Source organism: Miniopterus natalensis, chromosome 8 (assembly GCF_054644295.1).
Source record: "Miniopterus natalensis isolate mMinNat1 chromosome 8, mMinNat1.hap1, whole genome shotgun sequence".
In the NCBI taxonomy this organism is placed as follows: domain Eukaryota; kingdom Metazoa; phylum Chordata; class Mammalia; order Chiroptera; family Miniopteridae; genus Miniopterus; species Miniopterus natalensis.
In genome coordinates, this window is record NC_142088.1 from 44,519,818 (window position 1) to 44,808,175 (window position 288,358).

Genomic DNA, 288,358 nt, shown 5'->3' on the forward strand with positions numbered 1-288,358 from the left:
ACATGTTCTATGGTAGTTTAATATAGGCAATTATTTAAAGAACCATAATCATCCTTTTGTTTTTCAGATGAGAACAAAAATGAGAAAGAACATTTTAAATTTTCTAATGATACTGTGGCTTTGGCTTAGTACTTTATTCTTTTCCAGGATTGTGTGTGTGTGTGTGTGCATGTGTGTGTGCACGTGTGTGTTCATGTATACATGTGTATTAAACACTTGCCCCAAGACAAATACTTCTTAAATCATGGAAAACATACATACTTAGAATGACAACATATATGGAAAAAAGTAACAGAACTGGTTTTGTTTGCACCTCAGGTAATTTAATTTTATTTCAGCAGAAATTATAGAGAAAGTATAAGAATCGTGATAAACATCAGCAGTATAGAAGCACACCAGTGATGTTATCTGGCATGTCCAAAACCAGAGCCATATGCTTACATGTCACTTGACAGGAAAACATAGCCGTATTGTTTCCCCTCTTCATTCTATTCAGAATAAAGGTAGATTCAAACCAATTTTGGAAAACATTCTGTAGTGTCACACAGTGAATATCCCATTGTGGTAGAAACGAGATTTCTGAGCATTACATTTACAAGTTCAACAAAAGGCTATTAAAAATCCCGAAAGTCTTATTTCAGAACGACGCTGTGTCTCAGTGCCTGAATGTGGACTGGAAGCGGCCAGGGTGGTGTCACTCGGTGTCACTGTAGCACCTATTCCTTTTAATCTGCTCTTCCATGGTGAGCTGTTCGCACGGGGCCTCCGCCTGGGGAGACGTAGGCGCAGCTGCACATCCACTCCTCGCAGCATGAAAACTTGTGCTTCCACTAACGTGGGTTGCGCCTATTGCTCCGTCCCGCTTCCAATGTTTGATGTCCTCCAGTTCTCTTAAGTACAGGCATGGCATATTTTTAATTTGATCTACAGAATCTATTAAATCAGGCTCAAAAATGTTCTCATTCTTCTTGGAAAAAGCAGCAATTTTCACAGTGTTAGAAAAGAAGAAGTGTAGGCTTTTGTTATTTGAATGGTTTCCTTTGATGTTTAAAATGCTTGTATCCGAAGAGGCTATTGAACTCTTGGCCTTTACTATTAACCCACCACTGAGGCCTGATTTGGGGGCAGACTGTACAGGGGCTCTGGCCATCTGTTCATTGAGAGCCATAGCTAGTACATTCCTCGAGTAAGTCTTTTCAGATTCAAATATACCAAGTAGCTCTGAGATTCTAGATGCATTTTCCAAATTGCCAATTTGATACTCACTTGCAGTATAGTTTGCTTCGCTTGACAGTGGTAATAGATTAGAAAATTCTAAAGTAGCTGGCTTCTGCCTGCAATTATTCAGAGATGAGGCTGCTACATAATTGTTGTTATTATTATTCTTATTCAAGTTCTCTTTGTGATTTTGTGGCACTACCTCATCTTCAGTGCTAGCGACCTGTAAAAACTCTGCACATTCAGGCTCATTGGTGTTTTCGTTTTTCTCCCTCTCAGCGCCCTGCACAACCACACTATTGTTGGCATTAAGATCCGTTTCACTCTTCCTCCAGCTCTTTGTGTCTTCAGTGTCATTCAGCTTCTCGTGCACAGTCTTATTTCCTTCCCTCTCATCTTTTCTTGCTTCACACATTTCCTTTTCTTTGATTCCTGTAACACCCTCTCTCTGATACATAGGGATGGACTGCAGATAGGGCTGTGGGAAAGAAATGCTATCTTGCTGTTGTCCTTTATTTTCCAGAGTTTTAATGTGCTCCATCAGCGACCCACTTCTACATTCGGCAGATGTAGGGGCTGTCGTTTCAGGAGGCCATCTAGGTTTACTCATGTTGAGTTCCTCCTCAAGGAGGAAGGTTTTCTTGGGCATCTCCCTAGAAGGGGGCCAAATGATTTTTAATTTTCCCCTTTCCCCGAATTTTCTCAAAACATCCCTTTGCCTTTCACTGTCATCAGCATCTAGATGTTTATTAAGATCCCCAGGTATGGGGGTGTTTTCTACACTGTTTTTCCTAATATTTGATTCTTCATTAGGAAGAAAGTCCATTGAGCTGCTTTGATTTTTGCAATTCCATCGATCTTTATGCTGTTTGTGTCCAAAACCTTCATCGTAATTTCCCTTAGATTTGAAAAGTTGTTTAAAGTGAGGTTTACAATATATTTGTCCATGAAGTGATGCATAATTTCCCAAACTGCCAGAAAGAACAAAGGAGAAAAAATTAGTATTCCATATATACCCTGCAAAGTCATAGGGAGTTTAGAAATTAATTATTTCAAGAGTGAGCGAGACATTCAGTACAGTTAGCTTACCGGCAATAAAAATGTGCTTACTAATCCAGCATTCCTGTTAGATAACAGTTACAACTAATACCCCACGTGACGCATGTCTTGTAGTATTGAGAATGGCACACTGTATGTCAGATGTTGGCATAATAGGTATTATAGTGTAATGCATATGACTTGCAGATGGTGGAAAATGATAGGGCTAATCTTTGCTCACTCAGTGGTTTAGGTGAGGGGTTGGAATTTTCAATAAATCCTAAGTAGCACACACAAAAATCAACTATTTGAATTTCCTTGGTAACTGGGTTTTGAATGAATTGGAAAGCTTGCCTATGCACTAATTTATCTGACCTTTGGGGGGAGATCAACAAATAGGGTGCCTGTTAAAATTAAAATCAAATTTAGTCCAAGGCAGCAGCAGCATTTTTGAATATGTCTGAATCTCCATGTAAAATCAGATATATCAACGAGATAGTAAAACTTAAAACCCATGATGGATAAAACTTGTAACAAAACTAAGTGACAAGATATCCTCAGCAACCTCAAATACAAGGAGTTAAGGACAAACCACCTACAACGACAAGACTAGCATGATTGTCACATCTGTATGGGTGATAGCAGAGGGAGCAAGGAGGGTCTCTGATGGACCTGAAGATATGAGACCCCAAAATAGCCAGACAGTATTTCCTGGAAAGTACCACATGCCAGTCAGAGCACAGCAGCAGAAACTGGGAAGGGTTTTGCACTCTCCAATAGCCGGCGAGAGCAAGGGCCTGTGCTAGGAAAGACTGGAGCGGCTGCAGAAGCCAGACTCTAAGAACTGAAACACTGAGAACACGGTTCCACACTGAGAGAAAAAGATATGGGAGTGGAATCAAAATTGAGTTGGTTAATGATGACAGAACTTAAAAAGAAGGTCCTGACTAACATGGGGAGAGGAACCAAGGCAGGACATCCCAGAAGTAAAGCCATCACAGAATATAAATACCAGAAGACGAAGCTTTGTGAAGTTGGGAAAACCATCCTGAATTTACCTCCTTCTAAGATCTAGGAAAATTAATTTCACGTAAAAGTGAGCAACAAAAAAGAATCAAAGCCAAATATTACACAAAGTTATTATAAGAAATACAAGAGTAGGAGCATTATAATATCCCGGCAGACAATAAAGACATGCTAGATAAAACAGGTTCTCAAAGCATCAAAACTTCAACCTACTATTTCAAAATGAGCTAGAAGACATTGAGGAAATGACCAAAGACCTGAAAGAACACAGTGAACTGTAATTAGTAAAAGTCATAAACAAGGTGTCAGGAACCAGAAAAAATAGAAGCAAAGGAGAAAAACCGTCAGCAATAAAAACTAAACTAAAAACTATAAGAGCAAATAAACACACTAGAAACACACTAGAAAGTGTTTTAAGAAAAGAAATAGGATATAAAGATAAAAACTTAGAATCAGAAGTGAAAAAAAGAGATAAAGATTTGAGAGAAAGGCAAATATAAAGATAGGCACAAAATATCCTTGTATAGCTAAGAGGAGTTCTGGGAGAAGAAAGAAAAGCTATAAAATGGGTTAAATATTAAAAAGCTATAATTTAAGGAAAGTTTCCTGATATAAAAATGTATGAAACTACAAATGAAAATGCACACTGGATAGCTGACCCTATTGGCCCAGAGTGACGAATGCCAAGAACTATTTTAGAAAACATTCTGGACTTTTAAATCTTTTTGTGTATCTAAACAGAAAAAAGAGTATATGACTTATAAAGAAAAGAAGTTAGAGTATTATCAGATATTTCCAACATGTTATGCAAGAAGAAAATAGAATAATACATTTAAGATATTCAATGAAACAAAGTGTAAACAGAGTATTTTACTTTCAGCAAAACTGGCTTTCCCTTGTAAAGATCACAGACAAATTGTTATGAGGCTATAAAAACTTATAAATAAGTCACAGGGATGTAATGTACAGCATAGGGAATACAGTCAATAATATTGCAATAACTTTACATGGTGACAGGTGGTTACTAGACTTCTTATGGTGATCACTTTGTAAGGTATATAAATGTCAAATCACTATGCTGTACACCTGAAACTAATATAATATTGTATGTCCACTATATTTTAATTAAAAATAGCTTTACATTCCAAAGATAAAACATAACTCAAGGAATATTGTTTCCATGAGCTTTTTCTGAGGAATCTACTAAAAAATAACCTTGAACAACCAGCATGTCTACAGAAACATCAGCATAAAGACTGATAGTAAGATATAATACATTGTTACCTATAATCTAAGAATGAGGGCAAAGAGGGAAATAATACGATATGAAATGGCTGTGTAATATGACACTGAGATATGGAAAACACTTTTTTAAAATGGGGGTGTGAGTGACTGGAGAGCAAATTCAATTTTTAATGTTTTGATAATCAAATGAGTGATGCTGATAGTTTTGTTATTCCAAAACTATTGTCCAAATGAGTATGGGATATTCTAATTCTGTTATCTCCTTTGTCTTTGAGAACCAGAAGTCATGAAGTAGAAGAAAAGAGACATAGATATCATAGAGAAGAAGCTAAGCAAAAGCAGTGAGTATTGAATTTAATTTAGAAATGTCACTACAAAATGGTGATATATATTTTCTTTATAGTATTTACTCGCTCAACAATTTTCAAACTTTTTCATCTCATGGCACACATAAACTAATTACTAAAATTCTGTGGCACACCAAAAAATATATATTTTTGCTGATCTCACAAAAAATATGTATAATTTGGTTGATTTAAAAAATAATAATAATAGTAATTATCTACGTTTTTTGCTCCAAATTGACTTTTAAAAATCAGGTACCTATACTTGTATGTAAGGATTTCTGGTTCCAAGAATTCACCAATCAGATGCAATATTATGTGATGTGACCAATAAGATGCAACTCTATTGTATGACCTATATATTTATGGTTCAAGACAGGGCATTCATACCGGGCCATTATTGTGTTGGCTGTTGTCATTTTTTAAAATTTGGCAATCTAAGAAAAAAGAGGTCAGTGTCCCTGACTAAATAGTCAGGTAATGCATGTTTTAAAAATTCTTGCAGCACACCGGTTGAAGATCACTGTATTAACTTTTAACACTAAAAAAGTTTAGAAATAGTGACCAACCCAGTAGAAAGAGCATCAAGATTATTGTTGTGAAATGCCACTTCTCACTAAAAGAAACCAGGACTTAGAGAAATGAATGATTACAGGCCTGCAGAAGTAAGTGTCCAAGATGAGCATGGAACTAGTCCTATCAGATAATAGGGAAACTATCAAAGACTACTAAGGTCTTGTCAAAAAGACTGAGAAGACAGCTTGAAGGGGCTTCCACTCTCCAGGGATAGAATAATGTATCAGTAACGATAATAATTACATCTGATTGAAACCAATTACATACATGCAAATATGAGTTTAAAAAGATATTAAAAACATTTTTAAATTGGCTACCTCTAGGGGTGATAAGGGGCCCTTTCATTATACTGTTAAATAATTGATACATCGGCAAAACTCATAAATAAAAGAAAAAGATTATACATTTATTCTGCCTTTCCTTCACCTACTCAACATTTAACCAAATAATATATGACAGGAAGCATATCCTGTTAAAATATTCTAATTAATAATGAAAAGGAAAGAACAAAAATAGAATAGCAACATTTTGCAAACATCAATTAATGGATATAGGTATTAAGCTTCAATATCTGCTATGATCACAAAACCAGAGCCAAGCAGACATATGTGCTTATGGTACTCTTGCCAACACTCCCTACGTTATCTTGAAAGGCATCAAATCTTAGTTTACAAAAACCAAAATCTAGATTCAGGTGACAATTTGACAGAAATACTGAGGGAAAAGGAGCATATGAACTGCACTATGAGTGTGCAATTAGCAGATCCAGACTGTGGAAAACTACAGGTCAAAAGTCCTGGGTTCTTCACAGATAAATTTTAAGGATTGAAAGGAATGGATGGAAAACCTATAACTTAAAACTTAAAAGCCACATCAAAGTTTTTAAATATAGATAAAATTAAAGTATAGTATCTAGGAAAGCACATCTGGATAAAAAACTATAAAAATGCAATGAAGTAGTTATTGAAAAAGGATACTATTTACTCACAGGAGAGAGATAGTGGGTTGCGTTTGGGTGGGGAACATGGGAGGACCTTCTGCAGTAACTAGTAATGTATTTCTCGGCCTTAGTAGAGGCTACAAAATGTTCATTTTGTAATAATTTTTTTAAAGTTTTTATTTTTATTTTGGGGGGGGAGAGAAAGATAAACATTGATTTGTTGTTCCACTTATTTATGCATTCATTGGTTGATTCTTGTATGTGCCCTGATGGGATTGAACCCGCAACCTTAGCATATCAGATGACACTCTAACCAACTCAGCTACCTAGCCAGGGCCACTTTATAATAACTTATTGAGCCATATACTTGCTTTGATTGTTTTTCTTTATTTGTGGTTCTTTGTACAATGATTTTTTAAAATATCAGTCATTGAATAAGTATTTTTGAGTTCTTGTTATATGTCAACTTTACTAGGTATTGGCAAGACAAACATTAGCACATTTCCTACAGTGGGGACAATTACATCAGATTGTGTTAACAATGGAGCAAGCACAGGGGATATTTTAGGAGCCCAGAAGCAGCACACTTGCTTCATAGGTGGGGGTCAAAGCAGGCTTTTTCAAAGATGTGAAGTCTCAGTTGAAGTCTAAAGAATGAGTGGATATTAGCCTGATGGAGAGCTGAAGGAGAGGCATTTGAAAACCCCTACAAGGAATGGAAATAACACTTGGGACCAGAAAGATATGAGAGAGAAAAATAATGATTTTGAAGAACTGAGAGAAATACAGTCTTCATGAAAAGTAACATGCAGTGTGAGGAAGGGGTGTTGGGAGAGGAGCAGGGGATGATCCTTAATTGCCTTTTAATTAATATTAAGATGTTAATTTTTTTGATAAAGGAAGGCATTATCTGTTTTAAACAGGGAAGTTTTTGCATTTACAAAGATCATTCTCATTACATCACGGAGCATGGCATTGTGCACTGTGGTGGTGGCGATGATGGTAGTGAGAGACACTGGAGGCAGGGAGGCCAACTAGCTAGAAAGGCTGTTACATTACTACAGGTGAGAGATCACACTTAAAAGATACCTGGTCCATGGGGATGGAGCAAAGTGTACAGCTCAAGAGGAATTTGTGGGACATAAATTACAGGACTTGGTCATTGCTTAGGTGCAGGGAATGGAGAGAAAGAAGTCAAATGTAACTTCCTGTTTCAGCCATTGAGTTAATGTTAATGCTATTTACTGAGAGTAGCATACAGGCCATGAAGTCAAGGAAGCAATTTTGGTAGAGAGGAGATAATGGGGCATATTGGATTTGCTGTACTTATGAGAAATCTAATTGGAGCAATATACTAGTCATTTAGATATAAGTGTCTGATACACAGAAGAGAGTGCTGGGCTCGTGGTACAGATTTCAGAGTTACTGCTACATGGGTGATGATTAAAGTTATGAGCATGGTTCTTATAAACAAGAAAGAATAAATGCCCATAACAGAATTCTAAGAAACTCTAACATCTGGGTGATGGACAGAGAAAGGATCGCCCACACAGGAGTCTGAGAAGGAACACCCAGAAGGCAGGAGGAAAACCATTACACTCTGGTATCACGGAAACCAAGAGAAAAGAATGTTGCAATGACGAGTGTTTGACATTGTCAATTAAAGTCCAGAAAGATATAGTCTGAAAGATGCACATTGGATTTAGCAAAATAATTACATTTCAGCATTTCAGACTATACCTGCAACAAAGGCCACATTCATTTAATTGCACTTACTTCAAGAGTTTTGAAAAATGAGTGCTTCTATTTTTTCCCTTAGATGGAATAGCCCAAGCACAGGTAAACTCCAGCTCCCACCACCTGTTTCTGTTTATAAAGTTTTACTGGATACAGCTAGGCCCCTTCGTTTACAGCCTCACCTGTTTGATTATCGATGGCTGCTTTTCCACTCTACTGGAAAGCTGAGTAACAACATTGACAGCATTGCCTGCAAGGTTGAAAAGGCCTACTATATAGCCCTTTACAGAAAAAGTTTGCTGACCCCTGATCTAGAGTCTAGACTTCAGGCTAAAGTAGTAACTTAAAAATCCTGATTTGCACAGTAACTTCTTAATTTTTCTTATCTATATATGATCTCCATGTTCACATAAAAGGAATCCTTCTTGATTTGATTGGGAAAGCAAAATTTCAAAAGGAAAATGGTCACAGCCATCCTGAGCAAAGCACAACAAAACATGTCCACATCCCTTTTGTAGTTGGGTTAACTGATGGCAGCAAGATCTGGAAAAATCTGCATTTTCCTGGAGATGTTATAAGTACACTGCAGGCTGCTGAATATTTGTACCACGCACCATAAAACGTTTACCTCAGTTTACTGTTGCAGTGGTGGCATCGGAAGCAGGACTTATGAAAACTCTGCTTGTCTGCTGTTAGGCACTCCATTGGATAAACCGTCTTTTGACAAAGTATACATATTTCCTTGTCTTGGAGTAGCAGCTTCTAAAAATAAAAAATTTACAAAAGCTTATTTAGAGTTATCTTCAATCACATTGTAAAATCAAAACAAACAAGAGCAGCGTATTAACTGGCCATGCAGTTAACATAGAAAGCTCTGACTATTGTCCTGATATTGCCTCTTCGGATATAAGCCATTCTTACATTGGGTCTGAGATCTGGTGCAATCAACCTTACTCTAGTGTCTCTACTATTATTTAAGGACGCATACATGAGCAAAACATGTTCATTACCTTTAAATCATTAAAAAGAATATATTGTAAACTCAGCCAGGAGGAACCCTGAGAGCACTTGTCATTCTAGACAACTAAACTTTCCATCTATATAAAGGTTTACCCCTAACTTGGTCCAAAGCTTTTATTTTTTAAAACATTCTAGAGAGATTTTTCTAAAATATGTACATATCTTTTCTAGCTGAGGACATTGCATTTGTTTAAGTATTTTCTTAATGATAATGTTGACTCTATGACAGCAATTATTAACTTTAATCCAGTGAGACTCCTGATTACATTGAAAGGTTCAAGGCCATTTGTACTCAAACTAAATGGCTTTAGATTTTAGGGCCTTTTGGATTTGCAAGGCTGCCTTTTATAGTCTCCCTACCTCTTCCCTAGCTCTAAGGTGTCTACAGTCACATGCTACTGCTTGAATGCTCACTCCTACGAATAATAGTAGTTATATTTCTAACCAGTGTTTGCATAGTGGTTCAAAATTGACACAGAACTTTCACCTCAATATTGTTTTAATCCTCACAATGATCCAGTGAGAATAACTAAGCTTTCATATTAGTTATATATAAAGGCACATATGCTCAAGGTTCTTTATACAAATAAATATATGTACTTTAATGTTTTGAGGCTCAATTTGGGCTACTGAGAGTTCTCTTTTATTTGGTTCTAGTGGGGGACACATTTCTATATTTAACATCAAGTGTTTTTGTGTGTATCTCTTAGATAGGTAAAACTGAGAACTTGAAATTAATTAGACAGCTTTGCTTAATTATGCCAGAAGCAAGCACATTAAGAAATCATATTAACCTGAGAAACTAGACACATATGTTGCAAATATGATAGAGGCATAATTATCAGTTTCAGCAATTTTTATTTCTAAGCTTGCTATTTCTTTCAATCTGTCTAAAAGAATGGACTACACTAATGATGCACGTTAATTATGTAAATCCTTTTATTGTGAAGCCTCATTAATTGTAAAATGTAGAGAAATATAAATAAATGAGCTATTCTCTGATGTTAAAAAATGTACTAAGTTCTGCTCTGGCCAGGTGGCTCAGTTGGTTGGAGCTTTGTCCCGTACACCAAAAGGTTGGAAGTTCGATTCCGGGTCAGGGCATATACCTCGGTTGGGGGTTTGATCCCCAGTCATGGTGAGTGTGGGAGGCAGCTGATCTATGTTTCTCTCTCACATTGATATTTCTCTCTCTCTCCCTTCCTCCCTCTCTAAAATCAATTTTTTTAAATGTAGTAAGTTCTTATGTTTTAAGTCTCCTTCCTTCCAAATATAATCAAATTTTAAAAATGTCTTGTTCATGTCTAACTGTGAATGAGGCCAATTGAGCTATCATTTGGGGTTTACAAAAGGTGAAAAAATATGTTATAGATAAGAAAAAAACAACAGTGGAATTAGAGAAAGTTAACTCCTTTCAACCCAATAACAATAACTAAATATACAAAAGGTATAACTTTAAACCTACACTTTTGTCAGAGATACCAATCAATAAAAATCCTTAAAGCACATATGATGAATATAAATTGCTTTTTGGATTATTACCAGGCTATATTGGATTTAAACACAAACACCATTTAAGTTTGGCAGTTAAAAATACATCAATAGTAGGTCAAGGGACATTATCTAATATTGTCTTAAATAAGTGGATGAAATAATAACTTTTAATAAGGAATATTAACTGTGTCATATGTGTGTACAATTATTTATAAGCATATAGTTATATATAATCATTAAATTCTATTATAATAACAATTATTATATCTACTGCTTTTTCCAAACCCTTATTTACCTTGACAAATACAGGTCTCAATAATCTATATTTTTAATAGTATTTGTTATTCTCACACAGTGCATACAAATCATATTAGATGGTTTTGTAAAGAGAAAGTAGTAAAGGCAAGCATTGTAAAGAGAAGGACCTTGGCAACCAGGGAGAGCTGTTAGTCTTAGGTTATATTGTTTGGTTACTGCCATGCACTCTTTTAACTGCAAAGCATCTTAACTATGGAACATATGCCTTTCAGTGGGTTAATCTTACTTCATGTTTTGCAAGCTCATTTACCACGTATGAAGGCAGATTCCTCTTGGAAGGCGGTTCTCATCTCAGCTGCAGAAGCATCTGAAGCTGCATATCCCACACTTTCAAAAACTCTTTCACTCTCCTGCCACGTCTTTTGAAAATTCCTCCTGAGCTCTTCAGGTGAATCAGAAATATCTAAAATATGGCCAGCGATGACATCTTCATAGGTCGGTGGGGCATGCTTGAAGTTGAAGCCAGATTTGCCAATTTCTGAGTTATGCAATGGAGACACTGTCCTCCTTGACTCAACAACTCGACTCTCAAATGCATCCACACCTGAGAAATGTTCAGTTGGAGGCCTCATTTCAGGGTGTACACTGGGCTGCTTAACAGGAATGTTTTCCTGCCACTCTTTAGGACGATTGCAAGAAAAATCTGTAAAACTAGTGTTCTCTAAAGATGTTAATCCAAATTCCTCCTTAGAAAACGCATGACTTTCTTGTTTTACATTACGGTTTGCTTCTCCATTTACATAAACTCTTGAATTTGACTTTGCTTCAAAAACTGGGCCATCCTCAAATTCCCTGAACCACCTGTTTATTTCATTTTCATGGTCATTCACAAAGTTTTCGGCCATTTGAACAGTTCGGTTGGCTGCTCCGTATCTCTGTGTGTGCTCCGACAGGCGAGGCCCTTCCACTCTACGGATGATTTCAACTGAGTCAAAACTTTCGGCCTCCGGCACCATGCTCTGGGTGGAATTTGCTCCATCTTTGTGAACGTAAGTTGCCCTTTTCTCCACTTTTCTCACTTCCTCTTGAGCTTCCATGGATTCTCTGAAGGAACCGCTATCAACAGGATTTACACTGATAGGTATGGTTATTGTAGGAGAGTCCCTACCACGAGTCTCTATCTTGATTTGGCGACGGAGGGTTGCAGGAGACGTGATGATCTCAGACCTCTTCTCTACGATTGGAACTGGGGTTCCCGAGGAACACGGGAGGGTCCCTCTAGATAACTTTGCGGTGGTGTCTTTGAGTTTGACAAGCTGTTCAGAGCGACTCCTGGGTGGGGAAGGGGAGGTGTTTGCTCTGTGAATTCTAGATGTTTGTGACACAGGCGTCCTTGGTGATGGTTCAGCAAAACTGTCCTTCTTAGGGGACGGAGAAGGCTCATCCTTAGGAGAGGTTTCTGTTCGCCGGGCAGTAGACTCTATTGTTATGAACGTTGGTGATGGTGGGCGTGTTTTTAAAGAGGGAGGAGGAATCCTGCTGTCCTCCAATTTAATTTCCTGATGGGTTTTCACATGATTGTGAGTAGCCGCTGCCTGATGCGTTTCTACTTGGTGGTGCTGCGTTTTTGCTACAATGGTATTTTCTTCCTGTTGAGTGTTTTTATTATAGTTGACATTAACATTAGACACTTTAGATAAAGTTTCATTAAGACTGGTAGGTTTATTTCTCTGCTTTCCTGCTTTCGAGGATGTCATGGCTGTTTGAATTATATTTTCACAAGACACGAGCATAGCCTCTGCTTGGGTCTTAATATGTGTTATTTCTTCTTTGACTTTTCCTATGTTACTCTCCGCAGCAATGCGAACTCCGTACTCCCTTTTTTCTTCACTTAATAGCCATCCTGGGATAATATTTAACAGTGTCTGAAATGTTCTAAGGCCCTTTGTATCTGACTCTGCTTCAAACTGTTTCACCCTAGACAGAATCTCTTGTAATTCTTCACGTTTTCTCAAAAATTCCAATATATTTATAGCACATTTCCCATTCTCCTCCTGGGATTCTTTCACAGAGGAAAATAAAGATTTGTTTTGTGTAATCTCTTGCTTTGAATCTTTAGTATTGGAAAAGGCTTGTTTCTGTTGTATGCCCTCAACGCCAAGCCATTTTTCATCCTGAACATTATTGTATGGCTGCGGCAATTTTTTATGTTCAACTTGACTTTCTGAAGTTTGTATTTGTGTTTGCTGAAAATTCTCCGTCTGTGAATCAATATGCACATCGGTGACCTTTTGCTTGACTGCCTTCTGTGCTGATGTATTCAAATGTTCTTGTTTTCTTTCAACTATTAGTCTCTCTTCTTTTGGACTAATCATCAGTGGGCCCTGAATTGTTCCTTCACTTTCTAAAAGTTTTCCACTCTCAGATTCTCTGCATTCTCTTTGCTGTTCATGAACTATACTGAACTTACTTTCACAGCTCTTCCCTGAGAGTTGCGTAGGCAATTTTATTGTAACTCTTTTCTCCTTCTTAGGTAATTGATGACATTTTTCAGCCATCGATTGCTGATTACTACGTTCAGCGCTTGCTTCAGTTTTCTCGGTTTCCTGATGCTGTTGTTTGGTAATGATTTGAACATCAATTTTGGATTGCTTTTTATGGCTTTCGTAGCTGTGGTCTGTCTCATTTAATTTATGGTCTAGAGTTGGAAGCTTGATGGTTCTAACTTTGAAACTTGGGGAAGCTGGTTTGCTTTGGGACAAGTGCAACTGCTCCAGATACTCCTGTTGTGTTTGCTGTGCATTACATTCTTGGTGACTCTGTTTAACGTCACAAGCTGATTTAGATTCTATCATGTCCCTTGAGCTCTGCAAAACTTCCTGCTTCATGGCATCTTTGTCCTCTGCAGCTGCTAGAACATGTTGGAGCCTCTTGGTGGCAACTGTTACTGCTGGTGTTGTGGAAAGCTTGTTATCAGTACACACTCCTTGTACTTGAGAAGGACTTTGAGAGTCTGGGTTGGGTTGGGCCACAGTGACCCTCGAGTCCATTCCAGGGAAAGGAACCTCCTCATTTGTTTTTTGTAACAGCACTTGCTTTCCCAACTCTGATATGTTTCGACTTTGGCATTCTGTTTTGGCTACGTTATAGCAAAAACTCTCGTGTTTCTGTTTTTCAAGCTCTTCTCTTTGTTGTCTGTATTTTTCTTCAGCAATCATTAAAGGTGTCTTAAATTTTCTCATGTAAGGTTTTGGATTTTGTTGTCCTGAACCCGCAGGAAATGAATGAGATTTTAAGAGAGGTGTTTTTCCTTGTTTATCCCTGGGTGGTAAAGTTTCTGGAGCTGTCTGTGAGAGAGACCTTGGAGAGTCCACAGATAATTGTTTTCTTTCAGGAAGACTTTTTCTAGATATGTTCTGCTTTGTCTCTGTGTGTTCACTGCTAGTCGCCGTTATTACTCTTTCCTGATCATTCGAGGGAGTGATTTTACATTCCATATCTGTCAGGGAATTTTTCAGTTCAACTCTTGGGGAACCATGAAACATTTTGTCTTCTAAGTGCTTGGGAAGTTTGGGTTTTGGTAATGTGGGAGGTGGCAGCCGGGCTCCTGATTTTCCTGTTTTGATTTTAGCCTGAGAATGAGTTTGCTGAGAGCTTGAGGTTGCTTCTTGGGAATATTGTACGGATGCTCCACTGTGCTTTTCTTGAACATAGGAGGGAAGGAAATGTGCTGGGTTTAGAGATGAAGTTGGGGGAGGGGGAGGGAGGAGAAACACTGGTAGATATTCTCTTGCAGACTTCTCATCTTCGGGTGGTGGAGGAAGAGGGAGGCCTGGGAAATTTTCAAATTCAGCCTTTATCTTCTCTGTGGACAGTGAAGGAAGAAACCCATTTTTTTCAGGCAACATCATTAAAGCAGGTGGGGGAGGGAGAGGAAATTCTATTTCAGATGATGCATTGGAAGGCGGAGGAGGTGGAGATGGAGGTGGAGGAGGGCATTCACTTTCCTTTGCGTTATTTTCCGGGTTCAAGTTGACTGGATTAAAGGACATTTCCATTGCCTTTTTTAAGTCTGTGGAAGTATTTGTCTTCATTAGAAAGTCCTGGCTGTTCAGATAAACATCACTCTTCTGCTTTTTGTCAGTGGTTTGAAATTTATCGCAGCTTTTTTGGGAGACTTTTACTTCTGTTCCATTTGATATGTCTTGATCTACAGGCAAAGTCTGCCACACTGGCTGAGGGGTCACATTTTTTTTCTTTATATCTTTATTACAATATTGTAGTTCTTGCTTTAACAAGGTTTGCTTCTGAAAGTTCCCTGAAACTTCACAGGATTCTCTGACTGCCTCGTTGACTGGGCCCTTGGTTGGACTGGGGTTAGAGCTTTGTGTATCTGTTGATATTTTAGTGTTTTGGGTATTTTTAAAGCTCTTTACAGGGAAAGACTCAGTCTTCTGGTGGTCTTCCCTCAGTCTGCAAGTTTGAGGCTGCTGCTTTCCCACTGCTTTATCAATAGATGGGATAGAGTTAAAGATGGCATCCTTCTTCTGTTCTATCACTGTCTCTGATTCCTTAGTTTTTAGATTTTCCTTAACTGACACAGTTGAAGTCAATCGTTTGTTCATATGTTCCTCTCTAAGATGCTGCTCTGTTGTGGTATCAGTCCAGATACCCATTTTGCCCCTTGAGTCCAACACATTTTTAATAACTTTGTGGTCTGAATTAGATAGTCTGCTAAGGCTCTTCTCAAGAGCATCATTGTTTTGTTCACGATCTATCACAATCTTTACAGTGCCTTTGGGGCCTTTTGGAAGATTTACCTCAGTTCTTTCTTCTAATAAATTCCCATGACAAGATGCGCCTATAGTTTGTTTCAGAGTGTCTGTTCCTCCTTGCCACCTGGCCACTGGCTCAAATGGTCCTGGTCTTGGCTGAAGAACATGTTTTCTGTCTGTCTGGACACCCATCTGATGAATCTCTGTTTTCTGCTCTTGTGAGGATCCTACCATTGAAGCTTGCACACCTTCTTTGATTACACCTTTTTTATTTACCTCTTTGAAAGCTCTTTCTGCTTCTTTCAGATTCTTTAATGACATTTCAAGATCATCTAGGATAATCTCCTTTTTCAGGATTTCTGTCCTTGTGTTTGCTGTCTTTTCAAGGCATTCAATAGCTTTCTCAAAATCATCAGGGATGGCATTGGGCTGTTTAGATTCTTTCCATGGCTGGGTTGATTCCTTAAGTGACTTGAGTGTGGCCAGCATGTCACCTTTTATGATTTCTTCTGTTTTAGCCACTGTTTTCTGATTTATGGCCTGGTGAAGGGAATTGAGGGTTGATTTCAAATCACCTTTTATAATTTCTTCTTTGGGTGTCTTACTAGCTGTACTCTGAGGCTCTGTCATGAAAACCTTAACTGTATTATGCACATCTCCTGGAATGATATCAGTTTCATTAACAGTACGTTCAACCTGAGACTGCCTTTTATTTAGTAATAGTTTTGTGCCCTTTACGTCACCACCAATTATCTCTTCCTCTGTTTCTTGTGTCCCAGCTGTTAGTGTTTCATCTGACCCCATCTGGAGTTGTTTGAGATAATCCAAAGCTCCAGTTTCTATGCATGTTGTGAAAAACTGAACATTTCCCCTCTCAGACGCATCAATTTTTGCCCTTTCAGGTATTTTATTATTTGATATGGAAGATAGCAAATTATGAATGGTACGTTTTACATCACCCTTTATGATTTCTTTATTCTCAATGGTATCACCGGCGTTTTCATGAAGAAGACAGTAGATCGTCATGTTAATATCTCCCCTTTCATCTTCCTGAATTAAAATGCCTTTCCTTACAGACCTTTCCTCTGAGAACAGGCTTTTTATTGCTTGCTGTACATTACCACTCACTATCTCTTCTTTTTCAGCATGAAATTCTGTTGATCTGTTTAATAATTGAGTTTTGGTCAAATTAACATTTCCCTTCTCCTCTTCACTAACCATAATCTCTCTTTTCATACAGTCTCTTTTGGAAAGTAGGTTCACCATTATATTTCTGAGATCAGCCCTGATCACTTCTTCTTTCTGTATCTCAGGAGATGTTTGGTTCATTAGCTTGTATTTTGCCATTCGGACATCCCCAACTTCATCAGCTTCAATGATGATTCCAGGAGCCTCTATAACTTTTTGAGAGTAGAGTTCTTCTAAGGTTTTTTTAATGCTCTTGCCAATAATTTCCACCTTTTCTACCCCACTTTCATTAAATTCATGAAGGGGTGTAGTTTCAAACAGCCATGTAGTTGTCTTGACATCGGAAGGAGGGATTTCTTCCCTGGTGATTTTTGTGATGCTTTCATCTGCTTCCTTAATAGAATCCAAAGTCTGGTTTTCAAAAAGCCACACTGCCTGCTTCACATCACCTTTCTGTATATCTTGCTGGGTGACTGTTTGGACATTTTCATATTCCAACCCTTCTCCTCTCAGCTCATCCATAGTGTGGGTTTCGAATAGCCAAGTAGATGTTTTAACATTACCCTTTTGTATTTCATTGACACTCACTGTTCTTATGTAAGCATTCTTATTAAAATTTTCAGACTCAAAAAACTGTTTACTTGTCTTTACATCCCCACCTTGAATATGGTCTACAGTGGGCACAATATCATGTGATTCTTCTGAAATCTGATCCAGTGGCTGCGTTTCAAATCTATATCTGACAGAACTAACATCTCCCTTCTGAATATCTTCTTGTGTGACAGATTTAATAACATACACAGTCTCCGATTCATTAATTGAATCTAATGGTTTTGTTTCAAAAAGCCACCTAGTCCCTCGTACGTCTCCATGGATTACCTCTTCCTTTTGAACTGTTGTCACTTCATGATAACACCCTTCTCGGTCTTGAATTGCATAGAGCGGCTGGGTTTCAAAGAGCATTCTGTAGCTTTTTACCTCACCCTTTATTACTTCCTCAGTAATTGATTCTTTGGTGCAGATAGAGTCACATTCTTCTTTAATCTCATCTAAAGAAAAAGTCTCAAAGATAAAGCACCCCTTTCTTACGTCCCCACCTTGTATGTCTGTCACTGTCTTAACTAATTCATCACCTTCTTGGCTTTCTTTTATCCTATCGATGGGTTGGTTTTCAAAAAGCCACCTACAATTTAAAACATTGCCTTTCTGAATATCTTCAGTCTTTAGGGTTTTGATCTTTTTCAAAACTTCCTCGGAACTGGAACTGATAGAATCTAAGGACTGATTTTCAAATTTATGCAGCATGCTGGAGACATCGCCAGCTTGGATATCCATCCGGACTGCCTTGGTCTCCTTTCCTTCTGCTCCTTGTATGCTGTCCAAATTTTCTGTCTCAAAAAGAAAACGTGCTGTATGAACATCCCCACCTTGGATCTCCTCCTGTTTTACAGTTTGCAATTTGACTGTTGTGTCAGAGTCATCTTTTATGGTATCAAGTGGCTGAGTTTCAAAGAGCCAAGTACAGGCTTTGACATCTCCCTTAAGAATTTCTTCACTGCCAGTCATTAATGAAACTTTTTCATAAAGCGACTCCATTGGCTGGGTTTCAAAAAGCCATTTGCAGGTTTTGACATCCCCTTTAACAATATCTGTAGCGTGCTCAGTTTTACTTTCTAATTCTTCCATATTACTAACGTACTTAATTGAATCAAGAGGTTGGGTTTCAAACAGCCATTTGGCAGATTTCACATTTCCAGTTTGTATTTCTTGAGCAGATATTCCTCTAATTATCTGAAATTTATGAATGCTTTCATCAAACTGGTCAATTGGCCTTGTTTCAAAAAGCCACCTGCAGCTTCTTACATCACCTCTTAGGATTTCTTCTTGCTGGACTGTCTTTACCTGATGATATTTTCCAAGGTGATCTTGAATGGCATAAAGTGGTGTCGTTTCAAAGAGCGATTTATTTAATTCTACAGCACCTCTTGTAACTCCCTCCACCTCTATTTTATGTGATGCATCAAATTTAATTAAATTGTTTGATTCAAAGATATGTGTGTAATTCCTTACATCCCCTTTGTCAACTTCTTCAAGTTTCACTGTTCGTACGTATTCCTTTTTATCTTCTCTAATGTCTTCCAGAGGTTGGGTTTCAAAAATCCATTTTTGGTGCCTAACATCCCCCTTTTCTTCTTGGGAGGCAGTGATTCTTTTAAGTTTTCCTACATCAGGGCTATCTTTTAAAGCCTCTATTGGAAGTGTTTCAAAGAGATGCTTGGTAGTTTGTACATCACCCCCTATTTTCTCTTCAGATCTTCGAGAATCTGCATCGGGAACTTCATTTAAAATGTCTAATGGCTGTGTTTCAAACATCCAACACTTTTTGGAGACATCTGTACCTATTATTGTTTCTTTTTCAGTGATGACCTCTTCGGAATCTTCTTTGATTTTCTCCAAAGGTTGAGTTTCAAATAACCACTTTGCCCTACTCACCCCACCTTTGACATTTTCCTCCATGGATATTCCTCTGATGACTTTAATTTCAGTAATATCCTTGTTAATTGTGTCCAAGGGCTGTGTTTCAAACATCCAACGTGCTGTTCTCACATCACCCTTTTCAACATCTTCTCTGTGAACAGTTTTAATTTCTAGCATTTGACCTAAACCATCTCTAATAACATATAACGGTTGAGTTTCAAAACATTTTATACTTCTCTTAACATTTCCCTTAATTTCTTTGAGCTCAGACTTGAGTTGCAGTAGGTGAACCTCATCTACTGAATGAAGCTGCCCAAGTTGATCCAGATGTTGAGTTTCAAACATGTATCTCACGGTCTTGACATCTCCCCCAGTTATGTCCGTTATGGCCGTTACCCCTGATTCTTCTTCTTGACCTTGATGCATTTTATTCATTGAGTCTAACGGCTTTGTTTCGAACATCCACCGGGCTGTGCGGACATCTCCTCTGGCTAGCTCAGGAATTTTCTCAGCATTTTCTTCGATGCCAGAAGAATGATCTCCCAGTGTATCTATGGGTTGGGTTTCAAACATCCACGTGGTATATTTCACATCACCACCAGCAATGACTTCTTGATCAGCAATGCCTTTGGAGATGTTATCTTCATCTGGAGATCCATTGTTGATGGAGTCTAATGGCTGATTCTCGAAGATCCATCTTATGGACTGCACCTCCCCTTTCAGAATTTCATCCCATTCCAGGAGTTCTCTTTCTGAGTTAAGAGCTTTTTGAGAACTGTCATTTGTATTTTCAAAAACGCACCGGGTTTGTTGCACATCTGCTGAAACTGAGCTCCCTGTGTTTGCTTGACTAGAAACAATCTCAGAAACCTCACTGATATAATCTTTTTCTAAGTTTTTTCTTAACTCGGGATGGATGTGTTTATATAAACGGTTTAGTTCATATAAATTTCTTTGCTTGGAATATAATTCTTTAGGGACTGGTGGTATTCTAGGAGGGCTGGGCAATTCAGGGGACTGGGAAAATGCTGTCACATCTAAAGGAGTTTGAAATATATCAGGTGGGGGAGGAGGAAATTCTTCTGTCTTTCCCAAAGGAGTGGCATGAACTTGTGCCAGAGTTGAGGAAGTGACACTCTGGTCACTATATCTTGTGGTTGATGTTTCCTTCCTCTGGCTGGTTGAAGTGCAAGAAGTGGTAGAGGTACCCACCATTGATGATGGCTTTAAAATCTCTTCATATTCATTTTCAATCTTTAAGGGAGAGAAAATCAAATCTTATAAAGAGGAGTAGAGTGGTGGAGACTTCCTAGGTATTGTGCTTCACCTGTTCATCTGCTATGCCATCTCCACTGGGATCATCAGGTGACATACTCCATTTAGAAATCTACTTAGGAGCAATATTCAGTGTTTGTTACTATCTTTCCTGTAATCTATCTGCACATTTAGAGTTATATTCCCCATTCAATACATCAACGACTCAGTATTTTAACCTATACATATCATCTTGATTAATTTTCCTCCTTTAGTTGATGTACTATGCAGAGTAATCTAGAGGGAAACAATAAAAGTCTTACAGTACTTCTGAGGGTTGTTTTGTTTTGTTTAAGTATCTGACATTTAAACCTGACTTTATTCTTTTATCTGATGTTAGTTATTAAAGTTTAGAGCATGATTTTTTCTTCCCCTATTTTCTCTAGAGAGAAAAGTTCTAACTCTACTGCTTTTCACATGTAGAAAAATATTCTTCTATGGGACAGAATAAGTACTGGTTTAGAATATTTTTGGTTGTTGAAAAACCATCTCAAATATTCAATAATTTGAAAATGCTATGCATTTATATCTGGTTTTACACTTAATATGTTTCTGTGTAGAAAAATTATCATACCTTAATCTGCTTGGCTGGGGTTGCTTCTTTGTCAGAACAAAGAACCTTTTCCTGGGCAGACTTTTCAAATTGCTCTTTTAAAAACTTGGTTGAAACCTTTGGAATTTCTTCATCCTCAGGTGTATCTATGACTACAAACAGAAAAGAAGACCAAGGATATTATGTAACTAATAAACATTATGTTTGAGAGGAAATTATATTGCCATAGGAAACATCTCACAATATAAGTTAAGTAAAAAGATTCAAGGCACAAATGAATACATATAACATCATTTCATTATGTAAGTTAGTATATGTCAAGAAATATACAAAGAAAAATAGTGGTGGTTGTCTCTGAATGGGAAGTCATAAAGTGATGAAACTGTTGTTTATTTTAATTATATATATTTTCCAAATTTACTACAAGCATGCTTTACTTTAATGCTCAGGAAAAAAATAATAAAAGTTATAAAGCAGAAAAAGATCAGCAGAAGAACACAAAAGGAAGACTGACTTCCTTAAGCAAAACCAAAATAAAACCAAAATACACATATAGTCAAGTAACATTTCAGTCACAGTTGGCTTCAGTCTTCCCTTTTAGCTCTTCAGGACAGCAAAACTTCTCATTCCCCTTGTATTGGCAAGACAAACTGAGCTCATTTTATGCAAACTTGCACAGATTTACTTACAGTCTGATCTCATACCTGTAGGTTGGAGAAGTGTACTTATAGGAGCTTAAATCTGTTATTAAAAGTAATATAATCTAAACATTTCTGTTCTCAGGAGCTCAATAAACATCAACTTTTATTGTAGTTCTGAGGCAAAAGACAATTCAGAGTTGGTTGGCTGGCTTATCACCTAGCTTTTAGGATGAATAAATCATAGGGTTGATGGGCAATGAACTATTTTAGAAGCTTATTGCATCTATCACCACAGGTAGAACCTAATTATATACAGAAATACTATGCTGTTCCCTTTGGGATCATGAGTCATAGTTACCAACATTACATAGTGAGAAGACTGTATTTTGGAAGTCCCCCATTCAAACTCAGACATATAAATAGGAGAAAGCTACATTGGGTCAAATAATACCAGATTCTTACCTGTTTCCTGAACATAGTGATGTAACTTGGAAGCTTGGTTTATTTCCTCAGTGTGCTTTTCAAGATGAGAGACCTGTGTTTAAAGGTAATTTTAAATAAATAAATGTTTTTAAGAAGTCAGTGATTTCAGTACTGCACATGTATTCATTAATTCACAGTGATTTTCATCCAAGACTTCAGAGCACATTGAGAGATGCTAATTAAACACTTTTAGCCTACATTTTAATGCATAGGCTCATGCTACATCAGAACATATAAGGACTGACACTTAAAGTACACTCATATTTTTAAGGTGCTTGTTTTATTTTTTCAAAGAATGTCAACTCCAAAATTGGGAAGGAGACACTGATATGTATTGATATTAAATAAATCAAGGACAATAAAAACAATTGCTTATAACAAGGTCAGAATTTCTACATAGTTCTGAAAACTGTTTGGAAAGTGATGTCTTTTTAAGTAGTTACCATTTCTGTTCCAAGAACATCTATTTTGTGTGCTTTGATAGCTTCCTGTTCCTTTCTTTCCATTCCCTGGCTGCTTCTTGAAATGTCAAGGTGGCTGCTGCGGATTACCTCCTGAAAATGAATGAATGAATGAATGAATGAATGAATGAATGAATGAATGAATGAACTATACCTTAAGAAAAGTCTGAAATTTTTGACTTTTTTTGTTAATGCAATTTCAGTGACAAAGGCATCTGGAAAAAAAAATATCACAAACTTAGTGGCTTAAAATTGCACAAACTTAATATCTTAGAGTTCTGTAAGTCAGAAGCCCTGAATGGATCTCATTGGGTGCTGGCAGATGTCAGAAGGTATGCATTTCTTTCTGCAGCTAGGGGAGAATCCATTCCCTTGCCTTTTGCAGTTCTAAAGGGTACCCATTTTCCTTGACCTATGGCCCCATTCTCTACCAGGCTGAGAGTTCCTTACGCTGCCATCTCTCTGATTCTCTCATCTGACCCTCTTCCCTTCCACTTTTAAGGACCTTGTAAATTACATTGGACCAATCTGAATAATCCAGGATTATCTTCCTGTCAAAAGGTCAGCTGATTAGCAGTCCTAATTTCATCTGAAGTCTTAATTCTCCTTTGCCATATAATTTAACATTTTCACAAATTCCGGAGATTAGGACATAGATATCCTCGGGAGCCATTATTCTGCCTCCTACCCACAGTAAGCAACAAATGTTAATGAAGCCTCTTGTACCCAATATCAGAAATATGAACTTCAAAAAAAATGCAAATCCTTGATGGATGAAAAATAAATATATTTTGTTGTTTATAAGCCAAATTTTCATGTTGCAGAAAGACATCCAGTCTTCAAGTTGGCCATCTAGTATGATGACACATCCAGAGTTCAATTGAAGAATGTAACCATTAAATATAAACAATATAAACAGATCACACTGTGCTAGTGTGTATCTCTCTCTTCACACATAGGCATATTTTTGATTTTGGTTAGCACAGGTGACCCTGGCTGAATTGTAAGCTTAAAGCTCCTGTTAACTTTGTTGATCCAGCCCTGCTGTTACTACAGAACGTGGTCTGACACAAGTATACAACTGATTGATTGACTGATTGACTGATTGATTGATTGATGAGGCATTTGACATACTGCTAAAAATCTTAGGACAGATGACTCTCCAAGAACATATGTATTTGAATTCATTTGAAGTTGGGAGTTCACTTTTACCTTGATACCTACATGACTAACAAACACTGATTTTGATTTTGAAAAATTTGACTTAATAGAGCATAGCCAAGTGAGCAAAGGTGATTATTATTATTCAAATAGGAACACTAAAGTTACATTTTGTTTATGCTTTACATGGAATTACATAGTTATGAGCTATCAAATTCTAATCCTTTAAATCAAGAATAAGTTTAAAATTCATGAGATCTTGACTTGTGGGAGTTTTTTTGTTTGTTTGTTTTGCTAGTGGACTTGCAGTATGTGGCTTCCCTGCCTCCCCCACCCCCCAGAGTAAGGGTTGAAGTTATGACTAACCAAGCAGCAGTCGGACATTTACAGAAAGTGAAAGAACAAAGGAGAGTGGGAATCTGACCAGTACCAAGATTTTTCTTGAAGGGCACCATGATCATTGCTATAGAATCACATCTATACCTAGAGGTCCGTGGGACAAGCTCCGGCCCAGGGGCATACTTATTTGGCCCATTCAATGTTTTAAAAGTTTTGAATTAGCTAACACCCACAAAAATCAAGATTTCTGCCTGCTTTCGAAAACTTTGAAGATCTGGCAACACTGGGTTTCACATTCCAAAAGGGAAGCCACCCTTCTTAGTTGGGGCATGTACTTCTCAGTTAATCACCGTTCCCATAACTCACTCATATTTAGTACCAAGTTGACATTTTATAGAAACCTGCCTGGAACCCACAGAAATGTTGGATTCTGATACTTGTTGCTAATCATCAGGCTGAAAGAATAAAATCAGCATTATGAATCTGTGTGTTGAGAATGACAACTACAAAATATTGAGAGTAAATAAATGTATTTCTGACATTTTAAAAATTATCATTTTCTGCAGCAAACATTTTATATTTAATATGTATCTAATTGAGTAAAAACACTCCATGACTATCATCTTCAAGTATATTTTCTTGTAAGAGATGACACAACATAAACAGTTTAAAGTTATAAGTTCCTACTGCAGCACTTAAGTGCTATTACTAAACAGAACTGTAATTGCCACATTAGTTTGATAGATTTGTTTCAATGCATCAATTTTACTGCCCTCTGGTTAGTGTAATTTACATAAAGTCTGTCTTAAAATACTGCAAGATTTTGTTTCCATCATTTTGCAGCTATTTTGTTTGGATTTTCAGTCCAACTTTCATTCTTCCCAATTGCTGGTATCTATAGAGTGAGTATAGGATTAGGTAAAATGATGAAACATCTTAATGCTCCAGAAGAAATAAAATTAATCAAATAAAATATAATAAAACATTCTGGCCAGAACACCATATATAAATTCACACAAAACAATTCAGGGAATTGGTTCCCCATAATTAAATTCAAATGTAGATAAGTCTGCAAGAGACAAAGTGCAGTTTGTCACAGGTGGATTAACCAGGAGTCAGAAATGAGGCATTAGAACTAATGCCCTCCTCCACTAGGTATGTCTTAATCTTGGGTAAGTCACTAAATCACATTTAAACCTGGTTTATTCATCTCATTCATCCATTAAGAGAAAGAAAAACAGATGAGATATGTACTCTTAATTTTGGAACCCAGAGGAGAAAGTGTGGCATGATCACATAACAATGTCATGTTTGCATAGCTCATACCAATCTGATAGCAGCTCATGGGTTAGCCAGGTACACTGCAAACATCTGCCCTTGATATACACTTCTTTCTAAGGAGATTTTACAGCACAGGAAAGAGTTCGCATTACGCCTACTCAACCTGCCATCGTCGTTATCATTATAGAAAAAGACGTCGTACATTTCTACCAAAAAAAAAAAAAAAAAAATACAAACTCATTCTAATATAATGAGCAAGGAAAGAAAAAGACAGATTTTTATTTTTTTATTTTTATGGTGACTCACTATTATTTTGACTCCTAGAAGTATAGCCAATAGAAAACAGTGTGATGAAAGACTGGCAGAATAGTTAATGATAACTGCCTCACTACAGTGGAAAAATTCATACTCAGTGCTAGTAATTAAGAAATTTTACCCATCACTAATCTCATTTTTAATAAAACTAGAGTGTTACGATACGTTAATGCTATTCTCACCTTTGTCACACAGACATAAACAATACCAAAAACGTGCTATTTATATTAGGAAAAATGTCCATGGAGTCAAGGTTTGAAAGGATAATCGGTGCCCTAGTCCTGAAGCCTGACAGTTCAGTTCCTCCCTATATGTCCCTGGAGCCTTTCGACTGATCTGCTGCCCCAGTGCTGGGGCTCAGAGTGAGGGAGTCCGAGTAAGTCCACGTGTGGGCCCTTTCAGAGGAAAGCCTGGGAAACCAGCAGCCCTTCATTTCGCTCAGCCACATCCCCACTGATTTTCACCAGAAGTTATGAGAACTTCCCTTCCTGGCACTGGAACCTGGGGCTGGGTGGCCTGGTGTGGGACTGGGACCCCTTGATCCTCAGTGGGGATCTCTGCAGCCCAGATCTCCTCCTGATATTTAACTGCCACACATAGGTATGGGACCAGCCTGATCTATATCTCAGCCCATTTACCAATCTCAGTGTTGTTTCTTCTTTATATCTTAATTATAGGAGTTCTGTTCAGCTAGATTTCAGGCCGTTTTGAATGATGATTGTTTTGTAGCTTAGTTGTAATTTTCATGTGTGGGAGGTTCCAAGTACCACATTTGCCTACCTGCCATCCTGACCAGAAGCCCCACCAGTCTTGATTCTTTGTATGACTCATTATACTCAGAAGTGAAGCCTCCAGTTTTACATGGTTTAGTTGTAGTCCTGCCTAAAGAGTGTATACTAGTTGGATTGTTGGATCCTAAGAGACTGGTGATGAAAAACTTTTTAAAAAGATTAAGGTAGTAACTTTTTCCTTTAAAATCACTGCGTCCCTAAACATGAGTGATTTTATATAGTTTCACCTATGCATTTATTTATTCAACCAACAGCGATTGAGCATCAACCATTTCCATAACATTGTGCTAGGCATTGTCAGTATTTTAATAAAAGTTTCTATGGTTATATTTCTATCTACCAGTTGTCTATCTACCTACCTTTCTATCAGTCATTTGTCCATCCACCTATCTCTATAGCTGTACAAAATACAAAAATACATACATATATATTTAATAGAATGAAAAGGCCCAGTTAGCTTGAAATTCTCTTAAGACAGTATTTATTATATCTGCAGATTCATGAATTATGCAGCTTTATTGTGTAACCTATGAAAGAAGTGTCATCATTCAATTAATTTCAACTTTTCCTTGACTCAAAACAATTATGCTTTGGTCATATTTAGCCATAAAGAGCAAAACGTATCACTGAAAAAATAACTAATTTAAAAGTAGAAATATTTGACTTTTAAAAAAGAGGTTTCTGAATAAGCAATGCCAGCTTTCACTCCTAGAATTTTGAATGTTCTCTTCTCCTTGAAAAGTATTATTTATAGAGTCATATTCGAGTGTCCAAAAATGCTGAAGATTCATAAAAAATATATAGAAGATGAATTCTCAACAGGGCCATCAAACACATTAGTTATATAAATAATATTTATTTTATAAACTAAAAAACAAGATATATAAAAATTCATTTTGCAGTAAAGGATGCCTTCCAGAAGTTTTATGTAGATGTATGTTAAATATATATGTATATTATATATATATATACACACATACACATATACATATATATATATATTTGTACATAATATTTCAACCTAACATAGTCATATAGCATCTTAAAACCAAAGAGGCACTAGGATATAAATCAACATAAAAGTACAATAAGAGAAGCTAAAACAGAGTTCTGAAGGAGCAGTGATATTGCAAAGAAAAAGTTTGCAAAGTGACTGAAAATACTCTAAAGAAAAAGGAAACAGAGGTAGCATATATCTTATGCTAACTAATGCAAACCCCTCCCTCACCAATATTCAATTGAGTTATAAGCCCTGCCAATCCTACCTTTAATTATCTCTGAGTCTATGGCCTCTTTACTCTAGAACTTCTGACCCATTTAAGTCCTCATGGATTTAATCTGCTATTTCAGTAGTCTCTTAACATGTATTCTTCTATCGAACCTTGACCCCCTTTATATAAATCCTATATAGCCATAACAGTCTTCCTTAAGTGCATATCTATTCATATTACTCCCCTGTGTAAGTTTCTTCAATGGTTCTTTATTGCCGGAGCGTAAAGTAAAAATTCTTTAACATATCATATAATGTTCTCTATTATCTGGCCTTTGTCTGCATCTCAAGCTTTATGCCTCAATATGCCTCATCATATTCACAAATACATCATGCTATTTTACCTTTTGCATAAGTTGTTCCTTTAGCCTATTATGCAGTTCCATATTCATGAAAAATTATTTTATTTTAATTATTATTTTCTTAATATATCTTTATTGATTTCAGAGAGAGGAAGGGAGAGGGAAAGAGAGAGATAGAAACATTAATGATGAGAGAGTTGTCATTGATTGGCTGCTGAGCCACACCTGGCGGGCATGAAAAATTATTTTAAGTCTCAGCTGAAGCATCCCCTGCCCTCAGATGTCCTTCTTGACAATCCTGTATCCAAAGTAAAGTTTATCACAACCTCTTGTGTCCAAAAATATAAACTTCATTTATACTTTTCTCATAGAATCTGGTTCATAGGTGCTATATTAGTGTTTGCTATCTTTACTTAACAAATATTCATTGCACACTTTCTTTGTGTGAGCTATTTTCCCCAGTAATTCAGTATACATAGTAAGCAAGGCCAAAAAAGAAAAAGAAAAAAGATTGAATGCAAGATTATCTGTGACTATGTCAATGAATTTTACCATGAATGTTTCATTATAGAATTAAACCCAGAAACTAAAAAAGAAGCAGGTTCCAATACATACATTTTCCCCCCACTGCAGAAGTAGTGGATTTGGGGTGTGTGTGGAGGGGTTTATTCAGAGAGAGAGAGGCAAAAAAGTGCCTGTTCATATGATAACTCTTCCAAATCATTCTGGTCCCTAGAACATGGAAATATTTTATATTCACATGGCTGGAGAGTGGCTTTGTGATCTCCTAATCCAGCTTTTCTATGGTTCATCTTTTAGGAACTGATACCACACTTCACAATGACTTAATCTACTATTAGCTTCCAATTTCAAGCATCAGAGCCTGGCTGATTTAAACAGGGAAGGTAATCTGGTAAAGAGATGTTGGTTTGCTGGGGTGGGGTGTATAACTCATGGACACAGACGGCAGTGTGGTGGTTACCGATGGGGGAAGCGGGTTCCAGGTCAAATGTATGGTGATGGAAGGAGAACAGACTTTGGGGGGTAAGCACATGACGAAAGACACAGATGATATATTATAAAATTGTACACCTGAAACCTATATAACCAATTTTCCCAATACATTTAATTAAAAAATAAAATAAAGTAGGAACAAGAAAGGAGATCCATTATCATTAAGAAACTAAATATGCAAAAGAACTGCATAGTGATGAAATGCCTTTAAAGACTCCAAAAATTAATAATCATGTGCAGTGATTTTTTATTGTATATTAATTCTTAAAATATCACTGGATCTTTCATCATAATATTCTTTTCACTACTATACCAGGTAACTATACATTTTGCTTTCTTTCTTTTAGGGTTGGTGATTCAGTGAAACATTGTTTTTAGCAATATAATATTAGTCATCAAATGCAAAGACTTAACAAATGGAAAAATCAATATCAGAAGTTAAAATGGTCTTAAAATTGAAAAGAGGTTCTTACAAAAAGGACAAACAATTATTTGCTTTAAGTAGCTGCTTAAATAGTTTCATTTTACACAAAAATATACATCAGCAAGTAATAAAATTGAGCCATTTAACTCCTATAGATTTATAGAAATAAATCAGATGAAATGAAATTTAAAGTCATACTCATTGAGCTATACTGGATTTTGTCCCAGTTAAGGTTACCAATGCCAGTGCATGGTAAAGGACAGGACACTCACGCATTTGCCAGAAACCCATGACTGAAGCCCAAGGTTGTTCTATAAGGATGGGTCAGAGCAGATGAGATTCCAAAAGGCTTTAATAAGAAGGAGTAATAGGTCTTTAACACTTATTTCAAGTATTGTGGTCTGTGAAACACTAAAAGATAAGTTTGATCACATATCTCAAAATTATAAAAATAGATATTACAATGAGCATAGGTGCCAAACACAGAGCCCATGATCATTTTATTTAAGTAATTTAACCTGCATTTTGTGCAAAATGATATTGTCTGTCTCACCACTCTTTTTATAGGAAGAAATCAACATATTTGTATTTGATTCTGATATAGAAAATTAGTTTTATACGTGTCTATAATTCTCTCATCTATACATTTTCACACTCCCTACTTCCCACAAGTTGTTTTTCTTTCTCTATTTTCTGCACCCAGACTTGATGGTATACTTTCTCACTATCGTAACGCCTTACGTATTATGACAATGATAATTCATAAGGCATTAGGCCTAGAAAAAAAAAAGAAGGAAAGAAAGGGAGTTGAGAGACAAAAGGAAAACCTTTTTGATTCTCCAAAAGAAAAAAGCAACAACAAAAGAAAGTATGACTTGGGGAGACTTTGCGGATACTTTGGAATAGTGGTACAAACGTTTACGTTAGGCTCACAAACTGAACCCAGCCTGCAGTGGACTTCAGCGAAGTCTCCAAAATCTCCCCCAAATGTTCCTGAACCCTGTGCAGCATGGGGAATTATAATATTCGATTGCTATCATTTGTCCTCTGAAGAAAAGAAATGGCTTTCAGACGCCACAGTGGGATGATGTCTCCAGAAGGCTCTGGTATTTACCCAAAGATAAGGAAAGTCGATTCCGTGCCTGCTTCTCCCTGCTGGTAACAATCTAGTGGCGGATGAACAACGTGCCCTGTCCCACCGAAGGGGCTGGAAATGAAGCAGCCTCCACGATTCCTGAAGAGATGGACAGTAACTCGCTCCTTCCCCACCCACATGGGTCGCTCGGGAGGGCGAGGGACACGGAGCGAGCACAGGAAAAGCCTGTGGAAGAAGCACCCTCACTCCACGTGCTGTGATGCTGACATGTGCAGGAAACAACGAAGGATTTCTCAAAAGTATCTGTGCAATGGCCTAACACTGAAGACAGAATCTCTTACTGTCTTTCTTTTGCTCGGGTCGTGTTTTTCCTATGTGTGTGTGTGTGTAGTGGGTTTTTTTGTTTTGTTTTTTTAGCATGATAATGCATTTGTAATTAATAAATAAGTGATCAACCCAAAGAATAGACAAGCTTGACTCAATCTCATCATTTTCAAAGACCATGAGGATCAGTTTATTTTGAAAAATACCAGACCCAAAAGAAGAAAGAGCTAATAACATCTTCTATGTCAAGTGCTTACAGAAAACACCCATTTTCATAAAGGTAACTATGTGGAAAAACATTTTGCAGATTTTACTATGTTCTACAAATATAACGATTCTGTGATGTTAAAGATCTCTTTCATCATAATTGTCCTGGGTCCTCAAAAACTAGCAAAATCTAAGAGCTTAAAATTCTGTAGCTTGCCATTCTTTTTAACAATTTAAAAATAAATTTATTATAACATATTGTCTATATACTTGAGAATTCTTTTAAGTGTAATTATACAAAGAGCACATGTATATTTTTAAGCTTGTATGAGACTTCCTATTGAAGAAGGCACTATACAAATGTATTCCTTCTATTTCAACTTTCCCTCAATGTTCATTCCCTCCCATTAAAAAACCCACAAAAAAACACAAAATCCCATTATAGCAAAACATGTGTGTTTTGCATCTTTATCAACATTGAATACTTTCGGAGATCATCTGTTCCAACACTGAGACAAGAAATTCTGTGCTGTGATTATGTGTTGATGGGAAAAAGGGCCAGGTGACGTGCCCTCAACGATTCTGGGCCTTGAGATAAGCACAAAACCCCTTCATTGTTCCTAAAGCAATCCCAATTCATTTTACTTTAAAGGCATAAAAGGTACCTGTAAGCACGCTTGTCTTCCTCAAATGATATTAAAAACAGGCCCCATAAGAACAAATGGGTTTACAGAAACAGGAAACCCACAATGCCATCGAGAAGAAGAGAAGCTGTGCGCGTGGTACTCCCATAACTGGGGTAAACACTGCAAATGAGTTAGATGTATCATAGAAAGAAGAGCAACTGTTCTGGCCAGTGTGGCTCAACAATCAGAGAGCCGGCCAGAGTCTCAGGTTCCATTTCCAGTCAAGGGTATGCACTTGGGTTGCAAGTTCAATCACTAGCCCCCGTAGGGACATGTGTGGGAGGCAATTAATCGATATCACTCTCTCACATCAATGTCTCTCTCTCACTGCCCCCCACCCCTCCCTTCCACTCTCTCTAAAAATCAATGGAAAAAATATCCTCAAGTGAAGATTAACAGACAAAAAAGAAAGGAAGGAAGAAAAGGCGCCAACTCAGGATTTGTTGAAAGCCCTTGAAGCTGTACTTGCATCTCAGTCTTACATATGAGTATTTGCACTACTCACTGAGGCTCTGACTGCCTGAGAGACAGTGCCAGAGCACTCTCCGTACAGTAATGTCTCTAAACCAGCCCCAGTTACCAGGCAGATTAGTTTGTTTAGTTATTAAGGGCACAGAAAAGGAATGCGGACTGAATGCATACACTGGACAGACTGTACTATTTCACCAAGAAGACAGTTTTCACAAAAGACCCTCACACACATTTTGTGGATGTCTTCCCAGTGTGGGGTTGGAATGAGTTTCCCTCTGTAACGATGCACTGGGATGGCCTGCAGTGCTGCCGCAGGGAGGCGAGAGCGAGTCCCCCTCTGCATTGGCAGGAAGCTCATACATCAACAGGGTCTGCACAGAGAAGCTGAGATTAGAACTTGCAAAGGGACCATGACTGAGACTTTATGGTCACACCTCAGCAGATAGTTAGCAATTACTATCAGCTTCATTCGGGGACAGCAAAGGTTGAGAATGACAGTGTGTGGCTCTAAAGTAATGTAATTGATGTCAGTAGATCACAGAAAACAGTCTTATTTAACTTTATGGACACACCTTGTAACCCTGGGGGAAGACCACACACATTGGTTTAGTTGCTTACAGAGCCAAATGACTATGAGCATGTTTACACTATTTAATAAGGTTTGTTACCTTATAAGTAACTCCTGTGTCTTTCAGAAAATAATATTATTTGTATAGAAATATCAAAGGTACAAACTTAGATTGTCTAATCCCATGCAATTAAAGGTTTTTTAAGGAATGATTACAGTAACCCATAAGAAGTTAAATCTGTTTTAATTAATCATTGGTATATCAGTATGGCCTAAGGTAATAATTTCATTATTTTTAAATTAATTTTATTCTAACTGGCTCATTTTTAATGTTTTGATATTTTTCTTTAGTTCATTTATATCATTTTATTATTTAGTTTATTTTTAACATTCAGATATATATCTGTATATATGCAAATATACTGTTTTAATACTTTCTGCCATTAACAAGGGAGTTAACTAGTCTGGGATAGTAGTAAATTAACTGTTTGGCTGTTTGACATTGGTTATATTCACCATGATTTGTTTACACTCCAGCTTTCTCTATTCAGCACAGTCCTCTGTTCTATTATTTGACTGCAATAGGCATCTCAAGAGAAATGTCAATGGAAGCAGAAGGCCCCTGCTTTCAGAGTGAAGAAATGAAGTGGGCAGATGACAAGCCTCAGAGAAGAAACTAGGAGGGGAGAGGTCATCTCTGGGATAACCAGTCAGTCCTGTCCACTGCTGCACATTAGAATGACCCGGAGAGCTATAAACTCCCTTGATCTGTGACCGTGTGCCAGGACAACTGAATCAGAATCCCTGGGCTCCTGGGAGTTTCTGTGCAGCACCAGAGCCGAGGACCACCTCACTGAGGGCTTAGATGACTTAGGCGGCCAGAGCTCCAACTGAGACTCCGTGTCCCAGCCCAACAGGGAGAGCGATTTGGTTTTGATTCCGTATCCAGGCAGGGAAAGGGTTGGAGGTGATGTCAGGGACTCTGAAAGGTGTCCTGGTCCACGTCCAGGGTGACATGGAAATCAGCAGACCGAGGCTTCATTGAAACCCACTACCATTACATTCTTGTGCCCCAACCCAGGGAAGCCTGGGTTGGGGCACATAGTGGGGTCTTTGTAAGGACTATGGGTACATTTCTAGACAGATCAGACTCATGCAAACCTTAATGGAAACAGGGAAACAATTAGTGGTTTGTTGGGGCTTGTAGAGAAATCTCTCTTCCTTTCTTCCTGAGAAATACAAGTTGTCATGAAGTTTAGTTTGGGCTTTGCCTTTGTTTTCCTCATATTGGTGCAAGCAGTACTACATGCAGCTAATTTATTTGACAACTTGAGCAAGGAATTGTTACTCAAATATAATTTTTTACTATTCAATTTCTGTACAAAAAAGTACAGGATTCCACACTAACCTACCTACAGAACTTCAGGAAGGTAGACATGGGTAGGAAGAGAGGAGACACAGACAGAGACAGAGTAGTCAGAGGTCACCAGCTGCAGAGTGTCAAGGCAGCAGCCAGGACACAGGTGTGGAAAGCGGCAATGAAACGGACAATCGCGAGCATGACAAAGATAGGTTTGAAGGCAAGAACAGAGGCAAAAAAAAAAAAGTCAATTCATTAAATATGCATCTAGAAACCCACAGCTAGATTAGAGTTAGCGTTTCCAATTCTTGCTGAATTGAAAGAAAAACTGAATTGCTAGTATAGAGAGTAGCCGGTCTGCTGTATGGCACAGTGAGGAACTGGGATGTTTTGACTAATAGATATTACCAATCAACTTAATTCTGCATAAACCAGCTGTGCAGCTCTGGTCTCAAGTGGATTATAGACCTTAATTGTTTGAGGCCATTGTTTTATTGTTTGATTTATTTAGAAAAGAGTTGGTCTTCTGATTGAGCCAGCATTCAAAAATTAATTTTATGTTCTTTTCATCACCAAAGCCCACTCAGAAACAGGCACTGAGAAAGAGTTACAGAAGATAAACAGCTTAAAGGCTCTGGATTTGGAAGGGAAAAAAGGTGAAAGATTTGTTGTTATAGTTTTAATTTTTAACAGAGTAAAACTGTTAAGTCTAATCTACTATTAACCTTACTTTGAGCCTCTTGAGGACAAAACTTGTGTCCTTTCTGGTCTGTGTTTCCCTGAGACCAAGCTTACACCCAGCATGCACGGGAACCCTGCTGTGATCACTCAGCCTGCGTAAGGCTCATGTGTCCAGCAGCCTATCTGGAGAAAGGTCAGGATGACTCCCTGGCCTGTGTCAAAGGAAAAGAACAGTGCTCTAGCAAACAGGGGTCCTTATTTCTTAGTATTTGTACAGATTAGTATTGCATGTTGAAAAACACTTGCTATATTTTATTAAGACAATTGTAGGAATACACTTATCTTCATTGTTTCAACTGCACAAACCAGAAAATGTCACAAGGTAGTTTTTATCCCTCACAAATACTTTTCTCTCCCTTCCATTCATCAGCTAAAACATGCTGAGAAACCACAACACTCATAGAAACTGAAAAGAATCAATACTCCCTCAACTCTTCCTCTATTCCTCATTTATTCAAGCAGTGTAGTGGCCTTTTCTCTCCTGCCTGACTCAATCCATATATTAATTATATTATTTTCCTCTCGGTGCATCTTGTCACAAGACTGTGAATAAAGCAGTCTTCAAGCAAATGCTGTGTTATTCATTTGCTCCCGCTTAAGAAACAAGCTTGGACTCATAATGGCATCCCAAGGCTGCGGCGAACCTGAGCACGTTTTATGGCCATTCCTCTCTTCCGCCTTCTGAGAGGTCCCCCTCATCTGGTCATTTCCTAGAGTCAAGGTTAAGCATTTTTTTCCTCAAAAGAAGACCTGCTATCACAACTTTCAAAACATGCACTCAAGTTACTTATTACTCCAGAGTAACATATGCCCAAAGCATGCGCAAGCATGTTAATTTTCAACTAATCTTTAAGTACTTAATGAGCTCCTGGGAAATGATTGGTCCCCAAGGCCAAAGAACTGAAAAGAAAGCTAAGGTGTGAGGCACAGAATGATGTCACCCTTCTTTGTCTTTTTACATACACATAAAATGTTCATGAATCATGTTCTACTTTGGGAATAGGTACCACGTGATTCTGCTCTCTTGGCCACCATGGTAATAGTACTGATAAACATAGATGGTGTTTATTGAACAATTCATATATGCCAGGTGTTACAGTAGGAGTTTTACAGTGACCATTTTGTTTTATTCTTAAAACCTGCCTGTTACTGCATACTCATTTTACAGAAGAGATTAGGTAGCTAACTCAGGGATAATTTAACTCGAGATGTCTGACTCTGGAGCCAGCAGGCCTACCCATTGTTCTAAACTGCCTCGTTTTGAATGAGACTACTTTAAATTGTAATAGTTACTTAAAATCGGCGCACACAATTAAAAGACAACACAAGACATACTTTTGGTCACAACCTTACATGTTGATAGAGATCTAGGTTAGGTTGGGGCTGTGAATAGCAATCTATGACCTTGAAAAATTATGCCTTTGGGAGAAAGTCAAAGGTAGGTTTAAAGCACTTTTATGAGAAATGATTTGCAATGTGGACATTTAGCTGATAAAAATATGTTTAGTTTGCTAGAAAATAATCATGGGTCACCTTTAAAGAGTCTAAAACACACAGATGTCAGATTATATCTGTCACAAGCTGTCAAGAATGATTTCTATCAACCTAAAATCATCCAGGGATTGTTCCAAATCCAAAAAATCTTACAGAGTGCTAATGTTGACATTAGGATTTTTGCAGCAGCAGATGTATGTGGAAAGAGACACTCTGTCTTGCAGCTTCCTCCTGGTCCACATCAGATTTGGCAGCAGGGAGTGAAGGTCAGGAATACTTCAGGCTCTTGACATGGATTCAGTGCAACCATTTTTACATGAAAGCAATTACCTAAGCTCTGTATTGCAGTAATTACCTCCAAAAACTTGGGGACTCCATCTGTCCTTCTCTACTTAAGCCACTTAAAAATAATAAAAAAGCAATTCCAAAAAAGAAGAGCCTTCCAGGACTTCACAATTAATAAGCAAAGAGCTACTCAGTATTGCATACATATGTGGGAAAGGACACAAGGAAGAAACTCACAGGAGATGAAAAATCAAAGGCTAGGTGTGAGACTGGCACAAAAAACGAACATCTCAGACTGCTCATGGGTCCATGATTTATTCTGGGGGAAATGGTAGCGTTCAAGTATTAGGTTGTGGCGACACTGCACAACTTTGTAAATATTCTAGTCATTTCATTGTAGGGTGAATTTTATGGTATGTGAATCATATCTCAATAAAGCTGTTTAAAAAAAGAAAAAGAGGCCCGGCAGGGCATGGCTCAGAGGTTGGGCATTGATGTAGGATCCAGGAGATCGTGGTTTGATTCCCGGTCAGGGCACATGCCCGGGTTGCAGGCTCGATCAATGACTCTCTCATCATTGATGTTTCTATCTCTCTCTCTCCCTCTCCTTTCCTCTCTCTGAAATCAATAAAGATATATTTAAAAAAAAAGAAAAAAAAAAAAGAGGAAGAATGTCTTTAAAGAAAAAAAAGAAACCATAGAATGGGCAAGTGAAAATGATCTCAGAGAAAAGACAGTGGCATTTTATGCCCATAACATATTTATTCTAATTGGCTTCAGCATATTTTAAGACACCCTTTTAAGGCAGAGGGATGGAATATTCAGAATGCTCTTCCCAAATGGAGCCTGTGGTGGTGAGTGGATTAAAAACATCCCTCTTAAGTTGTCCTTTCCATTCTAGCATTAAGGATAACAAATATTTTCACTTGTGTGGAGCGCTAAGAACTAAATCCTAAAGCAAAGCCAGAAACAATGCTGATGTGATATATCTAACCTAAATACCAACAGCAGACAAACTGAATGGCTTAAAATCCCTTTGGAGGGTTGAGTTTCATTCATAGATATTGGAATCATAACGACTATTTTGAAAAGCAGAATCTAAATGGGTGATATTAAAAATAGTACTAACTATCAGATTGACCAAATAAAGTTTCTCCAACATGTTGTTTTAAGAAGCTGACCCCTCTCCCTGCACCTCCCAGAAGGAGGGGTCGAGATTGTCCAAAGTGGTTCCTTTTTCTAATTTAAGTAAAGATGCTGCCCAGGTGAGCAGTGACATTGCTTAATGTGACACAGGCAGAGCCATGAAGCCTGACATGTCTAGAATATATAAATAAGATATTTTCCCAAGTTTTAAATGTCTGGCATAAATGAATGTTTCTATACCTTGTGCCACATTTTTTCTACTCCAGAACCCCCTTTTTTCAATAGGTATAAAACAGTCTGATTAATCAGCAAACAGAAGGGATCTTTAACCTTGAGAGTTTAATTTTCAAAACTTGTTTAGCCCCATTGCTGATCTCCCAAACTGCCAGCTAATTATCCTGAACCATCTGACTTCAATACATTAGGAAGAAAAACAGCAGATTTGAATTAGTTATTAAACCTTTTGAAATTATTACTAATGGTGACATTAAATATTGTCAGAAATCCAAAAGAAATCTTCTCTCTTTTAATTCTAATTAAAGTTGATTTCCAAATTAATATTAACTTTATATTAACAAAATAAAAAATATACACATTTTTGGACAAGGGCGGACTTAGCTGAGGGATAAAACTCAAGTACTTTTAACAAGCAAAAAGACTGAAAATACTCTTAGAACCAACAACAGTTTAGGGTAGACAGAATTAACTGTCTGTCTTGCCCAGTAAACATCTTGCCCTCAATCTCTGCTGATAAGAGAAGTGATATTTAGAATGTATTTGAGAGCTTTAAAAGTTTAAGTTAATACCTAAGACATGATTTTTCTACATTTTCTACTCTATTACCAAATTGGATATGTATTTCAAATTTCCAATAAGCGTTATAAATTAAAGTTATTAATTTTCTAATGTGCAGGTAACTTTTTTCTTTCTTTTTCCACAGATTTCAGCGTACTGTTCAAGAAATGGTCTTGGTTAGTTTGTTCTTATATGTTTCCTTTAAGTTTTATTTATATTGCTTTGCATTATGAGTTAGGTTTAGTCATTCCTCGTGGAATTATTGGGTATTATTAGCATGTCTAAATGTACATAATGAAACTGAGAGGTCACGACAGGCCTAGAGTCATGCTGATTTGACTTCTGTGCATGGTTAGTTTTTTTGCTACTCCTACACACATAAGTATTTCATATTCATAGAACAGCAACTATATCTTATAATAATAAACTACACTTGCAAGGAGCTTATCTTGAATACATATAGTGTGTGCAATTGCCTTTGTTTTTACCTAGTATTCATTTATTCCTTGTTGATAACCATATATGTTAAAAATTTAGCTGAACAGGTACAGAGGCCTCAGCCAACCAGCATCCTCTGGCTATAGCAGTGCTAGCAAGGCGTGTGTGTCCCACTTAGGGACAATTAGATGTGGTACGGTCTTTTCCTGGAACTTCTAGAAAAAGGATTCTTGCTTTCTCTGCAATTTTTTTACAACTATCTGGGGACAACCTGGGTGAGAATGGGGGCTGTTCAGAGGAAGCAAGGCTGAGAGGCAAAAAAGAAGAAATACAATCAAGGGGATACTTAATTTTTTTTAACACACACTTGTGTAGTGCTTACAATGGGCCAGGCACAGTTTTTTAAAAATATAACGAATCATCTTCTTAACAAACTTATTAAGGGGGTGACTTTATAATTGAGGAAACTGAGGCACAGAGAAATTAAGGGACTTGCCTAATGTCACACAGCTAATAAATGATGGAGCAGGAATTTGGGTCCAAGTGATCTGACTTCAGTTTCTGTGCTTAGCCACTATGCTAGGAGCGCACTTTGAGCCTTTACGTTAATGAAGGTAATACCTACTTAAAAATGGGTTCTAAAAAGAAAAAGGAAGGAAGGAAGGAAGGAAGGAAGGAAGGAAGGAAGGAAGGAAGGAAGGAAGGAAGGAAGGAAGGAAGGAAGGAAGGATTTGTTGCATTTGCCAATTTCCCTGATATAAATATTCTCACTATGGCTAATTCCAGCTATCAACATGACATCATCTGGTTAACAAAATTCCTAAAAATTCAATCATCGAAGCATTGGTATAAAGCAGCTGCTCTGGTATACCAACAGAGCTCACATTGAACCTCCCTCACATGAGACTGCCTTTTGGTGAATCTGTAACGTTGCTTTTGGTTTCAGCCACTCTGGGTTGGGTATTCTCTCCTTTGTAATATTAAAGAGTCTTAACTGATTCCAAGTTTCATGGATAATGAAATACTTTCACAGAGCTAGACCTTTGTTATTCTATTAGACCTCTATAACAAGCTCATGAGACAGGCAAGTCGCTCAGCATGTTTCTCATCTCACTCATCAGAAACTGAGGCTTGAGTGGATTATAAAGTTGGTTTATGTAGTACTGGCCACACAATTATCAGATCCAGCGCAAAATGAAAATGTGTGGCCCCTTGTTAAGAAATTATTAAGAATTTCAAGATGATGACAGTGGGGCATTAAGCTAAATGCAGGCCCCTTCTAAGAAAGGGGCCTTGTGCAAAGGCCCAGCCACACACCTGTGAAGGTGGCCCTGTGTCTCTGTCACTCAGCTGCTGAAGGAGGTGGCCTGTGAACTCGGATCCATAGGTCCCATAGTTCTTACACTCTGTTTTAGTGCTTCTCTGCAAAATAGAGGCTCTGTAAATACATTACCTACATTTCTATGTAGAATTTGTTATTTAAATTATTAGTGATAACTGTATTTCTTATTGACCAATTTTAAGTAAACATGCACAATTGACTCACTTATATGTTGCAACTGCTATATATTAACTAGATCACAAGTATATTCAATCTTAGTTTCTTACTTACATTATGTTTCCTTTAGGTAAAATTAAAATAAATCTTACATAAATGTATTAAGCTACCTATGTTGCACACTTATTAGTTTTCAGACAAAGCCAGATAAAGAAAAAAAAAATCTCTCAAGTATCATATTTTTAATCATTCTATCTGATATACTCCACGCACCAAACACACCCAAATGCCTTATTTTTTAAAAACTTAGGCTACTCTAAATATCCTAGGTATTAAAAAAATACCCACTTTTATCTCCCACTACATTTCAGAAATACTCTGGTTACTTTCTTCCTCATGGAAAACATGGGCCTAAGTGTAGCTGTTTATGAGGCAATTACTTTTTTTCTAAGTGCCAAGCTCAGTCTAAAGAGTTTTATTACTTAGATTCTCACATTCAAAAATCATTACATCTCATGATAATATTTGTTGATATATGATAACGGAAGAATAACATGGAAAAAAATATTTTATATAAGGTAACATTATCCAGCTTTATATAACATCTGGGTTCCACTAGTCAATTTTTGATGATTTAAAAAAAACAACAGAAAACCCACTGCCATAAACAGCTGAATACTGCTTCAGATTTAATCTGTGCCAATAACAGCAGATAGTTTTGCAGGAATTATAACCTAGAAGCAGAGGCTCAATATAAACACTGTACTCAACATTTCTATTTACCTGTTGACTAATCTAGCTATTTAATTTTCATTTATGTTTGAAACATTAGGCACTGAGAGGAAGAATATTCCAGTGTGGTTCCCAAGAAATGTGGCAAAATTCTCCAAGTAAGTAAATCGATACACTGATATCCTTTAAAAACGGTTTTCTAAAACATTTAAAATTTACCATGTTTGGTAATGAGAACAAAAGTCAATGTGCCACTAAAGAGGTGGGCGGCGGAGGGGCAGGTCCTCCACTGGCACTGGATGGGGGCATTTCGAGCTTCCTGGATTTACCAGTTATTATAGTAGAATTACCTGCTCGGCTCTGTGCCGGCGCTGGTGCTGGTGCTGGTGCTGGTGCTGAGAAAGGGTGTTATAGGAAGCAGCAATTTTGTCCTTTCCAAATTGTTTCTTCACTCTGGCCAGACCACCAGGCACTGTGCACATGTCTGATTCCTCCATCATCTAGAACAATTTAAGAAAAAGAAAAAATCAGCTTTACATTTTCTCCAGATAGGATTCTCAAGCTTTTTGTTTTTTAAAGTTAACAATTATTGATGGGTGATATATTAAAAAAAGATATGAATATACACAATTATTTCAGGAGACCTTATAGAATCCCTTAATAGAAAATAATCTCCCCATGTTATTTTCTCATTTATCTGCCTTTTGATATAACTTAGAAGAATATACAAAATATTGAGTTAATTCTCCTTTCGGATTTCATTGTCTGGAGATTAGAACTATCAGAATGTATTTCTCTAATAATACACAGACTGGTAGAAATTAAAATAATGGATTCAATTTTAACCCAATAAGATTATCATTAAAATCCAAAATGTTATAGGCAACACATTAAGAATATTAAAAACATTCGATTCATTCCAAAATTCATTTAAATCATCAAGGATAAACAAAATAGCCTCGGAGAATCTCTTAGGCAAAAATATTAATGTCAGCAATAATAACAACTACTTAATACATAGTACACAGTGAGTTGCTATGTACTTATGTATGTTTTGTCATTTGAAGCGTCTCCATTTTCTGTGAGATATGGACACTTATTATCTTGAGCTTTAAATGAGGAAATTGAGATTTGGAAAAGTAAGGCAGATGGTAAGTGCTCACAGGCCAGATGTGAGTTTTGAAGCTGGAATTTGAACTCATATCAGTCTGTCTAAATCACAGCTGTCTGTCTTCATCATTATTAGTCTGAAGGACAGGCAGGAAAACAGCAGCTATACTACTCCAGGACTCAGCTCCTCTCATCGGTGTGTGAGAATAGGTGGCAGTGGGTTGGGGGTTAAGATGATAAGGATTCCAGTCTATCATTGGCATTTTACAGATGAGAGGCTGTTTCAATAGGCAATATTTGGAACGACTTGAAAAACACTGATGAGTCGTGTCAGATTTTATGCCCCAGTGGGGAGTTCTGTAGCTCAAGGGCTTTGCTTCTGATAATTTAGCACACTCCCCAGGCCAGCAGGCACTCAAGCCCAGATGGGAAAGACAACTCTCAAGCAAACAGACCTCATGCCAACACCCGCCCCCCCCAGGTCTCCTTAAATCTGGGAGCAGACTCAGCAGCACTTCAAACCACAGCAGGTCTCCTGAGGTCTGGCCCAGTCCTGACATAACCGTGGAAGCCCTGAGACGTGGAAGTAACTGGATGCCCTGGATGCCAGTGAGCTGAGGTTTCCACACTATGGACTGTGGACTCCTGTGGACCCAGAATTATTACCCCAATACGTATTCTCTCTCTCAAACAGATACTAAAACTACAACTACTGTCTGAGGGTTCCAAAATATTGGAGACTAAATTAATACTCAAGATGATCAGAATTCTAGCAAATACTCAAGTGGTTGCATTATTAAGTTTATTACCTTTCCCCAATTACATGGACTGTTAAATAGTTAAGAATATGCACAATGGCTCTATGGAAAGAAGGTATAGGATTGTACACTTATATGTACTAGATATATATATTCTATCAGAACCTGCAACACACTTCAAATATAAGTCCTGGTCAATTACTGCCATCTGACACATGATAAAGTCATGAGAAAGGATGACATCCCCTTTGAAATTTGAGATAAAGAAGGAGAAGGGTGAATTAAGGCTACATTTTTTACCCTCTACCATTTAATTTACATAAGTGACCTTTCTCAATTGATTATATATAGGAAATACAGGGTGGCGCAAAAGTAGGTTTGCAGTTGTGAATCCAGAAACACAGTTTATTCTTGTGTTATTATTTATTAATTATTGTATTATTTATTTTTATTACAACTGTAAACCTACTTTTGCCCTGCCCTGTATAGAAATATTAAATTATAGAAATTAAGGTAATTATTGTTAAGAAGAACCCTGCTGACAAGTATAAACAATGTCCAAATCATGTGCCAGTTAATCTGGTAAACCCCAGTAATTATGCTAATAAATGGATGCTTTCCTAATATGTGCATTTTCTCAAAAATATCAGTTCCTATACTTAACAGGTTGCCTCTCATCTACCAAATGGCTTAAAAAACAGATATACCTATTTCTTCCCTTTAGCATTGTGCTTTGGAATCAGAGCAAATTACACATGCAGAAATGCATACAGTTGACTATTTTTGCTAGTAGGAATACCATTACCCTTAACACCCCCAGTACAGCCTTCCCGCTATAGCTGCTGCTCACCCACCCAAGTGAGGCAAGTCCTTTACGCTGTAGTTTAGTGGTGGTGATAGGGTTTTGTTGTTAAGCTCAGACCGTAAATAAAGGTTTACATATGTATATTGCAGGACTTACTCAAGGAGCAGTCTGTAGCCATAAGCTGGCTCAGATAGAGATCACTCCCCATGATTTTGTCTTGTTTAGCACCGTGTACTAAACATCCCAACTAAGCCATGTTCTTGTAAATGACCACATAACTTAGATCGCTTTGTTTTGAACCTTGTCATGTTTACCCTTGTTCCAGGTTTCTTATTCTTGGAGTCAGAAATAAGATGTAGAATCTAATGCGTATGCCAATAATAATGTTACTAAGTTAATGTAAGTACCTAACATAGAACCTACCTGATAGTAAGTTAGCTTAGTAATAAGTTAATTTAAATACCCTATACTTAAACCTAGGTAAATATTTTATATAATCACCAATTTTCTTTACAAAGAACTGTCCTTGGGTTCTAGGGCATAATAGAAGTACAGTGGTACCTCGGTTTTTGAACATATCTGTTGACAAATATTTCGGTTTACGAATGCTGTAAACCTGGAAGTAAATGTTTCGGTTTTCGAACTCTCCTCGGAAGTTGAACCTGCCCCACGGCTTCCGCAGAGGGCAAGATCCTGAGGCCCAGCTGTCGGCTGTGGATCCCTCGGTTTCTGAACGTTTCAGAGCTCGAACCGTCTTCCGGAATGGAGTACATTAGAAAACCGAGGGGCCACTGTAATGTAATTTGGGCAGCTGGACAGACAGTGATTCTAATCCCAGTTCTGACACTAAAACCTTGGACTAGTGTTCCTGAGCCTCAATTTTATTTCTCATAAACTGGGAACAACAATCTATTTCTCAAAGATTTCTTGTGAGTGTTAAAAAGATAAAGAAAATAAAATTGTACAGCACAGAATCTGGCATTTTAATTTGTTTCTTGACAAATGTTACTTCCCCTTCCTCTTCTAGAGGCTTCTGCAGCCTGCTGCCTTTTCATGAGCATGACTTTCATTTATGTTCAACCAAATGCCATCTGGCTGAGTCTAGGACAATGAGAAGCTGATCGTTGTCAGCTATCTCAATGTGATTGAAATATAATGGATACAGTTTGGGGCTGAATCAGTGACTTCCACATTTTTCACATAAAATATTTGGTTTATTTGTGTGGGCAGAAATTTAGTCACAAGCTGTTTCCATGATTTAAAAAAAAATTGAACAAGCATTTGATGCAGCTGACCAAATAAGGCAGGTTGTTTTTTGTTTTTTTAAATTTTTCTTTAGATGTTTACCAAGACTTATCTGAGATAATATGTGTTGTTTATTTTCTCTCACAATATTTACTTAGGGCCAAATAAAATAATAAGGCATTTGTTGGGTCATAAATGCTTTCATGTACAAAAGGAGGCAGTTGAATATAGTTAACAGAGTACTGAAGTTAGGAGACTAGAAATTTAGCATGGCTTTGCCACAAATTAAATTACATGATCTCCATAAATCATTTTCCTTCAGTTTTTTTTCTTTTTATAAATTGTCAGAAAAGAGAAGTATTATTTAATTTCTTTTATGTAAACTATCTCCAGAATAGAATTACATTAAAAAAATTTTGTATTAAATAGTGATAATTTGGTTTCCTATGTGCCCAATTTAAATACTCCCCTTTTTGCACATTATAAATACAAATTATGCCCTATACAACTTTTATGGTTTTATGGTATATTCTCCTAGTGCATGGAAAGATAAACATCTTACTAAATAAAAGATGTTTTGCTAAATAACCAGTCTTTGCTCTCAGCTTGTTTCCCCAAGAATCATTTCTCTAATTTAGCACACTAAAGTATAGTAAAGTTCCGTAATGATCCAGCAGGGGGTGCTATCTAAGAAGACTGGCAGGAGGTGCTAGAGTGATACTATTTGTTTTGGAAGTGATCTAGGGACTTATGTCATTTCTTTACATTCATTCAAAATCTATTCTGCATCTAAAATGGATTTTAACGACTATGTAAAAACTTAAATGTCATCTAGAATTGCAACATTGTTAATGAGTTTGGCACAGTCAGCCTTGTCTCTAAATAATTTGCAAAAATGAATGTTAAGAGTAGCTATTTTAGAATACCACCCTTTTGGCTATTCTTTCTCATTCTCTTGTGGTTAAATGAACAATTTTGCTAATTTGGTGATTATAATTATAAAATAATATTTTTATATTCCATTAAGCTGTAAAGCTGCTACTAATAAAATGACTCATCAAATCCTGTGGATTGAAGGCCACAGAATATGGAACACAAACTCTTTTGAATATGACTTTATTATGCGTTGCCTCTAAAAATTGGTGGTCTTACTGAATCCTGCTGTTTCCTATAATCATAATTGGTTTAGCAGAGTGCCTACATTGCTAATCTCCCTCATTTCTATGTTGATTAACCTACACCTAATGGATTTTGTGCATACAGAGAAATGAGAAAAGCAAAAGAAATTATACTGCCAGTGAATTTAAATGAACTATACATGAGACCAAGGAGGGAGGCTTGCAGGCCCACATGATTAAAATTTGAAATTAATTCCCAACCTTCCTGAGGAGAATAGCTATAGGTTAAATGATAATGATGGCAATAATAACACATTTATACAGTGCCTTATGGCTTACACATAAATCATCTCTTTGACTCCTCACTAAGGCCCTCTGTGGGAGATGGTTAGTCCCATTTTCTGTCAAGGAAACTGAAGTTCTGAGAGGGGTTAAGATAGTAGCCCACATTCACACAGTTAACAAGTAGCAGAGCTGACGCTTAAATTTAGATAACTCTGAATTTGATCCACACTATTTCTGTGCTTTTTCTACTTCATCCCCTTGTCCAAGAGCATTGCAACATAAGGAGGGTATGTGAAGAGTCGACAAAAGCACATTGCCGAACACAAAACCAGCAGGAGCAGCTTACGCTGGCAGAGAAGCTGTGGCGGTCACCCTTGGAAACAGCTGCTTGGTACCTCGCCATCCGCTCCTTCAAAGACACCACCTCCTGGAGGTCTGACACACCCTCAGTCGGGGCAGCACTGTCTTCCGCAAATGCAGGTGCAGGCCTAGTAGGGCCAATAGTCACTGAAAAGAAATGTAGCATGTTCAGATATGTGTTAGGGTTTGCAAAGAAAATAGCATCGCCTTGAGAACAGTGAAGGCATTTAAAATAACTGGTCATAAAGCTGACTGCAACATTCACAATATTTTTGATGTTTCACTGTCACCCTGTTTTCTTCAAGTGTCAAGAAAAGCTACAAAATGCCTATATAGGAGCATATGCTTTTGCAAACATTAAGAGAAAATGTCCCCACTCCTATTCCTGCAGTTATTCTGATGAGAAATAGTTATTCATTAAAAGATACATAATGTTAATTATAAACATTCCTGAATCACTATGTGTTGGATTTATACTAAATGCTTTAAGAGCATTATGTCATTTACTTCTCTAACAACCTCATAAGGTGGGTGCTATTATTTTCTAAAATTCATAGATAAGAAAACAGAGTCAAAGTTTAAAAACTTTCCTGTGACCACACAATTAACGAGTGGCAGATTAGATGGTTGAACTTCATCTTTAGCAAGTCTAAAAATTGTTCTTTCCTTCTCTCCCCACCCCTCAACTGTCAAGAGGATAGAGCTAGCTAAAATGTGTTAATGTTATGAGCAATATAGACTATTTTTTTCTTTTATTCATAGAGACATTACATAAGAAAGAAATGAAAGTATTGTTGGAAAAAGCTTTGTTAGTCGCCATTTCAGATAGCCTATTTGCCCAGTGAAGCTATCTGCCCGCCAAACTAGAGGGTAGTGGAAATTACATACTTGGAAAGAGAGCAAAGGGCTGGAGTGCATGACCACAAACTCACAGTTATTGGAAACAGAAAGGCCTTAGAGATCATACAGTCTCCCCTAGTCTGACCAGCACCTTCTAGGCGTAAGGGACTATGTCTCAGGGTCCAAAAGGAGCATAAAGACCCTGCGTGTGATTCCCCAAGGTTATTCCGTTGTGTGTGCCAGAGCTGGTCTCAAAACTTGTTTTCTGTATTTAATCTGGTGTTTTTTGGTATCACTCTGCTTGATCTTTGTTTACTATTTACTCTTAAAGAATACTGTAATTCCCAAATCATTTCAATCACACCTGTGCGGGGCCACTCAGTGCATGGAAGGTGCGTGTATATTTATGTCTATTCATCACTCATCCGCCCGCCTGCTTCCACCTTAGGCCTGGCCCTTTCTGGGGCTCCTAGAGTGGAGCTCTCTCGTGCACTTCCCCGCTTCGACCGCTGTGATTAAAGAACCCGAGGTAACAACAGTTAGAGCCATGTTGTTTTCTCCCTTCCTTATGCCTCTCCCTCCTCCTCCAGCCCCATTAAACCATCTTATTTAATTGTTTGCTTTTTCTATTAGTTTCTTTAAGGTTTATGTGCACAACAGCAGTTGATAACAATGGTGACCCAGAAAAAAAATTAAAAATCATTTCTGTTTTGACTCTTTGTTTTTTCATGGGGACTTCTTATCCAAATAAATGTTTTCATATATTTTAATTAAAATTGTGAATATATTTGAACACACTTTCAAAAAAGTACAAAATATAAAGGAAGGAGCTGTATTTTATAGACGCTGTGATTGTACAACACTGATATGTTCTCAACTGTCAGTGATTTTGAAGTTCATCTGGCATCCAAATCCTCATTTCCATTCAGAAGCACACTCTCCAGTTGATTCTGATATAAGGGACTCTCACAAACCACTGAAAGTTTTTAACACGCTGAAGAAAATATATTTTCACTTCCCCCTGTATATTATCTATCTGCACAGATGAGTTTAGTTTGGACTCACCTGTACTCTTCTTACTTTGTTGTGAGTAATCTCTATGTAGAATTTATTGAACATCATTTCATAAGATTTTTCCACCTTATAATATAAATTTTATTTTGTATATTATTCATAAAAGCATGTAATTCTTCTATTAATCTTAACAGAAAGTCAAAAGTTTGTATTTGATAAAATTTACATATCGTATTTACTTTTCAAATATTGTTATCTTTTTTTTATCCTACTGGGAAATGTCTAAGATTAATGGTTAGAAATTTAGTTGCCTGAGTACTAGGAGATTTGGATTCCGTTGCCTTGTGGCCTTTTATTCTGACCAAAGTAAAGACACCACATTTTCATCTCTCTCTCTCACTCTCTCTTTTTCTATCTCTGCCTTTCTTTCTTTTTCCCATTAGTAACATCACCTACTCAGGTAGGCGCCTACTTGGAGTAGAAAACTTTTCTTGAGCCAACAAGCTGTGTCCATATTGTTTCCTGACCTCCTTCAGATTTCTTCATCTGAAACCAAATGCTTCCTGCCCAGTCTACTATGATGCAGTGCATCTCCCTGCGCCTACACTGATGCTGATGACACCTGATGTAATTTTAAGATTGTTAAGACAGCCCCATTCTGAGGGATGTGTAGGGGAGAGATAGGAACACTGTCATCTGATCTCATAATGCATTATTTCAGAGGACTTGAATGCAACTGAGATTGGAGAACAGTGTGAAATGGGTTCAGGGTATCTTCAAAGAGAAAAGAGTTGCAGAAGAACAAATAAGGATGCAACTGTGATAAAACGCCTGGAAAAATAGGAAATGATAGGACCTGTTAGTAGGCAAATCAGATAGTGGAGGAACATGCTATAAGGCTAACGTGAAAAAGAGGAAGGGAAAATAAAATTTCAGATGGCCATTTCTGTTAGGAAGCATTATAAATAGTAATATTACAAAATGACCGAACTAGAAGTCCTTTATCTCTAAAATTTAGAGGTAATTTATTGTGCAGATAAATAAATGAAAATCCAAGGAAGTTCAATGAATACTCTCAAGTCTCCACAGCTAAATGGCATAGCTGTACCTAGAATCCATTGCAGCCTAAATAGTAAAAATTTCCTTTTACTTGACAATAAGAAAATTTCTAACCCATAGAAAATATTAATTCTTTTATAATAGAATAAATCCTATTGTGGACAAAAAAAAAAAAAAAAAAAGGGGAGGATTCTATAGAAAGTAACCTCACAGGGTAATCCGATCATAAGCTCTTAACTGGGTAGGTTATGGTAGGTAGTCATGCCTCAGGCATATACCTTTTTAGTAAAAGGCTCATCTTCGTCTTAAGTAAGACTTGTTTATTGTTACAGTGCAGCTAAATTAACAGATCTTTGAAATAAGTTGTAACCACCCTCAAGAAAGAGCATCATCTTGTTTACTATCCTATAATCCAATACCTGCCTTGCTTCTCTGACCTCCTTACATGTGATCTTCCTTACATTCCCTCTTAATTTCAGGTGCATAAAAGAAGCTGTCAAACTGTTCATCTCTGGAACATTTGAGGTATTGCTTTTTGGTATATGTTGTCAGTTTGGCTCAAATAAAACTTCTCTATAGGTTTGTATGTTTCTTATGTCAACACTATCAAGCAGAAAGAACATGTAGAGAAGTGCTCTGAAAGATAATAAAACACTAAAAAGTCAAACTGTTATGAAAACTATTAGATAGCAAGGTCAAGAATGTCTTTTATGAGAATTCTGAAGTTCTTTGGAAAAAGATTTATATTACAATTTTTTGAAATATAAAAACATATATATGACAGTAAATTCAACTTATGTTCACTTTGTATTTTCTAAATCATGAGAGATTGTTTAACTAGAGATCTGTTTTCTCCATCTCCATACATGTGCTTTTTCTTGCGCAGTTTTAAAAAACAATATAACTGCTGACTAAATCAATCAATCAATCAATCAAATTTACCCAGGTTAAAAAATTCATTATGCCTTCTAGAATTTTACTTTCTATGTAGAGTCCATGTTTAAAGCATTATTATTATTTTTTTAAAATCCTCACCCAAGGATGTTTTTTTCATTGATTTTAGAGAGAAAGGAAGGGTGAGGGGGGGAGGCAGAGAGAGAAACATTCATTGGTTGCCTCCTGTATGCGCCCGACGGGATCAAACCCACAACCTGGGTATGTGCCCTGACCAGGAATTGAACCCATGACCTTTCAGTGCTCCAAACAACTGAGCCCCATTGGGCAGGGCTCAAGCAGTTTTTAATAAGCAAAATAATACAATGTAAGGCAGAATACTCTTTTTTTCTTGAACAATTATTCACATGCCCACTGTCACTCACAGAAGGGATTGCATAGTCACTCTTCCATGTATGCTTAGAGGTATTAAAATAATAGCTTTAAGAAGTCAGATATAGAAAACAACCAGAAATAGTCAGTGTAATTAATACACTCTGGAATTTTCTCCTAATTTTACAATTTCTATTATCAGTGATAGAATTCTCAGACATATGCAGAGACTTCAAAAAAGTTAATGCTACATTTATTATGAACCCTTCCTCTAACTAGCTATTCAGGAAATTACAAATATGGAATTCAGTGGTTTATAAAAATGTTCTTACCATATTAAGAAATGACAAATTATCCTCATTTCCCACTAAACAAATAATTGTCTAAAAAATCTGAAATAACAAGTTATAAATATCCTAAGATCTTTACAGAGTAACAATTTGGAAATGAAGGTCAAGGGCTTGATACATAGTGCTAGGATCAGTGTGTTGTTCAAATGTGCTGTCAAGATAATATATGGTGATGAGAGATGATAAGACTTTGGATGGTGGGCACACAGCAGTATACAGATCTTGTAACATAGAAATCTACATCTGAAACCTATATGTTCATATTGACCATCTTCACCCCAATAAATTTAATGTTAAAAAAATCAGAAAAGTGTTTATTCAGAGGATGTCTAATGTGGCAAGGTTCACAAAGCCAAGTGGTTTGTCTTGATCTTATTTCTAAAGCAAGATTCCACCTCAGCACATTTTCTAAATGTAAATATTTCTTTTTACTTTCAAAATATGGAAGGCACTACACTGTAGTTGTGGATAAAGCTTTATGGAAAGAATGACTGTGTGACAATACAGTGGTTGTTATTGGATGAAAGATATTAAACACCAGGTGCTTCAAAACTGGCTTACACAAATTATTTAAGATTTTGTGGATCACCTTATTTCTTTTCCCTTTTGCCCACCCAATACGGATATTGTGAAAGTTTATAGAATAAAGTATAAAATATTATGATCTCTTTATTTCATAAAGAGACCACTTGCTAGTGAGTTATGAAGCAGATGTTAGCTGTGTCTGATTTAAAGCAGAGATCTGGCTGAGGTGAAATCAGAAGAAGAAAAAGTTGTCAGCCCGGCCGGGCGTGGCTCAGCAGTTGAGCATCGACCTGGGATCCGGGCGATCGGGGTTCGATTCCCAGTCAGGGCACATGCCCGGGTTGCGGGCTCAATCAATGACTCTCTCATCATTGATGTTCCTATCTCTCTCTCCCTCTCCTTTCCTCTCTCTGAAATCAATAAAGATATATTAAAAAAAAAAAAAAAAGTTGTCAGATTAGAAAAGAAGGAAGATTATTAGTTTTTCAGAAGAATTAAAATACACATTGAAGGCAGTAAATAGAGTAACATATGCTCCAGAAAAGAAAATCACTAACATATTAACCATAATGTGAAAAAGATGGTAGAGAGAAAGAACAAAGGGAAAATTGAAACTATAAGATAATATCACTTTAGTGGGAGGGTAGGGAGTGGGCAGAACAAATAAGATATAATAGGAGAAAAAAATGCTGAAAATAAAATTTGGGCATAGATTAAAAATATTTACAATAATCCAGGAATAAAATTTTAAACATCAATATATCAGCAAATCCTGGTAAACCATTTCATGTTCAAGGGAAAAAGAAAAACTCTAAATTATCCAGACACATGAAGAGCTTCTGTAATAATAATAAAAAAAATTCAGACATCCATATATCTTCTTTTTTAAAATATGTTTTTATTGAGTTTTTAGAGACAGAAGAAGGGAGGGTGGAGAAACATTGATCTGTTGCCTCCCAATGGGGGATCAAACCCACAACCTGGTTTGTGCCCTGACTAGGAATCGAACTGGCAACCTTTCAGTGCATAGTATGGTGCTCAACCAATGGGCCACCCAGCCAGGGCTATATATCTTCTTTATAACACTAAAAACTTACAGGAAGTAGAAAATTGGTTTTGGTTACTGAAATTTTAGTTTTGTAAACTAGAGTCTATATGAACCCAGTTGATACTCATGTGAGAAGGCAATAAAAGTCAGACATAGGCTATGGAGCAAAATTTAGCCAAAAAGAGAACAAAGGGCCTCAAAATAAAATACCTAAAAAAAGAAGGTAGAAATAAAATAAAATGTAAGAGTCATGAAAATAAACACAGGTCAAACTTCACACTAAAAGACAAAGACAAATAAATCCAACTATATGCCACCTGCAAGAAACAAGCCTAAATAATTTAAAGAGAAAATATTGGGCAAAAAATTACCAGGCAAATATAAGGGAATAAAAGTCATTATAACTATATTCCTTTCAGGCAAAGTAGTATTAAAGTCAAAGAGGGCTATTCTATGGAGAGACACCATCCCACCATGAAGCTGTAACTTTATAGGCCTCTGCACACTCACTAGCCCAGTACAGAAACACAAAAAGACCATTTGTAACAAGAAAAAGGAGAACTTTGTAGGAATATAGCTGGTGTGGGTGTCATTAACAATCTCCTCCCATCTCTGTCCTAGAAAATTTCAAATGTAAATGACTTGAATTATGTAATCAATAGGTTTAATTTATTTGTCATTAAATAAGTACCGATTCTCTATGATAAACCTAAAACATGTCCCCTGTGCTTTAGAGCTTTCAGTCTAGTTGGAAAGAGAGATAGGCAGTTATAACCCAAGAATTAATGGGATTACACCAGGCGAGCTGGGAGCCTACAGAGAGGACATGATCCACTGGGTGTGTCGGTGAGCAGGTGGCGGGGAAGGCACCCTGGGAAGTGGAACATCTGCACTGCAACATGAAGGAGTTGGACGCGCAAGTATGTGAAAGAGAGAAAGATGCAGAAAGGAAGTGAAACAGCAGCATTACGACCAAATCATGTTGGGAAAGGTGGGTAATGTTTTTGAGGAAAACATGAAGAGTTCCCACCACACTGCATGTTACAATGGAGTATTAGATGAACTAAAGACCTAAATGTATTTTATTTATTTTATTTTATTTTTAAATTTTTTTTTTAATATATCTTTATTGATTTCAGAGAGAGGAAAGGAGAGGGAGAGAGAGAGATAGAAACATCAACGATGAGAAAGTCTTTCATGGAGCCCGCAACCCGGGCATGTGCCCTGACCGGGAATCGAACCCCGATCGCCTGGACCCTAGGTTGACGCTCAACCGCTGAGCCACGCCCAGCCGGGCTAAAGGCCTAAATGTATTTTTTTAAATGATAAAATGTCTTTAGAGAAATGTAAGTAATTTATAAAATAATTTCAGTTGGATTTTCTAAACATAAAAAAATTAAAGTAAAAAATCTTTTAAACAATTTTGTTTAACTGAAGGAACACTGAAGAAGGTCAATTATGATAAACAGGCTAAAGTGTTAATTTTCAGTAAAGAACTGAAAACTAGTCAGAAAAAACTGCTAGTATTATTGAAAATGGATAAATGACTCAAAAGAATGATTCACAGTAAAAAAAAAACAGCAAATATGTATAAAGTGTTTTCTGTTTGTTACACATTATCCATTTAATGCTCTCAACCACCCTATAAAATAGAGACAATTTTAACTTTTTACTTCATCTTATAGATAAGGAAACAGAGACACAGAAAGGTTATAAAACTTGCTCAAGGCCAGGTGGCTGGTGAGCTTCACAGCTGGATGGGGAAGCCAGGCTGTCTGGCTTCAGGTTCTGTGACTTTACAAGTGTCCAAAAACCTAACAACCCCAAACAATCACTTTCCCTGTAAACAGATGAAGGAAAATTCAAACAACAAAGGGACACCTTTTTCTGTTATAAACTGATTTATTTGCATATGTAATAAAAAATATAAAATACTCCCAGATAGCTAATACAGTATATAATTATGACTCAAGAGAAGTCTAAAGTTTAATAGTACTGTGAACTCTTGAGCAGAAAAACAAAATTTAATGACTTTTTTCTTTGAATTTTCTAAAATTAATTCAAGAAGCCTTTGTTTAATCGGAACTAAGAGCAAGGCAGAGTGAGCTGGCGCATCAAATGGAAGCCCAAGCTGACATCAGTACAAACACTGGCTTCAAGAGTAAGCAGGCTTCCAGTGACACGTCGATAGCCTCACTGTTATACTCTGGATGCATTATAAAGAAGTCAACTGCTTTGTGCTCACAAAATTGATTTAGAACTAAATTGGGAGAATGATGAACTGAATTCTATCAAATCTAAATCTATGATCTATAACCCAGCTCAGATTTCTGCACAGGGTATCATTCCAATGAACATATTCTAGGCTCAGAGCCACAAGCATGAATAAGTCTTCTATAATTCTTAATATTTGCATATCCCTCAGCTAATAATAAAACCCACCTTTTAAACATTAGAAATGCCGCACAAAAACTATACTATGGCATCCGCCCAGCATATGAACACAGCAAATCATACCCCACTTTTTAAACTAACCTCCCTATGGTCCTATTCTCCCCAAATGCATTGCATTATTGAGTGTACACTTGTCACGTTCCCCAAAATCCATCTGTTCACCTGATCACCATACTTTATACATTAACTAAAAGAGATCTCTGAAGGTAATAGAAAGGATTAGTTCTTGCTTCCTTAGTGACCTTTCCCTAACCAGCACTGTCCCAGTTAACCGGATACTGGAGGAGATCCTGCACACCCAGACGTCTTTAAGAGGAAGAAGACAAGATTCAGTGTGTGGGGGAAAAACAGTGGTTGTCCAAAGATGTTCACATTCTTATTCCCAGAATCCCGTGAATATGTCAGTGTACATGGCAAATGGGACTTTGCAGATATGATTAAGTGAAGGATATTGAGATGTGGAGAGTGTCTTGCATTACCCAGGTGGGTTCAATGTAACCCCAATGGCCCTCATAAGTAAACAAGAGAGGCAGGAGAGTCAGAGGCAGAAAGGAGAAGTTATGATAGAAGCAGGAGAGAGAGGGAGAGAGGGAAAGAGGGGGTGAAGAGAGAGACAGAGGGAGAGAGACAGAGAGATGTAGATCTATACTGCTGGCTTTCAAGGAAAGGTCCATGAGTCAACGAATGTGACATCTTCTAGAAGCTGAAAATGACAAGACAAGAAGCTGAAAATGATAAACTTCTGGAAGGACCTTAGCCCAGCCAACACCTTGATTTTGGCACATTGAAACTAATTTTGGACTTTGGGCCTCCAGAACTATAATATAATAGATTTGTGCTGTTGTTGCTACTACGGATTGTGGTAATTTATTACAGCAGCAATAGGAAATTAACACAAGCATCCACTGTACACATACCTACACCTGTCCAAGTCAGAAATCACTACACAGTAAATTCTTTTTAAAGCATGTTTTAGTTCCAGCTCCCTCAAATCTCACAGATTTATATATATAAACTACTCTGTGATGGAAACATCTTTGAGGTTATTCTTCATGTCCCAAAGAAGAAATGTCCACTTACTTATAGATAAGATTCATTTTAAATGTCCAGTTAGGCTCTAATCTCTCTGAGTATTAGAACTTCCATTTCTAGTTGTAGTAAGTTCTTGCTATACAGACTTGTTTTTTGTCTTCTGCAGCTTCTATCGTCTCATAAGAAGTGCTCCTGGTACTAGAGCAGTTATGAATGAAAAGAATTTAGTCAGAAATTAGATAATCATTAGTACATTAATATTGCCAGTTTGGGCATTTGAAAATTTAATCATATTACTATTAAATATTTTTAAATTAATTGCTCAGTTTAAAGAATTGGCCAGTTAAAAAAATCAATAATTGAAAAAAATGACTTCAATTTCTTTGAAATGGCCAAATAAATTATAACCATTAAATGCCTGTAGATGATGCATATTTTTATAGTGTAAGTCCCTTGTTAGACATTTCCTTAGTACAATCAGACTTTGAGTGCTTTATAAAATGATAGCTATCTGTTAATGAGTGTCAATTATGTGATAATCATTTTACATGTATTATCCCACTAATTCTTATAATAATCTCCTGATAGGTAGCGGTATTTCCACTTTACTAAAGAGGAAAGTAACATTCCAAAGAAAAAAATCACCTTGTAAATGGCCGAGCCTGGAATAGAATTCGGGAATTTCTGAATACTTACATAGTCACTTATGTAAGTATATTTTCATTAAAATATATTATTATAAAGTAAAATTTTAAAGGTATGACTCATCTTTTCTGCTTCATAAACATCTACACACAAAATTCTTTCTGGATATTATTTATTTCAGTTAGCTAGGGATAAGTCAAAGGGAAACTAATAAGCTGAATTTCTATAGCTCTGAGTGGCTCCTTTTTTGCCCTTAGAAACTTGAATTTAGAATTAGAAATCAAAGCCAATTTTTCAGTTATAGTTTTTTTGGTCATTACGGAGATCAAACTTGAAATAGGGTTAGGCATTAATGCAAATGAGAGGTATAGGGATGAACTTTATTATAAAGAATAGGAAAATGCAAACAAGGACCATTGCTCTCATTTTCTATTGATCTGCCCCAGGGCATGGGAGGTGGTGTCTTGCTTCCATCAAAGTGTCCTCTTGTTTAATTTGCACCCCAGGTATACATGAGAGTATATGATAACCTTCCCTCTGAAGGCTTTAGTCATACACTCAACAAACTTCTGCCCATCGACTGTTGGCCAAGCATAGTGCTCAGGAGTGAGCATTAGTTAATCACCATTATATTCAGTCCTGCTCTACTCAAAAAGAGAAGAAAAGAAAAACACCAGAGATCCTCAATAGATGTAGTATTCTAAGAAGCATGGATCTGGCCTTCTCTCTAAAAACAAAAATACAACATGTTGCATCATTTCAACATGCTGACTGGACAGAAGAGGTTCCCACATGGCTGCCCTGCTGAGGAAGTGGGCTGGTCTGAGGAAACGCCAAATGGAGCCCTGTCAGGTGAGAGATCTTGAGGGACTTGATGGCTCACACTCCGCTCCCTGCCCCCCAAACCACATTTATTTATATAGAAGTGAAATAAGATCAAAATGGATAAAGTCCAATCAGATTCAGTGGGGTTGAAAAGTCACTTAGATATAGCTTCACAGTGACTCGGTTTCTTTTCGGGTTATCCCCACTTAGTCCAGGCAGTGAGTAGCTCTCTCAGTTATTCTCTTCCAACACTTAAAAATTATATTTCCATTTGTAATACTTTTTATTTTTTAGTGTACTTTTGAGCAAGCCTCTCTGTCTTCCCTACTTCTCTCACCTTCCACCAACATGCGCGTTCCTCCAGCACAGGCCAGGAATAAACTAATTTTGTAAACCTGTCTTACACTAGGTTCTGTGTTGGGCACTTTATCCTGCAGGAGGGAGACCCACAGGGAGATTAACCATCATATCTGGACACAGAAGCTTCTATCTCTGACACTTTTGGCTTTAAGCAAATTGTTTAACCTCTTTAGGCCTCCTTATTTTTATCTTATGTAATGGGAATGATAATAGAACCTATGATTGCCTGTGAGGACTGAAGGAGATCTCACAAAAATATAGTTGTACGTTGTACCTTGCACATAGGAAATAATAAATGACCACGTAGGTGTTATTATATACTGTAGGTATTATCATCCAGGCAATCTGAGATGATAAAAGTCTGAGAATTAGAAAAGTTGTGAAAATTTCCCAAAACTCAAAGTTAGTAAGTAGCAAGCATAGGACTTGACTCAGGTCCATCTGAATCTAAAGCCTTTTGTAAGGATGCTCCATTCCTCTTTTTAAGTCAAGTATCTACCATGTTCCCTGAAACAAGAGAACACAATAAATCATAAAAGAATGGATAATTACACAATGAGAATGGGGCAAAGAAGGTGGCATAGTCCTCATATGGCCACAGGGATGGAGAAAATATATAAAAGAAATTACTAACTCAAGGTATATGGCATTCAAAGAGTTGTTTTTTCTGTGTTTTTGTTTTTCACTTTTACTTATTTTTTATTTAATAATTAAGTTTAATTAATAATTTAAATTTTATTTTATTGTTTTAATTTATCTTCATTGTTGAAAGTATTACAGCTGTCCTCTTTCCCCCCATTAATCCCCTCCACTCCGCATCCACCCCCACTCAGGCCTTCCCCACACTGTTGTCTGAGTCCCTGGGTTATGCACATAAGCATATAAATTCTTTGTTTAATCTCTCCCCACCTACCCCCCACCCCCACCTTCCCTCTGAGATCCCTCAGTCTGTTCCATGTTTCTGTGTCTCTGGATCTATTTTGTTCATCAGTTTATTTTGGTCATTAGATTCCGCATAGGAGTGAGATCCTGTGATACTTGTCTTTCTCTGACTGGCTTATTTCACTTCGCATAAGGTTTGTTTGTGTTTCTGACACAGCAACCTGGCAGTCCCCTGAAGCAGCATGGCAGTTCTCTGAAAATGTAAAATTCATGAAAATCACCCTAACATATCATACATTAGGAGGAGATCTGCCCTTTTGTCCCCCCAAGTAGCTCCTCACATTTCTCCCTACACTATATATTTAAGGTAAAATCATGAAACCATCCAAGTTATTCACATTTTTCATTTCCCTATGGGGCCCTGAGCAGTGGGCTCGGCCAGCGAGTCCTGGCCTGGGCCAGCCAGGTGGCGGTGGCCTGGCCACTCCCGTCTCTGCTGCCCTCCCGTCTCTGTGGCCGCCTACCAGAGGCAGAGAAGGGCTCGGATTCCTCATGTTTGACCCATCCCACTGTCGCTCTAGAAGACGACACTGTGAGGGTGTGTACATGTAGACAGTGGAACACTCCTCAGCCATAAGGAAAGAGGAAATACCACCGTTTGCGACAACATGGATGGATGTTGAGAGTATCAGGCTGAGTGAAATACGCAAGTCAGAGAGAAAATGACAAAAATTATATGATTACACTCATGTACGGGATATGAAACAGAAAGCAACAAATGATCAAACAAGACGAAACACACATGGACACAGATAGCAGGACGGTGGTTACCGGAGGGGAAGAGGGTGGGGGGAGGTAGAAGAGAGTGAAGGGAGTCAGTCCTATGATGGCCGAAGGAGAGGACACTGCGAGATGAACACACAAGGCGATGTACAGATGGTGGGTTATAATACTGTACACCTCAATCTCATATAATCCGATTAGCCAATGTCATCCAATAAATTTAATAAAATATTTTTTAAAAACTACATTTTAAGGAACAACCCAAAATTAAGAGGTGTTATTATACTTGGTTGGTTTGAATATAGGTATTCTTTCACTTTGAGTATTGTATTTGAATTCATTGCCATCTCTTTCTTCCTAAAGTCTCTGTACTAGAAAATACCCACATTTCGTAACATTTTTACATGATTCCACCTCTCCCTGAGTTGCTACCTCCTCGATATAACTTCTTTTTCTCACCCGTTATCTCCTACCACATTCCTTTTTTGTTCCCACTGCTTTTCCAGACGTCCCTGCGATCCCCACCTCTCCAAACCCTCCCTCACATGGGGCTCGGTTACTGGCGGGCAGTGCCTTTGTGAGCCGAATATCATCTTCTGTTTTTTCTAGGCTGGAACTGGAGAAACGGCAAGTAAATGTGCTCGTTCCTTCAGCCAGAGAGAAAGTCATCAAGCTCAGTCTGTGACTGGCAGCAAATGGTCATGCCTCTGAAAAGCCTCACGGAAACAGACTGGTTAAAACATCCACCAGCACCTCTAAAGCCACTGGGGCCTCGGAAACACAGAAAGTGATTTTATTCTGGGGTCAAAGCAATTTGCAGATAGATGGAGATGACTCATGCATACTAGCTTAGAATCTGTCTTTCCCTAAAACGATGCACTTCTGACTTTCAGAGGCTTTTTTGTAACACTCCATAAGAAGCTGGTTCGTGTTTACTGAACTGTTTTCTTTAGTTCCAGGTATGCTCTTGGCAATTAACAGATCAAAAACAATCAGCAGTAATGTAATGGAGGTGAACCTTTCATAATTTGCAGCTTTGAAAAACATCTTCCTGGCATGCCCACGTTTACTTTGGTGGTCTGAGCGTAGGCAAGGGTAAGAGAGCTAATTGCTTACTGACTATCATTACCTTAAATCATTTCTGTACTAGTTGCATTCTGTAATAGTCAGAGGTTTTCAGGTCTGTTTATAGGAAATCCCCTTTTCTTCACTGTCTTTCCAACTTTCACCTCTCTGTTAAGGTTAGCATCTGAAATTTATTCTGACAAAGGATATTAAAAGAAAAGCCAAGTCATCAAATTCTGACTCTCACTGACTTAGACAATTGTTACTGTGACAACTTTTCTTCTAGTAATCATTCTTTGCCTTTGAATAATAAAATGTATTTAATTGAATCTGTCTTTTGTCTTAGAGAAGTTCAGTCTCTGAATTTACAGTTTTCAATGACCTTAAGTAAGTCTTTGTTTAAAATGCCTTTCTGCCTAAGTCCACACGCAGCAGCATACAGAGAGATGTTTTTCTTTTCAACTTAGTGGCTGATAAATTTGATCAAAGGAGGAAAACCATGTTAATTCTACATATTTTCTTTTCTGAACATTATTTGGAAAAGCTAAGCAATCAAGGAGTACAGTGAAAATGCTTAAATAGTGCAACACATTGCTTGGTGAAGACCACTCCTCTGGGAGTCGAGTCCCCTTTTCAGAACGGGATGCGCTTAGAAACATTGCACCTAAAGAATTGAATGCTTTCCAAAAGTTGTGGTCTTTAATCATTTAATCTTGGGTAGAAATAAAAAACTGCCATGTTGAGCAAAAATTTGAAGAATACATGTAGGATATATGGCTTTTCTTACCACAGCTACAGGTCCTTCTAACATGAAGAAGTGCAAATGTTTGTGCTCTCACAGCTGCTTTCTGATTCCTGCCCCATAATTGTAGCACTGGGACACACTGGCTAACACTGTGCCCATTGTGAAGTCTTTTACATTTAGAACAGGAATGTTTATAAATTAAAGCTATCATAATTTTAATGCCTCAAACTTTTTGAATCAGGTCAGGTGCTGGCTTATTCCCCCTGTCACCATTAACATGCCCTAAATACCCTTTGCATACAAAAGCAGCCTGTAATTTCAAAAGAAAGAGATGATGTCAGATTCCTAATGATACCAGGAATGGTCCAAAGAGTGGAAGTAATTTAATAGTCTCCTCTGCTTCAGAAACACAGGGAGCACATAGTTAGTCAGTCTCATCATCCCTTAATCTATTTATAGTAATTTATCTTTAAAAAATTTGGCAGCAGCATTTGTTTCTTTGACTTCAGATCCAAAACCTAATCCTATAAATGCGCCTTAACGGGAAGAACTCAGTTTATGCTGCTTGTCTCACCCCTGTTTTTAAAGGGGGAATCGTCCTTGACATGTCATTCAGATTGAAACTTGCTGTTTCCCATGCGCATTAAGACAGTCACATCTATGAACAACAAATAATTCAATTAAAACTTGCAAATTAAAGTTGTCCTAGACCAATGGTATTTAAACACAAGTATAGTAGAAGGTGAGAGGAGGGATGTGGGGGAGTGAAATGTAAAGAGCAATTAAAAAGCATACAGTGTGTATATATATATATATATATACTGGGTGGGGCAAAAGTAGTTTTATAGTTGCAAGTACACAAAAACCAGAGTTTATTCTTGTATTATTAATTATGAATTATTGTATTATTTTCCATATGAACAACTATATACACAAGCATTGGGCTACTTTGTAAAATTCCATATGAAGCTAGGCTTTCACAGCTTTAAAATAGAATCACTTTCCTAGACTATCCCTTTTAGGCACCAAAAACCTTGGACAGATGGAGAAATCACTTCAACTTAGTGTGATCTCCCACTGTATTGGGGAACTTGGACTGCACAGTTAAGCATCTCCTCGTTTGTCTTTAAAGATTATTTTAGATACTTAACTGCAACTACAAGTTATCGACCACTAGCCAGGACTCAACATCCGTTTCCATCTCTCAAGCCTTTTAGTGGCCTGCATAACCATAATCTATGATGATTTCAGTCAAAGAATCTCTTAGCTTCATCAGTTTGCAAAATAGCAACACATAGATGGTGAATATGGAAGGACAGGCATCACATAGTGTCCAGAAATGCTACTTACAGGCCCTTGTGTGGGGGGTAGGAAAAATATGAAGCATTTCTAAGAATGATATGCTTGTGCTTTCCTTAACAATGAGAGGCAAAACCTTCCTTAACATTTTTACAGAACTGGTTATTAAACTTTCATTATTACCCGGAACTAAAATTCTTAGATTGCCAGCCAAGAAGCAAACTGACAGTTGAGATTAAAATGGCCAACTTCACAAGAATTTAAGATTTAACATCATGACTTATACTCAGTACATGCCCATTAAGCATTTATTGAATGAATGTGACTTGAAATAAAATTGCAGAACCCAATGCCCATCTTTTTATGGTTCCTGCTGACAGATTTTGTTACCTTCTCTCTCCTACTTCTTTTTAAAAAGTAGAAAATAAGTTCCAAATTCTGCAACAGAAGTTATTTAAACAGTACAGAGAAGTTACGTGGAACCTGCGATTAGATCTTCCAGGAGGGAGCAAAAATAAATTTCTTGCCTGTGAACCTGTGAGTCTCCCACAAAGAAATCTAGCTCATCACCAAAAATGCTCAGCAGGACACCACAGGGGCAGGTGAAAATTAGAACTGCACACAAATGTTTGCTTGGAAAGTGAAACCAGTCAACTTTGGGCTTTCTGCCAGACTTAATTTCTGCCAGAAATTCTCCTGTTTCTACATATCTGCAATAAGCAATTAGAAAAGTGTTGTAGCTAAAAAAAAGTTCCAAATACATTCATGTCTCCATCACAGTTCAGCCCAAAAGAAAATAACTAGTCTCTTCAGCCCAGTGGGCCAGCTCAGGGCAGAACATTCAAACACCAACACACACACACACACACACTTTTCCATGGAGGACCATTTAATTGCAAGTAGTATCCTACTTGATTTGCAAGATCTAGCAAAAAGACCTCAGAGGGTTTTCTGGATGTCCCAGTGCACTCTTGAATTGGAAGCCTACCACAAAAAGCAGATGTGGCAAAAAGCTCTCAGTCCTATTCTCCAGCAGTGCAGAGCCTGAAGAAAGTTCATAAACTTCACTAGGCCTGACATTTGCCATTGCAGAAAATATCTTTAAAGGAGAAATTTAAAATGCTGATGCTTTAAAGCACTTTCTGCATTGTTCTTTATAAAACCTCAAACTTGAGTGTGGAGTTGGTATGTAGCTTAGAACAGAAACAAATACCACTCGTCTATCATGACCAGTCTCCTGAAACACACGCATGTGCACACACACACACACACACACACACACACACACACACACACACACTTCCTAACACTCTGCCATGTATAGTCTTAAGGGCTCCATCCCCAGTCTTCTGTTTTTGTCTTATCACATGCAGTCCATCAGCTCTCAGGTTCATCCATATTACAACCCAAAATATATCTCTAGTAACTATTTAATCCCTAATCTTACACTGCCAAACTTGTTACAATTCAACATGGCTTTTTTTTTCTTTAACATTACCCACATACTTGTTTCCATTCTCAAATTTTTAAGTTGTATATTAGAATAGAAACATCTGAGCTTGTCAGGAATAATGGTAAATGTGATAAAGAGTCAATTAAAGTGAATAAAATGATTTTTGATCATTAGGATATATGCAAAACCATAAACCTTTAGCCATATATAGGGCGCCCACAAAAGTGTATACACACTTTGAATACTTATTAATTCCAATGGGTTAAATGTGAGCTATTAGAAAAAAGTGTGTATACATTTTTTGAGACACTGTGTGTGGGGGGGGGTGTGGGGGGGTGTGGGTGTGGCTAGATGGACAGAGCAAGTCTGGGAATGGGGAAAAACCAGCAGTTTATAGGAAAATGTTGAATTTGTTTTTTAAAAAAATGACTTGAGAGAGAGAAACATCACTTATTTATTAATTCATTGGTTGCATCTTGTATGTGCCCTGACTGGGGATCAAACCCACAACCTTGGCACATAGGGTCGATGCCCCAACCAACTGAGCTAGCTAGCCATGGCCTGAATTGACTTTTGTTGAGGTGAGTTTAAGCTCAAGCATGTGGGAACAAACAAAACAGGGGGTCAAGGGAAACTCTACTGCAGCTGTTACAGCTGACAAGGGAGCCCAGGCTGAGTGGCATTAGGTGTAGCATGGTTCCTTTAAGATCTTCGACCAATCTCTGAATCCTGGAGTCAGGAGCCCTTACTACCAGATCTCCAACACTCCTAAATTACTCTTGGCCTTAGTTTTGAAATACATATCCTAGTCCATCACAGGCCCCATCCTATCTTGTCCCAAGTTCTCCTTAATTCTGACCTTTGTTTTATTTTCATGCTTAATAGCTGAGCTTCTTCCCTCAAACCTGAGGCACTGCACCGTTTCACTGGCTCACGATCTTTTGCTTTCTCTTCAGCCACTGGATTCTTCTTTGCCTTTGCTCCTGTAGATTCCCTTGATAAACAGTCTAGTCCCCACAGCCCCACCTTTCACTGAGTAAGAGCGCCTTCCCTCTTTACTCACTGTGAGGTTAGAAATTCAGTTTTGAGCAGACATTTAGGTATTTTAAAACATGGTGCCATTTAACCATGGTACTAACAATTGAGAATATTCTGTTTTTTAGAGAAACATAATAACTTTCTTGGATCCAAGATACAGAGAGAGAAGGCAGATAAAGGCAGAGGGCTGATGTGTTGAGGATGAGGGGCTTATGCTGAGGGTCAAGATCAGTTTTAGTTGAAAAGAAAGAAAACTGTGCTCTGAGAGAATATTTTGAGATTTCAAGATCTAAGTCAAAGTAATGACAAGGTCCAGTATGTGGCTGTGAATAGCTCCATCAGTAAGGAGACAGTCATTAGGGTTGAGATGGTTGAAGAATTCAGTTTCTTAAAGTAATGTGATGTTGACATCACTGAGGATAACAGGAAGGTTGCTAGTGTTGAAATGATTATAATAGAAAGAGGATTCTTAATAGCTTTCTACAACTCCAGAGAGGACAGAAATTTAATTTGAACTTGAGGCATCCTTTAACAACAGAACAACCTATTAAATCAGGTAGACAATTTTCTCTCCTGAACAATTTTTTTAGTGCGCTGTTATTTTGAATGTTCAGCATCTAGAATAACTTGGAACTTTATATTACCTAGGATAACTTTGTACTTTATATTTTCTTTTTTTTCTCTCTGGAAAAGCGATAACGATTGTTATATTATACTAGCCTCTTAGGTTAAATAATAGCAATAGTAATGATAATGATAGCAAAAGCTTATAAAAGCACTCACTATGTACCAGGCACTATTGTTTTAATCACTTTACAAATATGAATTTATTTATACTCAAAACCACCAATGAGATGGATACTGTAAGTATCTTCATTTTCAGGTGAGAAAATAGGCACAATGATGTTAAGTGATTTGCCCAAGGTCAAACAGTAGGTAAGTGTAAGAGCCAGAATTCAAACCCAGACTGGTTCTGAAGTCTGTGTTCATCTAATTAGGGTTCACCTGGCAGCATTTTCTGGTTTCCCACCAAAGTGTTACATGTGGTTCATTTGGAATTGCTTTGGCCCAAGCAATGTTTTGTGATTCTGATAAACTGAGGTCATTCACACATCTTAAAGATAGTTATAGTTCTAGAGTTAGGGAATATATTCCAGAGATCTTTAATAGAAATGAGATTTTAAAATAAAGAAGGAGAGCCCTAGCTGGTTTGGCTCAGTGTTTAGAGCATCAGCCCTCGAACTGAGGGGTCTTGGGTTCTATTCCGGTCAAGGGCTCAATCCCCAGCCCCTATCGGGGCACATGTGGCAGACAACCAATCCATGTGTCTCCCTCAAATAGATGTTTCTCTCTCTCTCTCTCTCTCTCCCTTCCACTCTCTGAAAAGCAATGGAAAAAATATCCTCGGGTGGATATTTTAAAAAGTAAATTTAAATAAAGGAGAAAAAAAGAACATAGCACATCATTTGTGAAATCTAATTTCAAGAACTATTCAGATTAATCAAAATATAAAGATGTTATTAATAATGAAATTTTATAATGAAATTTTATATATCAACTCCTGGAACTCCTTTTATATATCTATCCATGGGAGAATAATCCTGTAGAAAATGCTCATTACTATTAGTAGTAGTAGTATAAAGATGTAGCTTGACACTTTCTCAATACAAATGTTACAAAATTCTGTGTCAGTCTCTCTAAACAATGTTACAGAAAGGATAAAAAGAGGTGTATTTATAGATGATACTGTGGTTACTGGTTGTTGTTTGAGGACTACTAATCTTTCTTTGAATATCCAAATGACTGAAAATATGAAAGAAAGAGAGAATGATATGCAGGCACAGGTAAACCATATATATGTGTATATATGTGTGTGTGCGCGCGCACGCGTGCATATATACATAATAGGGCATAATTGAAAGAAATGGTGAGATAACATAATGACATAGTCAAGAAGCTGGGGCCAGTTGGTTCAAAATGGTGTAGTAAATGAAAAGCGGTGGAAATTGAAGTCTGAGATAGTTTATTGCTTCTATTAAAGGGTGGAGTATTAAAAACGATAAATAGTAGTTTTGAGTTGACAATTACAGTAGCTGAACTAGATCTTTCCAGAAAGAGAAAGATTGTAACTTAAACACAAACACATGCCTTCCTTTCAACTTTCATTTCTCTGATATTTTGCAGCATAAAAGTTGGGGCCGTTGTCCAGCTCCAGATGCCCGATGGATGACGAATCCTGAAATTATTTCCATTCCAGAATGAGTCAGTGGCCGAAGCAGACATGCACTAATACAGTTACATTCCTAACACTAAATGCTTTTGAGTCTTTTGGGACTCAGAGGGCAAGCATAGTTCCTACCGACAAAGCTAAGGCTGTAGTGAGGTTCCGTTTCAGCTCTGACGACCTGGGACGGCACGAGGACGGACGGGCTCACCCAGCCGCGATTGCATCAGCCGCTGGCCTCTGGCACCCCCGCCCCACCAGCGTCCCCGCAGCAGGCGGCTGCAGGCCTCCCCCGCCTGCGGGCAGAGCAGCCAGCTCCCACCTTCCCCGGGGCCCAGGAGCACGGCTCAGGCTCCAGCAGAAGCGGAGACAGTGAATTTTAAACAAAGCTTGTAGTCGGAATGGATAACCCTTTAATAACATTGAACAAATTCACTTTTATTCTTGTCCCTGTCCCAGAATATCCCAACTCAACAATATGAGTTGTGTCCACAGTCAAAAATTCTAACTTACAAAACAGATCAATTGAAAAGGAAATCTTTAGCTTTACAAAGATATTTTTCACTGCTTCCCTGGAGCACTTATTTAATACAGTTACTCAAAAACTTTAATTATTTGACAACAATTGTTACTGGTTAGACAAAATAAAGCTGAATACCTATAATGATTGTGATCACTAAAAAACCAAAATGATCAACAACAGAGTTATTGATAAAGTACCTATTGTTATAATACATTTCAATGAGGAAATGTGACTTTATTTACAAAAATTTAATATATGTAGTTTTTAAGAAAGATAGTTACTTTCTGATGTGAGGTCTGTCTATATTTTATTTCAATGAAATTAAGTTCCTATGAATTACAAAATAAAATAATCGTTACTTAAACATTTTCTATTCAGTCTGCACTTATTAAACTTTAAATGAACAACATTGAGAACATGTTTGGAAACCATTTAAAATGCTGGCCTTCCTTTTCTTTTAAAATTAATGGCGATGTGCATTTTTTTGTGTTGGTAACTACCAAGTTAACGTATTTAAAAATACACATGCTGATATATTCAGATTTTGGGGGAAGATGCTATTAGACCTTTGACTAACAGAAACTGCCCAAAATAAATTCTTTTAGTATTGTATTTATTTTAACACATGCATATGGCTGGGGCAATTTGGCAAATTATTTACATCTGAACATTCAGACATATCTAAAGCGTTTAGTTCAGCAGGTAACAAGATATATCCTGCACATGATTAGAAAAAATGTTTGAAAGACAAAAACCTGCTTGAAAGTTGGCCAAAAAGAGAAGTGAAAGATGACATATCCAATGACTAGATAGCAGGGGTTGGGGCAAGTGCTCATCTAACAAAGAAGAAGAGCCCACTTTAATGCTCAGTAAAATTAAAAAATAAACCAACTAACATTTAAAAACAGTTTTAACTGAATATGTGGATCAGGTCTTCTTTTCCACAATTTATCCTTGTTTTAAGAGAAATATGAAATGCAAAATAAAAAGCAATAAAAGCTACTAATGAAAACACAGATTTCATCAAGGTGTACCTCAAAATGTATCTGGTTATGGGGGTGAAGTGAGGTTGGGCTGATGCTATGGTACAAAAATTTGCAGAATGACATACAACAATGAAGCATTAGTCAGGAGAGTTGGTTTTGAGTTCTTTTTAAATATTATGAGTTATTCTTTAATGTTCCTGAGCCTCAGTTTTCTTATCTAGAAATTAAATTGTTGATTGCTTTGGGTTATCTATGTAATAAACTCCTTTTAGCCTTGGTGACAGTTTAAGAAGTACAACTACTCTACCAAGAATTTGTATCGCCTATTGTGCTGCTCACTGGCAGATTATTTTTATGTCATTATTTAGGCCCATAAAGTCCCAGGAAGTCATGAAGTATAGCCACACTATCACTTGTGTCAAACCTGATACTGATGACACATTAAATTTGCTGACTTTCGACTTTTTTAAGAAAGCAAAACCTTTGCTCTTTTCATTGCCTATTGTCATTATCCTTTGTGCTTTTACTAATCATATTGTACAAATGAAAAAATACTCAGGTTAGTTAAATTTGTAAGAGATGGATTCCAATGATTAAGAAAATGAATAGCATGAAATTTTTACTCCGGAGTTCATAGGTAGCATTTCAAAGAAGGAAAAGAGACATTTTGGACTTACGCAGTATAAGAATAAATAAACATTTGGTAGTTGCCCCAGTTCCTGGCACAGAGCTCCTAAAACCCTTGGAATATCCTGATGATAATGTCCTTAGTATGCTAATGAATGACTCCTGGCTTCTTGTGGGAGCAGGGGATGGGAATAGAGATAGCTTCAGGATGAGGGCCTGTGGCCAGAAAAACCAATTAAAACAATAAACCCAATTTCCTACCTCTGAGAAGAGGAGAGGGCTAGGAATTGAATCTGGTCACCAATGGTCAATGATTTAGTCAACAATCCTACTTAATGAAACCTTGATAAAAACCCTAAACAACAGGTTGGTGGATGTGTAGATGAGCGGCAAGCTCAGAGAGGGAGTTAGCTCTGCGCTGGCCCTGGCCCTGAGGTGGGCTGCTCCTGCGGTGCTCTCTGAATGGGAGGCTGAAGCGGGGCCAATCTGTGGGGTCTGCTTTAAGTATGGGAGCTAGTGTGAGAACTGAATTGTTGTACACCCAGTGAGTGTCAGAGAACTGGAGAATTGGTTGGTGGCAGAAAGTATCTTCCATTTGGCATTAGAAATGGCGTTGGAAAAAGAACAATATAACAGATATATCACACAGTCATACATAGGCCAATAACCTCTATGGAACAAATCAGTGTTCTAAAAGAGTCACGTCTGAATCAGGAAAGACTTAAGTTACCCACCGTTCTGCAAGGGATGAAGCTGCAATTTGAATGAGCAAGTGTTTGTTTCAGGGGCAGGAAAAACAAATTACAATTTAATTAAATTTCAAAGTGTAACTTGAATGCTTTCAAAAAAAAAAAACGAAGGTGGGAAGCAAATAAAAAGGACAGTGTAGTGTGCATTAAATTCTGTTCCCCACAGATTGTTCAATCAAAACTCATGGGATTACACTGTCAGACTCTTATTGTCTGCCCTGCTCTATAAATTAGTGAATTTAGACATGACCCCCTGGCTATCAAACAGGTCTTACAAAACGGTCTCTTAAGGCTCAGACCTGTGTGTGTATGTGTGTGTGTGAGAGAGAGAGAGAGAGAGAGAAAAAGAGATAGAGAGAGAGACAGACAGACAGACAGACGGACGGACAAAGAGAGAAGAGAGGAAATATCAGTTTCCAGTACCAAGGCTACCAGAGGAGTTTAACCCCAAATCGCCTCATCATAAATAATATTTTACCAAACAAATCAAAAGGATATTGATGGGCAGAAGTTTTTTTGACTGTGGTAAATGTAAGTGAGAGGAAGATGCTGGAACTATTGAAGAGCAGACAGCTAGCAATGGTAAACAGCAGTAAATGATCTGTGAACTTTGTGGGCCTTTTACCCAAAAATAAATCTAAGGAAAGGCAACCAACCCCTTTCTTCCTCTGTAATCACAGAAGACTTGGGGCCCAGGATGACATTTTTACATGACCATTTTCTGAGGTAAAACTCTCCATGATCATTAAAAAAAAAGCCTACTTTTATTTTCCAGGTGGTTGAGGGAAGCTGCATCTTAAAGATGCCCAACACTGGATGAAAGCAGAAACATTTATTCAAAACTCCAGACTACATTTTCCCCAAGCAGCTGGCACCTTGCCATACTGCAGACATCTGAAGCCCTGACTGACTGGAAAAAATGGATTTAGTTGTTCGTTTACATGTTGACAGCAAGAAGGAAACATATTTGTATATGTAGAGAAATATTTAAGGATAGAATGTGAGGCTTTATCATTTTTCACCCAATGTTTTTGCCACTCACTGGTCATATCTTTAAAACTCAAAACAGGTGCTCTTTCATGTTAACATTCATGGCTCTGAATGTAGCTGAGGTAAATATTTTACTCACCCTTTGGCACCCTGCATATAAAATTTTAAAATAATTCAAACAACCTACAGCTCATCAGTGACCAAATAGAGCTCTGGTAAAAATAAAATATCTTTTTGTTCAGCATCAACTGGCTAAATTTAAACCCTGTATTATGTAATCTTAAAGTGCCCTTGCTTTTAGTTGGTATGTTAAGACATTCTGTTATAATGTCTCTCCCAAATCACTTCAGTCTCTAACATCTAAACACTTATAGCACAAGACCAAATTAAGGTGTTCACAGGCAATCAAAGGCAGAAAAAACCCATTTGAAATAGTATGTAGGTCATGATACCTTTAAAGTAAAATCTCAGTCTCCTCTCTTTAAGTTTGTAGTTACTATAATTAGGGCTGGCAGATCCAACTGGCAGTGCTTTTCTTAATTCTGCAAAACATGTAAGAACCTGATTCTTTAATCCTTACTCCAGTAATGCTCCCAGAGGAGAGGAGGCTGTGGCTGGAGCAAAAGCACAAAATCACACTAAGGCTGGCGAAGGAATCATTTTCATACATTGCTCTGAGCAAGCTGCAACAGCTGAAAATATTTAAAACTCTTCCTTTCCCTCACCAAATTATAAGAAATACAGTTTATATTTTAAAATATATTCATTGCATATATTACCAATTTATGCTCATGAAAGATAAACTCTTCATTTTCCCCCCTTAGCTGTAAGTTGAAGCATAATTTTCACTCATGACTGTTTGGCAAGTTTGGCTTACCATTCTTCAATACTAAATAAGAAAAATGCTAATTTTGCAGAGGTGAAGAGATGAAGCCCAAAATTTAATTACATAAAGTAATGCTAAACATTGTCATAAAAACAAAATATTATTTCCTTTTATAACAAGTACAATTTGACCCATGGTCTTCATTGATCTTAAGCAATTAGCAAGGACATTTTACAACCCTGGAAGCAGGCGCATCAATGACTATATTATACGTACCTTTTGTGATAGACTTTACCCCAAGTTTGTGGGAATTTCATATATCTTTACAGTTCTTCACAGATCAGTTTCCTCCCTTGTTTTGTGTACAGCGAATTTCCCAGTCCCCTGAAAGCAGGCGGAGTGGAGGCCAGCTCCACTAACGGGTCAGTCAAGCAAGTAGATGGGACGGGACAGCGAATTTATTTTAGCCCTGTGTCTAAAGGATGCAAGTTGGCACCTATTTTTAGGAACTGAGCTGGTATAGGTGGGGCCTGAGTCAACCACTCTTTTCAGAAGTGTATCTCTGAGGGCACTCTGCCTCGTAGTGTCGTCGGTATGTATGTGCCCGTGGCTCTAACACATGTGCCGTCAATCAAACTCTCTTCCCATCCATGGCCATCAGGCCAACTCTCAACTTCTGAACAAAGCCTAAAAAATAACCAGCACTGACAAGGAAAAGGAAGGACTAAAGCACTTGTGTTTACTTGCATTTGTTTGAATAATTCCAATCTTTTAAGTGTCAAAATATGAAAATAAAACATGTAGAAAAAGTTCCAAATGATTTTGGTGGAATTTGGGTTGTCAGAAACATAGTTTTTTATTTTAAAAATGTTGTTAGGTATGGAAAACATCAGTTTGCTTTCTGAGGCTTCACATATATAGCAAAAACACTACTGCAGTGTTTACAGAGTAGAAGAATTGCTCTTTAGATTAGAAAGTGAGGGAAGAGGGGGTGAGAAGGCACTTGAGAGAGAATAAAAGACTCACCTAGCCTGTGATTTAATTAATGTTTTTTAAATCACTTGGCATGAGGAAGAGCAGGCAGGGGAAAGGAGTCACCTCACATGCTCCTGCGAGAATCATATTAAATGTCCTTTGCTGCCACTCGACTTACTCAGCCACCCTGCAGACCTGAAAGGAAGGGAATTCACCTGGAATTGCCACTCAGCTCCGTAACACCGACATCTAATACACTGTAAAGTAATACGAAACAACCAGCTTCCCCTATCTTTCCTCTCTTCTGTTATTTTCCTAGTTTGGTGTTAAGTGTGCATCCAAATGGTCTCACAACAAATCCAAAGAAAGAGGAAATTGCCCTCTGACTTAAGGAAAACACCTGGCTTATGTACTGTTTATTTCATACAAGATGCTTACACATGAGCTATTTCCCATATTACTTACTAATAAAGACCAGGAGTAATACATTACATTCTTTTCCATGTACGGTATCAATTTCTATCTAGGAGTGATATTCCAGTTGACTAACTTTCAGAAAAAGTTTCTCAAATGGTGTTCCTGTATACTCACTCCACAAGCTTTTTCAGGACCAGGAGCTAGTATAGTCTAATGATTTTAGAGCTGTGTTGTCCAGAGGTAGCGACTAGACACATGTAACTATTTAAATTTTAATCGGTTAAAATTAAGTAAAATTAAAAACTCATTTCCTCAATTGCCCTAGCCACATTTCACTACTCAGCATCCACACGTGGCTCGTAGCTATGTGTTAGACAGATATGGAACACTTCCATTGTTGCAGAAAGTTCTACAAGACGATGATTTATAGCCCAGGATTTCAGCCCAACTTTGACCCTAAGTAAACTCTGTGACCTGGCACATTTGACAGGTTGTCTAAGCCTCACTTTGCTCTTCTGTGACAAAACAGGACTGTGTTCACCTACTTTAAGTGGTTGTTGTGAAGATTAAGTGACATAATACATATAAAATACTAATTACAGTCTAAATCTAGAATATTTGATTAAAAATTATTATTTTACCTTACTATATACTTAAGAAAATGGCACTAGACCTAAAATAGTAATAGTTTAAGTTATGGGGAGATTAATCCTATGATATAAATACAGTCATCTTTATTCTTGTGTTTGCACATAGATGCTAAAGATACTCGTGGTGGTGAAATATTGTTAATTACACCAAGGCCTGACTTCTAGCCTCTTTATCTTTTTCTCTTTATTCAAAACTACCTGCTTCTCATTTCATTGCAGTGACAGCTTTCTTCACATTTTTTTTTTTAAGTTTCACTTAAAATAACCTTACGTCACACTTTTCATTTTTGCCCTTTCAGGAAAGAAATAGATTTGATTTAAATAAGTATACATAAATTGTTTTTTTTTACATTTTTCACATATACATTTTCCCATGTTTATAATAATCCAAAGACTCGATGATTATACATTGTTAAAATAAAAAATAATTGATAGAAAATGAATGCTTGGTAGAACATTATAAAATAGTTAATAATGGATTAAGGGCAATAAATGTTTGATCGATAGTGGCATGCATAAATTGACTAACCTAAGAGCAAATAAAATATTTCAGTTGTAGAATAATTAGCTATCATACAAAGCAATTTATTCATTTAAGCCTTGAAGACAATGAAAACATTAGCACCTAGATTCTTACCATTTATTATTTCAGACATTGATTTTCATTCTTCATTTAATAGCAATATAATAAATTACTATGAAATTACTATGAATGGATGGGTGGACGGATGGATAGATGAACAGGTAGATGGGTGTTAGATAGATGGATGATGATAGATGATTAGATGGTTAGATAGATAGGCAGACAGACAGACAGGTAGAAAGATGCACAAGGTGATTCCTGGTATATAAATATTAGAAAGTTTAAATGGAAAATTCTGCTCCCCATCCAATCAATAAACATACTTTAAATTATTTTCACAGTGCTATTGCCTCTACCTATTAAAACCTGCATTGTACTCAGTGCAACCTACATAAGACTGTTACTTCTAGTGAGATGGAGTAATTAGCATCACACCAATGCTCCCACTAAGAACAATTAGAAAAGCTAGATCGATTGCAGAAATAATATCTGTAAGGCATCAGAGATCAGCCATATCATAAGGACCAGAGGGAGTATAATTCAAGAAAGGCATGAAGCTTTAAAATGTGAGCTGAGGCTTTCAGGCAGTCCCTGGGGGGTTCCTGTCAATTCTGGGCGCAGCAGGACTGAGAATATGGGTTTGGCCCAGGAAGAGTACTGCTGCTGAGACAGAAAAACGGTTATATGGGACTGGAGTGACAAAATTGGAGAGTGGCAGGACCTCACATGTTTTCCCCTTGATATTTGCTAAATTCCAAAATTTCACAGGATAGCAGGCTACAATCATAAGCCCAAACATGGAAAAGTACAGTGAAAGAGCCCACATTTTTTCATGATACAAAGGAGACAAGGATCCACCAGGAAGACAGTTAATAGTCCTCAAAGGAAAGGGAATTGACTCTAAAATAATTTGCAACAACTGCCTTGTGCTGGAGGTGCTTGATCATGTAGAGTTAGCTGGAGGCTAAGTAAGGCTCCTGTCCTGGTCTCTGGAAGATGGGAGACAAATGAACCAGAAAAGATTTTAGCACTTTATCAAGCTCAGGGTGATGAAATTGGTGACTTAAGGCTACACAAACATAGCCAGTCTACCCCTTAAGATTTGTTAAATGCTGAAGTTTCACAGAGTATAAGGCTAAATATCCAAGCTGACCATCTCTGAAAAGTAGAGTAGAGATGCCTGTAGTCTCAGTGCTGAGGAGAAAAGGTTTGAGAGATCCTGATAAAACCTAAATAAAGGTGGTCAGCCACTTTGGTTCTTGCACTCGGTCTGCCTAGCAGAGAAAAGGCTGAACGCCTCTGATGAAAGTAATGTCATCTGGAGCTGTTTCACCTTTGTTTTCAAAAACACGATGCTTGACTTTCAATTTAAAAAATACTAGACTTGCAAAGAGACAGAACATTTTCACTGACAATCAAGAGGAAAAAAACAGAAAAGAAGCAGATGTTGTAGAGACTTGAATTACAGGCAAGGTCTTTAGGATAATTACAACTGATATATCTATGAAAATAGATAGGAAATAACTAAGTATATAAACTGTGGAGATTTTCATAAGAAAATTAAAATCACAAAATAATAACACAATAGACATTCCAAAATTGAAAAATACAATATCAGAAATTAAGAACTCAATGGAAGGTTTAACAGCAGACTGGAGACAGCAGAAAACAAGTTTAGTAACCTAGAAGACAGGTGGGTAAGAGATAGAAAGCTTTGGTTTAGTTTATATTAAATATCAAAAAGTACTCCCTGGATTTTCTACAGCAATACGACTCTCCTGAATCATATAGCTATAGTCCATTAACACCTAAGTGCTTTTTGCATATACAACCGACAAGCCACACTTACATTCACTTATATTTGTTCAGTTTACACCTATGTGGATGTCACAGTGCCACCCGTTATCCCAGCTTGCTTCTGCTATCTAGTAGATTTGTTATTTCACACATTGAAATTTGTGACTTATCTAGGTCTGTTATAAAAAACATTTAACAAAACAGAGCCATTAACATATTAAGTTATACTCTGTTTAGATAAAGACCTCCCTCTTAGGCAAACTGATATATGAATTTAGGCCCACTTATGAATCCACGTTTGTAGGTGTTCTTGATAACCTGAAACAAAATGTATCTGGTTAGGGGCTTTCAAAATTCTACATACTTCTTTACTAGGTCATCAGGCATCTTAAGTTTGTTCCTTTTTCTACTTCTGCTGGTACTCCCATTTTTTGGCTGAAGTGTATTCTTGACATAAAAGATAGACATGTCCAGGAATTCATTTGGCTCACCTTCTTTCTTGTTTGTTAATAGTAAAAGTTTCTAAGAAGAGCAGTAAATCTTTTCTTCCTTCATTTTTTTCCTTAATAATATCTATACTTTATAAAAGAATGGTACCAGGGTTTTAATTATGTGATTTACATTTATTTTTTCTTATTCTCACAGCAACCCAAAGATTTTGGTGTTATCACCATTTCAGAGAAAGAAACTGAGGATGAGTGAAGTTAAGTAACTGCTCCAAAGGCAAAAATTAATAGTCAGCAAAAGTGGGGATTGGACTCAATTCTGCTTACTCAGTTATGTTGGCTAAGCTCTGTCCATACTTTTCGATTATTCAGGATATATTATTTATCCCATTCTTAATCTAAAGGTTCCGTTCAATTACTCTTCAGTGTGTGAGATGATATGCTTTCAGCAGGATCACCTCTTTCACATAATAATGAATATTGTGGTTAGGGCATAGTGTAGGTCTGCAATAGGTAGGCTCCTTGTTCATGGTAGCAAGGTGGACTATCAGTGGACACCTCAAAGGCAAGAGGAATGGGTGAGTGAGGACTTTAGAGCTGGAAAAACTATAATTTAGTCATCTGATATGCAATCCCTGGACCAATGGGGCTTATCAAAGATTTTTAGACAGGAAGAACAAAAATTCTAGAAATTTTAGATGTAAAAGAATGTAAATATATTCAAATTCTACATTATTATCTAACAGACATAAAATGCCAGCCCAACAACTAGGGTTTAGTTATCAGCTTCGAACATTGTTGGTGGCATGATCCATTCAGCTGTCAGGTGAGCAGGATTAGGGTATTAGTACCTGAATTGTAGCTGAATTCACTACCATTTTAATTAACTACTATTTAATTACATTTACATTTATTAACTACTATTAATTAACTACTATTTAATTAACTACTATTTTCACCTATTCAAGCTTAATTCCAGTAAAGTTACACCAGGATGTTAAGGAAGTCTGAGTAAGGTGTTTAGGCATATATGACTCATATTTAAATCATATCTCATTGTCTTGTGTAGACTGATCATGTAATTTATCATGCTAACCAGCATGCTTCTGAGTGTGAAAGGAACACTATTTATAACTATGCGAACACAACAGAGCAATCTGGGATAGTCCAAGGCAGATAGGGATGTGTAATCACCTGATAATAAACCAGACGAAACCCTCTTGCCTTTCCACTGGAGTCCATGCTCAGCAGGATTTCTAGTGAACTGGCTCCCAATATAAAGAACAAAGAGAAAAAAGTTCTTTGCTAGGTGCTTCAGTGTGCGAATCATCCTGATCCTTTCAATATAATTTGGATTAGACATGTCCCTTATAAGAAAGACCTGGAATAAATAACTCTGGGGGATCTATGAAATTAGATCCAGAAAAAAAGAAAAAAAAAGACACAGGTTATAATTAGGGAGCTACCTGGTTTAAAAATGACAGAGGACTAGGTGTTCCTGATAGGCTTCTTATTAACTTTTAATTAAAATAGTACAAAAGAAAATGCAGCACAAAGTAGCACAAATTGGTAACATTGAGTGTGTGTGTGTGTTTGTGTGTGCATTTGTGTGTGAGAGAAGATGAAGAACACAAACAAAAATGAGGAAGATAAAAGGGCAAGGAGACAAGAAGGAGGCAGAGGGGAGAAAATATGCTGAGGTTTGTGCAGAATTTTCTACAGTAGTTGTCAGAGAGCAACAAACGTTGAGTGACAGTTTTGGATGACACATTATACTGAGCATCCTCTGAATCAGGAACTTTCTCCAAATGACTCAGGAAATACTTTGATTCATTCCACACTCTCATGTTGCTATGACCCAAACCAGGAGGGCTTCCCCCAATACCATGTGAAATACCCTCTGGACCAACCCAAGCCATAGTCCTGGCTCATCTCCACTCCTACCCCTCTCAGTAGATATCTACCCACATCTCTCAGAACAGAAAGGAGGAGGCGAGATGGGTTGTTAGGTTCCTGAGGAAACACTTTTGAGGTGAATGGTGGAACTTTGTATAATTTTCCATGCCTCGCACCTTACAAAGGGAAGTTTACACATTGTATCTGACAACTTAATATTGTAAGGCATGGGGTAGGAGTTTCAACCTCTATTTGGCAAATTTGGATAGGATCAATAATTAAAGATTTCAAAGAGAGGAAAAAAATATGGGAGAAATTATAACAGTCAAGTGTTCAGTGATGGCAAAATAAGAAAAATTTACCTATCTGAAGAAATGCCAAGCCTGAATCAATCTCAACACAAGGCAGGTGAAATTAAGTACATCAACCGGTCATGAGGAAGCACCATTGGAAGACGGGATGGAGCACTGCTTGATGAGGCAAACTGATAACGTAGATTTTAAAGTTAGTTTATTTCTGAAATAGCTGAAAAGTTACAAGTTATATTCCTGATGTGCTCAAAAGATTCAGGAAGAGAAACTTCTACAAAACTGTAACAGGTGTTATGAAGGAGAAAAGCAGGTTAAATGAAAGAATGGAAGAAGTGAAAGCTAAAACAAGTTGCAAGAAAATGCAAAAAACAATAGAAAAATTAAAACAGCATTTGAGATAGTAAAGAGCACATAGGAAAACATTAAATAAAATCTATCAATGAAGTGGGAAAGAAAATTGAGAATTTTTCCTATAGTGCATGAACAAAATCAAAGAGATGAAAATGATGACCTAGGTAATGATAAATATGAAGGACACAGATATGATCAAAGAAACATCACTGTTTCAGAAGGAGAAAGAGAGCTAGCAAGGACATAAATAATTAAGTTTAAAAGAAAAAGAAAATGTTTTTGAGCTAAAGAAAGATCTAAGAGTACAAAACCTAAGGCTAATCAAGACACCTGGATATGCCCTTGTAAATTTTTGAACTTTAAAGATAAAATATAACAAATGAAGAAAAAGACAAGCTGTCCTCAGAGTTCTCTAAGACCTCATGTACTCTGAAGAGTAGAATATTGTGTGTGAGGTGTTTTGCTTTTGTTTGTTTGTTGACGGGCATACATTTGAATGAAGAATTCTCTTTACAGACAAGCTTCTATTATTTATGTATGTGGATATAGAGAGATCTTTTCAAGATGTAAACATTTTCCCAGATAAATAAAATGATCAATATGTCCTCACTGAGGAAGTTACTAAAATATATCTGTATGCCTACAAATGAAGGTTCAAAATCTAGAATAAAAGAATGGAAAACATATTGAATTAAAAGATTTATTATTTTAATGAAAACTAAACAAATATTGTAATTGTAGTTACAAAATTGAATGTAAATGCCAAAAAAAACTTCGAAAAAATGTATATGAAAAACAATACATTTTAGCACCCGCCTTACCTTGTCTTATCTTACCTTATATTAGTAATGTAATGGTTCAGAGCTCTAGTCACAAAATAAACTCTGTGGCATTAAATGTCAAGAATGGATTTTTTTGGAGTTTGATGAGTTTATTCAATCACTCATTCATGTATTCTTTCATTGAGTGAGCAAGTCACTAAATATTTATGGGGCACCTGTATGTCAACTGTATGTCAAGTGCTGTGCTAGATATAATATTTTAGGATAAACAAAACGTTGATGGGCCCTAGGAAAAAATATGCAAATAGATATATGTATATAAAGTGGGATAAGTTTATGAAGGAGTAGAAATTAGTGGTGTGGAAAAAAAAAGTACACACTATAATTTGAGTAGTGGAGGTAAGCATCTTAATGTTGTGACCAATTCTTTTTTTAATTTTTATATCTTTATTGATTTCAGAGAGAGGAAAGGAGAGGGAGAGAGAGATAGAAACACCAATGATGAGAGAGTCATTGGAGATCGAACCCTCAACCCGAGCTTGTGCCCTGACCAGGAATCGAACCTCGATCTCCTGGATCCTAGGTCTATGCTCAACTGCTGAGCCACACCCAGCTGGGTGTGGCCAATTCTTAAATTTCATCAGGAGAATACAAAAAGAAAATACAAAAAGAAAAAAGTGAGGTGAAAAACTTGGAAAACCAATATGGTACACTGGGCCCAATAAAAAATGATCATTTACAAAGCTACATAAATTCAAAGGCTATGAAGCTGGCATTAAAATCGACATTTTTCTAAGTGCAATAAAAATAACCATTTTAACTCAAACAACAGTGCTTAGAAAAGGTAACAAATTTTTCAACATTTAAAAACTCAAGTAAATAATTGGGAAAATAATTTTAAAGGCTTACTTTATACCTCACTTCAAAATATAGTCCAAGCTAGTAAAATACTTAAGTCTAAATGCAATAACTATAAAAAGAGAGGTATGTATTTTTCAAAGTTATATATATAGTCAACATTTCACACAGCACAAGTACGTAAAACCTTTCTGCTAGCCCAGACACCCAGTCCTTTTTCACACAGGCAACAGATTGCTGTTAAGTTTTTCACATATCCTGAAATGCTCTCTCTCTACAAAAGCACATACATGGGCTTATATATGCATAAAACACATGTATACATATATATATGAAACTATACTTTTCATTTTTATACAAATGGAAGAGTTATATACCCAGTTGTCCACATTTGCTTTTTTGGAAAAACTGAACAATGCTGCAAGTCCTTCTCCATTTCCAAAGGAAAAAGAGTCATGTACCATAATTACAAGTTAACTGAAGAAACACACCTGACAACAATACCCATTCATGATTAAAAACTTTCAAAAGTTTTGCCACCGTGGCTCAGCAGTTGAGCATCGGCCTAGGATTCAGGAGATTGCAGTTCCATTCCCGGTCAGGGCTCATGCCCGGGTTGCGGGCTCGACCCCCAGAAGGGGGCGTGCAGGAGGCAGCCGATCAGTGACTCTCTCATCATGGATGGTTCTCTCTCTTTCTCCCTCCCTCTCTCTGAAAGACATATTTAAAAAAACCCTTTTAACAAACTAAGAACAAAAGAGAACTTTTTAAACTTCATAAACTGTATGTACAGAAAGTCCTATAGCTAACATCACAGAATGATAATAAATAAATATTTTGTCTTTATTAAGAGGAAAGCAAAGATTTCTACACTCATCCTTCCACTTGTCATGACACTGGAGTGCTTTGCCAAGGTGATAGGGCAAGGAAAAGAAATATGAGACATCAGGATCGCAAAGGAAGAAGTACAACTAACATTTTTCTCACATAGCATGACTGCATATTTGAAAACCACCAAAATTACAATAACTAATAAAACTATAATAAAATACCAACCCACATCTAGTAGAATGTAGAACACCACTGCAAATCTAGTAGAACAATAATTTTTAAAAATGTATATTTCCATATGCTTAAGGCATGTATAGGCAAAGAGAAAAAAATTAAAAGGAAATACACCTGTTTCTTTCTGAGTATGAATAGCAGTGATTTTTATTTAATTTAAACTTTCTCTATTTTCTCATAGGAAATTGCATATTAAATTTATAACAAGAACAAAACAATAAACTTCCCTTAAATTTTTTTCAAATAAGAAACATGCTGTCATTTGCCATTGGACAATATACGTTTACAAGTAGATGAACTTTTGAGGGCCAAGTATATTTTATGTCTTATTTTTCTGTTGCATATACATAAATAAGAAACCACTAGATTGTTTCTAGGATTATCTATTAATAATCTCCTTCTCCCGAAACCTGCATGCCATTCTCCTGTTTTCTAGGATTGCATATATTAAATATTCTGTGCAGCTTAACATTTGTTGTTTTGTATGCAACTGATTTTGTTCCCAGGATGCTTGTAGATTTTTATTCTTTATCCTAGATATTTAAGATTTTTTAATGAGAGAAGTACTTAATAAAATATGATAATTAGAGCAGTAGTGTAAAAAGGAGCATTATGTATGTGCCAGTTATATTCCAAACACATTGCAAACACCATCCAAATAATCTTCATAAGAAATATGAGGTAAGTCCTGTGGTGTGTGTTTGTTTTTAATATATCATTTTTTAAAAAAATATATCTTTATTGATTTCAGAGAGAGGAAAGGAGAGAGATAGAAACATCAATGATGAGAGAGTCATTGATCGAGCCCGCAATTTGGTCATGTGCCCTGACTGGGAATCGAACCCCGATTGCCTGGATCCTAGGTCGACGCTCAACTGCTGAGCTATGCCTGGCCGGGCTAATATATCTTTTTTTTATTTCAGAAAGAGGAAAGAAGAGGGAGAGAGAGAAAGACAGAAACATCAATGATGAGAGAGTCATTGATCCTTCGGCGCTCCCCTTGCTGGGGATCAAGCCCGCAACCCGGGCATGTGCCCTGACCAGGAATCGAAGAGCAATCTCCTGGATCTTAGGTTGATGCTCAACTGCTGAGAGATGCCTGGCCAGGCTGTTTTTTGTTTGTTTTTAATGAAGAACCAGAGATACTGGGAGATTAAATATTTCCCCCCAACATATTTTACACAAAGTCAAATAGTCAGGAAATAGATCCAAGCAGTCTGGTCCTAAATTCAATGCTTTTGATGACCAGTTTGTAAGTTTTACTCTTTATAATCATGGACAAAACAGTTAATTTCAAAAGTCTTTATCCTTTAAAAATAACTACATAATATATATTTTTAAATGACTTTATCCATGATGTAAGAACAAAATATGTACCTCCCAACCCTGTGGTTGTGACAAGTAAGTGATATGATATAATTTATCTAAATGTTCTTGACATGCCAGTGTGCCATTGATTCCAAATCTACTCTCTGTGGCTCCACTAGCAATGCTGGAACATTTCTCTTTTGCCAGCTGGCAAAATAGTAAACTTCCTCAGTAGAGGACCCTAGAGGGATCCTGGAAGAGAAAGAGTCCTTGATTTCTGTGCACCCCGATTCCTGGCAAGCTCCTCAGTGCTTTGTGGCCGGCAGCGTATGGCACCTCTCCACGGCACCTCCCTCAGCACCCCAGAGGGTGATTTCCTAGTCAGTTTCCCAGTGTGCTCCCAGTGAACTTCTCTGCCATCCACTGGGCCACAGCAGTGCCCTTCCCAGACAGGTCTGGATCTCAGTCTTATAGGGTAGGGGCCCATTTCCAGAGTTTTTAAAAATTGAAATATATTTGACATATACCATTGTGGAAGTTTAAGGTGTATAACATGTGGATATATGCATATATATGCAATATTATTGCCACTGTAATCATTGCTATCACCACTGATAACACCTCTATCAAGTGCAATAACAATCATCATTTCTCTTTTGTGGTGAGAACAGTTAAGATCTAGTCTCTTAGCAAATTTGATGTTTATATACAATATTGTCCGTAATCACTATACTGTGCATTAGATCTCTAGGACCTATTTATGTATAAGTTGCAAGTTTTTACCCTTAAACATCTCTCTTATTCCCCTACTCCCAGCCCCTGGTAACCACCATTTTACTCTGTTTTTATGAGTCCTTTTATATATATATTCTACATATAAGCAATATTATACAGTATTTGTCTTTCCCTGTCTGACTTATCTCACTTAGCATAATGTCTCCAAGGCCCATCCATGTTATCTCAAACGGCAGGATTTCCCTCTTTCTCATGGCTGAATAATAGTCCATTGTATCTATAAACCACATCTTTATCGTTCATCCATTGACAGACAGTTTGTTTCCGTATCTTGGCTATTGTAAATTATGCTGCAGTATACCTGGGAAGGCATATATTTCCTCCATATCCTGTTTTCACTTCCTTTGGGTAAATACCCAGAAGTGGTATTTCTGGATCACATGGTGTCTCTATTTTAAATTTTTTGAGGAACCTCCATATTGTTTTCCATAGTAGTTGCACCAATTTACTTTCCCACCAACAGTGCACAAGAGTTGTCCTTTTTCCGCATCCTTACGACCACAGTTGTTTCTTGTTTTCTTGATGATAGCCATTCTCATAGGTGTGACTGACTGTTCCTTTCTTGGGTGCCCTGTGTTACCCCTAGAGGTAATGACTGTTTCCATATCCGTATTTGTTAGAATTTTCTTTACCCCTTGGTGCCCAATCCTCTATTACTCCTATCTCCTCTTTCAGTTAATAATTCTTTATTTTAAGCTTTATCTGTTTAAATTACTATGTGACTCTTGTCTCCTGATTGGAATCTTAGAGACAAAAACATTAAGTGCAATATAAATGGCTATTTTTGTGGTTGAATAGCCTGTATATGTATTTGCTGTTATCTCCACACATTCCAGTCTTAAAATTTCCAAGTTTAATAATCTCATTTATATGCTGGAAATAATAACACATATCTCAAAAAATAAGGAGTAGGTAATGGCAACGTTCGTGAAAATGCGTTACATATAGTGAAAGCACGATGAAAATGTAAATTATTATTACCAGCTGGTAAACTCTGTGAGGGGGCCTCATTCTGTCCTGCCATTTCTTAGTGCCCAGTGCCTCTCATGGGGCCTCGTACACGGTGGGTGCTCAATAATTATTGGTTTGATGAACGGATGCATAAACACACTGATATTGCTTCTTTTTATGTTTGTCAAGTCCATTTGAATTAAATTTCAAAATGTCACATAAATAAATTTAGTGCTTTCAACTTTGCAAAAGGTAAATATCATACGATAAAAATATACTTAGTATCCTTCAGCTGCATCCCAAAATATTCTAGAATCTGTTGCAAACACACTATAGTTATAAACAAAGATAGAAAATATGGAGAAAACTATGTAGTCTCAGAGGCTAAAGTTTCGGCACACCGTTTAATTAGCTATTTTCAGGTTCATTTTGTAAGGATATTTATTTTGTAACCTAATAAGACATATAATTGACTACAATTTTACTTCTTTATCTTTATGTGCAATTGCAGGTTCTGGTGGCAAACTGTTTATGTTACAGCACAACTACAACACTGTTTTAAAGCACTTATGTGGAGAAATAACTTCACATTTGATGCCCTTTATTTTCAGGAAGAAGAGAAAGGGTTTTCAAAAATATTTTTTCACTCCTGATAGCCTCTCCTACAATATTTTCACCAAAAGGCCTTGACAGGCATCCAGCTAAAATATGTTCCTATGGCCCAGACGAAGCAGTACAGTTCTTTCTTCTTACATCAGTGCATGGGCTTGTATACTCATATACAGTTTGTTTCTCCTATTGCAACACTTTCCTTGATGTTCTCCAGCAGCCTTGTCAAGGAATTTCATTGTTTTCTTTCTAAGAGCATGTACATAAGCTACTTCTATCGTAGGGGGAAAGAAAGGCAAGGATTCTGAAGTCCCTTCTTTAAAAAGTGAAGTATCACTAATTTTTAGTGACTTCTCTCTCTCTCTCTCCTTTCTCTTTCTGTTTGGAGTTTCTAGAAAATGAAGACAAAGGGTAGTTTCCAGCTATTATTCATGTACATTTATACAGTACGATACATGTATGGGCTTCTTCCCTTTACTTCATATAAATGAACAACATCTCTATAAAGTGGATACAGACTTTGAGATATAGGGACATCCCAGTGAGCATACTAGGATCAAATGCTATCCCAAGAATAATATTAAATTTAAATCAAAAGCACACGCAAAAATATATTTGTTTTATGAAATATAAAATAATAAAAAATGGATCTATAGATAAGTGGGTGAATAAATGAATGAATGAAAGTTGAGAGGATATGAAGAACAGATCTCAGTACACAACTAGAAACAGTGGGCTCTCTCATGAGTCTACCACTTTTTCAAGAATGTCACTTGAATGTCTTAAACTGCTTTGTGTCCTATTGAGAATGTTTGTTTTCATGCCTTTATTGCGCCTGATGCATTTTGTTGTAAGTAAAAAAGCATAGTAAACTTTTTAAAGCAACACTTGATTTGTTTATATAGAGAATTGGGAATATGTGTAAGAACTGTTAGGATTGGCATTTTTAGACTGTGAAGTGAAAAAATAAGGCAGAAAAAATAAAAGTCTAAAAAATGCAATGGTGCTTGGAAAAGGGAGACCAAGAAACATCAGTTTCACTATTTTTGAAGTTCAGCGGAGAAGTGCCTGTTTCCTCCTGCATTTTTATTGACTGACCAAAAAGCTATTCACGTTTTGCTTCGATTGTCATTTCAGGTTGACAGGTGGGTTTCTCTTACTCTTCAAGCTTCAGTCATTTAAAAAAGTCAGTTCACATAAAAGTATGGATATGGCAGACTCTATTGATACAATGTTTTTGCAGTGTTTACCATTTAAGCTTATGCCTCAAAAGCACAATCCATAACTGATGACCTTATCAAAAACTGGTAAATCATTTATTCACCCAAATAACATTCATTGAATGTTTACTGTGCAGTGAGACTGCAAGTACCACTTGCCTTGCGCTCAGTGAACTTACAGTTATTTATCAATTCAAAGAACTTGGAAACATTTTAGAGAGATGCTTTAAAATTTTCACTCTAATTATGTCTTATAAAGAAGTTTCATAGAATGCACCACCCTTAGAAGGCAAACTAAATCTGTGTTTTAAATTTCTATTAAAAATAGTGCCATTTTGAGTCCTATGAAGTGTACTAAATTATTTTCACATAGTATTTCAGCAATCTCTACAGTCTGCCTTAGAGAGTATTATTAGCTTTACTATTTTAAAGAGTAGGAAACTAAAGCTTAGAGTACTTAAATAACTTGCTCAGGGTCACACAATTTTAAGTGCCAAATGCGGGATTTAACCTGGGCTTCCCTACCACTAAAGTTCATGTTCAACTATTTTATTACATGAGACTTTATATGAAAGAGCATATTCTGATATGCTCATAAATGACAACTATCATCAATGATTCTAGTATTTCAAAGTCATTCATTCATTTATTCATTCAACAAGTATTTTGAACATATACTCCACACAGGACACATATTGGTGTGTAAGTATAGATAAGAGACAAATCATAGCAGTGTGGACCATGCCAGGGTCATCATGTAGAAATCTGTAGAGCTTGTCTGTGCAGCTGGGGGAAGGGCTGCATTGGAGGGAGCATCGGGAGGAGACAACCTGGGATCACTTTATCTGCTATTTTAATGTCAGTGGCTCAGAATATCAACTTCCCTTTAAGCCATCTAAGCATTTTCCATTCTGTAGAAAGTTGTACTCCTCAAAGTGATTACACAGGGGGGCATCGAAGTGCTGAACAATACTCTATGGCCCATTTTCTCTCACGGAAATAGCTATTCACATCCCCAGGGCTGAAGTTTCTATTACACTGTTTTTCTAGCCCTGATTAACTATGATTCATCTTGTGTTTGCTCTTTAAGTCCAGGTTATGTTGGGCATAGAAAACATAGAAAACATCTACATCAAATCTACTGCTGTGAGAAGTAAAAGATTACATATGTAAAACTGAGGCCTTAAAAAACATAAGGTCTAAAAAGCAAGCTTGAGTTGAATGAAAGGAAAGTATATATCCTCTCACAGACAGAACTGTCAGCCACAGGGAGCTTACTTCAGGAGTTGTAAATTGATTTACAAATATGACAACAAGGAAAACAGAGCTGATTTCAATCTACGGTCATTTGACAGTCTACTAACACATAAACAGTTCAGAAAATACCTTGCCAGACTCAAGAGTTAATTCTTTTAAAATCTACTTAGAAAGTGAATTGTAAAAATTTTGTTTCAATGGTTCCTTTCTCCCTAAAAATCCCATGGCAACCTCATACACCCAGCTTTCTTCCATTAATCTCACAGTTTGTAATCGCCTATTTTATTATGGGTTTAAGTACTTATTGTCTGCTTTCCCCACCAGAATGAAAGCCTCATTCAAGCAGGGACCATGTTTTTGTTCCCCATGGTATATTTGGTGCATGGTTCCCAGTAGTCATTTCATGAATTTGTTGCTTGAATAAATGAATAGTGATTTCTATAGTTCTTTAGCACTTATCTTAGTGTTTTTATATCCCTATCAGTCTTCTACAGGAAACTCTGAGCTCTTTGAAAACAGGATTAGTCTTAACTCATATTTGTTTCTTCTGAGTCTAGCCTATAAGAGATGCTCAACCATTGCTTGTAAAATGAGTTTATTCCATCCAGATGTTACAACATTACTTCACTTACACAAAAAAACTCCAACGTATAATTTCCTTGAATGGCTGTATGGAAAGAGAGGGAGGATCACCGAATCCACTTGAGAATAGTTTTATTTCTCTGTGTCTAAAGATATTTTTTGTGAATCTGAATTTTTACTGCACATTTTGTTTATATTCTTGTGCCTTATAGTGTTAGTTACTTTCACGTTGACTGGCCCATACCCAAAACTCAAATTTTTGATCCTACTTCAACCCATTTCCAGCCTCTCTCCAAACACAGGATAGATCTTGGTGTAGATGAGCAGCTAGGACTCAGTGGTATTTCCCTTAGTAAACAAAAATCCAAGATAACATCTTTTACCAGACTAGACTAGAGTGCAAAAAAAAAAAAAAAAAAAAAATCATTTGGGGAGTTTATTAAAATGCACTGATATTCAGAGATTCTAAATACATGAGATTAAGCTACATTTTGCTTTAAAGTGTAGGTTGCACTGAGAAATCTGCATTTTAACAACCATGCTAGGAAGGTGTTTTCAGACATGCAGGTCCAGATGGTAAACTTGAGAGTTCAGAGAGGATGTTTCATGCATCCTTGCATTGTCAGTGCCTATGCCTAACACATAATTCATGTTAACATCCTCTCTTAAAATGTAGATATCTATGCTCCCTAGAAAAACTGTTTTCTCCTGAACTTCTTCTTTTGTTAATCTTTTTCTGCCTCCAAATTTATTTCCTATTATTTCTTATCTGATGCTCTGTACTAGCCACAATAGGAATTCAGCCTATTGATTTACATTTAATGAGAGCCTTCTTTTTGCCATTAACAACTTCCAGTATCATTTAAGATATCTAAATTGTTTATTAAGTTGAAATGCAAACAATTTAAGCAAAGCCCTAGAGCCACTGGAACACAGTCCAGGTTGCTTAGTGATAAGTGAAGCATTGGATTCACTCCTTTGCAAACCCGTAAAAGAATCTAGACTTTGTTCTTCAGAAAATGAAATGTCATAAAATGAACTGTGCCCCCAAAGAGATTTTATTTCAAGTTATATGATTTTATATTAACCTTTCCTAAAACACTTTACTTACTAACATTTTTTAAACTTAAAAATCTCTAAAAACCTTCCACCAAATTGAAAAGAAACTGAAACAACAATGGTCTCTAAAAAAATTAGATTCACATAAACAACAAAAAGGCAGTTTCACTGCCCAAATGACCACACTTCAATGGAAAAAATAGCCTCCGATGAGAATTTAAGATAATAATAATAATAATAATAATAATAATAATAATAATAATAGTGCTATTCAACATTTTCATATTATTATCTACTCACTGTTTTTCTTTGGTTCCTATACTTTGTCCAAATTTAAATTTTGTTGTTTCTTCTTTGGTAGATACTTTCTATATATCCCAAATGTGAAAGTTTTGTTGGTTACTTGTGCTATAATATTTTTCTTTCTATTTTTCTAGTCTTTTAATTAGTTAATATATTGTTCATAGAAGAGAAGTTTAATATTTTTATAATAATTGATCTGTTATATTTTCTCTTTTGTTTTCTATTTTTGAGTTTTCTTATTAATTCCTTTCTGCTCTAAAGTCATAAGTATATATTTCTATAATTTTTCTAATATATGCTATGCTTTGAGTTTTATGTTTAGCTCTTTAAACCAACCAGAAGAAATTTTGGGTATAATAAAAGAGATGATCTAACTTTTTTTAATGACAGGCAATTATTCAAGTTCTAGTACATTCATTTCCAATTAACTTGAATGTTAGATGTTTTATAAGCTACATTCTATAATATACAGTTATCTTTCTAGAGTCTTTAATTTATACCTGATGTCTATGTAAGTATAGTTCTGCTTTGTTATACTTGTTGACTTGTATGTAGCTTTGTTTCTTGTCTATATTGTGATTTCGGGTGGTGAGCTCATGTTCATTGGAAATTTATCTTCAGGATTTTTTTGAGGCCTTAGTTGAAGGTGCATTCCTCTAGAGAGCATTCATGCTTTGCTTCTACCAGCTGTTTATCAACTTAAATCCATTAAAAATTAATATTAAAATTTCTTAATAATTTTTGGTTTATAATATGAAAAATAATGGGCTCCATGTTCTGACACCATCTACCCATATGCCATTGTTAAGGATGGGGAGTAAAGATATTTAAGCAATGAGTCAAAGTATTGTGACATGATGATATAAAATAGGTTTGGAGGTGGTGTATTAAATCTTTCCCTGATGTTTATGAAAAGCAGTGGTCTTACCAAGTCACCAGAGAATGATTACATATCCCATAAGAAAACTGGAACTATCTAGAATGTTAAGTCCTGAAATATTAGACCAAATAAACTATTAAACAGAGTGAGATTTCTATTGTGTTTGGCAAGAAAGGATTGTTGTTTTTTTTAAATAGGTGATCTTCAAAATATGGAACAACTTGCTTTTTGTCTTAGGCAATACAAAGTTATGTGGTATTCTTCAAGAATTCCTGAGACCCTTTGGCTAGGACTTTTTGTACCTTCTAACTGAGGCCTCATATACTATTTCACCCGTTTGGAAGTTACAAATAAAGAATCCTAACTGGGACATGCAGAATTTATTCATAGAACATTATTTTAGCCCCATCCCCATATTTATAGATGTTGAAAAAAGAGCCAAATATAGAAACATGTAGCTCTCTGTAAATGTAACTCCACAAAGAGAAAAGTTACTGTGCTATTACTACTTGGGTTTTCACATTTATTACTAATAAGTTAGTATTTGTATAATTCACCATGGACACTTGATATTTTAAAGGCCATGTGAAGGTATATTAACCAGAAATAAGAAATTATGTTTCAAAGTTAAATATTTATATAAGATATTTCTAATATTAAATTTCTATAACAAATTGTTGTGGATAAAATACACAATTTTAATACGAGTATTTGGTTCAAAATCTGAAAATACAATTAAAAACTTTATATACCTTGAAAACTGAGTTTTGAAAATTGATAATTAGCTAATAATACACAGCGTCTTTTATTTCTCTTTCCATATATGAGGATATCTAGAACTTAGGTTTGTACCTAGAATATTAGCTTTTTAATCATGGTGAAAAATAGCCCAAAACTCCACTCTGTCAATTTTGTAAACATTGCTCAAATATGTCAATGAACATTTTAATCAACACTGCAAGCACAAAAACCAAGTCGTCTTTTTTTTATTCAAACCGTCCTTCTTAACCTAGCAGCTAAGTCTAATTAACCTGAAATGTGTCACCCCCAGCTCAGAATCTAGAACGCACTCTGGCACCAGGTTATGGGGATATAAGACCATTTATTGGAATGAACCACTAAGCATCAAGCAGGTGGAAGCATCCCTATTCTCCCCAAATTCCTTACTTTCAATGCCCCTTCACGATTTTGCTGGATCTACCTGGAATACCCGACTTTTCTCCTAGCCCCCCTTCTCAGACACCCCTTCTTTCTGCTCTAGCTCATCTCCAGGCCATGCTTCAGAGTCAGTGGAAAAATTAAAATAAAAAGAGAAGAAAATCAGTGCTTCTATGAAGCATCTCTGGGACCAGAGGCAGAAGTTGTTGCTTCGCGCGTGTCTTCCTTCTGTAGCACTTTCATCTCCTAATACTGTGTGTTTATGAATCTGCCTCCTTTCCAAAACTAGGAGCTACTCTGGAGCAGGGTCTGTATCTTCATATACCCTGCTCCCCAGTATCCAGCACTGGGCAAGGCCCACGGTACGTGTTCAGTTGCTGAATTTACAGGTCTTGCGACTGCTTCCCCATTGTGTTTGTCTCTGACACCAAAACCAGTTCTTTAACTGGATTCTAGCTGCTTCTCAAAAGCTCCATAGAACAGCTTTATTACCTTTTCCCCTTCTCTTCCTGCCTTTGTTCTTCCTTTCCTGTTTTTCGTTTCTCTCTGTTCTTTTTCTCCCCACCCTCTTCCTCTCTGCCTCTCCTGTTCTTTCCCACTTCCCTTTCTTTCTAAATCACTGCCTCAAAGTACCGAGTTTTCTTAGTCATGCACTAATCCTTAGTGACTGCATTTTTAGTTCTTAAACCCAGCTAGGATTGCACCACCCAACACCTGTTAACCAACTCGTCCAGTGTGGACCTACCACATTTGTGAACCCCCTACGCTGCCTTTATTTTGGAACACTGACGGTCACATGAGCTGTGCCAACCTGGATAAACACATGGAATCATGAACTCAATTTAAGATGTGGGGTTCTTGTGTTTCAGCTTCGTACTGACATTCTAATTTCAAACCTATTAGGTAATGATTCCCATGTCCCTTCCCCTGGAATAACCAATTTCTGGTTTGGTTCCCTTGTATGGGCGCCAGGTCTTCAGTCAGCCCTGTGATTCTGCCTAAACGCCTTTCTTCCTCTCTGGGCCTATCCTCTGGAGATGAGAACAGAGCAATAAAAAGCTCAAATGTATAGGGCACATATTGAGAAACGAAGGGCGGTGGAGTCCTATGCTCTTGGCATTGGTGACAGTGGCAAGGTATAAGCATTTTATTGACGTCTATTTTTCCTCTGCTTCAAGTAACTGGAGAGAAACTAGCATTGTAGTTGCTTCAATCACCCAGGAAGGATTCTGCCTCAAATCTTCCTGGACATATTTGTTTTGAATACATTAAAAATGTGACTTCGTATGCTTTTAAAAATAAAGAGAAAATATTTTATTCAAGTCTTTGCTTAAATGTCATGTTCCTGTTGTTGGCTGACCATGACCATCCTAATTAAAATTGCAAACCTTCATCACGCCCCATCCCCTCTATCCTATAGTTTTCATGTCACTTATTACCATCTGAGATGTAATTTACTTTTTCACTGTTTTTATTGTTCACGATGGGTTCCTCCCTTTTAGAATTCAAGCTGCATGAGGGCAAGGGTTTTCTTTTCTCTCTTGTCTCTTTTATTCATTGATGTCCTCAAGCATCCGGAATGATACCTGGTGCATACGGGCACTCGGTAAATACTTGCTAAGTGAACGATAGGACAAATGAAAACAGCATGACAAAAATATTCTCTAGGAATACACATTTCTGATTCTACAGTCAGAATGGCTAAAATAATATTTAGTTCTTTCCAACTGCAAGGAGGTCAAATAAATGAATGATTTTCAAGAGAGATATTTATATTTGTTTTTCTCTTTCTTTGATGGCATCATGTTTTAAAATTAAGTATGACCACGCACAAGTTCAAAATGAGTTTGTGGGATTTTGAATATTAATCAGTGGGCATTTTCCAGCATTCCAAGGGGCTGAATTTTAGTAACCATGTGAAAGATGTCATGAATAGACCTTTTATTATAATTTCCTCAGAATAGAAAACTTCCAGCTGCCCCTTCCAGTAGAGCCCATGATTTAACTCAGGAATTTGTTTTGACTCACTGACTATAAAAGTGACTAAAGGAACATGTGGGAGCCATTGAAACAGCGCAGGTAAAACGCACTTAAAGAAAGACAAAAAACACACACAACCAAATTGAGTAAACAGATCAAGCAGATCAAACAATTTTGATATAACAAAAGAATTCTTCACTTTATAAAGGTGGTCACCTTAGGATTAGTTAAAATAAAAAATATTTAAAATATTTTTATTAATGAAATGTCTCTTACGCAAATTAAAATAACATGGCTGCTTCGTGGTCTAAGGAGATGGTCTAAGGCATGAAAGAAGGTACAGGTGGGTAAGGAAGCTGGTCTGGAAGCAGAAGCCAGTTTTGGAGTCTTGGCTCCATCGTGGTGTGTTGTGCTGTGAGATTAGGTCAGAAAACCCGTCCTCTGAGTCTCATTAGAGAGCATGAGTCAGGCAGAGCAGAACCAATGGGGCCGGTGGCCTTCGCTGGAGCCGCTCTGTGACTAATGCCTGATTTATGTTTCCAAATGAAGCCCCCCCCCTTTTTTTTTTATTAAAGGAATGGTTCTTTTAATTTTAAAGTATCCTGTTACTGCATTTCATTTAACTTTGTTGACCTTAAGTATTTAGAGAACGGTTTGCTTCCTGACCTGAGACAATTAAACTCTAGAAAAGATATTATGGCAAATTCATAGCCTCCCAGCAGATATTTGTATTCCAGTGACAAAACATTGTTTTTCAGCACTTTGAAAAAGGAGCACAGGTAAAACTATTTTTTCTTAATTTTATCACTAAGAAATACTATAGAAAGAGACCATCATTAGCTCTTGAAGGCAATATTTTTAATATGTGGATTATTGCTACTTATTTATTTATTTATTTTGCTGACATGAATTCTCTGTACTGTTACCCATATACATTTTAATAAAGGCAAAGAAAGGATAATGTGTAATGAACAACTAGCATCTGGATCCCTTCCTACGAGAAGGGTGAATGACAAGCTCCTTGGAGAAATGACATTTGCTAAAACTGTGCTGTCCAAAACGGTGACTACTTACATTTAAATGAATTAAAATTCAATGAAAGTATCAATTAAGTTGGTGAGTTACACTAGCAACTTTTCAAGGGGTTAATAGCCACTAGTATTACCGCCTTGAACAGCACACGTATGGAACACTTCTATATCACAAAAAAGCATTACTCTAAAAATTCTGATTTTAAGTGAAAAATAAAATATGTAACTAGCAATCACTCACACCCAGCTACATATAGTGCACATACACCCATTACTTTAGAAACATTAATAACTGAAAGGATCCCACCACTTAAACAGAAGTAGAAAATGAAAAAGAACAGAAGCCTCAGGTTGTTTTGTAAAACCTGCCAGATAAGATGAATAGCCATTATAAGAAAAAAAATGAATTTAGCTTTAATGGAGCAGAGTGAAAAGAGAAATACAGCAAGTAATTTCCAAGGTTTATTACAAACGTCTTAAAAGAGCAACTTTGAATGTATATTTTACCTGTTAATATTTTACACCTTGATAACTTAGAAGATTAATATTAAAATTATGGTACAGAGAATAAAAGTGAAAAGTAGGTAATTGTCACATTAAAAAATCCCAAGTAATTTAAACTTGAAGAACATTGTGCAATCACTTGTGCTATTTGAAGCATCCTTTGATCCAGAAATTGTCAGCAGAAAAAAATAGATTTTTACTCTACATACAGGTAGAACAAACTATGCAAATCAGTAGCTAAGATTAAATATTCTATTTTCAATTTACTGGTTTTAAAATATCTTAAGGAAATTCTATAGATCAGATTTTTATATAACTACAATACAGTTAGTCAAAACCAGTTATATAGGTTTATTTATTTTTCTCTCATATCTATCACATCACCCAAATTTGTCTAATTATGGATTTGTCATGCTTGGCATTAATTTCCAGTGAGCTAAGTCTTCCTGGAATCACTAAAACAACTAACCATTAGAGTACATCCCAAAGAAAAGGTGAATGGAATGCACTGGCATGTACAGGAAGCACCATGATTTACTTGGCACAAATACATCCGTGAAGAAAGTTGAATAGATCAAATCAGGGTGGGTGGTGAGAGCAATTAAACACAACTTAGGAGTGGTTCAGCATCCACAGGAAGGAGTCTGGGGGCAATGCTAGTGCCTTTTGGTGCTGCTACCTGGGACCTGTAGTTGAGGATAAGGGGCGGGAGCTAAGCCTACAACCATCTCTATTCCTGAGCTCTGAGATGGAATTATCAATTTACATTGATTTGACTAAATTCTAAAAATGCAGAATATTAGGTAGCTATATTTTAATAATCTATTGTAAGTTTATTTTTAAAAATTCTGCTGTTTATGAAAGAATAAATAGTGCCTTCAAGTTTGAAACTGTTGAGGCCACTTAAAATGTTTAATATGTGAAGCTCTCAATTCTGGAAGCATAGATTCAGGCAGAAACCCAAAGTGTCCTGATTGCAGAGTGAAAGCAAGGGTGTTTTTTTTTTGAGAAGAAGGAGAGGAATAATTACATGAAAATTATTTTTAAAAATACTACTGGTGTTGACAAGTGAGCTACTCTTAGCTATACATGATCAGTTAATGATTCTAGCTTCAGACTGGAGGTCCATAATCATCAGTCCTTGTGATCAGGATGTCTGCTTTCCTGCTGTCTTTATGAACACTTGTTTATAAAACAATTGTGCTTTGGCCAGGTCCAAAGGTTCAGGGAACAAGAACTGTAGATCCTCTGGAATATCAGCTCTGCTTCCATTTAGAAATGGCTCCATTTATGTCATTTATCACACTGCTATATTCATCCTTAGAGCAATTTTCCCATCCAGTGTTTTTGTTTGTTTTTAATGGTTTTATTAATTTCAGAGAGAGGAAGGGAAAGGGAGAGAGAGATGAAAACATCAGTGAAAGGCTACCTTCTGCACGCCCCCTACTGGGGATCAAGTCCAAAACCTGGGAATGTGCCCTGACTGAGAATTGAACCTCCATCTCCTGGATCATAGGTCAATGCTCAACCACTGAGCCACACACATCGGGGGCCATCCAGTGTTTTTAAGTTTAGCTCTTGATATTTTCAAAATACATGGAAATTTTGAGGTCACTCTTACATTTAAGTCAGATCCTGATACTAAGTAATGAATACTTTCCAGAGAACCTTTTCTAAGCTTGTAACATAAAGAGCCTTTTGAAAATCTTTGCATGGAAAGCAAAGAAAACACAGGAGGGAAGTAAGGTGAGATGAGTAGAGTTGTTCATCTCATGTAATTTTGATCAGTTTGCCAACCTCATATTTGCTTTCCTACTCTAAGATCTCCATGGGCCAGCATCATCAGAACATAAATCATCCCCTACAACTTCCCTTTTTAGGCCTCTGCTAATCTAATTCTTTTGCAAGTGCACATAAAGTTTAATCACAGGCCAGAAATATGTGGAGTAAATTCCTCAAGACTAATACTAATCACATTAGGATATCAATTGGGCATACAAAAAAGAATTGAAAATGAAAGATAGAGATTGAGATCGCAATTTACATGTAGTTAGTAATCCATGCCCAGTTCATCATTAGCTAACTCTCCTTTATTCTTCCCACACCCACCACCCACTCCAAATTACCTACACGAGCTGGAATCAGAATGGGCCAACTCATATGGAAATTATGCTGAGGTTCAGTCTGAGCACTGTATAGTTCTTCACACTTTAATGTGCACCTGAGTCAACTGAGGATCTTGTTAAAATGCAGGTTCTGATTCATTAGGACGGGTGTGGGGCCCAAGGTTCTGCATTTGTAATGCGTCTCCAGGTGATACTCATGCTCTGATTCACAGATGACACTTTAAATAGCAAAGTTTTAAAGCAGAGTATCATTTGCTTTCCCAAAGTGTGAACTGTCTGTCACATTCCATAGACTATGCCACATTGCTCCTGCTGACTGGCAACTTGACAGCTGGGTATGTATAAATATATATACAGGAAATGAGGTTCTAAAAGTTGTACTAATTATGATCTTTAGCAAACATCACAAACACTAAAATATGCATTACCTGTCTAAAATGGAAAAATCCAGAATGTGACTAATCAGAAGTAATAAATGATATCTGCATTTTCCAATAAATTATTTATATTTTGCACTTTTGTCATAGTTGAAAGTTATATTAATGCTGTAATTTCTAACATATAAGCTATTAATTTTTTAATGACATCATAAAACATTAATCAAATTTATGAGGTTTTCCTTTCAATTATGACACTATCATTATTTTTTATTCTGAATTCATTAAGCACATTTAGTTTAATTGTCTGAAAAAGAGATACTGAAGGTATTTTAATTTTTTTAAATTTTGCCTGACAGTTACTTATATTTTATTCTTTTTTACCCCACAAAGAGGAAAAAAAAATATGTTTTTTTTTCTCTTCACAAAAGAAAAGGTCAAATGACAATCAAATGCATTATTTCAAAAGTCTAATATTGAAAATGCTTGTTGAACTGGTTTATAATCAATTAAAATAGATTTTATTTAATTTTTTAAATTTAAGTCAAATATAATGAAGATAAAAGTTTTTAAATATACCTGTTTTTCCTGAATTGTGCTCCTTGAGCTATCTTCTGTCATCTTTGTTCTTACTAATTTTTAAGTAAAACCTTCACATATTTTATTTAACCATCTATGTTATACAATGTATGATCCCAAGAAATAAAATGAAAATATTATTCTAACCTTCATAGATGTGGCCGTGACCACTTTCAGGTGATATCTTGTCAAAAGATGTTTCCTCGCCTTTCTTGTCTGAATCTTTCACAAAATCATCGGACTGGCTCCCAGGGTGACTCTTAAATGTTGGTGAACACAAACTTCTCTCTATTTCCACTTCCTGTTAGAAGACATGAAAGGGATGTGTGTTAAAAGCTATCAGTGGGAAACAGATGTGGTTTTCAGGGGGTTTAGAAGGCAGCAGTGAGAGAGGGAGGGGATTTCTATGAGTGATGTTTTCCAATATGCTTCAGGAAAAATTTTGATAACTTAGCAAAGAACTGCAAACAGATGTCGATGCTTAGTTTACTTTTCTGCCACTAGCCCTACTTCTGCATTAGTTTTACTTTCATGTGGCTCATTTTTTCTCTAGTAAAAGGGAGAAATAAGGGTCATAATACAAACTAATATGTTAATACATGCAACTTCCTGAGGCCTAAGAAATATCCATCAGAGATTCCAAAAAAGTAGCAATATATCAAAATTATATGCTTAAGACAGAAGGAAATGAGATTTTTAATGTTATGCTCACCTCATAATGATAATCTTAGTAATTATAGTGCTCCCAAATTATAAACTATTCAGCCACCATATAGTAAGTACATTTTGGCAATTCATAAAGATTGTGAAATTACTTCTTTGAGAACCTAATTCAAAATTGGAGAAATAAAGGTTCCCAAAGGAAAAAAAAAGTATAAAGGATATTTTAAAACAGGGAGTCTAGCATTTCTTATTTTAAAGAATGAGTAATATATTCCAATAAAACAAACCAAGTCAATCATACTAATTACTTTGAATAAAAAATGATAAAAATTAAGTAAATAAGCCAACTGAGAAGCAACAGTGATTTAAAAAAAATAAAGTAAAATGTTTAAATGTTTTCAATAGCTACTCAAAAGTTTTGGAGTTTTGTACATGAGGTTGTGTTTTCTAAACAACAGCCATTCAAACAATGACCTGACGAATGACTTCACTTTTGCTATATTTTAAATCCACTGACCTGAGTGAGTCAAGTTGGAGAGACAGCTACAAATTCTAAAACATTTCTTAGAATAGGTACATTTTACATATCTATAATATGGCTGCAAAAAGCAAGGCTCTTGGAAAAAATATCTTGGCATGTTTTCTAATTTTCATACCATTTGCATATATATATATACACACACACCCCAAAATGCACATACACTTTAACAGCTGAGAGCTCAATTTTGAAATAGAAATGTATATATATATACATATATGTGAAATTATATAATTAAAAAATATTGGTATGTGTTTAATCATCTCATTTTTAAATACTCCCTAACTATATAATGTGTACTATATTCATTACTGAAAACATTTATAGGAGAAAAATATTTATTAAAGAAAAACACAGGAAAATGTTTCTACTTTTTACAGTGCATTACCTTTAACATTTGTGTTTCCAACTATTATCAAATACCCAAAGGTTAGTAAGAGCAGCGATGTTTTTGCTGTTGAGGCGCAGTGTGAGACGTGCCATGGCATGTGGGTGCGAGCTTCCTAGCTGGTGAATGAGCGCGGCATCCTCACATCAGTTCCCTCTGACGTCCTCTCCCACTGTCATGCAAAGTGACTGCTATGAAGCTAATGCTACATTTGTCTGTTTTGTCTCAGCAGTTTAATCCAACTCCTAGCATTTGCAAAAATAAAATAAGATAAATAAAGAGAAGATGCTTAAAAAGTAGTGATTCCATTCAGAAAATTTTTGTTTTGACAAAGGTCAGAATGCTAAACATGGTCCATGGAATCTATTGATGATGTGAAAGGATCATCTGCCTGTTGCATATAGAAACCTGGAAATGTGATTTGGGGAAACTGTTTAAGCAAATATTTCAGCCAGTGATGACATGAACTTATACTATATTGGCATTCTCAATTTTGAATTCATGTGCTGCGGTGGTAAGGGGCCCCACAGACAGTCCACATATGAATGTAGTTGGTAGACCCTCTTTTCAAGTCTTGCTCATCAGACCCAAGTCATTCCGAGGCAATCCCTTACTGCCCTGGCAAGGTGTGAGGAGGAACCTGTGTAGAGACCTAAAAGAATTTCTTCGATGAGGTCGAATTGAGCTGTGGCTAATCTAAGCAGAGAACTGCTTTAATCTCTTAACCTGTTTTACGTACTGTGCTTCTACAAGAGATTTCCTTTGAGTAAAAAATCTACTAGCTTAGACAAATGCACAAAACGCCAGTTTGGGGGGGTGGGGAATGTAGCACTTGATGAGAAACTTGAACTGAAACCTCCCTTTGCTACTTATTAGCTGTGTGGCCTTGCTCAAGTCACTTGACCCGTCTGGGCCTCAATTTTCTCAAATGTTATGTGAAGAGATTTAGTTATGGGACATCTAACATTCAATAACCAAACACTTATAGTGTAATTTTATTTGAAATAAAGAAATATTCATCTCTTGTGCCTTCCAGTCCAGTAAGGGAAACAAGGAGCAACAAAGCACATAAATCAACGTAAATGTGCAACTATGCACAGATTGGGAAGGAGAGATACATAGACTCTGGGTGTTTGAAATTAATCTGGTGAGGAAGGTCACGCAAAGCTCCCCTGGGGAAAGAATCTTCAGCTGATATTTGAAGGACAAAATAGGGTTTAGCTAAGTGAAGAACTTTCCAGGTGGAGAGAAAATGTGCACATGTCTTCGGCTGACAGGAAGCACAGTGGAGCAGGGAGCCTGAGAGACAGCACGGTGCTGGGTGACCTGCCAAGGTAGATGCAGGATAGGTCACAAAGGACCTCGAGGGCCATATTTACTATTCTGGTCTTAGCTGTATGGGGAATTACTAAAGAATTTTAACTGCGCGCACGTGTGTGTGTGTGCGCGCATGTGTGTGGGGGTGTACATGTGCACCCATGACAGAATCATTCTGCAGTGTGACAAACTCAGTCCACTTCTAGAGTAGCTTTTCTCAACCTTAGCACCATTGACATTTTGAACCAGATAATTCTTTGTTGTGGGCTATTCTGTGCACTGTAGGGTGTTTAGCAGCATTCCCTGTTTCTCCTCACTAGATGCCAGTAGCACTGCTCCCTAGTGGTGATGATGGAAAGTGTGTTCAGACTTTGCTAAATCTCCCGTGGGGAGCCAACTCACTCCCGGTCCAGAGCTACTGCTCCAGAGTAGGCTAGACTGAAGGAAAGTCAAAATATATGTGGGAACATCATTTAGGAGCCTATGGCTGTACTCTAGGCAAGTGATAACCATCTTGGACAAAAGGTGGTGATGAAAAAAGAAGTGAACTAAGTTGAATGCTATTTAGGATGTAAAACGGACAAGACAGGGTAATGGATTGAAGCTGAGGTTTGTGTAAGAGGGAGAATTTCATTTTCTTTCTGGTGTACACAACTAAATGTATTGTGTTACCATTAAATAATGTCAGAGCACCAAAAATAAAAATCTGGTTTGGGAGAGAAGATAGATTATCGGCTGGATACCAAGATATCCAAAGGCAGTTGGATATGTAGCCCTGTAGCTTAGAGGAGAGGTCATAAATCCGGGGTGGGGAACCTTTTTTCTGCTAAGGGTCATTTGGATATTTATAACATCATTCGAGGGACATATAAAACTATCAACTTAAAAATTAGCAATGAAAAAAGCTGCTAGGTTTATTAACTTTCGAGGCCCACCTGCAGTTGCCTTGGCAGGGCCAGACCAAATGATTCCACAGGCCTTATACAGCCCGCAGGTGGGATGTTCCCCACCCCTGTCCAAAATAAACTGTTTTCGAGTCACCTGTCTTTTAGTGGGAATTGAAACAATGGATGTCGATGAACTTGTGAGGAGGAATGAGACAGGGACTATGCCTTAAAAGCTGCTAACGTTCAATATTAGGGCAGAGGAGCAGAAGCAGACAAGCAAAAGGAAGATAATCAGAAGAGCATCTTTAGCAATACTGACCTCGTATCGAAAGCATAAATTAGGTAAGGGCTTACATATATCCTTTGAGTTTAGCAACATAAATATAAATTGTTGAGCAAACTGTTTTGGTGGAAATAAAAAGGTGGCAAGGCAGATTAAAGTGGGTAAAGGGCTGACTGGTAGTTGGCAAGTGCCCATAACTTCTTGAGCAGTTTAGCATTAAAGTAGAGGCAGAAATAGAGCAGTGACTTGAGGGACGTGTGCTTTGTTTGAAAGGGAGGGACTTGCATATGTTGAAGAGTCGTTTAGAAGGATTGATTGAGGCAGAGGTAGGCTGCACAGGAGAGAGAAGGAAATATCAGTGATGCAAAATCCCCGAGAGAGGAGAGAAGATGGACTTAAAAGCATAGATAGAAATGAAACCCAAAGCCTGGAAAACAGAAGGCATTTCTGCTGTCACAGAGGGAAAGGAGGGTGAAATTCATGTAGATATAGATGCTTTATATGCTGGGTAGCTTGAAGATAAGAACATTTCAGTCTGATATCATCCATTTTTTCTGTTAGGATGTGAAGTGTGATGAAAGTAGGAGGAGCGCTTGAAGAGAGTGAAAAACGTTGAATCTCACTGCTGTGCAGAAGGAGGTGGGCTGAGCAGGCAGGAGCGACCGTGGGGGATGCTGCCTTGGGGGGCGCTATCCACAGGGCTACTGATAGGCCTTGTCCAGTGAATTGGACTGGACATTCTCCACAGCTCCACATGAGGCGATGAGAACATGGATAGCTGGCCTGAGCCAGGAAAAGGTTTTGTAAGGACGGAAATAAAATAAAATGTGAGCTGCAGGGTAGGCTGAGGTAGGGGAGGGGACAAGAGTAAGAGAATTTAAGTTGCCATCAGGAGAATGAAGAGCGATTGAAATGCTACACCATGGAATGCACAATAGATGAAAAGGGAAGCAAGTACAGGAAGGGCAGGTTAGAAGATAGAAGGACCAACAGACTGGAATCCTGGTGAGACTAGAGAATCCTGTAACTGTGAATACTTGGCAGAGCAAATTAGGAAGAAAGCCAACCAAAGTGTCTGCCTTAGCGATTTGGGAAGCAGAGCAGTTATGGTTGCTAAGATCTAGTTGTGACCATGAAAATGGGAGCTAAAGTGGAGTAGAGGAGAAAGCGGTTAAGTTGGTGGAAAGCTAGGAGCTCAGAGGCTCTCATGTGTCGGATAATGGAAGGGCTTGGAAGGCTGAGTAAGATTGTAAGTTAATTGCCTACATCCCAGGAAAACAAAATAAACATAATTAAATTTAATAAATAGTGGCAAAGGGGGTCAAGGTGGATACACCTGACTGCCATGGGCCTCCAATGAGCAGAGTTTTAACAAGAGAGTGGGAGACAAGTGGTCAGAAAGACGATGGCCTCAACATTCAAGAGCAGAATCCAAGGATGGTGGTTTTCAGGAAAGACTCATGCTCTGTTAAGGCAAGAAGGTAAAGGAAACATTTGAAGAGGAGGTTGAGGGTGCACAGGAGGTTGCTGGTAATGGAGAGGTAGTTCCAGAAGCACTGGTGAAATCTCTGGCTTAAATAATACCTAAATAAATAAAATCTTTCAATAATGTCGACAATCTTTTCCAGCTTTAAGACACCTTAAAACCATGAGAACAAGGGGGAAACTTAAGATTAAAAGAAAAGAGGTAATTTTTCTTTGTTATTTATGTACATTTCTTTCTTTAACATAGTGTATAATTATAATCTTAGAAGATAAAATATATCTATACAGGGTGTCCCAAAAAAATGTATACACAACTTCGAATGATTATAAAGTCAGTATTTATTAACACACAGCTCATTTTCAAAATTAAGTGAGTTATCAGCTGTTAAAGTGTGTATACATTTTTGGGACACTATATATTTAAAAGTATGAGAATGAATTATGTCAACCTTTAATCATATTCTAGTATCCACTTCACAAGAGAACATGGAACCTACAATGGTCAGAAAAATCTTACTGGGCATTTAAAAGAAAGTGGTTTGCCTGGTTACTTTGTATATTTTCCTCTCAGCATGGATCCATGAGTGAGGAGGTTGTGAGGCTGGAGGCAGTGGAAGATGAGGCCAGACTAATAAAATAAAAATGTTTGGACTTGTCCATATTTAAAATGCTGAGCTAGTTCAGGTACATTCTCAGACTCAGTGGGTTCTTGTCTTTAGAGAATAAAAATACTGAATAAGCAGACATGGGAATTTTTATGCTAATGTAAAGAGAAGGCCAGGAAGGACAAATACCAAAATATGAGAGACAAGAGAACAAACTTCTTCATAATGAATTCTGCTGTATAGAGGAAAAAGGAGAACTCCGGTAAGGACTTGAACAGCTCTCTCATTCACTCATGCCTCTGAAGTTTTATAATCCCTTTGTCCAAATCCCTTTTGGGGAAGGCTTTACCTTCTCCCTCTGTGTATTAAAAGTATCTCTTTCCTCATAACTGACCTCAGTGAAAACTCCTTTATAAACCTCCTTCAGTCATTCTGTTGGACACTCATCTTTCATTCATTCAAAACAGTTTTGAACACTTCATATGTCTCAAGCACTGTTCTAGGCCCTGTGAATATGAAGAAGGAAGATTGAGTCTTTAAGAAGCTCTAGGTCTAGTGGTAGAGAGACATCAATTGAGCTTTATAACACAACGTATGTGTATAATTATAAGGAAATGTAGGTATCCTAGACACACGGAAGGAGGATTCCTGGAAGGTGAGGTCAGAGAAAGCCTCCTGAAGAAGGTTAGGCCAGAGATGAATAATGGGCTGGAGTTGAACTTATCCTACAGGTAACAGGAATCCTTAAAAATGAATTAAATGGGGATGACAATATTAGATTTGTACTTTAGATAGATACATCCATCAGCTATATAAAAATATATAATAATAAGATAAAATGGCAACATCTTATACAGTAAGTACAGTAAGAAGTTTATTTAAATTTCCAGCTGAGGGACAGAACAAGCCTACAATGGGATAATGAAAATGGGAGTAGAGAGAGGAGAGCACATTAAAAAACATTTAGGCATTAATTTAGTAATTTAAAGGATAAAGGTACTGGAGGAGCAGATGAAGTCTAGCATAACTCATAGATATTCTAATTTGAATGGATCAATGAAACTGGTAAAACAGGATGAATCTCTTTTCTAAACCAATCAATGCCCAAAAGAAGGGAAGACCAATTTCTTTCTCCCTTCTGGACCCACCAGAAAGAGCAAGGTGAACTAGAGGAGATCCTGGGGGCTCAGGCATATGCCATATCCTCAGCTTGGGGGCAATATTTCTTTTGATGGAAGCTAGAGGGAGACTCCCACAAACATACACTCTTTTGTTTTTCCCAATACACATTTCATGCATGAAGGTGAGACTGAACTTTTCCATGGAAATACTGATAAAGAATAACATGGTTGTCTTGCTTTAAAAATGATTCCCAGCTTTCATTTTTGAGGGGCCGGTAATGAATTGGTTTTTGACACTTTCAATAGGAGTTTTCTATGTGGATATATGAAGATATCCAGGAGGCAGCTAGATTTCTAGACTCAAAGGAGATGTCTATGCTGAAGTGAAAGATTTAGGACTCATTAGCAAGAAGCTGATAGTTTTACAATAGTGAGAGTCTATTAAATTACCCAGTTAGAGTATATGGAGTGAGTCACATAGTTGAGAAAAGAACCTCAGTGGCATTTAAGAGACAGGCAAAGGAGATTATCTGGTGAAGGCAGTAGAGGAGGAACAGTCAGAAGTAGGGTCACTCCCAGCCCACCTGGTGCCTTTGTGTGAGTTAGAAAAAGGAGCCTCCCCTTCATGCCACTGTACTCCATCTATCAAAAAGTTGTCACAAGATACTGATTTTGTTAGACCAGAAAATGTTACTGCCACCTGCTGGAAAATTGTCTTAATAAATATAATACTCTTATTTTTGATGTGCACTGCTTTCCCTTAGATTATGTGACCCTGAGCACCTTGCAACCTGCTCAGCTTCATGGGCTGCCTGAAGCAGCCAGGAAAGGGTGAAATCCATGAACACCAAGGATGCAGGGCATTTTGAATGCACAGGAAGTGTACATAAAAATAGCAATGAAAATTCTCCTGATTTGGGCAATTAGGAGGTAACCTAGGGAAAAATCATCCCTGTAGAAGAGAGTTGGTTTAGGAAGGACTGATAATAAGGAGAAAGAAACAATAATACACATCCCTATCCTAATCCTAAAGAAGTTGAATTGTAATAATAATAGCAATAATTATAAAGTACTGAACACACATGTATCAGGCACTGTTTTAAGCACTTTACATGTTTTACACTCAAGTAATCATCATTCAACTTGATGGGAAGGTGCTATTATCTCCATTTTAAAGATGATGAAACTGAGGGCTCATAAGAGATGGGCAAGGGCACAGCTAGAGAAGGTGAGGGTGATACCTAGATGTGTAGGGAGCTGGAAGAAGATCACTGCTTTTAGCTTCGATGGTCTTTCCCATTTCTGTAGGGAACTCATGCCGAGTTCTGTGAGGACGAGCTGAGGGTGACTTTCCCAGAAGACCCAGTTTGGATTCAGAGGCCAGAGCTCCATGTCAAGCACTTCTGTTTAACAATGAAGTTACCTTGGCTAACTCTTCACATCCTTGACCCACAGTTTTCTCATCAGAAAAATGAAGACAACTACTGTCTACCTTAATATTTTTACAGAACTTTTAAAATGACTGCCACAAAGTGCCAACAGTATCCCTCATTCACATGCTCCTGTACAATGTCACCTTCCATGCCCCTGTCAAGGAGTAAGGTCTATTTCTCCACCTCTCTGAGTCAGGTTAGGCCTTGTGGCAGCTTTTCCAGTGAAAATGACAGGTGTGCTTACAAATGAGACCACCATTGGATAAAGGGCCCTGGAGAAAGAGATGAGAGAGAGAGAGAAAGAGGGAGAAGAGATATGAAGGGAAGGAAAGAGGGAGAGACAGAAAGGGAGAGAGAGAGAGAGAAAAGAGAGAACGCACAGAAGAAGGTGATCAGATAGTCACATGAAAAGCCTTGCAGCAGAGTCTTCAGAAAACCTTAGCCCACTGCCACATTAGACTGAAACTGCATGAAAGACTCTGAGTCAGGACTGCCCAGTTGAGTAAAGGCAACCCACAGAACTATGAGAGATAAAAGTAAATTGTATTAGGTCACCAAATTTGGGGAGTGGTTTGCTATGCAGTAATAAATAAACCAGAAAACATTTTCTTCACATACTATGCATCATGTGGTTCAACTTCTGCGGACTTCATTTTTCTACTTAGAAATAAGAAAACTGAAGAAAAGAAATAGTCTTTTAAAAAAATCATAAAGACCAGTATTTCTTACTATGACTTTGTGTAAGTGTTCTGCTCTGCATGCATTCTTTTAATTTAATACTTTTAACAGTACTATAAGGTAGCTAACTCTATTTTACAATGAAGAAACTAAGATTAGGAGCCTAAGTAACTGACCCAAGACCGTATAGTAGAAAGTGCTAGAACTAGCCTCAAATGCTGATCTGTCTGATTCTAAGTTGAGATATATATATATATATATATATATATATATATATATATATATATATATATATATATCTTTATTGATTTCAAAGAGAGGAAAGGAGAGGGAGAGAGAGAGATAGAAACATCAATGATGAGAGAGTCACTGATCGGCTGCCTCCTGCATGCCCCCGACTGGGGATTAAGCCCACAACCCAGGCATGTGCCCTGACTGGGAATTGAACCATGATCTCCTGGATCCTAGGTCGATGCTCAACTGCTGAGCCAGGCCCAGCCAGGCTAAGTTGATATTTTTAAATTGCTATATCAGCTACCTTCCTAGTTTATTTATCAATCCCAGGAACTGAAATAATATGGCTTTGAATGAGATGACAGGTAAAATGTCAAGTCCTTAACAGCTATAAACATGTCTCATCCCTCCCTATGTCTCTCATTGCATTATACACTGCAGGAATTTCATAAATGGAGCTGAATTTTCAAAATCTCATGACATTTTATATTCACTTAGCATCCAGGGACAGAAGCAAAATAAAAAATAAAAAATAGGCAAATATAATAATTAGATGGGGAAAGTCATAGTGATTGTCACAACATTATCACACTCTACTGGATGCACCACTCAAGAGGGTCAAAAGAAACCATGAGGCTAGCTCTCCCATTTAAGCACACTTGATAAAGAATTTTGATGTTTGGTCAGTAACTTGGCATTTAGAACCTTTTAACATGGTTCCACTGAGTCCCACCAGCCTATGCTAGGCTATCCTTATAGTTTCAACAGGATAGGACTTGGAGTTTTCTGGATCATCTCTGCACTTTCTGCTTCTGAACCTGTATGCACACACTTGCCATAGTTTTTTATAGAAACTCCAGTTGTGCTTTAACAGGAAGTTTAAGTGCCACTTGCTTTAGGAAGTTTTCTCCTAATGCCACAGCACTAAACAATCCTTCCAACATCAGAATTACTTCTGTATTTGTCTTCTCCTTAATGCATTTTCACTCTGCTTTGTGCTCTAGTTATTTTCGACACATTGTCTCTCCCCCATTGCACTGTCATCTCATTAAGGACATGCTTTATTCATCTTTATAGCCCACATAGAATCTAACAGTTTTCCTTGAACATTGCAGATACTTACTAAACGTTTGTTGAATAGACTGTAATAATTTTTAAATTTTATATTCACATAAAGCAGTCAGAAGAAAATAGAATCCTAGAAATGGCCAAAGATGGTAAAGACATGTCTCAAAGAGTGAAAGGGGAAGACATAAAGACGACAGGTTAGCTTCCTACAATACTACTTAAATGTTCCTTTGGATAGAACTCAACACCTTAATTTTTCTAGTAGCCTAAAGCAAAAATATTTTATCATAATTTTAATAACATCAAACTTAAAAAATCCATGATACATAAGAGAAAAATTAGAGTATTAAATTAATTGTCTATCAGCAAGAAAATATGCATTTTTCTCTAAAGTATGATAAAACAATTTCCCTTTTTTAAAAATGGGTCATCACTTCTCGTGGTATCTCTAATACTCCTTCCAGAATGGATTCATGTATTAAATAATAAAATAGAAGCTACAATTTTCCAGGAAAGAAAATGAATCAATAATTTTTATGGTTTTCAAATTACTTTTATCAATCTTTATTGACTGTGCAGCCATAAAATCAATGCCATCTATGTAACTTCTTCGGGCACTCTTTTCCCAAGTAGTTCTGCAGTCTCCTGCTCTACTCTCCTAAACTTAGACAACACATCCAGCAACATCAATTAATTCATTTCACTTATCCACTGTCACTGGCTGAATTGGTGCCTCCCCCCACCCAATCTGTATGTTAAAGCCCTAATGCCCAGTAAACTCAGAATGTGACTGTATTTGGAGATAGGGCCTTTGAATTAGTGATTAAGTTAAAGTGAGGCCATTAGGGTGGGCTCTAATCCAATCTGACGGGTGTCCTTATAAGAAGAAGAATGTGGACAAGCAAAGAGATGCCAGGGGTGTGCACTCTCTTCTCTAGAACTGAGAGAAAACAAATTTCTGTGGGTTAAGCCACTCAGGCTGTGTATTTTTTTATGGCAGCCTTAGAAAACCAATGCACTACACTTGGACCTAGGGGAGTAAGGATGTAAATAGACATTAAACATATCTTTTAAAGTGAGTAAGCCCCTCAGTAGCTTTAAAAACAAGATATTTATTTAACTGATTGTTTCTCTTCAACCAGGCAGAAAACTCCTTCTAAACTATGACTGATTCTGAGCCACCCTCACTGGATGAATTTAACAGAACTATGAAAGTATACTTGTGCAGTCACAAGTTTTGAATGTACATTTATCTTATCACATTTACTCTGCATTGGGTGTAAATCCCACATGTGATATAAAGTATGCAGGCCCTGGAGTCTGAGGCAGACCACAGGCAAAAAGGTTTCCTAGCTATTTTGTAACTTCCTGATCAAAATGAGATAAACATTCTTGAAATTCTGAATTTTTCAAATATACTCCCGCTGAGACTCAGCCTGTACCCCAGTCAATTTTATTAAATTCGGATAGGTTTTTAGGTCCTCAGATAAAATGAATGCAAGTTCTATCTGGCCCTTGATAAGCCAGCACAGATTAAGGCACCAAATCCCATAGAATTCTCTAGAGTGAAGACCTAAAGCAAAAAACTATGAACACATAAATAGCATTGACCTTCAAGGTTATTCTCTTTATGTTTTATGTTACATTTAAATTCTTTTCTTAAAGTCTAGGTTTACCGCTTAAGGCTATTTTTTCACCTTGACTTTAGTTCTAGAAGAATATAAAGACATCTTGAATTTTATCATCTTGGTCTATTATTCCTAAACCTGAGATGCACACTAAAATTCTTCCCAACATTTTTTCTTCAAGGTCCAAGAAACGGATGCTCTAGTCCTTGGGAACATGTCTCCTCTGCCTTTCATCTTTCCCCCTTAGTGCCCCATATAGGGCTGAGAGTGGAGAAGGCATACATTAAAAATTGTTCTCAAAATAAAAGTCTCTTGAATTTCCATAGATTGTCTAATGTCATGCACCTATTAATCCTTACTCTATTGTCAAATAACTTGATAAATATATTATTCAAACTGGCACTTTTGCTTATGAATGCAATTAGTGGGCAGTCACGTGGCTGAGACTCAGGAGAGCTCAGCCATGGAGACCTCAGGCCGCCAGAAGACAGAATCAGGTCCTCTCTTGTGCCTGTGCTCTGTTAGAGGCCAGTGAGCCTAGACATTCAAGTCAACACTGTCACATAGGCTTTAATTCTGGGACCACAAATAATGTTACTATTAACTAAGGCCTTCAACCTTTCCCATGCCTGTTACGTTATTTCTCTGCAGAGTGAAACTGTTCCTCCTTGCCTCTCCTGGATTGTGGAGATGGGTATAAAACAATTGAGTATATATGGCACCTTGTGGGTGTGAAACTTTGTACTATGCCCTACATGGTTAGTTAGATATTAATATCCCTATTTTCTAGGGGGAGGAAATTAAGCACAGAGACATTATAGTTATAGTTCTGGTTCATATCCGATTTTGGTTGGGTCCCAAATTAAAACTCATATGTCCCAACTTTTTTAAAAAAAGTATTGACATATGTGCATGTACTATTATATAATATTCCTGGAAGGAAGACTCTTCAGGGAGGGGAAATGTCGATTCAGGTCTTGTGTGCATGTTTCCTAATTTCTTTAGATGGACTGATCTCAATTAGAAGCTGGACCTACACTTTATTATTTTCTATTTGCTACTGACAGAACAGAGAGGATGCTGCAAAACTGAAAGAGGTGTGCTTCAAAGTTCACTGAAGTTCCCCATATGCATAAAAATAATAATAATAAAACAAAAACCATGTTGCTATTTGAGCTTTGAGTGGCAGTGCATATAATTATATTCCTTTGTTTTTCACTCCTTTAGAGACCATGCTCATTTGACTTGCTGTGAGCCTAAGAAAGCCTGTGGCATTTTATGCTCAGGGAGAACTGAATAAAATTCCCCATGAGTTGCAGATTTTCCGTGCTATATACCCTTATTTTCATGCTGGCATCACATTTAGGCAGTTAATTTTCTATAAAAAGTAGAAATACTGCCTTTTTTCCCTTCTCAATTAAGAATAAAATTCTGCATCTTACCCCAGTCGCTCTCATTTTCTTAAATGGGGCTCTAAAGCATTTCATGATTATCTGTATTAGTTTGAGACTATATCCAGGCTTGAAATAATTCTAATGAAAAGAAAACTTCTATTAAAATATTCTAACTAGTTTCAATTGACCATATTCCTGGCAATGGAAAAATCCCTAATGGCTAAATGTTTTAAAGCTAATCTGCTTTAAGACATTTTAAAATGGATGTGCCATTTGAGATTTAGGTGTTAGCATGCAAAGTGTTTTCTCTTCCTATTCTTCTATTCATTTGGTATTTCATTTCCCCTTAACTTTTTGAAAATGAGATAACCCAATGATATTCCCTAGAGTTGCATAAATAAATTAAAATCAAATTCCTGTATTCAAACTATATTCTGCATCCTGTATTCAGATACTAACAATATGCAAAAAACAGTGAAAAATGTATGTTTGTGTGGATGATCTAACAATGCTCAGAATGAATCAATTATGCTTATTTAATAAGGAGCACAAAGTTCTTCACAGATAGAACAGTCACATAATTGTGTTGATTGGGGTGACATGGTGGAAAATGGCTGGAAGCTAGTTGACCTGGGTTTAAAACTCAGCTTCACCACTTTCCAGCTTAAGTGAACTTGAAAAAATTATTTCAACTTTATAAGCTTTTATTTCTTTTTTTTAAAAAAATACATTTTTATTGATTTCAGAGAGAGGAAGGGAGAGGGAGAGAGTGATAGCAACATCAATGATGAGAGTCATTGATCAGCTGCCTCCTGCATGCTCCCTGCTAGGGATCTAGCCCACAACCCAGGCATGTGCCCTGAACAGGAATTGAACGTCAATCTCCTGGATCATAGGTCAATGCTCAACCGCTGATCCATGCCTGGCTGGGCTAAGCTTTTATTTCTTTATCTGTAAACTTATGATATTACTCACTTTGAGGTGAATACGAAATACGGCATTGGGTGGATCAGGCACTCAACACTGGTAGCTACTCCATAGATATTTCAATACACGATTTTGACAACCATCCATGAAATACTAAGAAGGAAACTGAGATTTCTAAATTCAAAGAGACACCTAAGATTTCAAGAGGAGTATATTTGTCTTCTGGCTGTAAACTCTCTTATAGACACCACATTGAATATTCAGGAAAAAATGTAATCTTCACAAGGTATAAATATTTATATTCATGGGCTAATTATACCATATTGAGATCTTTGTTAATAAAAGAGCCTGAGATATATGTTTTTATGAAGACAGTCTTCTAATCACCTCCCTCCCCCAAAGAGGGCTTTTGTGTTCTTTCATCTCTTATGAGATTTGGAAACTTTGATATTTCATGAACTCTCTGTAACTCCTTTTCTTTACTATAAATTGAGAGCAATGATAATGCAGGCCTGCCATAGTGATAATTAGAATAATTACTTAAAACAATTGGTGTGGGGAGGGCCTGGGGGTGGGATGGATGTGGGGTGGAGGAGATCAGTGGGGTTAAAATGGGGACATCTGTAATGGTCTCAACAATAAAGATAAAGAAACATTAAAAAAAATAAATTAATTTAAAAAAATAAATCAGTGCCTATAAAATGCCTTACATACCTCAGAGGCTGTGTGCTTCCATTCGAAGTTAGACCTGTTCTGAATCAAGGAGTAGATATATTGAGGCTTGCAAATATATTGCATACTCTAACACAGTTATCTGCTGTTCCTGAGGAATATAGCAATGCCATGGAGGAACAGATGGCAAAGAAAGCATGCTCAAGTCCTTCCTCCCTCAGGCACTGTGCTCTCTGCTAGAAATAATGATGTGGAGCTCTAGGAAGACAGATATGGCCCCTGAGAGGAGAAGTTCATGGTGCAGCACTGGAGAAATATAGAATGGACCTCATCTTTTCTAAAGCTTTTCCTGAGAGAGTTCCCATTTCTGTATTACTGGTCTATAGATGGTCAAAAAATGTCAAGGGAAATTAGTCCCATTGTGACTGATGTAAATCCTTTCAAAGGCTCAGTGAAAAGTGGAAAGCATACTAGCATTCTGTGATTTCTCATCCCTCAGAAACTCATTTTATAAATCCACATGAACAACACAATGAGCTATTTTAAATATAGAAGCACAGAAGGGAGGCTCTAAGTGGATTATCCATATGACATCTCTACGATGCTGAAAGGGAAAAGAGGGCTCTTATAGACCAATTAGATCAGCACTTAGCATTCCACAGACTGATGTTTAAAATTTGCAGCAATGAGGGAGAGAAGCAGAAACAAAATTGTCCTATAAATAAACTGCTGAAATTTAGCATGTGCCATATTAAGAAATATCTAATCTTTTTAACTCTGAATTTGTGTGTTTTGAATTATTATTTCAGTAGACTTTGGAATAATTATGGGTATCATAAACATAATCCATTCATTCAGCAAACATCATCGAGCACCTATAAAATGCCAAAACTTTGTCAAATAACAGTACTAAAATTTTATAAAGGTGAACAGTCAAAAGCTTGTCCTTCAAGAGCTCTCAGGCTGTTGGGATTTATTACAGGGATGCAAGGCTGGTTCAAAATTCTAAAAACAATCCCTGAGATCCATCATATTAATAGGTGAAAGGAGAAAAATGTGAGAATTATATGATTTAATGCGGAAAAGTTTTGACATAATTAAGCACTAATTTATGACTTTAAAAAATCTCTGATAAGTAGGGATAAAGAGGAATTTCCTCAACTTGATAAAAGCATCTACTAAAAATCTAGAGCTAGCAAGATACTTAATGGTAAAAACTGAATGTCTTCCCCCTGAACTTGGGGTCAAAGAAAGGGTATCCACCTCACTGGCCTGATTCAAGATAGCACTAGAAGTTATAAACAGTACAATAAGGCAAGTAAAGAAAATAAAAACATGCAGATTGGAAAAGACATTGAAACTGTTCTTATTTGAAGATGTCATAATTGTCCACATAGAAAATTCCAAGTACTCTACAAGAAAATTCCTAGAATTATCAAGTGAGTTCAGCAAAATCACATGATACAAGATATACAAACAAAAGTATAGTATTGTATTTCTTGATACTTGCAATGAACTCTTGGACATTAAAATTAAAAATACAATAAGACAATTGTTCAAAAATTAAATATTTAGATATAAATATTTAGAAGTTAAAAACTATAAAACACTTATGAAAGCAATAATAGAAGATCTAAACAAATGGAGAGGCATGCTGTGTTCAGGGATTGGCAGCAAAGATGCCAATTCTACTCAAAATAATCTAAGGATTTAACAAATTCCTTTAGCAACAATAGCTGGGTTGCTCAGTTGGTTGGAGTATCGTCCCGCACACCAAAAATTTTGTAGGTTTGATTTCTGGTCAGGGCACATACCTAGGTTGTGGGTTCAATCCCTGGTCAGGGTGCATAGGATGTTTCTTTCATATGGATGTTTCTCTCTCGCTCTCGCTCGCTCTCTCGTTCCCCCCCTCTCTAAAATCAGTAAATATATCCCCAGATGAGGATTTAAAAAATTAATTAATTCAAAAATAAAGACCACAGCAATTTTTTTTGTAGACATAGACAAGGTTATTCTAAAATTTATATGGAAATCAAAGAAACCAGAATAGCAAAAACAATTTTGTAAAGAAAATAAATACAGTGGGAAGAAGCAATCAACCTGATTTTAAGAATTGCTACATAGGGACAGTAATCAAAACTGTGTTATATTCACAGATAGATACATAGATTTATGGAACAAAACAGAAAACCTAGAAAAAGGCCCGCACAAATATGTCCAATTGATTTTTGACAAAGGTACAAAAGCAATTCAATGAGGGACATAACAGCTTTATAGCCTTTTCAACAATGGCTGGAGCAACTGGATTCCGTCTGGAGATTAATCAAAGAATGTATATGTATATGTATATATGCATAATCCGTGGACACAAACAATAGTGTGGAGAAGGCCTGGAGGGGGGGTGCTAAGTGGAGGGGATCAATGGGGGGAAAAGGGGACATCTGTAGTACTTTCAACAATAAAGAAAAATTTAAATAAATAAATAAATAATTAAAAACTTAAAGGTAAACCTCAGATCTTTCAGAAAAATTAAAGCAAAATGGACTATGGACATAAATGTAAAACTCTAAAGCCTTTAAAAATAAACAGGGGAAATTCTTCAGGATCTAGGTGAAAAAGTTCTTAGACTTGACATTAAAATATTGATCCATAAAAAGAATATTGATAAATTGGATTACATCAATTTACTTATTGTTTATTTTTTTAAAAATATATTTTTATTGATTTCAGAGAGAGGAAGGGAGAGGGAGAGAGAGAGAAAAACATCAGTGATGAGAGAGTCATTGATCTGCTGCCTCCTGCATACCGCCTGCTGGGGATTAAGCCCAAAACCCTGCATGCGCCCTCACCAGGAACAGAACCTCGATCTCCTGGATCATACGTCAGTGTTCAACTGCTGAACCATGCAAGCTGGGCAGATTACATCAATTAAAAAAAAAATCTTTTGTTCATCAAAAGACCTTGTTAAGAGGTGATAAGACAAACAACAAACTGAAGTATTTGTAAATCACGTATACACCAAGTGGCTGATATCTAGAATATATAAAGAACTCTCAAAAAGCACCACAAAAACAAAACAAAATGAAATTTAGTTAGAAAGGGGCAAACGTCAAAAAGAGACATTACACCTAAGAAGATCTACAGATGGTAATAAGCACATGAAAAGATGTTCAATAGAATTAGCTATTAAGGAAATGTAAACTAACATGCAAGAAGATATCACAACACACCCACCAGTTGGGCTAAAATGATAATAGTGAAAACAAAAATGCTGGCAAAGATGTGGAGAGACTGGATCATTTAGAGATTGGCGAAATGGTACCGCCAATCTTGAAAACAGCTTGGGAGTTTTTTAAAAAGCTCTACATGCAGCTACCATACAACTCAGCAATTACACTTTGGGAATTTATCATAGAAAAAAAGAATATTTACATTTATAGAAAAACCTGTACATGAATGTTCATAGCAGCTATATTTGAATAGCCCCAAATTGCAATAAAAACATGTTCTTTAATGGGCGAATGGTTAAACAAACTGGTACATCCATATCATGAAATGGTTGTTAGCAATGAAAAGAAACAAACCGTTCACAACTTGGATGGATCACCAGAGAATAATGCTGAGTGAAAAAACAAACAGAAACCAACTGATTCTAAAAGGTTACAAACTATGTGATTCCATTTATAGAATATTCTTGAAATGACAAAATTATAGAAATTGAACACAGGTCAGTGGTAGCTAAGGGTTGAGGGGCTGGGATTGATGTGGGTGTGACTATAAAAAGGAATAGGAAGGATCTATATGCTGATGAAAATATTTTGTACCTTGCATCAGTGTGAACATCCTATTTGTGATATTGTACTAGAGTTTTGCAAGATGTTACCATGTGGGAAACTGGGTTAAGGGTGCACAAGATCTCTAAATATTCCTTACAACTGTGTGAATCTATAATTTAATCTCAAAATAAAACGATTAAAAAACTAACTCATTTGGTAGCTAGTTATTACTCACAGGTAGATTTTGCTACTCAATATATTAATTTAACACTTAATTCCTAGATCAATTTAGCAGAAAAATTTTATTGACAACTTGGTTTTATTTTTAGTAAACATTTATTTTGGCTGATTTCATCATCTGGACTAGTGGCTCAAATGAACTAAAAGGTATGTGCAGAGTAATGAGGACATCTGTAATAGTGTCAACAATAAAAATAAAGTTTAAAAAAGAACTATAAAAAAGAATAAAGATAATTAAATGTTATTATAAATAGATATTGTGAGTGATCAAGAAAGCAAATTAAAACTAGTTTTGATGATATAAATTCATCATGACTATGGCTGTAGGTCAACTGATTTGATTCACAGATGTGTCTACTACAGCTAAGAATGGCAAAAACTCAATTTCATGTGGGAAGAAATAAAATAAGAAAATTAAAATAAAGTTACTAAAACACAGCGTTTATCCAGAGGTTACTTATTTGACAGCTACAATTATTAAGAATTCAGAAAGGCACATAGAAACAAGTAAAAATTTTTAAGAAGCCAAAAAAATGTCAGTAAGTTTATGCAATAAAGCACAAACACTTGGTTTAGGTCATTACTTCATACATTTAATTTTACTTCAGAAAAAAATGTAAATAGTTGGTCATTTAATGTGTTAGAAGTGGAAAATTAGAATCTGCAACTGTATATAAATGCAAATTAAGAATATGCTGCAAGGATAGTGGTTATTTGGGGAGAAACAAATTGTTATGTAGGCTTAGTAAAAGTGTAAAGGGAAACATAATCTTTATTCTATATGAGATGATATTTTTGAAATTTTAACCAGTATGCACTTTTATCACTAATTTTTAAAAGTGGAAACAACAAATTGGAAAACAAAAATGAAACTTGAAAACTACTTAGAAAAATTATATTGCAAAAAGTAAGATTATTCCAGCAAAGTAAAAATACTAAAAAAACAAGAGAATAAAAGGCAATTTCTTATTAAGGGGAATTAATTGTAGTAGAGCATCAGCTCATGTCAACTGGTGTGCTGGTAGCTTAACTTTTGTTCTCATACAAAACCCAAGTGAACACTTTGTAAGAGAAATTCTGACTATGACCCGCAAGGCACTAGGAGTGTCAGCTGACTCCTTTTCAACAGGGGAAATTCAGATTAGAGCAGAAAAACAATCACTGGTGCTGCTAATAACGCAGTAACTTAATAGAGCCTAATGATAAGAGTAGCTACATTTAAAGTTAGCTGCACTTTGGCCTTGGTATGTTACTATTTTTCCCCCCTAAAAAGTGAGGTCATAAGCATGAGTTTTTATAAGCTGGGCAAGGACATAGCTAGTTTTTTACCCCATTTAGCTAAAGTGTTTTCTGACAAGTAAATTTCTGTATTTCCTTCGATATAACTACTTTATGAAAGGTTTCTGTAGAACCAAAATATAAAGAGTAATCTATTTTTCTTTCCTGTAATAACATCTGGTCAAATAACAGCTTTCCTGTAGCCTAGAGCATTTCTGTAATATAGGGTAAGTCTGTTTGCTGACTTTGGGCACCATAAATTCCTGGAAGCAAGGGTAACTCCCTGAAGTCTCCCGATTTGTTGGAAATGCCTGTTTCGGTAAGAAATAGAGAAAGGTTTTACTGTGCAAATCCAGAAGAGGCTAATCCTAACGAGCAACAAGAAAAAAAGAAACTAAAGCAAGTTGTGTCTGTGATAGACCATTATGCTCTTCAGATATCGTTACTAATTTTTCATTTGGAAAGAAAAAAGCCAATTCTTCAAAAACTGTGCCAAAATAGGATAAAATTCTTCCTGTGAAAGTAATAATAATAAAAAGTTAATCTGGTAGATTGCAGTGGGCAAAATCCAAAGGGTCTTATTATTTTTATTTTTAGGAATTAATTTTTGTCTGACAGGCCAGTTATAGAAAAATTATATTTAATAAAAAGGCTCAAGAGATAAAGAAAAACATTTGAATCTCAAAGGGAAAAAATTTGTTTGGAAACCATACAGTGTTAGAGCAAAAAACTTGCTATCAACAAAGTGTGCTATATTCTGTAGAGAAATAAGAAGTTGTAGGAATACATGTGACAGACACTCTAGACTGATCAAACCATGTTCAGACACAGAGGTGTGTAATAAAATCTGACTTGATGGTCTCTTTAGCTTTCTGATCCTTCTGAAGATGGGTCTTTCATGGAGATTAAAGGAGAGCATTTATTACAATTTTTATCCCATCTAAAAACAATGGTATCACCATTTTAAATGCTAGATTTATAATGAAATGCTTGATAGTAATATATCAACATTAGCGATAAAGTAAATGTAGTTTTCTCACATAGCATGTTTTCAAGCTCTAACTATAATTCTTAGTTGTCTTAAAGCTAATTGCTCCTTACAATGTTGATTTGTATGTTAGGTTTTTTACGCGAAAGCCAATATACATACTTTTGCAGTTATTTTTGACAGACAGTGACTCACACATGGGCATGTTAAGGTGTATAAAGATGACCAGTGAAAAGGGTGAGCTTCACAAGCCACAATTCCAGGTGACTCCTTTGCTTTAGGATTTTGAGTATTTCATTCTAACACCTACACTTTGCAGTGCTCCTCCATGTCTCTTATTCTGACAACTCTGTTTCTACAATCTCCGGTTTGCTCCCTGTAAACTGGAGTCTCAGCTAATCCAAATCAAGCAGTTATTACTGACGTTCGACAAGCTCTCTAGGGGCAACCACTTATTTCCTTACGTGGGCAACTAAACTCTTCAGTTGAGACCGCTAATTTACACTGGCGCCACCTGGACACGAGTGTGAAATTCATCTTGGCCAGATAAGCATTCATTTTTAACTTTCAGAGATGTTGATGGATGCCCTCTATTTGTTGTGCCCTGAGAGCACACTGTCTCCTCCACTTCCTGCTCCCTGACAATAACTCAAGTTTAATAGGTAGCACATTATGGAGTTTTAATAAATGGTTTTTGGATGAATAAATGAACGGATGAATGCATTATATCTGATGTAATCACATTGTGAGAAATCTTGAATTGTGTCACTTCATGACATTTTTTTATTGAACTTACTTTAAGCATTTTACTAAAATTTTGAATTTTTGAAAGAGTGTATGAGTAAAAAAAAAGTCTCTTTTCTAACAGAACTCAGAAACTACTCTCTTACATATCTTTCCACTCATAGTCAAAATATATATATATACATACTCAATTAATTTTACTTTTTACAAATAAGGTTATAGGCTATATACAGTCCTATACCTTAATTTTTATTGAACAATAAATCTTGTAAATTATCTACAGCATCACATATAGACTTTCTTCATTCTGTTTCACAACTAGACAGTATTCCAATGTATAAACTATATAGTAGTTTTAAATTGTACTTTTAAAATTAGAAAACAGGGAAGAAATGAGTAAGGTAAATCTCAGTTTAGTAAAACTACTAACTCAAAGTGCCCAGTAGGTTTTTGTCCTTAGTCTTCAAGTGACCTTATCATATACAGAGATGAGAAAAGCAGAATAAAGAACAACAATAAAAACAAAAGAGAAAATAGGAAAAAAGATCCTTTTTTACTCAAACCTCTATGAAATAAACTTCTATTTTATCTTCTCCGTAACTTATTTTGCTGGCAAGAAATGAGAAAAATGTGTTAAAACACGACTATCTACTCCGGACTTGGGAGCAGGGAACTACTAATGATGGAAGGAGCAAGAGGGAGGTAGAAGTCTGAAGATCAATGTAGCATCCACAGGCCTGACAACAGGGAGCTTTTTGATTTTATGTCAACCAGTATTTTCTGAGTGATTACTGTAGGCAAGATGCGTACTTGCTTTTAATCAGGAAAGACAAATGACAGTTCAGCGCTACACATGCTCACTCCCAGGTGAGTGATTAGAGACTATAATTGCTAAAGGAGTCTGTTGAAAATATTGACACTACATGTAGCTTCCTTCTCGGGCCAAGGGGAAGTGCTGAAGGTTTTAGTGGTCTGTCTCATTGGGGGAGGACTTGGCGCTACTAAATTGGAGTTTCTCCTCAGGATAATAATCTGGACAGGCTAACATGTCAAATATGGTTCAATAATTTTCATGTACCTGCTACATTATTTACTATTCATATAAATTTTGAGGTTTAGGGATTTTTTGCACTTTGATAGAATAAGAATTTGAAAAAATTCTAAAGAAGTAAACACTTCTCAAAAAACTTTCTATTAATTAACCATCCTAGCCATAACCAGAAGTCCTTGAACAATATTTCATAAATTATATATGATTGTAAACACTAGTATGCAATTTTTCTCCTGTTTGACAATATAGAATAGTAGGAAAATCATGGTTTGGGGGGATCAGATAAACCTGTGTTCATACATCAATTAAACTCATAGGTAGAGTCATTTCTGCAAAGTTTCTCCTGGATTCAGTTCTCAGTGCATTGTGAGAAGTAAATGAGGTAATACAAGAGTTTTGTTGAATTAAAAAAGTAAAACAAACACATGTAGTGATATATCTATCTACATAATTATCAAATGTACATTTGATATATCAATTATTTATTTTATATTTTAAATATTATTTCATATATTAATTTACATTATTATACTAATTAATATAAGTAATTATATATTACATTATTACTTCTAAAAGTTTAAGTTGAAAAATCTAGTACAGGTTAAAGCTAAGGTAATATAGAATAAGAAAACAATTTTTACTTTTACAACTACTCGCACGATGTATTTTGCTTCAATGTCATTGTACAATCATGTTAGTATAAGAGATTAAAAAAGCATCTAATTCTGATTACTTTCCTAGGCAATATATATATGAGTAGATATATTTTTAAATTTGCTATTATAGTCTTTTTATACCCCAGTTCTTTAGTGAGTCTTCTCTTTCTAAATCAGATCAGTATCTGGTTTGTAATTTTCTTAAATCTCTCTCTACCACTCACAACTAATCATCAGTTTCTAGCAGTATGTGTATTTTGTAAAGTCAATACCTGAGTAAACCACGTAGAGCCATGGCATTGGCATGTTTAATTGCATAACATGTACATGATGCAGTCAAGAAGTCAAGGAAGTCATTAAAGATAATTGGCAGGACTTATTATAGTGTTCAAGAAATGCTGCCTTGGGAAATGGTTTTTAGATTCAACATGGAAATTAAATTCACAATGCAATCCAGGGACAGGTTACAGACAAACGCAATGCCACACAGGGAAAAATATCTTTCCTCTAAAAAGTATATCACTTGGAAGGATGTCTTCTATAAACTATTTTATTTTCAGTGTTAATATTGTGTGCAGTTCTGTGCAAGTAAGGTCAGAGTATGTTTGAGACATAAAAGTGCAGTTGATAAGGTCTTCTTCAAGCATAAAAATACTTCTTGCAAATGGAGAGACTGAGAAAACTTTGATATTGTTATTGATACCCATGATATTAAAGGTAAACATCAAAATGTTATGGGATACGAACTATGCAGTACTCAAAGGCAAGGAATGTACAAGCAGGGAGACAACAAACTGGCGGCGTAGGTCACAGCTGCACCCGCGCCTCCCGCAACCACATCAAAATGACAACTAAAATCCAGAACCACCAGCACTCAGAGCCTCCTGAGACCTGGCTGCACAGAAGCCCCACAACCAGGGACTGAAGCAGCACCGAGACCGGGAGGAGGGGCGGAGACGAGGGCCGATGGGGGATGAATCCCGGAGACGCGGCTGCAGGCCCACACCCGGCCCTGTGGTTTAAACCCGGGAGGGAATCTCAGCGGTGGGGGTTTCCCGGAGGAAGGAGGGGTCCCAGCCCCACATCAGCCCCCAGCCCAGGGCTCCAGGGCCAGGAAGAGACGGCCCCACACTTCGGGCTATGAAACCAGCAGGGACTGTCGCTGAGGGTCGCGGAGGCTGCAGGACTCACTCTGACGGACTCACTCGGACGCTCCCTCTGAGCCCAGCGCCGGGAGCAGCCTGAAAGGACCTGGGACACTCGGGGAGGAACTAACCTGCCTGGAATCCAGGCGAGAGGTGGAGGGCGGCTTCCTCCCAGGCAGAAGAGCTGGCAGAGGCCCTGGCTCCTTTGGCGAGTCCTCCCCGCACACAGCCCGCAGGCAGGCGCCATATTTGAATCGCCAGCACCTGACTCGCACCGTTGGCCCCGCCCCGTGATTCCCGGAGGCCCCGCCCCTCCCCACCTGCAGCTCATCCAGGCCATTTCCAGGGGCTTTTCTGTGCAAGTGGCCTCTCGAGCCTCATGCTTAGGACTTTCCTAAAATCTCTCAAACAAGCAGCAGAGTGCCCCATACGGCTTGATAAGTGGCCCCAGGCCTGGCACTAATGGCAGCTGCACTGGCTCATAGCTTGGCCTCTCCTGGGCACCTCCAAGCCCAGCACAAGTAGCAGCCAACTACGGTTTGCTGTGTAGCTCATGCTGGGCGGTCCTGGGCAAGGCACTGGCAGAGGCTGACTTTACATCTCCCGGGAGGCCCCAGAGACAGTGCACCTGGTGCTCAGACTTGCCCACACTGGATTACAACCCTACCACATCAAGGGGTGGACTTGGTGAGCACCAAAGCCCCACTGAAGTATAAATCCTGCTCCACAGGGGTGTCTCCAGCACAGCAGCTCTTTGGCTGTAGTTGCAGCTGGTCCTCACAGCTGATTGATCTGGGGCTCAATTCCTCCCAGGGACGCCAACAGCAACCAAGGCTCAATGACAACAGGACAGTGCACACAGCCCACACAGGGGGGCACCTAGAAGGCCCAGCTCAGGTGACTGGGGAGGCTGAGCCACTGGATGCCACAGGACCCTACTACACAAAGCCACTCTACAAATTCCAGGAGACACAGCAGCTCTACCTAATACATAGAAACAAACACCTGGAAGTAGCCAAAATGTGGAGGCAAAGAAACATGTCACAAAGGAAAGAACAGAAGAAACCTCTAGAAAAGGAACTAAATGAAATAGATCCAAGCAAGCTAACAGATACGGAGTTCAGAATTTTGTTTATAAGGATGCTCAACCATATTAGTAAGAGTTTTATGAAAATAATTGAGAAAACTGATGACATAATAAAGTGCCAACTTGAAATGAAGGCTACACAAACTGAAACGAAGAATAATTTACAGGGAATCAACAGTAGAGTAGAGGATGCTGAGAATCTAATCAGCAATTTGGAACATGAGGAAACTAAAAACACTCAACCAGAAGAGCAAAAAGAAAAAAAAAAATCCATAAATATGAAAATAGTATAAGGAGCCTCTGGGACAACTTTAAGAGGTCCAACATCCCTATTATTGGGGTGCCAGAAGGAGAAGAAAAAGGGCAAGAAATTGAATACCTATTTGAAAAAATAATTACAGAAAACTTCCCCTACCTGGAGAAAGAAATAGACTTACAAGTCCAGGAAGAACAGAGGGTCCCAAACAAGAGAAACCCAAAGAGGCCCACATCAAGACACATCATAATTAAAATGCCAAAGGCTAAAGACAAAGAGAGAATCTTAAAAGCAGCAAGAGAAAGCAGTTAGTTACCTACAAGGGAGCACCCATATGACTGTCAACTGATTTCTCAAAAGAAACTTTTCAGGCCAGAAGGGAGTGGCAAGAAATATTCAAAGTGATGCAAAACATGGAACTACAACCAAGATTGCTCTACGCAGCAAAGCTATCATTTAGAATTGAAGGTCAGATAAAGAGCTTCTCAGACAAGGAAAAGCTAAAGGAGTTCATCACCACCAGACCAGCACTACAGGAAAAGTTGAAGGGTCTTCTTTAAGAAGAAGCTAATGAACAAAAGAATCTGAAGAAATAAATAGATCCAGAGACATTGACACATGTAACAGACAATCATATTTCAGAGGAAATAGGGAAGCGGGTAGAGGGTGGGAAGAGATTAACCAAAGAAGTTATATGCATAAAAGCATAACCCACGGACATAGTCAACAACGGGGTGAAGGCCTGGGGAGGGGATGGGAGTGAGGTGGAGGGGGTCATTTGGGGGGGAAAATGGGACACCTGTAATACTTTCAACAATTATGATAAATTAAAAAAAAAAAATGTACAAACAAAGTGAGCTAATGAAGTGGGATATGTAGTATGGGCTACGACAGGGATGTGCAATCCAGAATTTACTTCCAATAATGGTAGACTAGGTAATTTGATTCAATCTTCCAAACAATAGCAATTAGCTGAAAAGCTGAACAAAATATTTAAGAGTTGTTTGAAGGCACTGGAAAACTTTAAAAGTAGTATAGATTTATAGAGTCAGGATTCAGGAGAAGAAGGTAACTCAGAAAGGTGAGCCTTACTTTTGGGGGTGTTTTTCTCTTTGAGTTAGTTGCTGATACCATAAAAGGTGGTAGAGAGCCTAAGAGGTTAAACAGGGCTGTTGACAAATGTGGAAGCTAGAGTGACAAATAATTAGAATTCAGAGTTCCCCCAAGGAGGGATGATGTAGTAAATGTCCCAGGCTTTTAGATTAAACCCTGAGGACTACAAAGTAAAAGAAAGGATGAAGTGACAATTGACTAGCACTAAAAAGGAAGGACAGCAGTTTCAAATTATCTAAATTTCTGATAGGGTTATTATGATCTGAGGTCTCTTATGCTCATAGTAGCCTTCCAGATGTAATTATTAATTTCTTCTAGAGCAAGAGAACCTCAGTAATTATAGTCTGTGAGGTGTCATTTACAATTTCTAAACTATTCCAGAAATAACCAGAAAAATAAGAATACAAAGCCGCAGGACCAGAAGAGCAACAGACAGTAGAAAAGTTAGAGTATCAGGTACAGAATTTAAATTATGCTTTAATATGTTGCAGGAAACAAAGAGACAAGTTTAAGAATTTCAAGAGAGAAATAGATACATTTACAAAGAGCCTAGTGGAAATTCTAGAAGATGAAAAATATAGTACCTAACATTAGGAATTTCATATAATGGTTAAAATGACATTAAACAAAGTTGAAGAGCGAATTAGTGGACAATAAGTCAGAAAAAGTAATCAAATTCAGATAAGCAAGGAGGCAAAGTACAGATAAGAGCATAAGAGAGACAGGGGATACTGTGAAAAGATCTACTAAATGTAAAATTGGAGTCTCAGAAGGGGATGTGAGAGGGAATGTGAAACTTTAAAGAAATAATTGGCTGAAGATTTCACCAAACGGATAAAGACATCAAAGCACAGGTACGAAAATTTCCATAAAGTCGAGAATTACAGATATACAGAGAATGACACTAAAGAAACATCATAGAAAAATGAATGTCAAAGACAAAGAAAAAGCATTCTGGATCACAAAGGAGCAATAGTAAGATGATCAGTTAATTTCTCATCTGTCAGCCAACAAGTAATGGAATGACATGTGGAGCTAACGGTTATCTCATTTCAGCATACTGAAGATATGCCTTATCCAGCAAAATATCCTTCCAATAGGAAAGTTAAATAGACATATTTTCAAATAAATAAAAATAGAGAACATATATCACCACCAGCCACAGATCAAACAAAATACCATAAGTTGTGTGTTTTTTTCAGATGGATATCAAGCATTCCTGACAGAAGTTTGGAGATTCAGGAAGTAATATTTGAAAATATCTGAGTGATCTTAACTGCCTAAAATAAAAATATTAATGTCCTATACAGTAAAATATAGAGAGAGTTTATGTCAAACAATAGCATATCAATTATGAATAGGACAAATGGGGTTAAATGCTCTAAAACATTTGTATTGTCTGAAAAGAGATAAAACGGCTAATTTATATTAGATTTGGATAAAAATGCATGCTGTAATCTGGAGAGCTGTTCGCAAGATGTGGTCCACAGTCTAAGGAGTCCCCAAGACCGTTGCAGTGAGCCCATAAAGACAACATTATTCTCATAATAATATATCATTTGTCCTTTTACCTGGGCTGGCATTGGATCTAATTGTGCAAAATAAATGGTGTGTAAAGCTGCTGGCTTCTTAGCCCAAGTCAAAGCAGTGACACTAACTTTTACTAGTTTTAATTGTGCTTTTCTATGCTAAGGGTCAACACTGTGTGTGTGTTTTTCTGTAGAGCTCCATATAGGAGATGCTTTCAACTTTGCAGGCCATGTAGTATCTGTCTCAATTACTGAACTCTGCAATTATAGTGCAAAAAACATCTGTAGACAATATGTTAATAAATGGGCATGGCAGTACTTCAATAAAATGTTATTTTTTAAAAAGTAGCTGTGTGTTAGTTTTTGACCTATGAGCCATAGTTTGCTGACCTCTGTTCTACGAAGCATATTTGCAGTAAAAACAAGAAACACATGCCCGGCCGGGCGTGGCTCAGCGGTTGAGCATCGACCTAGGATCCAGGCGATCAGGGTTCGATTCCCGGTCAGGGCACATGCCCGGGTTGCTGGCTTGATCAATGACTCTCTCATCATTGATGTTTCTGTCTCTCTCTCTCCCCCTCCTTTCCTCTCTCTGAAATCAATAAAGATATTAAAAAAAAAAAAAAAAAAAAAAGAAACACAAACAGGTTTACTGAAGAATGATTTCGTTGAAGTAGTAGAAATTATTAATTTTATTTAAGCTTCACTCTTGCATATATATCTTTTCAGTAATCTTTGCGACATAATGGGAAGTAAACATAAAACATTTTGTCTGCATGTTAAAATATGATGATTGTCTTGAGGAAATGCATTTATGTGATTGCATCATTTGTGAGCTAACTGTTTCTTCATGGAATACCATTGCTACTTGAAAGAACAATTAACAGGTGACTACACTTACTTAGATTGTGAAATTTGGTGGACTAGCCAATAAAATGTGAAGGGAATTCTTATAAGGAATTTTGGGAAAATCTGACTTTGCTATTAAAAAAGACACCTCAATAGCTGATCTTCCTCCTCTGGACATAATCCTCTGTATATGTGATGCTCAGAACTGTGACAACCATCTCGTAAGGTAAAAAGTGGCTCACCTGAAGACAAAGCCAACAACATCCTAAGTGACACAGTATCCTGAGTAAACAGTATTGAGATACAAGGGTTACTACTCCATTTTTATCAGGTCATTAATTTATCTATTTACCTATCAAACATCTACTGAATGCTAATTACATGCCAGGTACAGGGGAAAATGGTAGAGTTCCTCACCCCCTGGTAGTTAAATTCGAATAGAGAAGATAGAGAATGAACTTGTAATTAGGTACATGAGGAAAATACAGAGTGCAATGGAAATGTGACCTAATCTGGGGTGCAATGAATGCTTTTCTGAAGGAATGAAAAGTATAAGCTAAACTTGAAGGATGAAAAATAGTTGACTAGAATAAAGGATAGGAAAGAATTTGCAGAAAGGAAGTCAATGTACTTCGAGTGTAAGAGATCAGGGGACATATGCTAGGAAGTTAAGGGAGGCCAGAGTGCCTGGAGCACAACGAACAAGGGGTGGCAGTCATAGAGGCTGGAGAAGCACCAGAAGTGTAATAGTACTTAATGAAATATTTTCATAGCACACGTGATTTACAAACATAATCTTTTATGTGATTATATTCAATTGGTTAAAATACATGATTAATTGGTATAATTGTATGATCTCCTACTCCGGGCTACCCATGCTTTCTCACATAAGGTACTAAATAATACCCCACAAATACTTTTAAGAAATTCAAAGCATATCATACACCAAAGCCAACTATATATTTTTGTGCACTTGTTTCTATTAGTTCTTGAGTAGCTTTTTTCCAATAAGTTAAAGGATCTATAGTTAAATAATTTCTGACTTCTGACCCAGTAATTAGACATTGCTTATTTTATTCATCTTAGATAAATAACAGAAGATAATACAGTCTAGACACTAAAAGCATTTTATGCAAGAACAGTCTTCAATTCATCAGACTATTTTACTAATAGAAGACAATTTTTCCTGAAAGGAATCATGTAATATATATTTCAATTCCATTTAACTGAAAAGAATAAAGCCTGTTTGGGTTCTCTCTGAAGCTATAACAGTACTAAATGATCTAAGTTATATGTGTTATTTCATTTAGAAATTTACATATTTGGGCCCCTGTGTCGATTTAAAGAGCAGACTCAAAAGCAAACCTTACATTATTCCTTGGTAAAATCACTTCCCTTTATTTTAAAAAACACACAATTAAATTGAGTATTATTTACTCAGGTCAAAAAGTTATTATTACATGTTGGTGTTTCAAAATCTTCAAGATTTTCACATTAATATTTTGGAAATTAGAAAATATTTACTCGATGCAGTCTTAAATGTCATGTTCATTGAACTTTTATATAAATTGAGATTAAATGAAAAAACTGTGATCATTGACATGGCTACATTTCCCTCCAAAAATTGTTCTTTCATGTAGGAAAACGGAAATCTCAGTTTCATAGGGAAATTAAATGTAATTCCATTGAAATCAAAGCTTAGAAAGAAAAATTACTTTATTCCAGGACTCCAAAGCATAAACTACTATTCATATAGTAAACAAATTCATGAGTAAATCCATTTAGTCAAATATGTATTTATTTGGTTTTTCAACCCCTCAAATGAGATTGGGATTCCTTCCTTCCATCTTTTTGCTATGCTTAACCCCCCAGAGAGTGAAGGGGAGTGACTTAACTTCTGGGCCATCCTTCCCTTCAAGTTTCTACCTTATTGTGCATGTTATCCCATTGGACTCTGACCTTTGGTAGCCTCGGCATGAATTTCTGCTCCCTCTCCTTGAGAGTCCATCACAGTATCAGCTACTAGAGCAGTTGCAGCAAGTGCATTCTGAGCCAACGCAATTTATGTGTCCTGCTTTACCTCTCTGGGATTTAGAATTCTCTGAGGTTTTCTTCTGAAATTCATCACTATGTGGTCAGTTCCTGGAAGTTTTCACAGAGTGATTTTTACTTTTGTCTCCTGCATCTTTATTTCAGAGTTTGTTTAAATAACCAAGGTCATCATTGCAACAATACCACCATCGCCAATATCAAATCACTTTTTGCCTTTTTTTTTTCCACACTACCACTTTGGCTCAAGCCACCATCCTATCTTTGTTGGACTATTGTACTACCTCCTAACTAGTCACTATTTTTATTGCCCTTGGACACCAACAGTCTATTTTCAAGAGGAAAACCAAAATCATCCTGCAGAACCTTGAAACAGATTGCGTCACTTCTCTGCTCAGAACCTTCCGCAGCGGCCCACTTCGCTCTGGTAACAGCCAGAGCCTTAGGAGCAGCCTTTAGGTCGTTTCACTGACACAGAGACTCGCTCTGGCCTTCGGGCCTTCGTACTTGATGTTCTGTGTGGCTGCGCCACTCTCTCCAGGTTTCCTTGTGGCCTACTTCTTTATGGCTTTCAGATATTTACTCAGAGGTATTTCAGTGACTGCTGGGCCACACTAGTTAAAATCACAATCCTTTCCCCATCTCTGTAGTTCCTATGCCATCAGCATTTATTATTTTTACTCTATGGTGCTAGGGCACGCTGTCAATGTACTTACTTATTTTATGTCTCCTCACCTGAAAATCAACTGTTAAATGGAGAGAAATGTGTCTTTTTTTTAACTGCTCCATTTTCAGTGTCTAGACTAGCACCTGCCACATGCGATAATTATTTGCTGAATAAATGATTCCATATAGATGCCGAGAAAGAGTGAGGGTCAGTGTAACAGCAGAGAAGCACACACTCCCATGAAAACGACAGCTTTCCCGGCTTCCAAACGCAACTGGACAAAGCTCCCCTACCTCCCCCGTTCACTCTCACAAAGGTTTTCTTTCACTGACTAATTGTTTTTCTGTCCCCCAAAGTAATTTAGAAAACCCAAGCAAAAACAAATAAACAATCATAGTATCTGTTACCTTAAAATAAAATAAAAATATTTTCTTAGGACTCCTCTTCCTTGCAAAATGAATATACATTCAGTGCTTATGAACACAGAGAGTCTTCCATTTCAAAAATAATTTTCACAACATGACCATGTAACCAACTCCCCTAGACCAGTCATTCTGAAGTCTAACAAAGCAGTGCTAAAAAGCTAAAAAGGAATATTTCTAAAGCTTATAAACGATAATTAAAGCAGAAGATACTGTACTTGATTTTCTTTAATAAAATCTCTTCCCTCTCCGGTCTGCACTCATGTTTCTGTATTCTAGCTCTCTTTTATTTCTTGATTCATTTTGCAAGTTCATTTTTTTCCTCTTCTCTGGGTTTTCTCTTGCATATAACTGACTATGTTTTAAGAACATTCATCATGTATTTTATAATAGCTTATTCACTTCCCTCTGTTGTGTTCTTTTAACTTCAGTAGTAACTGAAAGACTTTCAGTTTGAGGTGTCAGCGTTAAAATAAAAGATTGAGTATACTCTGAGGCAGAAATTGCCTGGATGCCATGTAAATCACTTCTAAATTTCTTTGGAAATGTTACTGTAACTTTCACCTATCATTTGGAAACTTAATAATTTTAGATCATTTACTTTTCAGAAAAATAGAAGCCAGAGAAGTGAACCACCAGTTTCTATCATAATTAGTGGCCATCTGCCACCCACTATCGTGGCACCCTCTGCATATTACAGAGGTTGAACTCTAGGAACCCATTTTTCCTTCAAGGGGGATTCCACTGAAGAACTGCCTATTCTGCTGGACGGGCAAAGCGAATAATCATTAGACCTTGTTGAAAGACACGTCTTATAAAAAAAAACAAGAATGTGCGTAAATCTCTTTTAAAACATTGGACTTGGATATAAATGATAATGTTTAAAAAATGAACACAGAAAATAAAACCCAGAGACACAAAAACAAAATTTTGAATAATCTAATAAAATTGTCTATTGCTAAGAAATGAGGAAAATATTTAGAGAGAGCAGCTGTGAAACTTTTAGAAACAATGAGCCTCAATGTGAGTGAACTGTTGTTCCAGATGTGGGGGGAAAGGGTAGATTGTAAAAGTCAATAGGTCCCCCAACCTTTCTTGGATCTTGTGTATCATGTTGAAAGGTCTACTAAGTACACAATGGCCTTTTCATGCCATTATTTATAAACACTTCCTCTTCCCTCCCTCCTCACGCCCTCCCTTCCCCCTCCCTGCCTCCTGCTCTCCCACCTCTTTTCTGCCTTCTGCTTTCTCCTTCTTTGAGAAAAAAGCAAACAGTGTTCTAGGTGCTAGAGAAACAAAAATGATTAAGACGATTTCGATTGAGTAAACACACACACACAAACAAATTGTAGATGTTAAAGCTGGGGGGAAATATGAAGACAATTCATCCAATTCTCATTTACCAGTTGATAATTTCGAGCCTCGTGCAATTTCAGTGGTGCCTCGGTTTTCGGTGGGGCAGGTTCGACTTCCGAGGCGTGTTGGAAACCGAAGCGTTTCCTCCCGGGTGTACTGCGTTTGTAAACCGAAATGTTCCTCAACGGAGACGTTTGAAAACCGAGGTACTACTCTAGATACATGTCTGAGATCACTCCTTTAATTAAATGGTGAGAACGTAGTGCTACGAACTAGAACTTCTTATGACTGGTCTTATTTTTTTTCCCCTAAAGCATGCTGACTTTCAGTGAGAACAAAGCTTTTAACTAAATATCCAAATGAAAGTGTAAAGTGAAGAAAACATTTTAAAAATTCTAAGCTGAACTCTATGATTAAAATCTTCAACTTGTTTTGACATTCAAAGGTGAAGTTCAAATCTAAAATGTTGACTGTTGAAGCATTTATGTTTTTTCCTGCTTAACATAATGGGCATTACTAAGTGTCAGAAGTGGGAAATGGAAAACTGGTCCCTCTAATTAGGGCCACATAAACACCAAAGTATTCCATATGTATGAAATAGGGAGATTTCAACCAATAGACTCAAGGAAACTCTCTTCTAAATTTAATTTATCTATTTGTTCTTTACTCACGCCTCTAATTTCACCAGCTGGTTTATACAGGTGGACATTTCCTACGAAAGAAGAAAACCTAAATGAGGCACTAAGTAGGGAATATGATGACAATGACATGTGGTTGCCAGAGCTTGAAAGCTCAAGAGAAAGAATGAAATAAAGTTAAGAGACAGATCTGGTAAAGTAGGTTGAAAGAATACAGTAGGTTATTGGACTTACCAAGAACTTACTGTCTGATGATTTTACAAAACAGAAAAATGGACCCTTCATGGATAAAATTTTTTTATTTAATGGTGTCTTCACTATTTAACAAAAGATAAAATAATGGTTAATTACATTTTAAGGAAACATGTTCACGTTTAAAAAATGGATCTCTTGCCCGGCTGGCATGGCTCAGCAGTTGAGCATGGACCTAGGATCCAGGAGATCGCGGTTCGACTCCCGGCCAGGGCACATGCTCAGGTTGTGCGCACAATTTCCAATAGGGGGTGTGAAGGATGCAGCAGATCAATGACTATCTCATCATTGATATTTCTCTCTCTCTGTCTCTGAAATCCATAAAGACATATTTAAAATAATAATAAAATAAAATAGACATATTTTTTAAAAAACGGATCTCTTCTTTAATCTAATTAAAGATTATTCATAAATAAACAATTTGTCAAATAATAATTCAAATCCGGGAGGGCCAATTAATGATCACTTGAAATATGTTCAAAATGAATTATAATGATCTTTAATTCATCTTTGAAATCACTATTTTGGCTATTAAATGAGTCATTTTTTTTTCTTTTTTTGTTAACCGATAGAATAAGACTAACCTGGAAACTGCATAGTGTTTCAAAGAATTCAAACTTAAAATTATGCTATGAAATATGCTGCATATAATTTATGCAGAGTATGTGGCCTTCTATGTGATTTGACTTAGGAGATTAGGGAGGGCTCTCTTGGCCCCTCGGTATCTCCTCAACGTGCTACGAGACAGAAAATGTTAACTTGAGCATAGCGTTTTTATATAAACAATGACGTTTGCAATGCAATTACTGATTGAATAGTGACCCAATAGTAAACTAGGTTAGTGTCTAAGTCATTGCTAAATACTCATTTGAGGAAAGCTTTTTAGTTGGGAGAACATATAGTTCAAAGGAAATATTTATTTGGTACCTGGCACTCTACTTGGGTTGAGGATCTAGAGTATATGTAATTAGTCTATATGTGCTGAATAATACAACATAAGCACTATCATATTAAAGAAGAGCAATCAGTGCTATGAGGAAGAACTCAGTACCAGAGGATCCCGTAGCAGAGGGATCTGACCTAGTCTGAACAGCGAAGGCCACCTTATTATCCAGAGAAAAAGTAGAGTTCTGGCTTCCAGCAGAAATGTGGTTAGTAACACTCTCCCCCTGTTTTATTTCTCAGGCTTTTGTTGTGCCGCCTCACGCAATGTAATAGTTATTTTAATTTTTTCATACAGATAAGAATAGTTGAAGAAATGGGCCAGGAGCTGAGTCTGGGCAGCAGACCCCATCCTATATTCAGAATCACTTTCCCTTCAGGAAATCGTGTCTTTAACAGGAGACCAAGCATTCTTATAAGTTTGTTCCCAGAGAGATTTTAATTCCTAAGTAAAATGGACTCTGAAATCACCCTTTCCAGTCCCCCGGGCATGCTTGCTCAGATGTGCTGGAACAGCAGTACACACACCTGAGGCTGCTCTTGGAATTCTTACACCTGTCAGATGTCACTCCCTAATAATGGACATTTTTGGGTGGAGATAATATGAGGGAGATGTTTCAATTTTATTAATTCATAAACTTTTCTAGGTAAAAATGTTGCCATTCAATTTATAGTCAAAATTAATTTATATTCTATTAACCCGATCCAGGTCAACATGTTAAACCACACATGTTTTTGATGTAGAGAGTCAATAATGTTAAGTGCACACAGGCTTTGGAATTCAGACAAAATTGTGTAAAACCCTCATCCAGGCACTAGTTACATGTTTGATCTTAGGCAAACTACTTAAGTTTTCCAAACTTCAGTTACAGAATGAGGGTGATAAGGGTACCCAATTCATAAGGTCACTGTGAATCTTAAATGAGATATAATCCGGACAAATAATTAATAGAGTGATGCCAACATAAGAAACTTCCAAGAACCAATAGTTATTATTGCATATTGTCATTTATTTAAGTTTTTTCCTTTCTAATTTAATTTCACAAAACTTGTTCTTTAAAGGAAAATGCCAAAATCATGGTATGAATTAAAAAAACACACACATAAGTTTCTGTAAACCTAGTTTGCTCCAACTGAAATCTTTAAAAGTCTTAATGGCAGAGTTTCCATCAGCAGACAAATTGCCTGTCCCTATAATAAAAACTTATAAAAGGAAAGACTAGATTAAAATGATTATAAGAAAGGCTATTTTTGTTGACTGATAACAAATAGCCATCTGGGAGTCCTATGAACATGTTAAAGAACAATGTGTTTAAATTTAAATTCCAAAGCATATTTAGTCATTAAATTCAGAATACATCAAAGATACAGATTTTGATTTCACTAGCCTGCTCAGTTACTTAAATTCATTTAGACATTGTATTTTCTGTTTATTTGGTGGCTAACCTGAAGGTCAGTGAGCTCAAAATTTGATGTTCTCACCAGGAGAAAAAAACACCACCTAGCTAATAAAATAGTTTTCTGGAACTGAACTTTCATGGATTAGAAGTCATAGAAAGAAAGGGCAAAGGTGTCAAAACACTAAATAAAGGCTAGTCAACTAAGATCATCAAGTATTTATTGGGTTCATGCTATGTGTAAAGCTCTGAACTATGAGACATCGGTGAACCCCAAAGTAAGCAAGATTCAGTCCCTAAAGTTCAAGGAAGTTATAGAGGTAATAGATCTGACTTTTATAAGCAGAGATCCAGAGAGGTTAGATGAAGGAATTCCAGTCAAGAATGTTGAGACAATATCTGGAGCACTCAGCAAGTTCAGACTGAATCATTAATGCACACTCAGAACTTTATGTAAGATACTAGAGATATCAGACCATGGAAGGCTAAACTGATTTTTTATTTTATTTTTATTTTTTTGCTTAAATGCAAAGCCATCTGAAAGAGCTCTGCTTCCAGTGAGATAGGGTAGCTCATGGCAGGGCAGCACTCTTTCCTAGAAAAATTAGAAAAGTCAAATAAAATACAGAAATCATCTGTTTGAAAGAGATAGACAATTGCAGAAGCACTGACAAATAGAAAGACTAAGATGGCAAAGATGAAATTAACCTACAGAAGTGAGTGGCTGTTGCCACCTTATTTTAGGGATATATGCCCATTCTGGACATAGGCAGAAAACAGAATCCAGATCAAAGACTGGTGAGAGTCCCTGGGGAAGGCCACTGTGGGGTGGAGGGCAGGGGGTGCACAGCAGAGTCTCTGGAGGCTTCAAGCACAGGGCTAGTTTCCCCCTCAGGATATTTTCCAAATACTGGGGATGCGAGAAGTAAGAGGCTAAAAATCTGAGCAGAGAGCCTCTGCAAAAGTAAAGTGGAAATGTTGGAATTCTGACAAGACGATGATTAAAATGTAGGACACACTAGAAGGAGGAATCTGCAGATTACACCACGTCCTTAATTTAAAATGCTGGAGGGCCATGTTTACAGAGAAGATAGATAGAACATTATCACGCTTCCACCCAGCTTCAACTCTGCACAGTCCCTGCTTATATTAAGGAGATCAACCACCCACTATCTGCCACCCAGAAGGAAGGGTAAATCCTCTGTCCTAGGAGATAAGGCTCTCTAGAGCAAGGCAATAAAAGAATATTTTACAACAGTATTCAACACCAAAATGTTTTACCAACAATAGCTAAAATTAATCACAACAACTTCTACAAGAGAAAGGTGAAGACCTTTTTTCTCCCTATATATATTTTCAAGATTAGGTTAAAAAGTATCTATTTAAGCTGTTACAGATGGTGGCTCAAGAGCCGTGGTTGATAAGCTGATTATTTACTCTATTGAAGTGACAGCTGTGTATTACACGATTGTATAGCTTTGGATTTTACAAATTTTATTACTTGCCTACTGTTATATAATGACTTTGAATAATCAGCTATCTAAGTATAGATTTAGTCATTTCAAAAAACTCATATTATTATCTGGTTGACTTTGTGCCGATGCGTGACAAAAGAGGTGTTGTTTTCTCAGTAGTATTCTGGAGCATACCAGGTATTCGTAAGTGAGTTTCAAATAATATTACTTATTAGTATGCGATTTGAAAATTTGTCTACAAAATATGCTTTGCTGCCCTAGTATAAACTCTTAGAAGTTTTTCAGATATATTTATTTAGGCAATAAAAAAAGATACACACCTGATTTTTATTTTGTTCAACCCTACCTTTGGCCTTGCCCTAGACCATCTCCTGAAAAAAACCTAAATTTTGACAACAGTTGATTACTCAATTGCCACCTCATTTCCTGCCTCCACTTTAATTCTCCTCTCATAAATATGTCGACACCTGTACCACTGACACCCTACTTTCTAGTTTACAGTTAGCTTCCATCTCCTAAGTCCAGCCTTTCAAGATTTTACAGCATTGAACTAATTACTAATACAGCGCCTATCACCACGGGCTGGGCAAATGATGGCCGCTGAGACAAATTTGCTGTAGGCTTTTTTCTTTATAGCCAACAAGCTAAAATGCTTTTAATTTATAAAGGGTTGTTACTAAAAAGAAAGAGAAAGAAAAAAGAAAAATGTGAGACAGAGACCACATGTAGCCTACAAAACCAAAATATTTCTATCACCTTCTCTAGAGCTTCTACAATGATCTATATACACAGTTTATCATTCAATTAAAGGAAGTTATTTTTGTAAAAGCAAAGGCCACATGGCTGAACACCAAGAAAGAAAACAAACAATTGGAACAAATATAAAAGTGACTTATACACTGGTGTTAACTGAGGAAAATTTTTCAAAATCATTATGTTTAATATGCTCAATGAATTAGAGAAAAAGAGCAAAACACAGATGGTGCGCTGAAGATATATACAAGAAAAAAATCTAATGGAATTCTAGAGATGAAAATCTGCCAGGAAAATTTTGACAAACAGCACATTTAGGAAGTGTTAGTGAAGTGTAATATAGGACAGGACATTAGAAAATATACATACTGAAGGGATAAAAAGGAGTCAAATATATGGTGACAGAAGATTTGACTTTGGTGGTGGGCTCACAAGGCAATATACAAATGATGTATCATAGAATTGTACACTTGAAACCTATGTAATTTAATTAGCCAGTGTCACCCCAATAAATTTAATTAAAATAAAGATAAAATAAAGAACATATGTATATTGAGTCATAGAGGGAAAAATATAAAACATATAGAGAAGTATTTAAGAAATGTAGAGCAGAGTTAATAGGATTAAACTAACAAATTGGAATCCCAGAGTAAAGAAAGAGTGTGGGCAGAAGCAAACTTCAAGAAATAATCACTGAGAATTTTCTAAATTTATGAAAGGAGTGTAGCTCTGGACAGAGATTTGAAGAAAGGTCTTGCAAGCCTTTGAGATATGATCTGTATATGAACAGAGAAAATTAAAATCTACATAAGGCCTTAGAACCCTTGGAAAGGACTAGGAAAAACAATTCTCAGACATTGTAACAGTAACTATAAATATCCTCATCACTTCAAAATACCTATTATAAATATCTCTATATTTTTAAGAAGGTAGAGGAAAACATGAATAGAAAAAAAGAAAAATGGAAGAAAAATGAGAAATTCTACATATATAAAATATATATATATAATTTAAAATACACTCGGAATTAACAACAAATTATTGCAGAATAAAAGATCAGTGAATGTAAAAACACAGCAAGACCATGTGGATCAGATCTGACCAGTCAACCCCAGATTCACAAAAAATAACAAATCTCAGTTGTAGGCCACTAGGTTTTGGGGTGTTTTGTTATGCAGCAATAAATAACTGAAGTATACAAAAAGGGAAGCCTTGTTCCCAAATTTGACTACTCACATTTTCTATAAACTATTTCTCATTCTACTTCCCCTGTGGTTCTCTAATGTTTTCACTTCCTTCTAGAATATGTATGCCTCCCTGCCTATTATAATCCTACACATCCTTCAAGATGCTGAGATATTAAGTAGTGAGCAAAGTGATAAAGGTATCCTATATTTTTCATATGTTTTGGCTTATCTTTCTTTACTTTTCACCAAGCATAAAATCCCCCAGGATTTATGATTGTCTTTATTTTCATTAACCAGCCAGAACTACAATGCTGTATCATTATTTTAAATCCAAATGATCGTAAACTGTTAACATGCCAAGAAAAATGCTATTGTAGATGATTAAAGCTGTGTCAGGAGTTTATTTTCTCCTTCAGCTCTCTGGCTCTTGCAATAAGTGGAAAATGGACCCAAATGATAATAATTACAGCAATTGTTTTTTGAATGCTTGCTGCAATCTGTTAAGGCCTTTAAATATGTAATGCAGGTGTGTAAAACACAGTATTGCACAGTATTTTGTGCTTACCAAAGAAGGTTATCATCTAGAAGTTATCATCTAGTAAGTTCCTCCTGGTCTGGCTCCACTTACTTATATCTCTGCTCACAAATTCACTTGCTGAAATTTCATAGTTGTGATTTCCCATCATGAAAATTTCGATCCACACTAATAGTTATAGTCTTCCTATGTTCCCCAAAGTTGGGATTCCTTGGTTAGGATGTAAGAGCATGGCTTGGAAAAATGGCTTCCCACCCAATTATTTTCCACGGTTGTTATATGCATCCTAAAAAAGGTCAGCGTGTACAGAGTCTCATGGGTAATAATAATAATAATAATATCTATTAATGATTGACCAAGCACTTTACTTTTTGTCCACAGTTTTATTTGATACACCAGCACCTCTATGAAAAAGCACTATTATCATCACCAGTTCACAAATGGGAATGCCAACTGCCCAAGGTTAGACAAATTTCCAAGAAATTACATCAATTTTTGTTTGTCATTCCTCCAATCATAGAACAAATCCAGTTCACGGAGGTTGGTTGGTGTCGTGTCCCATTCCATTTGCTCACCCAGTTCTAATCGCTACCAGGCACTTTCAACCCATCCCCAATTCCACTCCTTCAATTTTGCAACCAAAGCTTTTCCCTTCTAAGACAATGAAAACAGATACAGAGGAAAGGAGGACCTGAAGGAGCTGTCTGCACTAACTTGCGCATCTAGCTCAATTAGCCAAAAATGGCCCTTTACACCTACATTATTTTGCTATAGTAAACAAATAAGATATATATTATGCTAGCCCTGTTCCTATTCTATAACTGAGGAAATAACACTCACCAAAGTTAAGTAATCTTCCCAAGCTCACAAAGATATCTTGATTATGAGGAGAGTGATGAGGAGTGGAGCCTAAATTAATTATCAGCCCACTATATCTCCTGGAGAAAGCCTAAGGAAAGTGAAAATATAAAGAAAACAAAGTTTACATAAACTGGGAATTTCTAGTATTTATTTAGAAGGAACCTTCATATTCCTTGCTATCAATTTGAACAGAGGGACTTTCAATAACTAGAGTTATGTGTTGAGACTTTCAATACATAGAGAGATAACATGCAGAAATGAACAAATGACCACTAAAATCAATCAGCAGAAATATAACCATAGAATATGTAATTTCACATTTATATTCCAACATTGATTTTATAACTTCGGATGGTCTAGCAGAAAATGAGAGGAATGCCCACTTTTATTTCCCCCCACTGACTTAGAAGTCCACACCTAGCAGCAAACCCTGTATGTACTCACTTTCCTCAGTAAACGCCACCCTAGCTATTGTTTACTTTTCATATTAAAATGCTCTAATCCAGGTAAGGTTTGTTCTCTCTCTAAGGAGAACTGGCTTAATTTTTATTATACACTTATCAAGGAACGTATTAACTTTTCAAAGTGAAAATTAGTGAGGAAGGAAATAAATTAAGATGAAATAGAAGGTATTCACTGAACCTGGTATAATTATGAAGAAAGGCCTCTGGTATACCACACAATTATGAAATTAGTTCTTATTTAAATTTGCAAATATTTAATATATTAATGAACTTTACATAAAATTGAATTCTAGAGCTTATAGTCTAAGGTAGCAGATAAAACTTTTTTCTATCACCCTAAAAATACATACATGGAGAAGGCGATAATAGTTTAGTCTGAGGTCAGGTTGTAAAATTTAGATTATACCAATTAACCACTTTTTTATTTTTAAAAAAGCATTCCTTCTTCTCCCAACACATTTTCTTCACTATATTAGGTTAGTATAGTAAATCTGTTCTTTAACTTGTTTTTTTTTGTTTAGTTTTGTTTTAATATCAGGTAAAATAAGCATATTCAGAGATGACACTATATTGTCATTTCCTATTTTTGGTTAGGAAGCGTGTAATGGTCTGAATGTTTGTGTCCCTTTCAAAATTCATACGTTGAAATCCTATCTATCAATGTGATGGTATTAGGCAGTGGTTGTGAGGTGGTTTGGTCATGAATGTTGAGCCCTATTGAATGGGATTAGTGCCCTTATAAAAGGGACCCCAGAGAGCTCTCTTGCCTTATTTCTACCATAGGAAGATACAAGAAGTTGGCAATTTGAAATCGGAAGAGGGCTCTTGACCATGCTGGTCTTGGACTTCCAGACTCCAAAACCATGTGAAAAAAATTTCTGTTATTCATATGCCACCCAGTCTATGGTACATTGTTATAGTAGTCCCAACCCATTAAGACAAGGCATATGTATATAGTCATTGATGAGAAAGACATATTTATGATAATCTCCAGCAAATGAAACATAAATTTTCTCTTATTTATTCCTACAACATAGAATTTATAGATTATAATTTTATTACATGAAGTGATTCATACAATATCTTAGATGAAAAAACCCTTCTTGCAAGGAATTGCCTTTTTCATTAAAATAAACACATAAAGCATCAGTGTTTTACCACTAGAAGAATGATCACTAAGCAGAGAGAAGTGGTTGGACTGAGTTACTCCATATCTGCTGCTCTTGAGTTGTATTTTCTCTACCCTCACTCAGTCCCCAGTAATGCACTTTTTTTTTTTTTTTTTTTACACTTTTAATTCAAGACACAGAGCTTTTCTCTTTGTTGGTCTTAGCATGGTTAAAAAAGGGAGACATTTTCAGAATTGTTACAGAATAGTAAGGCACAATAAAAAGAACATGAAAATAGAAAGTATATGAGGCTGAATGAGTTTCTGACTCTATCCTAACTAGTTTACTTTCATGACCACAGATGCATTAGTGAGTCTAGCTGAGCTCAGCCATCAGAACTCCACAGCTGGCTCAGATAAAAATTCTGGTCTGTAGAATTGTGAGCTAAACAATAAGTATTGAAGTGGTTTTTCATGTAATAAAAACAATCTAATGTATCATGGTAGAAAATAATTTATTTTCATTGGGGAAGGTAAGTCCAAATACCAGTAGCATCTTTGAGGTCCTATGAGCACACAGATTGGGAGGGAGGAAAGGAGGGAAGGGGAGAGGGAGAAAAATAAAGAGGGAGGGAGAGAGAGAGAGGGAAGGAGAGGCAAAGACAGAATTTTCAGCTAACTCTAGAAAATCATATACACTATCTTGCCAATACAGGTTAATTCAAGTAAGGTAAGTCAACATTAGGATAAAACCTGATCCTGATCTCTTTTGACTTCAGAACACATGTTAATCATTAGTGAGTCAGTCTTATCTAATAACTGTTGTTCCTAAAGCATTGAGCAGAGTTGTTAAGTGTCTGCTATCAAAGAACAGATCATCAACAATCAAAAACTGAAAAGCATCTGTTGTAGTTGATGTGAGAAATCAACTCTGTTGAAAATAAAGATGCAGTAAGAGTACTTCCCTGGGTATTTTGCATTTTTTTTTTTTTTTTAGTTGAAATTGTGATAAAAATATGCTAGTAAAATTTTTAAGGCAGTCACTTCAAATCATTGTGCCGGACATCTGATGAAATATTAAGAGGTCATACAATTATTGAATTTTAGTTTATCAACTTTAATTGTGAAAACTACTGCAACTATATTCTCAATATGTTTAGGAAAGTTTCAAGGGCAAAAGCAAGGCAATTCTTAAGCCATAATATAGGTCATTTCCCTAAAATATGATCTCAGGAAACTTTTCAAAATGTAACAACTTTAGAAGTCTCATTGCTCAGCCCACTCCTTACCAAGAACATTTAACTCTCTCAAATTGTTATTATAATGAATATGTCGAGCAATGTGTTGTTTTTGTTTGATGTTTTGAGAACTAAGACGAATGTAAAATGTCAAAGTTCAGTAATTGGAAGTTTCAAATTAAATGCTTAATGACTCTATTACCATACAGAATTGTTTAGAATTACACATGATAAATTATCAACATTGGCATGAAATACCACTACATAATGAAACAAGAAAGTGTTTTGGTGTAGAATACTTTTTTCTTCCCATTGCATACAATAGTCAGATTAATATCTTAAGGACAGAATTTAGCACTTGGTTTACTGATACATCATACCACTTTTTTAAAAACCCTCAACCAAGGATATGTTTATTGATTTTAGAGAAAGAGGAAGGGAGAGAGAGCGAGAGAGAAACATCGATATAAGAGAGAAACATGGATCAGTTTCCTCCCTTAGACACCCTGACCAGGGATCAACCCTTTTGGTGTACCGGATGACTCCTCAACCAACTGTATCACTGGCCAGGGAATCATCCCACTTTTTATTAGACACTCATTTTACAGTTGGCTCTGTGCAAGATGCTTACATAGAGAGATTAATAAAAACAATCTATTGGGCCCTGTCCTCCTAAAGATTGGATATTTTAAAACATACTAATAAGAAAAGACCCAAATGTTACATGACAGGTTGAAACACAATTGAACATCGTAGTTTGTCAAACAAAGAAAAAAAATGAGTTATATCAACTATATAACATATACATTGTACATATACACATAAACATACATGTAAACATAGTCACAGAAGTAAATAATCACCATTGTTTTTAATCTTTCCATATTCCCTGAAACACACTGTAGACATGGATTCTCTCAGTTATATCTATCGAATAGGAGGAAAGATTTGGAAAAATTTAGAAAATAAAAGACTGACTTCATGCATTTGCATGAAAAAATTCTGATAGTATCAAGACAATAACAACTGATGGAGACAGGAGGTAGAGGAACAGGTGAGGGAGAATGTCACTAGAGTAGAAACATCGTGGGCAGCATCTTCCTGAGCCGCTCATTAACTACCCTGCTTGGTCTGGGTATTCCACACGGGATTTCAACGTTTAAATATAAAAAGCTTGGTCTTATTTTTGGACACCCAGACCAAAATGTAATTTAATAAACTGGCATTAAAATAAAAAATTTCAGACCAGGTCTTTTTTAAAAAAAAATATGTTTTTATTGATTTCAGAGAGAGGAATGGAGGAGAAATAGAAACATCAATGGTGAGAGGGAATCATAGATCAGCTGCCTCCTGCACGCCCCCGACAGGGGATCAGCCTGAAAAGGGGCAGGTGCCCTGCAGGGGATGGAACTGTGACCTCCTGGTTCATGGGTTTACACTCAGCCACTGAGAAACACTGGCTTGGCTGGGTCAGGTCTTTTAAGAAGACTAGATCCACTCAATACATTACCTCTGGTGTTCAGGTTATTTGGGTGTCAGAATAGAAATGATTTTGACAGTTAAGCCTCACAAAACAATGGCTAATGTTACTTTTATCAATTTTTTTAAAATGGCTTTTGTTATCTGAGTGTTTATTTTATTCTATAGTAGTGTATGTGATTTCTCTTTATCTATTTATTCTAATTTCCTGTCTGGTCCTACAAGCCATACATAAATGAATCATCATCCTACAAATTAAAAAATATTATTATATAACTTCATGGAAGAAAAGCGTAGGCATTTTATACCAAATGTGATCTTTTCTTGTATTTTTGGATAGGATCAGATGTAGACTTAACCACTTACATAACACTGTAAATTAAGGGTATAAAAGCTATATTCATTTCTACTCCATCATGTGTACCATGCTTTCAAAGTGAGGGCAATGCAATAAATAAAATGAAACATCAGAAACTAGTAGATTTTAATTGTATTAGACATATTTTATAGTTAGTAACTCTCCCGTGCTTAAAAATTGCCCATATAAATTTCTATATAATAATTTAATATAAAACAAACTCTAAGTATTAGTGATTTTGTTGTAGAGTGTAAGAAGCCGTCTCCTAGGCTTTAATTTTCTCATTTATATAAAAGAACAAGAGCATTTACTCTTCAAGTCTGTTTTGAAGATGAACTTTATCACAATGCACTGTAATTTATTTTTTTCCTACTGGAAAGTAATGTCCTTGACGGGGGAGTTTATGTCTTGGTTATCTTTTTTTTTCTGAAGTGCTTTTATAGTCTTAGCTTATAGTAGTCATTCTAGCTTTCATTTCTGAGCAGTAAAATAACAACCCCAAAGTTTTCATCTCAAAAGAGAAAGAATTGAAAAAATCCCTGCATAGTCATAAGTTACAATGGCAACTTTTCAGGAAATAAATTCTAACCAGATAGTTCAGTTTCATATTTAATGTTACCATTTGTTTAAAAAGGCAAGTTTATAGGTAGAGGAAGACTGTATAACTTAACAATTCAGATGGTCATCACTAAAATTTTCTTCAAGGGTGTAGCCCCATTTCAACCATTCCTTGCCAAAGTATCATTGGATTTACATCATTTGGTCTTACAGTGGCTTCCCAGGTATAGAATCCACCTTTATATTCTGGGTTTATCACTTTGGTTTCACTTGGATAACAAAATAGATAAGCAATGCAGCTAACTGTGTTTATATTGCATAAAACTCTCACATTTGTATTAATCAGAGCCCCTGTGTTCACAGATTTCATATGAGCATCATGTAAATCTGTGGTAACCAAGGAGTCTGGAGACACTTGCAGTTTTAGATCGAATCGCAGCTGAAATCCCATCTAAGTCTCTGGTGTGTGCTTTGCCATATGTAAAAGCTGAAAGGTAGCTTCTACCTCAAAACAACAGTCCAGATTTGTGGCTATTACTCCATCACTAGTCACATTAGGAACTATAATACAGCAAAAAAAAATCAAGTAAATTGGCAACTGGCTTTCAAAGTGCTATACTGTTGCTGGGAGAGAAGACAGATGCCGTTAAAATTTCAAGTATTGAAGTTGAAGAAATGTTACATATAACTATAATGTGTGTGGCAACTCAGCCAGCATCCAAAACTCATTGCTGAGATAGTTTCTTCCAAATCAAAGCCTGAGGGAATGTGAAATCTTAAATCTATCTTGTAAATAGCAGCTGTAGCTGAAGCAAAACGAGGACTACTATGTTCGTCGGGGGATCCCAGCAGGGAACTTTCTAGCACAGTTTCCATTACTACTTTTACTTTATAGCACACCACCACTTCTCATTTGTCTTTTAATTCTCATTCTCTCTTCTTTTAAAAGGAATCAGTACATTAAAAAGAATTAGTGTTTCCAAAAGAAATGTCCAGCAGAAATGACAAAAAAGAAAAAACGAATTTAAACATTCTAATTTTCTTTACTGTGGATGTGAAAAGATAATTTTCAGTAGATAAACACAGAGGTAATAAATTTAGGATTCATGAAAGCATTAAAATAGATTGTGAACTCAAGAAAGAGTGAGTTACATTAATTATGTGCATTTTGGGGGGAAACAAAAGAAAAAATAAACAAACAGGACTACACCAAACTAAAAACTTTTGCACAGCAAAGGAAACCATGAACAAAATGAAAAGGCCACCCACTGTATGGGAGAACATATTTGCAATGATACATTTGATAAAGAACTTACAAAACTTAACACCAAAGAACACAAACGAACAATCCAATGAAAAAATGGGGAAAAGATCTGAATCGACACTTCTCAAAAGAGGGCATACAGATGACCGACAGACATATGAAAAGGAGCTCAATGTCACTAATCATCGGAGAGATGCAATTTCAAGCCCCATGAGGTGTCACCTCACGCCTGTCAGAGTGGCTGTCATCACTAAGTGAACAAACAATGCTGGCGAGGCTGTGCAGACAGGGGAGCCCCGGTGCACTGCTGGCGGGGATGCGGACTGCTGCAGCCCCTGTGGAAAACAGTGTGGAGGATCCTTAAAAAATTAAAAATGGAGCTGCCTTATGACCCAGTGATGCCACTTCTGGGAATTTATCCGAAGAAACCCGAAACACTAATTTGAAAGAATATATGTACTCCTATGTTCATTGTGGTGTTATTCACAATAGCTGAGATCTGGAAGCAGCCCAAGTGCCCATCAGTAGATGAGTGGGTAAAAAAGCTGTGGCACGTTCACACCATGGAGTACTACTCTGACATAAAAAGGGAGAAAAGTTAACCTTTTGTGACGGCGTGGATGGACCTGGAGATTATTATGCTAAGTGAAATAAACCAGTCAGAGAAAGACAAGTACCGTATGATTTCACTCTTATGTGTAATTCAATGAACAACTGGACTATCAAGCCAAATAAAGACAGACTCATAGAGAGAGCAGGCAGACAGTTCTGGTGGTGGCGGCAAGGGGTTGGGGCGGGTAGAGGGATTGAGCAAAAAAGAAAAAAAAGAGAGAGAACTCATGGACACAAAGAACAGTGTGGTGATAGTGGGGGGGTAGTGGAGGTGAAAGAGGGCATAGAGGGAATAAATGGTGATGGAAAAAATAAAATAAAATAATGAAATAAAGAATTTATCAGGAAAAAAATAAAGCATCAGCCAATGAATTAATTAATATGTATTATCCAATATGAGACACTTGGAGTTAGACATTTCAGAGTAGACTTGATTCCTTCTCTCCAGGAATCATAATAAAAATAACTTTTCAGTTAGAATACACACACATACTTTATATAACACATTGTGTTATATATATATATAATGCAATATGTACATAGTAGTATATATAATACATTCTACACACATACATACACACACATAAGTTGATTGTTGATGGTAGAAAAGAATATAGATTTAAAACTTTTAAAATCTATTGTTTGGTTATTACTTATGTTTCCTTTTATTTGAATATTATGTTTAAATATTATGTAAACATATTTTTAGCTCCTATTTAAGTAGCTAAAAAGTCCATTAATGAACTTTTCCCAGAAAGACCCAGATAGATAAGAAGGAAGGTTTTAGTATAAATTTTTAGGATCATCTACACATTCTTTCACCCTGGTTTCTGGTTTCTGTTTCAATTTTGACTGTACACAATCTAGGTGAAAATTGAAACAAATGCTCTAACACAGATGGAAACAAGTTGATAAGTGGACATTTTTTATTATGGTCTTGATTATGCCTGAAAGAATGAGCAATATTAACATCTATCCTCTAAAAGCTAAGTTTATTGAAAACTACAAAATAAAATACAAGCTTTTAAAAAGTCATCTTGGTACAAATAGAAGCACTTAGATAAATGACTGCCATAAAATATATCCAAGTTTCAATGTATTAATAAAAATGTGATATTTTTCTCAGATGGAGAAAGCATAATAACTTTAAAAATTTATAACCCCTGAAGTATATAACTCATTTTCTGATATTTTTGTTAAATGTCTAATAAAAATTCAAGGTTATAAAAATATTTTAAAAGCTAAATTTGCTTTAATCAATGGGAAAGTCCTCTGACCACATTGCTACTTCTGAGCAAAAATGAATGCAAGCCCCGCAAATCAGAGTTTAAATTCAAGACTGAAAGTTGACATTTGCTTCATTGCTTTGTTCTTTCTCACTTTGAATTTTTTCCTTAATGAATACAAAAGCTCGAGACAACCATACTGCCCCAGAGAGTAGATGTGTAGCAAAGAGGTCAAGCCCCCTTACATTTATATTCTCAACTCTCATCCTTTTAAGTAACATTATACATTCCTCACCCCCTTTGCAGTAACTTATTTCATCTGCTAACCTTTCTTATTCATGGCATTATTGTTGAGGTCACTACTTTTTGAGTATACATCTTGTTATTAGATCAGAATACAACTGCTTTTTAAAATAAGTTGACTCTCAGATTTTAACAAGAGCAGGGACTGAATGCCACCTTGAGGAGTAATTTACTTCTTAAATCACCTCAAAATTTTAATTCTCCAAACCATCCCAGGAAGTTGAAAATATTTCACGATTTAAGGAGAGATTTTAGAGTTCTCTTGGCACTTTGTTTTCATTGATGTGGTATACAGGTTTTTTTAACATCTGACCTAAGAGGCTTTCTTTGGTCTCTTGTGTATGCATTTATTCATTTAGCAAACGCTTAAGTGTTTAGCGTTTACCACATCCTAGAAACTGTGCTAGGACTCAGAAACTGAAAAAGAAAACAATCCCTGCCTTCCAGGTACTCAACATCAAAGAAGGAAGAAAGCAGGCATTTGGTGTACACTGGTAACCTGGGGGGTGGATTAAAGTTTTGAATGCTATAAGAACACAGAGAAAGGAAAGGGAAGTGAGAAGGGAAGTTTTTTTAGTGGAAATAAATTTTGAATAAGCTACATTTTGAATTATGGGTAAATGTCAGCAAATGGTGGGGAATGATGTTTCAGCTTTCTGCCAGCCAAGAAATTGCACTGCTCAGGTCTCCTACTGCAGGGAACATAATTCACTGACAGCCTCAGGTAGACTCATGTAGTAGCCGTGCTTCTCTTGGCCTGCTCTGAGCCAAAACCTGAGAGCGTGGGGTACTTGTTCAGCCCCATTCCTGTGGGATGTGTATTCTTTTAATGGATGACTTTGGCTCCACTCCTCTTGACTTGATGAAGCTTTCTTAGAGCTCTGCTCTAGTCTGAGAATCTTCCTTTCAAGTCTTCCTTTCTTTTCCCTCTCTTTCCTTAGGTGTCAGATCTCTTATCATGAACTGAATAATTTATCACTATTTCTTCTTCCTCTCCTTTATCATTCGTATTTGGTTCCCCCAAACATCACTTTCATGACAAATCCTGTTTTGGAAGCTTCTTCTTGAAAAACCTAAATTAATACAGGTGGTACCAAGAGTGGTCCAAGGAAGAGCTTTGCTACACAAATCTAACCAGAGCTAATCATGATTACCTGCGAGCTTGTTAGAAATTTGGAATCTCTGGTCCTCCCAGACCTTCTGAATTAGAATCTGCATTTTAGCAAGGTGCCCAGCTAATTCTTATGCTTATTAAAGTCTGCACCAGTGGATAGCAAAGATCAAATTGAGAGTCATTATTCTTTAATCTAAAACTGGTTTTTCCTTATGATACATTTTATGTTGCAAATCATACTTCAAAATCCTGAGAGCTTTGGTATAATGTACTGAGAAGGAAAACAAAAGCTTAAGGAATAATGATTTGCACTTCATGTCAAATATTTGTACAAAAATCCATGTACTTGGGAACAGAAATGTACTGGAAAACTCTGGTGAAAATAAAGGCAAACAGAAAATAGCTGGCATGATCACATTAGAGATGAGAAAACTGAATCAGAAGGGAGATATAGTAACGGTGGACATCTGAACTAGGTAGACAGTTTCTGGATGATTCAGTGCAAGGCAGGGTGGCTGATACACATTTCACTTCCATTGATGGCTTAATGTTGATTTTACCACTGAGAAGGAAGAATGACTGACAGGAAATTTTACTACTATTGTCCTATTTTACTATCAGGGAAGAGGCAGTTGATGAATTGGAAATAATGGGACATTGGAGGATTACGGTCAGCTGTTTTAGTGTCTGTGATGAGGGAAGGCTAGGCAGAGCTAGACTGACAGGCTAGATTATGGGAAGTAAATTTAAAAAAAAAAAGAATATAATGTGGGATATGATCCCTTAGCCCAAGACTCTAAAGGAACAGTGATCAAAGGAGAGGCATTTTAAAAAGTTGTCAATAATTACAATGAAGAAAGAAGAGAGCTGCAGGAAACACTGAGGAAACCATTGGTGTTGACCTGTAAGATTTACAAGGACATAGAAAGAGGCAGGGAGACATAAAAAATAAACATATGGCTTAGTGATATAAAAATAATAACAATAAAGTTCAAATTAAGGTAGACCATAAATGTAGATTATGTGAAGATTGTGGTGTAATCCTAATAGCCATGAGAAAAAAGCTGAATTGCTTAACTCTTACTTTGCTCCTATCTTTTCACTTGTATTAAAATTATTTGGCATATTCTTCCTTACTAATTCCAGGACAGAAATCTAGCTTGATTCATTTTGATATTACCAAAGTATAGTATAGTATAAACTCATTAAAGTAGAAATTTATGAAATTAAAGTAGAAAGTCATCCAACTCTGTTGAATGAAGGAAGAAAAAAATAAATATTGGCAAAAGGGAACTGCAGTAAATGATATTAGAAAAGTTATCTCCTAAAATTCTTATTATGTGTATTTAAAACTATTATTATAATGACTACATAATATTTTTACAATTTTATAAAATTAAAAATTAGGTAAAAAGGAAGTCTACTGAACTCAGAGAAGAGAGACAGTAAGTACAGTATCCTGGTCTTGATTAAATAGATACAAAGTGATTAAAAACTGAAGAATAAAACTCCAAGATTCCATTTTTCTATACATTTTGCTTATATTGGAATAGATATCACTTAAACACAGTTAATATATTAGAATTTACTAAGGTACATAAATAAATCTTATTTATGTTCTTATTTAATTCCATGTTGGTGATTATTTTTAACTAGTTTTGAGTTTTCACAATTGTATATGTTAATAATATATTGTTTACTTTTGGTCATTTGTGATGCAAATAAAATTCCCACCCTGCTCCCTTCCGTAGCTGACTATTTCTATTAGTTTCTTATATAACCTTCCATTGCTTCTCTCTGTATTGCTACACAAATACATATCTACCTCTTTATTCCTCTTTCCCCTTTTTTTAAAAATACAAATGGAAGCACACTATACACAATCTCTTCCAACTTGGTATTTCCCAACTTCACTGTGTTTTGGTTACCTCTCCACATACAGACATATATACATGTCTTGTTCTTTTCTGTTTTCATTTCTAATTATGGAAACTTTCAAAACATAATGGTAGAAAGAATAGTATAATTAAGTTCCAGAAGTAATTATTAAGATTCTGCCACTCTTGCTTCATCTATTCCCCATTTCTATTTTTTCTTGGAGTATTAAAAAAAAACTTAGATATTTTATTTCATCAATGAATACTTTGGTTTATATTTCTAATAGATAAGGGTATTTATTTGCATAACCACAATGCCACTATCACACCCAGCTAAATTAATAGCTCATTTACATAATTAATTTTTACAATTGGTTTATTTGAATCCCCATTTAAACAAGCCTACACATTGCATTTGGTTGATGTGTCTCTTAAGTCTCTTTTAATCTATAACATTTTTCTCTCTTTTCCCCTGGCCATTTATTTTTAAATCTAAGAATCATTTGTCTTGTAGAACTTCCTACGTTCATATTTAGCTGTCTCTTCATTAAGATTTGGTTGAATGTATCCTCCTGGTATTTAACATGGTCCTCTTCCCACTCAACTTCCTATAAAGGGAGAGTTAGAACTAGAGGCTTCATTAGAGTCAGGTGCTTAATTAGACTCAGGTATAATTATTTACAAGCATCCCTCATAAGTGATTTCATCTTCTTCCTGATGCATCTCAGCAGGAAGCACACATCATGAGGTAGTTATGCTTGTGGTGATTAATCAGTAGATGTGGTAGATGTGGGTGGTATCACAGTGGTTCATTCAGTAAATTTCCCTTCAACACTCCCCTGATGCTTTAGGAAGCCATAGATGATTGTTGTCTAGATCCATTATCTCATAAGCAGTTGTAAAGTGGTGGTTTCTATAATTCTATCATCCCTCTTGCTTTAATTTGCTGAAATTCTTTGATAAAGAGCTTTTACTCACCAATTTTTTGGGCACTGTGAAATATATACAGGAACTACAGGATACTTATTATTTTTTTGGAATTATAAATTGGTGTTCCAGCATCCTGCAAGAGTGACTGATGGGATATTTTTTGTCACTTTGAATTCATGAATTTTCATATATTTAAATTTGCTTTAATGATATTTGAATTACAGTTTTAATTGCTTTATATTTCATCATTCAACTACATCTTTTTCAAACACATGCATATCCTATTGTATAGATGCACACAATTTATTTAAGTAGTTCTGTACTGATGGGCATCTAGGTTATTTCTGATCTGGGTATAGAGAGAGAGCTTCCTGAATATACTACCTTTTTGGATAACTGTTTAAGTATCTCCCTACCTCCTCAGAAAAAACTTGATTCATGGAGGCTTCTGTCACCATACCAGCTCATCCTGCACTAATTTTCAAAAAATAAAATGCATAACCTATACTAATTGTGACTCTCAGTTCCCTTTCAGAAGGAGTATTTCTGCTTAGATGTACTGCTTCTGGGCTCTCTCATCACTGTCCATGACTTCATTTCTTCCCAGAGGACTTCTGCTCAGTCTTGACTGATTTAGGCAGTTTTTACATGTACTTTGGAAGCTGTAACTATGTGTATCTCCCGCTTTTATCTAAAGTGAAAGTTAAAGTTTTATTTTTTTATTTTTCATGTTGCATTTGGATGACTTCCAAGAAAAACAGAAAGTATTGGCTAATAGACATTTTATACCAGAAGTCTACCAATTGCCATTATTAACCTCTTTGAGGAACTGTGAACTGAGCAAAAAGAGAAAAAGAACATAAAGTAATACAGGGGTGGGCAAAAGTAGGTTAAATTACCAGCCCCCATTACCTAAAAGATAAATCATAAGTAAGGATACAAAATAATCATGATAATAACAAGAAGGTAAATAATGCAAATAAATAATTAAATTAATTAGTAAATAATTAAACAATACAAGAATAAACTCTGTTTCGCGTACTCACAACTATAAATCTATTTTTGCCACATATGTCTGTCGCAAACTCTATAGGGCCTGAGATTTGACCTATTTAGAAACTGTTAAGTTAACCTGTCATAGTGTCATGCATGACAGCAGACAGGAGTTTCCTTGGTCTAAGACTAAAGACTTTATTACAGCAAAAGGCATATGCAGAGGTGTGTTTGTGTCAGTTCCCACACTGCATTCCCAACAGGGGTGACGCTGGGTGGCCTAGATGTATGCCAGTGCACCCTGCATGTGGTGGTACATGACGAGAACACAGGCTAAGAAACTCGCTACTTTATAGCATCAGCAAGCCAGCCAGCTCTTTGTCCCAGAATTACTTACTTCATCCTTAAAAGTTGCTTGCTGTAAACACAATCTGATGAAATGGCCTGAGAAAGGAGAATTTAGGACCTTACATTCCTCTATACCCACCCTCGGTGAGATGTGTAGGAGCAGGAGAGATACAAGGAGAAGTGAACCCCAATAATGTCATTTTGATATTCAAAATATGGAGGAAGCAAATTCTATAAAATGACCAACAAGCGTGAACAATGCCATACCTAGATAGAGTTACATATTGTATTATTAAAATATATTTTGTAAGCACTTGAAAAAAGATTACTAAAAATAAAAATGAGTTCACAAAGATAAGCTATATTGAGCTAAGAGTTTTCTTCTTAGAAAGGGTTTAATATTTGCAGAGCAGATGTATTTGGCAAGCAAAGTATATCTTAAGTTTAAAAAATTTCCTTATGCAAAATTGAACAGTATTTAATGGTGGATTTATATCTTATTTAATGAGAATAAGATGATTATAAAAAAAAATTTGCTGAATTAGTCAGTTTAACCTGGGAGAGAGGTTAGTAGTGAGGCTACCCTCATCAACAACAATGATTTTATTTGTTATATTTCTAATAGTATCTAAAATGTATAGCAAAACTACCGTTGTATTATCAGAGTATTTTATGACTTTATTATAAATTCATCATGTTACATCTTGCTTATTACAGTTTTAGTCAACGTACTTTAAGATGGCATGAAGCAGAGACAGAAAAGAGAAGCATTTGATATTTCCATATTAAAAACAACTGAAGAAATTGAGGATACTTTCCAGCAAAAATAAGACAGAATAAAGAGAATGATACACATATTTTGGAAGAAAAGTTAAATTTTTTGTGTTTGGCCTCTGAGGATCAAGCCTGGGTCTATAAATAAAAGGTATAGGTTGATAACTTTGAGTTTAACATGAAGAAAAAAATTCTAGTAACATGCCCTATGATGAAATAGCATTGGAGATAAAGTAGATTTACTCCAAGGATGGCTCCTGGCTTTGGAGGCCTAAAGTTTTTGCAATTTGGGGGTGTCATCTTTAAGAAAACAAATAGAAATACATAACTGGAACATAAAAATAGTTACTGAAGTAAATATTTAGGATGAGAAACTATCTAGTAAAACATACATTTTAAAAAGATGACAAATTCAGCAACTATTTTAAAATCCAAAAGAATATAAAAGAATAGGCTAGTATTTTAATTAGTCAAGTGTCTGATATACTTCTGTAGTGCTTTCCCCCTTATATTTTTGACTCCATACATTGCATCCTTTCTTGGATAATAATCTTGTAATATAATTTCTTATTAGATATTAGAAAGATAACTTTTTTTCCTCTAGCAAAGTTGACTATGTATTTTTAAATAATTTAGAATTTTTTTTTCTAATGAGCTTCACAACTCATTACCACTAATGCCATTTTTTCTGACTGGGGGATTTCTGACTCTGGGACTCTATCACTTCCAATCTCATTTCAGCTCCTAGTCCTGAGTGTGGTGTCCAGCATAGAAATTATTGCCAACATATTCGAAGAAGCAAGAGATCTACGAATCAGAGCAATAAAATGTTATTTTTAATAAAACATTGCTGCTCATTAAAAGTGAAATTGGTTTGGGTGTTTTTCCTTGGGTATAGTATACCCAATTGTTTTAATTCTGTAATCCATCAAAGATTTCTTCATTGCTTCTCTAATTTTTGTTACTTTTCTGGATTAGTGGAATATAAATAGCGTTAAAGCGATCACCTCAAGAAGAATGGAAAGGTGAGACTTCAAGAAGGAAAAAGCAGAGTGCATGAGACAAATCTTTATGATGGTCACAATACTACTCAAAGAAGAAAAATATTAGAAACAAAAAGAAATGCACTGACATGATGAGATTTTAATGACACTTTCAATTCACCCAAAGGATTTTTCATCCCGCTCTGACAGGAAAGCGGGGTGCATTTTTCTGGGATGCTTGGTCTCATTCGCACCCCGAGGACTGACCTCTGGGTTGGGCTGTGAATTCCACGGTCTCATTGTCAACCGCAGAAGGGCCCGCCTGGCCCGTGGGCTAGCTGAGCGGAGAAATATCAGGCAGCACAACTGAAAAGCAGAAATGACACAAACACATCTTTTTCCAGAGAAGAGTATTCCTCATCTGTAAATAGGGGACAAGGGTCTTTAAAAAAATTATGTGACAGTTCTTCATATACAAGATTTCAGGCAACTTTTCCCAAAGAATATAGGATATTGTTTTTGTCAAGGGATGTGGGCCATCTACACACTCCATTTCTTCCTGCAGTTGTGCATTCCTTTGCCATCTACTCTGTCCTTTGTGACTCCCAGAAAAGAAAAAACAAATCTTGACAGCTTCTACCATTATATATTGCTTGCCGAAAACAAAGATAGCAAGTTTCTGAATACATTTAGTGTCAGATATCTTACAAGCATCACCTCGGCCTGGCCGACGCTCCGTTGTTTGGAGCGTCAACCCGCTACGCCAAGGCTGCGGTTTGATCCGGGCCGGGCACATACGAGATATGACCGGTGAATGCATAAATAAGTGGAACCACAAATCGATGTTTCCCTCTCTCTTTCTCTCTCTCTCTAAAAACATCAATAAGAAAAACAAGCATCCCCTCAAAAATGTTTTTGTGAGTCCTGTTTTAATCTCATCATTCATTCATTGGAAAATAACATTGAACATCTAAAACAAGCCAGGCTCAGGTCTAAGTTCTGGAATAAAATTAATACAGTGCATAGCCTCGTGAATTTTACATTCTAAAGGTACGACAGAGGTCATGGCAGAACTGCGCCCTCCCCTAAATTCACAGGCTGAAGTCCCAATTTCCAGTGCTTCAGAACATTCCTGTATTTGGAAACAGGGCTTTTAAAGAGATGGTTAAGTGGAAAGGAGGCCATCAGAATACACTAATTCAATCTTACTGATGTCTTTACCAAAAGAGAAAATTTGAACACACAGAATGACACAAGGCTTGCGTGCACACAAAGGAAAAACAATTTGAGAACACAGCGAGAAGGTGGCCATGGAAAAAGGCCTCAGAAGAAACCAAGCTTGCCAACACCTTGATCTTGGACTTCTAGCCACCAGAATATAAGAAAATAAATTTTTGTTTAAGCCCCCCAGTCTGCATTTCTTTTGTTATGATAGCTCTAGTAAACTAATACAACAGACATTAAATTATCATATTAATACTTCTAAAGTGGCAACTGAGATAAGAGTTATGATTCTAACATAGTATGCACCAGACTAAATAGGTTAAATAGATTCAGAATAACATTACTACCCTCCAACACACAGTAACACAGAGGTAGAGGAATGGCATTAATTTTTAAGCTCTTCTAGCCTGGGCTTAGCAAATAGCCAGTTGTATAAATGGTCAATTCTTCCTGCCACACATCAAACCTGACCAGTACTTTCTAGATGTTCCCCTTTGTGTTCTTTTGTCCCACCAAAGAATTTAAATTCATCCTGCTCTATGCTAATCTTCTGGATAAATTGATAACAGCTACCTAACTTCTACTGAGTAATCTCCATAAGTTACTTATATGGTCATTCATTCTACAGTCTTCTCTACTATACTTTGGATAGTCCCTAAATCTTTAACATTGTTCTAGAAATTTTTAATTATTCTAAATAATTCTGTTTTTCTAAATAATTCTCAACATTTTTACTCACTAGGTGACCTTAATCTCTTTACATCTCAGTTTCTTCACCTTGAAAGTTCCCTCCAGCTAGACCATCCTATGATTCGCCGCCTGTAGTGACTGCCAGGGCAACCAAAATAGAAAGCAGATAGTACTTAGGCCCTAGGCTAATCTAGTCTCTCAAGAATGTTATAAAATTCATTCTCGCTTCTTCTAAAGAGTAGGTGGGAAGAGTATGTGTACTTATGATGAAATATAACTTAATAATACAATAATTAATAAATTATTATATTAATACATATTATATATAAAATATTTAATGCTTAATAAAAATATAAGAATAAACTCTGCTTCATGTACTCACAACTGTAAATCTACTTTTGTCCACCCCTGTATATTTCTGTGTTGAATATATATGTATATATAAATTTCCTTTTCATATATATTTTGTGTGTGTGTGTTAAATTATCTATCATCTATTTATTTTTGTTTTTTCAATATCTCATCATAAAATGAAAAGATAATACAGAAATTGGGCAATCCCCACCCATTTTTTTTGTTTAAATTGATTTAGAGACCTTCTTTTAGTATTTAAGACTCATGGACATTTGCTAGTTCTGAGATGAGGTTTTCAAAATGCAGTATGCATTAGGCAGTTCATGAGTAATCTTTAAGGAATAAATTCATTTTTGCAGTTTCTTCTCTTCTTTAGGTGAAGCCATTCTCCAAAGTGTCAAACACAATGTGACACATTTTTCATGCTTGAAGAGTAAAAATTTTCTGTATTTTGTTCAATATAGCCAGAGTTAAAGCAACAGATAATTTCAGTGCTTCAGGAGACTGCTCGTTGAGAGAGCAGCTGCTATGTCTTAACCTGCACAAAGACCAGGGCCCACTGGCAGATGTGCTAGGGTGACAATAAAATCCGGTCTGTCAGGAGTCCCTGTTTATGCCTGCTATCCTTGTCTAATGTTAACAACACCCACTTTTACTCTCATAAGTGCTCAGGTTTAGAAGATACATTAGGTACAGAGCCTGCACGCACAGTGTGCAAGTCCGGTGTCACAAGACAGCCATTAACAGTCTCACCCGACAGGAGCAGTTGGAAACGGCGTTCCTCCAGAGCTGCCATCACAGCGGCCGGCTACACCTCCCATTGCCACAAACACTGTATTCAATATAGATTTCTCAGTCACTATTACTTCCTGGACAACTAGAACTTTTAATTAAGCACTAAATTGAATTTTCAAAAATAACCACTTTTCAGGGAAAAATCCATCAAAAGCCTCTATAATGGCCAGTAGGATTTTTGCTCATTGGTGTTTTCTGGTTCCTGAATCTGCTCTAACCCTGTGACTAAGAAGATTTACAGTGAAGAAAATAATTTAAATTAAGCTTTTTTCCAGGTGACCTCATCAATCACCCCCCAGCCCAACTCTAGCCATTGATATTTCAAGTTCAATGTTGTTCAATGATCCATGATTTTTCTGATTTCCTTCTGATATAACAGTGGTATAATAGGTGACATAAATTGACCCTGACCTACCGTCTATAATCTAGTGTAATTTACAGTGTGTCAAAGAAAAATCCCTAAAATTTGGGAATAATTTTATGGTTGTCTTTTCTAATTTAAATAGAAGATTGGAATTTTCCCCTATATGTACCTATTCTGGATTAGTTCTATTGTGATTCTGAAGCAGGGGGAGATAGGAGAGACTTGTTCTGAAAACATCATGTGTTTGCAAACCACATTAACTTTAAGGTATTTTGAAAGTTTAAAATTTATAGTTAAATATTTAAAAATACTTTTCTATGTTTCTTTCCAGTTTTAAAGAGCATATAACTTGCCCAAACAAGCAAATATTGCACTTGAGTGGGAATCAAATATATTTAGAGTCGCTATTATAAACCTGCTATGTCCATAGTTGAGTCAAATAATCCGTAGGTATTCACTTTGAATTTATAATAAAAAATAGCCATGTTTTAATATTTTTGGTGTATGTGTGTGTGTATGTGTGTGTGCATAAGTTTAGTTAGGTATTTTTCTTATACTTTAAAATCAGTTAAAAGTTAATAGTTAACATCTACAATAGATGCCCATTTCCTCAAAAATCTACTGAAAGGTAAAAAACAATTTAAAAATCAAATTTAAATTAAAAAGAGATTTTTAAGTTTGTTTTCTAGAAATTAACTATGAAGGTATTTTAAGTTTTGAGTTAATTCTAAAGGATAGAGTTCAGAGTCACATGCATTTGATGTGTATGATGAAGGAATTAAAAGGACTGCATGAAGCCATTTATGAACTTCATAATGAAACACATTTTATCTCTCCCTATTTCTCATGTTGAAACTCTTTTATGTGACCTACAAAAATCAACATCTAAACCAAAGGGTCTCCCAACAATCTCCAGTCAACTGAACTTCATATGGAAATTCATTATGTGCAAAGTCAAAGCGTACATTTTCTGCAAAAGTCACCTCAAAATGTCATTTCTGAGTAATTTATATTTATGGAGTGACAAAGACTGGAAAAGAAATAGGTAGTTAAATGGAATCCATTCCCTATGTGAATTACACGTTGAACCAGATTTTCTTAGCAACTAACCTACTTCCTAATTTAAACTTTTTTTTGTGCAGCTTTCTAAAGCTACACAAGTTATTGATTTGCTCTCAAGAAACAAGTTCAGACCTGGAAAATTTCACATAATTATAAGCTGAAGATCTTTAAGTAAAACAAAAAAAATGCCTATAAAGTACAAGGCACGGTTCAAAATATTATGATGGAAATAAGGTTCAGAATGTGGTAAAGAATGAAAGGCATTTTGGAAAACTAGAAATTATCCCAAAATGATGTGAAAATAACTTTTCATGTTCTTGAAATATATCAGGGCTACATGTGTTCTGATTATCCCCAAAGATGTAGAAACGATCCTATATTTCTGTCATAAGGAAAACAAAGCAAACTTACCTTCATTTATTTTTCTGTCATATCGAGGTATTTTCATTTTCAGTATATTATTATTTAAGACCTCTTTATTAGATGTAAATGTTATCTAGAAAGGACAGATATTACTCTTTCTTGATGTAATTTTAGTCTTTGAGGAATGGGAGCAGGTAAGGTTAATTTTGAAATAGAAGTGGTGTGTGCCCAGAATTGCAAATTAGATGAGTTCCTAAATTTGAGAGCTGAGTTTGTGTGTATGTTTTGTGTTTGTGTGTGTTTTGTGTTTGTGTGTGTTTTGTGTTTGTGCATGTGTGCAAGTGTGCTAATTCCTGTGAACGGGGATGTATATGTATATGTGCCTTCCTGTGAATTGGGGTGGTAGTAAGAAGGAGTGCCAAACTGAGAACAGCAATGCATCATTTTGGTTTAGGCTGACTATAATCTTACCTTATTACACTAGATACCTGGAATTCTAAAATATACTAAAAAATATACCCAAGGAGAAATTTTAGAATTTTGCGTAGGTTGGCAAATTATGAGCTTGAAACTCAGGCTTATTTTACTCTTTCCTGAATTAAATAATTTTCTGTCTATTATTTCTTTATTTTGAGTTGTGTTTGTATAGAGCAGAATATATTTTTTCCAGCTTTATTGAGGTACAATTGACAAATAAAATTTGTATATATTTAAGGTGTGCAACATGATGCTTTGATATGTGTAGACACTGTTAAATGGTTATCACAATCAAGCTAGTTAACACATCCATCACCTTACAGTTACCAATCATCTTCTCTCTCCAGTCATTCACTCATTTCTCTGACAAATAATTCCTGCATATCCACTATGTACCAGGCACTCTTCTAAGGACAAAAAACATAAAAATATTCAGACTAAGCCCTTAAATAAGACTCAAGAAACTTACAATTTAGTGAGGGAGACTGAAACATGAAGTAATTATAAATCACTGTGACTGGTCCCTTGATCATATTATTCAAAGGGAATACAGGAGAGAGGAGCGGGGGGGTTATCAAGGATAAGAGATATCAAGGAGAGTTAATGGTGATGAATTGAAAAGTAAAGCATGATACAAGTTAGGCTAGCAAAGACAGAGGAAAGCAAACTTCAGGACACTAAGCAGAGCTTCTGAGACAGAAAATGGCATTTGATGGCTTAGCAGGAGGACTAATGCCAATTACCTTCAAGGAAACAGCCAAGGGAAGGAATATTTCTAAATTCTCAATCTGCTACAAATTTAATACCAGCCTAAAAGGTCGGTAGCAATATGCTACACCAGATAAGAAATTTATATTTGAAAATCACTTTCACAACAAAAATGCTCTAAGGTAATTGTTTTTATTTATTCTTTTATCACCCTATTGTAAGAAATGGAGAAACTGATGTGTCTCTTTAATCTTAGTTCACTCAGAAGAGACCTTTTGTCAATCTCTTTATGATTTATAGCCATAGAACTAATATCAGAAATCTGATAGATGTTGTGACAAATTTTACAGGGAAAGGTTCTTATCAGTTATGCATCTTTACAGCTACATCACACCTGATTGTCCACCCTAATTGATCTAGCCAATATTTCTTGAGTACAGCCAGCAATTTAGAGAGGCAGCACTTGTGGTAAAGCACCACTTAGGGAAAGGAGATCACTAATGTTTTTTTCCATAAAAATTAAATTTAATAAAATTTAACCACACAACAAGACATATACCCAAATGCCAGATGGTCATCTCTACCATTGTCCATATACTAACCATTTGCCAGAACCAATATGAAGTTATAGGAAACCAAAAAAAGTTTAAAAATTAAAAGTAGGAAAGTTAAAGTTGAGTTCTAATGAAGCTCTAGTTAAAATAAAAAAATCAAAGCACACATTTTTCTTATTTTAACTTACATTTTGAAATATTTACAGACTTAGAGAAAACTTGCAAATATAGTACAAATTTTCTATAAACTCTTCAATCAGTGCCCCCTAATGACGACATCATTTACATAACCATACTAAAAAGATGAAAATCAGAAAATTAACTGACACAGTAGTAGTAACTAATCTACAGCTCTTACTCAAAATTTAACAGTTTCCCAGTAATGCTTTGTTTCTGGCCCAGGATCCAATCTAGGATCCCACATTGTACCTCTTGTCATGTCTTCTTTGTCTCCTCCAATCTTTGATAGTTCTTCAGTCTTTTCATGTCTTTGGGGCTTTGACATTTTTGAAGAACATTGGCAGTTATTTTGTAGAACGTACCACAAATTGGGTTTGTGTGATGTTTTCTTGTTATTAGGTTGAATTTATATGTATTTGGCAAGAATAGGACAGAGGTGATGTTGTGCCTTTTTCAGTGAATCATAGCAGGACGCAGATGATGTACTTGTGTCTTCTTAATGATGATGCAAAGTTACTCTTTTTCCCTTAGTAATTAAAGAATACCTGTGGGAAGATGCTTTGAGACTAAGTATACCCAGTATTTCTCATCATACTTTTGCTCACTAACTTTAGAATCCACCAATGTTTCTTGCCTGCAGCAACTGCTGTGGAGTTTGCCTGATGGTTGTTTTATATTTCCACCATATATTCTATATTAATTGAAATCTACTGTAAGGAAGAATATATTCCTCTCCATTTTTGTGTATTCAATTCTTTATATTAATATGGACTCATGCAGGGATATTCACTTATTCTATTGGCTATAATCTGTTACTATTGTTACCTATTTTGTTGTTCAAGTTGCCCTATTTTTGGACATTTGGAATTCCTGCAAATAGGACCTAACATCCTCATTATTTTTGGAACACTTCCTTACTTTCTAGCACATCAAAATGTCCTGGGTACATCTGGTATTTTCCCTTCCCAATCCCTGGAACCAACCATTCCTATAAGAAGTCCTGATTCCTTTAATTGGAAAGTGGGTTTTAGAAATCAAGACCTAGATGTTAATTAAATGCATTCTTTAAATGTCTTTTATATATATAGACAATAGAGTGTGGGGAAAGCCTGGGGTTGGGTGGGGGCTGGGTGGCCAGGAGCAAAGGAGGGAGAAGGGAGACATTTATAATACTGTCAACAATAAATAAAATTTAAAAAATAAAATATAATAAGTCTTCTATAGAATAAAGATTTGTTGTTTCTAAAGATCATTATTTTATTCGCTGGTGAGACTGTCATTATGCACTGATGCTATGAGCGGTCCGACTTTTACAAACACATCATTACTGAACAAATGAACACGTTAAAACATAACAATGTTGTGTTAATATCTACCCCAGATATGGCACTGTTTGCGTAGATGGTGGAAATCTAAGCTCCATAAAGAGCTGTCCTGTGGGTGAAGGCTGGTGATTCCCAGGTTGCTACCGATGGTTTCTCGGTCTTCCTCTTCCAGTTTAGGCTATCTTCCTGTTGTTGTCTTCCACCTCCTCCCAGTCTTTTTATCAAGATCAGTTATCCTTGGGCCTTAAGTCTTGACTTTCTCCGCACCGAGGTCCACCCCTTGGGCAGACACCACCCTCCTGCTGCCTCCTGACTACGCAGAAGCAACGCAGAGTGGCTCAGATCAGCTTACCTTGCCTGGCAGTGCCTTATGTTACACTATGCTTTTTTTCTGAATCCTCAGAATTGCTGACATGGGCTAGATATTGACAGGAAAGCAGTAGATTTAAACATGGTTATTAGGTTAAATATCACTGACATTCACCCTCCATTTAAATTTTCAATTTTATTTAATGTCTAAATGAGACTATTAACTCACTGAATTCCAGGCCTGGTGATAAAGTAAAATATTTTGAGAAGCATGGGAAGTATTTTGCATAATATCACAATTCTTGTAAAATCCCCCAAATGCACAATACTAACTCTAGATAATCTTACTTCTTTCTCAGTATGTGAGACAAAAGAAGGTCAGACTCTGAATACAGCATATTTATGCTATGCAGCCTCTGGTATAAAGCCTCATTTATCTAAACATATGCTTTATAACATCATTCATTTCACAGTGCAAAAATGTTAAAGCAAGTCAATACAAAGATCTCAGGTGAACATTTAACAGGACAATCTCTCATGACAGGTCTCATAAGTTTATATTCAGAATATCATAAAGTACCTTTTTAAAAAATATATATCTTTATTGATTTCAGAGAGAGGAAGGGAGAGGGAGAGAGAGATGGAAACACCAGTGATGAGAGAGTCATGGATCGGCTGCCTCCTGCATGCCCCAGACTGGGGATCGAGCCTGCAACCCAGGCCTGTGCCCTGACCCGGAATCGAACCCCGATCTCCTGGATCCGAGGTCGACGCTCAACTGCTGAGCCACACCTGGCCGGGCTCATAAAGTAACTTTTAAAAACTGATTGCAAAATGAGCAGTTCCTGCTCTCTAGGGCTTATTTGGTGACATGAGCATGCAGAGAGAAAGCAGACTCTAAAGGCAGATGTGATCTGCTTGATGCCATTTATACTGTGATCCTTCCCTTACCTTTGACACGGACCTGCCTGTCACTGTCAACAAAGTGAATGTCACAAAGGGTAAATATTCCACATCGAAGCTATCACTTGAAATAAGACTTTATAAAGATTGCTGTTTTATTCCTTCAAGGGACTGAAAACACTGAATAAGAATCTTCTACCAGGTGGTGACAGTATATTCAGTTACATAGGGATTTTAAGACATTGGCAAAGCCAGTCCCCACCCTATGTTGATAAAGGTCTGTGGACACTGGGAATATGCATTCGAAACCACAGGATCAGTCAGAATGTCCCACTATGGAAGGGATCGCGAAGCACTCCTCTGGCCATTCCAAAGTATCATAAAATAATCTAGTCAATTCAAATACATGGACTTGTGCCATTTTCTCAAAGCCTCTTTTATCAGATACAGACATTACTGATAGATCTGTGGGGGCTTGCGGGACATGCATTCTCTCCCTGGTGCGATCTGGTGCTTTGCCCCTTTCTTCCTGCCCTTATAGGAAAGATGGGTATGGCTTCCTAGCTACACCAGCTCTCTCAATTAAGAGCCCTTCTCTGCCTTTTTCCTCCCAGATGATTAGATCACTTGATCTTGGAAATGTGCTTCCCTCTGGTGGGAAATGGACCCTGAGAGTATTATTACTATAGTTTTCAGAGCTGAGTGATCAGAAATTTCCAACATCTCTTCACACCCAAACTAACCCTAAGGCTAGCTGTTATAAAAGATATTTAGGTAAAGAAATTGGACTAATTAAAAATAGTATTAATAAATAAAACAGTATGGCAATGTTAGCTAGTGAGTGAAAAACAACTACATGTTTGAGCAGATGCACATAATTACAAGCTCTTGTAACTGTATAAATTTATCTTTTCTTCCCTCCCCTCCCCTCTCATTGTCACTCTCTTTTACTCTCTCTCTCTGACCTGCCTGTTAGCTGGGGTCACTGAGCTAACTCATAATTGCTTTTATTGCTATTCTAATTGATTTTCATTTGTAATGAAGACACAGAGGAGAAAAGAGCTGCAGCATGTATTTAGTATTAATCCAATAGCTATTAAGAACCTACTTTTGTGCGAGATGTGAAAACAAAGAATTATATAACACATTCAGCAATAGTTCTGATGGTTAGTTACATGGCAAATAATTACATCACAATGAAGTAAGCAGTGAATCCGAATAAATAAGGATATATGAAAACTCTTGGTTTGTGGGTGGAGGCCAGAGCACAGCAATTGGAACTGATTTCAAAGAGAAAGTGAAGTTCGAGTTGAGTCTTACAATGTGAATAGCTCACCAGCCTATAAACAAAACAATGACTTGGCCTCAGCCAATTCTCTAACCTCAATGTCAGGACTCCTGTTTGAATGACAGAAACCCAACTCTGATATTTCATTAAAGAGTTTTATTCAAATACTGTACATGTATCTTTGGCACGAGTGTTTTCATAATCACAGAGCCAGATTTTTCTTCATTTAAAACAGAATTCCCCAATACATCATCCTTAGTAACCTCTGAATTCATTTAGACATAGCACATTTAAAAAATATGTTTCTGATGTTCAAGTACTCATAAAAAACCTTTAAGATAATATCTGTCTTAAATGAACATACTTTCTCTGTAAATATGTTTGTGATCCCTATCCTATAGATATATATTTGTGATACCTATATTCTATCTTATTTTATAGTAATTTTTAAAAGGCTTATTTCCAAATATATAAACATTAATAATATGAGGTAATATCTCCAGAAATAATTACTATACTGATATAATTAATACTTGTGTTTTTATTTTATGTTAATTTATTTATTTTTATTTTTTATCTTATCTTTATGTTTGAAAATATATTTTTAAAATAAACTAAATTGCAAGGTTAAGATACTTAGAAATAAATTTAGTTTATTTTTTAACGGATTATTTCATGTGACCATTAGGAGCCTCCAAAACTAGCATTGATTATAGTTATTTCAGGCTGACGTGTCTTATTCAAAGGAAACATTTTTACTGAAATAAAATAAATCAGAATTCCCCAACATGAGAGACTTTGTGAAAACTCAAATATAAGTAAAATCCTTCTTTCTTAAGATTTGGAGGAATAATTTCCCTCTAATTTAATCTTTCTTATTTGTTTTCCTCTAACAAGGAAATAATTGATAACCATAAAATGTCCCCTTGTATTCTCCTGATGAAACTGGAAGGCAGATTAAAGTATTATAATAAACGAATGGCTATTGAGTTTGTTTGTTTACTTATTTTTAATCCTCACCTGAGGATATTTTTTCCATTGATCTTTTAGAGAGTGGAAGTTAAGGGGAGAGACAGAGAGAGAAGCATCGATGTGAGAGAGGCACATCGCTTGGTTGCCTCCCACAGGTGCCGACCAGGCCGGAGACTGAGCCTGCAACCGAGGTACATGCCCTTGACCAGAAATTGAACCCAAGACCCTTCAGTGCCCAGGCAGATGCTCTAACCACTGAGCAAAAGCAGGTAGGGTGGATATTGAGTTTAGATGACCATATCAGATAATGCTTTAATAAGACTGGCCACAGAGGAAAGTGGAGAAATAAAGTGATAGGTAGAAAGAAACGTGATTTGAAGGGCTGTGTATGTTATTTTCTTTTTGGGAGAGAGATGACTATATTCAACTGTCGATAGAAGGAACTGGCTGAGGTAGAGAATAGGGACTTACTCATCCAGCTATAACTAACACCAAACAAACCTCCTGAAATACACAATTATAAACATGTGCAAAATATATGACAACCAATTATAGGCATTCTACAACATGGGGCAAAATTCCAACAGGGTGGAATATTTGTGAGAAGGAAATTCATGAGATGAGTCCCTTGTCGCACTGGCTCTTTGTCTTGGGACAATCTGCAAGGTTCTCTAGAGAAGACAGAATTGGGAGTAAATCTCATCAAGTTCTGGGAGGCTGGTACAAGTTTTGGGATTTCCACAGACAAGGCATAAAGTCAGAGTACAGAAATGAAACCATCTCAGCTTAAAGTTTCATTTACGGAAAGGGTTTTTAATACAAACAAATACTATGTGTATAATAGACATAGGGTGATTCATACTTTCTTATTTTTTTGCATCAGTTTTAGTGTATTGATTAGCTAAGAAATTTGTCATCAAAATTATCAAATTTACTGGTAAAAGATTTCTCATAATACACTGTTATTGTCTTTTCAATATTGTGGAATCTGAGATAATATCTGTTCTGTCATTCTCGGTATTGTGTATTCTCTCCTCTTTTCTTGATCAGTCCCCTTAAAGTGTCATCAACTTTATTAATATTTTCAAAAGAATGAATTTGCTTTTTTATGTTTTTCTTCTTTCACATGGTTTCTTTTTCATTGATAACTGTTCTAGCTTTAGAGTTTCCTACTTTTGTTTTATTTTATTCATCTTTTTTTTTTTAACTTTATAGGGTGGAATATTTCATAATTAACTTTAAATGTTTTTTTCCCTAACATATAAATTTAAAGTTATACAGCTTCCTCTAAAAACCATATTATCTATATCTCACAAATTTTCATATGTGTGTTTCCATTTTCATTCTGTTTGAAATAATTTCTCTTTTCTCTTGTGATTTCTTCTCTCATACACCTGTTATTCAGAGGTATGTGGTTTCACTTCTAAATACTTGGCTTCCTAACTTAAATCAGCTGGGGTCACAGAGTATAGTCTAGTACATTTCAAGTTTGAAATTTATTTAGATTTTCATTTTGCCTCACTAGGAATGTTTATTTTGAACTTATTTTATATATTGTTCCACAAATATCAATTAGGTCAAGTTGTTGGGCGTTGTTGTTGACAGTGTTACAGCCGCCCCGTGTTTTCCCCCCTTGACCCCTCCGCGCCGCTCCAGCCCCCGCCCCAGGCCTTCCCTGCGCTATTGTCTGTCTCTGGGCTAGGTGTGCATGCATATAAAGTCACTGGCTAATCTCTTCCTGCCCAGCTCCCTTCCCTCTGAAATGCGCGAAAGTCTTTCTAGTGTCCCGCTGTCTCTAGATGGCCCGGCAAACATTTGTTTACTAAACATTAATCTTTTTCATCTCATATGAATTGCTTCCTTCCCTCTGAAGTCCCAGACCCCTACCTCCTCCTTAGTCCAGTATGACACGTATACTGGATTTTGCCTTACTGTCTTTGGAATTTTCATGCTTATGTGAATTCCTGATTCATACCTATTAAAACTTGATTTTTTTCTGTTAATCTGCCTTATATCATTTTAATTATTTGACCAGGCAGAAGAATCAAGAGGGAAAGGAGGGGATTTCTCCTCTCTCATGGATTTTGGACCTTGTAGCCAGACAGACCTGGGTTTGGCACCTGATCTGTGACTTTGTAGCTGTGTAACTTTGGGTAAATAAATTTACTATCTTAGCTAACTATCTGGGAAGAGGGAATAATTATACCAACTGACAAAACTGTTGCCACACTTATATCTTTAATATTTGTAAAGTACTTGGGACAAAGCCTAAAGGAAGAAGAAGCTTGGATTAGTTGAACAGAAAATCTTGTTATGCTTAGAAAAACATGTTTTCTGAAATGTTCTAATAAAGGAACATCAAATTCCCACATAAGCAGTTGCTTCTCACTTAAGTCTTTTTTCTTAAAATGCTGTATTCCTTGTCAAATTTGTAGTAACTTCTCTCTTTAAAGTTATTTGTCAAAATATGGCAAACTTGTACAAAAGAAAATAGCCAATGAAATGTAAATGGTGTGATATGAACCAACAATTCAAGCCAGATTGACTCATCCCTTTAAAGAATTTGCTAGAAAAAGCTAAGCCAAAACAAAATTGTGCAAAATCTTTTTGAAACATAAAATGTACTTTCAAAATTCACATCATGTCAGATAAGTGATGATAAATTTAGGGAGCATTATTAAGATATCCGGAACATGAAATGTTAGATTACAAAAATTGCCACTCTCCTTTTGACAAGTCCCCTTTCAGTCTGGAATTGATCTTTCCCCTTCATCACTAGCTATACCTTAAGTCTGAATGACAACATAGTGGAATAAAGATTAAAACAGCCTCCTGGAGACAGCTTCCTGTGCTACCCACACCCAATAAAGGTGCCAGAAAGGTGTATATGGGAAAACCTCTTCTGACTGTATAAATTCCTTATGTTCTCTGCCACTTACATTATGTATTTTTCCATTACTGGTATTTAAAAGTGGCATGCAAGTGTTAAGCTAATTATGGGCACTACTTTGTACAAACGCAATGGCCTTCACCCAATTTTTTAACTACCTTTGCAATACTACGTACGCCGCATTGTTCAAACATCCTCCTTCAGAGTTTGAACATTAAAAATAGTTTTCTAAGGATATTTAGGATACCTACAAAATATTTTTCATTAGGTTTTCTGACATAGTCCTACATTCAATCTTGTACGTCAATGTTTGATTTTGTAGGACTTAGCGAAGCCACTGAAAAGTGGTCACTTTGATAAAAAAAAAGTCATGATATCAATATAATGTTGTACCTTTAAAGGGAACTAATTATATCCAGCAAGTAAAATATTTTTTTCTTACTTCAGAAACCACAAACTTTTGTAAGAGAGTGGCTGAGCAGGGAGTCCTAAATATCAGAAGTAATTAATGCATGTTTTGCTCTAATGAACCAAAATATTTGAGTTTAAAAAAAATCTTCCAAATTAATATCATCAGAGCCCAATAATTACTTAAATTTGCACACTTCATTTTTTCTTTCTTCAACTGTCTCCTAGAAGCAATTGGTTTTCTTATATTAGTTTTCATTTATTCAACCAACATTTAGTGAGCTCCTGCAATGAGTCAGGCAGTGTATTAGGTTCTAATACACACTGAGCAAATCACCCACAATTCCTGACCTGATGCAGCACATATTCTAGGAAAAGAAAGAGCCTGATTAAACTGTACAAAAATTAAAGTAAAATTACAATCGTATTAAATGCCAAGAAGGAGAGGTTTACTAGTAAGAGAGTATGTAATGTAGGAAAATAGACATACTACCCTTAATGTTTCTCTTAGTTCCTTGCTCATTCAGACTATTGAATTTTTTAGATAGTTGTTGCATTGTCCCAACATTTATATTAAATTATCTATCTTCCCCTACAAATATGGATGACACTTATTTAGTGTATATATTTGGTCCTGTTTCTAGACTTTGTATTTGGTTTCAATTCTCTATACACTGTTTTCATTATAGTCTTATAATACTTTAATAATATGTATAATTACACATTTATTTTAAAATATGAACTTCAGAATGAGTTTTATATGATATCAAAGGAAAATATTGCTGATATTTTTATTGGGATGACTTTAGATTTATATGCTGATTTGGAAGAATTGACATCTCCCAAGGTTAAATATTCCTAAAATCAAATGTCTTCATTTGTTCATGTCTTCTATGAGTCCCTCAAATGCCTATGAGTCCCTCAAATGCATATCCATTCATTGCGAATGTAACCATTGTGTTCTCTTTTAAGTTCAATAAAACCTAGAAGTGAGACTAGTTCACCACATTAATTGAGAAACAGTGACTAGAGAATCAGATGCTAAGTCTAACCTGTCACGTTATAACTATCAATTACCAACATTCAACTGAATTTAACTGGGGGGAAAATGTAAGAACTACAACAACAACAAAACCTAAAATATAATGAGAAATATCCTTGCCAAGAACTCGCATCATTTAAGACGTATGTAACAATCAGGTAAAATTATAGCGATTTCCATACTTAGGCAAGAGGTAAAGGTAAAAGAAATGCCATATTATAACCCTAAAAGGCAAATCAGATTATTTTAGATTATTTATGCCTCCCTCATCAAGACCATTTCAGACCCTAAAGACTGTTATCAAAGAGTAAGGGTGAAAATGTTAAGCTTGAAGTACACACAGAAGCAAAGGATTTTAAATAAAATACGATGCTTTTCAAAATAGAGGTTTCTAAAATCTGCTATTTACAGGACCCTCATAATATTCAGGTTCATGTTGCTCATGAACATTTCACATCATGTACGCAGACTGTGTCCCTCAGTCACCTAGAACCAAAGTGAAAAACAAAAATGATCCAAATGCTAACAGTTCATGAAACTGACCTATAGATTTTTTTCATTGTCTCTGCTTTTAATTTGCTGTCTTAAATGTGTACAAATGTTTCTTGGAAAGGTTTTTAAGGGGACAGGGGGAGTTACTGCTTATTTAAACAATTTTAACGAAGGGCTAACCTTTTACATTTAACATTTGTTCCCTTCATTTGCTTTCTGGCAGCAGTTCATACCTTTTTTTTCTTCTCCCAAAGGACATAGCATAATGCACATATATGAGATTATTTAAATGAATGGTTTTAATGAGTTCTTTGAACAGCTTCTTTAAAAAACAAGCATGAAATTGCTTTCCTAGTTGGGATGCTTTAAAATATTTTTAGAAAATTCATATATAAAGCTTTTAAAATTCTAACCATTTCTAAAGGAACAATGATTAAAATGAAGGTTTTTATTGCAATATGATTTGTTTTCATACACATTGCAAAAGACATTGTGAAACCCAGCAGGATTTTTGAATTATTTTAATGGATTATCACATTTTGCATTAATAAGCAGTTATTTATCAAATGTAAGGATTGCAGCTCATATACGCTACTTTCACACATGGAAAGGTATCTTCTGTAATTGGTGAGTACTGACTACACATAAACACATTTACATTATAGAGTAAACACTGTGCTGTCCCCCAGCCCCTATGAATTCCTGCTCAAAGTGTCATAAGCTTGAAGTTGGGCGGAATTGACCTCATTTCCTTGCTACAGCTATTGTTTCAAAATTGACATTTGTTCTCATCAAAATGATGTTCAAGACTTCTGTTCAATGATTTTCTTCACTTCCTAGATGGGAATGAGGAAAAGTGCAGGCCCAGGAACTTCTGGAAAACATTGTGTCACCATGAGGACTAAGGATAAAGCAGACAGGTGGAGCAGGGTGTAGTTGTAAGAACTGCGGAGAAAAACCAAAACTTGATAAAACTCTTCTTGACACTTGCCTTGGCCTCAGGCTTTTCTGTTATGCGAGGAAATATATTTTCTTTATTGGTTAAGCTCCTTTGGAACCAAGAATATGGAATTGAAGAGTGACATGAACCGCCTTTGGCAAATATCACTGCCCTAATTTTGAAACCATTTATTCTTTTGAAAGCATAAGTTGTTTCATTGCCTCTGTTAGATACAAATGAACTATTCAGGTAGCTCAGACCCTTAATGCTGACATTTTAAACATTAAGCCACCTTGTTAACAACTAAAAGTTGGATGTTGATCAATCTTGTAAATGTGGTTATTATAACACTTTGTGTGCTTTGTTTCTGTCAATCAAAAATATTCACACATGTTATTGTACTAGCTGTTGTAGAAAAAATAGAAAATATTAAAATCAAATTTCTTAGCTTTAAGAGTTGACTGTCTAGCATGATTTTACACATATTTTTAAAAACAGAGAACATTCAATATAAAGAAACATGGCAATAGACCAGCTTCAGGATATTGCCTCATATGTAAAAAGACTTTGCAACAAACGACTTATAAGTTTCCAACCAGCTTTAATATCCTATGATTCTACTGCAAATAAAGTATTAGAGGTTGGAGGGGAGAGTGGTTGGGGCATGCGCACATGGAGATCATCAAGAAAGCTGGAATCCTCTTGTCCTTTATAAATAGGCTTATTGTTTTTGTCTTTTACTTTAAGCTCTTAAAAGACAGATTTTTCTGTCTGCTCTCTGCATGGTTTTTTTCCAGATACTCTTCGATAATATTTAAATTTTCCATCATCAGATATTCTTCATTAAGTGTTTCTGCATATCCAATTATATGCATAAAAGAACATCAATTTGATGATAAAGATTTTACAAAGAAATCTGAAAGTTTCAGAATAAAGTTTTCCTCATATTGGGAAGGTCTTAGATCTCGCCTGCAAAGTCGTTGAGTCTCTTTCGGAATTCTTTTGTTGGTGAAGGACTCATTAGCTCCTAAGAAGTTCTTTCCACTGTCATACAGTTCTAATGGCTAGTACCTCCAGCTAAAAATTTAGTCTTCAAATATTCCTTGAAGTCTAGAGAATCATCTGTAGCTAAATATATTCTTTTGTAGAACTCCACTATACTCAAGAATTAAATTGTGCTTATTTCTGTCAGATTTTCTTAAAACACACACTGATATAATATCAGTAATATTTGGTGAATGACTAATGTAGCTATTACTTGCATAACAATATCACAATCATAAACATATTAGTATATGCGGAGAAAGAGAGAGCAAAGTTATACTAGTGATACCTGGTGATGCTAGACAGGAGGTGTGTTAGTTGTTCACTAAATATTACTGACTAACCTTCTAAGTACATGTTAGAATTGCCTGTTATGATTGGGTTGGATTTACTGAGCTGTAAGTGTAAGTGACATGCATCACCTTTGGGTTGCAATAACTGATGACTTATACAGAATTGTCCTTGCTCTTTCCCTCTGGTGGCCAGCTGGCAATGTCCAGCATTATTATTTCTCTGACAGACCATGTATCTTAATGAGTACAATGAGCAGAACATCCCCAGGTAGATACATAGCATGAACATGAACAAAGTCAATACCTTCTCATTATAAGCATTGTTTGTTTCTGTGGCATAATTAAATCTAATCTGAATGATTTAAGTAGACAAGACATAGATCACAGTGAGATTTTGATGGCTGCCTAAGACAAACTTTTTACTTCAAAATACAGTGGTACGTTGGTTTTTGAACGTCTCTGTTGAGGAACATTTCGGTTTACAAACACCATAAACCCGGGAGGAAATGTTTCGGTTTCCAAACACGCCTCCGGAGTCGAACCTGCCCCACGGCTTCTGCTGAGGGCAGGATCCTGAGGCCCAGCTCTCTGCCGTTGATCCCCAGGTTTTCAAACGTTTCAGAACTTGAACGGCCTTCCAGAATGGATTATATTCGAAAACCGAGGGACCACTGTAATGTCCAACATTCCTGAAATGTATATGATATTGATACTTTCTAGAAATCCTAATGTAACTATGTGTACAATCACAACTAAGTCAGAGGTGACCCAAAAGATTCACTCTGTCCAATAGCTTTGAAGGTGGACATGTGAGCAGAAGATTTAGAGCCACAGGTATGCACCCATTTAGATGGACAAATGGTAAAAAGAGATCAGGACCAAACTTATTTTCAATGACTTATAAATGCATTTTAGTAGATAAGTTTTACTCTCTATTAAAAGTCATTTAAAACCTTCCATTTGTGGTAATCAAATTAAAAATGTTTCAGGTGATAGTATTAATATCAGACATTCATTTTTATACTTATAGCACTGACATTTCTTTAAAAAATATATAGTTTAGATGGCCTCAACATTATGTTAATCAGAATTTCAACTTTTTAACTTCCTCTGATTGGAACATCCTTCTACATTAACACACAATTTGCCTACACATTAGAGAATGACAGTGTACTTAATACAATTAAATATTTGGAAATGTTAAGCATATCATTTTAAATGATAGATCTAAAACAGTTGCTATAATAAAAATTCAAGCACCAATTACTTTTTAATCATATGTTTAGAGTCAGCAGATATGTATAATCAAATTACAATGCTTAAAACAATAACCACTCCAATCACAACCTACTTCTATCTTACTGACTGCCTTCTAGGCACATGTTAGAATTGCCTGTTATGACTGGGTTCCAAACACAAACAAATCAGTCATTGGTACCTCCTCTCCTTCATTTCCCACATCCTCTTCATCTACAAGTCCTGGCAGATCTATTTTAAAAACATATCCCGATTCCAATCCTGTCTCTCTATTCTTATGCCCTTAACTATAGAACACCCCATCTGTTCACCTGGACAGCTGTAATTGCCCCCATCATTGCCGCTTCCCTTTTCCTTGGAGAAGCCAGCAGCATCATAAACTTCCTGTGTTTAAAAGTTCTCAGGGATTTTCCATTGATTTAAAAATAAGGTAAAAATTCTTTGCCATAAATTACAAAATCCTTCATGATGTAGCTCTTGCTTACCTCTCTGACTTCTTTCATGTTCCACGAGTACTGTACTTAGCTTTGCTCCAGCCAAGCTGAACTTCTTTCTATTAGGTTCTTAAAACCATCCACATCTGCCTAAGTTGCTTTGCCATAACTTATCCCTCTCCCTGGAATTCTCTTAATCAAGATCTTTGCACTGATGATTCATTTATCTTTGAGACTTCTACTCCAAAATCTCTTTAGACACGCCATATCGGACCATCCCTTGAAAAACATTCTCCCTCCACGCAACATGTTTATTCTTCATTACCACTTCTTTATTGCCTTCATTAACACTCATGGCTACCTATTTAAAACTATCTTAGTTATTTAATTGTTTTAGTCTACCTTTCCCTGAACATATAACTCTGTAGGAGCGACAGACTCGTCATTTGTGGGTCTCCAGTAGCTTGAATGAATGAATGAGTGAATGAGAGGATGAATTGAAAAATTGTCAAAACTGAATAGTTATTTAGTGCTAGTTTGGATCTATGTTGCTTATAAGCTACCCAACAAATTCTATTTATTCCTTTTACATTTTTATTTTTGAGTGATTAGCATTGTATTAGGATATTAAGAAGTGAGAAAGAAAATTGGCCTAACCTGGTTGAGAGACAGAAATTTGGGAGTTGTTCTAATTTATAACCCCTTCTAGAAAGTAACAAATATTCCTGACAAAATGTTCAAGCAGCATTTAGTAGAACTTAATGAGCTTAAGAACTCCATTTGAGAAGTTAGAGTAACTCCCCACCCCCATAAATTACTGATCTTGGATCATCCCTGACACAAAATAATACACTTTAAAAAGGAATTTCTTTATTGTATAACCTTTTTCATCTTGTCAGAGAAAAATCTTCAGGTAGCTTTTTCTTAGGTTATTTTTAGCTTTAGGAGCATGAAACAAATTTTGAACCTATGATTATAATCAATTGCATAAAGAATTTCCTGTTATAATTGAGGCATTTATTTCTGCCTCTCCAAATAATTTAGATTTTTGTATAACAAACCAGCTCTAATGAGGTAAATTTGCCTTCAGTGTATCCTATAGCAACACATTGTTAACCTTCTACAAGCTTTTATGTGAACATACATACAGTTTCTGTGGTTTTGCTTATGCTGTTCCTTAGATTTATTCCCTACATATGAATTTTTCATCCCATTTTTCCCTGCTTAGAACATCTTTAGTGTCACAGCACAGTCCAAGATTATCTCTTCCCCCAAATCTCCTTTGAATTCTCTGGAAATATTTAATTTTCAACAACGGCAGTTCAGGATTTTTAGGTGGGTCTGGGGAATATGTAAATATTTTTACTTTTTAAGTCGTTACAAGACTGGTACGTGACAGGAGCAAGGGATTCTAAGCATAATATTATTCTGATAGCATTGCCATTGAGACAACTGAAAAATCATCTCATCCTCTCTTAAACTCGTATTGCCCTCCACTGACCCCCTTTTAGGCCCTAGTCACCCTTCAGGTACATATGACAATCCTGGCACTGTGTTAAAGATGCCTTGACTGACTTGATTTATGCCTGAGTCATCCTTGTCTTCTCTACCAGGCAAGTGTTCATTCAATGTGTGTTTTTTAAATAGATTATTATATATTTTTTAATTTGTTCCATTAGCCATAGTACATTTACATTTGTTAATCTGAAAAAAATAGTAAAGTTAATGGGAGAAATCTCAAGTATGCTGAATTAGAGTTCTGCTCCATGGGAGAAAAGTAGAGAAGAAATTTCAGGGAAATGAGGAGTCAAGATGACCATCTGCTGCATCTATAAACAGAGACATTTCTAGGTAGTTGGAATGTCCTTTTTCCAGGCCCTTACATCTTAAACTTGCACAGTAAAGTTTTCATATCTGTTCCTTACAAAATAGGAAACAGGGAGGCATATTTGATCAAGATTATTGCTGCATTCCCTTGTTGCATATAGAACATTTCATTTTATTTCCTTGTTTTCTAAATAGAATACAAAATAAAGAGCTTATAAGCTGTTTGAAGGTGAATTCAGCTGTCAGATTTGAACTTACTCTTATTTGTCATTTTACTCTTTTTTAAGTAACGAATAATGCAAACTCAGAGTGATTAAGGCAATTTAAAGCAACCCCATCATCCTGAAGTTTATTGGACATCAATTCTGAAGTCTCAGAGAAATACTCTAAGGCTTGAATTTGACGCTCTGCTGATGAACTTAGATGAGACACGTCTCAATGCTCTCTGACATAACTCCTTTTCATGCTGGGCAGGTCACTTTCTGTCCAAGGGGAGAGACAAGCTCTAAATGATAATTAATACAAAACAACTCACTCATTGTTGGTAATGGCTCTGATCCTCTCACCCAGGAGTGAGGGTTCACTTTGCTCTCTGTAAAATATTCTCTTAGCTACAAGTTTGCCAGCAAACCCATGGAATACCACACAGAGCCTCAGAGAGGGGGAGTGTGCAGTGGCACTTTACCTTAACAGCACTCTTCATATTCATGTTACGCCAATCAAGCGAGTAGAGCAACCTGATGCAATGACAGTGCTTAAACTGAACTATCCAATGGCAATCATGTGTTTCAAAGCGCACAAGTCAGCGTCCTTCCAATGAGTTTAACCCATGCCTGGAGAAGATAAAAGTCGGGAATGGTTGCAATATGCCAGTAAGAGCTTCAAAGTAGGAGGTTTGAAAACAAAACAAACAAACAAAAAAACACACCTATTCTAGTCTCTTTAATGAAGTCCTTTAAAAAAGCTCCTGACTTGACTTTCGTTATCAAGTATTTTGTAAATATTAATTATGCTCTTGTCTGCTTCCATTGAGATAAATGATATTGATCCCAATTCTCTGATTCATAGGTCTGCACAAACTACCTTAGTCCCAAAGGAAGCTAAAATCCCTTATTAAGTGTACCCCCAATAATACATGCTCTATTTAACCTGAGATTCATAAGGATGCTTGAAGTGAATCCTTGTATGTGTGGCCTCTCAAGAGTGGTGCACAGATTCAGACCAAAAGGGACCCATTCTTTTTCAAAATTCTGTTCATTTGTGAGAATGGGTGTTATGATCATCAAAGCATGGGGTGCAAACGTGGGTACAACCTGATCTTGGAGGGAGACCTAGGATCCTTATTTTTGAAACATTTCACGTGTCCTTTTCATAAGTACAACTGTTCTAACAAAATTGATACATTCATGAATTTGACCTTTTCTCCCTTCCCTCCTTTTTCTCACTCTATGGGCTCTAGATAGGATGGATCTTTTTCATTCATTTTTTATTTCTTTTCTCTCATCATTCAACTACCATATCCCTTTTTATCAACTGCTGAACACTCCCAAGTTGTGATTTTCTTAGTAAAAAAACAACCCCACTTTTAGCCCTGTGTTCTCCAGTGAATAGATATTCTGCAAAACAAAATGGATTTTCTTGTTAATAACCTCATTTTTAAAACACTAAGTTTAGCTACACTGAAACATCTCAAATTACAGTCCATGTGACAGGAAACTGGCAGGGTAAAAATAAATGAAGCACTATTATAATTGTGATTTTTAAATTATTTTTAATTTGCTCAATTATGCTTTCCTATTTTCCTAAACCCCAGCTACAATTCATCTCTATTTCCTTAAAGTGATTGTGTTTATCAGTTCCACTAGGTCAGCTTTGTGTTTAATAGAGCTTGTTTGGAATCACAAGGATATTGCTGGGATTATATCCTCTGAAATAGAAGATATTTAACCTTGGAGCCCCATTTTCTTCAGTGCAATCATTTGTGGGCAGACTATCAAAAGCACAATAAGGGTGTCAAAGTCCAACCCCAAGGAATGAACAGCAGGGAAATGAGTCCTCCTACACTGAAATTTCAGAGCAGTCAGGAGGATTTCTATATCCAAAGGCAAATCTAATCACCGTAATAGAGTCTTCAAAAACTCTGCCAGCATTTCTCCACAACTGGTTGCCTATGGACTGTTTCCCTCGCTTTTCCATTTTCTATCCAGAATGAAGGAAACATTTCATCACTTTCCCTTTCCCCTGTATTTCTAAAACCAGACACATACTGTAAGTACACAGCTTCTGAGAAGCAATTAGAGTTAATGGGATTAAAAATCTAATCACACTACTGCTCTTGGCTGGAGTCTGCAGAACTGCATAGTGAAGTCTAGCATAGCAAATGCACAAAAATGAGTTATTACACTAGTCCATGGAAGGTCTCCACAGCCCTTGTTCTATCTGGCTCTCTCTAAGGGCAACTTTTCATGGTTTGATCAGAGAAGGCTCAGATTTATTTCTTACAACAGGGACATTTGCACTTTCTTGCTTTTAAATTGTTTTTGATATATGTTAAAGATGACAGCAAGAAAAGAAACAAGGGTACAACTAGGACAAAAATACATTAAAAAATAGATTTTCCTGAGCTCAGAGGGATGAGAATCACCACAGAGACTCTCCACTTTCTTTCAGGAATGTTCCTATTTTAAGAAGCTGGAAGAAACAGAGATGTTCCTGCCAAAGCATTATGGGAAGTGGGGCAGTCACTGTATAAGGCAGAGGAGGCAGTTAGTCTTGGAGTCCTCCTGACCCACTGTGATTAAGAGGGGTTTGGAATAGATGTCCTCTAAAATCCCTTTTGCCATTGAAATTCCATGAGCATATGATGTGAATGACAGGCTGGGAATACAGTTATGGTGCAGATCATAATTTTTCAGATACTAAGACAAGAAGATACACATTGTACATGGAAAGAGAAAGACATGGAAAGAAGCAATTCCACCGTATAAAAATGGATGACATAACTCTTGATGTTCTTTTGTCTAATAAAAGAAAACTTAATAATAACAATGATATAATTCTAACACTTATTGAGCACTTCCAATTCCATGGCACTGTTTAAGTATTTTCTACATATTTTCATTTAATCTCATAACCCTATGAGGCAGCTCCTATTATTAATCTTTTTTTTTTTCTTTTCTTTTGCACACAGAGAGAAACTAAGACATAATGGTTTAGTAATTCACCAAGGTCACACATGCAGTGTGGAGGCCAAGACTAGACTGTAGGCAGCATGGCTCCAAACACCAGCTGTTAACTACTGTGTGTAAATGAAATATGTTTTTGAAAATCATCAGTCCGATTGTGTTCATATGGGGAAAACTCTTAAATGCCTTTCAATAAACACCTAAAAATCTATTCCCAAAGAAAAGTAAAACCTGCCTTCAGTTTCTCTCTCTATTAAATCCAACCGCTTTCCCTGTGCAATTGAGTCACCTTAGTTATTGCTGCATATGTATCTATTTTATACAGTTTCTCAAGCATTTTCAATGACCACCCACCACCACTGTGTGGCATACATCTCGTCACCTTATCCACTGTCATCTGGTCTTGTCTGTCAGTGCATTTCTGAGGAATGCCCAGGAAGCACAGTGAAATTCATCATTATTTTAACTTAAGAAAAACACAACTAGCAAAGTTTCTCATATTTCAGGGGCAAATATAACTCTTAGACTCAAGATCACCTATTATATTGGATTCTTAAGATTTTTCCTTCTTCATTAGTTTGCAATTATATTCAACTATCATCAACACACAGCAAGTAGCTAACAGTCACATCAAGAGAAGGATCTAAAATAACACAGGAAGTTCCTGACACAGTTGAAAAAGGAAATCAGCTCTATATAATGCAGAATATTTTTTTGAGGAATCGTATCTTACATGAGGTTAGGTTATAAAATCAATAATTAATGTGAATATCAGCTAGACAAAGAAAAAAAAAAATCCCTGAAGAGATTTTAAATCTCACATATGGGCTTGTCTACATGGTATTGTTTTAAATACAGCTGTGTCTTGATAGGGTCTCTACATGCTTAGTGTTTCCTCCTTGCAGGAACAGACCATAGTTTCCTCTGCTGAGCACAACATTCAACATGTGTCTTACATTTAGGGGCCATATTGTATAAAAAAGCACCCCCTGACTTCACCCTTGGAACTGTGTAGAGTTAAATTTGTCTATACAAAATGTGCATTTTATGCAGCATCCATAAAATTCAGCGAAACAAAGATAGTTATTAGTTTTAAGCCCTAGGTTAATCCAGGTACTGAATCATAAATGTAAATTAATGTATATTTGCCTAGGAAAATAGTATAAAATGATACTTCCCAAATTCTAGCAAATAAAAACAACAAAAAGTGAAATAAAATTATATTTTTATTTTGAATGTTGATGTTTGAAGAACATTGTTTTAATCAAAGGAGTACAAAAAGGTAGATATAAATTTTGAGATGGGCATTTTCCTACATTTTTTTCCCTTGTAGAATTTGATTTTAATAAAGAATGATTCTTCCAAGTTGACAATTTTAAGAAGAACATAAAATGTCAATATTCTTTGACCAGTAATTAAGGAAAATATTCAAATAAATGGAAAATCAACAGTAAATAAGGGGTACTCAAAAAATAAAAATAGGTGTTATTAGGGATACTTACCTGTGATGGAATATTATACAATATTCCAGCATGATGCTCTTAACAATTGGGTAACTGTGTAAAATGCTTATGATATAATGAAGTGAAATTGTAAAATACTTAATGTGACATTCATTGTTAGTTATCTATTCAATATTCATTCTAACCTTTTTTTCTTAGTGAAGGGAACTCCAGTTTCTAAGGAGTAACAATATAACTAGATTCAAAATAAATAAACATTTGCTAGACTGCCTTGCAGCCAGAGCTGGTCATGTGACACATTTCTGGCCATTGAGATGTAAATGAAAGTCGATGGGAGGATCTTCTAGAGAAGCTCTTCTTAAAAAGGACATTATCTCTTTGTATCTATCCTGCCATTGGTCTTTCCCCATGTTTCTGCCTAATTTTGCACTGCTAAACTACGCATAAAGCAGCCGTCGTGAAAGAAAGAGACAATTTATGAGGATAAAAGCTACCTAGTAAGGATATATGACTTTAAAGAGAAGGAGCCCGGGTATCTGATAAATATCTACCTTGTACTTCTTTTTTATGCAAAGAAAAATATACAATTAATATGTTTAAACCACTCTTTCTCAGGATTTGTTATTTAGGTCAGAATGCAACCTATAACAGATATAACAAATGATATGAAACAATGATTGCAAACACACACATACACAATGGAGGCAGTCCTAGCTTTGCACAGTCTCACTATGAATGTATTTCAGTTACTATAATTTAATTAAATCACAACAGTTCTCCAAAACCACAGATCTAATTTCAGTTACTACAGAATATTAGCCATGAGTTATGTCATTAAGTAAAAACTCCATTTCCAGCTGTTCAGTTTACAAATTACTACACAAACAACAGATGCTCATTTTGATCAATGAACAATCACATCACTTCTTTAAAAGTCTGTTGGTGATTGGTCACTACACATCTGTTGTTCATTTTACACACTGACAGCAAAGTGTGTTGTCCAGTGATAAATCCATTGGACATTTTTCAAAAATGGATAATGGAAAGAGGAAATTGGCCAACAAAGATGGAAAGAGATAATGTAATGAAGTTATATTAAAAATAGCTAAGCATGGGAATGTTGACACCACAGCCATTTGACAAACTCTAGATATGCCAGAGGAACTTAGTAAAGGGAAATTTACTGACATTGAGGAAAATAGTCAAGCTCAAAAATATTTCATGCCCGGCTGGGCGTGGCTCAGCAGCTGAGCATCAACTTAGGATCCAGGAGAGAGCTGTTCGATTCCCGGTCAGGGCACATGCCCGGGTTGAGGGTTCGATCCCCAGTCAGGGGCGTGCAGGAGGCAGCCGATCAATGACTCTCATCATTGATGTTTCTCTCTGTCTCTCCCTCTCCCTTCCTCTCTCTGAAATCAATAAAGATTTTTTAAAAACATTTCACAATATTGATAATGTAAAATATAAAATCCTAGAAGTTGATTCAGACTTGGAAAGGAAAATAATATTTTACCAAGGCATAGGAAAGATGATTATTTCATATCATGAGTTACATGGATGAGAAGAAGGCAATCACTATTAAAATCACTCCTGATAAGGGTTTTTAAAAATATGTAGCTTTTTTAGGGCATATTTTATAATCAACTTGTATCCTCATTTCAAGGGTACAACTCAACGATTTTATTTTTCTTAAATTTACCATGTTGTGCAACCACCACTACTGAGAATTTAAAGAACATTTCTCTTACCCCAATAAAATCTTTCATGCTGATTTACTGTTAGGTCTGTTCCCCTCAACTTCCACCCTAAGCAACCAATAATCTTTCTGTCTCCATAGAGTTTCTTTTTCTGGTCATTTTATGTAAATGTAATGATACAATATGTAGTCTCTTTGTTTGCTTTCTTTCACTTGGCCAAATGGCTCTGAGGTTTATCCACGTTGTAGTATATATCATTCTTTTTTATTCCTGATTAATATCCGATTGTGTGAGTATATCACAGACATTTGCCTATCCATTCATTAGTTGGTGAACATTAGGTTGTTTCCAATTTTTGGCTCTTATGGATAATGCAACTAAAAATATTTGTGCTTTGATAAAAATATTTGAAAAATATATTTGTGTTTTACAAAGAATTAAACACTTTAATTCTCAATATTTTTAATGTTTGAAATTACAGTTTACTAAACATGTTTTATTAATTTTTAATTTCTATATGCATTTATAATAGTATGAGAGTTTTAAATCTTTTGACAAAAATTTTTACAGATTATGAAACTTTGTAATTTTTCCCATTGACCATTAAGATCACTTTATATGGTTTAGCTTGCATGGTCATGTTTTATAGTCTCACATTTCTGTGCAAAGTGAGGTTTGCCTGTACACACAAATGCACACACACGTCCATGCACACGTCCATACTCACAGAAGATTAATATGTTTATACAAAAATATATTAGTTACTTAGGGTGATGGGCTTATAAAACATTTTTCTAATATTATATTATATTACTTTTACAATTAAAAAATAAAATGTAAAAATAAACTATGTGGGGAAATTTTCTATGATTTTTTTTTACATCTCAATATGGGGATATTTATTATGTTTTTATACATATCAGCATAATTAAAATAATGTTTGTCTTTGATAAAATGAAGGTAGGCTAAGAGAGAGACAGAGACTGACAAAATCACTTTGTAAGAATTAGAGCAGAGGAAGGATGGAAAGAAAGTGAATGGGTGTCAAGAAGACTATAAGAATGCCATAAGAATGGCCCGCAGTAGATTACAGCTGGGTGTGAAATAAGAGTCTATTCAGGAGGTAGTTCACCAGAAGCAGCGATCCTGTGTCCTCACCCTCAGAACCTATATTGGTTTCAGAGCTTTAATTAGATCAAATCCAAAAATTTAGACATGTTTATATTGCTGGTAACATCATAGAAATCTTACATCTCAAGAGAACTTCTAGATTCATGCTGATATGTTATTGGATTTTTCTCTGAAGAGGCAATAGGGTTAGTTAGCCTTAGTTCTGCAAGCGGCAATCTGGTTTACACTGTGCATTTGCAATTAAGAGCATGCAAGACATATTACATTTGCATGTCAAGACAAGAACATTACAGTAGGAGCTAGAAGTATCATAGCTGGTCCCAGAAGCAGTAGGATATTTTAAGGAACAAAAATGTTAGTTCGTTTAAAATCAAGTATGTGCTACTTGACATATTTCTATCAACACCTGCAATAATAATGGTATTTATAAAAATACTTAATTTTGAAATTGAATTTGACATTGTACATATAATTGAGGTACCTAAAATGAAATTGAATATTTTCTTAATCATTTGTTTCACTATAATCTATACTGGCTGTGAAGATAGTTGACAGTACAAAATTATAGTCTTTTATAACATTTGTTGAAACACTGCTATTGTCTAAAATTCAAGTTTTGCCCAGCTGGGTGTCTCTCAGCAGTTGAGCATCGACCTAGGATCCAGGAGATCACAGTTCGTTTCCTGGTCAGGGCACATGCCCGGGTTGCGGGCTCGATCCCCAGTGGGGCCGTGCAGGAGGCAGCTGATCAATGACTCTCTCATCATTGATATTTCAACTCTCTCTCCCCCTCTCCCTTCCTCTCTCTGAAATCAATAGATATGTTAAAATTTTTTTTTAATTCAAGTTTTATTTGAAATGAGCCTCTTAGAACCAAAGTCATGGATAGTCTGAATAAGAAAAATACACACTGTAAAGTTGAACCTATAAAAAGTTCTTATACATTTTAAAATATAATGAACTGATCAAAATTGCTATATCAAGACTCTAAACCTTTGGAAGACTAATAACAATTCACTATTTCAGGATTCATGTGGGAATATTAATATTAATCACCAAAGATAATTGGTGTTCATGGTAATAAAAACCTACTCTCTGGATGTGGAGAGGTGTGAAATATGTATAATTCTAGACATGCTTGTCCTAATTGCAAAAATCCCAGAAGAATGGATTTTCTCATGTCTCCTCAGGGTGTTTCTGAAATCTATTACTTTATGAAGTCAAATACTGGCATATGCAAACCTTAGAAGTTAAGAAATTACCTACATTAAAATGTGTTATAATTTGAATTTTGTTCATTTTCAACGAAATGAACATTAACAGTGTAGAAGGGGTTTGGTATAGAAGATAAGAGGGTACAAATATAAGCGACTGGCAGGGAATGGAGATTTTATAAATGGTTTAGTGTTTTAGTCTTTTTGAAAAACAGTAAATTATAAACTGCAAATGATACTTAACTATTCATTAAAATTAGGTCTTTATAAAAATTAGGTCTGAATTCTACCTCCTTGATACTGTAGGTCCCACGTCAGAAACAGCCTTGGTTCAAAACTTCGTTTTTCCAAGTCAGAAAAAAAGCCCTGAAGAATTTAACCTTTCATATCAACAGCATAAACGCCAAGGACATGTTTAAATGTTATGTTCTAGAGAGCATAAGCACCGTTTTTGTTTCTATGGCAAACATTGTTTCTTAAAACCACTTTTCTAGATGCAAGTCCCCTCTTACATCTCTCTCTACCAACTGGCAGGAAGATTCAGAGTCACCTGTGGCGTGGAGCCCTGAGGGCTCAGATGTGGTCTCTTGCTTGCTACTGCAGCGTCCAAGGCCTGGAATCATGTGCTGGGTGATTCAGCTACAACAGAATCCCAGCTTCCAAAAATACAGCTGGACTGAGGATCTTTTAAAGTGAAATTATTTCATGATGTCAATGACAAAGGCAGTGCCTTACATCCCCCCCCCCCCCCCATTTAACTCTCACAGTGATCCGAGTGAATAAAAGGCTTTAATTCCATTTTATAAATAATAATAACTGAACTTTATTATGCTCTGTGCTCTTTTGCCCGTATACACTGCTGCCACAATGTCTCTCATTCTGAATGGGCATGACAAGAGGCCAAGTCTATCTACCTTCCCCTCAAGCGACTTGCCTTGATCCACTGAATGCAGCAGAAAGGCGTGAAGCTGTGCCAGTTCAGGCTTAGTCCTTAAAGTGTCTGGATGTTTCTGCTTTTACTCTCTTGAAACTCAGCCATCATGCTGTTTGAAAGTCCAGGATATTTTGCAAGAGAGGGAGAGAGGTCATGTGGAAAAGTGATACAGGATTAGACGTATCATAAGGAGAGACAATATTGAGAAGAGGCGATGTGGAGAAATGCCAGGTAAGCGATTTGACTGTCAGTAACAGCACTCCAGACATGTGAAAGAGGGCATCTGGAACATTCCAGCCCAGCTCATCCACTAGCTGAATTCAGCTACATGAGGGACCCCAGGTGACTCATGGAGCACAAAAACCTAAAGAGAGTGAAAAATGCTAAACTGTTGTTTTAAGCCATTAACTGTTGGGGTAGTTTGTTACACAGCAACAGAAAACTGATCAAGTTTCTTGTATTAACTCATTTAATCCACACAGTTCAACGAGGCAGGTCATGTTATCGTCCTCATGTTATCAATGAGGACATCTGAAGTACACAGGCGCTAAGTGACTTGCTCAAGGTCACACTAGTAAGTGGTGGAGCCTGAATACTAAGCATGACCTTATGATCCTGTCCTGCCTCTCAAATGGGAACCACTGAGGCTCGGGGAAAGTGAGGTGGCTTACAGTAAGATCAGATCTCAAGTCTGGGCATTCCAAAGCGTGTGCTTTTTTGTGATGTGATAAGTGGCTCCGTTTAGCTGAAGCTCAGAATTCATGGGGAGACTTCACAGAAAATGAGAGTAGGAAGGTAGGTTGGAGATACATTGTGAAAGGCCCATACATCATACCTTTTAACCTCTGGTCCAATGATTCCTATACCGTAGTCAGGAATGGAATTTTGATCAATCCATGACAAATGACAAACAAAATCAAAACATATACTATATCAGTACATGGCATGATCAGATTGCCAATTACTTTTTCTCTTGGAAGGGCTCTCCTTTCACTTGCAATAATGTCCTTCCTAAACTTGAAAAGCACGCTTTATTTTGTAAAATAATGGAGAGAACAGAGAGTTGTGGTTGTTTTCTAAACATTACTACTTGGCAAAATAATATCATACTAGGCTAGTTGATATAAACAAGAATTAAGTTCCTATGGCCTATTTCTTGTCACAAAAACATCACCAAACTTCTAAATAAAGACACAAAAATCTTCTAATATTAAACATTGATATAAATGTAAGCTATACATACATTTAAGTAAGATTAATAAAGACACATAAGATAATGGTTTTCTAACCCTAGTATCCCTGGTTGTACCAAGAGTGATGCTCAGAGCCTATTTTGTGCTCTGAATGTATATAATAATTGCTCATTCATTGATCAAATGATTGAATGACCTCTTAAAAACGAAGCATTGTATTACCTCTGCATTTTAATAATCACTGATGTCCCAGATCTTGAAAATGATAGAACAGCTTTCACAATATATAACAGGAAGAAGCAATATTGCTGCTCTAAAAATAACCTAGGATATTATTCCAGACTGAACTAAACAAAAACAATGTTAGCAATAAGATTTCATTTTAGCAGTCAGTCTTAATTTACGAAATTCAGTGATGGACAGTAATTTGGGGAAGTTGTTTGTAGTGTAAAACATGCTTTTTTAAATCTTTAAACCAGTTGAAAAAATATTTTAGTACAACTTAGATTTTATTTACAATTTAATCCCTGTAATTATGCTTTCACCAATTAAGGCTTTTTATAGTTTGAGTTTAATGCAGCCTTCAACCTATTTTCCATTATTTTTTTTTAACATGTGAGCTGTCAAAAGTAACAACTCTACTCTCATTTTTCCTTGTATAAAAGTCAGAAACCACTCCCAAGACCTCACCACAATTAAACACAGGAATGGAAAGGCAGATATTATAATGAGAAGCAAATTACTTTTTGCCTCAGTGACAACAAGTACTTGAGATTCAATGAAGATTCATCAAATAGCAAAACAACCAGGGAGGCACTTCAGTTGCTGCATAAACAAATACTACATGCAGATATTCTAATCAAGAACATTGCCAAATGCCACCTTTAGCATTTGGCTGGCATTTCTAATTTAAATTATTCAGCATGGAGTAATATCTTGAAATTTTAAGGGACTGCTAGCCCTCACATTTGTAAAAATACATGTATGTAATTAATGATCATTTGTACAGATGACATATCATTTTATATCCAAATGTGAAGTCTGCTGCTCAGTGTCTACTCCTTAAAACACAGCAAGCTGGGAAGGATTAGTAAACTTAAAAAGAAAAAAAAGCATGGATTTGAGACTGAACTATTCAGATTTTTAAAGTACACACTTCAGATGAAGTAATTTTCTAGTTTTAAGGTCAATAAAGAAACTATAGAAATACCATAGTTATAAACACAATGTACGACATGTTTTTGTATGAAAGTCAATGAATTTTATTTTATGTTAGTGCATTGGTTCTAGAACCAGTCTTATATAATCCTTGATTGATGACCTAGCCTGGAGTCATAAATATGCTTATCTTATTTGTAGTGATATTAAATTAATCATACTTCTGATAGACAACCTGACATGAACACAACTATTTACAGATTTAACCAACTGGAAACATGGTTTATAAAATTTAATAGTGCTAAGCACAAGGTGGTATTGATATGGAGAAATAAAAACCAGGTAATGAAAGAATATCTAGAAACAAGTGAGAAACAAAACAAACAAAACAAAATCCCCCAAAGTTGTAATTGCTGACGCCCCATCTTGCGGCTGCAATGAAAAAGACCAAAATGAAGTCAGCCGTAAATTACCAACCTTGCAGGGTTAGTTATTTGCCACACACAAGGCTCACTTAACTCCTCTAACACCTTGTAAGGTAAATTCCATTATCATTTTCCTCATTTTAAAGATTAGCAAATAAAGTCAGGGATTTAACCAAGTTAGGACACAGAACTAGTAGGTAGAGATAGCATATGAACCAGAGCAGTTTTCTCCACAGCTCTCACTCTCAAACCATTATTTTATTCTGTAAAATAATCATTTATTTCAAAATTGGGAATCAAGCAAAATGATGAATCTTTAATTTTGTTTAATATCATGCTAGGGCAGCTGCTAAGAAGCCTGTTTAACTCTCATCTACCTCTCTTGTAGGATGTAATTCTATTTTAACAAGGGCCCAGATGTTTCACATGCCTGTACAGTTTGAGGTTAATCTGTAGGTAAAAATCAAAAACAAAAACTGATGACACATGACTTCTGAAGTAGAAGACCAGTAAAACTGATAACTCCAAACATTATAATTTTATTCCCTAGTCGGACACAACCAGTTTTGTATTTAATCTAGCAATCATACATTGGCATTTCTTTTCTTACTGAGTATACAAAACTGTAATTATCACATACTCTTGGAACCATCTATCTAGCCTTTTTGTTGGTTTCCTAATTAATTAACTGAATCTTTGATATGTGGCCATAAAATGTTTTTTTTACAGCTTTCTCTTGGCAGATTAGTGTGGAAAGTTTGTAATAAAGAGGCCTCGTGGTATGGTACTAAAAGAGTGCAGATATGAAGTTAGAGGAACCTGGGAACAAGCATGCACAGAGACATGCTTGTAACCCCCCCCCCCCCCCCAGCAGCAATACCATTATGTATAAAACAAGGAAATAATTCTTAGCACATAAGGGCTGGTGGAAGGATTATAAAAAATAACATTCCTCCTATAACTAAACTGGGCTTGACACATCCTCTCTAAAATTCTTAGCTCCTTTCCTCTCAAATTTTTTTTAAAGCTGAGATAGTCCAGTGAATGCCACAATGTTTTGCCAACACACAATAGACTTTTGAACACCACACTTAAGCATCAGGGTGGAGGCAGATTTGAAAAAACTAAAAATAACAGAAAGGTAAACAAAGTAAAGAACACAAATGTCCAAACTGAATAGTATGGGAGAATATTACAAGAAATTTCCCTTTTTCTTTCCTTTTGAAAGTAAGATTCTGTGTTTAAGTGTATGAAGAAATTTTAGACCAAGGGAGTACAATGGCTGTGTGCTCTGTATTTGGGGGAATGAATGACTTCATATCTCAGAATTGTCTTCCAAGGTGCTCCCTAAAGAACTGATTTCAAACCACTGTGTGTCAAACACTTTAAACTTTGATGAAAGCAAAAAATTTTTTCCTATGGAAAATTAATGCTACTCATCTCTATCAGATTAAGAACCCCTGTGTTAAAGGAATTGTAAAATATGAGGTGATCATCAAGGTCCAAAAGCAGAAATGCTTTAGATGTCACCTACTTTATAATTAAAATTAATGTGATATTGGTATTTGACATTTTATTTTAAAATATACAGATTCCCATATATATATATGTATTCACAAATTCTTTAATGAAAATTATAAAAGACTTGAAACAGACCAATGAAAACAAGGAATCTAGCAAACCCTTCAGAGTTGGCAGATTCCGTGGGGATGCTGTACCTTTCATTGTTTTTGAGCTATTTCACAACTCTGTACATTTTAGATAAGTGGTAGCACAGAAAATATTTTCTCATAGAGATCCAAATTATATTCAGTGGAATCTAGTTATTGTGCCTTGAATATTGATCAATTTTGCATCTATTTGTAATTTAATTTAACTACTTTTTATCTATCAATATGTGGTACTTTGAATTTTTCTTTGAACTGGTCATAACATCTTATTGATTCCTTCACTAATTAATGACTGAAATAAAAATATTTGGCACATATTCCTTTTTTTATTTGTATGAGAATCGTGATTTTACCTTTTAAAGAAAATTATCCCTTATCTACCAATCTATCTCCATAAATATTTATGTTTGTATATTTATAAGATCTCCTCCAATCTTTGGGTAAAATGATGTTCTCTGAAAATGAACCATGCACACCATGTCACTTCACATACCACTGCTGCATATTTGGCTGTATTTATAACTGCATTCAGAAGTAGATGCCTGAGCCAAAATAGGAGCTGTTCAGGCTACACATAAAAACTCTGCAACTGAGTAATAAAATAAAGCATCACAATAAAAGGAAAAGGGGATTCTCCTTGTTTAGGTGAAGTATGGCAAAGGACAAGCAAATGAATGGTTTGTCTGGTCATTGGCCTAAGGATAGAATGCTCTTATAAAATAACTTATCTCCAACTACTAAAGAATAATTAATCATTTTCAATATTAGGTTTTACTGAAGCAGTGCAGATCATTTATAAGTCTATGTTTAACCACAATATACATTGTTTTTAGTTCTAGACCTTTCATTTAAAATACAGAAATATTTTTAATAGGTCTAGAAAGCATAATCATCATTTTTATACTCTGTGAGTAAACACAAGTTGAAGAGTTTCTCATTTGTGAGAACTTTGGCAGAAACCTTAGAAACTACCAGCAAGGTTTAAATAGCTCCATTTGTGTTGAGGTGAAATGCAAATGAAACTCATATAATGGTCACAACATTCACTTTTTTCTGATGCCTTTGGGTACCCTGGTCCTCCAAGAGTTACATTGGTGGAGCAGTGCCATCTTAAGTCCTCCAAAGGATCTAGATCCACGTGCTTCAGGAGAACTGAGTCCTCTTTATACCAAACCTATGAAAATCCATCTATATAGGAGTTGAGTTAGATCACATTTACATTTACAATATGCTAATTTATAAATGTTTAATTAGATATCTTGTTTTTTTAAGATTTTTCTCTTTAATCAGTTTTTTTTCAAGCTCGCAGAACTTTCTCCATGGTCTTGAAAAGCTCATAGATCCTAAACCACATTCCTAGAATAATTAGTAATCCTTAAAATGTCCTGTTATGGATTTTAAAATCCACATAAGGCATGCATCCTATTTTTATTCTTTCTTAGGAATGACAGGGAGAGTAGCAGAGACAGGCAGAGTTGACAGGATGAGCCAAGGGAGTCCTGCTCTCAAGTCTTGGGTCACAGGTCCCGTAACTACTTGTGGAGCTACCTCAGGAACCAGCAGCACTTGAAGCCCTTTAGCCTGATGATTCAATACAGGGCCTCTGCAGCCAAGCTGCCTGCAAAGAAATCCCAGCTCTGCCACTTATGAACTGTCGTGCCCCATTCATGATACCTAATGTCTCTATGGCTTGATTTCTTCAAAACAAAAACAGGGAGGAAAATGATACTTGTGCCAACACCTAGATCATAGGGCTTTTGTGAAGATTAAATGAGTCAAAATACATAAAGTACTTAGAATCAGGCCTAGGTTATATTGAATGATATGTGTTAATATTATTTTTTATCCTAGTTATATGAACAAATACACTATTTTTCTCAAGCTAGTTCAAGCCAGGCTTCTGTGACTTGCCATTGACATGGCCCTGGTTGTTAAAGACACCTCTTGCCCCCACCTCTTGTATGACACGAGAATTAGTTCCCACTATCTCTCCTGAAAGGCATGTGCATCAACCTAGAGGCCATCCCAGGTTTTGTAATTGCTATTGTGCTGGAAGCTCTTATCCCTGGCCCAGGCATGAAGTATTCTTTTTTTAGATTCCCAGATGGCCACCTCAAATTGACTTCTCCTAGGTAACTTTATGGACAGGAAGTATAATTATTTGCTTTGGAGAGCTGACCAAATGCATAACAAACCATAATTGTTCTTTCTTTTTAAAAGAAAATAGGGAGACAGACAAATGACAGTTTTTAAAAATACATTTACTTTGAAAAAAATAATCATTAATAGTACACATTAATTTGAACTAAAAGAGAAAATAAAAATATATTAAAATCAGCCACTGGAAGCCTATAAAGAAAGATTAGATTAAAATGTGGTTTAAAAATCAGTAAGTTTCATGCCAACCATAATTGTACCAATTATTCACTTTTTGGTTGGAAAAAATTCAAAGGGTCAAAATGAAAAGGCTGCCACCATCAATATTTCACTTCTCATTATTTGCCATTTTACCCAATTATAGACATCAGGAAATTTAGTGTGTGAGAATTCCTGCTGAGGGACATTTCTAAACTGGAAATAATTGAACTGGACATGAAACCAAAGCCACTATGGAACAGGAATCTTTACTCTAGAGGAAAGTCATCTTGATAGAAAAGTCCCAGCTAAAGATCACTTCAGTGACCCAGCTCTCTCTTAGAGTAGCAGCTGGATAAAAGATAAAGGAAGAAAGAGACTCAAATGAAAGACTTTCAAAAATTCTAATTTGGGTTGCTTCCATACAGGAATTATACCATTCTGATTGTCCTGATGAGGGCCAGTCACATGCCTACCACTAGTCAGTCACTGTGACATAGGACAACCATGCTCTTTTTGACCAGACTGAGCCACCTACCTGTTCTACTGCACCCAACTTAACATGAACTGAAGAGAAGGGTATTGTTTGCCACAGAAGTCAAGTGTATATAAGGACAAGTGGTTACATGATGATCCAAACCTCCAAATGTTCACTATTATAAGAATCAATACTTTGCCTGATCCTAGGAAGGCAGTAATATTGCCAAACAGACTCTATAACGGAGACCAAAACGTCTGCTCAGAGCAAGGACAGAGTGAAGAGAAAGCAGAACCATTTTATGACAGTCTTTAAAAGTGTTTCACATTGAATGCTTTGGCTATCTTTTAAATTTGTATGTATTGAGATATTTAAAATTAAAGATGAAGTATGTATCTTCTAAATTACATTTTTTAGTTTTTAAAATAAATTAAGAGAAAATGATACAAATATATCTAAATTATATTATTAATTTTAAGGGAAAGATATGTAGTTGGTATGTTTTTGTTACTTTTCTCATGTAAATCCTGAAGAAAAAATATTTTTACCCTGAATACCAAAAGAAACAAAGTTTCTTATAGAATAGTTCAATCAAAAGTATTTAATTATTCTATCTGATAGCCATTTATTTGTATTTAATGGCAATGAATTCAAATTTAACAAAAGCATGACTTAATTTCATTCATTTTTTCCTTGGATATCATTCCTGATGATTTATCTATATTTTGCTGTTTTTATTACTATTTACAACAGATGCCATTTGAGAATTTCAATTTAACTGGTAATATTTTGATGATATTATTTTTTAACATTATGCCAGCAATTTGGTTAATACTGTAGAGCCTAACATTTAAAATAATCTCTCTTCAAGGCATTTATTTTGCATTTTAAAAATACCTGACAATGATATAGCTTTTCTAATACAAGTAAAACACTGAACTTTTCAATGAAAAGATCGTATTTTTCTTTTAGATTTATATTTATATATTTATTTATTTATTTATTTTAATTTACTGAAGTTATTGGGGTAACAGTGGTAATAAAAGTATTTAGGTTTCAGGTGGACAGTTCTATAATACATCATTTGTATATCGTATTGTGTGTTCATCACCCAAAGTCCTCTCATTCCAACACCATTTATTGTCCCTTTATATTTTTAAGTAAGGTTTTAAAATTTTCCTGCCTCCTTTTAGGGTTTGTTTATCAGTGCCAGTTTATGAAATATGTATAACAAAATGGTCTTTAAATAATACATAAAATTTGATGCTTGTGGCTAGACATTACAATATTTTAAGGAAAGAACATAATTAACACTCTTGAACTTGACAGCTTATTTGAGTTCTCGCTCTACTAACTTACTAAGTGTGTGTCCTTGGATTGACCACAGTTCTAAAAGACCTCATTTTGCTTATAAATAAGATGGAAAGGACAATGTTGAGCAGTTCATTTTTGCCTTTTGAAGTTATTCAGAAAAATAAAGGCAGATAATATCTGTGAAAGTATGTTGTATATTTTCAAAAGTCTATACAAAATTAAGACAATATTGCTGCAAGTGTCTTTACATGACCCCTAAAGTTATCTTTGTTCTTAAATTCCAAAACGGCCACAGGGTCAATGGGATTTTAAAGCCTGAACTGCATCAGGCCAGTTTCTTATAGAACAGAGGTAATATGAAGAGGTATTTAGCTCTGCTCCCTCCATGGGGTCTTCTGGCAGGTTTGGGCTCTTGGCTAGAGCATGGGCACTTGGGACAGCTTTGCAGCAGTGGTGGTCCCCTCATTTGCTGACATAAACATAGCAAGCTGAGATGGTAGTGCCTACGGACCATTGAAGAGAATAAATGTATTTTTTGGACAATTTCAGAATTAACCAGGAGGAACTTGAAGGATTAGAATTTTCATGGAGAAGGCAGAGGGCAGAACCAGAGAAATATGTTTTACTGCTGTCATATCTTCTAGTAAAGGTTGGTATGAAAAGGTGAAAATACTTGGCAGATGTATAATGGTCCTGAAATAACTTAAACTAACGTATTTTCATGATTTCCTTTTCTTTTCATAAAATACTTGTTTTATTTATCATTTCTTTTGTAAACACTTTTTTATTTTGGGATAAAAATAATGTAAAACTTTTTGAAGAGATAAATAGGACTAAAGAATAATGTAAAAATCACTAAAAAATATTCCATTGTCCTAAGACTCAATTATAAATAGTGTTACTATTTTAATATTTTTTCTAGTTCATCTCTCATGCAGATTTCTTTATCTCAGAATAATTCAACACTGACATATGTCAATTATTAAACTACTCATTCAACAACTTATTATGCATCAACTACGTCTTCCATGAACTTATTCAAATATACGCTATAAATAAAAAAATCCAAGATGTGTTCAATTGCCTTCCATTCTCAGTAGTAGATATAACGTAACATTAGCAACTACAACCAAGAAACAAAATATACTTTGTCATCAGTACTCTATTTCAGGACAGTTGCCTGTTAGAAGAGTGAGGGAGGAAGGGAACATGGCCAGCTAATCAGCAGAGTCAAGACTGGTAATATATGGTGTTCAATGTTGCAGTCAGATTGCCACACTTCGGAAATATGCCTTATGAGAAGTTGACAGTTGCCATTATGCATCGAATTAAAAATAATGAAGGCACCTTATGGTGTACATAATCTAGATATTACCCATATTGCTAATGCCCTACCAGCACTGGAAAATTTCCATTAGCAACATACACAAAAATAGGATCTAGTATAATAGCTCTAAAACTATGTTCTGAAGAATGGCAATGACCTTGGGCTAACTTCCTTCAGAGTGATATCCCCTTCTCTGGGAATAGCTCCACATTAAAGAGGATTAGATCCCTGGTCGCCATGATCTTATGTGACCCTTCCCCCAGCCACATTTGATTAGTTGTATCATGGACATTTAATTAAAGTAAGACCAGTAGATATTTTCTAGATCTTAAAATGGAACTGTGAATCAGTCTTTCCTGATAAAAGGTATGGAAACATGTAAAACTCAGATGCTAAGTGAAGGAGATGTGTCTCCCCAGCGTGATGATCATGATGAACAGAATAGATGTCATATCCCCCAGCATGTGGTAGGAGGTGACTCACACTGATGAAGAACTGAATTGACATTGGGAAGGGAAAAATATATGAGTAGGGAGCGAGAGGAAATGAAAGAGAAGAGCCCACAGAGTTCTATGATCTATTTAGAGCAGTTCATGATGTTCAACTGTACACCTTCCCGTCCTGTTAGCAGACGGTTTAACCCTTCTCTGAGCGACCAATTTGCTTAGGTTTTTGAGTTGGTTACTATTACCTGAAATTCAATTCTAGAGACTCTTCTTGCCATTAAGCTTAAGTCAAGAGGATGCTACTTGGAAAAAAAAAAAAAAGCCATTTAAGTTAAATCTCTGTGAGACAGTGAGAAAAGAGGAAAGGTGACAGAAAGAGGAAAATGAAGTAGGTTTGTGTTCCTGTTTCCTCCATCTAGGATAAAGCCGATGGGGTGAGTGAGGAAAAAACTCAGGAGCAGGGGCCCTTTTCTGCTCTATATTTAAGAATTTGGAGAACACTTCTGTGTAGTGCACTGAGCACCAAGTTGGTACATATCAAACTAGTTAAGAAGCAGAACAGTGTGACAGTGACAGAAGGGCTTTAGTTAGCATTGTGAACATTCCCTTAGTTCCAGCCATTCCCAGAGAAGGGGAAATAACTGTGAGAGAACTTAACCCAAGATCATTGCTATCATTTAGTGAAAGGCAATAAACTTGCCATGGGCCTACTGTAATGAGATAAACATAACCCTGTCATAGATATTGGGGCTCTGGACACAGAGCCTGTAATGGCAGATAGGGAGAAGCTCAGGTATTTGTGGTCTAGAATCTGAGGGGAATGCAGATTCAAAAAGAGAGATTTGTCTATTGCTTCCTTTAAGCATTATTTTAGTGCAAGGTATGGACTGAGAAGTAACCAAGTGTAAACTATAGCATCAGAGGCCAGAAGGGCACGCTGCAATCAAGCCATATAGGCTGCTTCCCTGGAGAACAAAGAAGCAAGTATGGTCAGGTGTTCCTCTGTCTCTAATAAAGATATAATCTTAAAAAGAAGTCAAGAAGGAGATTGGAAGATCCTGAAATAAGAACCCAGAGAGGATGAATTTTATTATCCAAATCACATACTTCTACCATACAGCAACAAACTTCATGGCTTTTCTATCATAGGCAGAAGTAATATCTACTTGTAATATGAGAGAACTCTTTCAGCTAGTTCTAGCCTTAGACAATGATATACTAAAATCAGAGCAAAAATTTATTTTAAAATTCTTTTCAAGAGTTGCATTTTTAAATGTCAGAAACTGAAATTTCCAAAAGCCTTTCTTTAACATTCTTTGAAATTTCTAATCTCCTCTATAGCTCAATGAATGCTAGGGGCCAAATGGTGAAAAGATAATATACTGGAAAAGATAAAAGCAAAAGGTGCATTCACGATTTAATATGATCTTTATTATATTATTGTGGTATGTGGAATAATGAACTCCAAGGTTGTCCATGCCCTAATCCTTAGGACCTGTGAAAATGATAGGCTACATGGCAAAAAGAAATCAAGATTGCAGATGGAATTAAGGTTGCTAATCATCTGACCTTAAAATATGGAGACTATCCCGTATTATATTATCTGGGTTGTCCCAATATAATCAAGAGTTTGTAAAACTGGAAAGGAAGGGCAGAAGAAGAGATCACAGTGATGCTATGTGAGAACTCACCCCACGATTGCTAGCTTTAAAGATGGAGAAAGGGGCTATGAGCAAAGGTATGTGGGCTACCTCTGGAGGCTGGAAAAGAAAAAGATATGGACTCTCCCCTAAGCCTCATTAAGAAATACAGAACTTCTAACACTTTGAATTTATTCAAATGAGGCTCATATAAGACTTCTAACATCTAGAACTGTAGGCTAATACATGTGTGTTGTTTGAGCCACTGAGTTTGAGGTAATTTATTACAGCACCAATAGGAAATTAACACCATGATTTAAATTGGAAACTGGTTTGATAAACCTAAGGCGATGCTCATCTTACCCTCCACTTCCTTTTTTGCCCTTGTTTTTTCTAGTTTGATCATTTCTTTAATTAGTATTATTAGCCCTAGATTTAAAATCTATACCAGTAAAGAAGACAAAGACTAAAATATTAGTTTTCCTGTTTGACAATAACTCCAGAAAAATAATATAGAGTAGGAAAACATTTCAAACTAATGGTAAACATGAGTCTTTTAAAATTGTATTCTCAACTCAATGAGCCATGCTTATCTTTTATTTTATTTATTTATTTATTTATTTTTATTTATTTTTAATATCTTTATTGATTTCAGAGAGAGGAAAGGAGAGGGAGAGAGAGAGACAGAAACATCAATGATGAGAGAGTCATTGATCGGCTGCAGCCCGCCGGGAATGTGCCCTGACCGGGAATCGAACCCCGATCGCCTAGGATCCTAGGTCGACGCTCAACCGCTGAGCCACACCTGGCCGGGCGCCATGCTCATCTTTGCCTCCCTTTACCAGGAACAACTAAGAGTTGACTATTTAAAATAAACAATGTTCTCAGGGCTTGAACTATGGCTGACTATATTATGACTGGTACACTGTACCTGCTGGGTCAGTAGACAGCTATTGTTTTATTTATTTGTAGACTCTTGCACTACATTTTATGCCTGAAAAGCATTATGCAAGGCTGATGTTTCCTTTGCTCTATAGTCTGCCCACTGAGTAAATTCTTAGACAAAGAGACTGCATTTCTTTGGCAAGAAGTAAACATTCAAGATAACTCATGTCAAGAGAAAATTCTGCACAAAGCTTGAACAGTAAAACGATGCCAAATGAAAATGTGACTGTCCTGTTAAATACAATAGTAGTGTTAATGTGGATCTGAAGACAAATGGTTGCCACTAAGTAAGAGGATTTTGTTATGCAAGGCTGGCCAATCTGGCTATTTGTTATCAGAGCCAGAGATTATTACAGTTGGCCTCTTGTTCCTTTTGAATGTCACAATAAAATAGACACTAGTGCTCAAAGATTATCTTAAATGGCAACGATGAGATGATAGGTGGCAGCAAATTGGAATGACAGCAATTTTAAATCAAGACAGATTTTTTTTACATTTTAGGTGGGAACGGATGTATAGATTATTGCTCTGGCCAGATTTCAACAAACTTAGATTATTTAAAGTTGTTGTAATAAAGAAGTAAGGTGGGTGACAGGAAAATATTTTACAAAGAAATCTGAGAATTGTGTTTCAGCATTCAGTGAACAAATATATAACCACCTCCCCCAAGTATTTGGGATTATAGAAGAGTGCTTCAAAAAAGTCAAATAATTCAGGTACTTCAAATATTACATATGCAATTGTCAAAGGCATAATATTGCTTAAAAATTTATTCTACAACATGGATGGCATGTTCCCCAGATCATGGCTGGGGAACAAACTTGCAACCAAGGTACATACCTTTGACTGGGAATCGAACCTGAGACCCTTTGGTCGGCAAACAGACTCTCTACCTACTGAGCAGCTTCAGCCAGGGCAAGATGAATTTTGACACAGTCTTTCCCCATGAGAAGAGTGGGAAGGGATCAGACACACACATAAATATTTTTTAGTGTGAACATTGGGATATGCATTTATTTAGAGATAGTTGCAACAAGAGTGTTGATTGATTATGGCACTTGAAGCATCTATTAAATTAAATAGATGAGAAATTTAAATTACCCTATAAACTAAAAAGCAATATGAATTTGGTGTCCTTTTTGATAGCAGCTCCCAAAACATATCTAGCAATGATCAAGATAATATCCCTGAATGCATGTTCATTCATTCAGTAATTACAGGAGCTTGAAGAATTTGTGATCTAAACAAAAAGTGAAATTCTAACTTAGAAACTGAATTATATGTCTCAGTAAAAACTGTGTAAATCTTTTGTACTAGGTATCAAATGCCTCATGTTGAGCTCTCCCTCAGATGTTTCAGAGAACAATGCTGAATGGAGGCTGACAGATGTCTAACTTCAGAGTTGACAAGATTTTGATAAATATAGCTACTATTATATTAAAAGTATAGCCTGTAATCCTTTTAATTCAGAGAAAAACACATGTAATAGGGCAGGATTGGCACAAGGTATTGGAAGTGGAAAAAAGGAGAGAAAAGCTTATATGTTATTAAAGTTGTAACAATTTTTAATATTAAACAACAGACAAAAGATTCATTTTCTGATCAAGAAATAAAATTATAAACTCTATTGTCTTTGCATTAAGATTAAAAATCAACATTTAAATATTAGCTTTTTGGAACCCTCAATAATTTTTTAATTTAAATCTTGCAGCAATGTTATTGTCCTACCATACTTTTTTTAAAATATGTTTTTATTGACTTTTTTAGAGACAGAGGAAGGAAGAGGGAGAGAGAGAGAGAGAGAAACATAGATGTGAGAGAGAAACATAGATGTTAGAGAGAGAGAGAAAAACGTCAATCAGCTGCCTCCTGTATGCACTCTGACGGGGGACTGAACCTGCATCTTGGGCATGTGCCCTGACCAGGAATCAAGAATCAAACTAGCAACCTTTCCATGCACAGGGCGATGCTCAACCAACTGAGCCACATTAGCCAAATCAATTCTCCCATCTCTTAAACTCTTAAACTTAGCATCATAAACCACAATTATGATCAAAAGTGACCCAAAGATTTAATGAAATGCCTACCAAAATTCCAGTGGAATTTTCCACAGAAATATAACAAACAATCCCAAAATTTGTATGAAATCAGAAAGGACCCCAAATAGCTAAAGTAATCTTGAGAAAGAACAAAACCGGAGGCATCACACCTCCTGATTTTAACTATATATTTCAAAGCTATAGTAATCAAATTAGTATGGTACTGGCGTTAAAAACAGACACATATGTCAATGGAACAGCCTAGAGAGCCCAGAAATAATCCCATTTATATACAGTCAATTCATTTTTTAAAAATGTGTCTTTATTGATTTCAGAGAGAGGAAGGTAGAGGGAAAGAGAGAGAAACATCAATGATGAGCGAGTCATTGATCAGCTGACTCTTGCACATCCCTTACTGGGGATCGAGCCCACAACCTGGGCACGTGCCCTAACCGGGAATGCTATAGTCAATTAATTTTTGACAAAGGGGCTATCTCTTGAGCAGATAGCTATACTCCCATGTTCACAACAGCATTGTCACAATAGAAAGGTATGGAAACAATCTAAGTATCCATCAATGCGTGAATGAATCCAGAAAATGTGATATATATGAATCAAGAAAATGTGACATAAGAGATATGTAATATATATATAGTGGAAAATGTGAGATACACACACACACACACATATATGCTGGAAAGTTATTCACTTTTAAAAAGGAGGAAATCCTGTCATTTGTGACAACATGGATGATGCTGGAGGGCATTATGCTAAATAAAATAAGCCAGACAAAGATAAATATTACATGGTGGGATTTATATGTGTGATCTAAAAAAAGTCTATCTCAGAAACAAAGAGTAGAAAAGTGGTTGCCAGGGTCTATTATAATATATGACATGGTAACTATAGTTGCTAACATTGTATTGTATACTTGAATTTGCTAAGAGAGTAGAACTTAAGTATTATCCATAAGGGGTGGGGTAAATATGTAAAATGATGGTTGCGTTAATTAACTTGATGAGGGGAATCCTTTCACAACGTAAGCATATCAAACCATCATGTTTTATACTTTAAATAGCTTACAATTTTATCTGTCAATTTTACCTCAACAAACCTAGGGGGAAAGTGTCATAGAGCTGGATGCTGAGAGACAGAGTTGGGTGTGCGGGGGCTGGTTGGGGTGGGTTGAGGAAAGATTATGTTCTATTATTTGGTATCCCACAAGAGGGTTCTAGCAGCAGAAGCACTTAGAAAGCCCCTTCTCCTTCCGTTCTGGTCCTTAACCTGCTTGTAATGACAGCGGAGATCACAGTCATGGGAGGGAGAGGCAGTGTGCAAGCATAAGCAGTGAAGAAAATTAGTATACATATGTCTGTGGCTGTAGTCATAATCGAAGAAATTTTTTAGAAAGAAAGCAGTAAAAAAGACAAAAATGACACATTTGGTATCTATTTATGCAAATAAAGCTGCTGCAACTCCTTAGTTTGAAGCCCAGCCAGAAAAAGCAAAGCCTCAAAAGGGACAGATTATGTCAGCACCACAGGGTGCTAACAGTTCTGAAGAGGAGAACTGCACTCAGGAAAGATAATAAAAATTCTGGATGCAACCCACAGTTGTCAAACCCTCGACCATCCCAACCCAAGCGCTTATTGTAACACTTAGAAAAAAAACAGTCAATGACATCTGTCTCTGTCAGAGTCGCTGGCACTCTGAAGTGGGTCTACTATATATTCCTGATATGTCTACCTCCACCCCTCACCAAAACATAAAACCCCCAAACAAGGATTTTTAAAACATCTGCAAAAGAAGATACTCTCATATACTGGCTCACCTATATAGTATGGGTTCCTTAGTTAATTTCCAACATTTTGTTTTGTTCTGTTTTGTTTTGATTTGTTTTGTTTTGTTTTGCTTTGTTTTCAGGGCATCTGTCTTTCCTTAGTCTGAACCTGCTGGGTCATATCTCTCCCTTATCACGCAGAGACTTGGCCCTGACTCTTCCTAAGTCACTCAGGAGTATCTCAGCCTCACCTCCTACTGCTGGGCTGTGTCCTGAGCCCTCAAGATTAGACATAGCCTGTCATTTCCCACAGTGACAAAGGGAGAATATTTTGCGTTGCTTAAAAGGGCAAAACTTTAGTCAAAATGTAGATATTCCCAGGAGACACACTGTACTCAATATGAGGATTAACCTTCTAAGAAAGAGAGCCATCTGACAATAGAAGGAATTGCTTTGCAAAAGCATGAACTCTCTGAAACTGGAAGTATTGAAAGGGAAGCTGGGCTGCCATCTGTCTGGAATATAATATGGATTTCAACCTTGGGAGGGAGTCTGACTCAATGTCATCTGAGGCAGTTCTCTCCTTTAAGATTCTTAACATTCTACTTCAGTCACTTTAATTGTCATATATTTATGGAAACTGGATTGTGTCTTGTTTTTATGATTATTCTGAAACTGCATTTGCTAGTTAAAAATCAGTATAATCGCATGCTGGGAGACTTATTAGTGATGTTCATAATGAAATTGAAATAATTTCTTTGGAAGAATATACAGTTTTTAATTTCTACACTTGGAAAAGCATCGCTCAGTAGAAAATAATGAATGGAAAAGATCTCACTAGATATATTCTATTGAGGCACCACTGAGCAACATGCCAGAAAACTCCAGGGAGATGGAAAAGGTGTTTATCATACACTAATTTTAACTTTGCAGTTACTTTTACCTTTCAAACATTAAAAACCACTTAGTATAGATTTATTTTTGTTTATACAGCATCTATGCTCTAGCTACCACTTCTAAGTTATTACTAGTGACATTACAAGAAAATAGTATTTGTGCTTCGGAGCAATGAATTCTCCCTTCATCCCCCCCCCCCCCCCCGCCCTCCCACTTTCTTTGAAATGATAGAAATGTCACCTACATGTTTTTTTCTTTTAACAGCAAAGAAACTCAGACGCTGAACACCCTTGGGGACAAAAACCTTGTTTTTATTAGCTGATGAAGAATAAGGAAGGAAATAGGATGATTCAGTACAACTGTGACTATGAGCGTTTCACCAAGTGTTCGAAACCATCTCACTCAGGTGCACAGGGCAGGGCAAAGCAGCTTCACAGTTGTCTGCATGGAAAATATCACCATAGTGAATAAATGACCATAGAAAGATACACTCTGGTGAATATGAGTTATAGAACTGTACATTTGAAGCCTATCTAATTTTATTAATGAATGTAACCCCAATAAATTCAATAATAATAAAAAATCTCATACTGACAACTGTAAAACTACTTTTGCTCCATCCTGTATATGCTATAGACCCTTGGTTAACTTTCTTCAAAAAAAATAGAAAAAGAAACTGGTTTTCTAGTTGGCTTATTTTTAATGTTGTGTATGCATATGTATGTGCATGGGGCAGTACATATTAATTAGTTATTCTGAGTCCTGCATATCTGGCTGAGTTTACTTTCTCTTATGTGAAAATCATCTATTTTGGAAAAAAGAAATTTGGAAATTTTACCTAAGATAAAGCTTTCGTTAGCCAAAAATATCTTTCAACTCTGTGGTAGCATATACATAAAAAAACCCTCACTATCTGAGAGCATCTATATGCTCACCCCTGCATCTTTGATACAGAGCTTTAAAAAGGTACAGAATATGTTTTCATATATTTCTCAATGGTGGACATATTTCATAATTTTAAAAGAGTAGGTAATAATTATTACTTAATAACTAGAGTAGGAATAGCAGACCAGAGGACAACTCAGTATGTTATTAAGGAACTTCTTGAGCTGGCAGAGGTGGGGGTTGATTGTAGGTCAGCAATTCATGAAGTAGACTCTACCAAGAGAGTCTGTGCAACACAGAGATGGACACTCTTTCTGAAACTGGCTGCATATTCAGACCACAGTTTAACAATGCACTGGGGAAAGTGGAATAAATATGAATCACAGAGGTAGCATATCTGTTGGGAGGCTGGTAGACAGAGTTTGAGGTCAAAGTAACATTAGATTTCAGACATTAGAAAGGTAATCAAAAGGAGCAGTAATTCCTTCATGTCTATTTTGCACAATTTCACCAGCGTCATCTATAAAGCATATAAAGTGGTAAGACAGGATGTGTAACCCAGAGAGGCTGGCGCACAGTCACCGAAAAGATTGCTTATACTGGGTTGACCATATGCAAGAGACAAATTACATCAGGTTATCAAACACCTGCTGTCAAATGAGCAGAAGTAGTGCAATTATAGGCAATGCAGGCTGAAGAATTGCTGTAAGGTTACCTTGAAGCTGAGTCCTGAGGATGGAATGTTAAAGCACATGACTTGGAAAATAGACACTGCAGGATCCAGCTCATTTTAACAAGGGTTTTCCAACCACCCATTTCCAAGGTACTTAATGCACACTCACCACATCTTAGCACTCTGTTAAAGACTATGGAAGGAAAGAAAAAGAGAAGATGTGTTTCTGCCCTATAATCCAGGCGATATTTAAGCAGAATAATGAAATAATTTATCACTCAAACTGGGACACTTTGGAGAGTGGAAAGGATACTATTAATAATTATTCTGAGGTTGTCCTGGCTGGGTGGTTCAATTGGTTGGAGAGACGTTCTTAAAACCAAAAGAAGGTTGTAGGTTCAATTCCCCATCAGGGCACATACCTAGGTTGTGGCTTCGATCCCCAGTTCTGGAGCATACAGGAGGCAACCAAGTGATATTTCTCTCTCACATCAATGTTTCTCTCTCTCCCCTTTTCCCTTCCTCTCTAAAAATCAATGGATATATTCTAAGGTGAGGATTAAAAAAATTATTCTGGGGCAACATGCATAAACCAGGGCTATATCCACAAAACAGGACAGTTGCCATATGGTTGACATATAAATCAGATATGTGTAGTCCATGCTTAAATAATAAAACATCTGAAAGATTATATCTGAAATAATAGAGTAAAAAAATAATAAAACAGGACTAAAAGAGTGTATTGTCTAAACAAGCTTATGCTCCCACATTAGAAACCCTCAAGAGAAGTGAAAAATTAAACAAGTCACTTTAGCACCAAATGGTACAAGCAAGACATAATAAATAGAAAAGGAACCTTAAAAACTATATACTTATAAGAATGGCTAAAATCCAAAACACTGGGGACTCCAAATGCTGGAGAGTGTGTGGAGGTGTAAGAACTCTCACTCATGGCTGGTGGGAATGCAAAATGGAACAAACACTTTGGAAGACAGTTTGGCAGCATCTTAAAAAACCAAACATACTTTTACCATATCCTCCAGCAATTTACTTCTTAGTGTATGCTCAAATGATTTGAAACTTATGTCCACATGAAATCCTATACACAAATGTTTACCGCAGCTTTATTCCTAACTGCAAAAAAACATGGAAACAGCCAAGATGTCCTTCGGTAGATGAATGGGAAAGCAAACTATGGAATATTCATACTATGTAATATTACTCAGCAATAAAAAGAAACGAGCTAGCAAGCAACAAAAAGACATGAATATTGCTAAGTGAAAAAAAGCCAATCTAAAAAGCCTGCATGCTGTATGATTCTAACTATCTGACCTTCTGGAAAAGGTAAAGCTATGGAGACAGTGAAAAGATCAGTGGTTGCCAGGGGCCCAAGGGAGAAGGAAGGGTGGAGGAATGGGCAGAGCACAGAGGGTCGGTAGGACTGTGAAACAATTCCGTGTGATACTATATGGTGCATAGATGTCATTATGCATTTGCTAAAACCCACAGGATATATAAGAAAGAGTGAACCCTAATGCAGACTATAAACCTTAATTAATAATAATGTGTCAATAATGGCTCATCAACTTGAACAAATTACCACACTAATGCAAGAAGTTAATAATAGGAGAAACTGGGGTTGGAGGGAGAAGGCATATGAGAACTCTGTGTTTTCCAATCGATTTTTCTCTAAACCTGAAACTGCTGTATAAAGAAAGTCTATTAATTTTTAAAAAGAGGATATTAAGCTCTGAAATATTATCATGGCATGATAGTTAGAGGAAACCAAAGAACCCGCCTACAGGCCTAAAGCGGCCCAAGGCAGCACCACTGGTCAGGTGTCTTAATAGATGAAGAGCTGGAAGGAAGAAAGTCGATTTTTTAAGAAGTTTTACTAAATAAGAAAATGCAACCAAACTTGCTTGAAAAAACTTCTTTTGGGACTTATTCAGGCTACAAGTCGTCCCAATAACATGCTTGGCATTCATGAGGCGTAAGTTGCTGTACGTAGATTCATGTTGCATTGCCTTCTCCATGCCTCGGCATTGCTGCTTGGACAGGTTCCAATACAGTGTATCTCAGCATTCAGGGGCAAGATGGAAAAGAGGAAGTTAGGCCAAGTCCACCTGAGCAGTTATTAAGTGAAAAGTCAGAGAGAGAGGCTGGAATAAACCAGAACTCTAGAACTTCTAGGAGCATTTTGAATGGGGAAGTTGGAGCCGTATATAGGACCTATTAGACCAAATATCCCATAAAACTTTCTGCAACAATGGAAATGTTTTTTGTTTTTTTATTTTTCAAATCCTCCCCAAGGATATTTTTCCCATTGCTTTTCAGAGAGTGGAAGAGAGAGAAAGAGAGAGAAAGAAACATTGATGTGAGAGAGACACATTGATTGGTTGCCTGCCTCATGCTCCCTGACTGGGGACGAGCCTGCAACTAAGGTACATGCCCTCAGCTGGAATCGAACCCCGGGCCCTTCAGTCCGCAGGCCAACACTCTAACCACTGAACCAAACCGGCTAGGTGGAAATGTTTTATATCCATGCTATCGCAGATAGCATCCACTAGGCACATGTAGCTTGAAATATGGTTAGTGTGACCAGGGAAATAAAATTTTAATTTAATTTTAATTAATTGAAATTAAAGTAACTCTATGTGACTAGTGACTCCAGAATTGACAGTGCAGCACTACAAAATGGAATGCTTGTACATGATATATGCAAGTGTATGCTATGTTACACAAAGTCACAGCTGTAGGAACTAGAGGCATTGTGGCTATATCACCACAGAGAAGGTTCTCAGTCATGGCACACAAGGTGTAGTTATTAAAAATATGTGGACTTTCTGTAAGAAGTTGATTTGCTTGGAGGGTGAGCTCAGTGTTGGGCATTTTGAGACACTTGAAGAAAATACAGGTGGAAGTTTTTAGTTGAAAATTTGAGGACAAAACTTAGGTAAAATGGTAAGATTTGAGATAAATATGTCAGAAATATCCACATAGAGTCAAAAATTGAAATAAAAAAAAGAGAAGACAGAATCTGAATGACTGACTGTCCATAGTAAGAAATTCAGAGAATTAAAACACCCAAACCAGAAAAAGCAGACTACTTTTCTGTTTATTAAATTTTAAAATATTGTGTGTGGCCCTCACCTGCCATCTCCCTCCTCTCTGGTTGCCCTCTCCAGCAGCTCTTAGGTTTCAAAAAATTCCTACAGTTAGACATTTTCTCTAGATTTTAGCTTTATCAATTAGAGAATTAACTCTGTCTTCTAGTAAGTAGTAAAATAAACTTCAAACATTTCTCTTTTTTTTTTTTTCCAAACTTCTTTTTTTCTCCAAATATCTCTAAATACCTTTCTTCAGGTCAGGTTACATTTCTGCTTCCACTCCTAGTCCCTGGAAGAAGAAAGACATACATATAATGCTTACCCATCCTACCAAATAAGCCATTGTTGATTGCTTTCACTTCTTTATAAAGCTCCTTATTAGCATGAAAGTTATTTTGCACAAAGTTACTTGTGCATTAGACTGGAAAATTTCAGCCTACTTTAAACTCTATTAGCCAAATAGGCATAATGCAAAAACTAGCTTCCCCAGCATTTAAGAATAAGGCCACTGGACTCAGCCTGTGTGGATTAGATTTCTTTTTCAACCACTTCTTTACAGAAAAAGAATATACTTCACAGACAAAAAGGGCATTTACTAAGCCTCTATTTTCTCATCTGCATAGTGGTGGTTGATCTAGCTTAACTCATGGGGCAGCTATGAAAAATAAGAGGGAAAATATATGCAAAGTGCTTAGTATATTTTTGGTACACAATATATGTTCAATAAATTTTTTATTGTATGTATTCAGAATATATGTTTTATTTACATTATGTTTTATCAAAAGTAAAATGACATCATTATGTTTTGTACCTCTAAGAAATGGGGAAAATGCTGACAAACTATGAAATGCCATCAACTATAAAAAGTATGTCAATTTCAAAGATGTTAACATGTCAAAATACGTGTATGTCAGAATCAAGGATATATGGTAGTGTTTGTGATGTGTAAAAGTTGCAGTGATTTCTATATCTGTCTGGGATCCATTCATACCAGAAACACAGCTGTGAGATCCTGGATGGAAATGGACAGCATGAATCCAGAGAGCACTCAGAGAGTAGTGTTTTTAATATTATGGGCTCTGAATTGGGTTAAATCTCTGCTCTGTTACTTATCAATGGAGCACCTTTGGACAAGTTACTTAACTTCTCCACCAGCTGTAAAATGGGAATTATGATAATTCTCACTCCTAAAATGGCTGCATCAAATGGCAGCAATGTCCATGAAACCCTCAGCAGAGTGCCTGGCAAATACTCAGTGCTCAATAATTACTACTTGCTGGCCATTAGCAGCAGCACAGTGCCTCCTCCCCCCGTGGCCAAGGGGCAGGCCAATGTTAGGATGAGGTGAGGCATTCAGGGATAAAACTGTATGGGCCCTGCAAAAAAGGCTATAGCTGGAAACCAAACAGCACACCTGAAATATATCTCAGGGAAAACACAATTGCTGGTCCTGGATGAATGTCTTAGAGACACTGACACATGTGTTTCAACCTCTCAAATTTACTTTTAAGTATGAAATATTTTTAAAAGCCTATGTATTAGTGTATGAGAGAGAGAGAGAGAGAGAGAGAGAGAGAGAGAGAGAGAGAGAGAGAGAGAGAGATTTGTCTGTGAAACTCCTGGTTTTGGTTTGTTGTTGTTATTTCATAACTTGAATTTCCTGCCTTATGAGAAGTTCAAATATATTTCAAACAAGAAAAAAATTGCTTCTAACAAGTGAAAATAAAGGTAAATGGGAAAGAGATTCGATTTTAAAATATTAAATCATTATAATCAGAAATGGAAATATTTTATATCATCTTTATTTACTAATAAAAAATGCGATTTCAAGGTTGAAATCAGAACATTTTGATTAATTTAAATGTATTCTCCTGACATGCTTCGAGTAGGGGGTGGGGGTGGTGACTGCATGCGTTATGATGCATTACTATGCTTAAGAGCAATTTGTCTCACGGCATCCAATAAATGACTTCCACTGACATAAAACAAGTTAGTATACTATTAAGTATCATAAATCATCATATTTGGTAGTTGGTATAGATGTGAAACATTAATGGAGCTTGAATTTGTTTCAGGTGTTTGGAACTCATTGCATTCACTCCCCACTACACATTAAACAGATAGAGAAATATTTTTCCAAGTAAGAAAATGTATTAACTACTTGTTTTCCATACACAATATAGTGAGGGCTAAACAAATGCTAAAATAAGAATACAATTCTGTGTCTAAAGGTTGGTTCATATCCAGAAAGAGGGTACCAAGATGGCTGCACCCATTGTTACAGTCACATCCATTCTAAATTGTCAGGGCCTTCACTGCACTTCATAATAAATATCTTGAATTTTCGACCTTGACAAAAGATGCTAGACTTTTCAGTTCAAATAAAGGACTTGCTGGAATAAAAGAAGGCAACTACTTTGTTAAAGACGGCTTTACTGTATCAACCCTGGGGTTAGGTCTGCAGTGAGAAAGACCAGACAGGAGAGCTGATAGAGTTAAGGAATTTGACTATCAGAGAACCTACTTCAAAACAGAAGGAAAAGACTTCAGGAGCAATTGGGAAATCCATGAAAAGACAATATATTATATCCCACTCAAAAGAGGGTAAGCATTTTGGAGGGCTGGCAATGTATTATAGGGATTGAAGCTTGCTGGCAAATCAGCATCAGAAAGGCAATAGTTATAGCTACTAAAGTTTGAGTCTGAGATAAGAGATAATTAGAGTTTCTTGAATTTGAGGCCATGACTTGGAAGGACTGTAGTCAAGATAGAACCAACGGTCTAAACAACAACAAAAACCTAAACAATAAAAACAAGATAAGGGCTCTACTCCTGAAAATGTAGTGAAGTTAAGTAAGTGGAAATGGGATATAAATGTAAAGCAGATATAACCATAAGGCTGTCCATATACTTAGCTTCTGAACTACTGATTAGGCTTCTTAAATTCTCTTTGCTAAGAAAAGAATTAATTGCACAGATTCTAAGATTATAGGAAAAGATCAAATGGCTGAAACTGCCAAGGTTTTAGAAGCTGAAGGTCAAGGAGCTAAGGAGCACATTCTTCAAGGGGATATAAGAATAATATATTATTCTAAGATGAAAGCCCCACCCTTGGCAGCCTTGTGCTGCAGTCCGCCTTAGGTGGGGCACAGAGCAGAGCCACAGCAGACAGTTGCCACTGTTGTCTCTTTTCAGCAGATGGCAGCTGCCTCTAACATAGTGTTAATTGTAGGTCAAGGATAGAGCTGCTCCAGGCAGGCAGGCCCCACCCAGCATGGCCCCAGGCACTTCTGGCCAGTGGTTCCCAGGTCCCCAGTGCCCTGCCCTGCTGTGTGCCAGTTCTACCTCCAGCCTCCAGGTGGGCCCTTCCAGGCTGCCAGCTACAAGCTGGGCCAGGCCTCGCTGGAATGGGCCACCATCTCCACTGGCAGCCTGGCCCTCAGGGCTGCTGGCTCTGCCCCAAGCTGGCCCTGAGAGGCTGTGTGCTGTTGTTGGTAGACCCTTGGTGGGGATGGATTGGATCCCAGGCGGTTGCAGAAGGATGAGGTGGAGTCCTGGTCAGTTAATAGTTAGTGAGTGGGTTAATTTCTTTGTTGGGTGAGCCAGTTAGAGTGGTGATTTGCTGTTACTTACAATGATGTTACACATCACTAGTCAATTATTCCCAGGTTTTTTAATGACTACAGTGCTTTTATTATGCATATTTTATAATTGAGAACACTGAGAGGTTAAAAACTGGGCCAAGTTTACAATTCTAATAGTGGTGAGGTTGGAATTAAGCATAGACAGTCTGACTTCAGAATCTTATGAACACTAGACTACAGAGATTTCTATGACAGATATAGAAAATATCTCTTAAACTATAGCTTAAAAATACTAAACACTATAAACTTGGCTTTTTTGGATGTGAATTTTTATGTATCTGCCTTTTAAATGTCAAATAAAATAGAAATCCTCTGAAATTAACTATATTAACGCTGTGAGGCATCTGTGAATATCTAAAAAAAATTTTAATATTATTATTTTTGGAAAAATCAAAACAAAAGAGACCATAATTCTCTACTACCCAATGCTAAATCCTCAACAATGATGTTAACAATTATTTAACTTTTTATTTTGAAATAACTTTAGATTTACAAAAAGCTGCAAAAATAATACCCATATACCATTTGAGAATTCCCATATACCATTTGTCCAGCTTTCCTTCAACATTTTATTTAACCATAATATGATTTTGAAACCAGGAAATAATCAGACTTTATTAGAATTTTCCCAGCTTTCCTACTAATGCATTCTTTTCTGGTCCAAGATTCAATAGCAGATCCCATCCTCATTTTAGTTATCATGTCTCTTTAGTTGCCTCCAGTCTATGGTAGTTTTCAATATTTGTCCAACACAACCTTACTCTTTTTGAAGAGCAATAACCAACAGCTTTGTGAAATGTCTTCCCTCCATGAATCTATCTGATTTTTTTCATGAATAAATTGAAATTACATAATTTTGGCAAGAATACCACAGGAGTGATGCTTTGCTGTTCACATTACATCATATCTGGAGGTACATGATATTAATTTGTCTTATTACTAGTGACATTAACTTTGACCACTTAAGTTGGTTTCTTCCAGGTTTCTCCACAGTAAATAGAAGTTTATCTGTCTGGGTTTCATCAAAGGAATTTCTATGTTGACTTCTTTCAGGATGGCCTTTGGATTGCTGGAGGACTTTCAGTGATTGAAAAGTCATTTCCATGACCCTTGATGGAGTCAAAGACCCTGAATAGAGGCCAGAGTTCTTCCTATTTAATCACCCTTCTCAATGTATTTTACCAACTTTTTAAAAATTACCCCCTTTAGTGGATCTGGATGGTGAGAGGACTCTCCTAGAGAACCTGGTAGATCATGAAAATGAGCAATGAGAGGACAGGGAAGGGGAAAAAGAGTCATGCATGGAACTCATTGAATTAATTTGGTCAGTAAGAAGAAATGTCAGATAAACATCTATAGAATGAGTGAAAGAAAGTGGGTTCACATCAGAGGCAGCAGAGCTGGAATCACTATTCTTTTTTTATGTTTTTATTAATTTCAGAGAGGAAGAGGGAGGGAGAGAAAGATAGAAACATCAATGATGAGAGCGAGTCCTTGATCAGCTGCCTCCTGCCTGCCGCCTACCAGGGATCAAGCCCACAACCCGGAATCAAACCGTGATCTCCTGGTTCACATGTCAATGCTCAACCACTGAGTCACACCAGCCGGACTGGAATCACTATTCTTATAACACAATGATGGAAACCCTCACTAGTCTTCCAAGTCAACTGTCAAAGAATATGCCAATACATGAATTGGCAAGCGGTTTTCCCAGTTGAAGGTTGAGTCAGTACTGCTAAACAACTTTCTGTGACTATTGGCACTACATTTTTAAACAATGTCATATTGTGACTACGTATATCACTGTGAGACACTAATGTGAGGAGATGGCATTTTCCTATGAAAGTCTTAAAGACCATGCAAAAGTGTTCGGTTGGGAGTTTTAGCATCAGATCATACAGATATTTTTTTCTAACATGAAACACTAGACAGGAGGCAGTAAAGTAATATACAAACAGATGAAATGAACAACCAAAGATCACTAACATTAGTTGAGAAAACAGCACTAACAAATTATTCCACTAAGGAAAACCTGTATAAAATGCAACAAAATATTATGGTCCATCTTTGTGGTGTATTTGAGTCTAAGTTTAATTGGAGTATGTGTGTATAAATATGGTAAACACTTTTATACTGTTTTATACCTCTTTTAGATTTAGATTTTGAGTACCTAAATGCCAGTGACTTTCTCTTAATTGGAAAGGAAAATGAAGGTGGCAAACATATCTCTGTCTGGGTTTTAATAAAGCTTTGAAAACTATAATTTAACAAATTGTGGTTCTTTGTCTCCTCATCTCAAAATGGGATTGTTCCAACTCCTGTTGGAACATTTCATTAGCATTTGCTCCACTGAATATTCAATGAGAGCTCCTCTAAGTGGGGCCTTTGCAAAAGAGTAAGGTGTTGTCAGACGTGAAATAAGAATTTCTTTGCCCAGAGCACCTTTCCACTTTTAGAAATTATAGTGTAAGCCTCTGCCTTTATAGATAAGAAAACAGACATCCATTGAAAGTAAATATTTCCCCAAGGACATGCACCGAGTTACAGAAATGATATCAGAGAAGATGAAACAGAAGAAATATTTGTTTAGTGATATTTTGGTGCTACTTCTTAAATTTCACTTAGTGCTACTTCTTAAATATCACTTCTTCAGGTGTTATACAAATTTTTTTTTTAAATAAATCTTTATTGATTTCAGAGAGAGGAAGGAAGAGGGAGAGAGAGACACACACACATATCAATGATGAGAGAGTTGCCTCCTGCAAGCCCCCCCACTGGCGATCGAGCCCACAACCTGGGCATGTACCTGGGCCAGGAATCGAACTGCGATCTCCTGGATCCTAGGTCAAAGCTCAACCATTGAGCTACGCCTGGATGGGCTAAATAACTTTTATGTTCACAATAATCCTGTGCTGTTTTAATTTTCTCATTTTATATATGTGAAAATTAAGGATTAATGAGGTGAAATAAGTCATTTAAATTTATGCAATGAGGAAGTAGCTGACCCAAGTTTTCCAACTGACCCTTAGTCATCAAATATTATGCTCTTATATGCTATGATAAAATGAAAATTATGATTCTATATATTATGTCCTCTCACACAAAAATGTAGTGATCTCTCTCAGTAAACTATTTACTTCCACTCTACAAAATACTACTTGCTCACTTTTAAGCCATAATGAAAAAATACTTTATTTCTTCAAAGATCTTTAAAAGTCTTCTCAGGAAAAAAAAATATTTAGCTTTAGATTTTTGAGAGTTTGGTGACTGTAATAGTCTCTGTCCTGTTAAATGCTTTTACAAAATAAATCCTGCTGGACAGGAATTATCTCAGAAACATTGTTGAGAAGAGGCTGGGAGATGGGGGAGTTGTTAGAAAGCAGTGACAGAAAAGTAGTGCTTCTTGCTCTGAGATGAGAAATAAATTAATCCCCAAGTCCCCACATGCCTGGGTTTAAGGAGCAAACATAATGTCAAGCATCTAATGAAGTGATTTTGTAGGGGACGCCAAACTGCAAGTCATGATTCACCTGTGCTTTTAAAGGCTTGATTTTATGCAGAACCAAATAGTAGGAGATGACAAATTGGTCATTAAATGAAAAACCAGAGGCTTCGATTATTGGAGGAAATGAAAATAACATATTCTGGAAGAAGCTATACCATACTTAATTATTTATATGCTGTTTAATCATTGATGCATGTGCAGCTCCCCAGTCCCTTAGCCTTGTATATCCATGTTCTTCAAGTCTGCAATCACACCTGAGATGGGATCAATGCATGAGGCAGCACCACTAGGATGCAGCGATTCTGCTTCCTTTCTTGATCAAGTTCAGTTTATGTCTGAATGGCCTTTGTCAACTTAGGGCCTGAGTAAATGGTAGAAACAGTCTCTGTTGGGGCATTAGGTAAATTCAACCTGACTGCACAAGTGAATGGGGCTTTGGGGAAAAGATTATAACTAGAAATCATTAAGTAATCTATTGTGAAAATCAGATAACTTATCACTTGGAAACTTGACTGAAATAAAGGCAAAATTAATTAATTAATGGAATCAAGAAACCCTTTATTTACTCTGGCATCACAGTGAAGGCTGAAGGGATCCTCTGGGACACTTCTTAGTGGCCTCAGGGTCCGAGCTCTATGGACAGCAATTGGGAGCATGAAAGAAGAAGGAATTCACACTGTCTTGTTCTTTTTCAAATTAGTGTAAATACAGCTCCTAGTCAGAACTGTAGAGCCAGAATTAAGTCCATTTTGTTTAAAAATTACACATACATTTCACATAAACTATATCAAACATAGAAGAAAAAACATATGAATGTAAGAATATGTATCTCACAAGCTTATTGTGTTTATTCTTTTTTTTAAAAAAAAGATATCTTTATTGATTTCAGAGAGAAGAAAGGAGAAGGAGAGAGAGATAGAAACATCAATGATGAGAGAGTCATTGATCGGCTGCCTCCTCCACATCCCCAACTGGGAATCGAGCCCGCAACCCAGGAATGTGCCCTGACCGGGAATTGAACCCCAATCGCCTGGATCCTAGGTCGACGCTCAACCGCTTAGCCACGCCCGGCTGGGCTATTTATTCTTTTATAATATTCTTTATATAATCTTTCTTTTCCCTCCCTTCCCTTTCCCTCCCTTTCTCTCCTGTCCCTTCTCTTTCCCTCTCCTCCTCTCTCTTCCCCTCCCCTCCCTTCTCTTCCCTTCCTTACCCTTCCCTTCTCTTCTCTTCCCCTCCTTCTTATCTTTCTCCCTCCCTCCCCTCCTCCCTCCCTCCCTCCCTCCCTCTCTTCCTTCCTTCCTTCCTTCCTTCCTTCCTTCCTTCCTTCCTTCCTTCCTTCCTTCCTTCCTTCCTTCCTTCCTTCCTCCCCTCCTTCCTTCCCCAAACTTTCTGAGAAATTTACTCATTCAAGTGACAATCCTACTTAGTTAGAAGAAACCAAGTTAAGTTCTCATTGACTTATTGTGTTTCTTTTCCTTTTTTCCTGCTTGTTCTAGAAGCCATATGGAATTTATAGAGAGAGTTTTGCAAACTTTCCTAATACTTATTTATGAAAACTGATTCTAAAAATCATGGGTCCTTGCTGTGGAAGAGCAGTTTCTAAATGCGCAATCCATGTTTCATACATTCAGGGAAATGCCAGATTATGAGAGTACATTAGAACACAGTGTATTAAAGTCCATTTTTGTAAACCAAATGGTGGTTTTCATATATCTGCTTCTTTCCATAATTTCTTTTATGGGCACTAGATCCAAAATCACATGCCATTCCAATAGTAGTAATCTCTCCTTTCAACTAGAAACCCTTATTAATGCCTCCTTTTCTTACCATTGCATTTAGGCAGCTACATCTGCTTCAGATGAGGATAGGTTACATTATATAAGTTATAAGGATGATTTTTTCTACTTTTGACTATTTATTTTGTCAATTATCTCTGATAAATGTCCTAACTTGTTATACTAAATCAACACAGATTGAATGGAAACTTCTCTGTGGCTTTGCTTAATTTATTCAGATAATAAATAAATAAAATTGTGAATATTTATGTTAAGTGTACCCCAATCCCTAGACATCCAACTAAAAGATATTACAAAGTTATAAACAAAAAGGATTGCACCTATGGAATTAAAAAAGGAGGAAAGAAAATTCTCAAATTAGGGTTTGGCAAGTGGTTGCATTTTTGAGAAATCCTCTAGTTTCAGTAAAAACTCATAAATATAACTTCATATCCCTTTTTCTCATTAAACCAAGTTGAGTTATTTGATGTACAAGAATGGTCTTATTGTAACTACTATATATGTCCCAATAGGAAAACTGAGAGCAAGTATTAACAAAATCATTCATTTAGAACAATTTTCTATTTCTGTGAAGCTTTCTATGAAGGCTAATTGCCCATTAATATGAGTAGGACTGTACCTTTCTGATAACTGTCACTAGGTAAAAAATTAACAAAACATGGAGTTTGTTTCCTAATGGAAAACCTGGGATCATTTATTAATTATTTATGAAATTCAAATATAATCTCTTACGTAGGGACCCTAATGAACGCAATACATTCAAGCAATTCCAGTTTAAACAGTGGCTGCTTTTAATTGACAACAGAAGTATAAATGTGGTCTCCATTAATAATGTTGCTAATCCTGTTTTCTGCATTTGATTAAATGACCCATTTAGCTAATAGACATATTTTATACGTGACATTAAAGTACACAATAATCACTGAGGCGTGATCATCATGCCCTGCAAAAGATTCCAGACTCTCTGTGTAGTGGTTTAAATATATTATCAATAATCCTTCCAGGATCCCTATAAAGTAGAAGATTAAGACATCTGTATTCACAAGGGTAAGTGTCACGTGGCTAGAGAAGTAAACGTCAGGCTTTAGGATTAAAATCTAGGTCACCATGGTTCCGAAGCCTTCACTTGTTCCATTTCACCATCATTACTGATAAATCCTCACTGAGCTCTGGCTAAATGCAGCACCATTTGTTAGATATTTGAAGTACAAAGAGTGGTAAGAAATTGTCCTCGCCTCTAAGGAACTTACAACCTAGTTGTGGAAACAAGGCACGTACACAAAGAAACATCTGCATGGGAGGACCTATCAGAGCTGTTTCAGTGGCAGTGAAAGGAGGTCAAGTCCCCAGTGGAACAGACCACAGAGGGAGTCAATAGTAGAGGATGCCACATTTCACACCATATTATGTGGTTGCTTCAGAACATCTGTCTAGAGTACTGGTGAGGGTGAAAAAATTACATGCTTAGAAATAAACATCAGGCTAGGCAGCTGTCTGACTTGTCATCTGTAAACTTTGACTCTTTATCAGCAACTCCTCACCTTTCGGCCATATTCAGTGGGTCCAGTTGGTCTGTGTCCACTCCTAGGAGCCTCAAACACACTCCTCAGCTCATCCAGGGCGATGGAGAACCGCTCTATCCTGCGTGGGCCACTCACGGAATCCTCCTTCAGCACTTCGGGCCCGCTGCATTCCCTGACATTGTCACTCTTGTCCTCAGGGCCCTTCTCTTCAGGCTCTGAGCTCAATAGCTCTTCTACACTGCAGGGCAGACTTGGGGAATCTGGAGGTCCAGATGCTGACACTACTTCTCTTTCAGGTTCAAGCAATTTGCTTTCTCGAGGTTGGAAGAGCCTGCAACGACTGCCCCCAGGACAGCACTCACTTTTCTGGTAATCGCTAGATTCCCATTTCTGCCTCAGGAGGTTCAGGGAGCCCTTCTGCATCGGGAACATGGGTGGCTCCAGGTTGTCCTGCAATATTAAAAGTCCTTTCATCAGAAATATGCTCAGGTGTATGAGCCATTTTCAAAACACTGTGTTTAGGAGTGCCAGCTCCTGGAGTTGTGCTTCAGTGTAAAAAAAACAGCTTTGCTATTTAATTTCTGGCTTTTAACTTGAATCTACAAAACTATGCCAGTTAGTCTACAATTAGATTATGGACAGGACTGATTTGTACACCCAAAGTGTTGGAGGAGGTCATTGAGAGGACATGACCACTCGTTGACCCATGAGCTGGACCTGGGCCATAGCAGGCTCCTTACTCCCTCCCCTGTCCTTGGAATGTATGTTCTGATCACTGTTTGCACTAGGAGCCATTTCAAGGACATAATATTGAGAGAATAATGTGCTGTTGAGAGTTCCTGGACTATATACATGACTGAATCTCATTAAGACCTCCATATAAACATCTGGCAAGCTGGTACAGAGAGCTACCTGTCTTGTGGTCACCCAAGACAAGTCTTGCATGTAGGTTCTCTTGCTTATTAAAACCACCATCTACCAATCTGGAGTGGTCTGCATCTTTCTTTATATCTCTCATTTTAATCCCAACAGTATCAAAATGAGTTAGTTGCTGCTGTTATCACTATTTTCCAGGTAGGGGAATTGAGAAGTAATTTATCCAGGGTTCTGAATGAGAGAGTCTGGATTTGAAATACATGTGTGACTCCACAATCTGCTCACTTAACCACTGGAGTATAATGTCTCTTTTGCACTTTAAGTGTCCAATTCACATCTCATTGGGATACTGATTGGAATTTTAACTTTCTTTAATTTGGGGGTTAGTAGAAAAAAATCAAATGGCAAAATGTGCTCTTAAAAGAAACACACACACACAAATCATAGATAGCAAGAGTTACACACTAGCATGAAATTTTGCCATAGAAACGGCTATATTCAGTTCTAACCCGGAGATTCTACACAGTAAATTTGGGGCTTTAAAAAAATAAATGTTGTTCTTGAGGGATGATGCATTTTCCAGGAAAAGTATTCTCCTAGTGGGTTTGGTAAACAATGTCACTTAAATTAAGGCCTGGAAGCATCTCACAGGTCACCTAACACAATGGCTCTAAACTTCTGTGCAAACTACATAGTGTGCTATGAAAAACAATTTCTGCATTGGGACTCAGTACATAAATATATATATAAAAGAAGCAAACTGTTGTTTTTATTAAACAATACTTTCCCTTAGCATGTGAAATGTGTGGTGATATTTTCTACTCTGATATGCTTTAGTTTAAAAAAAAATGTGTTTGCTACCCACTAAATTGATTTAATGGTCTACTAATGGTTCATGAACTGCTGGCTAGCTCTCTACTTACAGCACAAGTTCAATCACAGGTTGGATTTTACTAACTGTGTGACCTTGTAAAAGCTTCATTGGTAAAATGAATTATATATATATATATATATATATATATATATATATATATATATACACATATATCATGGCTTTATTTTGAGAAATACATTAGATAACGCATATAAAACTTTGTTTACATTAGAGCACCTCACCCCCAATAGCTGTTAATTCCACTCCCAGCCCCATCGCTGGCTAAAACAACATTTTAATCACTCAGATGTTTATGCTACACATGAGCCTCATATAGAAGTGCTTCGGAGAAGAAAGAGGGTATTTTAAGCCACAAATCCAGGCTGAACAGACAGAAATATTTGGCTTTAATAATATTGCTAATTAATAATATTGGATTAGTCACTTATTACAGAAAGTCTCAATAAAACAGTAGAACCAAATAAAACCTGAATATTTGTTTGGAAACTGATCAGCATATGTTGAAAATTTAATCAACATATGCTGGAAACGTCTGTGTCTCATGTGTAAATGGACTTTGGAAAATATCTTATTAACAAGGGAATGGTTGAGACATTTTCACAGCTGGTAATAATGACCTCAAAAGGTTATTTAATGAAATAATTTTTTTTCTGAGCCAACCTTGCATAGCTAGGAATGAAAAGCTGAGGAGGAAGAAAATTGACAAGTGGGAGAGGAAAATAATTTTTCTACTGTAGAGGAGATCCTAATATTTAATACTGATTTGGAACTTCTGGTTCTAGATAAAGGTGGAATGAGCATATCTTTCTCTATTTTTCCTATTAAAAATAGCTTAAAACTCTGGAAATTATGTATATAGACTTTGAAAAGCAGAGGGAAAGCAGACTGCCTATGGACTTTGGGACTTGAGGGACGCTATGGTGGTAAATTCCCTGTGTTTTCTTTCAGCCTCTGTATTCAGAACTTGTTGCTGCAAGAGGCAGTAACTCAGACTCCAATGGGAACAAAGAAAATTCCCCAAGAAAAGCTTGCTTTCTTTAGTCAAAGAAGTGGGAAAGGGGTTACTTAACAAGATAGAAAATACTTAGAACATAATTGCCATATCCCAGGCAAATACTAAAATATATCCACAATATGTGTGTGTTTTTTCCCCACATCAACCAGTTCTCCAACTTTCTGTACTCCAACTAGATATCCTGCAATTCAACTTAATTCTGACACTAACAATCTGGTATTAGCACAGATTCCACAGGTTATGGTCTCAGTTCCACAAGAATACCTTCCACCCCTTCAAAAGATGGCCACAAATCCCAGGTTGCTATATGCACTTTTCACCAAATGGCTCTTAAATTAAGGCTTGAGAATTTTCTGGAATGACTCACAGTCCTGAGGAAGGCATGTTACTTACATTTACCTGTTTATTATAAAGGATACAACTCAGGAAGAGCCAAATAGAAGATATGCAGAGGGCAAAATATGGGGAAAGGGAGGTTGTAGAGCTCCCATGCCCTCCCTCTTCAGGTGTGCCACCCTCTCAGCACCTTGATATATTCACCAAACCCCATAATTTAGAGAGTTTAATGGAAGTTTCATTACATAGGCTTTATTGATTAAATCACTGGCAATTAGTGATTAGCTCAACCTCCAGCCCATCTCCCTCCCTGGGAGGTCAGAGGGTGGATTAAGAGTTCCAACCCTCTAATCATGCTTTGGTCTTTCTGATAACCAACTCCCAATATAAAGCTAACTAAGTCTTCCCCACTCCCCATCCCAACCACCAATCATCCCATTAGCAAACAAAAGACACTCATCACTCGAGAGATTTCCAGAATTTTAATAAATGGGACAGTTCTCCCCTGCCAAGCTTGCACTAGAGGACACTTAGTTGGCAGCTAGAACTTTCACCATCATCCACTGTTAGTGAGGCCTCACTCTTGAATCAGTGGTGTCACTGGAGGCCATGTGGAGAGCAAAGGGGAGGCATTCTCCCCTTCACAGACAGCCAGGGTGATATCAGTGAAATTCCATCTCCACCAAACACTAATAAGATCACCCCTCTCCAGGGAGTAAAAGGAAAGTAATTGGGAAAAGTGGACTTGCATCCTCACTTGGCAGTAATAAGACAACTCCCTGTACCTTCTGAAACAGATATCCAAAGCTTATAATATAATTGTCCAAATGTCCAGGATACAACTGAAAATCAATGGTCACACCAAGAGCCAGGAAAACCTAACCTGAAGGAGAAAAGCAATCAAGAGAAACCAACCCTGAGACGACTCAGACATCTGGAATTATTTGACAAGAATTTTAATCATAAAATTGCTTCAATGAGCAATTTCAGACATGATTGAAATAAAAATTAAAAAAAAGGAAAACACTTACCAAATAGAAGATATAAAGAAGAACCAAATGGAAATTTTAGAATTGAGATATAAGTAACAACAACAACAAAACATCTCACTGGATGGCCTCAGCAGAATGGAAGGAACAAAAGGACAAACGAACTTGAAGATAAGATGATAGAAACTGCCCAATATAAACAACAGAGGACACACAGTGAGGGGAAAGGAGTAGAACCTCAGGAACCAGTGAAACAAAAACAAAAGATCTGACATCCATGCCATTAGACTCCCAGAAGAGGAGAAAGATGTTCATACTAAAAGAGCGTTCAAAGGAGTCATGGCTGAAAATGTCCCAAATTTGGCAAAAAGACAGAAACCTATATGATGAAAAAAGCTGAGAGAATCCTCAAGATAAATCAAAATAGGATTTCAGAAAACAAAAGTTTTTTAAAATCTTGAAGGCAGTGAGAAAGAAATGATATCTATCTATAGAGGAAAAATAATTTGAATGACAGGAACCAGAAACCATGAAGGCCAGGAGGAAGTGATATAGTATTTTTCAGGTGCTAAAAGAAAATAACAGCCAGCCCCAAATTCTATTTCTACCAAAATCATCCTTCAGGAATGAAAGAAAAATTATGAAAACTAAGGGAATTCATGGCTAGCAAAATTACCCTAAAAGAACGGGTAAGGGAGTTCTTGAAATACAAAGGAAATTACAAAGAAGAAATCGTAGAACATCAGAATTAAAGGAAGAGCAAAATCACGTATAAATGCACTAGACTTTCTAAATTTTTAAAATTGTGGTTGATGTTTGAAATAAAAAGTGTAGCATTGTCTGATATGGTTCTCAATGTATGTACAGGGGTTATTTAAGACAATTACATTATAAACTAGGGAGGGTAAAAGGATCAAGGAGGTAGTGTTTGCCCTTCACTCAAGCTGGCAATGTGCTGACACCAATAAACTGCCATAAATTATGGACTGTGATACCTAGAGAAATCACTAAAAAAATCCACATATAAGATGTGTTAAAAAAGCACTACAGATAAGCCAAAATGGAATCTAAGAAATATTCAAGTAACTCACAGAAAGCATGGGAAAGGAAAGAGAAAAGCTAAAAATAGAGAAAGATAAACTAAAATAACAGACCTAAGCCCTACACAGTCACGCACTGCATAATGACAGCTTGGTCAAGGGCAGACTGCATTGATGATGGTCCTGTAGATCAAAACAGAGCTGAAAAGCTCCTATTGCTCAGTAATGTCATAGCCATAGTAATCTTGTAGAGCAATGCATTACTCACATGTTTGTGTTGATGCTGATGTAAACAAACTTACAGTGCTGCCGGGTGTATAAAAGTCTAGCACAGCCTGGCCGGGCATGGTTCAGCTATTGAGCATAGACCTAGGATCCAGGAGATTGAGGTCCGATCCCTGGTCAGGCAGGGCACATGCCCGGGTTGCGGGCTCGATCCCTAGTCTGGAGCATGCAGGAGGCAGCCGATCAATGACTCTCTCATCATTGATGTTTCTCTCTCTCTCCCTTCCTCTCTCTGAAATCAATGAAGACATATTTAAAAAAAAAGTATAGCACATATAGTTATGTACAGTATACATAATACTTGATCATAATAAACAACTAAGTTATTTGTTTATGTGTTTACTATGTACTATGCTTTTTATCATTATTTTAGAGGGTATTCTTTCTACTTACAAAAACAGTTTTCCATGAAACAGTACGTTTTGTTACGCCAGCAGTAGCCTCATACATCTCGAGTTTACCGTGTCTCTTGACTGCATCATTTTCTCTTGCACTTGATTTAATCTTGTGCTGTTTTGTGCAGGAGGGTAGCCTGTGAGCAATAGGCTATACCGTATAAGCTAGTTGCAGTAGGCTATATCATCTAGGTTTATGTAAGTACACTCAATGCTGTTCACACAACTACAAACACGTGAAGTCAGATTAGCTGTTGAAGGAAGGTAGATAAAGGGTATACATAAGATCTCTCTGCACTATGTTTGCAACTTCCTCCAAATCTATAATTACTTCAAAATAAAATGTTAACAACCAAACAAATAAACAAGTGATTTGATAGCCACTCCTCCAGGTGGTTCACGTGGAGGGGAAGGTGAGAAACATAGACTGTAGGACCAGCATTCACACTGCGTAGTGACACAGGGTGACAGGCACGCCACTACTACACAGGCCACCATTAGAAATGATAAGTGTCATATTTGTGTCAGTTGTCAGTTTATTGCCTCTCAACTCCAAATGCCTCCTTCAATATATGGTCCATGATGAACAACTGAATCCCTTTAAGCATTTCTCCTTTAAAGGGAGCACAGGGTTTAGCTTTCTCAGTAGGGGGCACTGGAGGAACACTGCAGGAGAAAGTCTTCCTGAAAAGACCTACGTGGGCAGGGTGTCACAGGGTCATGAATACGAGAACACTCAGTGGAAGCTGCCCAGCCACAGTCATTGAGTATCACCTCTGTATGACCTTTTAGCTTTGCCTGGGGATAATCTTTCCACAGCTCTTTCAACATGGAAACAAATCCAATAGTTTCCTGTGGCCTGGAGGGTCACACAGGGAGCAGTTTGTTAATTCTACAGGCCTCTGAGCAGCCTGCATGCAACCTGCATGCAACCCGGAGACCTGCTGCTCCCTCTGCCAGCCCCTGTTCAGCCGGTGCCCTCGGAAGGCCTCTTGCCCAGACAGGTGCTCTGAGTCCATTGCATGGCTTTGCCACCAGCTGCTAATCACCTGCTCTGTCTGCACCCCAGAGGGTGGCCCATTGTTTGCCTAGAAACTCCAGACTAGCTCCAGCCTTGCTAAACCAGCAAGCTTCTCTGCTCTTATGGGGCTGAATCACACCTCCTCCAAGGAGGTCTGTACCCTTTGCAGGTTTGTCCTTCCTTCTCGACTCTCCCTTGGCCCCAGGAGACCATGTAGCGTTTTGTTATCTATTAGGGTTACACTTTTATTCTGGTTGTTAATTCTTTGTATTAAACTTCTCCTGTTATTGTGTGGTTTCTATTCCCTGATTAGACCCAGACTGCTGTAATACTTTTGTTCGATAACAAATGTTTTCTCTCTAATTCCAACAGGTAGTCATGCTGACACATATTTTCAGTATTGTCATGATGCATGCCATTGTTCCCCTTATTATCAAGCGTCCTGGGGTGTGACATGTGGTTGGGAACAACTCTTTTTCCTATGCTCCCCAGACAGGGAATGACAGCCAAATGGCAGAGAACAGCATTTCCCTGAATGTCCTTTTAGATAGGACAGAGGTCTCAGGTCTGGGCAGTTCTAACTGTTACTTCTTCCTATTGTTAAAATGTAGCACAGTATTTTGCAGATGCAGCCTAAACAGGATAAGCTGACAGTAATTCAACCACATAAATGTGGCCAAGAAATCAACATACAATTGACTGAATAGTATGCATAAGCCATGGCTAAGCCTCCTTCCTGAGACAGGGCTTTGGATGTGGACCTTCTGTCTCCTTTACTTGCTGTAAGTAAATAAAAACACCCTGCAACAAACTCATCTCATTTTTGAATAGAGCACCCCAAGCAGAGAACCCCTGAGTTCAGTAACAGCCCTACTAAACTCTAGTCTTCCAAGGTGTTCCTCAGAAAACCTTATAGTGATGTAGCAGATTAGAGTCGGCCTGTGGACTGAAAGGTCCTGGGTTCGATTCCAGCCAAGGACACATACCTTAGTTTCAGGCTCCATCCCTGGCCCTGGTCGGTACACAAGAGAGAGGCAACCAATCAATATGTCTCTCTCACATCAATGTTTCTCTCTCTTCCTCTCTCTCCCTCTCTCTCTCTTCCTTTCACTTTCTCTGAAAAGCAATGGAAAAAATATCCTCGAGAGAGGATTAAAAAAAAGAAAAAAAGAAAGCATTATAGCAAGAATTATCTAAACAAGTTTAAGAAAGGTAATATGCATCCCACTCTGAGAGAACTATAATGTGCTCTTCCATTTCAAAGGCTTTGAAAAGTCTTCCAGACAACAAAAAAAGCCCAAGTAACTCAGTGTTGCTCTAAACTTATTTAATGAAAGAATCTTTTATCAATAAGTACCCATAACATCAGGTGTTGTCTTCCATCAAAGTCATTTTGGTAAATATTGTCATAAAGCAAAAATCACTAACTACAAAAGGCAAACCTCAGGTTCCTTCTTAGTTTATATATAATAGTAGAAATTGGTTAATTATTCACCTCAGTCATGACATTGAGAAGTTTTTAAAAGTATTTATTTTCATAACTATTATGCTTAACAAATAACTTTTTGTATTTTTATTTTATTAAAAAATAGCTGGCATCTGTTAAAGACCACACAAGAAACTGAAACATTTATGTACAAAATGATAAGACTTTCCCAGCATTCAGGGAATTGCATAATAAATCAGAATCTGGATATGTATAAACTGAGGAAGGTAACCGTATGTTTTATAATAACAGAAGTCATTTAATTGAAAAAAGAATCTGAGTTGAAATGAAGATCCAGCGTGATCTCCCTACGACCATGCTGCAAAGGCTGACAGCTGGTTACAGCATCCCCTATTCATACTCAGGGGAGCAAACTTTGATTCATGTAGGATTTACTTCTGTTCACACATCCAGAAGCCTATTGCTATATGGGGTGGGGCCTGCCTGCCATCTTATGTAGCCACCCAGGTGAGCAATGCTCAAGAACAACTTGAGTTCAGGAATTTAGAACTTTGATTTTCTTTATCAAGTGAGTGCCTTCACTAAGTTAGGTATCACTGTGTTGAGTCATTGAGGTTGAGGTTAGGTTGACTAAGGTAGAATAAAATTGAAAAATGTCCATAGAAGATACAGGATTAATGGATGACCTAAGGAAAAAAAAATATCAGGGCCTAACACAACCAATCTTGGCATTCCATAGAAAAGTATGCTACTTTGCACTGTCACATCTGACATGTGAAATGTTTTGGTCTAACCTAATGAAATGAACTCTGCATTTTTTCTTGTTTAAGGAATGGTCTTGGTAATTTAAGAGGTGTAACCAAGCCCGGCTGGGCATGGCCCAGCGGTTGAGCGTCGACCTAGGATCCAGGCGATCAGGGTTCAATTCCCGGTCAGGGCACATGCCTGGGTTGTGGGCTCGATCAATGACTCTCTCATCATTGATGTTTCTGTTTCTCTCTCTCCCTCTCCTTTCCTCTCTCTGAAATCAATAAAGATATATTTAAAAAAAAAAAAAAAGAGGTGTAACCAAGATTCCCCTCCATTCTGCTCACTTTCTAGGATTTAATCCCTCTGTCCTTTCCATCTCACGTATTCCTTCTTTCTCTCCTCCAACAGGCCCTTTGTAAATGCTGTTTCTTCTGCTTCAGTACTCTTCCCTCTCCTGTTCTCCTAATACTGTGTCTCCTAATTATGCTTCCAGCCTCAACTTAAGGCATAACTTCTTCAGAGAATCATTCCTGATTTATCAAAGATATTACAGATCACTATTCAATAATCCTCTGTGGTGATTTTAAGAAATGTGATTTGAAATCCATACCTTAAGAAACACTAATAACCCACCAAGATTTAATATATACATAAAAAACTGACATTCACATTAGGACTCTGAAGACTGTAGCTCATGCTGCTGCTCGATGATCTGCTATCTCATGTGAAAGAGCAGCAGGCATATAGAGGGAGAATTTTTAAGCAAAGAAAGGAAAGCCTTATATCAAGCTAAGTTGTCAAAGTATTAAAAACTGGATTCTTACAAAAGTGTCCTTATATCTTGTGATCTGTATCATTGTAAGAATTGTCTCCTGCCTCTATTACCGTAACATCAAAGTTATTTCTAATTATAATAATAAGGTTGATGGCCCATCTCATTAAACAAGAACAACAATGATTTTGCCTGTCAAGCACACCAATCTGCTCAAAGAAAAATTAAGTCTGAGTGATTCTTGGTGAGAAGAAAAATTACCAAATGCTTTCCCGTTCCACTGAAATTCCCTGAAGTCAAATTTTAAACAAGCTTTGTAAATAGTCTCGTATGGTTGATTTACTAAGACTTCTTGTAAATCATAACTCATGCCTCTTGTACTTGCAGACATGCTTTGAATTCGGTATATTTTTCCAGTACGAGTGTTTCGAGCTTAAAGCAGAGTTATTTATCAACTTGAAACTGATTTCCAAATCTAAGGAATATGTGATTATTACAGAATGATCACAAGTGAAAAGTTCTAAACAGCCCGATGGATGGCAAGAGTGACAAAAGTGATGATACCTTTGACTTATATTTGCAAAAAGGAAAATGTATTCTAAAGAAAAACTTAATTGAAGAACATTCTTTATATGCAAATATCCCTGACAGCATTTTTAGAATCATCTAAAAAAACCCTAAAGTTCAGAGCAAGTGGAATATTTTAATAAACTATAGGTGAGGCACGAATAATATTAGGTAGCCATCTAAACTGGTAAATATGAAGAAAACATAGAAATATTGACATAAATTTACAGAATAACATTAAGCAAAGAAATACACAGAAGAGAATATACTTCATTAGTTTAAAATACATGCATAACTTCAAAAACTGAAAGCATTTCAAAGATGAAAATAACTGTGTCAGTGTATTGGGAGTTGAGGCAATTGCCTTTGCCACTTAAATAGCTTTAGTTTTTAGCATTAGTCTTTAATAGCATTAATTTAAACTGTCTATCTCCTAACATGAAAGGAAAAAAAAGCCTTTTAAACCAATTATGATTTTTTCTGGAATATTTTAAAATTTCCCATCCATCCATTACTCTAATATTTATAGCATCAAATTCCAATATTCTCAGTTTTCACTAAGCAGAGAATTGCCACTGAAGGTAACTTAAACCCAAGAGTCAGTTTACTGCTGTCATCTCTGTTTTAAATTACAGCACTACCAAACCCTCCCTGGACTCAGCATGCGATCCTTCCTCTTTCCCTCTGGTGGTTTTATATAAATATATATTTACATTGCTTCTATAAAATGATACCTGGGCCTGACTGCAAATGATGTCATTTCCATTGCTCTAAAATCATGGCACTCTTCATCAAGTAACCAGCCAAAAGTTATTTCGGAAAAGAATACAAACCCAGCTCCAGGAACTTGAGAAGCCTCCTTAAAATATTTCCTGTGGGGACCTGGATGGAAAGCCTTTTGCCAGATGCAGGCAGGTGGAGTTCTTTAGGGGGCTATTTAATCCTGTTTCGCTCTCTTCAATCATTTATTTTGAAGTTCTGAAAACACAGCATGCAGCATGGGGCCTGGATGTCATGACAGAGCTGCTTCGTGTAATAATTTCAGTAATAAATCAATTTACTTTTGGGGGGGAAGCACCAAATGCTTGCTTCCATTCTCATCATTTCTACTGATTACCACATGTTCTCTTTTCACAATACCCACTGTCTTCTTAATCATTGCATTTCAGAGATCAGAACATCTCCTGAAGCCCTTTCATTGGATTAAAATATACAATTTTTTTCAGATATAATTTAGCATTTTTCATACCAACCAAAGTTAGGAAATCTTTTTATTAATCAAAATGAAGGCTCAACCAATTAAAGAATTAAAAAAACATCACCGCAGAATAAAAACGTACTGTGGAATAGAATTTTTTTAGTATTGGTGTCTCATCGTTGGAAACAGCAACTACATGCCTGGAAGGAAAAAATATTTTGCAGTAGAAGGCTAGCCTCCTTAAAACAGTAGCTAATGATCCCAACAAGATGACAGAACATAAGAAGATTGTGAGGCATATCAGAATCAGCAAGCTGCAGTTTCAAACTACAAAACAAAAGGGTTTCCAAGAACCTGCCAAATTTCTGTTGTCACTGAGCCAGGTTCTCTGCCTAGGAAATCCTCAGTCTTGCAACTGTTGAAAGCAAACCAAGGTTAGGGAAATACGTTCAACTAGCATTGTCCAAAAAGGGTAAGAATCCAAAGTATTGGGTTTTAACACTAAAATTAGTGCAACTTACTCTATTTTTCTATTGTGGTAATAAACCACGTCTTGGTATTTTTGTTGTGATTCCAAAATACTCTCAGACAATACTCCCCCACACTCCCATCCCTACCAGAGGAAAAAAAATCCTAAAGGCAATAAGTAAAAATGTTGGTCAAAAAAAAAAAAAAGAATTGCCCTTTTTGGGGAGGGAAATTTTAATTAGTTTTGGCCCACAGATTCTGAACATCTACCTGATAAGAATGTGAGAGAAATGAGTCTAGAGTTTCAAGAAATGGAATTTTCAATATAAAAAAAATTAACTAATGCTTCTTAATATTAGATGTCACCAATTTCATTAATTTTTCTGACTATTCTAACTTCATCAAAACAGATTTTCAATTAGTTTCCCTTCTGAAAATGTACCTAAAATTAGTACATTCCTTAATTTGCCACTAATAAGATGCATGCATAATTCATATACATGAAGAAAAATACAGGAGTAGTGCATTTGTTTATTGTACTTCCTCATATCTCCTCAATTTATTAAGAGACCTGGCAAAACACCTTGCTAAGACAAGTTATTAAAAGAATTTATGAAGTTGTATATATTTGGAATAAGCTTATCTTACCGCCATGTCCTTTTCGGTCAAGTTCCTGTTCTGTGACTCGTGACTCGGCTACCACAGTTACACAGCCATTAAAGGAAAACACGCGTTTAGCAGTTCTTTATCTCACTGATCTCATCTAACTAATGAACATCAAGCATGATGGACATTCGTCGCCAGATAGCGGTCACAAGACACCAAATCTCTCATAGCTCTGGGAGCTACATTATTTAGTGAGTCATGGAAGAGAGAAGTGCTTCCTCGACCATAACCCCTGCTTGTGTGGGATGCTCAGTTTACAAGGTTTACCAGGTAAAGGCTGATTGAAGCAGCTGTTGTTTCCAAATTCTACAGAACAAAAACATTCTCAGTCAAAGGACCTATCTCACAGCATCCTAGGAAACGGTCTGCAGGATATGGATAATTAGCATTTAATAAAAGAAGATAGCCATTAAATGTTTTATGGATTATTTCACACAGGTTGGGTACCAGACAATACCTGTCAGCACAAATCTGATGTTCTGTCCCACAGGAAGCTCCCACCACCCTCACATACAGAATATATCTGCAGGAAAACAACCATCCAAAACTTGCTCTTGTAAGGTTTAAAATATGAATATCAATGTTAATAATAAAAAACAACAACAAAGCTTTAGAGTTACTGTGAGAAGCTGCTAAAGGATGAGAAAAGATAAGTCCCGCCTTCAAGAGTCTGAAGTCTGGTCAAATACACTGCTTCTCACCTTAAGGCACCAACATCATCTGAGATGTTCACACTGCAGATTCCTAAAGCCCCTATCCGGATTAGCGAATTCCAAATCCAACATGTTTGGAATGTGGTAATTTTAGAGACAGAGAGGAAGAGGGAGAAAGGGAAAGAGAGAGAGAGAAACAACAATTTGTTGTTCCACTTATTTATGCATTCATTGGTTGATTCTTGTATGTGCCCGGACCTGAGATTAAACCTACAACCCTGGCATATTGAGATGACGCGCTAACCCACTAAGCTACGCGGTCAGGGCTGGGAATCTGCTTTCTTACAAGGCACCACAGGTGGTTCTGATGCTTGAAGTCCATGGACCTTAAATTTAAAAAACACTTTCCTACATCAACAGAAATATCAGTGAACTGAAGAAGATACAACAGCATTCATTAATTCAATAAACACTGTGGAGAGGTTACCATGGGAAAGGTACTATGTTAAGTACTTATAAAGCATTTATAAAACATATAAAAACAGAATATAGTGGGTGTTAGTGAGAGTATAGAGAAACTGGAATCCTTGTACATTGCTCAAAGGTATCTAAAATGGTGCAACTGCTCTGAAAGACAGTATGGTGACTCCTCAAAACATCAAATGCACAATGACCATGTGATCCCAGCAATTCCACTTCAGGGTATATGCCTAAAAGAACTGAAAACAGGAACTCAGAAAGGTATTTGTCCACCTGTGTTCATAGCAGCATACTCACAATATTCAAAAGGCGGATGTAAACCAGATGTCCATCAATGAATAAATAGATAAGAAAATGTAGTATAGTCCGGCCAGGCATGGCTCAGTGGTTGAGCCCGGCCAGGCATGGCTCAGCGGTTGAGCATCGACCTAGGATCCAGGAGATTGTGGTTCAATTCCCATCAGCGCACATGCCCGGGTTGCGAGCTCAATTGATGACTCTCATCACTGATGTTTCTATCCCTCTCTCTCCTTCTCCCTTCCTCTCTCTGAAATCAATATATATATATATATATATATATTTTTTTTAAATGTAGTATATACATACAATGAAAGATTGTGCAGTCTTAAAAAGGAAGGACATTCTGGCTAATGCTATTACAGGATGAAACTTGAAGACATTATACTAAGTGAAAGAAATCCGTCACAAAAGGACAAATATTGTACTATTTCACTTATATGAGGTACCTAGAACAGCCAAAAGTACAGAGACAGAATACCGAATAGTGCTTACCAGGGGCTGAGAGGTGAGGGGAAGAGAAAGTTATTGTTTAATGGGGTACAGTTTCAGTTTGGGAGTTTGGGATGATAAAAAAATTCTGGCGAGAGATGGTGGCGATGACTGCGCACTAACGTGGAAGCAGTTAACGCCACTGAACCATACACTTGAAACTGGTTAAAATACTAAATTTTATGTTATGTGCATATTTTACCACAATAAAAAATCCAGAAAAACATGTCATTGAAAATCTTGCAAATAGTAATCAGAAAGTGTAGAAAGTACTCCAGTAAATGGTTATTGTGATAAAATGAATTCAAATAGGCTTCTTGGTGAAGAGACTTTTTCCACCGGTGCTGAAGGCGGAGACCCAATCCTGGGTGCTGCCACCTCCCTGCCCCCCTGCCCCCCAACACACCAAAATCAAAGGGAAATGGGAACTCGGTAATTCATTATGTAATGTAAACATTAGCTCACCTGAGGCATGGAGACAGGTTCAGATATTGCTTATTCTGTAAGCAGGGCGGCAGACAAGTATCTAAGGTTTTTCCCTGGGCAACAAACAGGAACAACATCAAAATCACCTCCCTGTTCAGTGAGCGAAGGCAATGAAGACTGAAAGCAGTGCAGGGGGATGGATATGACAATATGGACAGGACACGCTGCTTACCGCGAGGAGCAGAGAATATGGACCTGGGACTCAGCACATGGAGACTGTGGCCCTCGATTTTTTTTATTCAGCCACTGCATGGCCTTGAACTTCAGTTTCCTCAGGGACAAAACAGAACTCATAATTCCCTGACCTGAGATAGTTGTGCTGATCATTTCTTAGAGGGAGTACGGGAAACTTTGCCGGTTTTCACAATATCAGAATAACCTCTTTGTGCGGTACCAGAAATGACATTCGGTAGAGGTAGAGACATTTCTTTCAAGTATAACACTAAAACCAATCAAAACATGTTTAAAACTTTCCCCAAAGGTTATCAATTAATTTTGAATTTACAAGAATTGAATTAATTTTGAATTTTTAGTGAGACAGATCATCTGTTAAAATGGATTTGATTTTCAGAAATAAAGTCAGTCTAAGCCAAAGGATTAAAATGAAACTAGATGGTTAAATTATGTTCTTAGAAAATTTCCAGAAATGCTGAGATGAGGGCTATCTGTCCAGAAGTGGTCAATGTGCACCTAAAGATATTCAGTCAAATTACCGTGTTTCTCAGTGCCTTGCTTTTTTTACACTAATATACAGAGTTTTGGGTTCAAAGAACATGCCCCCAGTCCATTCCTTGGATGCCATGGTGATAGTAGAAATTTCTAAACCCTTCACTTTTATAATTTTAGGAAACCCTCAGCTGCAGAGTTGAGTCCAAACACTCTAGGTCCCACTTTGGGGAACTGCCTCAGGTGAGGAGGGTCTGTAGTCGGTATCCCTGGTGGAAGCCCTGAAGCTGGTCAGGATGAGGCTGGGTGAGTCCCTGAGGAAAAGACACACTTGTCAGGAGAGAGAGTCTCGCTGCTCCTGTGGGCAAAGCTGTCCTCCATGGTTTAGTCCACAATTCAATGACAAGAACAGAGTCCTCTGCTCTGGTCCAAGAGTTCCAGGCTCTTGTCCATTCATGGCAATGTTTGCAGGAAAAGGCATTCCCAAGAATTTTTCTGATTAGAACAGGTTCCTCAGAACAACTCTGCTCACATACAGAACCCAGCCTATTGGTGCTGGGTCAGGACTGGTTTCAGCAAAATCATTCCAGAGATTTAGAAACACAGTTTTTCTCACCCCCTTTCCCCTGTCCGGACTCCCTATGTGTAGAAATGTATCAGTTTTCTTTTCTTTTTTATTTAATCTTAAAAACAGAAATGGGACTACTCACCTTGAATTCTTTATAGACACAGCTCTTGGACATTCCCCAAATTCTCACTTGCTGAGGGAGATAGCTTTTAATGAACTTTTCACCTATGCTGTGACGAACCATTTCCCCAGCTATCGAGAACAATGGATTTAATCTAAAGCAGGAGGACACCCCTCTAGTAAGATTTGCTACTACTTACTCAGTAAAGCAGAGGCAAGATCAATAATGTACAAACTGTGTTCTGTGGGGACCTGGGTGTCTCACGGAGGGGTCTGTGAGACCACTTTAAGAGGAGAATGGTAAAGCTATTAGCCTCTCCCTATAAGACAGCTCTGCTTGTCAGTAGTCACAGAAGAAAGGAGTTTTAGCAAACAAGCCCTTAATGTTTTGCTGGACAAACACAGAGACCTTTTTCAAATATATTTTATTAGAACCTTTTCAGCCCTTTTGAGGTTTGTTAGCTTAGTACTGTAAGGTAAACATTTCCCTTTCATACTAAGTATCCTGAGCTCTTCTCTTCCTACCTGGGTTTTACCACACTTGTTTTAAGAGGAACACAGGCAATTTTGGGAGCTGAGGGAGGCGGTTCTTGGATTACCTTCATCTGTAGGAGAAAAACTGACAGTTTGATATGTTAAGAGTATGGCTGTCTTCAGCCTCTTGCTGACGAGCAGTCCACTCTTTCTAGCCTACAATCTAAACTTCAGGAGACAACCAAGTCTTATTTTAATTTGAATCTCTCATGTTTGTGTTTTGTTTTGTTTTGTTTTGTTTTGTTTTGTTTTGTTTTTCCAAAGCAGGACAGTCAGGAGTGCTTAGAATAGAAGCCCACATTTAACACCCCACCCTCAATTTAGAATCGATACTTTTAACCATTTTATGCTTGAGGTGTATATACATGGAGTAATTTAAAGAAATCATAGTATGACTAAAATAATGTTTTGGAAATCACTGTACTTCTTAGGAATCCATTAATATTTTATTTGAGTACAAATTAGAGAAATTCCTGCCAGTGCTTAAACAGAAAACTATGCCATGATAGGTTCATACACACGAGTTCAGAAGTAGCACAGGATAGGTTATGCCATCAGTCTTCCTTTATCAGTCCAAGCATGTGGCTTTCATCCTCAAGTTCACAAGAAAGCTGCCACACCCTTAAAAATGCATTTATGTTTTAAGAAAAAGAAAAAAAAAGATGGGCCAAATGCTTTCTCTTGGTGAGACTATTTTCTGTTAGTTTCTGCCCAGAAACCCCAGACTGCCTCTCAATGGCTTGAATTGCAAGGGATAGCCAACCCTATCTGCAATGAAGTCTGGGAGATCAAGTATCATTAAAATTGCTAGCAGTATTTTTTTTTTAACCCTCACCCAAGGACATGTTTTCATTGATTTTTAGAGAGAGAGGAAGAGAGAGGGAGGGAAGAAGAAGGGAGAGGGGGAGAAAGAGAGAGAGAGAGAGAAACATCAATGTGAGAGAAAAACATGAATCAATTGCCTCCTGTATGTGCCCTGACTGGAGATTAAACCCCCAACGAGGCATGTGCCCCGACCAAGAATGGAACCTACAACCTTTTTGTGTACAGGAAAACACTCTAACCAACTGAGCCACCTGGCCAGGGTTAAAATTGTCAGCAGTACTTAAGTGAGATAATTGGCACCCAAAGAGTTCTTTAAAATATCAGTTATGTTCTACAAACTATAGAGATCCAGTTTCTGAAAGAATTTTATTTTGTATATTTTAAACTATATTACTTTAATAAAGCTTATTTGAAATGTTGGAGACTATAATCACAAATTCTAAATAGCCATCTGATTTTATTTGGTGTTTCTAATAGATATTATTCCAGGCTAGGGGTTTTCATATAATTGTTACAGTGATATATTATTTAGGACACTGTTTTTTTGTTTTTTGTTTTTTGGGTTTTTTTTTTTTTTTATAAAAGAGTCTAATGGTAGAAATACATTTTAGTGTATTATCTTAAACTCATGTGTTTAACCAATGAATTTTCTTACATAAAAGGACTGTAAATCATATAAATAGCCGCAGAGTTTAGCTAGTTTTCAAATTATAAGTTTCCTAAGTCTTATCTGAAAGGTTAAAATATAGGACAGTTATAATATGACAGCTGGAAAAATCAGAGGGTGTGATACAAACATTCTATGGTAAAACTAACTTTATAAACTAGTTACATTTGACTTAGAACATTTTTACAGGAGTTTGCCAAAGTCAATGAATAGCAGTTAGCCCAACATCTTTTCATTTAAAGGGACTTGGGGATTCAACTATATTGGAAAGACTAAATGCAATGCTTATCTGAATGTGGTTCTTATTCCCACCATGGGACAATTTAGAAAAATGAAACAATAACCCTAAAAATTATAGACCTGCCATCATCACTACTTAGTTGGAAACTCACTGAAACATATTATCAAAAAAATCAATTTATAAGTACCTAGAAAACCATGGGGTACAGGGTAAAATCTGCTTTGTATTGTGAAAAACAGCTCCTGTCAAACCAACTCAATTTCCTTCTATGACATAGTAACAAGAACAATAGACACAGAGAACTTGATAGACAAAATATATCTTGACTTTGCCTGGATCTGGAGGCAGTGCCTCATAACAGAGAAAAAAATACAGTCTGGTTGTCATTTATTTTTATTCAAAGCTCCAATTAATGACTGTGCTTAATATATTGGAAAATGATACTCAACTGGAATACTAGACAAGGAAGGAGACTGGATAGATATAAAGTGATAAAGTTCAAGACCAAGTTGTGGCAGGACCAATTAGGACAACATTCTTACCAAAAACAAACAAGCAACAAAACAAACAAAAAAGCATTAGAATTAAAGCCAAGTAGGAATCACTATCATTTTGCTGCTTCTTTCTAAAAAGTCATCATGCCAATAAATAATAAATAAATAAATAAGCAGTCATCATCCCTATTGCAATGACTATGCCTCTCCCTCCTGACTTCATTTATACCTTTGTTAAGTTATAAAGGTCAAGTTAAAGATTCACAGCTGGAAAGGGAATAGAGAACCATATGTTCATGTAATGATGTAATGAGATCATTTTCTGGACTCTGGAGTTTGAAGGCTCAGGAGAGTAGGGTAGATTCATGGCATGAAGCCATGTGCCGTTGAGTTGCCACTTCTGCCAGTGAGAGATTCATTTTTATGTGTGACCCCAAGTGTTTCTTTCCATGAGAAGGGTTCAATGTGCTCCTCTCATTTCCAACACTCAGGACATTTTAAAAAACAAAAACAGTGTGCTCAAGCCAGAGAAAGAGTCTTATTTTTGTGAAACAGTAGTTCCTATGCAGAAAGTCAGAAATCTGAGTATGTATTAAAATATTATACCACTGGGCAAAAAAAATACTAATTTTAGAATTTTGATAAATATCAATTCTAAAGTGAATTTTGAAGAATCTTATTAGCAGATATTATTTGGAAATGGTGTCTAAGACTGTATTTCGGTACATTATCATCCCAGCCTAGACAATTTAAGTTTGTGAAAGTGGAAGACAGATAAACACAGAAGAAATAATGCATTCTAGACTGTCAGTAGAGGATTTCCTTAGGCCAGGACTTGAAAATAATTTTCATCTTATATACCTACTCTGACTAGTTTATAGTAGCCAGGCTTACTCTAAAGAGTGATATGATCAGTAAGTAAACCAAAAGTGCACTGACTAGCCAGTTTGGGTAGTGGAAGACTTTCCCTGCTTTCCATAATGAGAAAGACTGCAAGTTTATATTAGAGCTCAACTATAGCACTTATATTTGTGAACAGTAAACTCAGAGGAGATAATCATTCTTAAAAATCCATTTATTCATTCTTAACTAGGCATTGGTGTCTTCATTAGGACTTGAATTAAAGACTTTCTCTAGGTGTTATTACATATAGCTGATCTGTGTAAATCTACCTGGCTGCTGAAGTCCAGATGCAGAATGAGCACCCAAAACCCTTTAGTGAATTGTGTTATAAGGAGATTTATTTCTGTTGGGTTATGCTAATTCATCTAGTCTAAAGAATTATTTGATGTCTTGACTTCTCCTACAATACATTCATGAATTGGCCCTCCAGACTGGGTTTGAAACATTATAAAAATGAAAAGAAAAAAAAAAGACTCATTTTTATTTATTAATTCATTCACTTGACACACACTAACTGAGATCCAATATGTGTTGATGAAAGTCAATAGGTATTGGATTAAATGCCATGCTGTCTTGGGTCCAGGATCTTACAGTCTGGTGAGAGATTCCAATGAATTAATCTCTGACTTAATTCACTGTTGAAAGTAAGTGCTCTGGCAGCAGAGCTATAAAAGTACAGAACAGGGCATTTGCATTAGCTCTGATTTTAAGAATTATTTCTTGCATTAACCTCAACTATCCCTGTAGCTTTCCTCCATGGAGCTTGTTCTAAGCCTTGTGGCCATACAAAACAGTCTAATTCTTCTTCTACGTGAAAAACATTTAAATGTTTTAAGAGAAGTCTGATGAGTCGCCTAAATTGTCTACTTCTATCCAAGCAAACCATCCTCAAATGTGCCTTACTAAAAATGGTCTTAATTCTCCCAAAACCTCAGCTCTAATCTACTCATCACCTATGATCAGAATCAGTCAGACATTCTCTTAGCATTTTGTAGATAAGTCACTTTCCTTCTCCCTTTACTAGAATAAGAAAGTTAATATTTTAATTCATTTCTGGTCTCCTGCACACTTGCAAAGGATAAAAATCAATAGATTTTAATTGAACATAAAGGAAAAAAAACTTTTTTAATGTCTGGAAAACAAATATCAAATATCAGAGATGTTTTGAGAGCATATTGCAATTAAAGTGACTAGTACAGATTCTTAGAGAAATATGACATATTGAAATCTTAGGAATTCTTTTTTTGCTAATGCCATGTTTCTACTAAAGTAATTTTCTGACTAACTGTAGATTTTAATGTAAACAAGTGATATTCAAAATATTTAACAACTCATATCAGACGGACATGATCTTAGTATTTGTAGGTACATCGGGCTTTTTGTCCCCTTACTTGAATATACTTAACAACAATGTCATTTTCTAATAACTATTCCTTTCTGTTGACAAAATTTAAGTTCAGACACTTAAAGTTGATCTATAAAGTAGTTTCATATTTTAGTGAGGGAAAGAATATTAGGGGTGCATATGACATCTTTATTGTTGTTAACTCTTGATAGAGGGAACAGTCAAATATATTTTTGAGATTCAAACATGAACACTCTGTGGAGGGCTTGGATACCTTTTCTTTCCACTCCCACATATAGCCACATTATTTAGAAAACATTTCTTGTATAATTACCAAAGCTCAAGGATACTACACTTAACATTGTTGAAATATGTGTAAGCATAGGCCTCAAGGAAAACATGACAGGTGTACAGGGGTGGGAAAAAGTAGGCTTAAAGTGTGAGTATGCAAAACACAGAGTTTATTTTTCTATTATTTATTTATTAATTACTGTATTATTTATTTGTATTACAACTGTAAAACTACTTTTGCCAATGTGTCTATATGAAGGGGGGGAAAATTCCTCCCAAGCTGCAGCCAAGTATGGTCTCCCCAGCGTCTTAGTTACATATAATATAGAATGAGATCTTATTTTACTAATAATCTTCCTCCTTTTTATGGTTCATTCTACCAAAAAAATATGCTAAAGTCTGATTCCAAAAATATATTTTCATATCTTTCTTCTTCTGCTATTTCTAGTTAAGCTCATTGAAAAGCAGTGTGGCTCACTGAGTACAATTACTTATTGGCATTTTCTTGTCAGCTCTCCATAATTTGGATTCCAGCCCTGCCACATCGCTGAATTAACTCACAAATTCAAAGTAATCTGTATGTTATAATATTCTATGGATGCTTTGCAGTCTCTATATTGAAGCTTACAGTTCTTCAATTTTTCTATTGCTTTGCTTCTCTTAGAACCATGAGAACTATTTTATGAAGATTTAATTGCTCTTTGAGAACCCAAACAGCCACTTTTTCCAAGAAGGCATACCAATGGCAAACAGATATTTGAAAAGATGCTCAACTTAGCTATAAAGAAAAATGCAAATCAAAATTACAATGAGATACCACCTCACACCTGTCAGAATGGCTATTCTCTCTCTTTTTTTTTTTTTTTTTTAATATAGCTTTATTGATTTCAGAGAGAGGAAGGGAGAGGGAGAGAGAGAATTGAAACATCAATGATGAGAGAGTCATTGATTGTCTGCCTCCTGCATGCCCCCGACTGGGGATCAAGCCCCCTAACCCACGCATATGGCCTGGCTGGGAATCAAACCTGGATCCTAGGTTGATGCTCAACTGCTGAGCCACACCTGGCCAGGCAGAATGGCTATTCTTAATAACACAAGAAAGAACAAGTGTTAGAGAGGATGTAAAGAAAAAGAAACCCTCATACACTGCTGGTGGGAATGTAAACTGGTGCAGCGACTGTGGAAAACAGCATGGAGTTTCCTCAAAAAAATTAAGAATAGAGTTAGTATATGACCCAACAACCCCTGTTCTGGGTTCTGGGCATCTACCCAAAAATTTGAAAACATTTATTCGTAAAGATGTATGTACCCCTATGTTCACTGCAGCAGAATTCACAGTAGCCAAAGTATGGAAACAACCTAAATGTTCTTGGATGAAGGATTGGACAAAGAAACTGGGATGCATATCACAGAGAGATGCTACTGAGCCGTAAGAAATACTGGCATTTGTGACAACACGGATGGACCTTGAAAGTATCAAGCTAAGCAAAATATGTCAGAAAGGACAAGAACCCTATGATTTCACTCACATATGGAATATAACACAGGAAGCAACAAATGAACAACAGAAAAAGAAACAGACTTACAGACACAGATAACAGTGTGGTGGTTACCAGAGGGGAAGGGGCAGGGTGGGGAGGGAATAAAGAGGCTGAAAGGGGTCAAATATATGGTGCCGAGGGGAGACTAAACTTCCAGTGCTGAGTGCACAGTGCAATACACAGATGGTGCATCATAGCGCTGTACACTAGACACTCATGTCATGGTAGTAACCAATGCCACCCCATTTCATTTAAAAAGAAAAAAAAGAAAAAAAAGAATTTTTTTTATTTTGAAAATCATGTGGGGAGAAAACAAGATGGCGGCATATGTAACAGCTGCACCCGCCGCCTCCCACAACCACATCAGAATTACAACTAAAATACAGAACCACCGTCACTCAGAGCCTCCTGAGACCTGGCTGCACAGAAGCCCCACAGCCAGGGACCTGAGGAAGCACCGAGACCGGGAGGAGGGGCCGAGACGCGGGCGGATCGGGGCTGAATCCCGGAGATGCCGCTGGGGGCCCACACCCAGTGCCGCGGATTAAACCCGGGGGGGGGGGAATCTCAGTGGTGGAGGTTTCCCGGAGGAGGGAGGGGTCACAGCCCCACAGCAGGCCCCCAGCCCAGGGCTGCAGGGCCGGGAGGAGACGTCCCCACAACTCCGGGCTGTGAAACCAGCGGGGACTGTCCCTGAGGGTCGCGGAGGCTGCGGGAGCCCCAGCAGCTCCTCTAAAGGGCCCGGCACGGACTCACTCGGACGCTCCCTCTGAGCCCAGCGCCGGGCAGCAGCCTGAAAGGACCTGGGACACTCGGGGGGGAACTAACCTGCCTGAGATCCGGGCGAGAGGTGGAGGGGCAGCTTCCTCCCAGGCAGAAGGGCTGACGGAGGCCATGGCTCCTTTGGCGAGTCCTCCCCGGGCACAGCCGGCAGGCAGGCGCCATGTTTGAGTCGCCAGCACCTGACCCACACCTTTGGCCCCGCCCCGTGATTCCCGGAGGCCCCGCCCCTCCCACCTGCAGCTCATCTGGGCCATTTCCAGGGGCTTTTCTGTGCAAGTGGCCTCTCGAGCCTCATGCTTAGGACTTTCCTAAAATCTCTCAAACAAGCAGCAGCGGGCCCCATACGGCTTGATAAGTGGCCCCAGGCCTGGCGCTAGCGGCAGCCTGCACTGGCTCATAGCTTGGCCTCTCCTGGACACCTCTAAGCCCAGCACAAGTAGCAGCCAACTACGGTTTGCTATGTAGCTCATGCTGGGTGGCCCTGGGCAAGGCACTGGCACAGGCTCACTTTGCACCTCCCCGGAGGCCTCAGAAGCAGTGCACCTGGTGGTCAGACTCCACCACACTGGATTGCAACCCTACCACATCTACGAGTGACACACTCAAGGGGAGCACTTGGCGAACACCAAAGCTCCACTGAAGTAAATCCTGCTCCATAGGGGTGTCTCCAGCACAGCAGCTCTTTGGCTGTAGTTGCAGCTGGTCCTCACAGCTGATTGGTCTGGGGGTCAGTTCCTCCCAGTGACACCAACAGCAACCAAGGCTCAACTACAACAGGACAGTGCACACAGCCCACACAGGGGAGCACCTAGAAGGCCCAGCTCAGGTGACTGGGGAGGCTGAGCCACTGGACCCTACAGGACACCTACTGCACAAAGAAACTCTACAAATTCCAGGAGACATAGCAGCTCTACCCAATACATAGAAACAAACACCTGGAAGTAGCCAAAATGTGGAGGCAAAGAAACATGTCACAAAGGAAAGAACAGAAGAAATCTCTAGAAGAGGAACTAAATGAAATAGATCCAAGCAAGCTAACAGATACAGAGTTCAGAATTTTGTTTATAAGGATGCACAAGGATATTAGTAAGAGTTTTATGAAAATAACTGAGAAAACTGATGACATAATAAAGTACCAATTTGAAATGAAGGCTACACAAACTGAAATGAATAATTTACAGGGAATCAACAGTAGAGCAGAGGATGCTGAGAATCTAATCAGCAATTTGGAACATGAGGAAACAAAAAACACTCAACCAGAAGAGCAAAAAGAAAAAAAATCCATAAATATGAAAATAGTATAAGGAGCCTCTGGGACAACTGTAAAAGGCCCAACATTTCTATTATTGGGGTGCCAGAAGGAGAAGAAAAAGAGCAAGAAATTGAAAACCTATTTGAAAAAATAATGACAGAAAACTTCTCCTACCTGGGGAAAGAAATAGACTTACAAGTCCAGGAAGCACAGAGGGTCCCAAACAAGAGGAACTCAAAGAGGCCCACATCAAGACACATCATAATTAAAATGCCAAAGGTTAAAGACAAAGAGAGGATCTTAAAAGCAGCAAGAGAAAAGCAATTAGTTACCTACAAGGGAGCACCCATATGACTGTCAGCTGATTTCTCAACAGAAACCTTGCAGGCCAGAAGGGAGTGGCAAGAAATATTCAAAGTGATGAAAAACATGGACCTACAACCAAGATTGCTCTACCCAGAAAAGCTATCATTTAGAGCTAAAGGTCAGATAAGGAGCTTCAGAGATAAGAAAAAGCTAAAAGAGTTTGTCACCGCTACACCAGCACTACAGGAAATGTTGAAGGGTCTTCTCTAAGAAGAAGCTAATGAACAAAAGAATCTGATGAACTAAATAGATCCAGAGACATTGACACAGGCAACAGACAATCATATTTCAGAGGAAAAAGGGAAAGGGGGTGGAGGGTGGGAAGAGATTAACCAAAGATGTTATATGCATATATGCATAACCCATGGACACAGACAATAACGGGGTGAAGGCCCGGGGAGGAGGTGGTAACGAGGTGGAGGGGGTCAATTGGTGGGGGGGGGATGGGACACCTGTAATACTTCCAACAATAAAGATAAATTTAAAAAAAAAATCATTTTTTTGAAAAATGATCCATGTATTGCTAAGCATTTGAATCATTTACACAAATTACTAAGCAAAGTATCTATGCTTAAAATAAATGCAATAACATATGATCCTCATTTAAAGAACAGAATGGTCTCTACTGATATCCCTGTGAATTCTTTGCATTGGAAGGGTTAACATCTAGTTGGTGTAGTTTTGGGATAGATCTACATTTCACAAAAAATTTTTGGTAACTCGCTCAAATTTACTTCTTGGTTATATTCACACTGTATACCCTCACTCTGAAAAACCTTTTTAATTTTCCAATTACAGTTTACATTAAATATTATTTGCTGCAAGTGTACAGCATAGTGGTTAGACGATCATGCAAGTCAGGTCCTTGCACCTGACTACATACCATACATAGTTATTACAATATTATTGGCTATATTCCCTATGCTGTAATTTACATCTCTGTGACTATTCTGTAACTACCAATTTGTGCTTCCTTCACCTTTTTTTACGTAACCTCCCAATCTTCTTCCTCTCTGACAACCATCAGTCCGTTCTCTGTATCTATGAGTCTGTTTCTATTTTGTTTGTTTATTTTGTTCTTTAGATGCTACATATAAGTGAAATCAGATGGTATTTGCCATTCTCTGACTCATTTTACTTAGCACAATACCCTCTATGTCCATCTATGCTGTTGCAAAAGGTAATGTTTCATTTCTTATGGCCGAGGAGTAATCCAGCATGTATATCTACCAAGCTTTTTTATCTACTTGTCTATTGGTGGGCATGTAGGTTGCATCCATATCTTGGCTATTATAAATAATGCTACAATGAACATAGGTGCATATATTCTTTTGAATTAGTGTTTTGGGTTTCTTTGAATCACTGGGTCATAAGGCAGCTCCATTTTTTATTTTTTGAGAAAACTCCATACTGCTTTCCACAGTGGCTGCACCAATCTGCATTCCCACCAACAGTGCATGAGGGTTCCCTTTTCTTCACATTTTCACCAACACTAACTGTTTGTTGATTTATTGATGATAGCCATTCTGACATGTGTGAAATGATATCTCATTGTGGTGAAGAACTTACATTTGATTGGCTGTGGAGGAGGGTATAGGCCTTGCTTTAAATATTTTATAAAACAACCATTAGAAATTTTTCTAGTATCTCTATGTATTGGACAAGGTCTGTCAATAAATGCATATTTAATGTGAGAAAATGTAATTTTAAAAATATATGATAAAAGAGATTAATACCCCTACCCACAAATCATCCGGTCTTTGAAGAATGCTCACTCATCTTCTTTTCTATGTTCTTGGCACTTGCATATTAAATTATTATGCTTTGTAATCTATCTACGACATAGAGCAAACTTCAATATGAAATATATATTACTCAGTCCTACCCTGGGGAATTCATTTTGTGCCCCAGAGGCTCTCCTCATCTGTGTTAAATTTATTATAGGATCTTGAACTTTTCAGGGTGTCTGGCCCGAAGTACAGGGCACTGTGCCTCTTGACGGTGAAATGGAAGAGTTGAGCAGTAATCTGTAGGTCAGGTACAATAGAACATTAACAATTTTTGCCAAAATCACCACATTTAAAATTTTTTTATAAAAGGAGTTATGCTCATCTGAATATGACTTTCTTAAGTTCATCATATCAAGGAAATAATAAAGAGAAAACAGAAGTTATAAATTACAATGTGTTCTATTTTCCAAAATAATGTGAATATATCTCCTCCCTTGTTTATACTCATTTAAGTTACTCCCTTCCAAGTTACTGTATGTCATAACCTGTCAATTCATTAAGCTTTCCTAAATTTATGGCCATCTGTTGTTCTATTTTTGCTCAGGCAAAAGAATGCAAAAATGCATGAGACTACACAGTGATTCATTTTGCACCTTACTCAAGACTGGCAGTTTCACAATTAAGATGAAATTGTTATTTTGGTAGATGGAATGATGGTCACTGGAGCATCACTCCATCTTCTGTTGATTCTAGAAGATGTGAAATTAACCTTACTAGGAGCTGCCTGATTTGGCCAACGTTGGAGTGTTGTTTGACAAAGTTGACTATGCTGTTTTTTTCTTCCATTAAGTAGAATGGAAAGGAAAGAACAGAAAGAAAATAAAAGGAGACAATGGAAAGAGGAAATGAAGAAAACTGAATCTTTCATCACAGCCTGCATAGGAATGCCTGAGTTCCAAAATTAAGTTCAACAGGTGCCTTGTTCCAAATAAAATACAAAGATACTGACAGAAGCAACACAGTTAACCTTAATAGTAGTCTCTGTCTAAAGGTTTTCATAAAGATAACCAGGCAAAATTCACAAGTCCTTTGAGCTCCCAAGACACATAAGACTAGGACCATGAAACAACAGCATTACAGCTCACAATACTGAGTGAGCCACACCCGAAGTTCACTAGCAACAAAAGTAATGACTAACACTTCAGAGACCCTTGCCTGGAGAAGGAAATGTCAGACCATCAGGAATAGAGTTCCTAAAATTATTAAGTCAAAACTATTCATAAATTAAATGCAAAGAATCATAAAGAAGAAACATACAGATTTAACCTATTTCTGTTCCACTGCCTTTGCCTTAGCCTATGAAATATGATATATATCTCGGCATCAGACTGAAGTAGAAATAACACAGCTGGAAACCTTTCTGCTCTGTGATATTGCCCAAGCTATTCTCTATTTTTATTTCCCTCTTTCACCACTCACCTTTTTAACCTTTGTCCCTTTAGTCCCTCCAAGAAGGCTCATCTCTTGTCAGGGCTTCAGCCATGCAGGCAGATCCATCTGTAGCTTAAATTTATTCATCAAAATAGCAATTTCAGATTTTTCAGTTTCTACTAGACCTTTTCAAGTGAAATGAAAAAATGAATGCATGGCTTTGGTCTCCTGCACCATAACTGTTCTGTTTTAATTTTTTTCCTGGGGAGGAGGTCAGATGCAGAGTGGAGGGGATGAATGGGGGAAGAAAAGGGGACATCTGTAGTACTTTCAATAAAAATAAATTATAAATAAATAAATGTGTACTTCATATTGGTATTTCCACTTAGTTCTAATACTGTGATGCTTCTATGTAATTATCTTTAAGTGATCCAGTAATTGTCCTGATTTTTACTTATAAGTGAATATATTTCTGACAAAATAAACATACTTAAGTATTCCTTGTATAACAATTAAAATAATAATAAACTGAAGGTTAATATTAAAAAATGAAACTACTGACTGAAGTTCAAGTTTCCCTGCATAGATCTTCTGCTTCTAGTATAAATTCTAGTAGGCATATGGATACAATTTACTTGGTTTTAGAGCCATTCATAACTCACCCTGCCTGGCTACAGAAGTACCTACTTGATATATGATCTGTTGCAATTTATTTCAAATTCAAGATGTTATCATTCCACCAGATGACAGTTCTATATTCTTCAAAGTGCCATTTGTAGGTGTTGATATTTAGATTGTGGTAGAGAGCAGTGGAAATCAGCCCTACCAGTCCACTTTATGAGATAAGAGGGAAGATTTCAGCAATTTAATTTCCAAATCCCTGTATACTTTTTCATTTTTCCACCATCTGGTTATCTTCCATGGTTAAGTGCATGGTTATATTCATAAATTCATATGTATGGCTACAGGCTGCACAAAACAATTCTGTCTTATATGTTCAGCTTCAAAAAATATTAAAATCTACATGGTTTCATATTCAATTAAATTTTAACTTTACAAAATCCTGTTCTTATATATTATTTATCTTCCTCACTTTAATAACCTTAGAGTCACTTTCTTTTCATAAAACATAATCTTCCCTTACAACCTTAATATATTTTGCTGTGCACTGTTATGCCAAGACTTGCATACATTCCATTCCCAATCAATATTGTCACTTAGTACCATTTGATTATTTTGTTTAGGGACATTTTAAGGAAGATATCCAGTATCCTGGAATGCTATATTATTGCTAAGTTAGTATGCACACACAAATGTTTTCAAAAAATTTGTTTAAAATTCTTTCACATTTCAAACTTCTAAATATATAAAACTGGAATCCCTTTGATTTGTAAAAGTCTAATGAAGAATTCCATTTAACCTACAGTTGATCTTGAACAATGCAGGGATTAGGGGTGTCCACCCCATGCAAAATCTGCATATAATTTTTTACAACTCAAAAGCTTATGTTGTCTTTCAGTATCTGGAGGGGATTGCTTCCAGGACAGCCCACCCTCACCCCCCACAGATATCCAAATCCTAGAATGCTCATATACCTTATATAAGATGGTGGAGAGCAATGCATACAGTTGGCCCTCTGCATCCATGTACTCCCAACTATAACAATACAGGTATTTATTTTAAAAAATCTGTGTCTGAGTGGACCTGTGCAGTTCAAATTCATATGGTTCAAGGTCAACTGTATTACTAAAATATATGAATTTAAATTATTAAAGTCAATTAAAATATTAGAAAAATATAAACAGAATTTATCAAGAACAAAATAAAGCATTGTCACAAAAGTTTGTAAGACTAATCTCTTGAACCTTTCCTAGATATTTCAAATATAAGTTTTTCTAACATCATAAAAATTTACATTATCTGGTTCATTAAAATATCAACAGAAAACACCAGATTTTATAATTGTTATACACTTTAACAAACACACTTTTCTGTCAAATACCATGTTCAATTTTACATTTCTAGAAAAGTTTAGCTATTAATTTTAGTGTACAAATAAAAATTACTCAGAAAGCAAGGATGCCATGCAATCAATTGACAATTTTGTGTTCTGTATTACTTGCATTTATCAATGTAGAATAAAACTTTAGAATTATTATATTTAAAATTAATTTAAACTTCAAATTTTTGTTTTATTATATAAACTTCTGTTTAAAGATGTTACATACATTTTTCTCTTTAAATCTTTTTTAAAAACTCCAAATTTTTAGGAAAAAATTGACAAACATTAAAATTACTAAATATTTTTAAAGACATCTAGCCTTAGCTACTAAGACTCTTATTTCCTATGTTCTATCATACATGCTAAAGTGAAATTTCTTTAGGAGCTTGACATTTTCTAAAGAGCAATAATTATCGGTTTACAAGTAGGTAATTCTCAGCATTATTAGTTATATATAAATATGTTCACAGAGTTATTCTGTCTTTTTTAGGTAGGAACATAGACTGCAGCAAATTATTCAGTCAAAAGTGGGTTTTTTTTAGCTCTTTACAATAGAATCAGTGTTTACAATCAAGTATTTTATGTTTTTTTTTGTTCGCAAGTCCCATTCCAAATAATGATTTTTGAGATGCTAAGACATCTGAATACATTTCAAGATTCAATAAACTTATACAATGTGGTTTTATGAATCATAGTGCCAAGAGCTTTTTTTGAGGGAACAGATCTTTTATCTCCAAAACAATTATTTTCTAACATGTAAAAACAGAGTTGTTTACAGGTACACATATTGAAATTCAGTTTCTATTCAATGTCTTCTGAGTTAAGACTAAATGTCAAGTTTCTACTCAATGTCAAGTTAATACTAAATTGTTATTGTAGAAAATAAAACCACAGATTCAGAATTTAAAATGAGAGTTTGTCATTAGTTACTTTTAAAATTTAATGCAGAAAAAGGTCGACTATATTAACTATCTATTGCTATATAACAACATAACCACAAACTTAGCAACTTAAACAAAACACATTTGTGATCTCACAGCTTTTGTGGGCATAGTTTAGCTGAGTCCACAACTATTTGGGTCCCACAAGGTGACAATCAATGTATCGACCAGGACTGCTGGTACCAAGCACAGTGCTAGTTACTAGAGGTACAAATATTAAAAAGCTGAATACAATCCATTCCTTCATGGATTTTATAGTATAATGGAAAAGTTTCACTCATGGATAGATGATTTCAGTATAAAATGTTTTTAGCTGGGATTTGGTGATTGGATGTGTGGGGTAAATTAAAGGGGCCAGTCAGGAAGGACACCTGGGTTTTGACTTAGACAACTGTGTGGCTTGTATGCCATGCATTGATGTTGAACACACAGTCACAAGAACTGTCAAAAATTTGTCCATCAATATACTTACCTAGAAAAAGATAATTAATTGCATTTTATTAATATCCATATAGTTTGTTTTATTTATATGCATTTACATATAAATAAATTTTATAGGCATTGTAAATATCTCTATGACAGAAAGATCTTGTTTCCTCTTGCTTATCCTTAATTAGCAATGTCATTCCCCTGACATGGCTGATTGAGCCAAGAGTAGCTATCCAGCCCCAGAGGAACCACTCCATAAAGTAATCTGAATTAATCAGATTGCCTTTTGAGAATTTGAACTAAGATATGTGGAAACCTAATAAGTTGCTAGCTGAGGTAATGGCAGATCATTAGTGTAAAGGTCCATGAACTCCTCTAGCTCAGTTCCCTGGAGCTTCATGTTTTCAAGCCTTACTGAAACTTAGTTCTTATGTTTTCCTTTAAATTTTTAAAATATGCATTTTTACATTAACTCTTTTCATCTTGAGCTAACTAGGTCTTTATTACCTTCAAACCACTTTTTCTGCTTCAAATATTTTGAAGACTATTGATGTCTATTGAAAATCAAAGGACACATCTTAGATTTCATCCCAGAATTATGGGATGAGTTGTTTCTACCTATATTTAAAAACAGAAAAGCTATGTAGATTAAGGAGCCATATTTGTTGTATCTGATTTCTTCTTTTATGGGTCTTTTGTTTATTACTTCATGTATATCCCAGTGTTTCTATTAACCATGTAAATTTGTATGTCTTAGTTGTAAATTTGTATGTCATATTGCAGAATCCTAAAGAAAGAGTCTTAAGTTTCTTTAGTAGCCCCAGATCACCTAAAATAGGACTTTGATTAATACTTGTTGGCATTTTGATTATTTTGATTACTTTTATAGAGAAAAAATGTGTCCCATTAAAATGTGAAAGAAACCAAGTCTCTTAGAACATAAAGCAAGTGCCATCATTATAATCAGATATCACTCAAGGAGGCATGTGATTGAATTATGAATATCGTATTTCAAATTATTATGAGGGGCACTGAAGAGGCCAAGAATATTCATTTTTTTATCTTACCCTTTCCTCAAGGGTTATACAAAATTAAGGTGATTTTCTCTACCAAGTATGATGTATCTGTCACTTGAAGTATAATGAAATTTTAGGAAATGCCCTAGAAAAGACAGTTAATTACTGTATGTACCAAGTCTACACATTTTCATGTCTAATTAAGATAATAGAATCTGGAAATTGGTCGTTTATAAAATCATACATGCATTGATCCAAAATTCATTTTCCCCTCTAAAATATAGTTATTACTACTTCATTTAGGACACACTAATGGAGACATTCTAGCTACTGGGCACTGTGTAGGATCAAGTCTACAATGGAAGACAAGGCACAAAATCTGACTTCAAGGAGCTTACAATCCACTGTAAATTTATACATGCATTTATAATAAATTTAAAATACAAATACAAAACAATCTATTTGGTGAATACTTTAATTACTTGTGCCAAGTCACTGACCCCATTTCTTCTGGCATTTTTGTGATGGACTATGGTGTGGCAGGACAAGCAGATATGCCCCCCTTTCCCTTAAATATGCATTTTCTTGTTTTTTGCATTTGTGTTAAGAATTAAGAAGACATTTGACTTAAATATAATATTTAAAAGTATAAATATATTGTAGAAAGTTGAAATCCATTGATAACTAATTTCATAATTAAGAAATGTGATTACCTTCTTAGGAGTGAAAATAATACTTTTGCCAAGGAAATTGTGCAAGGAGAGGATGTTAAGAGAAGTGCTTTGGGAGTGAGACGGGATAAGAGTTTTCAGTGCACTACCTCACCAGGTAATTTTGTTAGCTAAAGAGAAAGAGGGAGAACTTGGATTATCGGATTAAGAAATTGATTCATCAGATTAACAAGAAAGAATTGCCTGTGAAAGACAGCTTTGGCGTGCAAGTATTACCAGAAATCAAAACCACTAGTGAGCCTAGTTTCAAATGCTATATCTGGTATCAGAATTGCTGTCAAATCATAATTTTCTCCCAGTTTTGCATTGCTTGAGGTCACTTTCAACATAGGTTTAAAACAGTTTGTTTACCATTTGTATTCAAATATTAAAATGTAGATATTAACTACATGAACGTTGCTTTTCGCCCCATTATCCATAGTATCAAGTAAATGCCTTGGGATACTCTTGAAATTTTTGAATTTCAGGTCAGCTCCCTGGCAGTTTATTTCTGAGACAGGTCCACTTGCCTCTTTCCCACTTCTGAACCACTTCTAAAAGAGACATGGACAATATAATTTATAATTTCAACTCCACCTGATTCCTTCGATCTGAACTGTTTTCTTTATATGAAACATTCTCTCTACCTGAAACATTTCTTTTCTAATTACTTGAATCATTAAACCACACCTGCTTTTCTGCTCCCCTTCAGACAGAGGAAACTGCTTCATAATCTTCAATTTTACACTAAAAAATAAGAGTTCTCAAATTTAAATACATCTCTCCATTCATATATAGTCTGCCTCCAGAAAGCTTCTTTTCACAATGTCAAAAATTGAAGACTTTTTCTTGCCTACTTTTTCAGTCAATAAAATGATTTTTATGGGACAACTAGAAACACATTTGTTTAGAATATCTTCTAGAGTTAAAATCACAAATTTGAAAACTCCAGCCAAATGTCACCTGTCCAAAATGTTTTATACATTTTTAGTTGCTGAAGCACTACACTGGCCAAAAGAGTGAATTATTTCTAAAGCAGTGAAGGAAATACCAGGAATTGGTAGAACTTCACAACTGAAGAGCTAAGTATAAAACCATCATGTGACTACAAATATGTTTTGATTCCCAGGATCATTACTCTTTTTTTTTCTCTTTCAAATCTTGCTAGCATGCTTGGATTTACCACCTCTCCTTCTTCCTAGGAAACAGAAAATTAATATAAATGATGTGCTTTCCTGTGTGTCTTCAAATAATCTTCACTGTTTTATAATAATCTATATGAGCATCCTGTGATTCTTTTCCAAATCCTAAATTCATAAAGAAACATACTCCAATTAATTACTGAAACCACATGCAGTATATAGAGATATAACATTTGCCAGTTTTGTTTGTAGCTTGGTGGCATGAAAATGCCTGCTATTAAACCTAAGACTTTAGGCTTTAGACCAAGACAGAGAAAAACAAAGACCATAATTGTCAGTCCGTCTCAAGTTTCTACTAGCTTGGGTGTTCTCTTTCCATAGTTGATGCCTCTGTTTTAATTAGTTGAACCATTTGAACCATACCTGCTAACCTCCCCACCCTTATAAATTTGTTTGCTTTCTTTTTATTTTGTTTGTTAATATACTATGCACTCTAATTCTTGCTATTTGTTTCTTGATCTTAATCCAATGCCAGCCTTTCTCTTCCTCTAGCACACATGCTCCCTTTGTCTTTCAGGTCACCATTATGAATGTGGCAAATTCTCTCAAGTACAGGGATTGTTGCTATAGTTTTTCAGGTGCTATGTTAAGGATCACAAATCAATTTGGTAATTATTTAAGTTGTTTTTGTCCATTGGCTATTTTTGAACTTTTAAAATGGGAGAGATAGGCAAGATCAGGTTGAAAAACTGGTGAGGCTTTCCATTCACAGACACTTGATATGTTTGTGTTCCTGGTATATATTTTTTCTGTGCTAATTTTCACTGTTTAAAATAAGAAATATTTTTTTTTAGGTTATCATAGGGCCCAACCTACTCTATTCTCTTACATCAAGTTCAGTTCACACATTTACAGCCTGCCCGACACCAGTAGGCATCTAAGTTTGCAACTCTGAGCTAGAACAAGTCTAAAGTTCCATAGAGCCATAGGAAAGTAATAAGCTGAATGAATTTTTTTTTACAGTACATTCAATTCCATTACCGATTTGTTATTAAACATTAGACCATGAAACCGAGATATTAGGACATTAAATGTGGACAAACATTGTAAGTCCCATTAGCCTACAGGAGAAGCAATGAATGCTCTCATTTAATTTGTGGCAAGTTGGATAGCAGAAACTCGGCAAATGAAATTAAGTGCTATGCCTCATTGAGTGAGTTTAGAGCTCTCCAAGGGGAGATCTGAGTTCCAGTATATAGCAAATAACAGGCAGTGTCTTTAATTTAGCTGTAATTTTGATATGGTTAGCTGGCAAACGATACTGAGAAGGATGTAAATAACCTAACCCTGCAGCAAGCTGAGAAGGATCCATATCAATGAAGTATTCAGGGTTTTCAACTGAAATAAAAATATGCTAGATTTTTATTGTGACTGTCCATTGATCAAACAATTTCCAATTTTCGCATTCATTCCCATATCCCCACCAAAGCTGCATCTAAATTTTGGTGAGGTTCTTAATCGGACCTTTCCTCTCAATACTTTCATTGGTCATTTTGTACAACCCCTTTCATCATTATTTAATATGTCCTACTCTACCGTCACTTTGGCACATGGGCTGATTTCTGTGAACCACAGATCCTGGGACACATTAAAGTATCCGCTACTTTCACTATCTTAAAAATCTATCTTAAAGATGTATGCAGGTGAAAGGGAGGTTATGAGGTAGAGGTTGCAAGTGGAGCAAAGTGCAGGCAGCCCCTGCAGGTGAAAATTGTCGAGCACTTCACGCATCCTTCAGCATACTTACTCTCTGTCGGATACAACCATCATCGACAGCAGGTGTTCAATTTTATTTTGTATGGACTTCTTATTAAAACCATCTAAATGTTTCAAAAAATATTTTGTCTGTAATTTAAGACATGACAACTATCTCAACCCCACAGAAGCCAAGATTTTCTCATTTCTCTTCTTCTTTTATGAATTTGTCAAGAAATCACGTGTTTTCAGCCACCAGTCAGGTTTGGTATATTGGATGGAGCACTAACACTGGAAACAGATCTGATTTTGAATCTTGACTCTGATACTGGATACTTCCATATTTTCTTAGAAAAGCCCTTAACCTGAATGATTATCCATTTTCACATCAGGTCAATGGGGATAAAAGGAATCACCCCATCACATTGTTAAGAGCACTAAATAAAATAACAGGTGTGAAAAAATTTGTAAATGGTTGCTATGATAGATATCGATACTAATAATTTCTGCTAGGAATTAAAACAATTAAATCAAGATTTAGTAAATTTTTAAATGGCAATTGACTCCATCTGAATTGGACTCATCCATCTGGGCTCAAATGCCCTGATTAATTATAATAAGGCAATAAATAAAATTACTGTGCTAGACAAATAACTATAAGATAACTTGTCTAGACAGGCTGATGATGGGACTATTTAAAGCTCTTCTAGTAACTTCTTGTGTCCAGCTTCCAAAGAAATGGCTAATGCCAACGACTATGCCAAGTGTAATGATGAAGACTATGCCAATTGTAGTGCCAACGATCATGGCCAGGGAGGTTCACCCTCGATCCGGACAGTGAGAAGGAAAACCATGGAGCCGAAGGAGTATGAGACATTCCCTTTATTTGGCAGTGGCGGGGCAAACTACACAAGAGGTAAACCTGCACTCTCTCCCGGTGGCCATCAGCCGAGCATAGAGAGGGGACAAACTGCCCACGGGAACGAAACTGCACCCAGGGAGACAAACCACACCTCTGCAAGGCCTGAGCCAGTCTTATAGGACCAAGACAATAGTGGCTCTCAGCCAGTGATGGGTCAGACATTAGTCAACTAGCACAGCATCTCTTATGACTACGCTATGTCACGTTTCCATAACTGGGGCCTTGGCTGGAGAAGGGGGCGAGAAAGCCTAAATATTTTCACTTTCCCTACAGTCCTCAAGTTCACTATTAAAACAAGTAGAAGATTAACAATATTCTGATAAATTTTTTCTGTATATAATTTTAGAGCAAGCTTTTTAAAAAGATTTATAAATAACAAGACAACAAAGTAAAATGATGTAAATCATTGAGCCTTCTTAGAAAATTCCTAACAGCATTATGTTTTTAGTTAAAATATAATTTGTACCTTTTATAAGATTCCATTTAGAATTTTGTTTTTGTTTTGTTTTGTTAATCCTCACTGGAGGATATTTTTTTCCATTGTTCTCTAGAGAGAGTGGAAGGGAGAGGAAGAAGAAGAGAGGGAGGGAGAGGGAAAAGAAGAGAGAAACATTGATGTGAGAGAGACACATTGATTGGTTGTCTTCGGCAAGTGCCTTGACCGGGGCAGTGCTGGGGATCCAACCCACAACCCTTCGGTCCCCAGGCCAACACCCTAACCACTGAGTCACACTGGCCAGGGCCCATTTAGAATTCTTTTCCACACTAAGGGAGGCAGAAGCCATGTGAATGCACACACGCACATGCATACACATACACACAAATGGTGCACCTCTATTCTAGTCATTCTGAAAGTATAAATTACAACCATCTAATAAGTAAATATGTATCTCTATATAATTTAGATAAAATACAATAACTTCCAATAGTTTAAAATGTAAATGTTTCTCTGATTCCAAGAGGAGGCAACAGTTACACTTTTGACACATAACAAGACACTCAATGATTAGTATTGGCCAGTAATTTACATATTATTTTCTAATTATCAAATTATTCTTGTAAGGTAAGTGTTATTATCTCTATTCTATAAACAAAGAAATTAAAGTCTAGAGTATTTAAGTAACTTAGCTAAAATCATAAAGCTAATAATCACCAAATTGGAGAAGTGTTATCTTAAACATGATTTAATGAGGTTTTGAAGGCACATTTTGTGGGGCAAATGTTTCCCAACAGCATCACCCTCACAGACCAGGTTGGGGCCCCTTATTATTTACCCTCTTATAACTCCATACTTCTTCAATGGCTCATCACAACAGTAATTAATTACTTGTCATTGTCTCCCTCCCTTGCTGGACTATAAATTTCATGAGACGGAATTGTGTAGGTCTTGCTGCTGCTGTATTTCAGCTTTTAGAATGATGTTTGGCATATACAGTAAGTCCTCAATATAGGGCATCCCCCCAAAAAGTGTATACATGGTTTAACAGTTGATAACTCACTTAATTTTCACTCCTTTTCAGGTTTAACTGATTTGAAATAATGGGCGAAGCCAGATTAAGCATGGAACAGACAAAATTTATCCTAAAGAGCCACTAGACTTTTTTTATGGAGATACATAAAAGGTAAAGTTTATGCTAAAAAACGGACCACAGTTGATGAATTGAAGGTGCACAAATACCAAACTAAATGATTCTTGATGTTTTGCAATTCCATTGCTTCATGTTATCAGCAGTGCCTGGACCAGAATGGTCATCAGTTTGCAAACAGGTATTGACACAAAAAAATTATTCATTTCCATAGATTCTTTTAAATTTTGAATGTGAATTGTATGTCAATAAACACTGACTTTATAATCATTCAAAGTGTATATATATTTTAGGGACAACCTGTATATTTGTTAAATAAATAATTGAATGACTATGCAGCAAGTCTCCAATAAGTGGGCAGATTTCCTAGGGTGTATCACACTTTTCACAGTTCAAATGATGCTAGGTTACAACTGTACAAACTCGACTTTGCATAAAAGAATGTGTGTGATCACAATAAACCCTCAGTTTATGATCGCACTGTTTAGTTCTGTCATTAACATTTCATCTAAACTTCTTGGGAAATGATGACAGTTTTCATTTACCGCTTAGCATTTTAGAACTGAAATAAATGCCTTTAATCAGCATATTATCATAGGAAATAGTTTTGTTCTGTAATTCAAGCATGAGTAGCCAAATGTTATGTGCCATTAGGATAATGTAATAATTACACTACCTAAATATATGTTTATGCCTCTGGTGTGTCTGGAACTTTGCTCAACATATCTCATTTAATCCTTACAGCAAATGCCATACTTTTATGATATGTTCTATTATTTCCTCCATTTTGCAGATTAAGACAGTAAGGCCTTCAGAGGATATTAACACGATGGTGACTGGCAGGCTGCTCTTTAAATCCAGGCAGCCTGCCTCCAGGGAAGGTTCCTATCTCACACTGTACCATTATTAACTGGATAAAATTCCATAGTGTGCTGGTGTCTGCACATTGTTTCTCAGGGGTAATGTTGAAAGAAATAGATTGCTTCAAAAGAGAAAGAATAATTTAAAAAAAAAAACAGTAAAGTAACAAGATTAAAGTTTTCCTGTTAGCCTACAGAAAGACTGGGCTGTCTTTTTTTACAAGGTAATGTGAATTATTGCAAAGAATAACTTACACGTTTTATGTTGTTTGACCTCTAAAGGATCAAACAGTATTGTTGGCGTCTTAGTGATATACAGTGAGAAATGGTGCTACAAAAAAAGCTCGTTATGTTTTAAAATGTATCTTCCTCTTGAGTGGCAGATTCCTTTTCTCCACAGAACTCTAAACTTAACGGCAATGTGGTGGATTAAAGATCTAAGTAGGGCAGCAGACATCTGGCATATCTTTCTCTTACCTCACAGAGAAAACATAGGGTGGAGCAAGGTACAGTGATGACATTTAAAAGGTAGTAAGAGAAAAGTCTTACACCCAATTCCAAGTGCGAGGGGACCCCCAATTTATAAAGCCAGAACTGAGAAAACTTTGGTAAATAATATTTTCTGCATCATAGATATCTGAAAAGAACAAGGGTAAGGAAGAAAGGCAGAGGAAAGTGTAATGATTTTTTAATCTTTTTATACCTTCATTGAGATATCATTGATGTACAGTAATCTGCATATATTGAAAGAAGATAATTTAATAAATTTCAACACACATTTATGCCCATGACACCATCATAACAACCAAGAGAATGAATATATCCATCACCAAAAGATTCCCGATCTCCTTCATAACCCTTCTCTCTACTTCAACTGATGATATCTTTTACTTCACATAAGTATTCTGCAATTCATCTGATAATTTGTTCTTTTTTATTGCAGAATAGTATTCCATTGTATGTCTTTTCCACAGTTTGTTAGCCTAATCATCTGTTGATGTACATTTGGGTTGTTTCCAGTTTGAGCTGTTATAAATGAATCTGCTATGAACATTTCATGTATAAGTCTTTGCATGGACATATACTTTCATTTCTCTTAAGTGTCTAGAAGTAGAAAGGATGGACCATCAAAATGTACATTTAACTCTTTTTAGATTAGTAGATTTTTTTTTAGAAGTTTCCGGTTTATAGGAAAAATTGATTGAAATGAACAGAGTTCCCATACATCTCCTCAGCTTCTCCAGTTTCCCCCATTTTTAACATCTGGTATTAATGCAGTACATTTGTTACAACCGATGAGTTGATATTAATGCATTATTGTTAACTAATGTCCATGGTTTGCATGGTTTACATTAGGGTTCACTCCTTGTATTGTACACTCTATTGGTTTTGACAAATATATGATAACACACTCCCCATCATAATAATAGTTTCACTGCCCGAAAAAAAAAAAATCCCCTGTGCTCTACCAATTCATCTTGTTTGAATGCATCCTTAAAATAAAAATTGATAGAGAAATATTCCGGATAAAAAGATACGATATCTTCCCTCTGGAGGAGAAAAAAGAGGTGAGCAGGAGGACGGCAGAGGTCAGAGAAACTGAGTCAAAATATTTCCAGTTGCCCTACCTCACTGAGAGAAGTGCAAACTGAAAAAAACAAGTAAGGTCTCCTTTTCCCTTTTCTTAAGAGAATGAAAAATTAAGGGTCAAATTACTAAACGTCATGCACACTACGCTCAGTAGGCCAGACTTCAGCAAACAACTTGTTAGTTCTCCTAAGTTCTATGCTATCAGGCAAAATGAGACACGGAGATGATATTTAAATGAACAATCAACATTTTAAAAGCCTATTTTCACCAGGGTGTGCTACTGAAATATAGTAATATTTTATAAAGAAATAAATTAGCTTAAATGAGCTCTTAACATTATTCTGCGGCCTGCTATTTACTCTCTGAAATGCTAGCCTAGGTCATTTTCAAAGACTAAGGTACAGGACCACATAGAATCATGTTTGAGTGTATGAGTTACGGCTTCACAGGATGTTTGACGCAACAACTTCGGTTCCCCTCATTACCTCCTCCCTTGGCTTGCCACACTGCTCTCACACAATCTGAGACAAATTGCTCAGAGTTAATTTGCAGATGTTTAGAGTTAAAGTAAGGTGCTCCTATGTGCACTTTAGTATCAATGTTTGTTCCGTTGTTTCTTAGCTAAGGACACTGACAGAAGAGGAGAATGGAGAAGAACGAGGAGGCGTGAACAACGTAATTTTAGAACACTGGGGATGTCTAAGATGATCAGGCAGGTGGAAACAACTTTATGGCCACCGGAAAGCTGCATGAGGACACGAACACATTAGGTGTGCAGGAGGAAGGCAAACAGGGTCTCCAGCAGCAGCAGAAGGCGGCCTAAGGGAAAATGAGAAGGCAGGAAACCACACCCTGCATCTGTCAGAGGACTGCAGAGATTCTGTCCCAGGCATAAGACTCTAGGTCCAGTTTTAATTGGCCAGGAAGAAAGACAAAAGAAGGTAGGATGGGAATATTTATCAACAATCTTCCAATACATGTGATCATTGTTTGTCATCTTTTTTTTCTACCCAACACTTTCTCTTTTCAAATGTATCATCTATTTCCAGAAAAGTAAGAAAAAGTATGAAGAGCTGATAGAGCAGGATATAATTACAAGGTACTGGTCGTAAAGACTGACCAGGCCTCGCCTATACCCTTCAGATCCTTCAAGCTGATTGACAACTGTCAAGATCTTCATCTGTGCCAGAGGGTTCATTGTTTTTTTTCCTTCCTGAAACTGCAAATACCAAGGAATTAATTCTCTCTCTCTTCCCTAATGCTTCTCAACCAATGACTCCCTGGCTCCTTGGATGAGAAAATTTTGAGGCAAGTGTTCGAGTACCCTTTATGAACCCCCTTCCCTTCCCAGGACCACTTCCACACCTCCCTACCAGTTAGGTACATTTCCCAATTAGCTTATTGTTCACTCAAATACATGTCTCCAATTCTGTTCCTGGGACAGAAGTCAGATAGTGAACAAAAAATAAATTATTGTATTACTAATATGTGGAGATAATTATGGGTTATCTTTATTTTTCTTAATAAGATTTGTTTATTAGGGGAAGCTTCTTCAAGAAACATGGAACCTAGGCTTTAATTAGATTCAACAGACATTTAAGAAGTGGTTATTACTACATGGCAGATATTTTACTAAATCCATTAGCATGTAATTTTCTTCTTATAGTCTAATTTTATTAACATCTAACCACGATTTTGATCAATTCAATGTCTAACCTTTGTTTCTCCAGGTTTCAACAGTCATAAACAAAATCACATAACAACAACAGCTAACAAACTATTTTTTATTTTTATTTTTTGGTTATGCCCAGACTATTGGGTTGACTTCCAAATCTCCCTTTGAAAAATCTCTACACCAAAGCAAAAGTATCAGGAGAAGGGGTGTCTTGATTGGTTTCACAAACAGAGTCCTATCCTTTACCATGTAGCATCTGCCATTTTACGTCTCCCTCTACCCTAGCTTTGCTTCCTGAAACACCTACTTTAAACACCTGTTGCCTAGGTTACTAACTGGCTATGAAGCCACTTCAAGGTGCTTATTTCTGGTACCATGTATCAGTTAGCAACACTTTGACTAAAAGTAGTAGAATACTTGGCTCACAGTAGATGCAACAATAAACGCGTTGGGTTATCTGATATAACAAAAAGTTTGAAGTCTGTGATTGCAGAATTGGTGTAGTAGCTCAATACTATCTTCCATTTTATTTCATTTTTCTGCTCTGCCCAACTCAGTGTGTTGAAAATATTGCTTCTCATGGTTACAGAATGGCTGCCAGAATACCTCATAATACAAAATTCTAAGAGGTAAGGAAAGTCAGGAAGACCTCAGACAAAAAGGGACTTCTCCTTGTATTATTAAAGAGAAAAGGTTTTTCTTTGCATAAATCCAAGCAGAGTTCTCTTTACATCACATAGAACTGGACCAGGTAGCCACATTAGACTACTTGCTAATAAAGAATACTGATTGACTGAGATCAATTCTGATATATTTTCCCAGCTTGGGCATAGTTCCAATAAAACTACATAGGTATGCTGCTGACAGGTATAAGGGGTTCGGGGGAGGTGCTAAATGTAATGAATGGTGTATGCCATCCTGCAGTGCCTGTTGATATCCACCAAAGTGCTTCTCTGCAGAAATCTTGCACCATAATCTGGTTAATGAGAATTCCTCTCCCTTTACTTTTTTAAAACCAGTTTATTGAGGTATGATTGACTTATAAAATTCTGTATATTTAATGTACACAATTTGATGAACTTGGAGATAAGTATACACATGAAACCACCAACACACTCTATGCCATAAACATATTCATTACCTCCAAAAGTTTTCTCCTGTCATTATTATTATCGTATTATAAGAACATGTAGCATAAGATTTACCCTCTTAGCAAATTTGTAAGTATACAATACAGTACTATTAAGTATAGGCACTATGCTGTACAGTAGATCTCTAGGACTTACTCATCTTGCGTAAATAAGACTTGGTATCTTTTGACTAATATCTCCCATATCACTCTTCCCCCAGCCCCTGAAAGCTACCATTCTACTCTCTGCTTCTATGAGTTTGACTATTTTAGGTTCCTCATATAAGGGGTATCACACAGTATTTGTCTTTCACTTTTGGGGTACTCTTTTTATGCATTCTAAAACTGTGCATCCTACATTTCTAATGTTTATCAGACTTTCTTTTTTGGGAGGAAGGGGAGCTTCTAGTATCAAAGTCCTCTTCCCTTATTAAATAAAGAGAAGCCTTTGAGGATGAGTTGAAGAACCAAGAATGATAAGCTTTGTGTGATGATCTTCCTTGATATCAAAATGGAGACACTGTCACTACACCAAGTCTATATGTCTGACTCCTTATATACTTGGGATTTCTTTCTCATACCCCATTCCAATCCTATATAAAATACACCCTTAATGACCTCATAGTCCTCACAGAAATACCTGAGGCCTAGTGTGAGTAAAACTTGCACTCTTTATAAAACCCTCGTAGACAGACACACACTTAAATTCTACTGTTCTTATGAGTCTATCTCTTCTCCTTCAAGATTTTGAATCCACTCTTATAATTATTTCTTATCAGAGTTGTGAAGATAAGAGCAAGTTGAAAAGAGTAAAACTTTTCAGTCTCTGTTTTCCTTGCACCAATTATCTTTAAGCTTTCTTAAAATCCAGATTGATTTTCTTTTAAGTGAAAAGTAGACAAAAATAAGACAAAAAAACAATTTAGAGTCTAAGTTTCACCAGTAAACAAATACAGCCTTTAAACTCAGCAAGGCATAATTTATCTTGTACCAATATTATACTCAAGTACAAAGTCTTCTTATAATTTGTATTTATTTCTGTCCTAGATTCATTATAATTGAATAGATAAAAATGAATGGGCTTTTAAATTATTTGCAAGGTGGTTAAAAGTCTATAAAATAAAGTATAATGACATCTTTCAGATTGAGATGATTATTAGCTCTAGAAATATTTTCCAATGGCCTATCTTTTGTCTCCCAGTAGTTGATCTTGTCTGCAGAATTCTTTTCTTATTCCACATTGCCTTCCTTGGCAATCGCTTTTATTTCTAGGACATCAGAGCTATCTATATGTTGATAACTACCAAAATCTTTATCTCTAGCTTAGATGCCTCCTTTGAGTATTAACTGTATATATGACATATTTCCTTACCTTTACTTATCCTTACCTTAACACAGATCCAAAATTGAACACATCATCTTCTTGCCCAACCCTATTCTTATTATTTTTATTTCTATTCCAAGGCATTAAAGCACAAACCACCCAATCTTTCAAGTAAAAAATCTTATACATTATATTTGATTCCCTCCTTTCCTTAACCTCCTGCTTTTGGCCAATCAATATTAGTCCTATGAATATTAACTCTTAATTAGGTATTGGTTCCATATACCTACCTTCAAAGTTTTACTCTAGTTAAATCACCATCTCCTTTCATTTTAAAATTGTTATATCATCTTGAGAGTAATATTTTATCTACCAATAAGATCTAATCTCATATATGCCAACCTATGCTCCATAATCGAACCAGAGAGTGTTCTGAAGAAATTCTGTCCAGCTTGCTTAAAACTATCAAATCATTCCATGAATCAATTTTTGGCATAATAATGTGGTCCTTTATTCCTTGGTCATGACAATACTTCAGTCATTTCTCATGTCATGCCTTACTCTGATTCTACTTTCAAGAAATACAAAATACTCAAGATTTTATGAATTATCCATGACTTAGTTCTTTTGCAGGTGTTTCGTCAAAAAGAAATTCTGTAATTTCTTTTACCTTTTTCTCTTCCTCCACATTCCCATATAATGTATACCACAAGACCTCTAAGAAGACTTTCTTCCCCTGATCCACTTAAGAAAATGTCACCTCTCTTCATTCCCATCACTGTAATCAATGCAACCCTCTATTACAGAGCTTGATTATCTGAGCCTTCCTTTAGTCTACATATTCCTTGGGGCAAGGAACAAGGTATTATTTACCTTGGGATGCTCAGGACACTATGCAAAGTCTAGCACAAGTGGGACCTCAGTAACATGGTTGTCAGGTAGATGAATAAGCCTGAGTTTTCTTTTTTCCCACTCACCATTTGTTTCCTGGTTTCTTTCCCAATCATTAAGTATAAGTTTCTACTCCTTTCTGGTTTTATATGCTTAGATTTTCAGGCTTATTCCAAAAAGATTTGGGGTGAAATTACCTTGAAAACAAATCTGTAATCTATTTGAAGAAGAAAGGAAGGCCAGAAAGAAAGGACAAAAGGATAATGTGAATAAACAAAAATGTTCTTGGACCTCCCATATCTTGCTCTTTACATTCCTGTGAAGAAATTAAGCTCATGGGGAGAACAGCGACAGGGCGGGTGCTTTCTCTCCCTCCAGCTCATTAGCCTGCCTTGTGCCTCCCCTTCTAGAATCGCATGCCCTTCATGAGATTCTTCTTTCACCTGACCTCACTTCTCTGAGCACTTCACCACTGTCTCTAAACTCTTTCATACTTTTATGAACCCCCACATATCTAGGTTAACCTTTTTCTTATTCTGCAGTTTTCACTGATATTGCTTTATGTTAAAATAGATAACCTTTCCAGGAAATGGAAGTTGTAAATTTGGGTTCATAAACTTGATTCCAAAATGATTATAATCTTTGTATAAATGACACCAGTAAACATTTTAAGTCCCTGTATTGTATGTATTACTTGACCTCACAACAAACTGGGGGGGGGGGGGGGGGAGTAACTCAAAGGACACTTAATAAATGGTTAAGGTTTGTGAATCTCCAGATCATTCCAGGCCTGATTATGAGCACCTTGAAGTTGTTGGGATGGCTGCTGTTGGTGAAGCCAGGAGGACCAAGACAGAGTAGTTTCTGAGGAAGCTGAGACTCACCAAAAATCTCTTCTCAAGGTGGGACTAAAGCAATCAATTGTGCTATTTGAAATTAGGGCTGGGAAGGGGAATTTCTAATATGAGTTTTTAAGGTTCAAAATCAGAGGTATATGAAAAAGGAGAGCTGAATGGTAGGTACTTTTTATTAATTAGAAAGTGAATCCAAACTAACTGCCAAAACTTAAGGTGTCACAAGCACTTACAGAGAATCAGGATACAAAGCGGAAACATTAAAATCAGGAGGGACAAACACAAGAACAACTGGTGCGAAGTTAGTCTCGATTTAGGATAATCGCCTGTAAATAGTTTGGTGTCTACAGTTGCCTACAGCATGTCAGTTGTGATATTATATGTGAGTAAAACATTCACATTTAAAAGCCAGAGATAAGATAAACAGGGATTTGCAATCTCTCATGCCTCATGACTCTTTAGGCCTGGGTCATTTGTTAGCACATAGTACAAAAATATACCCAGGCTTGGAAGGAAAAGTCTCTGATTCACCATAATAAAATATAAATGCCTTACTTCCCAGCTCTTTAAAGTAGACCTTTAAAGATTCTGAGAAACAAAATGCCAAGATATTCCTTGACTGAACAATAGTTTATCAAGTTCATTCTTGTAGTTGCTATTCCAAATGACCTCAGCCCAATAAGGTCAGCCAGGTTCCACAGTTGGAGAGGAAAGTTTTAATCATTTTAAGTCCTCTCAAAGTATACTGGTACTTTTCACAAGGTCTTGGAAAGTTTTCCTTCTTGTGACCTCTGCATAGACAGATTCCAAGCATTACCATGTAAGCACTGAAGACTGTTTATATAAAGAAAGCCACCCTGCCCAGTGTCTGAAGTCCAAAACATATGAAGACCCCCAAGTAAACTAATATCAAGTAGGATTACATTTCCTATAAAAACATAGTTTGGGGCTTGGCAAATATTCAATAATAAAGCTCTTGAAGCAAGTTAAATCCTTTTAATTTGTGAAGAAATGAATTTTATATAATCTGTGGCTTAATTTATAAACCATTTGGCAATGAAACAAAGGGGATTGTTTAGAATGATAAAATGAAGAGACAAGTGTAGCATTAGAATGAGCCAATACCAGTGTGCCAACAGGGAATTAGCTCGGAAGAAACACAATTACATAGGATTTGTAGGAAAGCTTTACCATCAGCAATCAAAGGTCTACTGTAGAAGGAACTTGATATTTCATGCAGTTGAGAGAGCTACTGTGGAAGCAGAGTAAATCTGTGAAGTTTTCCTTTAGGATGGAAAAAAGATAAAAAGCAGATTTTAAAAAGTAATACAGGCAAACTACAGCTTGGAATCTCAGGTTTGAAAGTATCTACTCATCCCAGAAAATAATGTGTAATTGGACATAAACTAGAACTAAGTGTTCTGATCTACCCCTGCCACTCATAAGCCATGTAACTTCAGACAAGTCTCTTGACTTCTGTGCCTCAGCATTCATAGGAGGGTGCATCATATGATTGCTGCAGTTCCTTCTTGTTCTGTGATTTAGTGAAATGCTAAAGGATCCAATGAGAAACTACATATTTCAAACTGCCCCTAACTTTGTACATATAAACCAAATAAGCCATGGTTTAGAAAATATAATAGAGACAACATTCTATTACTGTACTTTTTCAGCCTCACCCCTGAGGTTGCATATAATCTAAGCTAGAATGTAGTTGAAAAGTAACAGAGCTGGTACTGAGTGTTCAGCTGCCAACATGGACTGCATACTGGCTGACAGAGTCATCTTAATTCTACTTTGAATGAGAAAATTTGACAGAATCATAAATCTATTAGAAGTTCAAGGAAAGGCTGAGTACATTATTACTCTAAATATAGCTTAAAATATGGCCACAATGATACTATTTCTAATATAACATAATAGTTTTTGTACGCTCTAAAACATTTCTGGAAGGATATACTTTGAACAATTTCCTTTGGGGACAGAGAGCAAGAAAGAGAATATGGGTGATTTTTTCACTCTTTTCACATATTTTAACTATTTGGATTTTAAAAATTAGTAGGCAATATTACTATAGTTCTACATAAACAGCATAAAGATACATACTTAAGAAGTCAGTTGTGGCCCTTGTGTATGGCCATAACTTGTCAGTATTTGTGGTGAATATCCTTGATCTGACCAAGAGATTTTCAACATATTGATAATCTATTGATTATCAAGACCAATTCAATGCCAACAGTAATCACCAATTTGGGGTGCAGTAAAGGGGGAAACACTATTCAGGGCAAAAAGCCCAACTGTGATACAGCACAACTGAGGAATAGCACAGCTGTGGAACAGCTCAGTAGTGTTATAGCTCAATTATGAAACTATAAACAGCATGGCTGTGAGGTGACTTGGGCAAAGCAACTTGGCCTGGTGTTGTAGTACAGTCTCCCTCTCTGTCTAGACAGCTCTGATCTAGCTTGGTCTGCCCAGATGGCTCTTCTTTGCTCTGGTCCACCAGGACATCCTTGGTGTTTCAGCTCCTGCCAGGGAAACACAGTTTTTGGTAGAAAGGGAAAGTGTGCTCCACCTAGACAGAGGTAAAACTGGCCTGTATAGAGAAGAATTCCACCCCTGGTCCATGATTGGCCCATGCTCTATGCAAAGGAGGACTCCTAATCCTCATAGTTTGATTGATCTAAAAAGCACTGTCCTGATTGGTTGGAATGGAGTCTCTCTAATTGGTCGGTGAAGATGCAAATGAGGATATAGCTGTGCAACTCTAATTAAACTGGGAAGGTCTTGGTCCCATTGGTTGAAATATGATTCCAGGAACTCCTTTATAAGAATCAGCTCAGACTGCAAGAGTGTTGTGCAGGAGACTTGCAGCTCAGTGCAGCATTTCCCTGAAGTGCAGAGATTATGAAAGTCCCCTGTTTAGAAATGACTACTAGACTCTGCTTATAAATTTGAGCCCATTTAGCCACCAGGAGTCCTTAACAGGCACATTCATTCTTGCGGTAAATGAGACACAAACAAAAACAGAGAGGGGGACCTTATTTTACTGCTAGCTCATATTCTTGGTTACTATTTAGAACAATCCCTAGGTATAGAATGCTCGTTTAAGCTGTCCTTTTCTGATAAAAGATTCCCATCTCTTCAAGACTAAAGAGGAAAAGATTTTGGGAAAGCTGTGAGTGTCCATAAAGCAACTAACTTTCAAGGTAAAGACCATACTGATAATACTCCCCGATGCCATGTATTTCACTTCCACAGATTGATTTACAAGTAGGACCTTGTGAAAAGTTTCTGTAACAAACTAGTAAACTCCACAGTTTCAAGAAGTAACATCATCCATAACCAAAATACACTGGTAAGCTATGCTTACCTATGACATATTTTTTTCAAATCCTTATTTTCTTCCAGTAAGTCAGTACAGATGATCTGACTCAAAAATGTGGATTCTAATATTAAAAGGAATGAGTCCACATTTTCTAGTTTTGGCAATGGGGGGGGGGGGGTGGACACAATGGCCCCTGCTTCACTGACCCATCTGCAACAGAAAAATTGAGGGTGAGAGGTACTATGGGATGAAGAAAATTTGGGGTAGATTCATCTTTGTTTATCCATTTTCTAAATGTATTGTGCTCAAAACAATGCTGTGGGGAAGTTGGCTGTCTAACAGACTGTGTTTAAAAGATGTAGGTGCCTTAACAGAAAATAATGGAAAACAAAAGTGTAGTAAAATGAAGAATTACACACCTGTAAAAGTCCCCAAGCTTCATTAGCATCATTTATCAAAATAAAACAAGGTAGCTTCAGTTTGCTAAGAAAAATTGAGTGCTGCTTAGGTGCTTTATTCTATTTCTGTCCCCCCACTGAAAAATATTAGGCTGTTTGCAAACACGATTTCTTCTTCGTAATGCAAAACTGCACAAATATGCAGCCCTAGGAAGAGGAAATGTTTCACTATGGTGAGTGACAAACATTCCTTGATTTAGTATGACAGCTAACACAAAGTAACAGCCTGCCCCACAGAGAGCTGGGAACATGACAAGTCAACTATGAGAAGCAACCAAGGGTGTCTATTTCCTATTTCTATTCCATTCCCTTACATAGTCCAATGTAAAGGGCCAATTACCCAAGTGCTTTATGTGGGCGACATAGCTGCCCTAATTGGATGGTCCAGTTATCTGAGGGATTCTGAGTTCACAGTTGGCTAGGTTCAGATAAAGAAAGGAAATGTGGAGTCATCAGATCCTAAAACAAATAAAAACAGTTCCATACAAACGTGTATAGTAATACCTCTAACTGATTAGCTTCAAGTATCTCTGCTTAGTGGGCTACTGAGTCACAAAACAAGACAGAATTTGTAAATTTTTAAGCCTAATATAAATGATGTGATGTTATCAGAGTGATTCCTCACAGAGTATTCGAGTAGATTTCCTTCTCTAATTCAACACGTTTCAAATGACAGGACTTGCATTGTATTCCTAGGGCACGAATCTACCAACACAGAGATCTCATTACAACATCACAAAATGTTTTCTGATATCCAATTCCTCTTGTTTTTTTCAAGGTCTCCGGACTACCTTAAATATACCTGCTCTCCCACTGGAGTTCAGGTTTCTCTGGAGCCAGGGTAATTCTAAGAGTTACCTGACGCTCTCTTCTATGCCTTCTGCTCCCCTCTGACCTTACCCCTCCTTCTACTCTGCTCAGGCTGCACTGACCAAGTCAGACAGACCTTTGTTTTCCTGGGTTCCTTTCCTGTTTTACTGTCCCTACCTGCCCCTTCCCCAAGCCTCTTTTCTCACTTCTTTTTTACTTCAACCTTAGGGTATCCTTCACCTCTTCTCCTCACTGCTTTAAAGAGATGTGCTTTTCATGACGTTACTGACTATATACATTCTCTACCATTGGTCAGGGATGATGAATTAAATTTTCACTGCAGTTCTGACCATCCCAAGCTGTAGTTTAAAATTTTAATCTGTTGATCTTTCCACTTAAAAAGGCTCTAAGGATATCAAGTTTGATAATAATAAAATTTTAGCTGCAAAATATGCAAGGTTAGACAGGAGAGATTTAAGAAAAAGATACTTCAGAGTTTTTCTATATAGTTCCAGTTTTGCAAGAATTTCTGGTTTCTTTGTTGTAAAATCAAGAATACACCTTATGTATCATTAAAAAATTTTTAACTGAAATTGTTTTTGTAGACCCTCTAAGTCATTCTTTCTTATCTTTGATAGAACAGCTCTATTTGGACCTGCTATTTTTCCAACTGTAGAGTGGATTCTCCTTGACACCTTTCCACTTTACATGGGCCCTGTTTCTTCCAAAGAAAGATTTTTTTCTCCCAAAAAAACAACTTCATAAATGTGGATAGGCTCCCAGTTTGGCTGAGAGAATTCTAAATTTACCAGTGATTCAGTGGCTTCACTAGATACTAATTGTATGATTTCAACTCTTCACTGTAGTTAGAATCATAAATTTAAGGCCTAGACAGATCCCAGCTGTTCTTTTCGCACATGGAGATGTTAGCAATAATTTCCATTATTTCTTAGATCTCAGCAGGATTTAAAATTAATTATATATGTCTTCTTACCAGTCACCAAAGCAGTAGCTGTCCACCCTGCCAAGCAGGCCCATGTAATTCCTGGCCCCATAGGTCCCAGGACTTCCCTGATGACGTTAGTATACTGACATATCACAGAACCTGTCTACTTGCCAACATTTTCCATCGACATTGTCCTTATCTTTACCACTAGTTTAGACAGATGCGACTGAATTTCTACTCTCGATCTTTTAACACCTTTTCCATTCATTCCCTTACAGCAACTAGAAGGATAGCAATGAAACATACATCCCTTTTCTCAAAACATCGAATGTTTTGTACTTGCACAGAGGGTAAAATGTAACGCCATTTTGCCATGATCGACAAGGCCCTTCAGGACTGGCCTGCCTCACCAGCCTCCCCTTGCATTACTCTCTTCTTCACAAAGCTGAAGCCTTGCTGCATTCCTTTGGTTTCTGACAACCTTGCAAGCCTTTTCCTGAGTCAGGGGCTTTTGAACCTGTTATTCTGTTTACCCAGGAGGCTCTTCCCCTTACTCATTGCCTGGAAAATTCCACCTCCAGATCTCAGTTTCAATGATGCTTCCTCAAAGAAATTCTCCCCGATTCTTTAATCTCAGTTCCTACCTCCTAGTGTAGTATCTCCGACCACACAGTTATTTTCTTTCCTAGTACATACAATAATTGATAATTGCTTCTTTATAGATTTCTAACGGTTCATTTCTATAAACTCATATGTGTTTCTATTCCTCTGTATTTTCAGAATCCATGTGCAGAAAAGTTCCGTATATGTTATCAAAATTAGTAAATGATGGGTAAAATTAATAGATAGATGAAATAGATATGCTTCACTAGCCCCTAAAGAGGTCATTTATTTTAGTGCTATTTATCAAGCTCTGTATTTGGCAATTCTGTCTGGTCATCATCTAAAAAGAGTGACTTTCATCTAAAAAGAGTGACTTTCATCTTTAAACACCATGCACCTATTTACTTCCCATTCCCCACCTTGCTTTTTGTCTTGAACCCAGTTCCAAAGGACATCCATTCTTAGTTTACTACTTTGGACTTTCAAACATTTGAGATAATGCTGTCATATCGACCACTCTTTTAAGCTGATGGCCTATTAAATTTCTCACAACTGCCTTTACCTTTATCCAACCAAGATCCAGAGCCAGAGATTCCTACTCAGTACAGACTTTTGTTACCAGTCTATATTTTGAGTATATGCTATCACACTTATAATCTAGGTCTTTTCCCCTCCAACTGTTCTTTATATCCCTCAATGTATGCCTTAGTATATGTAGGAGTTAAAGAAAGTACTTTAGAAATTCTTGTGTGTGATATCTGAAGTTCTTAAAGGTGAATAAGCATCCTACCCAGGTTTTCCACCTCTAAAAAGTATGGCAGCTATGCCATTTGGAAGAGATAATTATTCCATCATATAAGAATCTCCTGCACTGATTCAATCAGAATATCCACATAGCCTACTGGGACTTCTACACAGAACACTAACATTAATAATAAGGATAGAATGTGAAGAACTACTGTTTACCAGGTCTTCGTAACAAAAATTAGCAATAATTAAACCTAGTAAATAAGTGGGGTTTAGAGGTAAGCTTTTCACTCTTAGCACAATTCAGATTGATTCCCCACCCCGAAGAGAGCTTTTATCTTTAAAATTAATGACATAGATGATGCTTGGGATAGGCCATATAATCTGGATTTGAGTAGTCAGCCACAAAACCAGAAAAGGCACCTGTCTTGCTTAAAAATCTCTGAGTCCTGTCTTTCTTTTGAATTGACTTCAAGTCAGGAAATGTTATATTTTAATTTAAATGAACGCTGAGAGCCATCTGTTACAGAGGATCGAAGTGACTCATTTGTCCAGATGCCTGGCACATCAAGAGAAAGGGGAAATATAGATGCAATGACAATGATCCCACCTGCATTAAATGTTTTCTTAATTGTATATGATATTGTATTCTAAATCTATTTCATTAAATTATTTCTTTCTTTAGAGGCTTACCCAGATGAACATTTATAACTTTCCTTGGTGTCTGTGTATTTTCTGAAGAAGCTACTATCTCATGCAAAGTTCATTCTTCTTGTTTCCTTATATGTTTATATCTGCTGATATACACATACATAATATATGGTATACATAATATATACACATGATATTAAAATATAATTTACAAAAAAATTCTGGAAGGATTTCTGATCTTTTACTCTTTCTTTTTTTTGCTGTTTTCTTTGAATAACTCCATCAATATCTTCATGCACATGTATTCCTTTTAGAAAAATTAAAAATCAGAACTAGCTTAAAAATCTAGAATTACAGTAGACTCTTAAAATAAATGAATTTAACATATGTGTTTAAAACAACTAATTCCTGATTCTGAAGATGACATATATGAACAGGTCATTTGTTTGAAGCATACATTTGAATTGCATAACCTGAGGCCAGGGAGCAGGAGGTTTCAGCTGCTAACTGACACCAGCAGGCCTCATAGCATATCCATTTCAACAGGACTTTGTTGCTTTCTATTGGATGTTGCACATCCACCGAACTCTTTTGAAGTAATGTAATTGTCTCCCCATGAGAAATAGTCCCTATGAGAATTTGGTTAGCAGTGCTACCACGGAAATAAAGAGAAAGCAAAGAGGTCTATGGCTGTGATTGCTCTCAATCAGAAAATAAAGTTAGGGAGAAGCTAACATCATAATATTAAATCTGTGGCTTCAAATGTATTCAACCTGTTTAATTTTTCTTGACCATTAACACCATGACAGGTACTGTTAAAATAAAAGATTTAATGCTGACCAAAATGGTTATGTAGGCCAATCACATGGAGCATAGAGTCTAGTAATGAATTTTCTTAAACTGTTATGTATTTTTGTAAGTCTGTATGTGTATGTATATAGGTTTGTATGTGTATGAGCATTTCTTTACTTCCATGAACAAGCTAACATTTATATACTTTTAAAATATATGGCATACACTTTCTAACACTTGAAATCTTAACTCATTTAACCCTTCTTAACCCAACCTCATAAGGTAAGTCCTATCATCATATTCATTGTATAGATAAAGAAAATAAGCAGTGTGGCTGAGCAAATTGCTCAAGATCACTCAACTAATAAGGGGCAGAGCTGGGCTACGAACCTCAGCAGTCTGGCTTTAATCATTGACTCTTTTCTCTAGGAAAAATGGGAGAAGGTGAGAGATGGAAATATTTCAGTAATGGCTCCAGACAGGGAGAGCAAAAGGTTTAGTCAAATTGGAAAAGATAATAATTAACTTTTTTTCATAAAAAACTGTAGAGAAATAAATGTGATTTAATTGACTATTGATTCACACAAGTTTTTTCACTAAGAAATATGAGAAAAGGCAGTAGTTTTATAGCTGATTGCCTTTATGGTAAGTAAAGTTTCCTCTGGAAATGTTAAGAACAGGTTTTCTTTTATATGTTGAAGTTACAGACTGGGTCACTTCTGCTGACCAAATTAGTGCAGAAACTTTTCCTCTCAAGCTGAACAAGAACATGAAGGAGAACATTTATAAGCACAGACAAAAGCTTCTAGTGGAAGAAAATGCCTTCATAAACATAAGCTTCCAAGGAGGAGCCAACAGGAAAGATTAGTGAGCAGGTGCTGATCGGCTGTTCTACTTCACGGCGATGCTGCACAATCAGTAATTATGCCAGCCTGGCTCTACTATTTTATAAACCCTAGAGAATGAAGAACCGAGACTCAGAGCCTCTGACTCTTATGTTAGCTATCCAAAGTCTGAGTCGTGGGCCAACTCTTCATAGAGCAGCAGAACTTCTTTGAAAGAAATGTCTTCTTTCCCAGAAACTTGAATCATCATGAACACCCTTGCATAAAGACTGCTTTTTGTGTATCTGAATATTTATTTTCTATACCTTCCTTGAATATTGTTGTAGTCTTCATTGTTTCAATAATGGTGTTATGAATTACTTCATGGTATATGAGATCTACTGTATATTTACGTTCACCAGAAAAATCAGGATAAAGGCTTCAAAATTAATGTCAGCTGATGCTGGAGAGAGTCAAACTTTGATGACTGTATGAGCACTAATGTGAGAATAAGGGGGGAAAAGTCAGAAATGGTAAATATTTTCATAAGAGCACTAAAGAAGGAGAAATACATACCTTCTTAAATGATTTATTTCCACAGAAAATAAAATGAAGCTTGTCATGTTTCACAGAAAACAGGTGGCAAACATGGCTGAATCGATATGGAAAGGCTGACTGAAGAGAACTGCAACAATAATAGAGCTCCCAATTACTGACTTATATTTGTCTATCAGTCAGGGATCAGCCAGAAAAACAGAAGCTGTTCTACATCTTTTGAGAAAAAATTGTTACTAAAATGTTCAATTTAAGTGTAGTATGTATCAATAAAATATACATATACATATCACAATTGTGTACAATGAATGAATTTTCATTAGTGTATGAATTTTCATTAGCTCAATAAATTTTCTTAGTGTAAACATACCCATGTCTCAGGACCCAGATTTAAAAATAGTACAGAATCAGTACCTCAAAAGCCTACATCATGCACTATATCTGTCATTTCTTCACCCAAGGATATGATATCTATATAGGACTTAAAGAATAACTGGAATAGTTGAGGCACAATGGTCACTGAGGACACTTTTAGCCTATAGGAATCGGTAAATACAAAACAAAGAGGATGTTACCAAAAATGAACTCACCATCCTGCAACACTAAACTGGTGTCTCAGGAAAAAACCTGGCTTGCCATTTGCCTTTGCCCAAGCCTCTTCCCACTGTTGCCACCAGAGAATGATAGCTTCTTCTTTTCTGCCTTTCAAATACTTTGCCATTGATTTCACTCATTAAAGTTCTTCTAAAAAATTTTTTTTTACTGATTTCAGAGAGAGGAAGGGAGAGGGAAACAGAGATAGAAACATCAATGATGAGAGAGTCATTGATCATTTGCCTCCTGCACGCCCCCTACTCGGGATCGAGCCCGCAACCCGGGCTGTGCCCTGACTGGGAGTCAAACAATGACCTCCTGGTTCATAGGTCCACACTCAACCACTGAGCCACATCAGCCAGGCATTGAAAATTTATTTAAAAGAATCTTAGAAATGTAATATCCATAACAAAAAGACAGAGATGGTACTGAGCATAAACAGAAAATATCTGGATGAGTACAGCGTCAGGGCTTTCTTGGTGGCTGCCCTGCAGGGCTCAGGGAAAGTGCAAGGTGCTGCCAGTGGTAACCAAGGAGTTCATGGGGAAAAGCTGTTGGCTGAAGACAGACTGACCCTGTGGATGGGGGGTAACCTATGAGTTTTCCCAGGGAAAGGACCAGGGGCCCTGTGGAGGTCACATTCCCTTCCCCTGCTCAGGCTCCAATCCCTTTTCCTGCTCCCCAGTGCAGCTGCTGCCTCAATAAGTATCAGGATTTGATGAATAAGAAGAATAAGAAGAATAAGAATAAGAAGAATAAGAATAAGAATAAGAATAAAAGAATAAGAATAAGAATAAGTATTATTTAAAAAATAAGAAAATGCAAGTCGTAGATTGAGAGAAAATATTTGCAGTACAGAGATCTGTCAGTGGAACTCTATCCAGCCATCCAGAATATACAAAGAACTCTGGCAACTGAGGACTAACCACTCAATTTTTAAAATGGGCAAAAGATATGAATAGACATTTCATAAAAGAAGACAGAATGGCCAATAAGCATATGAAAATATGCTCAGCATCCTTAGTTATTAGAGAAATGTTAATTAACAATGGGATATTATTTTATACCTACTAGAACAGCTAATATTAAACATGTTGTCAAGATCAGGTGTTGAGAATCCAGAACTGGACCAATCACGCCTTATATGTGCAAGTGTAGAAATAGTACTACCCTTTAAAAAAGTTTTAGTGGTTTCTTATAAAATTCAAAGTACTCTTTGACCCCACAATACCAAGCTATATACTACACAAGGGAAATAAAAACACATATTTACATAATGCACAAAAAATATTAATTGCTGTTTCCCTCGTAAGAGCCGAACACTGGAAACAACCGAAATATCTGTCAGCTGGAGAAGGAACAAGCAAATTGGAGAATATCCGTATAACAGATCCCTACTCGGCACAAAAATAATGAACTACTGACATGTTTTACAACATGGGTAGATGTCCAAAAACCCATTATGCTAAATGTAGAAAGCATCATGCAGAGACGAATGCATAACTTTATTTACATGAAACTAGGAAAGGCAAACCTAGCACAAAGTCATAGAGAGCAGAGCAGTGTTTGCGTGGGGCCAAGGGAGCGGGTGGGGATGGGAAAGGGGCCTTGTGGGGGGGATGGAAGTGGCGCATATACTCACTGTGGCCAGGCTTACAAAGGCATATGCATTTATCTGAGGTCATTAAACTCTACATTTAAATGTGTGTTTTATTGCACACAAAGTAAAACTTAATATAGTTGATTTTTAAAAAGTGGTTCTTGACCACAACCAGCATTGGAGCTGGTGAGATTGAATTTGACGGCCAGGCGCCCGGGAAGTTTATACACAGGGCACGAGCAGAAGCACTGTGGGAATCAGGCAAATCCGTATACAGAAGAAGCATCCAGTGGGCCGGGGAAAGAGGGGGAAGCAGAAAGATTTAGAACCACGCGTGCTCCTGTAAGAAATTAATTCATTCTGCTGCTTAAGAAAGAGTCTATCATTGACAAATGCACCCTTTATTCAGCATCTGAATTTTTGTAAGGTTTTTACTGAGGTTCCACAAAAATATTAGAAGGAACTTTCTCAATTGTTGTGAACTGATTTTGTCCTACTGAGAAGGACAAGCCCTCGCTGTTCTGTGTTCATACACACACCGTTCATTGTCATGCCTCAAGTCTGTCTTATTGCCAAGAGTGTAGCTTCATTGGTTATCATCACCTCTCTAACCTGACAGATTCAGTTCTCAGTTAATGTTAATAAAGAAAACGTGATTGTCACGTAGTGTGAAATTTTAGTGACAATTATTTTAATAGCTTTATAAATGCATTTATTACTATCCATAAAAAATTGAAGGCAGAAAATGTCACTTAAAATTGTCAAGCATATTTTATTGAATGTTATGGGGAAAGTATGTCAAAATTGCATTATTGATTTGGGAATTCACAAAGACCCTAGTATGTATCCCTTGTTAATATAATGGGTGATCTGTTATAGTTTGGCATTGAGTCTCACTGCAGCGAAAAAAATCAGCCAAACATTACTTTTTGCTCACAACTTGCTCACAACTTGAGGTGAGTACTTGTAAACGAATTCTGTATTCAGCTGCTTTTAATTCTCACTGACATATCTTTAAAATGTATATTATTTTCTTTATTTCTTCAATAGGCAAAAAAGTTATCTTTTACTAAAGCATCACATGAAACTTCACTACTTTTGAACCACATTTTACAGTTTATTTTAATGTTGGAATGTTGTATCCTATAAAAATATAATAGCAAGAGAGGTTGAAAAGGAATTAAAAGGCACATTTATATATGATGTGCCCAAATTACATTAGCAGATTCAGATCAGAAGGTAATTTTTTCAAACTATTAATAATATCTATCAAGCAATTTAGACTATAAAAATGTCAGGGTTTTGGATTATTTCATAAGTGAACTATTCCACTCTCTCATAAAATTGAGGACCAGATGAATAAAATAATCTATAAAGGCTTATGCTAGTCCAGAACTGAAACCTTGATTTAATCCAATGACAGTTTTTTCCTCACAATTCGCAATTAGGCATATCGGAAGTGGGGAGTAAATATAAAAGAAATACATAAAAATCTTTCCAACACAAATAATTCTGGATATAAACACTTTTCTTCTATGCATCTTCTGCAATGCCTAAGCAGCTTTTTTTTTTTTTTTTTTTTGCCTTTTACTTATCCTTAGGCTCACATTTATCCATCTTTTTATTGTAGAGTACTCTAGGAAGCCTTTTTTAAAATAAAAGACTTTTTTAGACCGGTTTTAAATTTACAAAAAATATTGAGAAGATGCATATACTCTGACACCTAGTTTCTCTGTGTTTCTTTTTTTAAATATATCTTTATTGATTTCAGAGAGAGGAAAGGAGAGGGAGAGAGAGAGATAGAAACATCAATGATGAGAGAGTCATTATCGAGCCCACAACCCGGGCATGTGCCCTGACCGGGAATCAAACCCTGATCGCCTGAATCCTAGGTCGATGCTCAATCACTGAGCCACTCCCAGCCGGGCTAGTTTCTCTATTTTAAACATGTCACATTAGTATGGTACATTTCTTATAATTAGTGAACCAATATTGATACATTTTTAACTAAAGTCCATAGTTTATTCAGATTTCTTTCTTTTTACCAATGTCCTTTTTCTATTCCAGTATTCCATCTAGGACACCACATTAAATTCATATCTCCTTGGGTTCCTCTTGGCTGTGACAATTTCCCACACTAAATTGTTTTTGATGACCTTGACATTTTTGAGGTATACTGGTCAGGTATTGTAGAATGTCCCTCAACTGGGATTCATCTGATGGTTTTCCCAAGATTAGATTGGAGTTATGGGTTTGGAAGAGAAAAATCAGAAAGGTAAAATGCCATTTTCATCACATCTTATCAAGGGTACCTGCTAGCAATATGATTTATGACTCTTTGTGTTGACCGTGATCACTTGGCTAAGGTAGTGCTTGTCAGGATTCTCCATTTGTAAAGTTATTATCCCCACACCCCTTTCTATTACTAGCCTTTTTGGAAGGAAGTCACAGGCCCAGCCCACACTGAAGGAGTATAGAGTTATGCTCCTCTTCCGTTAGGGCAAAATATCTACATAAATTAGTTGAAATTCTTCCTCATGAATTATTTGTCTCTTTTCTCCCATTTATTAATTTATTCAATAACATAAGTATGGACTCGTGAGTGTTCATTCTGTACTTTGGATTATAATTCAACATTATTTTGTTGCTCAAATTGATTCAGATCTGGCCATTGGAAACATTTTCATTTGGCCCTTGTGATCCTGACACACTCCCATAATTGAGGGGTTTTGTTTTTTGACGCTTCCTCGATTCTTGATGAACTACAGGTTCATCTTATAATTTCCCTCCCCCATTCCTGGAGTCAGCCTGTTCTCCAAGGGGCTCTGGTTCCTTTTCTAGAAAGTAGTCTTAGAAAACAAGAACTGGGTGCCAGTTGAGCCCAGAGGCCTAGTTGAAATTAGAAGTTTAGTGTACAGTGGTGCCTCAGTTTTTGAACGTCTCTGTTGATGGACATTTCGGTTTACAAACCCTGTAAACCAGGAAGTAAATGCTTCGGTTTTCAAACACGCCTCGGAAGTTGAACATGCCACACGGCTTCTGCTGAGGGCAAGATCCTGAGGCCTAGCGGTTGGCTATTGAGCACTGAGCACCCACACAACTCGGAGGTGATATTTGGGCTTATTTGGTGACTGTGTGCAATCAATCTGTGCTCATCTCATCTCAGGAGCATTCTTGCAACCAATTTGTTTTTGTGACTGTGTGCAATCAATCTGTGTTCACGTCATCTCAGGAGCCCTCTGACAATCACCCCTTGCTGTGAGAAATGGATAAAAGCTGCAAAGCCAAGAGAATCACTAACAGAACAACAATAGAGGTGAAGAAGGAAATTATTTCCAAACATGAAAGTGGTGTCCGTGTATGTGATCTGGCAATGCATATCAAATTCATTTGGTATAGCCAAATCTACAATTTGTACCATCTTAAAAAATAAAGGAGCCATTAAAGGAGTCAATGTTGTGAGTGGTGTTAAAACACTTAAAGACAAAGCACACAGACAATTGAAGAAGTGGAAAAATTGCTTTTTATACGGATAAATGAAAAATAGTTGGCCAGCGACAGCATTTCTGAGGGTGTGATTTGTGAAAAAGCTTTACATTTGCATGCGGACCTCATCAAAAACACCCCGGAACAAGTGCTGAGAGTGATATTTTCAAGGCAAGTAGAGGGTGGTTTGAAAAGTTTAAGAGGAGAAGTGGCATACACAGTATGGTGAGACATGGTGAAGCTGCCAGTGTCAACAAAGAAGATGCCGACCAATTTGTTTTGGAATTTAAAGATTATGTAGAGGCAGAGGGTGTCCTTCCCCAACAAGTTTTCAACTGGGATGAGACAGGCCTCTTTTGGAAGAAAATGCCAGAGGGCCTACATAACAAAGGAGGAAAAATCACTGTCAGGACACAAGCCTTTTATTTTGTGGGAATGCAAGTGGGGATTTTAAGTTGAAGTCTTTGCTAGTCTACCATTCTGAGAACTCCGGGGTATTTAAGAAAAACAATGTCATAAAAAGCAAATTGCATGTGATGTGGAGGGCAAACAGCAAAGCTTGGGTAACCAAGCAATTTTTTATTGAGTGGGTTCATGAAGTGTTCGAGCCAAGTATAAAAAAATACCTCTAAGACAAAAATCTTGCAATGAAATGCCTGTTGTTATGGGTAACTCTCCAGCTCACCCTCCAGGCTTGGGGGATGAGTTGATGAAAGAGTTCAGTTTTATCAATGTAAAGTTTTTGCTCCGCAACATGACTCCACTCATCCAGCCCATGGACCAGCAGATCATATCTAATTTTAGGAAGCTTTACACCATAGCACTGTTCCAAAGGCACTTTGAGGTGACCTCAGACACAGAGCTAACCCTCAGAGAGTTCTGGAAGAATCATTTCAATAGCCTACATTGCTTACATCTCATAGACAGAGCACGGAGGGATGTGTCTCACAGAACAATAAAGTCAGCATGGAAGAAATTGTGGCCAGAAGCTGTCCCTGAACGGGTATTTGAGGGTGTTGAAGAGGATGCTCCTGTTGTTGAGGATATTGTGTCTCTGGGACAGTCCATGGGCTTGGAAGTGAGTAGTGATGATGTGGAGGGGTCATTGGAGGACCACAGGACTGAACTCACCGCAGAAGAACTTCAAACATTCTGACAGAGCAGCAACAGGCGGCAGCTAAGGAATTGTCTTCGGAGGAGGGGGAGGGAAGAGAAAGTGTTTCTATTGCACTGATCAAAGAAATGTGTGCAAAATGGGTTGAAGTGCAAATTTTGGTTGAAAAATATCACCCTGATAAAGCTGCTGGAAGTCATGTCATTAACACTTCCAATGATAATGCTATGTCTCGCTTTAGACAAATTTTAAAACATCAGAAAAAGCAAATGTCAATTGAAAAATTTTTAGTAAGGAAAAGATCCAGTGAGTCTGAACCAGGTGACAGTGGTATAAAAAAATCAAGGGAAGGAATGTCAGGAGAGAAGTCACCTACAGTGATTCTGGAAGAGGGCTACAGAACACCTGAACAATTGCCTATTGTGATTCTGGAAGAGGGCTACAGAACACCTGAACAATTACCTATTGTGATTCTGGAAGAGGGCTACAGAACACCTGAACAATTGCCTATTGTGATTCTGGAAGAGGGCTACAGAACACCTGAACAATTACCTATTGTGATTCTGGAAGAGGGCTACAGAACACCTGAACAACAGCCACCTATTGTGAATCTGGAAGGGGACCCTCATCCAAACCATGACTATCATCATTGCAGGTAAGAAAAAACTACATTTTCATTTTTATCACCTACAGCACTGTCTTTACATTGTGTTTATTTATTATCGCTTTTACAGTATAGTATATTGTGCTTATTGCTTTCATTATGTATCATTTTATGGATCTGTGGTATCATTAGATAGTAAAATTCATGTTAAATTGCTGTTTTAGGGGTTGATTTTAAAGGTCTGGGATGGATTAATCCATTTTGCATTACTTTCTATGGGAAACCGCGCCTCGGTTTTTGAACGTTTCAGAACTCCAACAGTTTTCCAGAACAGATTACGTTAGAAAACAGAGATACCACTGTATTTTGTTCTGCCACAATATTTGTAAAGCAGCACAAATATATTATCAGAAATAATCTTCAGTGATTTTTTGATAATATGTTGCTCTTTAGAAATGGAATATCTTTTGAGTTGAGAGATGATACCTGCTATCATATTTTGTATGGAAACTGTGTATTATACGTATCAAAAGCAATATTGTGCCCTGGCCTGGTGGCTTGGTTGGCTGGAGTGTCGTCCTGTACAACAAAGGTTGTGCATTTGACCAGGGTTGGAGTGCGTACAGGAGGAAAACGGTTGATGTTTCTCACATCAACATCTCTCTCTCCTTCTTCTCTCTAAAAAAAGAAATCAATAAAAAACATATCCTTAGGTGGGGATTTAAAAAAAAAAAAAAGCAATACTGTGATTTCCCAGTGATTTAATCTCTTTGCTTTGTCTTGATAATAAACTTTGTTGACCTGAGTCACTCAAACTCCCGCTCTCTTCCAGGCCCCAGAGAGTTGATAAACAGAATGTGTGGAAAGTCAAATAGCCTCTTACCTGCTTTCAGGCCCTTGGGCACTCCATTCAATTGAAGCAAATCACCAATTTTTAGCTCTTATTTCTTCTTCTAGATATTACAGAATATTTTCATCTCAAAAATAAATTTTTGTATTTTGTAAAGTTGACCTTCCTCAGAAAGATTTTAAGTAAGAGCAAATAAGT

General features: G+C 36.6%; 1 protein-coding gene across 2 annotated transcripts; it reads right to left on the bottom strand.

Moving 5' to 3' along the window:
• Nucleotides 1-694: 694 nt before the first annotated feature.
• On the bottom strand, nt 695-222,919 carry XIRP2 (xin actin binding repeat containing 2). 2 transcript variants are annotated; one of them, XM_016195682.2, is made up of 9 exons: nt 222,506-222,919; nt 99,814-99,967; nt 47,195-47,355; nt 41,878-42,027; nt 22,772-22,882; nt 22,308-22,380; nt 21,226-21,356; nt 8,753-8,886; nt 695-2,189 (listed from the first exon to the last, which is right to left on the bottom strand). In XM_016195682.2, exons 1-9 carry the CDS (start codon nt 222,917-222,919, stop codon nt 695-697), a joined length of 2,823 nt encoding a protein of 940 aa, XP_016051168.2. The 2 variants fall into 2 exon arrangements, with proteins under 2 accessions (XP_016051168.2, XP_016051159.2); XM_016195673.2 differs by lacking the exon at nt 695-2,189 and adding an exon at nt 11,207-20,591 and having other exon boundaries at nt 8,759-8,886.
• Nucleotides 222,920-288,358: the final 65,439 nt, after the last annotated feature.

Coding starts and splice junctions, on each gene's coding strand:
- XIRP2 (XM_016195673.2), bottom strand. CDS start 222,919: ATGTTCCCGATGCAGAAGGGCTCCCTGAACCTCCTGAGGCAGAAATGG. Junction 47,356..99,813: donor TCACGGCCACATCTATGAAG/GTTAGAATAATA, acceptor ATTTCTTTTCAG/TGACTATTGGCCCTACTAGG. Junction 20,592..21,225: donor CCCCAGCCAAGCAGATTAAG/GTATGATAATTT, acceptor TCTCCCTTAAAG/ATTGAAAATGAATATGAAGA.